Here is a 269,617-nt window from a genome sequence, read left to right on the forward strand (position 1 = left end):
AATGATATTTTCTCATCTGGGATATGCCCAGTGTAGCATACCTAGGGAGCACCACCTAGAGATGATGATGATATGATGATGATGATTATGAAGAATTGTATTTATGCGAAAATGAATGAATGAAGTGGAATCTTTGACATTTTCTTTTTGCAAAAGTTGCTTTGGTTAGATGTTTCTCAGGGAAAAAAAAGGGTTCTCACACTTTTCAGTTTTCCAGTTGCTTTTCACCAGTTGGCCTCAACTTACAGACATAAATAAATAAAGCCAGCTTCAATCCCAGGGCTTTCTCTGAAGGCCCAGCTGTAAACTAGAAGCAGAAAGTGAATATGCAGAGAGTGGCCAATTAGTTCACTGAGTGCCCTCATGACCTCTGACCCCTGCTGGGCCACCCCATCCATTAGCTGTTGTCTCCCCCCCTCACCCTCTTCTCTCTCAGTAATCGGTGTTCTGCCATTCTCTTTTAGCAAAGAAACATGCTCAGGCATTCCACCAGCTGCTTCCACTTTCTGTTCTTTTGTCTCCTCGCTCTGTTGTCTTGTTGCTAACCTGGTCACCACTCCTTGACCCTAGGCTGGGCTCTCGCCCCCTCTGGGGGTGGGGAGGGACAGTATCCCAAGGCAGACCTTTCTGGGAGGAGAAAACAAGCTCTTGCTTTTCCTTTCTGTTTGGGTTTGAGTCCACAAATAGGAATTTTGATCCAATTCTTCATTGCAAAAAGGTCCCTGAAATGTTTTCTCTGGGATAATTTCTTTCAAGGGCAAGTGTTTGGTTGCTTTTATTTTGTTTGTTTGTTTCCCATCCCGGTGGGAGAAGGCAGCAAAATGTTGGTTGGCTCTCGTATGGGGTTGGAAAAGTTACATATAGTCTATAAATTAGGAAGGTAAAGGGCTTATCTAAACTTAAAAGAATATGAGCAGATGTTTGGAACAAATATGTATACGTATATAAAGCAATCATTAAAACAGGAAAATAAAATAATTTCCTTGCATCTGAAGAAAAGATTTCCAAATGTTGATTGTATCTGCCAACTCTTTAGAATTCCAGCTCAGAGAACAAAGTTGCTGATGGTAGGTTCATTAGAAAAGAGTGGGCCCGGAGAGATAGCACAGCGGCGTTTGCCTTGCAAGCAGCCAATTCAGGACCAAAGGTGGTTGGTTCGAATCCCGGTGTCCCATATGGTCCCCTGTGCCTGCCAGGAGCTATTTCTGAGCAGACAGCCAGGAGTAACTCCTGAGTACCGCCGGGTGTGACCCCCCCCCCAAAAAAAAGAAAAGAACACAAATTTGGGAGGCAGCTGAACCCCTCAGGTTCAATTTCAGCTTTAACCACTTACAACTTTGGTTAACAATAAATAGTAGCTCCTGAGCTAGAAAGTATTAACTCCCTAGCTAGGTTTAAGAAGTTAGGTTAAGAGGCTTGTTTTGTACACGGCTAAACCAGGTTTGATCACTGGCATCCCATGTGGTTCCCTGAGCATTGTTAGGCGTTACTCCTGATTATTGAAGAATCATTATTGAAGAATCAGGAGTAACCCCTGAACATTGCCAGGTAAAGGTAAATAATAATAACAATAATAAACAATGATAATAATACTGGCTCCTGTTTAATGAGTGAGTTCTATGTATCAGGCTACTTAAGACACATCATCTTGTTTATTTTGTGGGGGGGACCACACCTGATGGCACTCAGGGGTTACTCTTGGCTCTGCGCTCAGAAGTCACTCCTGGCAGGCTCAGAGAACCAAATGGGATGCCGGGAATCGAAATCCAGGTCGGCCATGTGCAAGACAAATGCCCTACTGCTATGCTATTGCTCTAGCCCCACATCATCTTGTTTAATCCTCAGAATAAGTAGTGAGATAGGTAATGTTATCAAGTATCATTTTCATTTTACAAATAAATGAAGGCTGGGGCCAGAGAGATAGCATTGAGGTAAGGCGTTTGCCTTGCATGCAGAAGGTCAGTGGTTCAAATCCCGGCATCCCATATGGCTCCCCAAGCCTGCCAGGAGCGATTTCTGAGCATAGAATCAGAAGTAACCCCTGAGTGTTGCCGGGTGTGACCCCAAAACAAAACAAAACAAAAACAAGTAAATGAAGGCTAAGAGAAATAAATTATTTTCTCAAGATTGTACTAATAGTAAACAACAGGCATGGAAGATAAAGGGGGTACCCATGACTCCATGGTTCTTAGATGTCATTTTTCAAACTTCCTCCATGTAATAATGTACCCAAGTTATTTCATCTTTGTAAACTTTCATTTCTTCACTTATTTTTTTGTTTTGTTTTGTTTTGTTTTGTTTTTGGGCCACACCCGGCGGTGCTCAGGGGTTACTCCTGGCTGTCTGCTCAGAAATAGCTCCTGGCAGGCACAGGGGACCATATGGGACACCAGGATTCGAACCAACCACCTTTGGTCTTGGATCGGCTGCTTGCAAGGCAAACACCGCTGTGTTATCTCTCCGGGCCCTAGTTTCTTCACTTATAAAATATCTGTAAGGCATCTAATCAAAATGACTAACAATTTCTAAGTGTTTATGGTCTCTCAGATACTTTTCTTTAGTTTGTTTTATGCCCAGCAATAGGCATGGGTTACCATTGGCTCTGCTAACAGTAATTACTTCTTTGTTTAAAACCTAAATAATATTTTTACTTATGCACCATGATTACAAACATGTTTGTAGTTGGGTTTCAGTCGTAAAAAGAGCAGCCCCAGGAATTACTCCTGGTGAGACTTAGAGGACCATATGGAATGCAAGGACTGAACCTGGACCAGCTGCATGCTAGGCAAGTGCCTTACCTGCAGTGCTATCACTGGTCTATTTCAGACATTTTCTTCAATGATGCTATACCTTACTTCATTTGATCATCACAAAATTCCAATACTAAGAAATGGTGGAGTTGGTGTTTTCATGTGAGCCTGAGCCACATAAGAGCCTGTGCTTTTTCCTTCTATTGGCTTCACAAAAATCTGCAGAAGATTCTATAACTAGACTGAGAAAGGGCTTCAGGAATAGAAAGAGAAAACTAACAGGTTGCCTGAAAGAGAATATAGAGGAGGTTCACTTAACGGAAAATCACTTTACTGCTAGCTCAGAAGAACCAATAACTTATAAAGTGAGAAACTTCCTTATGATGCGTCAGTACCCATGCTGAAGAAGCAAGCTAAGTTCAGGTTATGACTGTTTGATAAACAACCAAGCAGTTGTTGTCTTTTACTCATCTTGGTACTGTGTCCCTCTTCTCTTCCCATTCCTTTTCCAAAAGCACTAGATTGCTTTGCAAATCATAGCTACTTGCTTGATAGACATTTTCTAAATGAATGAGTAAATGCTTTGTCGGGGTAAATTCCCTTACTTACTAGTTTGGGGAGGGGCCAAGCAAGCTTGCAGCTGGAAGACTATCCCGTCTCTTCTTTCTTCTTGCAGCTCCTCTGACAAGCCCACAGGCTGTGATAGGGAGTCCACTGTATCAGAGATGATTTATGGTTCTTTGTTATACAAACTCTTTCACATTCCTACCCCTTCCCATTTTTGTAGTCAATTCATCATGATATTCAAATGAACCTTTAGATAGTGAACTATAGCTCACAGCCTTGAAAACAATTGCTCTAGCCACCAGAACAACAGATGCAGTATCCAGATTCCTTGAAAAGACCCTTTCTCCATCAAGATTATTTTAGATTTCCCTGCTTTTCCCAAGAACTCGGGGGAAATGCCTTTCTTTTTGTCTTATAGAATCCCAGGTTGATTAAACAATTAAATGAAAGGGACTGACATGCATCTAACTGGCTGTGGAAAGCAATGCTATGTGGAGTTTTTTCCCTCATAATTAAAATAGCAGAGGTTTCCAGGATGTTAGGGTTGCAATATTTTAGTCCAGGCTGCAGAATACTTTTGCAGAATGTCTTATTGCTCTGGAAACTCCAAATTTGTTAAGTCAATCGATCAGAATGATTATGCAAAGTGTAGCAAAACTTTCTTGTTTTTTCATAATATTAACATAAGCTACTCTAATCAAACTAAACCCTTCATTACTTCTATAGAAATCAACTAATTTTTTTCATCTGTCAGTTAGCCTATTTTAATCACATCCCTCTTGAAACATTATATCCTGTCACCATCTTGACTTTGCCAATACAATGTGGGGGGGGGGGGACATACAGTGAAAGCACAGAGTGATAGCACAATGGTAGAGCATTTGTCTTGCAAGAGGCGGACCTGGGACACCCAGATTCGATTTCCAGCATCCAATATGATCCCCTGAGCTGCCAGCAGCGATTTCTGAGCACAGAGCCAGGAGGTAACCTCTGAGAACTGCTGGATGTGGCCCAACATCCCCCACAAAAAATTGGGGACCAGAGTGTTAGCACAGTAGGTAGGGCACTTGCCATGCACGCAGCTGACCCAAGTTCAGTCCTGACATCCCATATGGTCCTCTGAGCATGCCAAGAGTAACTCCTGTACTACTGGATGTGACCCCCCCCAAAAAAAAAACAAAAATAAAAAGCCAATACAATCAATCTAGAGACAAATTCTTGGGCAAAAATCACATATACCAATTCTAATACAACATGAAGCATACTTGACACTTTTAATTGTACTGATTTGGTTGTGAAAGAAGCTATGAATATTAGAGACTAAGATGCCATAACTTATTTCCCCCGTGAGTTTTTATAGCTTAAATGAGAAATGATGCCTTCTAGTCATTTGCTACACAATTCTACATAAACTCACATTCCTCATTTCCCTTTATGCACAACTGGTGATGAGATTTTTTTTACTTCAAATTTTCCTAAAAGACAGAAAATAAAAACACAATGTTTTTATATTTTAATTATATATATTTATTTATATATTTTATATATATTTATATATATAATTATATATATTTATTTAAATAATACACAGCTATTTTAGAAATTCAAAAGCATGAGAATTAGTATAGAAGTAAGATGTTTGCTTTGCTCATGCCTGACCCAGTTTCGATCTCTGGCACCTTATACATTTATTTTTTTAAACTTATATGTACTTCTGAGCCCCACCAGAAGTGGTTCCTGAGCACAGAACCAGAGTAAGCCCTGAGCAATGTTGGCTGTGTCGAAAAAACAAGTGAACAAAAATGACAATCTAATTTTAATTTTTCTCCAGGAACTCTATCACCAAACTTGAATTGCAGGGGTTATGTTTGTTTGTTTTTAGCCCCTCAAATCTCAAATCACTTCCAGCATGCTACAGAAATGCTTACATTTTCAAGGATTATACAACTCAATATCTAGAAAATATGTGATTTAGTAGTAGTATGAGACTGATCATGGTTTCAAAATTAGACTGCCATTCTTTTTGTAAATCAAGTTTAATAATAGTATCTACATAAGAGTGTAGAAAGATGAAATGGGTTGAACACTGAACAAGATTTACAATAGACTTGCAAACTGTTGAAGTAGTTCATTCATTACCTAGCATACTCCTTTTCAGCAATGTTCCACTTGTTTCTCTGTGGTATAAAAGCATTTTTAGGATATATCTCGGCATTAAAAACATCAAAATTTATACTGCCATCATACTCAGAAGTTTTTATTTAATGTACTATCCAGGAAGAGAATAGAAATGGCTTCTTTTACTTTTTCTCCTGTCTTTCAATTTTAGTAGAGATTGAAATCTTCATCTCATTTTTCTTAACAGCTAGAAATTCTGGCATGTAATAGAGAGTTCTTAAAAATTGCTTATAAAGGGGCCGGAGAGATAGCATGGAGGTAAGGCGTTTGCCTCTCATGCAAAAGGTCATCGGTTCGAATCCCGGTGTCCCATATGGTCCCCCGTGCTCGCCAGGAGCGACTTCTGAGCATGGAGCCAGGAGTAACTCCTGAGCACTGCCGGGTGAGACCCAAAAAAAAAAAAAATTGCTTATAAAAGGGCCAGATATAGCATGGAGGTAGGGCATTTGTCTTGCATGCAGAAAGATGGTGGTTCAAATTCCGGCATCCCATATGGTCCCCAAGCCTGCCAGGAGCAATTTCTGAGCATAGAGCCAGGAGTAACCCCTGAGCGCAGCTGGGTGTGACCAAAACAAACAAACAGACAAACAAAAAATTGCTATAAAATTTTTGAATAGGTTGACATCTTTTCAAAAACAAAATATTTTAAATTTTTTTTTTGGCTTTTGGGCCACACCCGGCGGTGCTCAGGGGTTACTCCTGGCTGTCTGCTCAGAAATAGCTCCTGGCAGGCACGGGGGACCAAATGGGACATCGGGATTCGAACCAACCACCGTAGGTCCTGGATCGGCTGCTTGCAAGGCAAACACCGCTGTGCTATCTCTCCAGGCCCAATATTTAAAAAATTTTAAGGGAATATCTAATAAAGTCTTGCCTTCCTCTCACCACTCTTCCCCAAATACATTTTTCAGTCATTTCTTGTGTATGTTAAGGAGACAGGACTAAACTTGACATAGATCAGAGCCTTTGTCTTGCTGTAACTTAGCAAATTTGAAAGTGGTTCAGTTTTACTCTTTATCTCTGTCTCTTTCTCCCTCCACACCCACCTGGCTGTGCTCAGGGGTCACCCTTCTGCAGATTGAACAGGGGTTAGCCATGTACAAGGCAAACATCTTTCCAGCCCCTACCTTTTTTTTTGACTTTTACATTTTGGTTTTGTTTTTAAGTCTCACCGGCAACATTCAGGGGATATTCCTAGCTATGCACTCAGAAATCACAACCAAATATGGTCTGCTCCAGACCATATGGGATGCTTGGGATTGAGCCCAGGTCAGTTCCAGGTTTGCATTGCGCAAAGCAAACGCCCTGCCTCAGTGCTATCGCTCCAGCCCTTGACTATTACATTTAATTTCACACTTACAGAAATGTAAAAATAGTTCCAAAAATCCCCATATACCCATACTGTGATTTCTCAAATGTGTCTAATCATTTAACCTTGAACATTTTGTTAGTGTGGTATCTCTTAGGTTTCTCCACTATAAACTTAACTGTTTTACCTGTGCAGTGAACAAACATCTTCTGAGGGAATACTTGGTGACTGTGTAAATATGCTGTTTCTCATCCAAGATTTACCCACTCATTTTACCACTCACTGATGATTCTATTGTTGTTATATGGTTTCTAAATAGTGGTTTTCTTTTATTTTCCTTTATCTTTTTTTGAGGGGAGGGATGTTGGATCATATCCTACAGTGCTTAGGGATTATTTCTGATTCTATGCTCAGGAATGACCGTCAGTACAGAGGGGACCATGTATGATGCTGGAGATTGAGCTGGTGTCAGCTGCATGAAAAACAAAACTTACCTTACCTCCTGTACTATCTCTCTGTTCCAAATATGTTTTTCTAATTCCATTATTCCATCTACATTTATTAATTAATATTATACTGAAAGGATTCTCTTTTTGCCTTTCCATACTTATTTACTAATTTTTGCCTATGTGTTTTTTATTTTACTTAATAACATATCACCATCATTATTTTTATGTTTAATAGTCTTGGATTTAACTAAAAGAATATTTGTAAAATGGTTCTTGGTCACTTTGACATGTTTTATCATTCTTTGAGTACTTTCTACCATATTGTCTTAAGAAGATGTCCCAATGGTTGTCTAAGACTTTCCCAACCCTATTACAAAAACTGGCCAATTCCCTAAGACACCACAGTTCTTTCTAATAGCAGATAGAATTCAGAAACAAAATTCTGAATAAGAATTGTGGTCATTGGGACTGGATAGATAGCACAGCGGTAGGGCATTTACATTGCACACAACCAACCTGAGACAGACCCAAATTTTATTCTCAGCATCCCATATGGTCACCTGTGCCTGCCAGGAGTGATTTCTGAGCGCATAGTCAGGAGTGACCCCTGAACGCCACCAAGTGTGGCCCAGAAAACAAAAAATATTGTGGTCATTAACACGTGGGTTGTCTGGGTATTTGGTGCCTGTGTGCATCTTCCCTCTTGAGATGTGGACTTCCCTTCTTTCATGCTGGGTTGTGTACCAGGCAGGGTTCTTTCTGATGGAGAAGCCTGTGTTCTCTCTTGAGTTTCTCTCTCTCATTCTCTCTCTATCTCTCTTCTTCTCTTTCTCTTATCTTTTCCCTCCCCTTTCTCAGTATCTCCAAATAAAATGTGTTTTTACTTAAAAAAGAAAAGAAAAGAAAAGAATAGAATTGTGTTCATGTTCTTGGCATCTCATTATTTCTTCTGGACTTTTTTTTTCCCAGTGAACAGAGCTAGGAAATACACTCACATATAAACAAATGCACATTGATATCTAGATTATATGAAAATCTATGAGTCATCAATCATTTCCATTTCTATTTCAATACAACAGTTTATTTTATTCTCTTTCAGTGAAAAAAATTGAATCTCATACATAGTATTTCTACTTATTTTGTTAAACTTAGAATATGAAGAACATGGTTTTAAAATTGCTATAATAATTCAACAACTAATAAAACAACCAGTTTAATATTCATTAATAGCTCATTTTTCTTACATCTAAAATATGTAATAAAAATCTTTTGCTCTAAAGTCTCTTGGGTCCACACAACTAGGGTCCAGCAAGATTATATTTACTCTTAAAACATTAAGTTGGGGCCGGAGAGATAGCATGGAGGTAAGGCGTTTGCCTTTCATGCAGAAGGACAATGGTTCGAATCCCGGCATCCTATATGGTCCCCTGTGCCTGCCAGGGGCGATTTCTGAGCATAGAGCCAGGAGTAATCCCTGAGCGCTGCCGGGTGTGACCCAAAAACAAAAACAAAAACAAAACCCCATTAAGTTGATTAGTTTGTATTTCTTTTTGTTTGTTTGTTTTTGGATACTTTCTTCATTTGTGTATGTATTCTTTAAGGATGGGAATCATTAACATGATTTCAAAACACAACCATACAAAAAATTCTTATGAATATTCATGAGAATGGTCCTACCCCATCTTCTCCTCAGCACCCATTCCTGATTTCTACTTCATTTCCAACCTTCTCCTGTGTGTAAACAAGCTTATTTGTTTGTTTGGGGAGGCCACACTAAGTGATACTTAGCATTTACTCCTGACTCTGTGCTAAGGGATCACTCCTGGCAGGGCTTAGGGGACATCTGGAGGTTAGCAGGAATTGAACCCAGGTCGGCCACATAGTACTATCTCTTCAAGTCCCTAAACAATCTTAGTTTCTGATTTATTCTCCTTGTTTCTCTCTTCAGTCAAAAATTAAATACATTCTCTCGCTTCCCTTTTTTTTAATACCAAATATACTAACATTATCCTATGATATTAACTCTTAGGCACTTTTATTTTCACTAAATAGTATGTCCTGGAGACATTGGTGGTGGGATTGGTTGTATGTCTAAAACCCAACTATTAATAACTTTGTAAATTACAATTATTTAAATTTTAAAAATATAAATAATACACCCTGGCAATTTATTTGATCAATTTGTAGGCATCTTCCTTTTTCTTTTATATAGTAGTGTTCTATTAAATACTTGTACTGTCATTTACTCAACCACTCTCTCCTCTCTGTGGGCATTTAGGTTGATTCTAACATTTTCCAAATGTGAACGATAATCTTGTTATTGTCATACATAACCTTGGACATATGTATATTTATTTATGTGTGAGGGGTATATATTTAGGATAATATTTAGAAATAGAATAACTGGGTGAACAGGATGGACCTGGGTTCAATTCCTGGTGTCCCGAGCCTGGAAGCCTGGAGCGATTTCTGAGTGCATAGCCAGGAGTAACCCCTGAGTGTGGCCGGATGTGGCCAAAAAAAAAAAAAGAATAAGGTTTATTTTTAAAAAATTGGGTCAAAAGTAACATATTTAAAGTTTTTTAACATGTGAGGTTATTATTATTATTATTATTACCATTATTATTTTGTTTGGAAGCCACATCTGTCAATACTCAGGGCTTACTGCTGGCTCTGTGCTCAGGGATCATTCCTGCTTGCTCAGGGGACCATATAGGATTCTGGGAATATAAATCAAGTCAGCAAAATCAAGGTCTGTCCACTGTACTATCTCTCTAGTCCCAAAATTTGAAGTTTTTTTTTCAAAATTTTAAGTTTTAATATAACTAATAATGTATTGTTTTTATTTAGAAGGTTGGGGTGTAGAGCCACACTTGGCAGTGTTTGATGGTTACTCTCAGCTCTGTGCTTAGGGGTGAGTGCAGGTCCCTCTCATAGTGCTCAGTGAACCATTTGATGCTGGGGATCATAATAGAATCAGCCACATGAAAGACACATGCCTTAAATCCTGTATATTTCTCTGGCTTATATAAAATTTTACTATAGAGATATTTTTGGGTTTGGGGGCTATGTCCAACTGTGCTCAGGGGCTAGTCTAGATGCTGTCCTTGAGTTTCTCCCAGCCATGCTATATTTTTAAGTAGCACAATTATATATTTTCATAATTACATACTATTATAAGTAATTGAATTATAATTTTTCCTAAAAAGTGTTATATGTGGCATTGGTGCTAGAACATTCTATATCTAAAACTCAACTATCAATACTTTTGTAAATCCATTTTTCAATTAAAAATGATTTAGTTGGGCCCAGAGAGATAGCACAGCGGTGTTTGCCTTGCAAGCAGCCGATCCAGGACCAAAGGTGGTTGGTTCGAATCCCGGTGTCCCATATGGTCCCCTGTGCCTGCCAGGAGCTATTTCTGAGCAGACAGCCAGGTGTAACCCCTGAGCACTGCCAGGTGTGGCCCAAAAACCAAAAAAAAAAAAATTTTAGTTTTAGCTATGTTAAAACTTGAAAAATGGTATTATATTTTATATATTGAATATTTTATATATTTAAATATTTTACATTATATATTAATTTATAAAAATAATTTAATTTACTTTATTTTAGTACTAATAGCAATGATATACAACACTATTTGAGGGGGTAAATTCCTTCAATACAAAAACAGTTGTACCTAAGAATTGATCACATTCTGCCTGTGGGAATAATCAGAGACATAATATTTTTACATCTCTAAGGAGGAGGCATTTCTTCCCAGCTGCGTTGGTCTGAAGTCACTGGAAACATGATGAATAGTAAAAAAGAGAGTGTTTGCTGGTTCTGTAGAGCTGGTTAATTATACTGTAAATCATGCAAACACTGACATGTTGAACAAAAAGCTTCTCCAGACATCTCCTTTCACTAACAGAACAGTTCTTTAAAGAATAAGCACAGTAGCCATTGATAATCACTTTTTGCTGAAACTATATTTTTGCCTAGAGATGTAGAGCAATGTCATGATTTTGGTATCTGTCAGGCATCTTAAGAATTGTTTTATAAATGTGATTGGGCACTCAAGTGTCTTAGGAGGCAGGGAAGTCTTTGCTCAGAATAACAAATATTATTCTGAACTTGTGTTCGTTTATCAGGGAGGTTTTCTTTATAAAGTTTCTAGAACTCCCTAGTGATTCTCCGCCACTTAGAAAGGTTGATGTTTCATTAGGGAACCTTTGTAGGGTATGGATTTTCACAGATGGTGATCAAAGATAAAAAAAAAAAAATAGTCCTCTACTTCATTCCTGACCAATAATATCAACAAGTTCTCCCTGTCCCTTTGTCTCTTCTACTATCAGATAAAAAGATACATGTGCATCAGTATTTACACTTTGATTATTGCATCAATAATTATTGCATCTTCCCCCTAGACATCTGTTGGGTTCTCTTTGCAATTAATAAATACTTTATGGGACATACATTATGTAAATATCCTGATTTACATATGTGAAGAGCTAACATAGAGGTCTCAAATTCAGACTAGGGTTCCTCACAAGATCTCCTGAAAATGGTATTTTTAGGGGATGAAGCAATATGAAGCAGTATGGCAGGTAGGATGCTTGCACTGCATGTGACTCCCAGGTTAGGTTCCCGGCATCCCATATGGTCCCTTGAGCACTCCCAAGAATGATTCCTGAGTGCAGAGTCAGGAGTAAGCACTGAGCATCACCAGTTGTGGTCCAAAAACAAACAAATAAAAACCAAGCAAAATAAACCCAAAAAATATTAATTAAACCATCTCATGCCTAACCATTTATTACTCAAAGTAAACTACATCTCCTTTATTTATTTATTTTAGGAAGTCTCTAGTGCTCAGGGCTTACTCCTGGTTCTGCAGTCAAGGATTACACCGGCAGGCTTGGAGAATCCTATAGGGTTCTGGGGATCGTATCTGGGTTTGCTGTGTAAAAGGTAAGTATTCTACCCACTATACTATCACTATACCCACCTACCCACTATACTATTACTCTGATCCCATAACACGTTTTCTTTGTTACTGCTTTAAGCTTTGCACGAATAATATGAAGCAATGGGGCTTTGCTTAAAGAACTCAAGTTTCAGAATTTCACAGAATGGGTTCCAAATGCAACACATGTCCTACTAATTAAATTTTATTTGAGAGATGGCTGCTTAAGGTCATTGAACCTCAGTTTCTTCCTCAGAAAACTAAAGATAGTAGGGCTGAAGAGATAGCTAAAGAACTTCTGCACATGTCTTGCATGCAGAGACTCCTCATTTAACTCTGATACCACATGGTCCCCCAAGAACTGTCAGGTATAGTCCAAATGGTCCCTTGCATGAGTTGGTGGTCCTGGGAGTCCCTGAGAATTGCTAAGATTTGAGCAGATCATATCATTGGTGTGAATACCAACCTCAAGGTGTCACTCTTAAACCAGCATGATTGTATTGAGAGTCACTAGGAGTGGCTCCGGGAGTCCCTGAAAACTGATTGGGAGCCCTCACCAATGAAAATCATTTCAGTCTCACAGAATTGTTGGTGAGGGTTCAATAATCTCATGTAATATGAAGAAACCCAAACATGTATGTGGTACATGATATTCATCAATAAATATAGTTGTCCATTTTTTTAAATGAGACTATTTTGGTTAGTCTTGAACCTTAATAAATCTCTTTCTTGCATGGAGACATTCTGCCATATCATACACCTTGCTGTTGATCCATCTTTATTTCAGAATTGATGTAAAACAAAAGAGCATATTTTGAGTCCAGAGAGATAGTATATGGGTTATGGTGTTTGCCTTCTACATGGCCATCCCTGGTTCCATCCCTGGCACTACATACAGTCTCCTGAGCACAGAGCCAGAAGTTAAGCCCTGAGTCTTGCATGGTGTGACCCAAAAAGAAAAAAAGAAAAGAAACAAGAGTATTTTCCCTGTACATTCTCCCCAGGAAATTTAGCTATGAGGTCGAGGGACCTAGAGTTCATGGTAATACTTTACATCAAGTGATTCCAGAGTCCTTTATTCTGACAAGACTGGAGTGCCACCATGAGGTCAGTGCTGGTTCTGGTGATGTATATTGAATTTTGCCCTGATCATTGGAAGAATGACCTTTCTATTATTGCTGTATAATAAAATTTGAAAGTTAACTCTGTTGAAAGTTGGAAACAACAAAAGTAATGTAGAAAAAAGTAATGTAGAAAAGTCTAAAGATTTGCATATCTAGGCATTTTTTTATATTTCTTTTCCTTTCTTTTTTGATTTGTTTTGTTTTGTTTTTGTTTGGGGGCCACACCTACTGATGATCAGGGTTTACTCCTGGCTCTGTGCTCAGGAATCACTCTTGGCTGAGTTGGGAAATTATATGGGGTGCCAGGAATCAAAATTGGGTCAGCCACATGTAAGGGAAACACCCTTGTACTAGCACTCCAGCCCCTTGTTTTAGATTTTTAGACTAGTAATGACTCTTAGAATTTGAGATTGGAAGCCTAGACTAAGTCCAAGTGAAATGGTTTTCCTGGGAGTTTTTTTAATGACTACTGGAATTATCTTGTATAATAAAGCACCCTCTCTTCAACTTATACTTTAATTAAGACACTAAAACTTGGGTCTAGAACTTTCTAGCTCTTCTTTCAGAGAAATAATTATATTTTCAAATGACCCCCAGAAGTACCACTCAGATCTTCAAAAATAATCTCAAATTCAATCTATTAGACTGTAAACCTCTATACAGAAGATATAGTTCAAAGGACTGAGCACATATTCTCATGCAGGAAGGGTAGTATGTGGTCCTTCAAACACTGCACCACTGGGAGTGGCCCCCAGCACTGTTAGATGTGGCCTAAAGGCCCAAGACCCCATAAGCCCAAAAATTAAACTTACAGGTAGGAAGATGATTCAAAGAGGTGGGACACATGTCTAGGATTTATGCGTTTAACCCCCACTATTACATGGACCTCTGAACATCTCCAGTCCCAGAGTACCACCAAAGACAGCCCTACTGTAATCTAGAAACACTAGGACAATTCTTAGGTACTATATCCACAGGAGCAGCCCCTTGCTCCAGGATCATTTGGTGTAGTCCCTATAAAAAATTAAATTTTCTATATTTATCACACACACACACACTTAGCACTTCAGTAGTCCCCATTTCTTTGAATGAAACACTTAGTCAGTCACTTAAATTAAGATCTGGATGTTATTTTGGGTTTCCTATCTTCCTATATCCAATTCCTAAAGAAGGCCCATCACCTTTACCTCCCTAGAGTCATTTGAATGTTCTCCTTTATCCTCTTCCCCTATGCTATTGTCTTCTTTCCCACTAGACTACTACGACACTATTCCTATAGTCTCTTTGACTTCAGATGTGACTCCCTTCCCCATTGCTGCTGGAATGATTTTCTAAAATTAAGAATTGGGGCCTGGGGCCTGGAGAGACAGCACAGCGGCATTTGCCTTGCAAGCAGCCGATCCAGGATCAAAGGTGGTTGGTTCGAATCCCAGTGTCCCATATGGTCCCCCGTGCCTGCCAGGAGCTATTTCTGAGCAGACAGCCAGGAGTAACCCCTGAGCACTGCCGGGTGTGGCCCAAAAACCAAAAAAAAAAAAAAAATTGGGGCCTGGAGAGATAGTAGAGTGGGTAGGGCATTTGTCTTGTATGAGGCTGACTTAGGTTTGATCCCCAACACCACATATGGTCTCCCATGCACTATCAGGAGTAATTCTTGAATGCAGAGCCATGAGTTATCCTTGAGTGCTGTTGTGTATGGCCCCAAAACAATAAATAACTAACAATTTTAAACTGTATGAGTTTTTAATGGCTCTTCATACTACATGACCAAGTCAAAATACTTTCTCCCTAAAGCATAATAGTCCTTGTCCACTTGTCCAGGTTCATCTCTTGTTATACAATCTACTTCCCACTTTGATTAAACACTATTAGATTCCCTAACACAATGTTTGTTGTTACTATTCTCTTAGAATATCTTTACTTGTGGGCCAGAGTGACAGTACAGTAAGTAGGGTACTTGCCTTGCATGCAGCTAACTTTGGTTCAATATCTGTCATGTGGCACCCCAACCCCTCCAGTAGTAATCCCCAAGTGCAGATCCAAGAGCACAGTTGAGAGTGATCAAAAACCAAAAAAGAAAAGAAAGAAAAAGAAAACTCCTGGAGAAAAAAGAAAGCAAGCTCCACAGGAACTGCAGAAATAATAGAGTGAGAAAGACACTTGACTGGCATGTGGCAGATCTGGAATTGATCCCCAGAGTCCCATATGGCCTTTCAAGCACCGCCAGAGTGATTTCTGAGTGCAGAGCCAATAGTAAGCCCTGGACATTATCAGGTGTGGCCTCGAAACAAAACCAAAATATATTTTTACCTGTCTTGTTTAATGTCATATTTTTAAAGCTATGCAAGTTTTATCTCCTCTATCAATCTTTTCCAACCTCCCACAAAAGTCTTCAGATTTTCCACCCCAGAGTGAGGATTCCCTAACAGTTTATAACTAATCCTACAGTGACCAGATGACTTTATTGCTCTTTATTTCAAAAGAGAATTAGTCAACTTAAAGCTACTTGACAGCAAGGACTATTTCTCGCCCATTTCTGCATCTCTAAGCCCAGTTTGTACTGGGCACACTGTTAACAAAAACAACAAATTATAAAACAGAGTCAAAACAAAAATTGATTAAATAGTAAGCAGGGTATGGAAAATAAAAAGATTTTTTAATGGGGCCAGAGAGATAGCACAGCAAGCAGCTGATCCAGGAGGGTTGGTGGTTCAAATCCTGGCATCCGATAGGTCTCCTATGCCTGCCAGGACCGATTTCTGAGCACAGAGCCAGGAGTAACCCCTAAGCGCCTCAGGGTGTGACCCAAAAACCAAGAACTAAAAAAAAAAAAGATTTTTAATATATACTTAGAGGTATGGAGCAATAAGTTTGTTCATAACAAGCTATCCCAAGAAGCTTCTCCCACAGACTATTCTAACCTGTGCTCTTATTTGCTACTATTGAGAAACCATGTGTGTCTACCAGTCAGACCAAATTATTTTTTGGGAGAAATTCCAGTTGGCTCAATCTCCTTACCACTTTATTGACAAGGCCTTTAAATTTGTTTTGTTTTGTTCTCCCAAGAGAAACTGGACATTATCTAAAATTAGAATAATCCCTAAGTTTCCATTTAAATTCATTTAAATTTATTTATGCATTAAGTCAAAATTTATTACACAGCACCAAAAACAAGGCATAGGTCCTTCCTAATTTCATGAGGGTGGCACTTTAGGGACCTTTGTCTTTTACTTAATTAACTCAAGATTTATAATTTATATAATTATAATTTTATAATTTATATTAATCACTTATAAAATGGGCTATAGGGTAGACAAACATAATATAAAGATAAATGGAATGCAAACTAAACCAGCAAAGAGCTGGAAGTCTGGTGTGGGACAGACAGAGGAACATAATTTTAAAGCAATAGGTGAAGAACTAAAATAGAGATGTTTACAAAGTGGCATAAGAACTCAAAGAAAGATGATGGCAATGGAAAGGAGAGGATGTTCGGTTTAAGTTTCATTTCATGAGGATATATACACTGAGTTTTTAAGAAGAAAAAGAATTTTCCAGGTAAAGGAGAACATTCCAAGAAGAAAAATATGTACAAAGACTTGGTTAGAAAAACAAAGTTGAAGCAATAAAACTAAACTTTAGAGATAACTAAATTTTTTCCATAGTCACTTATCTATAAGTAATAGGGTTGGGTCACATACCTGAGGGTGTTGAGAATTACTACCAGGCTTGCCATACAAACTATTGGGATTTAGATCAGATTCAGAAATCATGAATTTTGTTTTTGTTTGGTGATTGAGTGTTTTGTTTTGTTTTGGAGGGGGCCACACCTGGAGATGCTCAGGAGTTACTCTTGGCTCTGAGCAGAGTATCATATGGGATTCTGGAGAATAAAACCCAGGTCAACTACATGCAAGGTACGTACCCTACCAGCTGTTCTATAGCTCTGTCCCAAATGGTGAGAGTTCTATAAGCAGAGAAGTAACATGATACTACCTGGCCTTTATAAAGGCAATTCTAGCAATGATTTTTAACTTTGTAATTAGAATCAAATGAAAACTTATTCTAAACATACAAATCAGAGAGTTACTTCAGAATAATTAGCATAAAGTTCTGAGTGTAGGACCAAATTTTATTTGCTTTTTAAGTTTCTCAGGGGTTCTAAAGTGTTAGGGTCAAGAATTACCGTTATGGGCTGAAAGATAATATAGCAGGTAGGACACTTGCCTTGCACCCAGCCAACCCGGTTAAGATGTCTGACATCATATATGTTTAGCCAAACCACACCAGAAGTGATCCAATAACACAGTCACTGTAGCCAACCCCTACCCCCGCCCCCCAAAAAACTCTACTGTTGTAGGCCAGATTGTTAGTTCAGTGGTAGAACACTTGTTTTGCATTTGAGGGCCTGGGTTAGACCACTAGCACTGCAAGAAAAAAAAAATAGAAATCAAAGTCATAGAATTGAGAAGCTACCTATTTTATAAGGGTAGCCCCATTGAGAAAGAGAGAAGTGTATTGCAAATGGATGGACTAAGACATAAAACTAATATTTATTAAATTCCTATTTGAGATTTTATTCCAAAATGTTTCTTTATATACAGAAATATTATCAAGATTCTAAGAAACATTAAGGAAAAGGATATATTACAAAACAATTTTACCATAGGCTAATTTATTAATTTAGCTTATTAATAAACTAAGCTTCTACAGCATATTTCTGTTTACAAAAATATCTCCAAAAATCCAAAGACCAAAAGCACTTTCAGTATCAGACAGTAATTTGTATGCATTCGCTCATTTATTCATCCAACCTATTTAGTGCAGAGATTTCTCCTGGCAGCAGTGGTACAAGATAGAAGCCACCTCTTCCCAAGATTCTCTATCCTCAGCCATTTCACACCCCTCCCAACCTCCCACACTCAGAAAGGGAAAATTAAGACATACAAATGAGCTCACATATACATATCTGAGGGATGAAGGAGAAAATTGGCGAAAACCTATAAGGACAATGGGAGAAGGGAGAGATTCCAGATAGTGATCCTGACTTGTAATTTTCCTGTTTTGTTTGTTTGTTTGTTTGTTTGTTTGTTTTGGTTTTTGGGTCACACCCAGCAGAGCTCAGGGGTTACTCCTGGCTCTACACTTAGAAATTGCTCCTGGCAGGCTCAGGGGACCATATGGGATGCCGGAATTTAAACCAACGTACTTCTGCATACAAGGCAAACGCCTTACCGCTGTGCTATCTCTCCGGCCTCAAATTTTCCTGTTTTTATAAGCATGCTAAGAAAATTATTATTAGGGGCCGGTGAGGTGGCGCTAGAGGTAAGGTGTCTGCCTTGCAAATGCTAGCCAAGGAAGGACAGCAGTTCAATCCCCCGCATCCCATATGGTCCCCCAAGCCAGGGGCGATTTCTGAGCGCTTAGCCAGGAGTAACCCCTGAGAATCAAACGGGTGTGGCCCGAAAAAAAAAGTAGAAAATATTTTTAATGACATGATTTTTTTTATTTTTATTTTATTTATTTATTTATTTATTATTTATTTATTTATTTTGGTTTTTTTGTTTTTTTGGTTTTTGGGTCACACCCGGCAGTGCTCAGGGGTTACTCCTGGCTGTCTGCTCAGAAATAGCTCCTGGCAGGCACGGGGGACCATATGGGACACCGGGATTCGAACCAACCACCTTTGGTCCTGGATCGGCTGTTTGCAGGCAAACGCCGCTGTGCTATCTCTCCGGGCCCTATTTTGGTTTTTCGTGCTATCTCTCCGGGCCCATAAATTTATTCTTAACAGCCACCCGTTGACTGCATTTTCTTAGCACCAAAAAAATGTCATCAAAATAAACCTGCCATGCCTGAAAAACAGTCTCCCCAACTTCAGTTACATAAATTAATTTCCTCTGGGAAATTATTTATTAATAATGTATCTATCCCCACTATGACCTAAATTTCCTGAGAGGACAAATTTGGGGGGATTTTGTTTAACCAAGTATCCATAAAAATTGATATGCATGTCCTGCATCAAAAAAGACCTTGAATTTTTCTTTCTTTTTTATTTTCTTTTTGCATGTATGATCCACCGACAACCTCCTAGAACTGCTCCCAGTATTACCGAACTGCCCATCTCCCAACGCCCTGCTCCCTAAGGAGACCATAAACCCATACAACAGTCTAGTAGTAGCTCCTAGCCATCCACCGAAGGCCTAGTCCAACTTCCGGGAGAGGGTGACCTCTGCGCAGACTCAGTGGGACAGAAACCATCCGCGCAGGCGCAATTAAGCCGCGGTGCATTCTGGGTAAAGATGGACGCTCACGATCTCTTTCGGCGCCTGGGGTCGGGCGCCAGGTTCGACGTGAGACGCTTCTCGGCGGACGCGTCGCGATTCCAGGTACGCTCCACCGAGCCTGAAGTCCCCGTAGCTGGGTACGAACAGGCAGAGTTGGGGGACCCTATGGGGTGCTGGAAACAAAGCCGCGTTCACCGCGTGCAAGGCCTGCGCCCTAACCATTGTACATCCTTCCAGCCCCATGGGATAGGACTTGACCACGGATACATGCAAATATACTATCGTTTGTTTCCATGCTTGGCATGTATTTGATTTAGTGGACAGTGTTTTTATTCTTTTTGTTGTTAGGTAACCGAGGAGATGGCTGGGTTTAGAAGTAGGGACATTTGGGGCTGGAGTGGGTAAGAGCAGCTTGGCTTGCTCATGGACCACCTGGGTTCGATCATCAGCATCCTTTATGGACCCCCAGAACACCACCAGGGCTAATTGCTAAGAGTAGAGCCAGGCGAAACCCTGGAGCATTGCCGGGTGTGATTTCGAAACAAATTGAAGCAGGAACAGTAAAGCAAGAAGTTTGTGTATGATTATGGAAGATCTTTCATGTGAACCTTGCTAGCTGGGCTGGTGGATATATAGGTTTCTACTTTCTCTTGCTGGCTGTGTGCTCGAATTGTTAAAGAATTAAAGGGGGCAGATAGTAAGTAGCTTATGAGCTGGAGCACGTGCTTTGCATGCAGGAGGCCCAGGTTGAATTGCTGGCAGGTTGTCTCCCATCATGTCACCTCTAGGAACGTTCCCATCACCTCCAGCTCAGAGTTGGGAGTAACCCCTGGGCATCACTGGGAGTGGTACCCCAAACAGAGTTTGAAATCTGGAGTCTGATTATTTTAAAGATTCCAAAGCCTTGACCTACCAACTACCATTTTTGAGACCATGTTAAATTATTTAACTTAATTTTTTAATTTTCTCATGTGTGATACTGCTATTTATTTCACAGAGTTGTTGGAATACTGAGGAAGGACACTTAATGGGTATGAATATGCTTAGAGAGGCTGGAGAGATAGGTCAGCTACTGACCCACGTTTGATCTCTGGCAATGCATATGGCTCCCTGAGCACCATAAGGAGTGATTACTGATTGCAGACCTGAGAATAGTCCCTGAGCATCACTGGGTGTGGCCCAGAGACTAACAATTAACTAATATACCTAGACATCTACTTGAAATTAATGTATACACAGATAGATATGAACTATAGATATCATGGTGCTGATAAGCATATATAAGTGTTCATTCTATTGTTTTATTATTTTGAACTCAGGAAGGATAGGTGCCTTCTTGGATTCTGTTGGTCCAACCGTCCTTGTTAACCACACTAATATTTGGTGAAAGAGTAAGATGTTAAATTACTTACTGTCAAACCTGCCTGGATGAAAGCAATTCCAGTCAATAGATTTCATATATAATTTTGGGATCTTAGGTTGGGAAAAGGAAATACAACTTTGATTCATCAGAGGTGCTTCAGAGACTGGACTTCTTTGGAAACAAGAAATCAGTTCCAGGAGAGTCTGGCACATCAGCAATACTTAAATCCCAAGATGAAGAGGAAAAAGAACAACTTACTGAAAGGAAGAGGGAACAAAACAAAAAAAGGAGGAAAAAGATGTCTTCAGGTTAGTGCTTGATTTCTGTTTGTTTCCTTCATTATATCTCTTTAAGTTTTTTTTGTTTTGTTTTGTTTTTTGTTTTGGGGCCACACCCAGCGGTGCTCTGGGGTTACACCTGGCTCTGCTCTCAGAAATTGATCCTGGCAGGCTCGGGGGACCATACAGGATGCCAGTAATTATTGAACCCCGGGTGGATCTGTCCCAGGTCGGCTGCATGCAAGGCAAATGCTCTACCGCTATGCTATCACTCTGGTCTTTTTAAGTTTTTTATGTATTATATATTTAGGAAGTTATCTGTATATTCAGCATGTTACGTTTGTAGATGTACACGTAGATGTTTATCATGTATCACTTCTTTTATCATATTTTTCTAATTTATTTGCTAACTTTATCTTGCTCTTTATGCTATTTGCTTTGCTTTCCAAGCATTAGGTTTCTTTTTGTGGGGAGAGGTAGGGGTGGGGATTTGGCTACACCTGGTGGTACTCTGATTACTCCTGATTCTGCACTTAGGAAGCAGTCCTTGTGGTGCTTAGGACAACCACATGAGCTGCCAGGGATTGAGCCACATGAAGGGCAAGTGCCCTACTTGCAGTATTGCCCTACTTGCAGTATTATTTCTCTGGTTCCCACTTTTTCTTCTTATTTTGATTTTTGGACCATATCTGACTGTTCTTGGTGCTCACTATTGGTTATGTGCTCAGGGACTTACTCTTGACAGTGTTTTGGGGACCATATGTGGTGTCTCCAATCAAGGGTTACTAGTTATTAGGCAAGCACCTAACCTGTCTATATCTTCACCTCCAAGTTTTATTAAGGCTTATTTACTTAGTGTGTTAAGGCCAAAAAGACTATAGGAGTTAAGGCCCTTGCCTTGCATGTGCCCCTACTCAGCCTCTCCAGGAATGATCCCTATGTCTTAGATTCAGAATAAGCCTTGAACATCTCAAAACAAAATTATGCTGATATTACTGGGGGGAAAAAAGAATATGATTATGTGTTGGTAACAGTTGTGAAGTAATGTAATGGACCAGCTTGGAACTTGCCTCTCTTCCAATTATTAGACCTCCTGCTATTTGATTTTGGTGTATCAACCTTGTGTTTTCTCTTTTTTGGTGGGATGAGGGGCCCATAGTAAGCAGCTTTTAGGGCCTACTCCTAATTTCTGTGTCAGGGATTCTTGTGCCAAGGTTTAGTTGAGGCCACCTTGATGTGATGGGGATTGTACTGTGGCCCCTGTGTGCACAGAATACTTTTCATCCTGTAGTTCCAGTGCCTGGTATTTTGTTTTGAGTGTGCTGTGCTCCATTTGCTACACTTAAAATCTTTGCATTGTGTTTGTTTTTGAGCTGCACTTGGCACAGTGCTCAAAGATCACTGAAATTTTTTATTTGTTTTTATGTCAAAAATATAGAAATTATTCCTGAAGAAGAAGAGTCTACTATTCAATGGATATCATCTGTGGAAGCAAAGATAGAAGATAAAAAAATTAAAAAAGAAACTAAACTAACTTCAGGAAAGTTGGAAAATCTCAGAATAGAAAAGGTAAGAAAAATGCCTCATTTAACTTTTTTGTTTTTGTTGGTGGTAGTGGCTTTAATTTTTATTGTTGTTGTTGTTGTTGTTGTTTTTGTTATACCCCAAAGTACTCAGGTCTTGACCTAGTTCTGTACTTAGAGATCACTCCCAGTGGGGCACCAGGCACCATATGTGGTATTGGAAATCAAACCGAGGTTGTCTATGTGTAAGGCTGTACTCTCTCTTGCCTCTCCCTTTTTTAAAAATTTTTGGTTTTGGGTCTACTCCCGGCAATGCTCAGGGGGTTACTCCTGGCTCTGCTCTCAGGTATATGGGATGAGAGAGATCAAACTTGGGTTGGTTGTATGCAAGACAAGTGCCCTTATCTGCTGTACTTTTGCTCCAGCCCTTAATTAATTTTTTGACCTAGTAACTTTTCACTGTCCATAGTTTATTTAAGTTAAAAGTAAGTGTGGTTTGTAAAGATAAATCGCATTACATTTGTTTAGACTTTGTGAGTTGGAGTGATCGAGATGTTACTTTGATAAAAAATTTTAAAGCAGGGGCCGGCAAGGTGGCACTAGAGGCACTAGCATCAAACGGGTGTGGCCCGAAAAACTAAAAAAAAAAAATTAAAGCAAAGAAATTTTTTTTTTTTTTTTTTTTTTTTTGGTTTTTGGGCCACACCCGGTGACGCTCAGGGGTTACTCCTGGCTATGCGCTCAGAGGTCACTCCTGGCTTGGGGGACCATATGGGACTCCGGGGGATCGAACCGCGGTCCGTCCTAGGCTAGCGCAGGCAAGGCAGACACCTTACCTCCAGCGCCACCGCCCGGCCCCGCAAAGAAATTTTTAAGTTGAAAAATTCTTTGAGGAAAAAAAAAGTGCTATTTTGTATTTGGTCTTTTTTTGTGGGGGCCACACCCGATGATGCTCAAGGGTAACTCCTGGCTATGCGCACAGAAATCGCTCCTGGCTTGGGGGACCATATGGGATGCCAGGGATCAAACCAAGGTCTGTTCTGGGTCAGCTGCATGCAAGGCAAATGCCCTACCACTGTGCTATTGCTCCGGCCCCTATTTGGTCAAATTTTAAGGTTGATTTGTGTTTAAAATATTTTCTTGGGGAGAGATAGAGAAGAAAGAGTACTGTATGAGGTAGAGTACATGTTTGTATGAGACCTGGATTTGATCCTTGCACTATATGGTCCCCTGAGCCTTATAGACAGAAGATCCCCTCCCCCCTTGTCAGAAGTGAGGCTCTTGCTGAGCCAGAGCCCTGTCCTTTTTTTGTTTGTGGGTTGTTTTTTTTTGGGGGGGGGGGCGGGGTGACATCCAGCAGTGCTCAGGGCTTCTGGTGCTGTACTTAGAAATTACTCCTGGTAGCACCTGTGGGATCATATGTAGTGCCAGGGATCAAACCCAAGTTGGCAGTATACAAGGCAAACACCCTACCTGCTCTCCTATCACTCCAGCCCAGAGGTCCTCAAACTTTTTAAACAGGGGGCCAGTTCACTGTCCTTCAGACTGTTGGAGGGCCAGATTGTAGTAAAAACAAAAATTATGAATAAGTTTCTATGCACACTGCATATATCTTATTTAGAAGTGAAGAAACAAAATGGAAATAAATACAATATGTGGCCCGAGGCCCGTAGTTTGAGGACCATTGCTCCAGCCTCTCACGGTGAACTCTTTACTTCACTTTTCAGATAAACTTCTTCCGAAATAAACACAAAATTCATGTTCAAGGAACTGATCTTCCTGACCCAATTGCTACGTTTCAGCAACTTGACCAGGAATATAAAATCAGTTCTCAACTGCTTCAGAATATTCTAGGTGCAGGCTTTCAGACACCTACACCAATCCAGATGCAGGCTATTCCAGTTATGCTCCATGTGAGTATGCAGTTTTAGAATGCCTCTAATTTTTCTTTCGTAATTTGTTTGTTTTCCTCTTTCTTTTTTAAAAGAAAACCTTCCATGAGTTCTTTATTTTACATACTTTCCCTTTTACTTAATATACTTGATTTTAGGGTCGAGAACTTCTGGCTTCTGCTCCTACTGGATCTGGAAAGACTTTGGCTTTTAGCATTCCTATTTTAATGCAGCTAAAACAACCAGAAAATAAAGGCTTCAGAGCTCTGATTATCTCACCAACACGAGAACTTGCTACTCAGGTATGACCTGCAGTTTAAAAGGATGTGATTGCTGTTTGTTTGCTTTGGCTCTCATTTTTTTTTTTAAGAAATTTGAGTACGTCTTCTTGCTATACAATATTATAAGTTTTTGAGATATTAATCTTATTTGAGAGTAATTTAAACATTTTTTAAAGTTTAAAGTTGCAGAAAGTGTAAAGGTTCATTCCTTTTTTATTTTTTTTAAATCACTCTGGCCCCAACTCTGAACTATTTTTTAACTAAATTGTTTATTTTAGTAAGGCTGTATCATTTCTTACACTTTGCTCAATGCTCAGGGATAATTCCTAGCAGTGGTCATTGTATCATATTGCAGTGTCAGGGATTGAACCAGGATTAACTGAAGTGCAAGATAAAAAATTTAGAACTCCCTGGTCAGTTAAAAAAAATTATTATTTAAACACCATGGTTACAAAGTTGTTCATACTAGTTTATTTTTCCAAAGATAAAGTTGTTTATGAGTTACAGTCATACTGTACAACAACCTTCACCGTTGCGCATTTTCTGACACCAATGTCAACAGTCCTCACCCTTTCTGATGCTCCCACCCACCCTCCCCACCTGCTTCTGGGGCAGGTATTTTACTTGTCTTTCTCTCTTAATTTTTCTTTTTTTTTGTTTTTGGGCCACACCCGGTGACGCTCAGGGGTTATTCCTGGCTCTGCACTCAGAAGTTGCTCCTGGCTTGGGGTACCATATGGGATGCCGGGGGATCGAACTGTGGTCTGATTTGGGGGACCATATGGGACGCTGGGGGATCGAATTGCGGTCCGTCCTAGGCTAGCGCTGGCAAGGCAGACACCATACCTCTAGCACCACTGCCCCGGCCCCCTCTCTCTCTTTTTTGACACTGAAGTGTGCACTACAGTTAATAAAGGGGTGCTGGCATTCCCTTTCATAGTAGACACTTCTCTACTGTAACGGCACTTTCCACTGTTTGTGGTAAGCTTCCTACCATGAACTGTACCTCCTAATCCTCATCTCTATTTTCTCAGGATACCATCTTCACACTGTCTTTTATTTTCCTTATATCCTACAGATGAGTGAGATTCTATGTTTATCCCTCTCTCTATGATTCATTTCACTCAGCATAATACTCTCCATGTTCATCCATGTATAAGCAAATTTCATGACTTTAATTTTTTTATTTTTATTTATTTTTTTTGGTTTTTGGGCCACACCCAGTGATGCTCAGGGGTTACTCCTGGCTGTCTGCTCAGAAATAGCTTCTGGCAGGCACGGGGGACTATATGGACACCGGGATTTGAACCAACCACCTTAGGTCCTGGATTGGCTGCTTGCAAGGCAAACACCACTGTGCTATCTCTCCAGGCCCTTAATTTTTTTTTCTTAACGACACATTGTGCAGATGTATCACAGTTTCTTTAGCCACTCATCTTTTGTTGAGCACCTGGGTTGTTTCCAGATTCTGGTTACTGTAAATAGTACTGTGATGAACAGGAGGTCCAGAGGGCACATTTATATTGTGCTTTTGTGTTCCTAGGGTAAATACCTAGGAATGGTGTTGTTGGATCATATGGGAGCTCAAATTCTAGCTTTTTGAGGAATCTCCATATTATTTTCCTGAAAGGCTGGACTAGGTGGCATTCCCTCCAGCAGTGAATGAAAGTCCCTTTCTCCCCGTATCCATGCCAGCAGTGGTTGTTTCCTTGTATGTTTTTGTTTTGGGGTAATGCCCGGCTGCGCTCAGGGATTATTTCTGGCCCTTCTCAGAAATCACTTCTGCCCTACTCGGGGACCACATGGGATGCAGGGGATTGAACCTGAGTTCATCCCGGATCGGCTGCGTGCAAGGCAAGCATCCTACCACTGTGCTATCGCTCCGGCCCCTTTAAAAGAAAATTCATTCCCAGTATGAAGTAGTTTTATAATAACCTTAAAAGACATTGTAGCCTATAGATTTTAGTTTTTATCTCTTGGAATAGTTTAGTAGGCCTGAAGAAACTGAAGAAACTAAATCTGATTGTTCATTGAAGTTCTGAAATACTGAGATTCTAGGTTAATGTAAAGATTATTGCTTGTGTAATTCCAGATAATCAGGGTTGGAAATATATTTATTTTGTTAATAATAAAAAGAAGCTATTCATCTTATCTAGATATTTACTAGATAATGTTTTTGTCATCTACCTTTTTAGATTCACCGAGAGCTGGTGAAAATCTCTGAGGGAACAGGATTTAGGATACACATGATACACAAAGCAGCAGTGGCAGCCAAGAAATTTGGACCTAAATCTTCTAAGAAATTTGGTAAGGGATTCATGCGTAAAATACAGAAAGCATATATGATATCTGGAAGTCACTACAGTCCAAGTTTTTAAAATATAGTCATGTACATAATTATCTTGACTTTCAGTGAAGCTAAAAACAAATCTCTACTTGCCTCAGTCGTTTAAATAAGGGTTCTCAACAGAGGTAGTGTTGCCCTCTATCATCACCTCATCATTCACCTAAAGAATGTTTGGCAATATTTGGTGACGTTTAAAATTGTTACCACTGGAGAAAGAGGCTACTAATCTGCAGTGGATAGAGGAGGTAGGGATGTGTTGAACATTCTATATGTACCTTATAGCCACCTACAACATGAATTTATCTGGACCAGAGTGTAAATAATGCTGAGGTTGGGGAACCCTACTTCATACTTGTAATTTTTTTTTTTTTTTTAAGTTTTTTGGTCACACCGAGCTGTGCTCAGGAATTATTCCTGGCTCTATGCTCAGAAATCATTCCTGGCAGACTCAGGGGACCATATGGGATGCTGGGATTCGAATCACCGTTCTTCTGCATGCAAGGCAATGCCCTTGCATGGTAGAGATAGCCTCCGTGCTATCTCTCTGACCCCTCTTTCCTTTTCTTTTGTTGTTGCATGGACCACTAGTCTCATAGACACTTGATTGGGATTCTTACCAGGCACTGGGCACTTTAATTTGGTGGTCTAGAAGTTGTATAATCAGCTGTAGCACTGGGATCCCACATAGCAGTACCACTGAAACTGTACTTTGTGTATGTAGGCAGCACTGAGGATCCAAATTTGGTTGCCTCACACTTTCAAAGCAGGTGCTTTGACACTGGATCATCCCTAGTATGCCAGTACTTTTTTCTTTTTTTTTAAATATTTTGTTTGGGGGCCATACCCAGCTGTGCTTAGAGTTTAACTCCTGGATCTGTGATCAGGGATCACTCCTGGCCAAGTACAAGGAATCATCTGGGTTATTTGCTGTTGTTGATTAAACCCACATTGGCCACATGTGTGGCAAGCATCTTACCCGCCATACTATCTCACCATCCCTGTGCCTATACTTTCCTATACTTTTTAATTTTTAATTAAAAAAGTTTTTTTAAATTTTGGACCACCTGGTCTCTCCAGGCTCTGCATTCAGAAATTACTCCTGGTAGGGATCAAAGGACCATATTGGAATGAAAGTTTTTTCTGAACTTTCCCTTTCTTCTTGAAATTCTCTGCATATAGTTAAGTTAAAACTTACATAGAGGGGCCGGAGAGATAGCACAGCGTTGTTTGCCTTGCAAGCAGCCTATCTAGAACCAGGACCTATGGTGGTTGGTTTGAATCCCGGCGTCCCATAGGGTTCCCCGTGCCTGCCAGGAGCTATTTCTGAGCAGATAGCCAGGAGTAACCCCTGAGCACAGCCGAGTGTGGCCCAAAAAAACAAACAAACAAACAAAAAAACTTAGGGCCGGGAAGGTGGCGCTAGAGATAAGGTGTCTGCCTTGTAAGCGCTACCAAGGAACGGACCGCGGTTCGATCCCCCCGCGGTCCGATCCCCCGGTGTCCCATATGGTCCCCCCAAGCCAGGGGCGATTTCTGAGCACATAGCCAGGAGTAACCCTTGAGCGTCAAACGGGTGTGGCCCAAAAAACCAAAAAAAAAAAAAAACAAAACTTAGAGCAATTTGTGCTTTGATGATTTAAAAAAAAAAAGTGTAGAACTGGGGAGAGACTTCAAAGTAATGGAGCATATACTTTACATGTGTGAGGCTCAGATTTAATTCCTAGCACTACATAGTTCCTGAGCAATGTACCTGTAGTAGTCCCTGAGCAACTACCATGTATGGCCCCAGAACAAACACATATGTTGGCTTACTAATAAATGTTTGTGTTTCTACTAGTATAGAATTCTTTCTAGAAGAGATAGCTTCTTCAAGGGTAGAAGATTATACATTACCAGTTATAATGATAGGTTTAGGTGTTGGAATTTTTTTTTGGGCGGGGGCACACCCAGCAAACACCGCTGTGCTATCTCTCCGGGCCTGGAACTTTTTTCTCAATAGGTATATCCAGTTATAACTGGGATATTTTGGAATTTCTAGAAAATCAGAATAAAGTATCAGGTGGTAGGTTCTTTTAAGTATAAGAAATCTGTCTTCAATGTTTTGCTTCAATGTTTAGAAAACATTTCTCATTTCAAATCAAGTATTCAGTGAAGTCACTCAGTATAATTTTTCTATCTGCTCCCTGCCTCGGGTTATTAATTCAGGAGCATAAATTCCCTGGTTAAAGAGGGGAAAGTCTATTTGTTTGTTGTTGTTTTAATAGATATTCTTGTGACAACTCCAAATCGACTTATCTACTTATTGAAGCAAGATCCACCAGGAATAGATTTGACAAGGTACAGATAATATTTTAATGCCTTCTATGTTTGTTGTTCATTGAGTGATTGTTTTGTCCTCAATTGCTTGTATTAATGCCCTTTAGAGCATGCCCTTTTCCAGCGTCATTAAATCCTGGTGCTGAAAATAGTAGTTTGCTTAAAATGAGAGCAAACCAGTTATCTGGTCTGGGAAAGAAGTAACAGCTTCTGGGCCGGGCGGTGGCGCTAAAGGTAAGGTGCCTGCCTTGCCTGCGCTAACCTTGGACGGACCGCGGTTCGATCCCCCGGTGTCCCATATGGTCCCCCAAGCCAGGAGCAACTTCTGAGCACATAGCCAGGAGTAACCCCTGAGCGTTACTGGGTGCGGCCCAAAAACCAAAAAAAAAAAAAAAAAAAAAAAAAGAAGTAACAGCTTCTGATAAGTACTACAGCATTGCATCTAGACTTTTGCACATCTTTGAACAATCCTGATAAAATTTGCACAATTCATAAGACTCTTGATTTTTGTTTTGTTTTGGGCCACACCTGGCATTGCTCAGGGGTTACTTCTGGCTCTGCGCTCAGAAATCGCTCCTGGCAGGCTCAGGGCACCATATGGGATGCTGGGTTTCAAAGCGGGGTCTGTTCTGTGTTGGCCGCATGCAAGGCAATTGCCTTACCACTGTGCTATCGCTCTGGTCTCTGAACCTTGATTCTTAATGGAACTTTATAATTTTGAGGCTAATGAAATAGAACCTTTTGTATTGTTTTGTTTGTTTTGGGGTCACACCCGGCAGTGTTCAGGGATTACTCCTGGCTCTATGCTCAGAAATCGCTCTTGGCAGGCTTGGGGGACCATATGGAATGCCGGGATTTGAACCACTGTCCTGCATCTAAGGCAAACACCTTACTGCTGTGTGCTATCTTTCCAGCCCCATGAAATAGAACTTTTATTTTTCTTATTTTTATGCCTTTTTATTACTATATTTGGTATAAATGGCTCTGAGAAATAGTGTCAGGATTGACTTCTTTATTTGTATCCATCTTATGAAATCTTTAATACCCACATGTTGTGTTGTTATTTTGAAGTGTTGAATGGCTGGTGGTAGATGAATCTGACAAGCTGTTTGAAGATGGCAAAACTGGGTTTAGAGAACAGCTGGCATCTATTTTCCTAGCCTGCACCTCCCACAAGGTCAGAAGAGCTATGTTCAGTGCAACCTTTGCATATGATGTTGAGCAGTGGTGCAAACTTAATCTGGACAATGTCGTTTCTGTATCCATTGGAGCAAGGTAATATTCTTCTGCATTATCCCAAAGAAATTATTATTTCTTTTTTTATTTGCTTAGGTTTGTAGAAATAGGTTTGTTTGACCTAAGAATAATAATGGAGAACATTTTACTGAAAGAAACATTCTTTAATCCATGTGTCTATGGGACCTGACGACTGTGGCAGTCTCCCTTCCTATGCATGGAAGATCAAGTCCTTGTTGATTGGCAAAGCTGTACCGTTCCGTTGGTAACAGATTCTGACTTGCACAAGGGACATCTCAAGATTCCACAAATTTTAGGGAGTGCTGGGCTGTGGGGTGAACATCTACTATTCATCTATTACAGACAAAAGGATTGTTGCTAAAGTGATGGGGAAAAGGTACATATGTTTATATATTTTCAGATTAGATCTGTAAAATTGGTAAAAAACAAAACCAAAAATAAAAAACATTCTTTGGAGGAAAAACTGAAGGTTGGAAACATAGATTAATGTGCAAAGTGCATGCTATCCTGTAAAGTCCTGGATTCTCTCTCTAACGTACTGGATGCAACCCCCACCCAAAAAAAAAAAAAATGCTGCAGAAAGCACAAAAGCTGAGTACATATCTTATAGGAAGTTCTGCTTCAGTCCCCAGCACTGAATGGTCCCCTGAGCACCAAGCTGGATGAAGTCCCCAAACATCTCCCAAGTGTGGAGATATCTCCCCCAGAAAGTAAAAATTGATCAATGATTTTCTATTTTAGAATAAACCACGGGAGATTTTTATCTTGTCATATTGGTATTCATATTGTCATGCTTTAATTATGTTTTTTCATTCACATAAGTACAGTGGGTAGGGTGCTTACCTTGCATGCAGCTGATCTGGGTTTTATCCCTAGCATCCCATATGGTCCCCTTAGCACTGTTAGGAGTAATCTTTGAGCACTGCCAGGCATGAACTCCCCCCCCCCCCAAAAAAAAAAATAAAAAAAAGTTTAACCAGGTAGATAGTTAGGTGAAAGGCAAGAACTCTTATGGAAGTCAGGAGTTCAGGTACTGTACCTAAGGTACATTGCTAGTAGAGCATCTTCGGCATTGCTGGGCTCCTGAGAATCTTCAGGGTAGCTTCCTGGCACTGCTGAGTGTTGCCCACCCAAAAAAATACAGAAATGTTGAGCCATATATAATTAATACCTTTATAAATTAGGGGGAAAAACAGTTTTTTTAAAATAATTAGAGTAGTATAACTTCACACCAAAATACTAATAATTAAATCCTTATATTAACAACAGAAAAGTTGATATCTGGGGGCTGGAGAGATGGCGTGGAGGTAGGGCATTTGCCTTGCATACAGAAGGATGGTAGTTTAAATCCCGGGATCCCATATGGTCCCCCAAGCCTGTCAGTAGCAATTTCTGAGCGTAGAGCCAGGAGTAACCTCTGAGCGCTGCTGGGGGTGACCCAAAAACCAAAAAAAAAAAGTTGATATCTATTAAGGCTTTGTGTGTTCTGTTTATGTGACGTGAGAGGAAGGAAATAGCTTTGGGTTTTGATGTGAGGAGAATAACTCTGGGTTTGGTTTTTTTCTCAGGAATTCTGCAGTAGAGACTGTAGAACAAGAACTTCTCTTTGTTGGGTCTGAAACTGGAAAACTTCTGGCAATGAGGGAGCTTGTTAAAAAGGTTTGTTTTTTGGTTTTTTAAAAAGGTTTGTCTTGAATATTTATGATGTTCACCAAAGCTTTTGTTACACTTTGGGACTGAGTACTATTTCAGTATCATATTTAGTAATCCAGTGGTAAATGTTACGAGGCACATCAATTAAGCCAAACCATGTGAGCCAGTTAGAATATGTTATTAGGGACTGAAGCAATAGCACAGCAGGGAGGGCATATTTACTTTGCACAGGGCCGACCCAAGTTCGATCCCTAGCATTCTATATGGTCCCCAAGCCTTCTGAGCACAGAGCTAGAAGTAACCAACGAAGCACCACCAGCTGTGGCCTAAACCCATCCTCCCAATGACATTAATTCAGGTATACTAGGAAAAGACTTACTTAAAGAACTGAGCTTTCTTTTTTAAATATTTATATCTATATGTCTCTCTGTATAAGTAGATACTTTTAACATATGCTCCCTTCCTCTTCCCATCCCTCTTTTATGGAATTAGAACATTAATGAAAATGTAGATCATTGAGCAAAGTTTGGACATTGCTGTAGAGAAGTGTACACTGGTCTTTGAAACATTGTATGCCTAAAACACAATCATGAATAACTTTGTAATTTACAGTGTTTCTATTTTTAAAATAATAAAGAAAAATAATGATGAGGGGCCAGGAAGATTGCACTGAAATGTATGCCTGGCATATGGAGACACTGGGTTCAGTTTCTAGCACCATTGGGAATGGCCTTCATGATCCCCTAACCCTCCTGGACTGGTACAGCCCTAAGGCTAGTATTGTACCCAATGTATAGTATTGCTAGTATAGCTTCAAGGCTAGCACCAGGAATGACTCCAAACTTCTTGAGCACTGCTTAGGTCGCAGTGTTCAACCTTCTTGTGCAAAGGTACTTTTTTCTTTTTTGTTTTGTTTTGTTTTGTTTTGTTTTGTTTTTTTGGTTTTTGGGCCACACCCTGTGACGCTCAGGGGTTACTCCTGGCTATGCGCTCAGAAGTTGCTCCTGGCTTCTTGGGGGACCATATGGGACGCCGGGGGATCGAACCGCGGTCCGTCCTAGGCTAGCGCAGGCAAGGCAGGCACCTTACCTCCAGCGCCACCGCCCGGCCCCCAAAGGTACTTTTTTCTTTTTTTTTTTTTTTTTTTTTTTTTTTTTTTTGGTTTTTGGGCCACACCCGTTTGACGCTCAGGGGTTACTCCTGGCTATGTGCTCAGAAATCGCCCCTGGCTTGGGGGGACCATATGGGACGCCGGGGGATCGAACCGCGGTCCGTTCCTTGGCTAGCGCTTGTAAGGCAGACACCTTAGCTCTAGCGCCACCTTCCCGGCCCCCAAAGGTACTTTTTTCATTAAAAAAAAAATCACGAGGCACACCACCATTAGAAAATGTTAAAAAAAAAAAAATTTAACTTTGTGCCTATATTGACTATATATAAAATAATTCTCTTGAATAGGAATCAAATAAACACAAATTATTTTATAATTATTGTGAAATAATCTAATGATTGGTCTATTTGTGAGCTGAAGCTGCATGTTATGGATGAAATTGGAATTTTTCTCATGGCACACTAGACTATCTCACAGCACACTAGGGAACCCTCTTACCCCTCAAGGCAAAAATAAACACTGAGGGATGAGGGCAAGGGTTAATAATAAAACTATGAATCCTGGGTCAGAGGTGTAGCTTGGTGCTAGAACACTTGCCTTGCATGTTTGTAGCTTTGGGTTTGATTCTCAACATGGCAAAAAAGAAAGAAAAAAAAATCCCAAGCCCTCCCCCTAGAATGTAATCTTTTATAGGATGATTTAAATTTACTTGTGTACTATGGTTTATGATCAGGTGTTACAAAAGACCATAGAGTATTTTGATTCTGAGTCAAAATGTGACTATCTGAGTTAATTGAATTGGTTGGGGAAAGCCTTATAGAATAAATGTAACTGATCAGTCTTGAAGGATTTGTGGGATGAGAAGGTAGACAGGGACCTAGAGAGACAAAGAACCTAGCATATGTGTATGTGTGGCCCTGAATTCTGTCCCTGGCACTGCAGGAACCTCATCCCCCAAGTATCACTGGATGTGACCCTGGTGGCACCCCAATACTATTGGGCCTGTGAGCTTTAACCCTTGCTCACACCTCTGGGCTTAGCATTGCTGGGACTCACCTTGGCTCCCTCCAACCCATTTTCATCCTCTTCTCTATGTGTATGGCTACTATATAAGGGAATCAACAGGTAGAAACTGAGAGAATTAATGACAGAAAGAGCACCTGTAGTGAAATCTAAGTCAGAAATGAGCAAATATTTGTTTAATGAACAGGTTACTACCTAAGGCTAAAGTCTTAGGTTGAGAATTAAAGATCAGTTTGGATAGGAGTATTGGTCAGTCTGAAGAAACCACTAGACCAGGGCGGCGAACAAAGAGCCAAAATTTTAAACTGTGAGAGTCAGAGAGCCACACCACGCAATGACCTGCCAAAACAAACACTCACACAAAAGCATCTACTTTTAACAATAATATATTAAACACATATTGCATTTTGCCATTTTGAGTGAGGGTAAAAATCCTGCAGTGATGGTGAGGGTGTGCTGCGTCCTCCACACTAAGAACTGACGGCAAAATGTGTCCCAACATGTATGTGTGTGTGTGTGTGTGTGTGTCCGTCCCCGCACGCTCGCTGGCCCGTGCAGTTGTTTCCAAGGGATGGGAGATGGGATCATGCAGCCTAGAGGCTGGACTATGCGCTGGGAGATCTTTCCTCAGAGGGCCCTCAGAAGCAGCAGAACAAAATCCAAACTTGGCAAAGAGCTGCATTCTTTTTGGCTGGGAGCCGCATGCAGCTTGAGAGCGGTGTGGCTCAAAAAACAACAAAAAAAAAGAATGTGACCATTGGGGCCCAGAGAGATATCACAGCGATAGGTGTTTGCCTTGCAAGTGGCAGACCCTGAATGGACGTGGGTTTGATTCCTGGCATCCCATTATAGTCCCCCCAGACTGCTAGGAGTGATTTCTTAGCGCAGAGCCAGGAGTGACCCTTGAGCACCAATCCCCTCCCCCACCCCAAAAAAGAATGACTACATAAGTTTTTTTTTGGTTTCTGACATTTTTTTCTGGCCATACCTACGTAATTTGAATCAGAAACGTAGCTTTAAGTAGATTAATCTGTCTACTTCACAGTTTTCTGTTTTCTTTTTTTTTTTTTTTTTTAACTTTTTAATTTTGGGGTGCTGGGAATAGAATTTAGGTCCTTCCTGGGTCAGCTGCTTGCAAGGCAAAAGCCCAACTGCTGTGCTATTGCTCTGGCCCCCTCACAGCTTTCTTATCAATGAAATGGGAATGATAATAACCTACCTTATAGAATTGTTTTAGAATTAATTTTTAGTACTTTTCATCTAATACACAAATAGTGCTTAGCAGCACATAAGTGCTGATATCTTAGTTTCATTAATAGTTTTAATGTGAAGAAGGGATAAAAAAGAAAGCTGAGACCAGAGAAATAGTACCAGGAGGGAAGTCACTTGCCTCACATGCAATTGTGATGGGGTCCCTGGTTTCATCCCTCACCACCTATTGTCCCCTGCATACTATCAGAGTCACTCTTGACCTAGAGCCAGGAACATCCTATGAGCACCACAAGGTGTGGTTTCAAGCTAAAGGAAATGGAAAGAAAGCTGGGTGGGGTTGGGATGGAATTCATAATAGTAGAAATTATCTGTTTTGAGTTGACGGTTGATGTATGAAATTTTATTTAATAGGTTATATTGAAATAATTAAAAAGCAAGGACTAAACTGGACACAGTAGAAGGATATACTTATAATTACAATAAGTGAGTTCTTTTAATTTTAGTAGAATAAAGATTATTTTGAGTAGTGAGTATCTGTCCTTGTAAAGAATTGAGGGACTGGAGAGATAGTACAGAAAGAAGGGCACTTCTCTTGCATTCTGCCAATCCAGGTTCAATCTTTAGCTCCCTGTATTGTTCCCTGATCCTTACCAGAAGTGATGCCTGATTGCAGAGCAAGAAGTAAGCTCTGAGCACCACTGAATATGTGAAATTTTAGTTAAAATTACTGAAATCAGCATACTGGAAATTAAAATTTATGTTCAGTAGAGAATTAAGTGGGGAAGATGAAGGCAGATTTAAATGCTGGTCTCAAACTCGGGAATATGAAAAGTATACTGACTTGCAGTAGATTTTTAATCTAAAATCTAAAATGGTGTAATTGTACTTATCACAGAGTGGTACACTAATGTTTTTTGCTTTTCTTTCAGGGTTTCAATCCACCTGTTCTTGTTTTTGTTCAGTCCATTGAAAGGGCAAAAGAACTTTTTCATGAACTCATATATGAAGGTATTAACGTGGATGTTATTCATGCAGACAGAACTCAACAACAGGTAAGATAAAGTTTATACTTTGAAAATAATTTTTTTAATTACTAAATTTTAAAATATTGATAGAAGGGCCAAAGAAGCATAGCTGGTAGCATACTTGCCTTGCATGCTCTCCAGATTCAATCAGCAGCATCCCATATGGTCCCCCAAGCATGGCTAGGAGTGATCCCTGAGCCCAGAGCCAGGAGTAAACCCTGAGCACTGCCAGATGTGAACCCAAAATTAAACAACAAGCAAACAAAAATGCTTGTCTAAAATTTATGAGTGACTTCTTTTCTATTTCTGTGGCACTAAAATATTTAATGATTTAATATGTTCTTTTAACCAGAGAGATAACACGGTCCAGAGCTTCAGAGCTGGAAAGATCTGGGTTCTTATTTGTACAGCCTTGCTTGCCAGAGGGATTGATTTTAAAGGTGTGAACTTGGTGATCAACTATGATTTTCCTACCAGTTCCGTTGAATATATCCACAGGATAGGTGAGTTTTCTCCCTTCTTTGCCCTCTTCTCAGTCCCTGCTAACTTTTTTTTTTTTTTTTTTTTTTTTTTTTTTTTTTGGTTTTTGGGCCACACCCGGTGACGCTCAGGGGTTACTCCTGGCTATGCGCTCAGAAGTCGCTCCTGTGTCCCTGCTAACTTATTCCTTCCGAAGATATGGTACTTTTTTTAGTGCTATGAAAAGTCCAGTGGTGCACAGAAAGCAAGGCACTTTTTTCCTTGCGGATTTTTCAGCTGTGACCCTGGCGAGCACTCCATCACTGCAAATAGTCCCCCCAGTACTGCTGAGAATGGCTTAACTCACCCCCAATCCCTCCCTTCAAAAAAATTCAATTTTATATGTGACTATTGAAAGTTCCTTCCTTAAAAGTGTATTTTAATGGTCTGATTTATTTTAGGTCGAACTGGAAGAGCTGGGCATAAGGGAAAAGCTGTTACATTTTTCACTGAAGATGATAAGCCATTATTAAGAAGGTACATTGGGGAAAATAGCTTAATTTTAAGATTGTCTTACATATGTATATGTTTTTACATATATAAATCACTGAACTTTGCATCTTCCTGCTTTTATGTTGAGGTGAGACAGGGTCTCTTTCTCATGACATGAATTCACTTACTTGATTGTGTTACTCACTCATTTGGATTATGGGGCTTCCTTTTGTTTTCTGTTTTTGCTCTCTAGTTCGTTCTCTTTCTCTCCCTCTCCTTCCCCCCCTTCCCTCTTCCCTTCCTCACTTCTCTCTCTTTCCCTTTCCTTCCCTCTCACTCTCCCTATTCCTCCCCAGACCTCCACCAGGGCTAAAGTGACATCTCTGGTTGTGCTGTGCTGCTTGCTAGGATTTTTTGTGATGCTCACACACGTGCTGGAGGGTGTGGGACAGAGTGGGGTCATAGTTTAGTTGCACTACTCTGGAGATCTATGTTCCATGATGACACCTGGGGTCCCACACAGGGGCTGGAACTGACCTTATTATTAAGCAGCTTATTATCATGGCATTGGGATTAAATATGGTGGCTCATGCTTGCTATTAAGTGAGTGAGTATACCCCAGATCCTCTTGAAGTGTTTAAAGTTAACCTCTAGGGCTGGAAAAATAGAACAAAGGGTAAGACTTCCCTTGAATATGACCAATCCATGTTTGATCCTCAGTGCTCCATATAGTTCCCCTAACCACTGCTAGGAGTGAACTCAGAACGAACCCTTTCTCCATTCCGCCCTCTCCAAAAAAGTGTCCCATCCCATTCCTCCCCACAAGACTCTTAGGTCCAGTCAAAGTTATTTTCTTCCCATTTCTTTTAGGGGCAGATGGTGTTCTATATTAAGTTCCAGGAAAAACTGTTCAAATTTTATACATACAAGTTTTATACTTATAGAATCTTGAGTCTAAATTTAACCTTTCATCATAGATTTTAACTAGCAACTGAGTTTCTTGCATTTTGGCTGCCTATATTATTTCAGGCTGGTGATAATTAATGTTATATACATTTACATATAATATTATAGATTACATTAATATTAATATTACATAATGTTAAATAAACTTCACATTTCTAATACATGAAATTGAATTTTGTGCTTTGCTCTGTTTATAGTTTTCGTAAAGACATGGATTTGTGCCATCTCAACTTTAGCCCAGTCATCCTTGGTTTCCCCCATGTGTGCATGTATAGGGGAGGGAGTAAATTCCAATAGCCTATATTTACTAAATTAGGTTTCCACAGCAGCTCAGCTATACAAACCTGATGACCCTGATCACAGAAGATCCACGCATCTCAGTTTCCCATGTAGGAAATAGGGCAGTGTTATTTACTGCAAAGTGTTGCTGTGAGGATTAAGTAGACATAAAATGCTTAATATGAAGTCAGGCCTATACTAAGCAATATAAATTTCAGTATGACCTGTTTCTCTCAATGTCCCTTCTTGGGCTAAGTAACTAGACTTGATGAATGTTGAGTAGGGATAGCTGTTAACCTAAAATTACGTGTTAGTGCAGAGTTTAGTCTAGCAGAAACACTAGTGTCTGTTTCTTTAAATTTCAATGTGATTACTTCTTATGATGATTGATAATATATCAGAACACTTTACTAGCTAGGGTTGGAACTTGTGTTTTATTTTATCTTGTATTATATAGAGGGTTTAAATACATAAGAATCAGTTTGCCATTATGCAAATTTATATCTGTGGATCCATTTTCAGTGTTGCCAATGTAATACAGCAGGCTGGATGTCCTGTACCAGAATACATCAAGGGTTTCCAAAAACTGCTAAGGTACAATCTTGATTTTCCACCCAACCTCTGGAACTTATTCCATCTTTTTGCTTTTATATTCTTATATATTATAGTTCTAGCACCAATGCTACTACTTTTAAAACATCTTAAGATAAAATGAACCTTTTAGTTTTGGGGTCACACCCAGCAGTACTCAGGGGTTGCTCCTGGCTCTGTGCTCAGAAATTTCTCCTGGCAGGCTCGGGGTCCCGGGATGCCGGGATTGAACCACTGTCCTTCTGCATTCAAGGCAAATGCCCTACCTCCATGCTATCTCCGGCCCCTAAAATATGAATCTTTTAAATGTCAGTGAATACTATTTATATATCCTTGTCAGTTTTATCATATTTGAAAATTAACATTTTAGTTTTTGTTTGGTTTTGCTTTTGCTTTTGGGGTCCACACCCAGCAGTGCTCAGAGGCTATTTCCAGCTCTATGTTTTGGTGTCATTCCCCCAGCTGCCAGAGGACACTCCTAAGCACAGAGCCGTAAGTAACCCCTGAGTATTATGGTAATAGGCTGAAGTAGTTACAGTATTACTATGATTCAAAAATAGATTAAAGACTAATTTTTAGTTCTTTTAGGTTAACTGGTACTTAATATATTTCTCTTATAACTTTCAGCAAACAAAAGAAAAAAATGATTAAGAAGCCATTGGAAAGGGCAAGTATTAGTACAACACCAAAATACTTCTTAGAAAAAGCTAAAGAAAAACAGTAAGTATGATGTAATAAATTATGGTTTGACATTGTCATATAGTAGTTATAAAAGCATTTTTTCCTTAGTATATAATTTTAAAAAATAGAAGTGACAGAACTACTTCATTGGGGAATAAAGAAGTAAAGTTGTGGATTACTTTTGATTTGGAAACTTGTTCAGGGTTTATCCTGAGTCTACACTCAAAAATCACTCCTGACAGTGTTCTGAGGATTATTATGAAATCCCCAGGTTGGAGATATGCAAGACAAATAAATGCCCTACCTACTGTTATATCACTCTGGCTTCTTAGGTTTGGGTTTTTTTTTTTTTTTGGTTTATTTTATTTTATTTTTTTTTTGGGTTTTGGGCCACACCTGGTGACACTCGGGTTACCCCTGGCTATGCGCTCAGAAGTCGCTCCTGGCTTGGGGGACCATATGGGACGCGGGGGATCGAACCGCGAACCGCGGTCTGTCCTAGGCTAGCGCTGGCAAGGCAGACACCTTACCTCCTCTAGCACCACCGCGCTGGCCTCAGGATTTTTTTTTTTTTAAGTTAGCCCTTTTTGTAGCTTATACATACCTGGCTGCAGTGCCTGGGATCGAATACAGCAGAGCTTTCAGACTCATGTTTGGTGTGTCTGAGGATGTGAACTTTAAAGCATAAGGTTTTCTTTTTTAAGCCAACACACGTCTATCTTGTTCAGTATTACTAGGAAGCAACATGTTTTGATAAGACTAAGGTAAGATAATTGTGAATACCACTACACTTTCTACTACATCATTATACAGAGTTAAACTGCATTAGTAACATAGAACATATATGGGATGTAGCCCTTTACATACATTTAACTATTAGGACAAGTATCTACTATTCTTACAAATACTGGAGTGTGGGACTGGAGAGATAGCATGGAGGTAGGGCAGAAGGACGGTGGTTCGAATCCCGGCATCCCATATGGTTCCCTGAATCTGCTAAGAGCAATTTCTGAGCGTAGAGTCAGGAGTAACCCCTCTGTGCTGCCGGTGTTTAAGAAAAAAACATACTAGATAGTAGTCAGGTGTGTATATATATATATGTATGTATGTATGTATGTATGTATGTATGTATGTATCATACATATGTATCATATAACAGGTATATGATATAAAATGAGACTCCTAGGGCTGGAAAGATAGTACAATAGGTAGGGTGTTTTGTTTGCCTTGCACATGGCCAACCAGGTTCAATCCCGGCATCCCATATAATCACCTGAACACTGCCTAGAGTAATTCCTGAGTGCAGAGCCAGAAGTTACCCCTGAGCATCACAAGGGAGGCCAACAAAAAAAAAATTTTTTTTTAATTAAAATGCAATTCATTTCCTGAAGCTAAGGGAAGGAAATTAGCATACATGGAAAAATTAGAATAGTTTTTTTGTTTTGTTTTGTTTTGTTTTTTGGGTCACACCCGGCAGCACTTAGGGGTTACTCCTAGCTCTATGCTCAGAAATCACTCCTGGCAGGCACAGGGGACCATATGGGATGCAGGGATTCGAACCACCGACCTTCTGCGTGGGAGGCAAATGCACAACCTCCATGCTATCTCTCCAGCCCCAGTTTTTAAGTAAAATAGAAGTTTAAAGAAAAAACAATCATGGAGTGGTTACTGAAATTTCAGGGTAGCAGACCTATCTTTAAGGGTAGGAAAATCTTAGGCATATGGAAGAAATGAAATGAACTAAGGCATGGAAACTGGAAATCACTTTCCTTTGAAGTGGAACTAGTCTTCGTTGACATTTTGTGTTGACTATACAAAGAAACACTCAGTTCAGTATATAGAGCATACGAAGTGTCATAAAGCTTTAGTGCATTCTTTACACTTAATAATAATTTTTTCCCTTTTCCCTTTTTTTCAATATTTATTTATTTTGGTCTTTGGGTCACACCCGACGGTGCTCAGGAGTTCCTCAGAAATTACTCCTGGCAGGCTTGGGTGAGAGGGGAACCATTTGGGATGCCAGGACTCAAATCACCATCCCTCTGCATGCCAGGCAAACACCCCGCCTCCACGCTATCTCTCCGGCCCCTACACTTAATAATTTAAAGAAAATAAATGCTACAGATTTATATAAACCCTCATTTAAAAGATTAAATATCTTAATCAGTTATGTGCCTTTTTAACTTGTTATTGTGTGGCAACTGTTTCTGGGTGACACTTAGGCCAGTGATTGTTGACAGATACTGTGAGACGCAGTGTCTCAATAAACTTTCTTTTTATTTTCCCACTAAATGTAATTGTAACAGGAAATTTTTTTGTTTTGGTTTTGGTTTTGGTTTTTGGGCTACACCCGACAGTGCTCAGGGGTTACTCCTGGCCATCTGCTTAGAAATAGCTCCTGGCAGGCACGAGGGACCATATGGGATGCCGGGATTCAAACCAACCACCTTAGGTCCTGGATCAGCTGCTTGGAAGGCAAACACCGCTGTGCTATCTCTCTAGCCCCTGTAACAGGGAATTTTAAGACTGTTAAATAGAGCAAATTGAATGAATACTCTAATAGAATGATCTCTGTAAATACAATTGTATAATTATGTGGGTTTGATTTGCATTGGTAATTGGGCAGCAGACTAAACACTGCTTTAAGACAAAATTTTCTCTTTAGTGTTTAAATGCCCTGAACATGTATTATATTAAAGCAGGGCCTAGGGAATGGGGGAGAATCTCTGGAAGTGAACCTTACTAGCTTGACACTGGATATGTTGAATGCATCTTGGCTTATTATGTCAATGATTAGGTATATCTTATAGAATCTCAATTAAAGCAAATTTGCCAATAATGAAGAATTTGAAATAGAGGCAAGATTAGAGTTCCCAAAACCGTTTTCTCTGGTGTGATGAAACATTCTACCCAGGTAGATGGGGATTTTCCAGTCAAATGATCTCATCCATACTTAGAGCCTCAGCCTCTGGTGCTAATAACTCTTAGTCCAGGTCTTCAGCCACAGCTTTCCAACTGAACTACCAACCTGAACCTATCCTGTTGCCTAGTGAACCTCACTTCAAGTACTACAGCTCAATTCATTATTTATAGGGAAAATGAGACTTGGAGCTAGAACAACTGATTCTGACACCTAACTTTATAACTTTAGACAAGCCACTTCACCTCCCTTAGACATCTTTCCTTTTCTATAAATTGGAAATGACTATGTAAATAATATCAGCTCTACACTTGGAGTTGGTTATGGATTAAATGACTTGAAACACATGTGAGAATTTTGTTTTATTACACTATATTTTGGAACATTGATTATACTCTTTTATTTTTGTAAAATAATCATCATTCACCAAACTAAAAAGACTGTCACACTATCAGGGCTTATGTTTAACTTTTATTATAGTGTTGTAATGATGAGCAAATCCCTCACCCACTACCTCATTTTCTTCATCTGTAAAGTTAGGATAAATAGAATCCTTTTTATAAGTTAGGAAGCTTGCCTGAGTTAGTACATAAAAATCCATAATAAAATATCTAACAATCATTTTAAATAGTCATAAAGTTGGGTCCAGAACTGTCTTTTGTACCATGTTGTATAGTTTGTTATGATGTCTTAGGTGATTGTGGTTTTTTAAAGGAGAAACCATGTCTAATGCCTGTTAGTACCGCAGATGCATGATTCTGTGATAATTTTCAGTAAAAGTAGTCTTTTGGAAGTACACATATCTAGAATTTCTGATTCATCTTTCTTTTCCTTGTCACAGGAAAAAACCCACTGGTCAAAAAAACAGCAAGAAGAAAGTAGCAGTTAAAGACAAAAGTTTAAAAAAAAAAACTTTAAAAGACAGTAAGAACAGTTTGTGACTCATGCACAAATGTTGCTTTAATGGAATTCTTCAAGTCTTATCAAACATTTGGAATCATCTACATGAACATGGGACTGATGAAAATAGATCCTAAACTATCAGTGCTTCTTGTAAATTTGTAGGTGACTTTCAAGTGATTGTATAAATGAAGGAAATAACATTCATTGATATTTCTGTGGCTTGAATCCAGAGAGATACTTCTTATAGAAGAACAAAAGCTGTTGAAAAAGAAAATAACAGCATTCAGTTGTGGACTCTTAAGTGTTTTCCTTTAAAGGATGAAGAAAGTGTGATACTGTGCTATGGAGAGGCACTTGGAACCAAATATCCAAGAAAGGCCTTAAGATTGGGTATCCCTATATTCCCATCCTACCCCACCTCACCTTTTTTTTTTTTTAAAGATGGACAAGAAGTTGCATATTTAACGAGTAAAAACTTCTGCTCTGTTTTAATGTTGCTCAATTTGTGTGGTATGAAGAGTTCTGTGACTTGTATTTAAAGGGCCAGAGAAGTATGGATTATTTGGCCATTAAATACTCAGACTTCATCATCAGTATTGCTTATACCATAACTTATCATAATATGGCAACTACAAGATTTCAATCAGCTTCTCTTCATTTTCCACCAGCGAACCATGTTCTTCATTCTTTCCTTCTTTTTCCATTGAAGATGACTTTGCTTGAAAACTGATAAATGTTTTATCCTGATAAGGAAGATGTTCCTCTCATTTGATACACCTTTGGCTTCATTCTTTAACAGCTTATCTTTCATGAGACTTAATTTGTAATTGGTCTTTGCCAAAGATGAAGGATAATAATTATACAGTGAAGAGGACTGTTACTGTGGAAATTTTCCACAGTTGCTGATTTTATACAGTGGAATGAAAAATGTTACTTCATACATGTAAAGTACTTAGAATGACAACTTTTATTCTTGGATTTTTATTCTAGAGCCAGGATAGGTAAGCTTTATCTTCAAATTTTGGGAGATAAAAATTATCTTCAGAAGAAGGGGCAGAAGCTATAGTACAGTGGGGTGGGTAGGGTGCTTGCCTGCACACAGCTGATTCATATTTGATCCCGGCATCCCATATAGTCCCCCAAGCCCATCAGAAGTGATCCCTGAGTGCAGAGCCAGGAAGTAATCTTTGAGCACCACCAGATGTGGCCCAAAAACAACCACCAAGAAAAATATTCATCTTCAGAATTTATGTACTGTAGTTTGTTGGGAACCAAATAATAAGCACATGGGGCCGGAGAGATAGCATGGAGGTAAGGCGTTTGCCTTTCATGCAGGAGGTCATCGGTTCGAATCCCGGCGCCCCATATGGTCCCCTGTGCCTGCCAGGAGCAATTTCTGAGCCTGGAGCCAGGAATAACCCGAGCACTGCCAGGTGTGACCGAAAAACCAAAAAAAAAAAAAAAAAAGAAAAATAATAAGCACATGACATTTTTTTGGCTTGCTCTTACAAACACAAAAGGGTACAATTGTAGGAGGTTGTACTATGGTCACCCTATATTGCCACCTGTTTGTTAAATAAGTTATTTCTCAGAGATTTGGAGTTATTTTTCTTTCTGAAGTTGGTGATAACAGTTTCAAGATTAAAATTAACACTGTGCCAGAGAGAGAATACAGGAGGTAAGGCACATACCTTGCATGCAGCCAACCCCTATTTGAATTTTTGGTACCACATGTAGTTCCTTAAGTACCTCAGGTCACTTCTGAGCAAAGAACTAGGAACTAGCCCCCTGAGCTCCATGGGGGTATGGCCCAAACTACTGCTCCCCCAAAGTACTCAGCACTGTACCTGGCAGGTTACAAATATTCCTTCAATAGACATGTAGTTAGGAAATCAAGACTTAACAGTCTCCACCCTTTAGTGGTGGGAATAAAACAACTAATTTGGCTGGGAATATAGTTTAGTAGTAGGGCCCATATCTTGTTTGCTACCCTGGTTTCAATCCCTACCACCAAAGAAAAAAATAATAGTGTGGGTTGTGCTATTAGGAGCACATCTGGCTATGTGTATTCCTGGCTCTGTTCAGGAATCGCTTCCAGTGTGCTCAGAAAACATGCGGTACCATGGGTCAAATGGTGGAATACCATATATACCTTAGCCCCTGTACTATCTTTCCATCTGACACATGCTATTTAAAACAGAATCACACTGGAGCATCACTGAGAGAGTATTTAACCTGAATTGGAAATGTCTTGAAGGTTGACATCCTGAGTTTAATCTCCAGGTGCAGGAATCTACGTACAAGTAAAATATTTTAGAAACATCACATCTGATCCTTGAGATACTTGACTATTTGACTTTTGAAATTACTTTCTTCCTTAGAAGTAGCTCAGGAGGGCCAGAGAGGTATACAGCAGGTAAGGCACTTACTTTGAATGCAGCCGACCTAGGTTTTATATAAACTCTACCCCTCCCTCACATAGTTCTTTTGAGCACCTTCAGGAGTGCTATTCCCATCTCAAAATAAAAGTGTCTACATTAACTAATTTTCACTTACATTGTCAATGAAATTATAGTGAGTTTAGTGTTTGTTTGTTTTTTGCCACACCCAGTGACACTCGGGTTACTCCTGGCTATGCACTCAGAAATCGCTCCTGGCATGGAGGAGCGTATGGGACTCAGGATTGAACAGCTGTCCATCCTAGGCTATCGCACGCAAGGCAAGATGCCTTACCGCTCTGTCCCACTGCTCCAGCCCTGAGTTTAGTGTCTCTGTGGTGAGACTAATAACCACGAAATTCAACTAAAGAGGGAAGGAATGAAATTAGTAGAGAGGAGCTGTAGAGATAGTAAGAGGTTGAGATACTTGTTTTGCATATGTCCCACTCCAGTTCAATCCCCAGCACTTTCTTTTGGTTCGTAGAGCAGGTCCTGTTTTGTTGGCCCCAAAACAACAAAATATTATAGTAAAAATGATTGATGAGTTGGCTCAAGCAAATAAAAGGCTCCTCACACTTGTAAGTAGGACCTGGCAAATACTACTGCTACTGGTTTTCTAGTCTATAAAATTTTAATACTAACTGGTATATTGTAGAGAAAAATTAAGGACTGATAAGTGATTTGTGCCTTGTAAAAACTATTATTATAAGCTGTACCTTGTGAAAGAACTGTAGCAGGAGAAAAAAGCTAGCAGATTGCTTGAGGGTTTGAAAAACGCTTACTTCGACGCTGAAGGATGGGATTAAAAAGTTATATTTTCCTCACATCTATTTAATGAATACAAGAAGCGATCACAGTCATACTATGGGAGGATTAGTCTGAACTGTTTTTGCTCCTGCTTGCGAATGTAGGCAAAACGGATGATGGGTGTCAGGATAGAAGCGAATATTTTAAAGGCTTGATATACTTAGCTGAACTAGATTGGTTTAATAAATCAACATTAATAGCGGTACCTCCTGAAACGGGTAGTAAGAAGAAGTTAACAGGTTCCAGAGAAAAAGTGGAGATTGGATCTCTATGAAACGATCTGGAGCTATTAGAGAGCCCAGGATCCGGGTTGTGTACAAAGTAATAAAACATCTGTATGGCAGCCACCATACACACACACACACACACACCCTGGAACCTGGGCATTCGACTTGCGCACACGCACACGGAGGAAGACCCAATAGAGTCACGTGACACAGAGGAAGACCCAAGAGAGTCACGTGACGGGCCCTCCCGGGGCGCCCAGTCCGCAGTGGCGAGGCGGGGCGGGCGCCTGCCCCGGAAGTGTCTGTCTCCGGCTGACAGCTGGAGCGAGGCGGCGGCGGCGGCGGCGGCGAGCCGGGAGCAAGATGGCGCTGCGGCCGGGAGCGGGAGCCGGCGGTGGCGGGGCCGCGGGAGCCGGCGCGGGGGCAGCCGGGGGAGGCAGGTGGGTGCGGAGAGCCGGGCCTGAGCTCAGCCGGTGGGACCCCCGGCCCGCTGCCACAGGGCCAGGGGCGTGTGTGGACGGTTACGGCGGTTTTCGCCCACTCGGACCTTCCTTTGGAGGAAGCGATCTCCGGGCGAGCCGCGGGCATCGAGGCCTTGGGGGGGCTGCTGGAGCCCGGCTCCGTCGCCCGCGTCCGTCCCAGGCTTGGAGGCCACGGGGGCCGAGCTGGGAGCGGGCGCGCGCCTCGGTGCCCAGGCGGAGGGTGCGGGGCCTGGGTGGGCCGAGCCGGGTTCGGGGGCCACCCACACCGACTTCAGGCTTCTGATCCTGGGGGGCCTCCTCGGACCCTCCCGGCGCTTGCAGGCTCGATTGGGGAGGTGGCCCATAAAACGCCTGGCCCGAAAGCGAGCTGCGTGTGTGTGTGTGCTGCTTGCTTGTCGTTCAGAGCCAGTGCCCTGCCCTGCCCTGCTCTGCCTGGCCTTTGCTTTCCTAAACACGTTAGAAACTGGAGAGGAAACTCTGGGCCGCTGAATGAGAAAAAGGGGTTCTCAGAGATCAGTCTTAAAAAAAACTAGTCTGCCCCGCACAGAGCCTTTGAACAAAGCTTCCAGACCAACTTAAACAACCCCGGCCTTGTCTCAGCAATAATTGTCAGTGATTCTCCCACCCGAAGCTGATTGCGAGGGAGAAGAGGAACCCTTGCACCTTGCAGCCAGACAACATCATCATTTAAGGAAATCTTTTTTTTTTCTTTCGGGAAGTTTTCACCCCCTTACTATCATGACCTAGTTGTGTTTTGTTTTTATAAGCCAATTCATACCGCATTCACCTTTTGAGATAAAAATTGGTTTTATGTTTTCAGAATCTTAAATTATTTGGGGGAAAGTAAAGTGCTCGTTTTTTATTTTCTTTTAATAGATACCGTGTTCATGTTTGACTTTTCTAAAAAGTAGCCACTGTGAAATTACAAAATTATCAATGATTGGGTTTCAGGCATACCATGTTTCAACATGCGATCCCTTCCCCACTTTGTGCTTCAGTCCACTAATTCCGTCCTCCCACCCTCCATTCAACTTCTATGAGTGGAACATTTCCCCACCCCCTGCTTTTAAAAACAAAAATGAAATCACTGTGAGATACAGAGTTAAAATGTTATTGATGGTTAAGTTTCAGTCCGCATATATATGTATGTATTGTATGTACATACATACATATAACATATATAATTTGTTGTACTGAGGTTTACATTACTGTTGCTGATAGGGTTTCATACATAACCATGTTTCAGCATCTCTTCCTCTTTCTGGTTGAACACTTGCCCCCTGCCTGCCCTATCCCCCCAGTTTGCTTTAGTGGCATTTTCCTACTGAAAACCAGTACGTGTTCTTTGTTTCCATTGTTTTTGGACATTCATTATTTTACCATTATATTTGTTTATATCCTACATATGAGAGAACTCATTCTGTGTCACTCTTTCTCTATCTAACTTTACTCAACACAGTACTCTCCAGGTCTCTCTAGTGAGCATTTATCTTTTCTCTGACTAATATTCCATTGTGTATACATACCATAGTGTCTTTAATATCTATTCTTGGACACTTGGGTTGTTTTCCACCTTTTGGCTATTATGGGTAGATCTGCAAGGAATATAGGGTGCAAATGTCTTTCTCCGTGGGCGGGGGGGGGGGGGGCTTTGAGGGTGCTATTCCAAGAAGTGGAAAAGCTGGGTATATCTCATTGTTGTTTTGATTTGCATTTATTTTTGCGTTTTGTTCTTTTTTTATTTATTTATTTATTTTGGTTTTTGGGTCACACCCGGCAGTGCTCAGGGGTTATTCCTGGCTCCAGGCTCAGAAATTGCTCCTGGCAGGCACGGGGGACCATATGGGGCGCCGGGATTCATTCGAACCGATGACCTCCTGCATGAAAGGCAAACGCCTTACCTCCATGCTATCTCTCCGGCCCCTTTTTTGTTCTTTTTTGTTTGTTTTTTTGGGTCATACCTGGCAGCGCTCAGGGGTTACTCCTGGCACTACGCTCAGAAATTGTTCCAAGCAGCCTCGGGGGACCATATGGGATGCTGGGATTTGAACCACCGTCCTGCATGCAAGGCAAACTCACTACTTCCATGCTAACTCTCCGGCCCCTTTTTACATTTTCTTGATAATTAGAGATGCAAAATATTTCTACATGTGCCTTTTGGTCATTCATTGTATTTCTTTTTTGAATAAGTTTCTGTTCATCTCTTCCTAATTTTTATGGTATTTTTTTTCCTAGTAACATTCTACCAGTGACTTATATGTATGTCTTTGATATTAAATCCTTATCAAGTGAATACGGGGTAAATAATTTCTTCCTTTCAGTGGACTGTCTTTGTATTCTGGTCTTTGTTTCCTTTGAGGTACAGAAGATTTTCAATTTAATATAGTTTCTTTTTTTTTTTTTTTTTTTTTTGGTTTTTGGGTCACACCTGGCGGTGCTCAGGGGTTACTCCTGGCTGTCTGCTCAGAAATAGCTCCTGGCAGGCACGGGGGACCATATGGGACACCGGGATTCAAACCAACCACCTTTGGTCCTGGATCAGCTGCTTGGAAGGCAAACATCGCTGTGCTATCTCTCCAGGCCCATATAGTTTCTTTAGTTTCTTTATTTCTACTTTCTTGATCAGCGTTGTTTAATTCTTGAAGATACCTTTAGCTTCAGTGTCATGGACAGTTGGTCCTATATTTTCCTCTTGAATTTGTCTCAAAGTTTCATGTCATCTCTTTGTTTATTTTGAGGCTTTTTTCCATTTCCTATTGTATGAAGATTTTCTATACCTCATCTCAAACTCAATGATTATGTCCTCATCAGCTGTTACTCTTCTGGTGAGGCCTTCTAGAGAATTTTTCATTTTACCCACCAAGTTTTTTAGTTTTTTAGATCAGTGTTTATAGTTTTCTCATTTTAGTTCTCTTATTTTCTTATGTTTTATTGGAGGTCTATTCTATTGTTTCTTTGAGCTTGTTAAACATCATTAAAATTTCCCCTCTAGGGCCCGGAGAGATAGCACAGCGGTGTTTGCCTTGCAAGCAGCTGATCCAGGACCAAAGGTGGTTGGTTCGAATCCCGGTGTCCCATATGGTCCCCCATGCCTGCCAGGAGCTATTTCTGAGCAGACAGCCAGGAGTAACCCCTGAGCACTGCCGGGTGTGGCCCAAAAACCAAAAAAAAAAAAAAAAAAAAAATTTCCCCTCTAAATTCCTTTTTAGAGATTATATAAGTGAATATTACTCATCCAAGGATTACAATCTTCTGCTGCCTACCCATGATGAGGGGCAGTGTTAAGGGTTACTCCTGGGGCCGGGCATGGCGCTAGAGGTAAGGTGCCTGCCTTGCCTGCACTAGCCTTGGACAGACCGCGGTTCGATCCCCCGGTGTCCCATATGGTCCCTCAAGCCAGGAGCAACTTCTGAGCGCATAGTCAGGAGTAACCCCTGAGCGTTACCGGGTGTGGCCCAAAACCAAAAAAAAAAAACAAAAAAAAGGGGGGGGTTTACTCCTGGCTCTGTGCTTAAAATCACTCCTGGGGCCAGAGCGGTAGCACAAGCTATAAGATGTTTGCCTTGTGTGTACCAGCCAAGGACTGACCACAGTTCGATCCCCGGCATCCCATATGGTCCCCCAAGCCAGGAGCCATTTCTTAGTGCATAGCTTTGAGTGTCACCGGGTGTGGCCGAAAAACCAAAAATCAAAAAAAAAAAAATCACTCATGGCAGGCTCTGGGGACCTTATGGGATGCTGTGGATAGAGCCCAGGTCAGCCTCGTGCAAAGCACTCTCATCACTGTGCTATCACTCCAGCCCCACTATGATTTCTTTATTTTAAATTTTTTAATTGAGTTACTGTGAGATACATTTTTACAAAGTTATTTATGATTGATTTCAGTCATAATATTCCATCACCATCCCTTCAGCAGTGCACAGTTCCAGCCATCACTGTGCCCAATTTCCCTTCCATTCCCCTAACCCCCCAGCCTACATCTATGGCAGATATTTTCTTCTCTCCTATCCTCTCCCCTCCCCTCCCCTACAACCCTCCCCTGCCCTACTTACCTTACCCTACTCTACTCTCTCCTCTCCTCCCTTTTCCTCTCTTCCCTCCTCTTCCCTCCCCTTTTCTCTCCTTTCCCTCTCCCTCCCTCTCTCTCCTTTTAGACACTGTGATTTGCAAAACTGTTACTGAAAGGGTGTCATGCATATCACTTTACCTCCTTTCAACACCCAATTCTTGTTCAGAGTGATCATTTTCAACTATAATTGTCATAGTGGTTCCTTCTTAAGTCTTTTTTTTTTTTTTTTTGGTTTTTTTGGGCCACACCTGGCGGTGCTCAGGGGTTACTCCTGGCTGTCTGCTCAGAAATAGCTCCTGGCAGGCACGGGGGACCATATAGGACACCGGGATTCGAACCAACCACCTTTGGTCCTGGATCAGCTGCTTGCAAGGCTATCTCTCCGGGCCCCTCCTTCTTAAGTCTTAAGTCTTAATTGCACTCCCCTCCACTCCACTTGTGCTAAACTTCCTACTGTGGATCAGTCCTCCTGGCCAACTTTTCTATTGTATGTGGGTATTATTACCAAACATTTCTCTAATATTCCACAAATGAGTGTGATTGTTCTGTCTGTTCCTCTCCCTCTGACTCATTTCACTCAATATGATGTGATGCTCTTCATGTCCATCCCTATTTAATCAAATTTCATGACTTTATTTTTCCTAATGGCTGTATATTATTTCGTCATGTAGATGGACCATGGTTTCTTTATCCACTCATCTGTTCTTGGCACTTGGATTGTTTCTAGTTCTGGCTATTATGATTAATGCTGACTGAATATATAAGCTGACTGAATATATAAGCATGAAGATGACTTCTGCATTGTGTTTTGGGATCCTTAGGATATATTCCCATATACCCCTAGAGAGGTATTGCTAGGTCATATGGAAACTCAATTTCCAGTTTTTTTAAGGATTATTTATATTTATTTTTTATAGTTTCTTTTGTAATCTAGAGGTGTGTCTTTCCCACTTCATTCTCATTAGTAGGGGATAGTTCACCCTTAGAGCATTCTTGGGTACCTGCAGCAGGAAACCTTAGCATTGACTTCTCAGCTTGGATACTACAAAAACGTAAAGTATTTCAAATTGTCACCTCCTGCAGGTGCTTATAAAAAAAAAAGAAGAAGCAGCCTAAGTTGGAGAGATAGTAGTAGATAGAGATGGAGGTAGTGCGTTTGCCTTGCATGCAGAAGGACAGTGGTTCAAATCCCGGCATCCCATATGGTCCCCCGAGCCTGCCAGGAACGATTTCTGAGCATAGAGCCAGGAGTAACCCATGAGCGTGGCTGAATGTGACCAGCCCCCCCCCCCCCCAATTTTTTTTGTCTTTTACTTTCTTTGTAGAGTAGGGTGGACACTGAAAGAGGTGCTTGGGACCAGGCTCTGCAGTGCTTTGTGACTCTTGACTCCTTTGTATTCCTGGTACTTCTGAGGGACCATGCCTGCATGCCAAGAAGAATCATAACCTCCATACTCTTGTATCTGGTCCTAGTCTAATTTTGTTAGACTTTTTTCTTTTTTGGGCCACAGCTAACTGTGCTTAGGGCTTATTCCTGACTCTGCACCAGGGATCACTCCTGGGTTGGGAGAAGGGGATGAAGCATATGTGGGTCTGTCCTGTGCAAGTACTTATTGTAGTATTTCTCCTGCCCCTTGAGAATTAGATACTTTTACAAGTACGGGATAGAAGTTTCCAGCTAGAAGAAGCGTTGAGGGGTCCAGCACCTCATGATGTTAATTGGTGCACTAGAAACACTCCCTGAGGCCTTGCCCCAAGCTCTTTATTAATGCAAATCCTAGCAGAACTCACATTTTCATTCTATACAATTAATTGCAATCCCTCATCAAAGACACAGTACAACATTACTGGTGTTTAGAATTTGATCCTATCAAGAATCAGGGCAGGGGCCGGGCGGTGGCGCTGGAGGTAAGGTGCCTGCCTTACCTGCGCTAGCCTAGGACAGACCACGGTTCAATCCCCCGGCGTCCCATATGGTCCCCCAAGCCAGGAGCGACTTCTGAGCGCATAGCCAGGAGTAACCGCTGAGCGTTACCGGGTGTGGCCCAAAAACCAAAAAAAAAAAAAAAAAGAATCAGGGCTGTGGAGTCAGTAGATAAATGCTCTGACTCCAACTCCACCAGCCCTGTCAAAGATAAAACTAAAAAAAAAAAAATATTCAGGGGGAGGGGAAAAATGTTTCCAGCTAGAGATGTACTATATATATATATATATATATATATATATATATATATATATATTATATAATTTATTTTCTATGTGAAGTAATGGTTTAGAAAAGATTATTCAGTGACAAATATGATCAAATATGATTTATAGCCTTAAAAGAATTTACTATTCTAGGCCCAGATATTCATCCTTTTTTTCTTTTTTTTTAAGTTTTTTGGGCAGAGAGGACTTCAGTTGCAGAAAATTGAATTTCCCCTAGTTTATAGTATTTTTACATTACTGGTCTATTAGCACAAATGTGCATTTTACAATGATTTAATTGTAAAAATATTTTAGAAAGGGGCTGGTGTGATGGGACATTTGCCTTGCACATAGCTTACTTGGGTTTAATCCCCAGCATCACATCTGATCCCCCGAGCACCACCAGGAATAATTCTTGAGTGCAGAGCCAGGAATAAGCCTTGAGCACTGCCAAGTATGGTTCAAAAACAACAAAATATACCACCACCACCCCCAAAAAAAGAAGAAGAAGGGAGGGAGGGAAGGAGGGAAGAACAAAACAACAAAAAGATTTTTAAAGGAACCATGGTAAAACAGCAAAGCAGGGCCATGGTCAGAAAAAGGTTGAGAAACACTGGTTTAGAACAATGTTCTTCAACCTTTTTGTTTGTTTGTTTGGTTGGTTTTTTGGGTCATACCCTGTAGCGCTCAGGGGTTACTCCTGGCTCTATCGCTCCTGGCAGGCTCAGGGGACCATATGGGACGCTGGGATTCAAACCACTGTCCTTCTGCATGTAAGCAAACTCCCCAAATACCTCCATGCTCTCTCCGACCCCTTTCAACCTTTTTGAAGAGATTGAGCAACATTGTTTTCAACTGCAAACTGGTAGTTATAACTATGGTGGTAAGTGAGTGGTTTTCAGTTTTTCTACACCTGAGAGCTGATGTAAATAGTCAAAGAATGCTTATTTTGAAGACTCTATAGTACATGGGTGGGAGGATTGTATTAAGAAATGATACTGAGTACAGTAAGATATGGTCCCAAAACAAAAACAAAACGTTGGAAACTACTTATGTCTAATAAAAATCTAGAGCTCTAGGGAATAAGGTAATCATTTTACATGCATCTAACCCCTATTAACCAATATGGTACCCTGATTGCTTCTAGGTGTGATCTCTGATCACAGAGCCAGAAGTAAGACGTGAGCATGGCTGATTTGGCCTCAAAATACAATATTTTTTTATTTTTTTATAACTTACTTTATTTACAGACCATGTTTTACATAGTTGCTCATAATACATTTACTCCGAGACATATCTCACCACCAATTTACTCCACAATTGTCCCCTGATTCTTACTCATTCCCATGCCTATCCCATTGGTAGGCACAAAATAGTATATAAAAATACAATTTATTGGGGCTGGAGTGGTGGTGCTAGAGGTAAGGTATCTGCCTTGCAAGCACTAGCCTAGGACTGACCATGGTTCAATTTCCCGGCATCCCATATGGTCCCCCCCCAAGCCAGGAGCAATTTCTGAGCGAATAGACCGGAGTAACTCCTGAGTGTCGATGGGTGTGGCCCAAAAACAAAAACAAACAAAAATACAATTTATTTTAAAAGCAACTTGTGTTCAATAAATGAATGAATAAACAAAATGTATATATGTTATTCTGCCATTAAAAGTTAATGAAATTCTCACAGTTACTACACATGAATGAACCTTGAAAACACGCTAAGTGAAATAAAGTGGGTACAAAAAGTCAAGTATTATATGATTTCCCTTAATACGGTTATTAGAGACAAAATAAAATAGTGGTTGTCAAGTTGGAAGGGAATAATGAGTAGTTACTATTAGAAAAAAAATAAAAAAAAATTTAAGACTATAACATAGCTTTCCTAATTATGACTCTTATTTAAATTGTTTTTCTTAACCTACTCACAGCTCTAGTCTCAGGTTTTTTTGTTGTTGTTGTTTAGCTTCAGATATTCTGTTAAATTCTTCAAGATTTACCTCAAAAGATTTTTACCTCCACAGAACTTTCCAAGATAGAACCCATCAAATGATCCTTTTTATTTTGATGAGTGTTTTGTATTCTCTTTGTGCTTAGCACACACTGTCCTGTGCTAAGGTTACTTGCTTGCATCTGTGTCTTCAGCCAGATTGTGAGCTAATTTAGTCCTTTAATGTTGTAGTCATCCAATAAATGTTCACTGAACTGAATCTGATTCAACCCTCTCAATTATTGAGGGGAAAATAAACTGGGACCAGGGAAGTCACTCTAAAACAGAACCAGGACTAGTTTCAGGGTCTCTATTCCAGTACAAAAAAGATTCCCCCTAACGCACATAGGTTTACTGTCATGCTTCTTATAGATATCCAGTCTGAATTGGTTTTGAATGATTCAGTATTGTACACAGCATAGATACTACAACTCTGTCCACAGGTCTCATTAAACTATGAGGGGTTTTTTTTGTATTTAATGGCATATTTTATTTGAAACCTTTGTACATATGAAGATCCCAGTGTATTTTTTGTTCTGTTTTCAGCTTCATGTTTCCTGTTGCAGGTGGAATAAGACCCCCTCAAGGTATGTAAACGTTTATATTTTGCACTTGTATATTTTACTGTTAGGGTTTTGAACTTTATTACTACGTGCATAAATAGTAAGTTCTGTTGCTGTCAAATAGGGTTCAGTTTTATTGAACATTTTAAAATTTCTCCAAAATGTATGATTTGGAGAATAATAATAATCCTTTCTACCAAACCTTTTTCTTTCTTTCTTTCTTTATATGAATTTTACCTTTTTTTTTAAATTTTTTTTCTTTTGGTTTTTGGGTCACACCCAGCAGCGCTCAGGGTTTCCTCCTGACTCTATGCTCAGAAATCGCTCCTGGCAGGCTCGGGGGACCATATGGGATACTGGGATTTGAACCAGTGACCTTCTGCATAAAAGGCAAATGCCTTGCCTCCATGCTATCTCTTCGGCCCCGAATTTTATTACCTTATTATAATCACACACATAAGATATCTCGGTTTTATTCCTAGAAATTTCTTGACTGGGCATATTCTATTTTTGTGCCAGTATAACTATTAATATTATCTCCAAGGGAAAATAATAAAATGAAAGGATATATTCGTTTTTTGCTTTCTTCTTTTATTTGAAGTTTGGGTTTTGGGCCACAATTGGAGGTGTTCAAGGCTTACTCCTGGCTCTGCACTCAAGGAATCACTTCTGAAGGTGCTCAGGGGGACTATAGAGAGTGCCAGAGGTGTTCAAGGCTTACTCCTGGCTCTGCACTCAAGGAATCACTTCTGAAGGTGCTCAGGGGGACTATAGAGAGTGCCAGGGCTTGAGCCTGAGTCAGTGGGTGCAAGGCAAGCACCCTATCCACTGTATTATTGCTCTAGCCCCTGAAGGGCTATATTCTTGAATGATACTATTGTGTCACTGGCAGCATATTGAATGAGGAGTATTTCTACCCTCTCTTGCTTCTTTCTGTTCACATCTGACATACTTCTTCCTACAACCAAGCTGCTTTCCACAAAGCCCATGTTGATTGTTTATTGAAGACTAGTAAGAGAAAAAAACTCTAGGTCGCCAAGAGAGATGAGAAAGATAAGAATGGCTCAGTAGCAGGTGGTCAGTTGCTCAACTGACTTTGTTTCCATTTATAATCAGTGATAGAGGTTGAGTTTCAGAGGAATTTTTCCAAGGGTCAGTTGTATCCTTTTCATTATGCTCACTTTTATGCATTATTTAAAGCTATGTGTCCCAGATTTGATTGGATGTTTTGAAATCTTTTATTTTTCTTTAGAAAGGCATTACAGATGTTATGTGCTTGTTATTATTTTGCTCTTATAAACTTTACAAATTTACCTCTGGAGTGAGGAACCAGAGAGATAGTAAAACAGGTAAAGTGCTGGTCTTGCACACAGCTGACTCAGGTCCCATCCCTGGCGCTGCTTATGGTTTCCCAAGTGTCTCCAGGTCAGCTGCGCCGCTGGTGTAGTGGTATCATGCAAGATGCCCAAGCATCTCCAGGTATGATCCCTGAGTGTAGTTCCAGAGTGAGCCCTGAGCATCACCAGGTATGGGTCAAAAGCAGACAAAAAATGTCTGTCTACCTATGAAGTGAAAGAATAGATAAAATAAGAGGCAGAAAGTTTGCCTATGTATTTTTTCCCTGAAATTTGGAATTATTTTATAGCCTTTCAAATATATATATATTATATAAAATATATATGGATATGTTGAAATGAAATTTTTTTATCATTTGAAGATTTAAATTATGCATTTATTTCTGAAAACATATTTAAGAAACTTGACAGCAGGATTAACCATAAGATTTTAAGTATGTGAATAAGAGTCAAGAGAGGTCAGACTTGTGTTGCCTTTTCTTTTTTTTAATTGTGGGACCCACTGCACTAGTGCTTATGATCCATAGTTTTTCCCTAATACATGGGAGTTTGAGAAGTGGGTATCAAGGCCACATTAGTCAATGCCTGGAATGCCGCCTGTTGCTGTGAATTGAACCCAAGGGTTTTACATATGCAATGCATCTCTCTACACTTCAGCCACATCCTCAACTTGTACTTATTTATTTATTTATTTATTTATTGGTTTTTGGGTCACACCGAGCAGTGCTCAGGGGTTACTACTGACTCTACACTCAGAAATCGCTCCTGGCAGGCTCCGGGGACCATATAGGATGCCGGGATTCGAACCACTGTCCTTCTGCATGCAAAGCAAATTCCCTACCTCCATGCTATCTCTCCGGCCCTCACATCCTCAACTTTTTTTTTTTTTTTTTTGGTCACCCCTGGTGGTGCTCAGGGTTTAGTCCTGGCTCTGTGCTTAGAAATCACTCCTGGGGGCCAGGCGGTGGCGCTAAAGGTAAGGTGCCTGCCTTGCCTGCGCTAGCCTTGGACGGACCGCGGTTCGATCCCCTGGTGTCCCATATGGTCCCCCAAGCCAGGAGCAACTTCTGAGCGCATAGCCAGGAGTAACCCCTGAGCGTCGCTGGGTGTGGCCCAAAAACCAAAAAAAAAAAAAAAAAAAAGAAATAGAAATCACTCCTGGCAGACACGGGGGACCATATGGAATGTAGGGATTCAAACCAACATCAGTCCTGGATCAACCGCTTGCAGTGCAAACATCCTACCGCTATGCTATCTCTCCGGACCCTCAGACATCCTCAACTTTTAATGTTTGCTTTTATAATTTTAAATATCGCATATATTTAAATTGAGAATTAAAATTACTTGCCATCCAAAGTCTATATTCTTTTTTTTTGGGGGGGGAGGTTCACACCCAGCAGCACTGAGGGGTTCCTCCTGGCTCTACACTCAGAAACGCTCCTGGCAGGCTCAGGGGACCATATGGGATGCCAGAATTCAAACCACCATCCTTCTGTATGCAAGGCAAATGCCCTACCTCCATACATCTTTCTGGCCCCTAAAGTCCATATTCTTATCCATTATACTCATTTTCTACTGATGCATAAAAATTACCCCCCCCAATTTTGGGGGTTTTTTTTTGGGGGGGGGGGTCATACCTGGCAGCACTCAGGGGTTACTCCTGGCTCTGTGCTCAGAAGTCCCTCATGGCAGGCACAGGGTACCATATGGGATTCAAACCACCCTCCATCCTGGATTGGCTGCTTGCAAGGCAAACACCCTACCACTGTGCTATCTCTCTGGACCCCATTTTTTGAGGGTGGGCAATTTTTTTTAATCACTTTGTGGAGGATGGGAACAGAAATTTGGAATAGCTTCACTGGGTTTTGTGGTTTCGGCTCAAGGTCAGAAATTACAATATAAGTATTAGCCAGGATAATGAACAGTCTACTGAGGATTTAGCAGAACTATGTCCAAGATCTGTTTCCAAGATATATATGACAAATTTGTGCTGCTTTTTAGCATAAGATATGATTTCCTTACAACATGAATTCTCTATAAGACTGCTTAAGAACATGTCTAGCAGATGTTTGATGAAGCAGTGCTTTTCCCAGAGCAGGGAAACCAGGAAGTACTCACAGAATTTACAGGATAAATATTATTATCTTAATTTTACATATGAAGTTTTTTATTTTTATTTTTATTTATTTATTTATTTGTTTATTTATTTATTTATTTATTTTGGTTTTGGGGACATACCCAGCAGTGCTCATGGGTTACTCCTGGCTCTATGCTCAGAAGTCGCTCCTGGCAGGCTTGGGGGACCATATGGGATGCAGGGATTCAAACCACCATCCTTCAGCATGCAAGGCAAACGCTCTACCTGCATGCTCTCTCTCCAGCCCCATACATATGAAGTTTTGTAATTTTTCCCAGATTACACCGTCAAGTAAATGGTAGAGTGGGAAGTCTGTCTCACCATGAACCTCTATGCTGTTTTCACTGTACTATTCTGTTTCTCAAGGAACAAGTCCTTTAGGTACTTAAAATTTTAAAGGAAATAAACTTTAAAACATATTGACTTTATTGTTTGTTTTTGTTTTGGGAACCTTACCCTACAGTGGCAGGAGTGGGGGAATTGTTTCTTGTGGTACTTGTGGTGCTTGAGTGTGATGTGGAGGATCAAACCAGTGCCTCCCCCATGCAAAGCTTGCATGCCAGCTTATCGAGCTCCCTCTCTAACCCTAAATACATTGACTTTAATGATGCATTTGTCTTTCATCAGGCCTGATGCCAATGCAGCAACAAGGATTTCCTATGGTCTCTGTCATGCAACCTAATATGCAAGGCATGATTGGAATGAATTACAGCTCTCAGATGTCCCAAGGACCGATTGCTATGCAGGTACTTGCCTCTTTACAAGTAATTTACAAAGTGAATATTATGGACCCCACACTACATAAGATAAATTACATACTAGAAGTTTCATGGTCTACAAGAAAGTGTAAACCACATATGAAGCAGTTTCTTTATAAATAAAATATAAGTTTATAAAAGTAGGGGAAACAGGAGCTGGAGAAATAGCATGGAGGTAGGGCATTTTGCCTTGCATGCAGAAAGACAGTGGTTCGAATCCCAGCATCCTATATGGTCCTCTGTGCCTGCCGAGAGCAATTTCTGAGTGTAGAGCCAGGAGTAACCTTTGAGCACTGCCAGGTGTGACACAAAAACAAAAACAAAAGTAGGAAAAACAAACAAGATAAATCATTTAAGAAAAGTATGGTGATTTGAGAGAATTTCAGAATGACATCTTAAATATTCAGGGATGTGGTACCATGAAGTTGCATTAAGAAGAGCTATCACTATCCTCAGAAGAAGAGCTCTCTTGGGGCCGAAAAAATATTTTAGGGGTTAAGGCACATAATCTGTATATGGTCAATCCCAGTTTTAATCCCCAGCACCACATGATCCCCCTGAGCATTACCTGGAGGATGCTAAGCACTACGGAGGTGCTGCTTGGCAGTCAGGAATCACCAGCTATCTCTTTCACCCCAGGATATCAACTTTTAAATCAAAGAAAGTGAATTTTTAGTAGAGAAGAGTAAAAAGTAACCACTAAAGTGTGCGCATAGAGGGCAAAGGATTATTTTAATGTGTGGGGCTTTGATGTCAGATCTAAGTTCAGACCTGAGCTTTGTCACTCACCTATAAGACAGGATGTATTGGCTGAAGCAATTGCATAGATGATAGGGTGTTTGCTTTGCATGCGGCCAACCCAAGTTTGATTCCCAGCCCATATGGTCCCCCAGAGCCTGCCGGGAGCGATTTCTGAGCACAGAGCCAGGAGTAACCCTGAGCACTGCTGGGTGTGAACCAAAAAAACAAAACAAAAAAAAAGAAAAGAAATTGTGTAAGACTCAGCATGGTAACTCGCACTCAGAAAGAAGAAAATGGCAAGAACTTTTTATTAATATTTATATCAGAAATGATCACTCTACTGACTTGCCATACTTCTGTTCTGTTTTTAATATTTAATATTTATCTGTTTCCATGGTTTAAACATTCTATATAAAATAATAATAGCCTCTGATAATATCCACTGCATATTATTTGCATGTGCTGTATTCACTGTGTACATTATAACAGTCTTTTTAATAACTCTAAAATAGGTGATACATTTATTTCCATTTCATAGAAAAGAACTGCAGAGATCCAGTCATCTTATCAAGAACATTTTTTTTGTTTTTTGTTTTTTCGGGCCACACCCGTTTGATGCTCAGGGGTTACTCCTGGCTAAGCGCTCAGAAATTGCCCCTGGCTTGGGGGTACCATATGGGACGCCCGGGGATCGTACCCCGGTCCTTCCTTGGCTATGCTTGCAAGGCAGACACCTTACCTCTAGCGCCACCTCGCCAGCCCCTATCAAGAACATAAAACTTGTTTCAGAGCAGAAATCTAAACCAAAGCTATCTTAAATTTCAGAGATTAGTTCTTACTGGCCTGTATTTCCCAAATTTCAATCAGTTGTGTATTACTCTTTTGGTGTATTTTTTTTTCCAGTATCAGGTATTTATACCCGGGTCTTATATACGCAACGTATACTTAATATCACAGAGAAAAATCTCTGGCCTCTCACCATTATTTTTGCCACATGTTAATAATATTTTAATTGAATTTTGGACTTTTTTTTTTTTTTTTGGTTTTTGGGTCACACCCAACAATGCTCAGGGTTACTCCTGGCTCTATGCTCAGAAATCGCTCCTGGCAGGCTTGGGGGACCATATGGAATGCTGGGATTTGAACCACAGTCCTGCATGCAAAAACACCTTACCTCTAAACTATCTCTTGGCCCAAATTTTGGACATATTTTAAAATGAATTCTTGGGGCCAGAGCAGTGGCACAGCAGTAGGGTGTTTGCCTTGCTGATTCAGGCTGATTCAGGACAGACCTGGGTTTGATCCCCAGGATCCCATATGGTCTCTAGAGCCAGGAGTGATTTCTGAGCACAGAGCCAGGATTAACCCCTGAGCATCACTGGGTGTGCCCCCACCCCTCAAATAAAAACAAAATAAAATAAAATGAATTCTTTCTTGGGTAGAACAGATGGGATTTTAGGAACCACACCTGGTATTGTTCAGGTTTTATCCCCTCTTCTGCACAGGGATCTCTGGGAGACTCAGGAGACCATCTGGGATGCCAGGGATCTAACCTAGTTATGTGCTAGGCAAGCGCCTGTACTATTTTTTCAGCCCCTTAATTTGCTTAGAAGACTTCAAATCAAAAATTATAGACCAGTTGTAAGTTGGAGATAATAGTTTTCTTTTTGTAAGCAAAGAAATCTTCATTTTCTGATTGTTGCCTCTTTAATCCATGGATAATGATAATGTCTTTTGGTATTCAAAATATTTGTATTTCCGTGAAGTCCAATTTGTTGCATGTTCCTTGCTTGTTGTGTCCAAGAAATCATTGCCAAATATGTTATGTGAGGGGCCGGCAAGGTGGCGCTAGAGATAAGGTGTCTGCCTTGTAAGCGCTCGCCAAGGAAGGACTGTGGTTTGATCCCCCGGCGTCCCATATGATCCCCCCAAACCAGGGGCAATTTCTGAGTGCGTAGCCAGGAGTAACCTCTGAGCATCAAACAGGTGTGGCCTGAAAAAAAAATGTTATGTGAGTTTTTGTCCTGTGTTAGGTCTTTGATTTATTTTGAATTAACTTGGATAATGTATTCTATAAAGGTCCAACTTCAGTCTTTTGCATGTAGATCTAGTTTTCTCAGTACCATTTGTAGAAAAAATATGTTTTTTTTCCTTGAATGATCTTAGTGTGCTTGTCAAAAGTATTTGATCCTGTGGCCAGAAGATAGCATGGAGGTAGGGCACTTGCCTTGCATGCAGAAGGATGGTGGTTCGAATTCTGGCATCCCACATGATCCCCAGAGCCTACCAGGAGCAATTTCTGAGAGCAGAGCCATGAGTAACCCCTGAGCACAGCTGGGTGTGACCCAAAAACAAAAAAAAAATTATTTGATCCTATTTGCAGGTTTCTGGACACTTATATTCCTGTAGTTTGTGTGTCTGTCTTTATGTGAATACCACACTGTTTTGATGACTATAATTTTGTATAGTAGATTTTGAAATAAGGAAAGGTGAATCCTCTACTTTTTAGCTTGTTTTTTTTTTTTTAAGGCTACTTGACATTACTCAGCACTTACTACTGGCTCTGTGTTCAGGGATCACTCCTGGTAAGGCTTGGGGACCATATAGAGATGACGGAGATTAAACTCAGGTTCGCTGCATGCAAGGCAAGCATCCTACCTTGCACTAAATTTCTGGCCCTAAATCCTCTCTAATTTTTATATCAAAATTGTTGGGGCTATTTTTTTTTTCTGAGGGCTTACGAGATGCTGGGTTCAAACCCCTCTCTGAGCTATTTTGGATCTCTTGGAATTCCCTATTAATTTTTTTGTTTATTTATTTTGGGGCCATACTCAACAATAGTGTTCAGGGGTTATTCCTGGTCAGCACTCAAGAATCATTCCTTGCAAGATTCAGAGACCATACAGGAGGCTGGGGATCTAACCCAGGTTAGCTATAAGCAAGGGAAGAATCCTACCCACTGTACTATCTCTTTGGCTCCCCCTATGAATTTTAACATGGACTTTCTATTTTCTGTATTTTTACTTCGCTGGGGTGTATATTAAGTGTCATCTGCTAACAGTGCCATCCATAAGAAAACAATTGACCATTTTTGTTGTTGTTGTAGTTTTGGTACAATACCCAAGGGTACTCAGGGCCTACTCTGGGTTCTATGCTGAAGGTGGGGGTGTTATTCAAGTGGTGCTTTGGGGACCAACCAGTGTTAGGGATCAACCTTGGGGCTACTACACACAAAATATGTGTACCAACCAATTGAGCATCTCCCAAGCCCCTAGATGAACATTTAACTTTTATAGAATAAACAATGACACGCCCATGGCCCAGTGATTCCAAGTCACCTATTTAAGGATGATCTTGCTATCTGTGGTTTATAGAATAATAAAATGAGGAAATGTAATGTAGTAAAGAGGAGATGTCCAGATCACCCTTGACTGCAGAGTTTAGGGAGGAGTGGGACAGAGAATATAAGAAATTAAGGGGAAAAAGAAAATGAGAAAGGGAAGTAATGGGGGAACAGTGGCTGGGGCTTTGGTTATACTGATGATGTGGGAGAATGGTATAAGTATGTATCTAAAACACAAACTCAACCACATTGAAAACATCAGATCTTAGCTGCAGCCACCAAACTTTGTAATGTGCCTATCTACGTGGCAGGCAGAAAATGGATGTTAGGGGGGATGGGGTATGTCAGTCAATGGAACCAATGGGGTATATCACCAGAGTCAACTGATAGAGGGTAGTTGACACCAGTGGTGGGAGTTAGTGGTGTTGAAATATTTATATGCTTATAAACTCAACTTATCAATAACTATAAATCTTAGTTCTTTAAATAAAAAAAAGTTTTAAAGTCGCCTGTTTACCAGAATGGCTTCATAAGAGGCTGGAATTGTGAATGGGGTAGAAATTATCTCAATAGCATGGAGGTAAGGTGTTTGCCTTTCGTGCAGAAGGTCGGTGGTTCAAATCCCGGCATCCTATATGGTCCCCTGAGTGCTATTGGGTGTGACCTAAAAACAAAACAAAACAAAAAATTATCTCGAGGTTTTCTTATTTAAGGGAAAGGATTTCTATATACTAAAAAGAAAGCCTTGTGTTCAGGAGCTATTTCTGGCTCTGCAATCAGGAGTGATCCCTGGCAGTTCTTGTGACCATATTGCTATGCCGAAGAGTTGAACTGAGGTCTTGGACAATAAGCTTAGCCCCTGTACTATCTCTCTAGCCCTTCACCTGATGGATGTTTGATAGGGATTATGTTAAGTCTTTGCATCAGTGTAATGCAAGAACTGACATTTTTGTTGTTTTTTTTTTTTTGTTTTTTTTTTTTGTTTTGTTTTTTGTTTTTGGGCCACACCCGGTGATGCTCAGGGGTTACTCCTGGCTATGCGCTCAGAAGTCGCTCCTGGCTTGGGGGACCATATGGGACGCCGGGGGATCGAACTGCAGTCCGTCCTAGGCTAGCGCAGGCAAGGCAGGCACCTTACCTCTAGTGCCACCGCCCGGCCCCATGAACTGACATTTTTAATAGATAGTCTTCCAATACATGAGCATGTTGTGTCTCTCCATTTATCTCAGCCTAAATGTTTCTTTTTTCAATATTGTGTAGTTTTCAGTATTCAAATCCAGTCATTGTTTCATCAGATGTACAACCAAGTATATCCAGGGTTGTACACTTGTTTTGTTGCTCACATACTTTAGGCTTACCAGGGATCACACACTCATACATATTTATCTTTACAAGATAAAGATATTGACATCATAGGAACCAGAGAGATGTTACAGTGGGTAAGGAGTTTGCCTTGCACGCAACCAACCAGGTTCATTCTCTGGGACCCCAATATGGTTCCTTGAGTCTGCCAGGAATGATTCTTGAAAGTAGAGCCAGGAATTAATTCTGAGTACTTTTGTTTGGTTGGTTTTGGCCCACACCCAGTGCTACTCAGGGTTTGCTCCTAGCTCTTCCCTTAGGGATCACTCCTGGCAGGGGTTAGGACACCATATGGGGTACCAAGAATCAAACCCAGATTGGCCACATGTAACGCAAGCACCCTACCTGCTGTACTATCTCTCTGGCTCCCACCAAAATTGTTTTTGATTCCCAGTAACCATGTTGTCCCCTCCCTCAAGTACTGCAGTGGCCTCAAGCAACACCATATCCATCACCCACAGCAACATCACAACACCACAACCCAGCCCAAGCAACACCACATCCTCAGACCTTAATATTGTACTATCCAGCACAGTTGGCCAAGTATTACTGGGAGTGACCTCCAGACCCCTTAAGCCAGGGGTCTCAAACTTGCAGCCCACGGGCTGCAAACGGCCCTCCGTACAACATTTTGTGGCCCTGCCCTAGAGGAATCTTTTTTGTTTTGTTTTATTTTAGTTGTTAGGGTCACACCCCCCAATGTTCAAGGCTTACTACTGACTTTGCACTCAAGGATCACCCCGACTTTGCCTCCTGTGGCCCGCAGGTAATTTGGGAAGTTTCACTCCCTACAGAAAAAAAACAAGAAGAAAATGTATTTAGGCTTTTGAAAAAAGGAGAGGTCAACATAGGTCTAGAGAAGAAGCAAAGGGAATGGTCACCTACCTATAGAAAGGTGGAAGAGAAGAAACAAGCACCCAATGAGCATCTGGGGATAGCCAGGTTTCAATTAGAAACAGAGAGGAGCCTTCCTGGGAGCCGGGAGTCTAGCAGGAGGAGGTTTGGCAGGCCCCCGCCATGCCGAAGGCCTGCTTGGCCAGGCCTAGGGGGGGTGCGGGACCTGGGTAACCCCAGCACCCCTCTGCCGCCTTGCTCCAGATCTCCAGGGCTTCCCCGGGCCAAACGCCTGGGCAAGCCGGTGAGTTGGGTCCCTTGGTGGAGCCTGAAGGTAAGCTAGGCCTTCCCCCACTATCCATGCGGCTCCTTAGGGAGGGTCTGGGTGGGGCTCTGAGCTTCTGGTCTCCCAGCTTCTTGAAGGATCTCTCCTTCCTGGGAGCCGGGAGTCTAGCAGGAGGAGGTTTGGCAGGCCCCCGCCATGCCGGAGGCCTGCTTGGCCAGGCCTAGGGGGGGTGCGGGACCTGGGTAACCCCAGCACCCCTCTGCCGCCTTGCTCCAGATCTCCAGGGCTTCCCCGGGCCAAACGCCTGGGCAAGCCGGTGAGTTGGGTCCCTTGGTGGAGCCTGAAGGTACCCTAGGCCTTCCCCCACTATCCATGCGGCTCCTTAGGGAGGGTCTGGGTGGGGCTCTGAGCTTCTGGTCTCCCAGCTTCTTGAAGGATCTCTCCTTCCTGGGAGCCGGGAGTCTAGCAGGAGGAGGTTTGGCAGGCCCCGGCCATGCCGGAGGCCTGCTTGGCCAGGCCTAGGGGGGGTGCGGGACCTGGGTAACCCCAGCACCTTTCTGCCGCCTTGCTCCAGATCTCCAGGGCTTCCCCGGGCCAAACGCCTGGGCAAGCCGGTGAGTTGGGTCCCTTGGTGGAGCCTGAAGGTACCCTAGGCCTTCCCCCACTATCCATGCGGCTCCTTAGGGAGGGTCTGGGTGGGGCTCTGAGCTTCTGGTCTCCCAGCTTCTTGAAGGATCTCTCCTTCCTGGGAGCCGGGAGTCTAGCAGGAGGAGGTTTGGCAGGCCCCCGCCATGCCGGAGGCCTGCTTGGCCAGGCCTAGGGGGGGGTGCGGGACTTGGGTAACCCCAGCACCCCTCTGCCGCCTTGCTCCAGATCTCCAGGGCTTCCCCGGGCCAAACGCCTGGGCAAGCCGGTGAGTTGGGTCCCTTGGTGGAGCCTGAAGGTACCCTAGGCCTTCCCCCACTATCCATGCGGCTCCTTAGGGAGGGTCTGGGTGGGGCTCTGAGCTTCTGGTCTCCCAGCTTCTTGAAGGATCCTTCTTTCCTGGGAGCCGGGAGTCTAGCAGGAGGAGGTTTGGCTGGCACTGGTAAGCTCTGCCCAGTCTACATTTTCAAAATTGCGCGGGGGCTATCGCCCCCGTGCGCACAAGAAACATTAATAGTACTCTCACAAGAAACATTAATAGTACTCTCACAAGAAACATTAATAGTACTCTCACAAGAAACATTAATAGTACTCTCACAAGAAACTGTAATAGTACTCTCACAAGAAACTTTAATAGTACTCACTATCATTGAATTATGTTTTTATGTATGCAAAATGTCCATTTTGTACTCTGCCCTTTTGCATACCCCTTCATAAGTTCATATTTCTTTTTAACTTTTTTAACTCCTATCATCATTACTCCTTTTATACCCTTTCTAACTTAAGTACTGTTGAGTCCTAAGTCACAGACCAAAGTGGTGCCCTAGAGTTAACACCCACCCAACTATTTTAAAAGGCATAAAAAGGACACATATCTTTTCAACATTTTATGGGTGTTTTCTTTGACGGCTATAACTTTTGCTAAATACTTTCTTATACAGTGATGATCCCCCCCCATGTTTTTTATCTTCTCTTTGTGAACTGCTCAATATGGAATTTGGTGTGAAAGAATCCCTCAGTTTAATATTTATGTTTGAACCAAGTCATGGGTCTTGTTGGAAATGTTCTTATGCCCCCATATATCTGATAGCACCACGTGGCTTTATATCTTGTTTGCGTAGGCACACTAACATGGAAAAATACTATACATACCAATAAGTTCTTATCTAATAAAAATGGGAACACACAAATCTTGTAGTGCAATGAGACCTTACACCCTGAACATTGACATAAAGACCTGGCACAGGCCTCAGAAGAATGGGCATTCTCCATTCACCCCTTGATCTACAGAAGACATTTACAAAACATCCAAGGTTGTATATAACATCACCTGGTGGCATTCCTGTACCAGGAAAGACCCTACAGCTGCTCTGACATCTACTCAAAAGAAACACCCCTTAACACTGAGAAGACAACAAGAACAAAGACCTGCTTACTGGACAGGGCTTGCTGTATTGCCCCTTAATTGTGAGGTTTGTCTATAACATCACCTGGAAGCAATCCTCTACCACGGAAGACCCTACCACTGCTCAGACATCGTCCTGCTCAAAAGAGACTTCCCTTAACACTGAGAAGACTTAACAACAACAACCTGCTTACAGGAAAGGGCTTCCTGCATTGCCCTTTCATGGTGAGGTGAAACGAGAAGGCACTCCACATCATGACTTCAATGTAGGACATGCAGATTCCAGAATCTTTAATACAGAAACATGAGACCAACAACAGAGACTGTGTGAAAAGTGTGTTGGCACTACAGACAATGTCTTGGATTGAACGATAACTTTCCTGAGGCCTAGAGCTGGTCTTATGCCAGGAAACTTCAGGGGTAGGATCTCTTTGTATTTAGGCCAAGGTTATTCCTTTCCATGCCTCTCATATTTTGGTGGGCCTATGCAAACAACAATTGCCACTCTAACACCGTTTTTACTGTGCTCCTTTGACTCTAATCCTTAAAACGCACCCACTTAAAATTTGAGGTTAACTTAAGCTAATATGCATGTACATGGAAATGTAAAAAATACTATGCCTCTAATGTTTAAGGAGTTATGTAAGTTTGATGGCTTTAGATTGCCTTGTGTGCTGTTAAGAAATATTATAATGTGCTACAATCTGGGGACTTGAGGGACAAAGTAATTGCACATGGATTCTGTTTTATTTATCTTAACTTTCTTTGGTGAAAGTTCAAAGTTAAGATATCAGCAAGGGGACTTCTTCTGATAATTATGTTATGGGTGATTGTCCTTCCACTGTAACTTTACCTTATCCTCTTTGCATCTTTTGTTCTCATAATTCAAAATAAAAAAATTATTAAAAAAAAAAAAAAAAAAAAAAGAGGGCCCGGAGAGATAGCACAGCAGCGTTTGCCTTGCAAGCAGCCGATCCAGGACCAAAGGTGGTTGGTTCGAATCCCGGTGTCCCACATGGTCCCCCATGCCTGCCAGGAGCTATTTCTGAGCAGACAGCCAGGAGTAACCCCTGAGCACCGCCGGGTGTGGCCCAAAAACCAAAAAAAAAAAAAAAAAAAAAAAAAAACTAAAAAAGAATCTAGGGCCGGGAAGGTGGCGCTAGAGGTAAGGTGCCTGCCTTGCAAGCGCTAACGTAGGACGGACCGCGGTTCGATCCCCCGGCGTCCCATATGGTCCCCCCAAGCCAGAGGCGATTTCTGAGCTGATAGCCAGGAGTAACCCCTGAGCATCAAACGGGTGTGGCCCAAAAACCAAAAAAAAAAAAAAAAAAAAAAAAAAAAAAAAGAAACAGAGAGGAATGGATCCTGGAGAAACTAGAAGAGTGGAGAACTTCTGGTGAAAATTAGTCATTATCATACTGCATCATAGTTACATTATTTTGTTAAATTGTCTCTGTTCCAGAACACTTTGATAAAGTTTATTCTTTTGATTTGATACCATTAATGATATTTTCTGTAAAAGTTTGAATGTTAGCAATATTGAGAATACATTTCATTTCATTTGCAGATTAACTGCCTTATGCTATTACAAGAAATACAAAGACTTATATAATATGCCTTTTCTCCTGGTCTGGATAGTGATCCAAGCAGAGCATACCCTCCTGCACAGGCTCCCTGAGAGATTCTCTATATATGGACTCAAGACTGCCAGCAGTGGTTACCTCTTAAGACAGTGAAGGAAATAGAAATGGTAGCATATTGAGATGAGCTTTCCATTTTACCCTGTGTTCTTTGATTCTTTTATCAAAATATAGCTATATGGTTTATTAATAGAATTTTATAAAATGATAGGTTATTTAATAATTAAAAGGAAAAATTGTATTTTTAAGACTTTTACTGTTTCTTGTAGGCAGGTATCCCAATGGGACCAGTGCCACCAGCAGGAATGCCTTACCTGGGGCAAGCACAATTCCTTGGAATGCGCCCACCAGGCCCGCAATACACTCCAGACATACAGAAGCAGTTTGCTGAAGAGCAACAGTAAGTGTGACCTCCAGGAGTTTAGAATAACAGATACGTGATAGGGCTTTTGTTTGTGTGTTTGTTTTGTTTTGTTTTGTTTTGCTTTGGGGCCATACCCAGAAGTGCTCAGAACTTATTCCTAGCTCTCTGCTCAGGGATTACTCCTGGTGGTACCCAGGGGACTATCTAAGATTCTGGGGATCAAAGCTGAGCCGGCTGGCTAGCTACTATAAGAGAAGCACCTTACCTGCTGTACTATTGAGACCCATGACAAGTTTTTTTTATTGCCATTTTTATTCTAGTGCAAATTTAAAGCTGAAACTATGAGTTAACTTTTAAAATACTTTAATTGTAATTTTGTTCTTTTGGGCCATACTGGTGATGCTCAGGGGTTACTCCTGGCTCTGAGCTCAGGAGTTATTCCTTGTAGGCTCAGGGTGCCTTGTGGTGCCAAAGATTGAACCCAGGTTAACCATGTGCAAGCCCCTACCCACTGTTTTGGACCCTATTTTTATATTTACTATTGTTTTGGCCCCTATTTTTATAAATATATGTATACGGTTTTTGGTTTGGGGGGTCACACCCAGTGGCGCTCAGGGTTACTCCTGGCTCTGAGCTCAGGAATTATTCCTGGTGGTGCTCGGGGGACCATACGGGATGCTAAGGATCAAACCCAGGTTGGTCGCATTCAAGGCAAATGACCTACCCACTGTACTATCACTCCTATTATAAATTTTTGGCCACACCTGTTGGCACTCAGGGGTTACTCCTGGCTATCTGCTCATAAATCACTCCTGGCAGGCACAGGAGACCATATGAGATACTGGGATTCGACACTTTTGGTCCTAGGTCAGCCACTTGCAAGGCAAACGCCCTACCACTGTGCTATCTCTCTGGCCCCTCCTATTATAATTTTTTAAAAAGGAATCTTGGAGATCTTCTCATTCAGTTCTCTTATTTTAATTTTTTTTTCAGTTCTCTTATTTTACATCATGGCAAAGTGAGGCTCCCGAAATAAAGTATGAAAATATAGATTACAGCTTACACAGTTACTAATAGCACTTTAACCCAAATGTTAACCTTCTGATTCCCTGAGCATTACTCTTTTTCTGGATGACATTGCCTTCCCAGGGGGGAAATTTTGTTTGTTTGTTCTTTTGGGCCACACCTGGTGATGCTTAGGGGTTACTCCTAGCTATGCGCTCAAAAATCACTCCTGGCTTGGGGAACCATATGGGATGCCAAAGGATCAAACCGTGGTCTGTCCTACGTCAGCACATGCAAGGCAAACGCCCTACCACTGCGCCACTGCTCTGGCCCCAGGAAGTTTCTTTTTTATGTGTAGAGCAAAGAGTGTTTGTATTTTATATGCTTTTCCATTTTTGTTTTTTTGTTGGTTTTTTAATTTGTTTGTTAAAGTAATAGGTTGTCTCCTCTCCCTGCAAATCAAACAAGAAATGAGTTCTTATTTGTAATTTAGGTAACTCCTTTGGGCACATTAGACCAGAAGGATTCATTGTCTGTAATTTTGGTAAATGATTTTTAAAACATATTTCACATATTTTCTTATCTCTTCATTGTTGTTATTAGTGATATCCGGGTGATGCACATTTGGCTGTGGTGCTCTCATAGGCTGGGAGAGGATGTGGTGTACCAGAGATAATTGATGTGCCGGGGGTCACATCAGCAGTGCTGATATAGTCTTATAGTCTTCATGCTGGTGCCCAGAATTGGACTCTCAACCTCAGGCCACTGAGGATCCCTGAGACATCCCCTGAGCTGCATCACTGAATGTTCACATATTTTGAAATCACTTAGAGGGAAAAACAAGTTTGTTATGAAAGAATTAGAAATTATACCTCTAAAATATATTCAATGGTATATATTAACTCAAAAAATTATCAATCAAAGCCTAAGCACTAGCCCTGGAGCCACCTGACCAGTGGCTCTAGCAGTCCCTAAGGACCACCAGGTAACCCTTGGCTGCTCTTCAGCACCTTGGCCTGTGCAGTGCTGAATTAAACCATGAGCTTGAGCATAAAACCATGGAATCTATTTGGCTGAGGATTGCCATGGGCATCCTCTAGGTAGGTCCTCTGAGCATTGCTTGGGAGTCCCCTATTTCCCCCCACAAAATTAGATATAATTGTCAATGGAAGTTATTAGATCTAAATAGAATATGGTGTCATTGATAATACTAGTAGAAATATGAAAATTGCATAGTTTGCTAGTCCCCCAAGCCTAGTCTTTACTAATACTGTTTTTCCTTCAGAAAACGATTTGAACAGCAGCAGAAGTTGTTAGAAGAAGAAAGAAAACGGCGCCAGTTTGAAGAGCAGAAGCAAAAGCTCAGACTTCTAAGTAGTGTGAAACCTAAGGTAATACACTCCACATATGCTGCGTGCCCCTCTTTTTTTCTCAGTTCATGGATTTTTATCATTGAAGCTGAGGTTGATTCATTCTGGTTACTCTGAGTCCCAAAACAACATTTTTCTTTTCCTGAAGAGGCACAAACAATATTGTTGAATGAAATAGTATCATATTGTCAATGAAAAAAAAAAGATCTTTAAAAAATTATCTTCCCTTCTCCCTTCCCTTCCCTTCTTCCCCATGTTTTTGCACCAATAGTCATGTGGATGTTGCACCTGTCTGTGATGCTGACTGGGAGCTCACACGTCCAATTGTGTTGCTATGGATACTCAACCATGGTGCTCACTGATGTTTGCACTTCTTTGTTGCAGTGCCTACATAAATGTTCACTGAGGATCACATCCTCAGTGGAGGCACACAGTCATAGTTGTGCTCCCTGGGGGTCGCTGTGATGCAAACACACAGCTTACCTGCTGTCATATTTGCAGGGTGCTCATACATTCACCTTTTTTTTTGGGCCACAGCCGGCAGTGCTCAGGGGTTACTCCTGGCTGTCTGCTCAGAAATAGCTCCTGGCAGGCACAGGGGACCATATGGGACACCGGGATTCGAACCAACCATCTTTGGTCCAGGATCAGCTGCTTGCAAGGCAAATGCCGCTGTGCTATCTCTCCAGGCCCCCACCTTTTATTTTTAATATTTTTTGTTTGTTTTTTTCTTTTTGGGGCCACATCCAGTGACACTCTGGGGTTACTCCTGGCATCGCTCAGAAATTGCTCCTGTCTTGGGGGGACCATATGGGACTCCGGGGATCAAACTGCAGTCCATCCTAGGCTAGCGCCAGCAAGGCAGACACCTTACCACTCTGTACCACCACTCTGGCCCCTAATTTTTTTTTTTTTTTTTTTTTTTTTTAGTAAGTCAAGTTTTATTTGAGTCATCCACAAGGATAAATTTAAATCAAGCCTGTTATAGTACAATTGTTCACTCATTTCTACAGATCTTGCATCTAATTTATACAGAAGGCAAATTATTGAGATATAGTTTTCTGGGGCTGGGCGGTGGCGCTAAAGGTAAGGTGCCTGCCTTGCCTGCGCTAGCCTTGGATAGATTGTGGTTCGATCCCCCGGTGTCCCATATGGTCCCCCAAGCCAGGAGCAACTTCTGAGCACATAGCCAGGAGTGACCCCTGAGCGTCACCGGGTGTGGCCCAAAAAACCAAAAAAAAAAAAAAAAAGATATAGTTTTCTCTGTACCATTACTGGTATCTACTAAATAATCACAGATATGGGTTAAATTTACTTCTGATAAATATTGCCAGTCATTTTGCTTAACACAGTAAGAAATAGACAGGTTTTGTTTATCTAAAACTTAGGTTAAGTTTAGATGCACTCTCTGGCCTCAGGGGTAAAGTCAAAGTATGGTGGCCTTGTCTGGGGACATCTCATCATATTCTCCAAACAACAGGTCTCAGCTTGTTTCAATTTTTCCCAATCGCGTAGGTAGGGTCCTTGTTAATAGCTTTTTCTTCCTTTGGGTCAGAATCTGATCTAGACCTCACTTGATCAGTTGTATTTCTTGTGAGTCTTCAGGGTCTTCTAAGTCAAAGCCAAGGTAGCTTAATGCCTGTTCCAAGTCCATCCATGACCCTTGATGGGACCCACCTTTTGGGGTGTCAGTACTTAAAGACAATCTTAGGCAACGGAAGCTTTGGCCCCTAATTTTTTAATTATTTTTATTTATTTTATTTTATTTTATTTTATTTTTGTGGTTTTTGGGTCACACCCGGCAGTGCTCGGGTTATTTCTGGCTCCAGGCTCAGAAATTGCTCCTGGCAGGCACAGGGGACCATATGGGGCGCCGGGATTCGAACCGATGACCTCCTGCATGAAAGGCAAACGCCTTACCTCCATGCTATCTCTCTGGCCCCTTATTTTTATTTTTTTAAACAATCTTTTTGATCATTTCTTGAAAAACATATTAGAGAGTATTTGATACCCTGCAGCTAGCTATAATCTAACCAGTGTTTCTCAACCTTTTCTGACCATGACCCTTTTCTAATTTTATTTTCATATTCTGTGTGTGTGTGCCTCCCTCCTTACCTCCAGTTCTACAGGTTGGGTCCCTGTAACCCTCTACTAATTTGAATTTTACCACTTGCCCTCTTGGAATATCCACATTGAGGAACGCTTTCCTAGACTATTTGCAAAAAGTTCCTTCATGTTGAATGCTTGTACTTCATAAGAATTTGTGTTTTTTTATGTATCCCTTTGTTTTATTTACTTGCTATTTTTTATGAGTTGGAGAATTCTCTTTCAGAAATATGTTGGTAAAAATATTAGACATAAAATAGTTTTTGTACTTTCACTTTTGGGAGGATTTAAAATAAAATGACTCAGGGCTGGAGAGATAGCATGGAGTTAAGGCATTTGCCTTGCATGCAGAAGGACAGCAGTTCGAATCCCAGCATCCCATATGGTCCCCCAAGCCTGCCAGGAACAATTTCTGAGCAGAGAGCCAGGAGTAACCCCTGAGCGCTGCGGGTGTGACCCAAAAATCAAAAAATAAATAAATAAAATGATTCCTTATTGGGACCAAAAAAGAGAGCTTTTCATCAGCCAAATTATGTTGTAGGACAAAGTGAAGGAGGGAGAAGATTAGAAGCTGTCATCTATCAAACATCAAAATATGGAGTCAAGGGGCTAAAGCAATAGCACAGCGGTAGGGTGTTTGCCTTGAACGCAGCCAATCCAGGACTGACCCAGGTTCGTTTCCTGGTATCCCATATGGTCCCCCAAGCCTGCCGGAGCAATTTCTGAGCACAAAGCCAGCAGTAACCCCTGAGTGCTGTTGGGTATGGCCTAAAAAACAAAAAGAAAAGAAATGGAAATGAAGTCAAATTTCCATTAAAGAGATCAAACAATAGACCATGTGACACTAAGCTTCAATAATTGCAATATAAAAATATTATAGTTATTTTGATCATTATTGATTCTATCACCTCTGTCCTCAAAGTGTATCCAATATAAAATTTCAGTGTACCTTTGCTTGTTCTCTAACTAGACTATCTTTAAAGTATGGCATCTGTTTGGGGGACAAAAGAAATCAAATGAAAGAGAGTGAATATGACATTTATTATCTCTTAGTCGGGAGAAAAGAGTCGAGATGATGCATTGGAAGCCATAAAAGGAAACTTAGATGGATTTTCCAGAGATGCTAAGATGCACCCTACTCCAGCATCACACCCTAAAAAGCCAGGTATTTTTTTATTTAAAATTTTTGGTGTTAGTACGTGATTTACAATTCTTTTGTTTAATTGACTGTTATGTGTATGTGAAGAGTCAGTGCTAGACTCTTCTGAGACAATGCCCAGACTTCAATGTTGTACATTTGGGGGTGAAGAACTTCTGGTCTAAATAACTAAGAAAGAAAAACAACTTTGTCAGTGTGGCAATTTATAAACCTTCTATACATATAACTATATAGGTGACTATTAATAAAATCCATTCACTGAAGGCAGATGTAATAAGGAGCTTACCATCTCATTCTCATTATTTATAGACAGTTCAACTTGTTTTTGTTTTTGAGTCATACCTGATAATGCTCTGGGGTTACTCCTGGCTCTGCACTCAGGAATCACTCCTGGCAATGCTTCAAGTACCATATGGCATGCTGGGGATCAAACCCAGATTAGCTGCATGCAAGTCAAAAACTGTACTCATTGTATTATCACTCTGGTCCACAGACAATTCAACTTTTGGCCAAGGATGTAGCAATACCAGGTGGAGAAAACCTACCAACTTTTATAAGCCTAGTTCACATTTTACTTAATGTCATTAAAAAAAAATGTATGAGCATCTGATGGTGCTCAAGGCCCACTCTAATTTTTTTGTTGTTTGTTTTAATCAGCAGACTATTTACTTTTGCCACCTGTATTTCACATAAGATGTTAATATACTGTGCAATAATCTCTAAGACAAAATATGACACATTCAATTACCATGGTTCCAGAAATCATTATGGCATAAGTTTTTTCATTGTTAAATAAAATTAAAGCAGTACTTTTGCATATTCATTTTGTACCTTTCATAAAGCTGGTAGTCTTCTAGGTTATATTTAACAAATCCAAAAGATAAGTATTCAAAAGAGAAGCTTGTAGTATCCCCATTTTTTAAAAAAGGATACAATTGTTCCTTCTGATTTTAGATTTAAGTAAATAACAAAGCAATTCAAGTAATTAAAAATGGCAAGGCCAGGGAGATCATTCAAATAGCTGCTGTGTGTACAAGGGAGGCCTGAGTGTGATGCCTTCTTCCAAACCATATGCCAAGCATCACGGGGACCAACAACCGTCAAGCCCTGTAGTATGCCTGGAGATCTGTTGTATGTGGCCCCAAGACAGAAAATTTTGAAGACATGAAAATAATGGTATTAATTAAATTTATGCTAAATGCGGGCAGTAGTATAGCGGTAGGCCATTTGCCTTGCACGTGGTTGACCAGGACAGACCCAGGTTCTCTCCCCGGCATCCCTTATGGTCCCCCGAGCCTGCCAGGAGCAATTTCTGAGCACAGAGCCAGGAGTAACCCCTGAGTGCCTCCAAGTATGGCCCAAAAAGCAAAAAAAAAAAATATAGATAGATAGGTAGGTAGGTAGGTAGGTAGGTAGGTAGGTAGGTAGGTAGGTAGGTAGGTAGGTAAGTAGGTAGGTAGGTAGATAGATAGGTAGATAGGTAGATAGATAGATATGCTAAATGTAGATACTCTAGAAAATATCTTGTAGTTGTTTTTGTGCCACTCCTAGCAGTGTTCATGGCTTCCTCCTACCTCTGGGCTCAAATATCACTCTTAGCAGGGTTTGGGAAACTATATGGGATGCCATGAATTGAACCAGGTAAGCCATAAGCAAGGCAAGTGCATGCCCACTATACCATCACTCCAGTTCCTACAAAAGATTATTAAATAAATCTTGTATTTAACAGTAAAATGTCACAGTAATACTACTGTATCTTAAAATCTGGATTTTTTTGGATGGGGTTGGAGGTATTAACTACACCAATGTGCTCAGGGGCTACTTCCAGCTCTGTGATCAGAGTCACTCAGATGGTTAGGGTACCATGTGGTATCCGGGATCAGACCCTTGCCTCTTACATGCAAAGCCAGTACTAGCCTTTGAGCTATGTCTCCAACCACAGAATTAAAGATCTTTTAAATAAATCTTTTTTAAATTTTTAAATTTTTTTAAATCTTTTTTAAAAAACCTCAGTTAAGGTTTATTTTCTTAAATTTACTGTTATTTGACTTAGCACTATTTTGTGCTCCAATGTTTATACTTTTTACACAAGAAACTCTTAGTAATGTTTAATGATCTTTTATAATTTTTACTCTTCATGTGATAAATTTACTGAAATGTGATTAATACAAAGTAATCGAGTAGTCATGATTCTAAAAATTTAGAAATGTGTATTTTCCTATATATTTTTAGTACAATGAAATTTTATCGTAAGAATATATGTCTTGGGGCCAGAGCACTGTGGATAGCATGTTTGCCTTGCAAGAGACCAACCCGGGTTTGATCCCCGGCATTCCATATGATCCCCCAAGTCTGCCAGGAATAACCCCTAAGCATAGAGCCAGGAGTACATCTCAAAAAAAAAAAAAAAAAAGAATATATGTCTATCAAAAATATACTCTGGGGAAGCGGAGTGATAGCACAGCGGTTGGGTGTTTGCCTTGCACAAGGCCAACCCAGATGGACCCGGTTTCAATTTTCAGCATCTGCTATGGTCCCCTGAGCCTACCAGGAGCCAGGTTTTCTTGTATCTGTCACATACTGACTTGAGAGAACGTTACCTAGATTGTTTGGGTTTCACAAATGGTTTCAAACAATTTTCATGTAAATTACTGGGGTAGGGAGAGTACTAACCTAATAAAAGAAAGACAACAGAAACTGATTTTTATTTTGTTTTGGTTTTGGTTTGGATTATTGAGCCATTATTGGTGGTGCTCAGGGGTGACTCCTGGGTCTGCACATAGGAATTACGTGTGAGGCCCAAGATCAAACCAGGTCAACTCTGTGCAAGGCAAGTGGCCTATCTGCTACTATAGTTCCAGTGCCCTAGAAAGTTCTTTTTAAAACAAGAGATTATGTCTAACATCAAAGTGTTTCTCCATTGTTTGTGTAATTCCACTTGATTGTTACATATTACATGCCTGTTGTTACATATTATTATTTCTTGTTCATCTTCCATATTCATGGTTCAGTATAATTCTTTTAGAATTATACCACATCTTAATTTTATCTTCTTGTTGATTCTCATTTCTGTGTGTTTCATTGCAATTTCCATTTTGCAGATTATCCCACATCTCATTCTACTAAAATTGTCTCCCAATCATCTGCCTTTCTTGATGAAGAAGAATTCAGTGACTTTATGCAGGGGCCTGTTGAAGTTCCCACATATGGGCTTTCTTCCACTTCCCAGCCATTTCAGTCTTTCCATGCCACCATCCCACTTGACCAGTTGCATTCACAGCAGGCTGGAGCACAGCCTCTCCCTCCAGGTTAGACTTAAGTGTCCTTTGCCTTACAGGGTGTCTGTAGGCAAAGTATTTCTTTGCTACTCTACTTGACACAGTGTACAGAACACAGGTGACTCCTAACATATTAATGATAGTATCCTTAAGGCAATATAGGATGAATTTTTTTTCTTCTATACAGACAATACAGAGATGTTGGCAAAGAAAGGGACATATACCTAACTATATGAGTATTGTTGGAAGTTCACCAGAATGTGATTCTAGATTTTTTTTTTTTTTTGGTTTTTTGGCCACACCCGTTTGACGCTCAGGGGTTACTCCTGGCTATGCACTCAGGATTCGCCCCTGGCTTGGGGGGACCATATGGGACACCGGGGGATCGAACCGCGGTCCGTCCTACGCTAGCGCTTGCAAGGCAGACACCTTACTTCTAGCGCCACCTTCCCGGCCCCGATTCTAGATTTTTTAATTCTGAGAGCCTCCAACTCTAAAAGAGTAACTTAAAACTTTTCCTATATGAGGCTGGTGAGATAGCATGGAGGTAAAGCATTTGCCTTGCATGCAGAAGGATGGTGGTTCAAATCCTGGCATCCCATATGGTCCCCCGCTCCTGCCAGGGGCAATTTCTGAGCATAAAGCCAGGAGTAACCCCTGTGACCTAAAAAAAAAAAAAGAATTTTTCCTATATTATCTTAGCACTTTAAAGCAAAATGATTTTTTTTTGTTTTGTTTTTATTTGGGGGCCACACCCAGTGACACTCAGGGGTTACTCCTTGTTCTGCACTCAGAAATTTCTCCTGGCTCAGGGGACCATATGGGATGCCAGGATCAAACCCAGGTCCGTCCTGGGTCAGCATGCAAGGCAAATGCCCTACTGCTGTGCTTTCACTCTGGCCCCAAAGCAAAATGATTTCTGTAGGAGATCGTTCTTATTTGAAAAAGTCACTAATAGAATTTTTTTTTAATAATAATGAGTCAAGTGGCCAGAGTGATATAGCACAGTGGGTAGGACATTTGCCTTGCACACAGCCAACCAGGCACTTCCTGGGTTCGATCCCTGGCATCAAATATGGTCCCTAAGCCTAAGGAATGATTTCTGAGTGCAGCCAGGAGTAACACCTGAGTGCCACTGGATATGACCCCCCCAGAGAGACAGAGAGAGAGAGAGAGAGAGAGAGAGAGAGAACTATGAGTTAAGGGGCCAGACAGATGTACAGTGGGTAGGGCATTTGCTTTGCACGCAGCCTATGTGGATTTATTGCCATTATCCCATATGGGCCCCCAAGCACTGCCAATAATGATTCTTGAGTGCAGAACCAGGAGTAACCCCCAGCACTGGTGGGTATGATCTCAAAGCAGAGAAACAAGCAATAACAAACAAACAAAACAAAAACATAAAAAGAAAAATGTTCAAGGAAAAGCTTCTTTATAAAGAACTCTTTAATCGCAGAAAAATGGGATCAAAGTCCACTTTTCTTCAACTTGGATAAGTCTTCAAAGATTTCTTTACCTTCTAAAATAACTGGGGGAGAAGGGCAGCTCTTTTCTTGAGTCACAGAATGATGCTGAGTTCTTTCTTAGTAGGTATGCTTAGTCCAACTCTCAGTTAACAGATACTGAAACCGAAGCCAATCTGATAGTGGAAGCGTTCATATCTTGTGCTGCACACCACATATCTAAGCCATCCTACTACCTCTTGTCTCAGAATCCTTAAGAATCAAAGTAGATAGATAATGTTTAGTTTCTCTAAAATCTTTCCAGTCCTATACAGATAATAGTGATTGCATTATTTCAAGATTTATAATCTGTGTGACAGGGCCTTCCCAGTAGCATATGGGGGTGGAAATGGATGGTTGAAAAGATGAGAAAGCCACATTTATATACAAATAATCCTTCATGCTGTTTGTTTAGGCCCTTCCTTGGAAAAGAAGCTCCTAGTATCTTGTGATATAAATACATCTGGGCAGGAACAAATTAAATTAAAAACTTCTGAAGTTGGGCATAAAGACCTAGTCCCGGGTTCCAGTAAAAATCATGCCAGTTTTGCAGCCAGTAACGGGGTTGCTGTAGATGGACGTGTAAGTGGTACCAGTACTGCAGAGGCAGAAAAGACTTCAGATCAAAACCTGTCCACTGAAGAGAGTGGTGAGCTCATGAAATCTTCAGCAAACAGTTCCTTAACCACAATGGCGCTCAATTGCTAACACCTTAAGCCTTAACCTTAAAATGAATGCTGCTTGATCTTGCTAATGGAAATTTTGCTTAAAATATATTTAATAATGCATTCTTTTCTCCCATTAACCACTTCAATTTTGCTCTAAATTCTTTCAGCGCACTGTTGCTCCTTTTAATATGATTGTTTGATAAATCAGTTTTTAAAATCTGAATCATTCCTGGTTTTAAATCTTCTATTTGGTAAAAATTATTTCCCCACACTCCTCACACCCTCTTCTTCTAAAAGGATTGAACATTTCACTTGGAAAAGTCACCAATGAGAATATAATTTTGTTTCTCCGAAATAAATTATGTTCCCTGCTGCCTAAAAGATTCAAATTTTTAAAACTCAGCTTGCAGAGATCATTAGAATGAAAGCTGCCTCTAGGTTAATCTTTTGGAGAATATTTTACTGTACAAACTTTTAAGAATTATACCTCTATAAACATTTACACCCTATAGACCAATATTACCTCAAAGAAAAAAATATATGGCAGCAGATCATAGTCAAGTGAAATAAAACTGTCTATACTGAGACACATTATTAAAAGTTTCAAGTCAAGTTGAACTGTTACGTTTTAAATGTTGGACTGGGGATATGACTCTTGAGTGATAAAATGTATTCCTCACCTGTGAGACCCTGAGTTAGACTCCCTGTCTTTTTGCACAGACCATTTTAAAACACCATCTCATATGCTTTCTCAAATTTATAATATGTGAGTAATGGTGCAAGCCTCCTATGATTCAAAAATAATATTTGGTATTAATTTCAGTATATTATTTTAATTTAGTTAGGATCTAATATGTAAGAATTATTTAGAAATCAAATATTTAGTTATATTGGTGACTTTTTTTAATGTCTCTAGCCAGTTCTCTTATATAAACTCTGACTATGATTTTGTTTAGATCATCTTAGACCATCTGCTTAGATCACATTATATGCATTAGATAATGGTTCTTATCTTCTAGGTGTGGGGGTATTTCCCTCACAGGATCCTGTCCAGCCCAGAATGCCTGCTTGGATTTACAATGAAAGTTTAGTTCCAGGTAAAAAGCTTCTCAGATTTCCAATGGAATATTTTGCTTTTAATGCTATATTGTCATCATTATGAAATATACAGAGGAATTGCAACAGTTTTCTTGGGTTTTTTTGTTTCTTTCTTGGATTTATATTTTTAAAGATATTTTAACTATTCATTTCCTAAATTATAAAGCTTGTCAAGAATAGTGCTAATATATTTTATATGATTTTCCAAATGCTTAATGATTTTTTAATTTTAAAAATTGATTCTCAGGGCCGGACAGATAGCATGGAGGTAAGGTGTTTGCCTTACATGCAGAAGGTCATTGGTTTGAATCCCGGCATCCCATATGGTCCCCTGAGCCTGCCAGGAGCGATTTCTGAGCCTGAAGCCAGGAGTAACCCCTGAGCGCTGCCGGGTGTGACCCAAAAGCCAAAAAAAAAATTGATTCTGAAGGCCAGCATGTTGGCGCAGCAGTAGGGCATTTGCCTTGCACGAGGCTGACCTAGGACAGACTGTGATTTCTGAGCACATAACCAGGAGTAACCCCTGAGCATCACAAGGTGTGGCTCAAAAAATGAAAGAATGGAAGGAAGGAAGGAAGGAAGGGAGGGAGGGAGGGAGGGAGGGAGGGAGGGAGGGAGAAGAAGAAAGAGAAAAGAAAGGAAGGACAAAAGAAAGAAAGAAAGAAGAAAGAAGAAAGAAAAGAAAGAAAGAAAGAAAGAAAGAAAGAAAGAAAGAAAGAAGAAAGAAAAGAAAGAAAGAAAGAAGAAAGAAAGAAAGAAAGAAAGAAAGAGAAAGAAAGAGAGAGAGAGAAAGAAAGAAGAAAGAAAGAAAGAAAGAAAGAAAGAAAAGAAGAAAGAAAGAAAAAAGAAAGAAAGAAAGAAGAAAGAAAGAAAGAAAGAAAGAAAGAAAGAAAGAAAGAAAAAAGAAAGAAAGAAAGAAGAAAGAAAGAAGAAAGAGGGAAGGAAGGAAGGAAGAGGAAGGAAGGAAGGAAGGAGGGAAAAAGGAAGGAAGGAAGGAAGGAAGGAGGAAAAGAGGAATGAAAATTGATTTTCTTGTCATATAATACTATATAAAATAAAAGACCCAAGTGACATATTTTCCTACATTACAAAATATTTACTTTTTTCTTTGTGTATTGCTTGATAATTCCTATAAAGCCAGCAGACACTAAGGTTCACATTTTTTAGTCATATTAACAAGAGGAATTAGTCTATTTAAGTTGTGGCTAATATGCACAGAGTAATAATTAGAGCAGCATATGTTGATATAATTTTTCATTTGCTTGGCTCTGCATACTCCTGAAAACCTTGATGAGATGATAGTTGCCTTTGTTTTGTTTTGCTTTTTGGGGGGACCATGCTTAGCAATGCTCAGGAATTACTGCTGACCTGCACTCAAGGATTACTCCTGGCAGTATTTGGGGTTACCATATGGGAAGTTGGAGGTCAAACCCAGGTCAGCTACATGCCAGGCAAGCTCCCTACCCACTCCCTGTACTATTGCTCCAACCCTGAGATTTTGGGGTTTGGTATTTTGTTTGTTTTTTGTTTTTGGGTCACTGGGTAGTGGCACTCAGGGGTTACTCCTGGCTCTGCACTCAGAAATCGCTCCTGGCAAGCTAGGGGACCATATGGAATGCCGGGAATTGAACCACTGTCTGTCCTAGGTTGGCCGCGTGCAAGGCAAATGTCCTACAACTGTTCTATATCTCCAACCCCAGATATTGGTTTTCTTAATTGATCAAAAACTAAGGCTATTTTGGGAGCTGAAGAGATAGTAATCTTATAAATACCACTGGCAATCAAAAAATGTAATCACTTATATTAATATTTATAATCTGGTCTTTCCTTTTAACAGATGCCTATAAGAAAATTTTAGAAACTACAATGACTCCCACTGGAATAGATACTGCTAAACTTTATCCCATTCTGATGTCATCTGGACTTCCCAGGGAAACTCTTGGACAAATATGGGCCTTAGCTAATCGAACTACACCTGGCAAACTTACTAAAGAAGAACTTTTTACTGTTCTTGCTATGATAGCAGTAACACAGGTAGACAATATTTTTTGTTAGGTCAAGTATGAACTGAAGGAATATTAATTTGTTTTGACTATAACCCAATGGAATTCTTTTTGCATTAGCATTTATTTTCAAGATACAATGTTTCAAAATGTGCCATTTATAAGTTAAATGCATAATAGCAAAATATTTAATTTTGTTTGCTTGTTTGTTTTTTGGGACCACACCTGGTGACGCTCAGGGGTTACTCCTGACTGTGCACTCAGAAATCGCTCCTGACTTGGGGGACCATATGGGACGCCAGGGGATCAAACTGCAGTCCGTCCTAGGCTAGTGCCGGCAAAGAAGAAGCCGTACCACTCCGTGCCACTGCTCCTGCCCCAACATTTAAACATTTTAAGTTCATTTTTTGGGTGGGGAGTCACACCTGACGGTGCTTAGGAGTTACTCCTGACTTTGCGCTCAGAAGTCATTCCTGGCAGGTTCGGGGGACCATATGGGATGCCAGGACGTGAACCGGGGTCCGTCCTGTGTTGGCTGCATGCAAGGTAAACACCTTACCGCTGTGCTATCACTCCAGCCCCCAAATATTTTAAATGTTAATGCTGTATTCCTTCTGAATACTTTCTGAACTTGAAGATGTGTATGGAGGGGCCAGAGTCATAGCATAGTGGGTAGGGTACTTGCCTTACATGCAGTCAACCTGGGTTTGATTCCTGGCATCCCATATGGTCCCCCTGAGCCTTCCAAGGCTGATTTCTGAGAATAGAGGCAGGAATAACCCCTGAGCACTGGGTGTGGCCAAAAAAATTAAAATAAAAAAAAGAAGAAAGAAAATGGGTATGGAGCGATAATACAGCGGGCAGGGCATTTACCTTGCATGCGTCTCACCCAAGATCTATCTCTAGCATTCTATATGGTTCTCTCAGACTGCTAGGAGTAATTTCTGAATGCAGAGTCAGGAAAAAACCCTGAGCACTTCCAGGTGTGACCCAAAAGCCAAAAGCCAAAAAAAAAAAAAAAAGCAATAGATGAAATTACTCTCTCTCCCTTATCCTTTGAGTTACTGTTAAAATTAGCTTGCTATAAGTAAATGATTCTTTATACTAGCCATATTTATCATATTTAAAATCATTTCATTGATTTGACATAGTGAATTAGATACTCTGTCAAAGTGAAAATGTCAGTTGAAATGTATTGGCCATTGATTTGCTCAATAATAGGCTTTCAGTAACCTTAGCTTATTTACTTATTTCAAGTTTAGGAGTTAGGGAGAGTCCCAGTACTATATAAATTTTATGTTCAGGTGTGACTTAGATTTAGATTGTGTTTGGCTTACACTTTCCTAAAACGATTCCTTCTATTTTCTCCTGCATAGAGGGGTGTTCCTGCCATGAGTCCTGATGCTCTGAACCAGTTGCCAGCAGCTCCTGTTCCAACCTTAACTGGCTTTCCTATGACTTTGCCTACTGCAGTGAGTCAGCCAACTGGGATGCCTTCAGTCCCTGCTGGTTCTGTGACCCTCAACCTCGGACAGCCAGTCATGGGCATTAACCTTGGTGGACCAGTAGGGGGAGCTGCAGCCCAGGCTTCCAGTGGCTTCATGCAAACTTACCCTACAAATCAGGTAAATGGAGAATGTCTCATTCTGAGTAATCCCTGAAAGGCCAGGAATCAATAGGGTACTTGCTTTGTAGGGATGAGGCCCTGCCTCTTTCAATTACTACCACCACAAATAAATAATAAAAAACATAACGATTCTCCCAAAACTGAATGTAAACCCATTTGTGTTTTTTTTTGGGGGGGGCCTCAGTTCAGGGCTAACTCTTGGCTCTGTGCCAAGGGATCATTCCTGGTGATGCTCAGGGTGCCACATTCAGTACTAGATCAAACTGGGGCAGCTGCATGCAAGGCAAGCGCCTTTCCCTCTGTACTATTTCTTCAATCCTCCATTTGTTGTTGTTGTTGTTGTTGTTTTAAAATAATAACCTCAGACTCGAAAGGGTCCTAGCAGAAATAGACCAAATAGAAAAACTTCAAGATACATTATCAGAATGACCAAGACAAAGACAAAGACAGAAATTTGAAAGCAGTAAGATCCAAAAAGGAATTTGTGTATTATTCACTGCAGATTTACTAGATGAGCTTCTGTGGGCCAGAAGAGAATAGTAGGAAATAAGTAAATAATAATAATAGGGGCCAGAGAGATAGCATGGAGATAGGGCATTTGCCTTTCATGCAGGAGGTCATCTGTTCGAATCCCGGCATCCCATATGGTCCCCCGTGCCTACCAGGAGCAATTTCTGAGCCTGGAGCCAGGAATAACCCCTGAGTACCGCCGGGTGTGACCCAAAAACCACACACACACACACACACACACACACACACACACACACACACACACAATAATAATAATAATAAAGGAGGGCCAGAGAGACAGCATGAAAGTAGAGCATTTGCCTTGCATGCAGAAGGATGGTGGTTCGAATCCTGGCATCCCATATGGTCCCCCGAGCCTGCCAGGAGTGATTTCTGAGCGTAGAGCCAGGAGTAACCCCTGAATGCTTCCAGGTGTGACCAAAAAAAAAAAAAAAAACTGAATGAAGTGAGCACCTCACCAAGAATATTTTATCCAGGACCACTGGGCCCAACCAGCAGCATATTGCCACACTTGAGCACTGAACTGTCCTGCCCACCGAGCCAGGTCAAGTCTCTAGGAATGGCCCTCAGGCACACCGAACACTATTTCATTAAGAGTTCTATTTCTTCTCTCAAAAAAAGAACTGAAAGTATAAAATGTATTAATCCTACAACATGGAGATCTTAGACCTTAAAATACCTGAATTTTGGCCAAAAGATTAAGGATTTTTCATCATGTATATATTTATTTCCCCTTCCTTTCTTATTGCAGTTACTAGGGTAACTTTGATATGCTGGTGTTCCCACACTTTTTCTTTTTAGTTAACACACACACACACACACACACACACACACACACACACACACACCACAATTGCAGTGCACCAGAGATCACACATTTTGTTGTGGCACTAGGGCTCCCAAAGAGCTACGAGATTGGTGTTAGGTGTATATGAACAGTGTCAGGGCTCAATCTTGTTACCTCGTGCTTACAGATCAGGTAGTCTGCTGCTGAGCTATTGCCATGAGTGTACACCTAAACATACATTAGGCCTAGTAAAATTAATTTTTAGGCTTTGTTTTTCCAGGGAGCAGATAAACTGAAATTAAAATCAAATTATTTTTTATGTCTCAGATTAGAAAAAATATATAATTCCAATGATTATGTAATGGGAGCATGATTAATATGCTATAGATGAGATGTACTAATACAGCTTTTTTGGAATAGAGGTTTGACTAGTAATTCTGAACTAGGATTTTATTCTATAGAAACATTTACTTAGATAAAGATATACAAGGATATTATAGCATTGTTAAGAGTAAACATTTTGGAATGTGTAAAGGGTCCAGCAGAAAAATGGCTCAGTAAATTTGATTCATTTATTCAGTGGCAGCCTGTTTTAGCGTTAGTTTTACATATATTGCATTAAAAGATATCCATGCTGGGGCCAGAGAGGTGGCGCTAGAGGTAAGGTCTCTGCCTTGAAAGCGTAGCCAAGGAAGGACCGCGGTTCGATCCCCCAGCGTCCCATATGGTCCCCCAAGCCAGGGGCAATTTCTGAGTGCTTAGCCAGGAGTAACCCCTGAGCATCAAACGGGTGTGGCCCGAAAAAACAAACAAAAAAAAAGATATTCATGCTACATAATTACGTTTTAAAAGTATATAACAATGTAATTTAACCATGTTAGTCTATAAAACAAAGTGTTAACAGTAGTTGTGGAGGACTGGTGATGTTACTCAGCAGTAGAGCATATGAGGCCTAGGTGTGTTGTTACCCAGGACCTACAATGAAAGAAACAACAAAATATCAACATTGCTAGACCATGAGGTTAGGAATCAATGTTCACTTAATATATGTTTGTGTTCTAACAAAGTTTATATTTTGTAATTTACAGATATAAATAAAATGCCTTTGAAAGATGACAGTTTCACAGCAAACTAATAGATGTGATTCAGCTACTTGAAAATCATATGGATCTGTCTTTAAATTTAAATTTAAATTTCTCTTTAAACCAGACCTTTACCATGTATTTAAGAGAACATCCAGAAACACAATAGTACTGTACTCTCCAATGCTACCCCACTTGGCGAAGTCCCCTGGCCCTTCCCTCCTCCAAATCGGCCAGGTGTATCCCCAAAATAAACTAAATAACAAACACAAACAGGAATAAGGACTTAAGAATAAGGACTATAGTTAATGTAGTATCTAAAGGCTGTTCCAAAATTCAGTAATTGTGCATAAAGGCGAGAAAAGGAAATCTTTGCGATCAACAGTGAGAGCTGTGTCACTATTAAAATCAACTGATGCTTTCCATTTAAATGTCCTCTGTAAATCTAGGTAGTAAAACCAGAGGATGATGACTTCCAGGAGTTTCAAGATGCTTCTAAGTCAGGATCCCTTGATGTCTCATTCAGTGATTTCCAAGAGTTGCCTGCTTCCTCAAAAACAACAAATCCCCAGCATGGAAACAGGTAAAAATAGTTTATTACACTTAACAGTGTCTTTAATAATTGAGAAAGAGAATATATATATTCTGTAGTATATATTAACACTGTAAGCTAGAAAATTAAGGCTTTTCAGGGGCAAGAGAGAGAGTATAGTGGTGGGGTGTTTGCCTTGCATGCGGCCAACCCGGGAGGGACCCATTTCGATTCCCGGCATTCCATGTGGTCGCCCAAGCCTGTCTGGAGTGATTTCTGAGTGCAGAGCCAGGAGTAGCCCCGGAGCGCCACTGGGTGTGGCCTAAAAACCAATCAATCAATCATTATAGTTTTTTTTTAAACAAAGGCTTTTTAGTTTTGGGCCAGGGAATTAGTTCAAGTGGTATAACACATACCTAACATACATAAAACTCTGAATGCAATTCTTCTTTCCATATAACCCTCTGAGCACTGTCGGGTGTAGCCTTTGTGGCGGCCCCATATACATACATATATAGACTCTTCACCATGTATATCCCTTTTTTATTTATACCTTTTCTTTCTGAAATTTTCTTTGCGTCTTATCTTAAATTCCAGCTGCTGCCATTTCTTCATGGTACACACCTGCATGTCAGTTTTGGTTTTTTGTTTTTTACCTGTGCTATACCTAATTTATTATAACTGAGTGCATCTGTGCAGTGATGACTGCTGATTTCATGTTCTTTTAATAGATTCAGATCTTCAACTGAAAAGACTTTTAGGTATGGGCATATAATTTGATATTTTTTAGTCATACTATGCACCATTGACTTTTCACATAAATCTTTATTCAGAAACTCAGATATGACTATTTGTGTTTCATTTGAGTTCAGTGATTTTCAGAGGATTTTATTTGTATCTATAAACAGTTCCATAAACATTTATCTAATCATTGCGTGTTTTAGCTTATTTAGGTGCAGTAATATCAAACTTTTTTTGTCTCATCTTTTTTTTGGGGGGGTGGGTTTTGGGTCACACTCGGCCACGCTCAGGGGTTACTCCTGACTTTGCACCCAGAAATCACTCCTGGCAGGCACGGGGACCAATGAGATGTCGGGTTTCAGACTACTGTTCGTCTGGGTCAGTTGCGTGCAAGGCAAACGCCCTACCACTGTGCTATCTCTGGTCCCTCATCTCTTCTTTTTAAGTGCTTTTTCATGGAGGATAACATACTGATTTGAGTAGGTAAGTAGGCAATAAAAATTTTTTGCTTTATTATTTTATTTTATTTATATTTTATTTTTGCTTTTTTGCGGGGGCACCCCCAGTGACACTCAAGGGTTACACCTGGCTATGCACTCAGAAATCACTTCTGGCTTGGGAGACCATATGGGACTCTGGGGGATTGAACTGCGGTCCGTTCTAGATTAGTGCATGCCAGGCAGACGCCTTACCGTTTGCGCCACCACTTCGGCCCCTGCTTTTATTTTTAGAACTTTTTTTTAGAATATGTCAGAATATATATTCCATTGCTCTTGTTTCTGTTGGTGCAATTTAACTGATCTCTTACATTTTAACCACTTAATTATTTCATGGTTAACATGCCGCATATACACTGATACAGTGACCTAGTAATAGACATTATAGGATATTACAGCTTAGGAAAAGGTACCGTGTTTCAAGAAAACATCAAAATGGCTTAAGCCTGTGTTCTCTCAACACTCTCAAGCCTGTGTTCTCTCTTGAATATATATATTTCACCTGCTTGTCTCTGTTTCTTTGTTTGCTTATTTCCACCTGGAAGAGCTTGTGTTCTCTCTTGAACACGCACTTCGCCCTTTCTCTCCCCTTGTCTTTTTCTAGGTTTCAACAAAACTTTTTTGCTTCAAAAAGAGGAGTGACAGGGTCGGAGCAGTGGCACAGGGCATAAGTCTGCCTTGTGTGCACTAGCCATGTATGGACCACGATTCACTCCCCCGGCATCCCATAAGGTCCCCCAAGCCAGGAGTGATTTCTGATTGTATAGCCAGGAGTAACCCCTAAGTGTCACCGGGTGTGGCCCAAAAGCCAAAAAAAAAAAAAGAGAGAGAGAGAGGAGTGACAAAAGGAGGAATAGAACAGTGGGTAGAGTGCTTACCTTGCATGCAGCTGACCAAGGTTCAATCCCCAGCATTTCTATATAGTTCCCTGAGCACTGGCTGGAATAATTCCTGAGTGCAGAGCCAGGACTAACTCCTGAACATTGCCAAAAGTGGTGTCCCCCCCCCCAAAAAAAAAAGAAACCATCAAAATGACACACTAAAGAAAATTACTATAGAAGTAACTGAAGTGTTGAAATGTCTAAGCCCTCTACACCAGCATCTGTATAAATAACCTGGAAGACACATTGTATTTCTTTACTAGATTTCTTGCGTTTTAACAAAATTTATTCTTTTAAATTGCTTTAACAAAATTTACCCAAATTTCTTAAATAACCATCTTAAAATTAAAGTGTTTCCCATTTGAAACAGTGATGGTAATTCTTGCTACTAAATTGGGATAAATTCACTTGACTGCAATCCTGTTGTAAATGATTGAAGTTACTCTGGATTTAGAGTTACAAACACTGAAAAGTATCTGAGTAATTGCTTGGGCTTGTGGAACTGGATGTCAAAATGAGGGGAGAAATGGTGCTTAAATCTGTTCTTAAGTCATGAAAGGGAGGCTGGAAGACTGCAACATTATTAATTTATCCATTCAGAAAATACTATGTGCCAGGCACAGGGAAGCTAAGAATAATAATTAGTCACATGAGGTTGACAGAATAGTTGGTGGGCGGGGAGATGGTTAAAGGAGTAAGAGTGTTTTGGTTATTTTGCTATTTAAATGTGTGTATTTAACAGAATGAGCTAGCAAGTGGATCCATCTATAACAGATAACCACAGGGAATGATTGGAAAACATGGATGGGTTCACTAGAGGAAAGGCATAATAAATTTTTGGCCAATTTCTCTGAAGTCTTTTCAATGTTATATATACAAGGTTAACTTTTTTTTTAACACCATGATTTACAAAGTTGTTCAGGATACATTTTTTTTTTTAGGCTTTTCATTGTTCCAACACCAACCTTAACCAGCAATGTGCAAGCTTAACCATTTTTTTTAATTGTAAGAATTTATTCAAGAGACAAAATTGATTAACATAATGAGGTAAACTAACATAACATAATATAGTGACATGATATATAATATATAATAATAATCCATGTAAGTCAAAGAAAGTTTCTGATTAAAAACACAATTTTTTTCCATAATGGCTTACATATCTTTCACGGTAGTATTTTAGGTACATAAGGCTTAACTTTTTAAAACAATACATCTCTCTTACTTTAGTACCTTTCATTGCTATTAAAGAGTACAAATAAGGACTGGAGTGTTACATGTGTTATAAGTGGGTAGGATGCTTTTCTCACACATGAATAAGCTGCATGACCAGTATCCCACATGGTCCCCCAAACACTGCCAGGAATAATTACTGAGTGCAGAGCCAGGAGTAACCCCTGAGCATTGCTAGGTGTGGTTGAAAAAATCAAAGAGGAAAAATAAGAGTAAAAATATCTTTTGGGGGGTTGTTGGTTTTGGGGACACAACCAGTAGTGCTCGGGTTACTTCCTTGCTCTGGATCAAGAATAACTCTTGGCAAGTTCAGAGGACTGTTTGGGATGCTGGGAATCAAACCCTAATTGGCCATGTACAAGGCTAATGCCCTACCCACATACTATCGCTCCATCCCCTTTATTAAGTACTTACAAAGAGGGAGGCTAAGGCTGGTAGTTCAGTATGAGGAGCCTAAGATTTTGAAGCTCCTGCCCTGCAGTGAGGTTAAGAGACTATTTGCTGCTGGGGATCAAACAAGGGTTGGCCATATGCAAGGCATGTTCCTTAATCTCTGTGCTTTCTCTCCAATCCCTTGCCAATGTACATTAAGACTGTGGCTAAATTGGTGGGTCATGAAAACAAATTTATATTTTTCCCTATAGCATTAATTACCTCTGCTCCTGTGTACCTTTCTGTTCAATGAATTGTAGTTGACTTATAGATCTTATTAAAATCTATATATGATATGGGGGCCAAAGAGATAGTATGGAGGCGGGGCATTTGTCTTGCATGCAGAAAGATGGTGGTTCGAATCACGGCATACAATATGGTCCCCTGAACCTGCCAGGAGTGATTTCTGAGTCTGGAGCCAGGAGTAACCCCTGAGTGCTGGCGGGTGTGACCCAAAAACAAAAACAAAAAAATATATATATATATGATATATAGATTATAACTGTTGTCAAGATCAAATGTATAGGAGCTATTTGGGGCCAGAGCGATAGCGCAGCAGTAGGGCATTTGCCCAGGACGGACCTGATTCTATCCTTAGCGTCTATATGGTCCTTCCAAGCCAGGAGTGATTTCTGAGCGCATAGCCAGGAGGAACCCCTGAGCATCACCAGTGTGGCCCCCCCCAAAAAAATGAATAACAGCTACTTGTTAGTGATGAAAAATTATAACATTTGAAATAATTAATTCCTAAAGTACTTTGGACCTCTAAGCCAGTGCAAGAGCTGGGGTTTTTTACCTTGTTTGTTGGCCACTGATAAGAAGATTAAATGACTGTGGAAAGATTTTTTTGCTCCAGGGCAGAGACCTCAATAGAAATCCATTTATAGAACTTGTGTGCAATATTGAATGACACATGCTAGTAGTGGAATGTAGTCATTCATATGTAAAGATTGTTCTGCCAGGGAGCTGCCTGGGTCTGATAAGGGGGGGTGGGAGGCAACATTTTTAATAGTATGCCTTTAAGCTGCCCAAGAATTACCCACACATATATTACTCACTACAATATTTTTTCATTCGTAGTCAAAAGTATCTCTATCTAGTTTTCAAGTGATTGTTGTTTTCCTACAAAGCTAGCTTCTGGAACCACTAATGTAGTCCTTGTAAAGATGCAAATTGTTTTAACTCTGCTGTTATCAGATTTTTGAACATCTGCCAGGAAGCACTGAAACATGATGAAAAAGAAAATTTGCATCTTATTTGAACATTTCACAAACTGACTTCTTAAATATATTTTCTTCATTTTGTTATCACTTAGGTTAACAGGGTTCAGTTGTGTTGTTTATGGCATGAGAAATAGATTTTATCTGAACTATTCCACCTCTGCTTTCTGAACCCATTTTAGGAAATAATCTATAATAAAGCTAAGATAATTTGTTAAGATGCTGTTTATAGGGCCATCAGAGCATGTTTTGTTTGTGTGTTGAAGTTCTGAGTTTGATTCCCAGCACCTCTGGGAGCAAACCCCAGAACTGAGCAAATATTTGGAGCTGAGGATGTTGAGGCCAGGCATTCCTAGTGGTGCTTGGGGGTGTCCAGGATTATAATAGAAGGTTTCAAGGAACAAAATCAGGTTCTTTTGCACATAAAACATGTGCTCCTGGGCCCAGACCTCTCTCTAGCCCTGGAGCTTTTTCTGTAGTTTCTGTGGCTTTTGGTTTGTTTTTTTGTTTGTTTGTTTATTGTTTGTTTTGGTTGGTTAGTTGGTTTTTGGGTCACACTCCGCAGCGCTCAGGAGTTACTCCTGATTCTACACTCAGAAATCGTTCCTGACAGGCTTGGGGACCATATGGGAAGCTGAGATTCCAACCACCATCCTTCTGCATGCAAGGCAAATGCCCTACCTCCATGCTATTTCTCCAGCCCATTTGTTTTTAAGTGGGTCAATACACACCAGTGCTGAGTGACCCTGGGCCGAAGTTTTCAAAGATCAGACCCTGAGAACCAAGGCTGACAGTGTTTGGGGGCCACCCAAACATATGGCAACATATGGCAGTGCTCTTTGGGAAGGAATTAGTGCAGTACCAGGGATCAAAATCAGAGCCTTGCACATGCCCGACACATGCTCATTCTTTCTCTGAAATTCTCCCTCTTCCCTGGCTCTCAGATTTATAGGTCATCATCCTATGTGTTTTTCATGATATTCATTTTATTGTTGTAACTTAAATAACGAAATAGACAGACTGCATGGATCAAACCCTTTTAAGATAATCAGGAAAGAAATCACTGGGTCGGAGAGATAGCATGGAGGTAAGGCATTTGCCTTTCATGCAGAAGGTTATTGGTTCGAATCCCGGCATCCTATATGGTCCCCCTGAGCGCTGCCAGGTGTGATCCAAAAACAAAAAAGGAAGGAAGGAAGGAAGGAAGGAAGGAAGGAAGGAAGGAAGGAAGAAGGAAGGAAGGAAGGAAGGGAAGGAAGGGAAGGAAGGAAGGAAGGAGAGAAGGAGGGAGGGAGGGAGGGAGGGAGGGAGGGAGGGGGAGGGAGGGGGGAGGGGAGGGAGGGGAGGGAGGAGGAAGGAAGGAAGGAAGGAAGGAGAAGGAAGGAAGAGGAAGGAAGGAAGAAGGAAGGAAGAAGGAAGGAAAGGAAGGAAGGAGAAGGAAGGATGGAAGGAAGAAAGGAAGGAAGGAGGGAGGAAGGAAGGAAGGAAGGAAGGAAGGAAGGAAGGAAGGAAGGAAGGAAGGAAGGAAGGAAGGAAGGAAGGAAGAAAGGAAGGAAGGAAGGAAGGAGGGAGGGAAGGTGGGAGGGAGGGAGGAAGGAAGGAAGGGAAGGTGGGAGGGAGGGAGGAAGGAAGAAAGGGAGGGAGGGAGGGAGAAATTACTGGGCCAGAGTGATAACACAGCGATAGGGCATTTACCTTGCATACTGCTGACCTGGGATGAACCAGGTTCGATCCCTGGCATCCCACATGGCTCCCCTGAGCCTTCCAGGAGCGATTTCTGAGCACAGAGCCAGGAGTAACCCCTAAGTGCTGCCGACCTGGGATGAACCCAGGTTTGATCCCTGGCATCCATGTGGTTCCCCTGAGTCTTCCAGGAGTGATTTTCGGAGCACTGAGCCAGGAGTAACCTCTAAGTGCCACTGGTGTGGCCCCCAATAACAAATTATAGAAATGAATTACTGTTTCAATGCTCTTTTAATTGGGAGTGAAGGACTAGGACACACCCAACAGTGCTTAGGGGCTACTCCTAGAGATGCTGGGGGGACTGTGTATTTCCTAATTTATTGCTTAACTTATAATGTTTTTCCTATTTCCTAACTTATTGTTTTTAATTTCTTTATACTTTATAAAATTAAGCAAATTTATGGGAGCTGGAGAGATAGTGCAGCAGTCCTGGTGCTTATCTTGCTTGGAGCTGATCCAGGTTTGATCCCCAGAACCCTTGAGCACCGCCAGGTGTGGCCCAAAAACAAACAACAAAAATATTAAACAAATTTGTGTAATAAAAAGTATAATTTAACTCACTCTAATTTAAAAAAAAAATTTTTTTTTTTTTTGGTTTTTGGGCCACACCGGTGATGCTCAGGGGTTACTCCAGGCTATGAGCTCTGAAATCACTCCTGGCTCCCTCGCCTGGGGAGTGCTGGGAGGCTTGGCAGGCCCCCAACCGTCCCCCTCTTTCTCCCCTGGACTCCAGGCCTTCCCTGGGCGCCGGTCCAGGTGGACTCTATAGGGGTCATCAGGCTTTCCCAATACCTTTCCCTACACTAATGGGAATGCACTTTGGGATGAGGACAGGCTGTTGCAGCACTGGTTTATGTTGGGACAGTCACTGAAAATTTTTTTCCTTGGTCTCCATTCCAAAAACCATGCGGGGGCTAGTGCCCCCATGCGTACAATATATATTGATAGTATTATATGCATATAGTTTATATATGCATAATATCCATCTTGTATTGTGACCTTGATACTGCCCTACAAGCTCATTTCTAATCGTTTACTGCCTCTAGTCCCCAACCATTATTTCCCCCGCATTTACCCATGGAAGTGCAGCTCATGACATGAAACTCACCACATAGAGTGATGAGTGCAGTTAGAGCAACAACTACACTTAAAACTACCATAACAATGTGAATGAATGAGGGAAATAGAAAGCCTGTCTCGAGTACTGGGGTGGGGAGGAGGGAGATCTGGGCAATTGGTGGTGGGAATCTTGCACTGGTGAAGGGGGGTGTTCTTCATTGACTGTAATTATACAACTACAATCATATTTGTAATCACGGTGTTTAAATAAAGATTAAAAAAAAAAGAAAAAAAAGAAATCACTCCTGGCTTGGGGAACATATGGGACATTGGGGGATCGAACTGAGGTTCACCCTAGGCTAGGGCGGGCAAGGCAGATGCCTTACCATTTGTGCCACCACTCCAGCCCCAGCCCCTAACCTTTTTAGACTCAATGCATTTGGATAAATATTGACAGGAATCACCCACCCGACCAGCCTCAAACCTCACCCCAACCACTTTTAGGTGGGGGTCCTAGAGAAAATAAAGATAATGTATGGAAATGGAGGTAAAACGTATAAATAAATTTAAATTAAATCATAATAAAGTATTATAATTATAATAAATTATAATTAAATATTTCTGCCTGGGTCCAGAACTATATAATAGTGCAGCGGGTAGGACGTTTGCCTTCACGTGGCTGACCCTGGTTTGACCTCCAGTATCCCATATGGTCCCCCAAGACAGACAGGAGTAATTTCTGAGCTCAAGAGCCAGGACTAACCCCTCAGTGCCACCAGCTGTGGCCCTAAAGCAGCAACAACAAAAATTCTGCCTGTTCCGGGCGGTGGCGCTGGAGGTAAGGTGCCTGCCTTACCTGCGCTAGCCTAGGAGACGGACCGCGGTTCGATCCCCCGGCGTCCCATATGGTCCCCCAAGCCAGGAGCGACTTCTAGCGCATAGCCAGGAGTAACCCCTGAGCGTTACCGGGTGTGGCCCAAAAACCAAAAAAAAAAAAAAAAAAAAAAAAATTCTGCCTGTTTCCAACTTTTGAAGTAGGTATCCATGAGATACCTGTTTGTCATTTTACTTTTGTTTTTGTTTTATGCTACACTAAGTGACACTCGGGGGGAATACCTAAGCTCTATACTAAGGAACCATAATAGTAGTGCTCAGGGACCTTATGGGATGCCAGGAGTTGAATCTGCCTTGGCCACATGCAAGGCAAGCACCCTACTATCTCTCAGCCCTTATTTGTCATTTTTATTTTAATTTTCTACATCATAAAGGAATGGTTCAATGTCCAAGTCATTAAGAAATATTTTTTTCCCTTTTAGTGCCCCTTCTTTGTTGATGCCACTTTCTGGAACTAAAGCATCTGCTTCCGTAGATAAATACGCTGTGTTTAAAGGAATTACAACTGACAAGAACTCTGAAAATACTGTTCCATTTGGAGGTAAAAACAGTTCACGCTGTTTTTCATAAACCTGTGAATGTAATTAATGTTTTGAATGCCCAGATTCTAACCCAGGGCCTTATGCATGCAAGGCAAGAAGGCATGCACTCTCCACATAACCACATCACCAGCCTAAATCTTTATTTTCCCATGGTTGTCTTTTATGGTAAATGTGTGAGGTGCTTTATATCATCTATAAATCTGATTAACTCAGTCTATTTTCTTAATATTGTGATCTCATTTGTTGTTGTTGTTTTTCATGTATTTTTCCTGTTGTGGTTCCAGGGATCAGACCCAGATTTCATGCATACAAGTCATGCACTTTATCACTGTGCTGTCTCCCAGCCCCTAATTTCAAGTCCTTCACATAAATTAACTTCTGTCTTTCCTCACAGAGTCTGGTGATAAATACAGTGCTTTCCGAGAACTTGAACAGACTGCAGAGAATAAATCTTTAGGTAAGTTTTTTTTTTTATTTCTCAGGTTTACTTCGTGTAGCCAGAGAGATAACATAGTGGTAGGGCATTTGCCTTACAGCCTGCCGACCCTCGATGGACTCGGGTTCAATTCCCTGTTCCAGGAGCGATTTCTGAGTGAAGAACCAGTAGTAATCCCTGAGCGCAGCTGGGTGTGGCCCAAAAAACAAAAACAAAATTGAATTTACTTCGTAATAAAAAGGATTTTTGGTGGTTCATTCATTGACACGAAACATTAACCATTAACTAAAAATGACCAGGAAGAAAAATATGTTCATTTTGGTAATCTAAAAATTTAGGGCCAATTGATGCAGTTTCCTCTGATAATAATGCATTCCTTTTCACTAAAATCCTTCCACCAAGTTAGACTCCTATGGAATGTGGAATGTAAATATTTTTATTATTTCAATATTTAACAAACTTTGGACTATCTGAACTATGCAAAAGGCAACAGTCTTATACTACAAAAAATTTTAATTAGTTGCATCTTATTGTGGGTTTGTGAGGGGAGGTGGGTGTTGGACTATACCCAGTGACGCTCAGGGTTTATTCTTGGCTTTGTGTTCGGGGAGCACTTCAGGGCTTGGGTTTACCATATAGGATGCCAGAAATCAAACCCCAGTCATCCACATGCAAGGTAAGCACCCTACCTGTTGTACTGTTGCTCTGGCTCTTGCCTGCATTTTAGTTAAATGAAATCATTTCTGTGCATGTGTACTTCCCATCTCTGAATAAAAGGCCTTAGAGATGAAAAGAATATTTAATGATAATTTAGGAACCAGTAAGATAATACAGTAGGATACTTGCCTTACGAATGACATACTTGGGTTCAATCCTCAGCACCCTGTGTGGTCCCTTGAGCCAACCAGGAGTGACTGAATGAAGAACCAAAACCCTGGCACCATCTGGTCTGACCCATAAACAAAACCAGGATTATGCTTGTCACTAAATCCTACTATAAACATGATGTATAAAGTTTAGATAATAAGTAGATCACAATATATTATTTAGAGTTTATTAGCTGTGTATGCTATGAAATTTGTATATTCTGGGTTTTTATTGGGGGGGGGGGTATTGGGTCACACTTGGCAGCGCTCAGGGGTTACTCCTGCCAGGCTTAGGGGACCATCATCCTTCTGCATGCAAGGCAAATGCCCTACCTGCATGATATCTCTCTGGCCCCAGAAATTTGTATATTCTGATGATAATTTTTTTTCTAGAACATTGCCATAGTCTGTCTTTTTGTACTGACTTGCTCAAATTTGGGCTATTCTTCAACAAACATTTGGTTTCATGCCCTCTATCTCAGGAGATAAAAAGTTATAGGAGAGGCCAGGAATAAGGTTCCAATGAGTAGAGAATCCTATAAATTTATCTTTGCCCAAGTTGATGAAAGGATTGGTAGAAGTAAATTGACAGTTCAGAAATCCCTCCAGGGTTTATCTTCATACTTTTTGTATGAAGTATGTCTTCATATGTCAGTATATCTTCATACTTTTAGTGCATATTAGAATGGGGAGGAAATAGTTACTATATCCTAAGGAGTTTTTTGTTTTGTTTTGTTTTTGATTCATTCCCAGGGATACTGAGGTATTACTCCTGGCTCTGTGCTTAGGGATCACTCCTAGTGGTGCTTGGACCATATGTGGTACTGAGGCTTGAACTCAGGTCAGCTGTATACAGGACGAATGACCTACAAATGACCTACTGTACTATCACTCCAGCCCGATATCCTAAGGTTTTGAATGAACACAAACATTTTTAGACTCTACAAAACATAAGAAATGGAATGTTTTTTTATTGTTATTATTTGTTTGTATTTGTTTGGGGGCCTCACCCACTCGTACTCAGGGCTTACCCCTGTTTCTTTGTTCAGGAATCACTCATGGTGGGCTCAGGGGACCATGTGTGGTACCAAAGATAGAACCCAGGTTGACTGTGTGCAAGGCAAATGCCCTCTCTGCTGTATTATTGCTCTGGCCCCAGAAATTCATTATTTATTATTCAAATTTATTATTCTGAAAAGGGATTTGATTTACAAATATTTAAGCAGTATATTTTTTACCTCAGCTTTCATACATTATCTTTATTTTTTATAGAACCCCACCTAAAAGTGGTTGGGGTGAGGTTTGAGGTTGGTCAGGTGAGTGATTCCTGTCAATATTTATCCAAATGCATTGAATCTAACAAGGTTAGGGACTGGGGCCAGAGTATGGCACAAGCAGTATGGCATCTGCCTTGCTGGTGCTAGCCTAGGACTGACCGAGGTTTGAACCCCCAGTGTCCCATATGATCCCCAAGCCAGGAGTGATTTCTGAGCTCATAGCCCGGAGTAATCCCTGGGTGTCACCGGGTGTGGCCCAAAAACCAAAAAAAAATTAAAATAAAATAAGTAAAAAGGTTAGGGGGCACCAGGGCTATACCTTACCCATTGTACTATTGCCCTAGTCCCCAAAAGATAATTCTTACTAGGTTCTTTGTGTAATATAGTTATGGCTGTAATATATCTTATATATATTATTCCTGGAAAAAAATAGTAGTGCCAATAAATAGTAAGTAGTACCAGAGTCCTGCTCTCAGTACTTTATTAACAGAATTCTAGATTATTGTCATTTTTGTTTGCTATTTTTTTATTCCTGTCTTTATTTAACTCTAGGTCTTCCAAATAGAGATGACAACTTTGTTCATTTTAGGAGAATGTATTTTAATCTATCCTTATTAAAAACACAGACTGTGGCAGGAAAAATAGAGTAGGCAGGGTACTTGCCTTGCACACACCCAACCCAGGTTTGATCTCTGGCATCCCGTATGTTCCTCTGAGCCTGTCAGGAGTGATCCCTGAACTCAGCAGGTTGTGGCCGAATAAACAAAATAATTAATAAATGGATTTCAAATGATGTTAGTATTTTAGAATTTTTAAGGAATCTTGAAATAATTTTTGTTTCTAAATGAGAATTCAATAATATTTTAGTTTTCTGCCTCTACAATTTAAACCATAGATTAGATGAGGAAAATATTCTGTTGATAAAAATGATAGAGGGGGCCGGAGAGATAGCACAGCAGTAAGCCATTTGCCTTGCATGCGGAAGGTCGCTGGTTTGAATTCCGGCATCCCATATGGTTCCCCGAGCATTGCCGGTGTGACCCAAAAACCAAAAAAAAGAAAAAAAGAAAAAGAAAAAAAATGATAGAGAATTTTACCAAAAAGTGATCTCTTTAGAGATGTGCCTTGGGCCTAAAAATGTGGACATTAGAAGTGGGAAATGTAGTAGGATTGGGGATTGAACCCATGAGGTAATGTACCAAATATACCATCTCACATGCAAACTTACAGCAACTTCAATGAATTTATTTGCCAAGAAAATTTACTTTTGTTTTTGAATATGTAAATCCATCCATTTAAATTTCTTTCACTCAGCTTACATTTCTAATGGAAACGTTTGCAAATCTTCAGTAAGTTTAGTTTGCTGTGATTTCTATGTTTCAAATGGCTAAGTAAAACTTGTCAATTTCACAGATATTTTAAAGCAGCCATCAAAAATTTAGGCTGTGATAAAATGAATTGCTTATTGGGCCAAAGAATTTGGCTCAGTGGTAGAGCATTTGCCTTGCATGTGTGAAATCCTGAGCAGTGCTGGGAGAAATCTCCAAGCACTACCAGGTGTGGCCGCAAAACAAAAATTAGTACTTACTACCTTTTGTTATTTATAAAAATATTACTAATCACTGATAAAATAGCCCAAAATTCCAGAGTTTATAACTGCTTTTTTTTGTTTGTGAAATTGAACTTAGTTTTATTAGTGGTATGTTTTAAAAGCATAAAATAGGATCAGAGCAATAGTACAGTCCATAGGTGCTTGCCTTGCATGTGGTCGACCTGTTATCAATAAATACCATATGGTATGGTATCTCAGATATCAAGCACTGCCAGGAGTGATTTCTGAGTGCAGATCCATGAATAACACCAAATATCACTGGGTGTAGCACCTGCTCCGCAAAGCAACATAAAATATGGGACATAACCTATAACTCAGTATTAGTCCACATACCTCATATGCTATGCATATTGCCCTGGATTAAACTTTTCAACTTCCATCCTTTTTTTTTTTGTTTTGGTTTATGGTTTTTGGGTCACACCCAGCAGTGCTCAGAGCTCCATGCTCAGAAATCGCCTCTGGCAGGCACAGGGGACCATATGGGATGCCGGGATTCGAACCACCATCCTTCTGCATGAAAGGCAAATGCCTTACCTCCATGCTATCTCTCCGACCCCTCAACTTCCATCTTTAAAAGAAAAGCAAACCGGGCCCGGAGAGATAGCACAGCGGCGTTTGCCTTGCAAGCAGCCGATCCAGGACCAAAAGGTGGTTGGTTCAAATCCCAGTGTCCCATATGGTCCCCCGTGCCTGCCAGGAGCTATTTCTGAGCAGACAGCCAGGAGTAACCCCTGAGCACCGCTGGGTGTGACCCAAAAACCAAAAAAAAAAAAAAAAAAAAAGCCACCATGAAATATAATAATTCTGAGAGTTGGGGACAGAGAGATAGCATGGAGGTAAGGCACTTGCCATTCATGCAGAAGGACGGTGGTTCGAATCCTGGCATCCCATATGGTCCCCCGAGCCTGCCAGGAGCGATTTCTGAGCGTAGAGCCAGGAGTAACCCCTGAGCACTGCTGGGTGTGACACAAAAACAAAAAATAATAATAATTCTGAGAGTTGCCTTATTCTTTCTAAACATGTCCTGATAAGTGCTCTCAGTGTTGATGCTGGTAGATTGGTTATGTAACTCAGATTTTTATTTGATACATCAAAATACTTATTATGAGTATAATGTGGGGCCAGAGAGATAGCATGAAGGTTAAGGCGTTTGCCTTGCATGCTGAAGGACGGTGGTTCAAATCCCAGCGTCCCATATGGTCCTCTGGGCCTGCCAGGGTTGATTTCTGAGCGTAAAGCCAGGAGTAGCCCCTGAGCACTGCCGGGTATGACCCAAAACCAAAAAAAAAAAAAAAAAAAAAGTAAAAATGAGTATAATGTATTTAAATCAACTATATTCTTTTGAATACCAGTTTTAGTTAAATTTTGGTTTTAAATTTTTTTTTTTTGTTTTTCGGGCCACACCCATTTGATGCTATGGGTTACTCCTGGCTAAGCGCTCATAAATTGCCCCTGGCTTGGGGGGAGCATATGGGATGCTGGGGGATCGAACTGCGATCCTTCCTTGGCTAGCACTTGCAAGGCAGACACCTTACCTCTAGCACCACCTCGCCGGCCCCTTAAATTTATTTTTATAATCCATGTTTCTATAGTTTATTTTTATTTTATTTTATTTTATTTTAGTTTTAGTTTTTGGGTCACATCGGCAACATTCAGGGCTTACTCCTGGCTCTGTGCTCAGCAATCGCTCCTGGCTGGGTCGGGGGACCATATGAGATGCCGGGATTCGAACCACCCTCCTTCTGCATGAAAGACAAATGCCTTACCTCCATGCTATCTCTCCGGCCCCTCTATAGTTTATTTTTAGTGAAATTTGGATTTTTTTTTTCAAAAAGATGAGAAATTGGGGCTGGAGAGATAGCACAGCAGCATTTGCCTTGCAAGCAGCAGATCCAGGACCTAAGGTGGTTGGTTCGAATCCCGGCATCCCATATGGTCCCCCGTGCCTGCCAGGAGCTATTTCTGAGCATGAAGCCAGGAGTAACCCCTGAGCACTGCCGAGTATGGCACAAAAACAAACAAACAAAAAAAAGATGAGAAATTCTGGGTTTGGAGAGCAAATTCAAAAGGTTCAGGTGCGTTCTTTGCTTGGGAGAAACTCAAAATTTAATCTCTGGTATCACATGATTTCCTTAGCATGGCCAGGAACTACACTAGAGCATCAGTCACTGAGTGTAACTAAACAAAACAAAAGTAATAGAAACCTTGTAAAATTATGGTGCCGGAGAGATAGCATGGAGGTAAGGCACTTGCCTTATATGTCGAATTCCGGCATCCAATATGGTCTCCCAAGCCTGCCAGGAGCGATTTCTGAGCATAGAGCAGAGGTCTCAAACTCAATTTACCTGGGGGCCGCAGGAGGCAAAGTCGGGGTGAGGCAGGGCCACATAAGGGATTTCGCTTACTGAATATTCGCAATAAAAAATCGCATTAGTAAGAAAAAAATCGCATTAAACATTTGCATACCCCGAACGGAACTGCTTGGGGTATGCGAATGTTTACTGCGATTTTTTTTCTTTTTATTGCGATTATTCGGTAAGCAAATAATTGCGAATACTGCGATATTTGAAGGCTGGCCGTGGGCCACAAAATGTTGTACAGAGGGCCGCAAATGGCCCGCAGGCCGCGAGTGTGAGACCCCTGGCTTAGAGCCAGCAATAACCCCTGAGTGTTGCCGCTGGCAGGTGTGACCCAGAAACCAAAAAAGAAAGAAAGAAAGAAAGAGAGAAAGAGAGAGAGAGAGAGAGAGAGAGAGAGAGAGAGAGAGAGAGAGAGAGAGAGAGAGAGAGAGAGAGAAGAGAGAGAGAGAGAGAGAGAGAGAGAGAGAGAGAGAAGAGAGAGAGAGAGAGAGAGAGAAAGAAAAAGAGGAGGGGAGGGGAGGGGAGGGGAGAGGAGGGGAGAAAAGAAAAGAAACCTTGTAAAATTAATGATCCAGTTTGTGGAAGAGGGCTTCATATATGCTTTAACACTGGGTTATATCCTTAGTCCCAGGGTCCATATTTTTATCTGCATATAATGAGTTCATAAATATCTATTTTCTTTAAAAAGATAATAAATTCGGGCCCGGAGAGATAGCATAGCGGCGTTTGCCTTGCAAGCAGCCGATCCAGGACCAAAGGTGGTTGGTTAGAATCCCGGTGTCCCATATGGTTCCCCATGCCTGCCAGGACCTATTTCTGAGCACACAGCCAGGAGTAACCCCTGAGCACCGCCGGGTGTAACCCAAAAAACAAAAAACAAAAAAAGATAATAAATTCAGGACCAGAGAACTAGTACAGTGGGTAGTACTATCTTGCACATGGTTGACCTGGATTCAATTTCTGGCACCTCCTATGTTCTCTCCAAGCCCTACTAAGAGTGATCCTTGAACTCAGAGTCAGGAATAAGTCCTTAACACTGCCAAATATGACCCCCAAAAAACAAACAAATGTAACCTATAGCCTCATCCTCAGAATTATATTCTTCTAGATTTTAAATAATGATATTTATTGAAATCCCTTTGAAGTATAATAAATAAGAATAAGAGCTAGAGAGATAGCTCAAATGTAAAGCTTGTCTAGTATATCCATGGTTTTGAGTTTAGTCCTCAGTACCATATAACTCTCTGAAATGTGCTCCTATAAAAAAAAATAAAATGAAATTTTAAATAATAGTAAAATAAATAAGAACAATTGCAGGTTATTATAGTAAGATTATTTCAAAAACTCAAGGGACCAGAGTGATAGCACAGCAGTAAGACCTTGCATGCAGCCAACATAGGACGGATCCCGGTTTGAATCCCGGCATCCCATATGGTCCCCTGAGCCTGCCAGGAGTGACATTTTGTTTGTTTGTTTTTGGGGGGCCACACCCAGTGACGCTCAGGGGTTACTCCTGGCTATGCGCTCAGGAGTCACTCCTGGTTTGGGGAACCATATGGGACGGCGGGGGATCGAACCGCGATCCGTCCTAGGCTAGCACTGGCAAGGCAGACACCTCACCTCTAGCACCACCGCGCCGGCCCCCCAGGAGTGACTTCTGAGTGCAGAGCCAGGCATAACCCCTGAGTACTGCCAGGTGAAGAAAAAATTCCTCAAATATTCAGATTTTGTTTCTCTCTGTAAGATTGAATTCATTGGTATTTATAGGAGAAGCTACTTTAAAATGTGTCCTTGGAACTGGTTCAATCCTGGCACTGCATATAGTCCTCTGAACTTTATTAGACATGATTCCTGAGCACAGAACCAGGAGTAAGCTCTGAACACTTCCTGATGTGACCCAAACCTCTCCCCTCCATGCTCCCATCTCCTTTGGAGATAGTACAGGGATTATGGCCTGAGTTTGAACCCCTAGACCTACCTGGTCCCCCAAACGTGATCAGTAGCGATATTTTAGCACAGAGTCAGGAGTAAGCCCAGAGCACCACTGGATGCTGCCTACAAAACTGTAAAGTAAAATGAAATCTTGTATGGGGTCAGAGAGATAGCTTAGTTGGATGAGAGTATGTTTTGTGTGGGAGGCTTAGATTTCATTCCTGGCACCACATGCTCCCCCAGACACTGCCAGGAATAACTCCTATGCACCACTGGGTATGGTGCAATAACAAATAAAGTAAAATAAAATGTGCTCTTGCTCAAAATTCATTGCAAGTAAGTAGATACCTAATCCAAAATGTTGATCAAAGTTGCCTTCAAACTAATGACTCCGTATTGTTGAATGAGACCACAAAGTACCTAACAGTAAAGGATCTCATTGAACAGAGTATTCTACATAACAAAATGAATTTTCCATAATAACTTCATTTCTACTTGTAATTTTTTAATCATTATAAATGTTATTTTTTTTTTGTGTTGTTGTGATTTGTAGGGCCTAGGGCCACACCTGACAGTGCTCATGGACTACCACTGGCTCTGTGCTCAAGAGTAACCCCTTGAACTCTAGAGACAGATGCCAGAGATTTGAGCCAAGCTCTGTGGGATATAAGACCAATTCTTTTTTATGTTTGTTTATTTTGGGGTTTTGGGTCACACCCGGCAGCTCTCAGGGGTTACTCCAGGTTCTACACTCAGAAATAACTCCTGGCAGGCTTGGGGACCATATGGGATGCCGGGATTCTAACCACCGTTCTTCTGCACGCAAGGCAAATGCCCTACCTCCATGCTATCTCTCCAGCCCATAAGACCAAGTACTTTACCATCTCTCTGGCCCATGTATTTTAAATTCTTTATAGGGGCTGTACCTAGACTATACCCAGTAGTGCTCAGAAGGCCTTGCAGTGCTGAGAATCAAACTTAGCCTTACTAGGCACGGACTCTATCATTGCACTATCTCTTCAGCCCTGTATTTGATTTTTAATGTACCACTACATTAATTGCCATTTTTCACGAACCTTTCGCACCTATTTTTTTATTCATTGATGCTTAGTTGGCTAGGCATAGTGAGAGAACGTCCTGGGAATGGTGTTTATTTCCATCTGAAGGATGTCAAATTAGAGATCACATCACACAGTGAACAGATAAAAATTTCACTCTTGTACTCTTGGTTTGGCTTTTATTTATTTTCCAATTACTAGCCTTCAATATGAAAACAGATCTGTGGTTTCTACATGAATACTTTATAGGTTTTTCAGCTGTGGTTAAAAATGTCAAGCCTGTCAAGGAAAGTTTATAAAATGATGTTTGTAATTCAGTGTGCTTGCAAAAATATGTCATGTGACCTTCACATCTGCATTCTTCCTTACTTGGTTGTATTTTTATGTTTCAGGAGAAAACTTTGCAGAATTCAAGTCCTCAGGAACTGATGAGGGTTTCACCGATTTTAAAACCGCAGATAGTGTCTCACCACTAGAGCCACCAACTAAAGACAAAACTTTTCCGGCAGCTTTTCCCTCAGGAGCTGTGCAGCAGAAACAACAAACTCAAGTGAAAAATCCTCTGAACTTAGCCGACCTAGATATGTTTTCCTCCGTTAATTGCAGCAGTGAGAAGCCACTGTCTTTTCCTGCTGCCTTCAGTACTTCAAAATCTGTTTCTACACGACCACAGCCAGCGGGATCTGCAATGACAGCAGCATTGGCATCAACTAAAACTTCGAATTTGACTGATGACTTTGGAGAATTCAACCTTTTTGGGGAATATTCTACTCCAGCACCCACTGGAGAGCAGGATGACTTTGCAGATTTTATGGCTTTCGGTAATAGCTCAATTTCATGCGAGCAAAAGGCAGATGACAAATACGATGCCCTTAAGGAGGAAGCTTGTCCTGGTCCATTAATCAGTAGTTCAGGCAGCACAGTGAAAAGTGGACCAAACTCAGTTGCTCTGTCTTCCAAGTATGATGTCTTCAAACAGCTTTCCCTGGAAGGATCTGGACCAGGTGGTGAAGAACTGAAAGAAAACACTCCTTCAGGAAAAAGTGATGATGATTTTGCTGACTTTCACTCCAGTAAATTTTCTTCCACGAGCTCAGACAAATCCCTGGGAGAGAAAGCTGTGGCTTTCAGACACACCAAAGAAGACTCTGCTTCAGTGAAGTCTTTAGATCTCCCTTCCATTGGCGGCAGCAGTGTGGGCAAGGAGGACTCAGAAGATGCACTCTCTGTCCAGTTTGACATGAAATTGGCGGATGTAGGAGGAGATCTTAAGCATGTCATGTCTGATAGCTCTTTGGATTTGCCAACAGTTAGTGGCCAGCATCCTCCTGCCGCAGGTGAGGAATTGGTGAGATTGCTCTGGTGATGGTGTTGCAAGGTTCAGAGATGGTTCTGTGGGTTTTGATTTTCCGAAGAGTGAAAGTCTTTATGAGTTTTGAATAATGAACTTCTTCATTGCCAATTCTTTAAAAAAAAAATGTCTTAAATTTGACGCAGTAGCTACTTGGATATATGGATATCATGAATACTGTACTTCTGTGGGAAGCCAAAATATTTTCATTTTGAATTCTAACACCATGTTAGTGTTCTAGAGGCACAAAACAATCTACTACTATCAGAACCCCACATTGCCAGAATTTATATTAAGACTTTTGTAGTAATGTCTGTAATGTTCCTCCATTTCTCTGAGTGAAGTCATTGTTTCTTTCTCCTTTTTCTTCTCTTGGGCAAATTTGGCAGCTGTCAATTTAGTATTCCATTTGGTTTACAGAAATTGAGTCTTGTGGGGCTAAGGAAATGAAACTGTAATGAGTTGCATGCTGCAGTTTGTCACAAACCCAGGGAGAAGAGGAGAGAAAGAATGTAGTGGGGTGTCTGCAGAGCAGGGTCTGGCAAGGAGGAGGTCTTGTGAGTAGCTAATTGAATCAAAATGTGATTTTTTTTTCAGTGTTAACTCTATTACCAGAAGTATTACATTGTAATATATCTCTAGATGATAGAATAGGGTAACTACTACTTTTTCATGAAGTGTTTGAAAGCATCTTATTATTGAGCCCTCCTTACCTTGGTGTGGATTTACATGTAGCAAATGTTTATTCTCTAGTCCCACTTCCTGTCATAAAAACTAGATTGCGAGTGTCCTCGTTTTTATTTTGTTTGTGATTTGATATGTACATAGAACGATAAACCTATTTTGTGGCCTTTAACAATGAGAAATATCTCAGTTATCACTGTATTATTCTAGCAAATGTGTTACGCATATAAAGGGTTTGTTCTTTTATAACTAACTAGAAAGGGACACATTAGACAATTCCAAGTTTACAGTGTCATGCAGAAAATATAAAGTATTATGGCTTTTACATAGATCTAATTGGTAAGTCAGAAGACAAAATTGCAACCATCCTTTGGCTATTGAAATGTGGAGAGTATTAAGTGAGCGCTGAATCCGGAGCCAGTTATCAGGCATGGCTGCCTAATAAGGCATTCCAAGTGCAGTGGGCAATCTATAGAGCTCCTTATGCTCTGTTCATGTCCTTTTTCTGTACTTGTCCTCGAATATTTTTCTATTTCTTTGGCTGTTGTTTATTTGGTAGAATGATTTTGTGTCTCTTTTTTTCCTTGAGCTGCTTGAGCCACAGCAGTGGTTGCAGAATACTCTTTTTTTTCTGAACATTTATTTATTTAAAATCTCATAAATATATACTTCCCTTTTGGACTCTGAAGTTATTAATTAGAAACTATTTTTCTGAAAGTGAATCTATTCTTTCACAGTGCCAAGCTTGACGTCTTTATTAGAGAAATTTAATCTGGGTTTGGGATGCTTTTTATTTATTTATTTATTTAAAATTTTTATTTTACCTGGGGAGGGGTGGTTGGGTTTTTGACTGAGTTTATTCTGATTGAACTGTTTAAAAAAAAAAAAAAAGACCTCTGTGCTCATGTTATTTGTGTATGCTTAGAACATTCCCAGCTTGGAAAGTAATGTTCAAGCCAAGTGTCTTCAGTTGAGGATTTAAAACGAAGTGTTTTCTCTTTTTAATCTGTAAGCCTCTGTCAGAAAGGAGCAGTATCCCTTTAGAGCGGTTGTTCAAAAGGGCTTGATGTCTGACCAATGAATGAAATTGCTTTGAGCAAAACTCCTGCATAAATACATTATAGAGGGTAAATGGAATTCTTTGCTACTACAGTTTGGCTTTCCTGGTCCTCATATTCATTACAGCTTGAGGTACTTGTTGGAGTGAGCGGGTTAACAAGAGAATAAAACCTAGTAGGTTGCTAGGTTGGGACCTTAGTCCTGTTTTGAGACCCTAACTTAACTCTGAAGGGGATACTGGCTCTTTGAACTCTTGCTTTAATTCTTTGTATGGAAGGTAGATAATAATACTAATAACATTGCCTGATTCTGCTGCATATTGCATTTAACCCTTTGGGACCTTGCTGCACAAAATTTCGGTTAAGTTGCTTTTGTCTCCCCCTATTTTCTCCTGCGCTCTCCCCCACCAATTTTCTCTCATGAACACGAAATTTAATCTCTGTCATGTAGCCTCTTGATGTGCATTCATTCAGATTACTTGGTTTTATTGACAGCAAGGACTTATCTTATTTGTGATCCTCTAAAAGGGTGAGCAGCAAGACTTGTAGCTAACTACCTACCGAATGTAAAGTAGCTCTTCTTTGACACTGAAAATCTTTGTATTTTATTAGCGCCCCACTGCTCCTTTACTTTTTTATTTTTTTACTTTTTTGGTTGCTTTTTCTGATGTCTTTTATTTTTTTCAATTAAGACATTTTCTGTGTGAATGTGCCTTTTTGAACTTACTTTGGTATATTCCTCTGCAAATACTGATCTGCATGCTTATTCTGATGACTTCTTTTCCAGCTCTTCTGTACCATTCTTTTGTGATCTGTAAGTCCTATGTTAATAAATAATTCTTTGGCATATTTTGAAAGTGTGGGGATGTGTGTAATTTGTGCTTTTTCAGGGCTATACTATAGAAATACCTGGTTCTTGGCAAGTTTAAATAGCATCTCCTAAAATTAAAGGGTTTTTTTTTTTTTCATTTTGTTTCATCAAGTACCTTTCTCCTAAGAGAATATTGGTGCATTTTCATCTTTTCCTCTTAAAATACCATTGACCTAAATTTTGTAACATGGTATTGAATTAAAGCATAACTTTAAATTTAAAAGAAATAACCTTACGCTCGTTTACCTTATATAACTTATATAATATAGAGAGAGGAAACTTTACCCCCAATTCCTTCCACCAGAGCCTGTCTCTAGGGGGGGTTACTTTATGAAGTGGGGACAGAAGGGAAAATTAAGGAGAAGAACATGAATTTGGTGTTAGGGAAAGAGGGGCACAGAACTGTTAATAACTAATAGCTATAAATTTAATTTAAATCATCAAATACTATTGAGTTGGTCTTCTGAGCCTACTATCTCAAACTGAATTTAAATTGAGAATCTCTGTGATGGAAAGGGTTCAGTGCTAATACTGTGAAGTCATCAGAATTGAATTTGATTTGGATTTGAAATTGGCTATTCCATCTCTAATTGTAGAGTGAATTAGTTTTCCAACTTAAAACTATTTTATGAAGCTACCCTCCGTCATTTTTACTTATAGTCCATAAAGAAAGTTCTTAAAATGACCTTAGAGTCCTCAAAGTAAACTTCAAACCATTTTCTTTTTAAAGGAAACAATTTTAGAAAGAAGCATAAAATTCTCAGTAGGAGTAGACCAAATTTAGCCAATTATTTTTCCATTATAAAATATAATTAAAGCAAAAGACCTGGAAATACTATTTTTCGTATATAAGTGCCCTAATCTAACAAAAATCTTAAGGGGAAAAATGGCTATTTTCTCTATTAAAGATGTGTATGGGGGGTGTGGCTAGAGAGGTAGTACAGAGGTTAAGGTACTTGCCTTGTGCAAGGCCAACTTTGGTTTGATCCTAGCACCACTTATGATCCCCTGAGCAGAGTAAATTTTGAGATTGCTGCGTATGGTTGTGAAATAAAACAAAAAAAAACCTTAAATTAAAAAGAAATAAAATCTGTATTCTTGTATTTTTAGGTTTTGTTATTTGTTCTCTTTTAAAATATGAGGAAGAAAATTGGACTGTGGAAGATAAATCTTTTAAATAGGATTCCTAAGCGATCACATGCAGAATCTGAAATTTGCCATTTGAGCAAGGAAAAAAGTTGAAGTTGCTTTTTTAGAATTTAGATGAACTCTTTGAAAAGCTATTGTGCCACTCCAAATATCATGTTTCCCAGAGCATAATGAACCCTTAGACAGTGGATTAATACGTGTTTCCAAAAGCCTTGTTTCATGGCATCACATTTCAGTTATGAAGTGTACTGCCAACAAATGGGGAAAAAAGATCTTGGCAGTGCTCCCATCTAGTGATCATGATGGTGGCCCTTTATGTAGTATTTTTTTAGTTAGGTGTATAAAAGCAATCTTGTGATAGCTTTAATTAAGGGGTTCGTTCCTTTGCCAATAGAATTGTTTTTTTTGTTGTTGTTTACAAGACTGTTCTTAGTAAGATGTTAATACAGGCAACATTCCAATACTACTCCCTCCACTAGAGTGACTGCCTGGTGACTGCACAGTTACTCCAGTGTCCATAGCATCCACCCACCCACACAGTCCTACCCTTGGTAAATGCAGTTCTGTAAATAAGTTCTCGGGTTCTGTTGCCTTTGACCATTGTTTTGTTTTCCTTTGGCATCTCTCCCAAGGGCCTAAAAGCACTATTTCTCAAAGATACTTTCATCTCCTGTGTTCATTGCAACACTGATAGGCAAAGTCTAATAACAACCCAAATGCCTAGTAACAGGTGACTGGATAAAGAAGCTACGAGTACATCTACACAGCAATGTACTAGTTGGTTGTAAGGAAAAAAATGAAAGTAGCAATTTGACCTTTTATGGATGGAACTATGTTGTGTAAAGGACACGGACAAATATAGAATGTCATTTCTTGTATATAAGATATAAAGAAACATAAGTAAGGGAATAATAGTGGCCAAATTCAATAGAATGTTTAATAACAATTGGTTCTAATTTTTTAAATTAGTCTTATTTATTTCCTGTGGTGCTAGAGATTAAACTCACACAGGCAAGGCTGGTTCTCTACTGCTTGAACTATATCCCTGACCTTATGCAATAAGGGTTTTGGGGGGATTTGGTTTGGTTTGGTTTTTTTCTTGTGCTGGGACCAAACCCAGGAACTTATACATGCCAAACAAGTGTCTGCCTCTGATCCCATCCCTGACCAAAGTCAACTGATTACTTTTATTTGGGGGCCATACTTGGTGGTGATCAGGGGCTACACCTGGTGTTTGGCCAGTAAGCAGCATCAAACCTGAACCTCCTTCATGAACAATATGAACTCTAGCCTCTTGGCTATACACCCAGCACCAAAGGAGGTAATTTCTTTCTTTTTTTTTTTTGGTTTTTGGGCCACACCCGGCGGTGCTCAGGGGTTACTCCTGGCTGTCTGCTCAGAAATAGCTCCTGGCAGGCACGGGGGACCATATGGGACACTGGGATTCGAACCAACCACCTTTGGTCCTGGATCGGCTGCTTGCAAGGCAAACGCTGCTGTGCTATCTCTCCGGGCCCAAAGGAGGTAATTTTAATAATAATGTAACTTGAATTGGGGCTGGAGCGGTGACTCAAGCAGTAGGGCATTTGCCTTGCATGCGCTAGCCTAGGATGGACCATGGTTCGAATCCCCGGCATCCCCTATTGTCCCCCAAGCCAGGAGTGATTTCTCAGTACATAGCCAGGAGTAACCCCTAAGCATTACATCAAAAAAAAAAAAATGTAACTTGAAGAACTTTATTCTATGGGTTAAAACCAACTGTAGTCTCCTTACCATGATGCTAAATAACAATGGTGCTGAATTTTCTCACTCATCCTTTCCTGAGAAATAACACAACAATGTATTTATATTCTATAATTAATTTATTCTTGCTGATCTTTTTGTTGTTTTTTATTTCTTGGGCCATAATGATGCTCAGGGCTTATATCTGGCTCTGCACTTAAGGCTTACTCCTGATTCTTATTCAGTACTTATTCCTGGCTCTGCACTCAGGATTACTCCTAGCTCTGTTTTTGGCTTACTCATGGCTCTGCACTCAGCGATCACTATTACTGCTGGTGCTTGGGCGACCATATGTTTTGCCAGGGATTGAATCCAGGTCAACCACATTCCCCACCTTCTCCCCCCTCCCCACCATTCCTGCTAATTTTTAAAAGTAACGATTGAATATGGAAAAGTTTCAATATCAAAGAAACTAGCTAAATCCTAAAATCAGAAGGAATCAAAAATTTTTTTTTGGTTTTTGATTTTGGGGTCACACCCGATGGTGCTCAGGGTTACTCCTGGTTCTGTGCTCAGAAATCACTCCTGGCAGGCACGAGGGACCATATAGGATGCTGGGATTTAAACCACCGTCCATTCTGGATCAGCTTTGTGCAAGGCAAATGCCTTACCGCTGTGCTATCACTCTGGCCCCCATTTGGTAGATTTTGATTTGTTTGGGTTTAGGTTTGGGAATACTTCCAGCAGTGTTTTGGAGCTATTCCTGGCTCTCTTCTCAAGGGATCATACAGTGATTCTTTATGGATCAAACTTGGCCTTATACAAAGCATGTTCAGTCCACTGAACAGTTACCTCTATATGCAGTTTCACTATGTATCCTTATACCATTCCTTGACCTACCAGCTCCCCTGACTTAAAATGCTCAGAGCATTTTAAAACAACTTAAAATGTTGCTTTTCTTTATTGAATTTAAAACACTCACCCAGAAACCCAAGGTTATTTAAAAAGACTACCCATATAATATAAACCAACTTTTTCATCCTTTACACATGTATACCCAACCTCTGGTCTACTGTTCAGCAGTTGAAAAGCTACTAATTTAAACCATAGATTTTGTATGAGTCTTCATATGAAGAATACGAGGTTTCTATGCAGATTAGAAAGCACTGGAAAATAACTCTTACAGCATCATTTCATACCTGTCATCCTCAACACTGTGGGTCACCTTTAGTCTTGTATTCTTCAGCAGCACCCTTCAGAATTTGAGGCTCACAAGATACAGTTGAACCAGGTTTTTGGTTAATAAGAAATGTGACTGCAAGTCATCTTACAAGAGTATCAAGGGGGATACAAAAGTTGAATGTTTAAATAATTGTTCATTATAGTCAATGAAATTTTGGTTAAATTGCTGTTGGAAATTAAGGAATTTCTTATCGATGAACAGTTTTTTTTTTGGGGGGGGGGGGCCACACCCGGTAATGCTCAGGGGTTACTCCTGGCTATGTGCTCAGAAGTTGCTCCTGGCTTGGGGGACCATATGGGACACCGGGGGATCGAACCGCGGTCCGTCCTAGGCTAGCGCAGGCAAGGCAGGCACCTTACCTTTAGCGCCACCGCCCGGCCCCTCGATGAACAGTTTTAATTACTCTGAAAGATACTAGAAAGAAGTGGAATTTGTTAATGTAACTCCATTTTTTACCTTCTTGTTCAAAAGTATCTGAAGCAAGTGCTTCCAACTTTAGAAAATGCCCACAGTTGAAGCAGGAGCAATAGCACAGCGGTAGGATGTTTGCCTTACACGAAGCCAACCCAGGACAGACCTGGGTTCAATTTCCAGCATCCTATATGGTCTCCTGAGCCTGTCAGGAGTGATTTCTGAACAGAGAGCCAGGAGTAACCTCTGAGCGCTGCCCAAAAAACAAAAGAAAAGAAAATGTCCACAATTACTGTTACCACTGGACCCTGTAGAGACAATTCTTTGTTCCAAGAAATGCCTTGTTTCTGTGTAAGCTATCTGTTCGGAAAGGGTTTATCTAATTCAAGGTCACTTAGGAGACTGCTAAGACCATTTGCCAAGGTAGGAAAGAAACCCTGCCTTGATTTGAGATCCATGATGGAAAGCAGGTTATATTGTGTATTTCTTTGGCCTTTATAAGAAGGCATTCCTAAATGCAGGCACAACTTGCATTAAAGTACACAATTTGGTATATTTATTTGTGTGTGATTGTAGTTTAACCTAGCATAGCCTCAAAGCACACTATCTGGTTTATTTACCTGTGTGTAGTTACAGTTTAGCCTAGCACAGCCTCAGAGCTCTCCAACAGAATTGGAAATACAGTCATGATTCTGTTTATTTTATGGAATCCATTCTCTTTTCCTTTCCCTTTTTTCCTTGTAAACTCCAGAATTCAGCTATCAAATTGAAAACACACCTAGAGTAACTTCAATAATAACAAAATGAAATGTGGGCTATCAGGGATTCCATCATTTACATTGCAGGCTTTTCAGAATTGTTAATATTTTTAAGGTCATCATAATAATACATACAATTTATTCAAAAAATGCAGAATTGATAACACGAAAAAAGTTTTCTTGGTTTAATCTACTTTCTCTGAACTGATTTACTACACTTTCTTAGAAAATGGTTTACTGGGCCCGGAGAGATAGCACAGCGGCGTTTGCCTTGCAAGCAGCCGATCCAGGACCTAAGGTGGTTGGTTCAAATCCCAGTGTCCCATATGGTCCCCTGTGCCTGCCAGGAGCTATTTCTGAGCAGACAGCCAGGGTAACCCCTGAGCACTGCCGGGTGTGGCCCAAAAACCAAAAAAAAAGAAAAAATGGTTTACTAATATTTACCCTGCCAAAATATAATAATCTCTATATTTTAATTTTTTATTTATTTTTTGTTTGGGGCACACGTCTTACTCCTGACTCTGTGCTCAGGGATCACATCTGGCAGGGCTCAGGAGACCATATCAGGTGCCAGGGAATGATCCTAAGTTAGCCACATATAAGACACTCCCACTCGCTGTACTATAGTTCTGGCCCAGTACTCTTTTTCTCTTTTTTTTTTTTTTTTTTGGTTTTTGGGTCACACCCTGCAGTGCTCAGGGGTTACTCCTGGCTCTGTGCTCAGAAATCACTCCTGGCAGGCTCAGGGGACAATATGGGATGCCGGGATTCGAACCACTGTCTTTCTGCATGCAAGACAAAGGCCCTGCCTTCATGCTATCTCTCCAGCCTCGCCCTGGTGCTTTGTATTTTAGTAAATTACTTTTTTAGACTAGCGTAGCCAAAAAATAAGCAAAAGTAAAATTTATAAAACAACCTTGAGACTTAATTTTAATTTTATTGCATGCTTAATTTTTGTTATTTTAAAATATAAAACATATCACTTTAATATTTGGTGTTTAATATTTTTGTCTTTTATCATTTTTGAATTGTTTCAGGAGGCAAAATGTTACACTTCCAATTTTTAATAAGGATTTTTTTTGAGACTTAAAATGTTATATAAGTACCTTAAAAGCACTTCACCCGCATTAATTCCTTATTGCTATGCCTTTTGCCTGATTATATTCCAATAAGTTTTGGGGTTTATTTGCTTTTATTTATTTAAAAAATAAAAAGCCTTCTAACTTCCTTTCATGTTGGATCGCAATTTGGTTGTGATATTTGAAGTAGAGCTTAACTTTTCATTCCATTTACCTTTGGTTTCTTGGAAAATTGCTACCATCTTAGTAAATGACCCAGGTTTAAGGGTTTAAGGACTAGCTCATAATACAGCTTTCTTAATAAACTTTCTATAGAGTAAGAATAAAAGATCTGTGTTGTGAAACACTCTTTTAACTACCTGAAAGATTAATTTATGTGTAACTGCATATACCTCATTTCAGTCAGATCACCGTCTGGTCCCTTTAAATATCAGGGATGCAAAACATTATTGCCAGAGACTAAGAAAAGAATTTTGCCTGAGTGCCAGTTTAATTCATTATGAACCACATGTAATATACTTTTTCTTCATTTATTTATTTATTTGGTTTTGGAGCTGTACCCTGTGATGATCAGAGCTTACTCTTTCCTTGCTCTGGTCTCAGGGATCACTCTTGGTAGTGCTCAGAGACCAATATGGGATGCCAGGGATCAAACCCAGGTCAGCACATACAGAACAAGTGTCCTACCTGCTGTATTATCTCTCCAGACCACTCCCCTTCTTCTATTTTATAGGACAGATTTGGTGGGTATCATTTGTACTTTAGGATTTTGAAATATACTTTTGTTCTATGAAAGATACTCACTTTCTGTTAGTTGTCCTTTATAGTACATTTAGGGGTATTGTTTGTTTGTTTTTATTATTAATTTTCTGCTCTTTTCCCAATAGGGTTTAAATGTCTGATTTGAAGTTTATAGTCAGTTAGAAGAGCTATGGACATATCAGATGTCCCTTAGCTGCTTTCACTAGAGAGAAAATGAAAAAAAGACCTATAGTTGATTCCCCTCTGGAGTTTGTTCCAGTCATCTGAGTTAAAAATTTTAAGCATTTTGCGGCTGGAGTGATGGCACAGGGCATAAGGCACATGCTAGCCTAGGACAGACTGCAGTCCCATATGGTCCCCCAAGCCAGGAGCGATTTCTGAGTAGCCAGGAGTAACCCCAGAGCAACATGGGGTGGGGGTGGGGGGATGAAAGAAATTTTAGGCATTTTGATACACTGCAAGTTTGTGTTTGTCAAATAAGGGAATCTAACAGTCAGTCTTCTTGGGAGACTCACAGTCAACCTTCTTGCTTCTTGCTTCATATACAGTTATGAAAGCGAGTGCGAGCAAATACACACTCCACTGGAACGGCCACTCTCACACCTCTCAAACCTGCACTGTTTAACCTCAGCAGGTTCTACCTCCAGAAGCAGACAAGATGACTTTTCCCATAGTGAGGCCACTACAAGAATGAGTTGCCTTTTCACTTGCACTGAAATAATTCCATGTGAGACCTCAAAGCAGAAGTTAAAAGTTAAAAGTCCGGTTGAGGGGCCAGAGAGATAGCGTGGAGGTAAGGCATTTGCCTTGCATGCAGAAGGACAATGGTTTGAATCTTGGCATCTCATATGGTCCCCTGAATCTGCCAGAAGCCATTTCTGAGCATAGAGCCAGGAGAAACCCCTGAGCGCTGTCAGGTGTGACCCAAAAAAAAAAAAAAAAAAGAGTCAGGTTGAGGCTGGTGGCCACTCAACTGTACAAATAATTACAGGTGTGAGCCAGGCCCACACAGAAGTGATTCATTGCCTGCCCATCAGGGCTTTTCCAAGTACTGGTCTTCTCGTTCACAAATAAGCAAACTGAAGTTAAGAACTATTAACATGTGGGCCAGAGAGATGGCATGAAGGTAGGGCATTTAAGGACGGTGGTTCAAATCCTGGCATCCCATATGGTCCCCCGAGCCTGCCAGGAGCAATTTCTGAGTGTTGAGCCAGGAGTAACCCCTGAGCAATGCTGGGTGTGACCCAAAACAAACAAACAAACAAAAAGAACTATTAGTTTGCTTAGAGTAGGAGGTAGGTGACAAGTCTGGGGATCAATCTCAAGTCTGTCTTCATTTAAAAAAAATTCTCGGGCTCGGAGAGATAGCACAGCAGCGTTTGCCTTGCAAGCAGCCGATCCAGGACCAAAGGTGGTTGGTTCGAATCCCGGTGTCCCATATGGTCCCCCGTGCCTGCCAGGAGCTATTTCTGAGCAGACAGCCAGGAGGAACCCCTGAGCACCGCCGGGAGTGGCCCAAAATCCAAAAAAAAAAAAAAAAAAAAGAATGCATTCTTGAGGGGCCAGAGAGTTAGCTTGGAGGTAAGGTGTTTGCCTTGCATGCAGAAGGTCGGTGGTTCAAATCCCAGCATCCCATATGGTCCCGCGAGCCTGCTAGGAGCAATTTCTGAACGTAGAGCCAGGAGTAACCCCTGAGCACTGCTGGGTATGACCCCCCCCCCCCAAAAAAAAAGAATGCTTTGTTGAAATGTGCTGGCTGCCCCAGCATTTTCTTCTTTTTCTCTTTTTCTCTTTTTTTTTTTTTTTGTTGTTGTTGTTGTCGTTGTTCTTCTTCTAATAAGGGGCTAACACCTAGTTGAAGGAGAAACAAAAGCCCAATGGGACTCAGACCTTTGATTCTGTTTTTTTAGGAGCTAAAGTAGATTAGTTGATTTTTCTTTACACAGCAATATGGCGTCCATAATGACCAAAAATAATGACTAGGTAAGTAATAATTTCATTAAAATATTGTATTTGTTCTTGCCTTGGATGTAACTAATAACTGATATAAAATTAAGTTCACAGGACTCAGGAATAGGGCTCAGGAGGTAGAGCACATTTTTTATATGGGTGAAGTCCAATGTTTGATCCCCAGCTCCACATCTGCACTACCCCAGCACTACTGGGAAGGACCCTCACCTCATCCTCCACTACATTTAGCAAATTTTTTATTTTAGGTTTGAGAAATTTTTTGTTTTTAAATAAATTTTATTTAGTTTGTTACTGCATTTTATCCTCTTTTGGAGGACTATGCCCACATCTAGCAATATCTCAGTAGCTCGGTAATCACTACTGGTTGTGTTCAAGGGGTCATGTGCTACTGAGAATTGATTATTGAACAATCGATTATTAGTGGTATTTCCAAAGGCAAAGCATGTGCTTGACCCTTTGTACTCTCTGTATTTGATGTTGGGCCACATCCATGGTACTCAGAGGAGTGCCCTCAGGAGTCAATCCTGGCAGGCTCAGGAGACCATGTAGAAAGCCTGGGATCTGCTGCATGCAAAGTAAACACCCTATCTGCTGTGCTATCTCCCTGGTCCCACGCTCTGTATTTTGAATGAACTTTTTTTTTGGGGGGGGGGCCACACCCAGTGATGCTCAGGGGTTACTCCTGGCTATGCGCTCAGAAGTTGCTCCTGGCTTGGGGGACCATATGGGATGCTGGGGGATCGAACGGCGGTCCGTCGAAGGCTAACACAGGCAAGGCAGGCACCTTACCTCTAGCGCCACCGCCCGGCCCCTGTATGAACTTTTAAAATGTATATGGGGGTCTGAGCGATAGCACAGCGGTAGGGCATTTGCTTTAAACATGGTCGACCCAGGACAGGCTTGGTTTCGATCCCCAGCATCCCATATGGTCCCCTGAGCCAGGAGCTATTTCTGAGTGCATAACCAGGAGTAACCCCTGAACATCACCAAGTGTGGCCCAAAAACCAAAAGAAATAAAATGTATATGACTTATTTTAAATGACCATTTCATATATGAAATGTTTCAAGATATGAAACATTTATATCAGAAAATATTACAAAGAGGGGCCAGAGAGATAGCATAGAGGTAAGGGTTTGCCTTTCATGCAGAAGGTTGGTGCTTCGAATCCTGGCATCTCATAGAGTCCCCTGAGCCTGCCAGGAGCGATTTCTGAGCAGAGAACCAGAAGTAACCCTGAGCACTGCTGGGTGTGACCCAAAAACAAAAAAAAAAAATTACAAATAAATTTTAAGGTATATAAGTGGACAGTTATTGAATGAACAGTTTATTAAATGGCCTTCATATCATATTAGAGAGTATATACACATTGGTAAATTAATCCTTCATCTTTTTTAAGTAACATATCCAAAGAAAGTGTTTTTTGTGAATATATATCTATATATAAATGCCCACTGAAAATAGTATGAATTTTAAATATCAGATTTTACAGCCCAACTGTTTTCACTTTAGTATACACTCCAATTTAGTTAACTCCAACATAGCATAAAGATAATCAAATATGCTAGACATTTTGCTTCTAAAAAGTTTAGGGCAATTGGCCTAAATCCTGAGCTTGTCTCTAATTGTGGGGTCTTATTTCCCTTTCAGATATAGAGGACTTAAAATACGCTGCTTTTGGAACCTACAGTAGCAATTTTGCAGTGAACACACTTACAAGCTATGACTGGTCAGACAGGGATGATGCATCTCAGGGCAGAAAACTCTCTCCATTTGTCCTCTCAGCAGGAAGTGGACCCTCCTCAGCTGCCTCAGTTCTTCAAAAGCAAGAGCCTTCCTTCGGCAGCTCTGAAAACATCACCATGGCGTCACTCTCCAAAGGGAAAACCTTTACAAGTGAAGATGCTCTTCCAGATCCCACCTTCCCTGCTTTTGCCAGTTTTAAGGACATGATTCCTCCGACCAGTGAGCAAAAGGAATTTGAAAGTGGAGACTACCAAGATTTCACAAGACAGGACCTGCCTGCCAGTGAACGGAAGCAAGAGGCCACATGTTCAAGCCCAGCTTCCAGTAACGCTTCTCATGACACCCCCAAGGAATGTTCAGATGACTTTGGAGAGTTTCAAAGTGAAAAACCCAAAATCAGCAAATTTGACTTTTTGGTGGCAAATACACAGAGCAAAATGAAATCCAGTGAGGAAATGATCAGAAGTGAGCTGGCAACTTTTGACCTTTCTGTTCAAGGTGAGTCCAATTTGGTGCCTTGGATCCTCCCACTGAGGTATTACATAAATGTCCTTCTCTGCACAACTTCCCTCCAGTTTTTTTCTTCCTCCCCTTTCTTTCCTTCTCCTATTCCTGTGCCCTCCCACAGGCCCTCCCTCTGTGCCTTCTTTTCTTTTCCCACCCAGTCTTTTCTTCCTTCTCCTCTTTTTTCTCCCTTTATTGGGAGTGGAGAGCTCAGAGAGCCAAGAGGCCACTCTACTGATCCTCAGCCTGACTGTGTGATCTTTGATGGTTTAGTATCCAGGTCCAGTGGTCCTGGAGACTACCAGGTCTGCTGCTGCCAGAGTGAGTCTCTATGTTGAAATTATGTTCCTGGATTCTTGCCCAAGTGTGAACAACAAAATCCAAGTTGTCTTGAATAGCAAAGGTTTAATAGAGAAGCAGTTCACTGGTAGGAAGAGCATCACAAAGAGAGAGACCTTTATGCCTAAAATGAGGGATGTGTTAATGTTGATTGAGTACTTGTGCTTATAACAGGAAAGCATTTGGGCTGTTCACAAAGGCTGTGCTAATTAATGATAGGACTTTCTTCCTGGATACACCTTTCACCTGGCATTCAGCATCCGGCCATTTTATGGCCCTGCCCAGGTCACAATCTTGGCATTTGTCTTACAATAGACCGAGAGAAGCAGATACTGCCCTGGTCTGGAAAGACACCTTGAGAAAGTGAGGAGTAAACTAGAATTTAAGGTTGTGGAGTCTAAGAGGGTGTTTCTCCTGACTAAGGAAAAAATGAGGATTCTCTTTTTTGTCACTACTCCAGTGAGACAGAGGTTCCAAATAATCTGAAGATTGACTTTAGATTGAACATGTCTGTGCTCCAGTCCTTTAAACTGTCCCCCAGATTCTAGGTGATCTTTTTTAATTTTTCATATTTCTTTTTTTCTTTTCTTTTTGTTTTGGGGACTCTTGGTCTGTGCTCCAAGATCACTTATGTGGAACCCAGTGGTGCAAAGGAACAAACAGGGACCTCTAACATCCAAGATATGTGCTCACCCCTTTGAGCTATCTTTTTTTCCAAAGAGAGTTGGGGTTTTAAGAATAAATAAGGGGAGGGGGCTGGAGAGATATCAGAGTTAAGGCATTAACTTGCATGCAGTCACTCCTGGTTTGCTCCCTGCTACCACATATAGTCCCCAAAGCTCTGAGCACTGCAAGAGTGATCTCTGAGATCACTGAGTATTGTCAAACCCTTCTCTGCATCACCCCCAAAATAATTAAAATGTGTCTCTTATTTAAAAGGAAATAGATTATTCAACCTCTGGAATTAAGCTCTTTATTTTTTTGAAAGGGGAGTTTGCACCCTTTCCTTTCTATTTATCTGATTTTGGGGCCACACCCGGCAGTGCTCAGGGGTTACTCCTGGCTCTGTACTCAGAAATTGCTCTTGGCAGGCTCAGAGGACTATATGGGATGCCAGGATTTGAACCAGGGTTCATCCTGGGTTGGCACATGCAAGACAAATGCCCTACCGCTGTGCTATTACTCTGGCCCCCTGGAATTAAGCTCTTTAACAGGTGAACAAGATTTCCTTGAAACTGAACTAAAATCAAACCTCAGATAATTGCTTTTTGGAGTAAAAGCAAACAAGACACAAAATCTATTGTGTTCATTTATTCATTCATTTAGAGGTGTGCTGTGTTAAGAACCAGAAAAATTAAGTTGATCTACTTGTGGGCAAGTTATATATATATATATATTTGGGGGGGGAGGTTTGGTTTTTGGGCCACACCTTGCGGTGCTCAGGGGTTACTCCTGGCTATCTGCTCAGAAATAGCTCCTGGCGGGCACAGGGGACGCTGGGATTTGAACCAACCACCTTAGGTCCTGGATCGGCTGCTTGCAAGGCAAATGCCACTGTGCTATCTCTCTGGCCCCAAGTTATCTATATTTTTAATCTCTGGATACAGGCTGGTTGTTTTGTTTTCATTTTTGAATTATACTCAGTGATGGCACAGGAGCTTATATTGGTGCTGTGTCCTGGGGTCACTCCAGGCAGTGCTCAGGGAGTTGTATAATGTTGGGTAGAACCTGGTTATCCTACCTACAAAGCATATACTCCCAACCTTTTTGAACTCTTTTTCTCACTGTGCAGGCCTGTTTTGATTGACCCACACGGAGGTTTCTTTAATGTGTGAAGCAATTACTGATATGTAAAAAGTCACAAGGCCAGAGTAATAGCATATGGGTAGGGTGTTTGCATTACATGCAGCCAACTTAGGTTTGATCCCCAGTTTCCCAAGTGGTCGCCTTAGCCTACCAGGAGTAATTTCCAAATACTGCTGGGTATGACCAAAAACAAACAAACAAAAACTAAAAACAAAAAGTCATGAAACTTCACACTCTGGATTTCCAGATTTTTTTGAAAATTTTTTTTTTTTTTTTTTTTTTGATTTTTGGGCCATACCCGGTAATGCTCAGGGGTTACTCCTGGCTATGTGCTCAGAAGTTGCTCCTGGCTTGGGGGACCATATGGGACACCGGGGGATCGAACCGCGGTCCGTCCAAGGCTAGCACATGCAAGGCAGGCACCTTACCTTTTGCGCCACCGCCCGGCCCTGAAAAATTTTTATATTGGAACTGAGAAGCACTGTCCCTCTAGTAAATGGAGTATAAAGGAAGGTAGCTCAGAGGACTGGAAACATTACATGTGAAAACTCTGGGTTCAGTCTCTAGCTCTTCATAACCTTCCAAGCATTGCTGGGAATGACCACCTAACACTGCACAGACTAGCTCCCAAGAACTACCAGTATGTCCCCCAAACACCTAAATGTCAGTTTCCTCACTTCCTATCCAACTGACTTCTTCATTCACTCATCCTGCCTGCTCTTTGAAGACATTTTAGTGTGGTCTTTTTGCTTCCATCCCATCTTAACAGAGGAATCATTGATTTCTGTTTAAAACCCATTGAAATTGGGGCCGGAGAGATAGCCTGGAGGTTAGGCGTTTGCCTTGCATCCAGAAGGACAGTGGTTTGAATCCTGGCATCCCATATGGTCCCCCATGCCTGCCAGGGGTGATTTCTGAGCCAGGAGTAACCCCTGAGTGCTGCCGGGTGTGACGCAAAAACAAACAAACAAACAAAAAAACCATTGAAATTGAGCATATATGTAGGTGCTCAATATAAACCTGAGCCTACTGCGTAGAAAAGCAAATCAACTTCTGATTGCATTAATTAACTTTCATTAATGCCAAGGAAAAATTTTGTCTGCTAAATTCCAGTAGTTCTAGATGTAGAATTATAGAAGAATTGTCAGAGAAGGCAATGAGGAAAATGAAAGACTAGGAAATGGGTCAAAGTGATAGAACAGTGGGGTAGGACACCTGCCTTGCATGTCACTGACCCAGGTCCTATCCCTGGTGTCCCATTGTTAAGGTCCCCTTAGTATTTCTTGAGTAATTCCTGAGTGCAAAGCTAGGAATAACTTCTGAGCATCATTGAATGTGGGCAAAAAAAAAAAAAAAAAAAATCACTAAGAGAGAGAAACCAAGAAAGAACAACTGGAAGAATTTAACATGTAGCTTGCCAGACAGAATGAGGGTATACTTGGGAATGTTTCATGACATACACATCTAAAAAAGAGAGGAGGATTATCATGTTAGTAAGAGACTGCTTGAACTGGTGATCAAAACATTTGATTGTGGGACTGGAGCAATGGCGCAGTGGTAGGGCATTTGCCTTACACACACTAACCTAGGATGGATCAAAGTTCCATCTCCTGCCATCCCATATGGTCCCTCGAGCCAGGAGTGATTTCTGAGCACATAGCCAGAAGTAACCCCTCAGCATCACAGGGTGTGGCCCAAAAAGCAAAAAACAAACAAATAAAAACCCACTTGATTGTATTTTCCACTTCTCCCAGGGTCACACAAAAGGAGTTTGAGCCTTGGTGATAAAGAAATCAGTCGTTCTTCTCCTTCTCCAGCTCTGGAGCAACCTTTCAGAGACCGCTCCAATACGCTCAGCGAAAAGCCTGCTCTGCCTGTCATCCGTGACAGGTACAAAGACCTGACAGGAGAGGTGGAGGTGAGTGGAAGAATTTCCCCCAGTTAAAGCTGAGCACTGAGGGCCCCAAGAAAAAAATACTGCAGCTTTCATATGGGAGAAAGTCACAATGCACCAAACAAAATATATGTTACTCATGTGAAAGAATGGTGACATTAGCTCTGGATGAAAATATTTCCCTCGAGTGGTATCTGCTGAAATTTAATCCTAAATCACCTATTAGACTTTCCTCTTGTGTGGAAGTATTTAATGGGAATTTCTTTTGAGCAACTAAACTTTCACAATATTAGCAAGTGTTAATACATCTTAACAGAGGGGAGAGGGAAAATTTCTACTTCTTCTATTTCATTTTTTTCTCCTACAACCAACACTTTTTTCTGTAAGGACTACCTCTGGCTGTGCTCAGGGATCATTCTTGGAGAGCTCAGGGAACCATATGGGATATCAGGGAATGAATTTATCTGCCATGTGCAAAGCAAGCACCCTACCCATTGTATTTATCTGGCCCTCTTCTGCCAACACTCTTAGCCTTTCTTCTTTCTGGGATTTTTCCATGTATGTCTACACACACACACACACACACACACACACATTGACTTGCATCATTGTAATCATGGAACGAGTGGTTTGATACTGATACTGATTTGAATCCTAGTGGAGTACATAAGTTCTGAAGACATTTATGTTGTTATTGGAACAATTGAAGGCACATTTACAGAGGAATGTTTTTGCAAACATTTCATTTTGAGTTTTTTTTTATTGGTTTTGGGGTCACACTGGGCATTGCTCAGGGGTTACTCCTGGCTCTATGATCAGAAATTGCCCCTGGCAGGCACAGGGGATGCCGGGATTCAAACCACCATCCTTCTGCATGCAAGGCAAATGCTTTACCTCCATGCTATCTCTCCGGCCCCCGCAAACATTTCATTTTGATTCACATGACTTATTAATATTTCTAATAGTGAATTCAAAAGGTAAAAGTATTCTTTTATTCTTTGAGTGGACAGAGACATAGAGGAGCTCAGGCCTGTTTAACCTACTTCTTATTACAAATTACAGGAAAATGAGAGGTATGCATATGAATGGCAGAGATGTCTGGGAAGTGCTCTAGATGTAAGTATGTATTCACACATATGTAAGTGCTTTCATTTTGTTTTACATTCTTGGTCTGTCTGAATAGACAGAGGTAAAATTAAGGTGAGCCCTAACTCAATAGCATTTTGAAACCAATTTCTGTGCAAAGTTATGCATCCTCAGTAAGAGAGCTCTGACCTCACAGCAGATACAGGCTCATTGTCTATCATTGTCACAGTGTTTAAAGAATACAAAATATTATATTACTAGCTCTGTCTAAGTTAGACTAATTCATAAGCTTAAGAACCTAATTTTTTCTTTTTAAAAGAGGTGGAGGATTGTTTTTTCGTGATTAAAATTTTTCAGATTTGTTTCATTATTATCCTAATCTTACCTTGCTCTGTCATGATTTTTCATGCCTTCTGATTTTTTGTTGTTATTGTTTTTGGGCCACACCCTGTGATGCTCATAACTCCTGGTTATGCGCTCAGAAATTACTCCTGGCTTGGAGAACCATATGAGACACCAGGGATAGCACTGCGGTCCACCCTAGGTTACCACATGCAAGGCAAACGCCCTACCGATTGCACCACCGCTCTGGCCCCTGACCTACTGATTTTTTATAGTAAATTAATTTTCAGTAACTTTCCTTGATTATATAAATTGATATGATTTTATTTGTTGTAGGTCATTAAGAAGGCAAATGATACCTTAAATGGAATCAGTAGTAGCTCTGTTTGCACAGAAGTAATACAGTCAGCTCAAGGCATGGAATATTTATTAGGTATGATCTTTTATATTTCACTTATCTAAAATCCTAATACTAAAAAAAACCACAGCATTTTAATATTTTTTATTTTTCTTTATGGTAAGTATTTCATCTAAATCTCTCAAGCTATATATGAGTTTACTTAAAAGCAGCTGCACTAGTGGATAAGATACTTAACTCACTCACGGACAGTAACAGCTATTTGATTTGGAGTCTCTGACTATAGGAGGAACAATGTTAAATTGTATCTGTATCACTAGTTTATCTGTCTAAACAAGAGAAGCATTAAAATGAAATCATTGGGTCTCCAGTCAGTGCCCTACCAAGCTCTGCCATCTCATGGTATCACAGATTTTGTTACTTTCCTGCCATCTTCATCTATTAAACCTCCCAACCCCTAAGTAGCCTAAAATCTCAGTTTCTGTTCATTTCAGTGTTCCTCCCCTCCCCGGTCCCAGATGACAGAGATTCTTCTTTATTTTTTTTTGTCTCTTAACTCATATATAATTGGGGGGCAGGGGTAGGTTGGAGACATGGTGCATACCCAACAAAGTCCAGGGCTTACTCCTGACTTTGCTCAGAGATCACTCCAGGTGGTGCTCAAGGGATTATATTCAGTGCCAGGTATCAAAGCCTAATTGGACACATGGAAAGCAGTTAAGGTTAAAGGGAAGGCCTAAACCCTTATACTTTCTCTCTGGCCTTCAGATTTTTTTTTTCCTTTGTGTTTGGGCCATACCTAGTAGTGCTCAAGGCTTACACCTGGCTTTGTACTCAGGGATCACTTTTAGTGGGGCTTAGAGGACATATGTATGGGGTTCCAGGAATCCAACCTGAGCCAGCATTTTCTGATATTTTTTCTTTGACCTCCCTTCTTTAAACTAGCCACTCTCCCCATCTTTGTACTTACTGTCCTTTTCCTTGTTTTCATTGTTTTCCTAGTCTATCACCTTTAGTCTTCTATTTATTTTACTTTTTCTTGTTTATTGTCTCATCCTCCAAAAGAACAAGTTTCCAGGAAGGGGGAGGGATTTGGTTCATCTCTTCACTGCTGTGTCTCCAACATCTGCCTTTTACCTGGCACACAGTATCATTCAGAAATATTTGCTAGCTGAATGGCTAATGAAGAGATGCAGTCACTTCATCTCTGTCACTTACTCCTGCACCTCACTCTGGGTCCTCCTTCCTGCTCACACAACTCTATTGCATACACAGCTGTCACCAGGTTAAGGGACTGCCTGTCTTTACTTTCCAGTACAGTTTCCTAGGATCCATAAAAGAGTACATTAGAGGGGCTGGAGTGGTGGCGCAAGGGGTAGGGTGTCTGCCTTGCTGTGCTAACCTAGGCCAGACCATGGTTAGATCCCCTGGAGTCTCATATGGTCCCCCAAGCCAGGAGCAATCTCTGAGCTCATAGCCAGGAGTAAACCCTGAGTGTCACTGGGTGTGGCCCAAAAACAAACAAACAAACAAACAAAAAGAATGCATTAGAAACCCCACACTTACCAGAGGTTGAGCAGTAGCCTCAGCCTTTCCTCTAGGGAAGGAAGAGGAAAAATGGTTGTGCCCTACCTCAGGCGAATGATGTTTTACTCTGAAGATGGCCTGGAATTCCTCCAGTCCTCTCTTACAGAGGCTGAGGGTGTCTTTTGAGTGTGGAGATCCTCGTCACTTAGTACCTATCATATTCGTTGGAAGTCACAATTCATATTGCGTAAGGAAAGGAACTTTTCTGTGTCTTGTTAAGCTCTACATTCCTGTAGAATGTAGAAGTCATTGAGTTTGTAAATCTCCGGACATTCAGAAGAGTGAGATATTTCTTCATAACTTGATGATAATGATGTTCAAATTGTGTCAAGCTTTTAATATTTCATGTTTGACCAGTGTAATAGAATTTCCCAAATTCACACAGATAGACTCATAGAGAAACCAGGAAGACAAAATTAAGATTCATACTAATATGTTAGACCTATTCTGCAAGCATTATTCCCACTTTTTATGGAGTAACATATTTTGATCCTCTCAACCATCCTTTGAGATCATTATCTCAGTATTACAGAACAGGAAACTGAAAAAAGATTGCATAACTTACTCAAGGTTACATAGCCACTCAGCGAAGTCCAAACAGTGTAGCTATGCAGTCTTTATTTTCTAATTTTCTTAAAATAGGGTACCACGTGCTTTTAGAAATTGAACTCAGAGTCACACATGATAGATAAGCTTTATAATGGAGCTGTTTCCCTGCCTCCCAAAATCCTCTTTTTTTATTTTTATTTTTTATTTTAGGGCCACACCAAGCAGTGCTCGGGAATTACTCCTGGCTCTGTGCTCAGAAATCGCTCCTGGCAGGCTTGGGGACCATATGAGATGCTGGGAACGGAGCTGGGGTCCATCCTGGGTCAGCAGCATGCAAGACAAATGCCCTAACTCTGTGCTATCTCTCTGGCCCCCAAAATCCTTCTTCTGACCCGAGTTATATTGAAAAATGAATGAGTCCCCAGGAATAAGTAATTCCCTTCTTTCTAGATTCTGTATTCTGTAATTCCAACTAGGATACCAGCTGTTCATGATTTCTTTGTGTGTGTGTGTGTGTGTGTGTGTGTGTGTGTGTGTGTGTGTGTGTGTGTGGAAGGCTTTAAGTTTGAGCCCTAGCACCACCAGGTGTGGCCCCCAAATCAAACTAATAATAATGCTGATCTCTGACTCATTTATTGCTCTTCTATATAATACTAAACTTCCTATTCACTTAACCCTGTCAGGTGTTGTGGAGGTATATAGGGTAACTAAACGTGTGGAACTTGGAATAAAGGCCACTGCGGTGTGTAGTGAAAAACTTCAACAGTTGCTAAAGGACATTGATAAAGTATGGAATAACCTGATTGGCTTCATGTCTCTCGCCACACTCACGGTAAGCCCTTTAAACAATTCTGCAGTTGCAGGGTATATGTTCATATACTCCTTATTGAAAGATGCAGGTGCTTACTGCATCATGTTATATTTAAAAAAGAAGATACTATGTATGCAGTTTAAGTGAATAATATTAGGCTGGACTTTAGATAGTATACAAGGCCCTTACTCCCTTTACAATCTATCTGACCCACAAATTAATGTGATTGGGCTGTTGAGAGAGTACTGGAGGTAAGTGCCATGCCCAGTGCAAATCCCTGGCACTTGTATATGGTCATGAGAGCATGTTCAAAGGTCACTCCTGAGCGTCTCTGGATTTGGTCCCCAATTAGCATTGGGGGTTATTTTCTTGGGGGAGGGGTTGGTTCATTTTATTTGTTTTGTTTAGTTTTAGTTCTTTCTGTTCTAATTATTTATGCTCGCATTTGTGCCCTTTTTAAAGGCTTAGTATTAGGCCACCGAGATTATACAGTGGGTAAGGCATTTGCCTTGCACACAGTCAACCCAGGTTCAATCCCCAGCATTCCATATGGTCCCACAAGCACTGATCCTGAGTGCAGAGACAGGAATAACCCCTGAGCACAACCAGGTGTGAGCCAAAACATACATACACACATACATAAACTATGTGATAGGACTAGGATTATGACTCAGTGGTAGAGCACATACCTTGCATGTGAGAGACCCTGGGTTCAAATCCCAGCATTTTTGCCAGTAACCTCAGTATTGCTTGGTGAGTATCCTACAAAATAAAATACAAAATTATGTGAATTCCTTACTATCCTGTGGTTTATTAACCTTCTTTTACATTTGGGCTTAGGGTTTTTTTTGTTGTTTTTTGGGTCACATTCGGCAGCACTCAGGGGTTACTCCTGAGTAACTGAAATCGCCCCTGGCAGAAATCACCCCTGGCAGGCTCAGGGGACCATATGGGTTGCCAGGAATCGAACTGAGGTACTCTGTGCTATCACTCCGCCCCCCTAGGGATTATTTTAAATTTTCCTTCTATACCTTCGAGAATCTTTAAATAAATGATTCCCCATTTGTTCTAGTTTTGGGAGCACATCTAGTGCTGCTCAGTGATTATTCCTTGTATGGTGTTCAGGGTTTATTCCCAGCGATCTTAGGAGACCATGCAATACCAGGGATAGAAACTGAAGCTCCCTCAGACAAAGCATCTCCTATCTGGAGCATCTACCCCATGCTGTCTACCCTTTTGGAGAGATTGACTGACTTTAGGCAAGACTTACTTGAAATCCACTTGGGAAGTCAGTGTTTACATAAGTACGTGTGTACAGTATATTTCACTATTGTTACACATATTTATATGGTTTTCTTGGTGAGGCAGGATTAATTCAGTGTTGCTAACAATACATAAAGTGTATTGTTGTGTTCTACCTGTGGGTTTCTGAATTTAACAAACATCTAATATTAACTAATATATCATGTTTTCATATTTCTTTTATGTTATACATTCTATGCAGTGTTTCAGATAATAATTTACTATTTATTTTCCCTTTATATTAACAATCATCTCTTTTGACCATTTATCCCATGAAATAGGATTATTCACATTCTATATTTCATAGCTGTTTATAATATTGCATATTTTTGAGAAACTTATGCAAACAACCTGCATTTATGCACACATGCCAGTAAGCTTATAGGAATTATTTTCTTTTTTTTTTTTTTTTTGGTTTTTGGGCCATACCTGGCAGTGCTCAGGGGTCACTCCTGGCTCTCTGCTCAGAAATAGCTCCTAGCAGGCACGGGGGACCATATGAGACACTGGGATTCGAACCAACCACCTTTGGTCCTGGATCAGCTGCTTGCAAGGCAAACGCCGCTGTGCTATCTCTCTGGGCCCAGGAATGATTTTCTTCTCTTCATTGCCCTTTCTTTTCTTAGATCTCACTGGGAAAAACTTATATGTTCATCCATATTCAGTTGGTTTTATGGTATTCTTTATTGCTCAATAGCTAAAAATTTATCTTCCTTGCACAGCTGGAATAAATATGCTACTTCATTTTCTTTGTTTTTTCCTTACATTTAAGGTGTGCACCATCTGCACAGATTGAAGCCCAGGTGTAGGAAGTGGTTCGCCCTGCTGTGTGCTGATAGCCAGCCCATCTCCAGCTGGCCCAACATCTCACATTTCAGTCAGCCCTCTCATCATGGGGAGGTTCCTTTGGTTGTAAAATAGGTTTTGAAAAAAGTTTAAATTATTTCCCAAATCTCTGCCTTGTCCCTTTGGATCATTTTTCAATTTACAATCTAAAATGATGTGTATAATTTGGGCATTTTTCCCCATTTTGGGAGGATGTGGGGACTTTGCACCCAGTTATGCTCAGAGATCTTATACACTTCTAGGGGCAAAACTGGAATCAGCCTCATATAAGGCGAATTACTCCTGGGTAATTTTTTATTTTAAATATTATATTTTTTATTTTAAAATATTTTTAATTTTTTTAATTTTTAAAAATTAAAAAACGTAAATGCTTTCCTGGCCACTGCAATTACATTTTTAATTTACTCTAAATATTCAGAGATAAAATTACATTTACTAGAGGATATGAAATGCTTGTGGAATTTGAATTCCAGAAGTTTATTGTTTGATAAAACTCAGCATTATTAGATTAATCAGAGCTGGAGAATATAGCAAAAGTGGAAACCTTTAATGTACTGAATCATTCGGGTTCTTACCTTATCACTACTGACCACATAGCTAGGCTCATTTTTTTAAAGTCCCTTATCAATCTTTTCTGCACATCACAACCAGACATTTCTTTCTAAAATGCAAATCTAATAATGTCATTTAAATTCCATTTAAAATTCTATAGTGGGCTCACCATAGTCTTCAAGATCAAATTCAAATTCCATAGCTTGGTGTAAAAGGTCTTTTTAATTTTTGCACTCTCCTTGCCTTTCTTTCTCTGTTAGACTTTCTCCTCTGGATTCTGCGTACACTTCCCCAGAAGTCTGTCCATGGGCCCATCATTCTGATTTAAGTGCTTTCCTGTATATCCATAGTACAGTTCTTTCTTGCAGAGCACCTTCATGCTTATTAGTAATTATGAGATTGTGCCCTGCCTACTTGCATGTCACCTCTTAAAAATAAAACTCGGTCCCTTCTTTGTGTTCAAGCACAGCGTATGTTGGAACTTTTCTGCTTTTTGTTTTTGTTTTTGTTTCTTTGGTGGGAGCATACCCAGCAGTGCTCAGGTGTGTTACTGGTGGTTACTTCTAGCTTTGTGCTCATAAATTACTTCCTGTCGGGGCTGGAGTGATAGCACAGCGGTAGGGCATTTGCCTTGCATGCAACCAATCCAGGATAGACCCAGGTTCTATTCCCAACATCCCATAGGGTCTCCCAAGCCTGCCAGGAGTGATTTCTTTTTTTTTTTTTTAAGCCTACAGCACCTGGTATTCTCAGGTGGTCTCCCATCCAAGTACTAGCCAGGCCCAACCCTGCTTAGCTTCCAAAATTAGACGAGATCGGGCGCATTCAGAGTGGTATGGCCATAGACAGGAGGGATTTCTGAGCACAGAGTCAGGAGTAACCCCTGAGTGCTGCTGGATGTGGCTCACCAAAAAAAGAAAAAGAAATTACTCCTGTCAGGTTTAGGGGCTCATATGGTATGCCAGGGATCAAACCTATTTTGGCTGTGTGCAAGGCAATACCCAGTGTGCCAGTGTGCTATGGCTCTCTGCTTTTTATTTTAGACTTTCCCCATTGTCCAAAAGTAAACGTTCTTACTTGGGGGAGGAGGGGAGAGAGGTGGGGGGGGGAGAGAGAGAGTGAGAGAGAGAGAGAGAGAGAGAGAGAGAGAGAGAGAGAGAGAGAGAGAGAGATCCTCTTACCATTAATTTCTTTTGTTTTGTTTTGTTTTGTTTTGTTTTTTGGATCACACCCGGCAATGCTCAAGAGCTACTCCTGGCTCTGCACTCAGAAATCACTCCTAGCAGGCTCAGGGAACCATAAGGGATGCTGAGGATTGAATCCAGGCCTGTCCTATGTCCTAGGTCATTCGCGTGCAAGTCAAACCTCCTACCAATGTGCCTCACTCCTCCTACCACTGTGCCTCACTCCAGCCCTTTACCATTTATTTAGATGGGAAAATTTTAAGCATTTACAAACCCCACATCCTACCAAATAAGAATATTATGGACAGGGGCCGGAGAGATAGCACAGCGGTGTTTGCCTTGCAAGCAGCTGACCCAAGACCAAAGGTGGTTGGTTCAAATTCTGGCATCCCATATGGTCCCCCGTGCCTGCCAGGAGCTATTTCTAAGCAAATAGCCAGGAGTAACCCCTGAGCACTGCTGGGTGTGGCCCAAAAAGAAAAATTATGGATCAGGGCTGGAGCAATAGTACAATGTTGCAAGTCAGCCCCTAGATAGATTGTGCCTTTCATGATCCCCAGCATCCAATATGGTCCCTTGAGCCAAACAGAAATTTCTGAGAACAGAACCAGGAATTACTTTTGAGCACCTTTGAGTAACCTTTGAGCATTTCCAAATATGTCCCAAAAAATCAAAAAGAAAGAATATTATGGGTAAGAGATAGTATAAGGGTTAAGACACTTGTCTTACATACAACCAGATCTGGATCTGATCCAAGAGCCTTCAGGAGTGAACTCTGAACACAGATCAAAGAGTAGTTCTTCAGTACCCGTAGGTGTGCCCAAACACCCTCCCCCAAAAAATATCTAGAGCTCAGGCTGGAGCAATAGCACAGTGGTAGGGCGTTTGCTTTGCACACACTTGATCCAGGATGGACGGTGGTTCAAATCGCAGTATCGTAAGCCAGGAGCAATTTCTGAGCACAGAGCCAGGAGTAACCCCTAAGTGCCACAGGTTGTGACCCAAAAACAAAAAAAAAAAAAGAGGAGCCCTCCCAACAATTCCCATTTTATTAGAAAAGAAGCAAATCTAATAATTGATTCTTTTTTTTTGTTTGTTTGTTTGGTTGGGTTTTTTTTTTTTTTTTTTTTTTTTTTTTGGTTTTGGGGCCACACCCGGCGGCATTCAGGGGTTACTCCTAGCTATCCACTAAGAAATAGCTCCTGGCAGGCACGGGGGACCATATGGGACGCTGGGACTCAAACCAACCACCTTAGGTCCTGGATCGGCTGCTTGCAAGGCAAACGCTGCTGTGCTATCTCTCTGGCCCCTGATTTGAATCCTTTTTAAATCCTTTCTCTCATTATGTTAACCCAGTAGAAAGGTGGATCTAAGGAGCATACAATCTTAAAATCCAAACTGCTGGAATTTCTACTAGCCACGTTTTACATTCCCCTTTTCCTTTTACCGTTTTCTTGATCTGTGAACTAAAACTCCCTCTTGTGGTAAAAGCTTATCTCTTGATGGGTGCCAACTATGAAAGAATAGCGTTTTTTGTCAAGGTAAAAACCACCTATTTTAGTAAGTATGTGCCCCAATAGTTAGTTCCCTGGGTGCATTGTTATTTAAGTTTTCACCATGAATGTGGGTTGGAGTTACATAGGTTTGGAACAGAAAGATTCAGTCCTGGAAAACAAAGCCAATTTATTTTCACCATATAAAATCTACAAAGAGAAAGGGTCACATTTTATTTCTAACTTCTAGCTAACTGAAAAATCTTCTAGCAGGGGTCTCAAACTCAATTTACCTGCGGGCCGCAGGAGGCAAAGTTGGGGTGATCCTTGAGTGCAAAGTCAGTAGTAAGCCTTGAACATTGGGGGGTGACCCAAACAACTAAAACAAAACAAAAACAAAAATAGATTCCTCTAGGGCAGGGCCAAAAAATGTTGTATGGAGGGCCGTGAGTTTGAGACCCCTGTAGATTCTCTGATGGCACCCGTTGTCCTTAGAATAATACATATTCTCTTTTGTACTTTTTTTGTTTTTGTTTTTTAACCACATCCGGTGGCGCTCAGGGCTTACTCCTGGCTCTGCCTCAGAAATTGCTACAGGCAGGATTGGGGGACCATATGGGATGCAGGGGGAGGGAGGATTGGGGAACCATACAGGATGGAGGGGGAGGGAATTGAACCCGAGTACATTCCGGACCAGCCCTGTGCAAGTCAAATGCCCTACTGCTGTGCTATCACTCGGGCCCTCTTTTATATTTTCACTGTGAAATAAGCAGTAAATTTCAATTTTCCAGTGAATTCAAAATCTATAGTACCAGTACTTCCCGTTGCTGCTATGTATCAGGAGAACAATTTATTTATTTATTTTGTGGTTTTTGGGTCAGACCCGGCAGTGCTTAGGGGTTATTCCTGGCTCCAGGCTCAGAAATTGCTCCTGGCAGGCACGGGGGACCATATGGGACGCTGGGATTTGAACCAATAACCTCCTGCATGAAAGGCAAACACCTTACCTCCATGCTATCTCTCCGGCCCCGAGAACAATTTTTTTTTAACAATGATTGCAATTTTTGTCATCATGCCAGCTTCACAGTGTTTTAGAGACAGAATCTTCATTTCTACTTGGTTGGCCTAATTGACCTAATTTTATGGTATTGCCATACCATAAAATAATGCCCACCTGCCCCCCCTTTCCAAAGGTACTCAAGTCCTAATCCTTGGCATGGAATCTTTATATGGAAAAGGGCACGTTGTAGATATGATTTAAAGTGTTTCAGGGAACCCATGTTCAAGCCTTGGCATCCCATATGGTCCTCTGAGCACTGCCAGAAGTAATTCCTGAGTGTAGTCATAAGTAAATCCTGAGCATCACTTGGTGTGACACAAAAAGCAAAACACAAAAGTGTCTCCAGATAGGAAAGCTCTCCAGGGGAATAGTGTGGGCCCAGTATCATCACAAGGAGCCTCATAAGAGGTGCTGAAGGAGTGTGAGGGAAAGTGACATGCCAGTGGAAAGAAGCAAGAGACATAGTGACATGCTATGCAACTGACTTTGAAAATGGATGAGGGGACCAAGATCCAAGGTGTGCCAGGCCGTTTTTTAGAAACAAGAAGAGGCAAGGAAATATTTCCTGCATCTCTGTCTTAATCAATACTCTGTCTTGATCATGGCAAGTTACAGGTCCATGCCTCAGCTAAGGGGCTAAGGAGGCTTATTCTGCCATTGGTCAGGAAAAAAGATGAGAATACTGATGAAGAACACTAATTACTGTGAAATGCTTCTTCCTTAGTAATTCTTTTCTTGGTGTAGAGAGGCTCAAAGAGCTAAAGTGCCCTGAGTTCAATTCCTAGTACCATATGATTCCCCAAGTGCTTCCTGGAGCAACCCCCAACCACTGTGCCAGGAGTAGTCTCCCCCAAAACATTATTTTCTCACAGCTGAGGATGTAGCTCTGTAGTAAAGCTTGCACATGAGACCCTGAGTTCAGTATTCTCAGCAGTGCCTCCCAAAAATGATCTTTGAACACCATTTTAGTAGCTAATAAGCTGAAGACTCTAGTTTTAAGTGCTACCGAAGCAAGCATTTAAACTGAAGACTCAGGATTATATATCTAAGCCTGACTCTCAGATTTGTCAGCATATGCCATCTTGTGTAGTATATAATTATTTTATCTTTTATTTTTTTTTATTTTGGGGACCCAACACCCACCCAGCTGCTTGACTATCCTACAAGCAACTCTACCTCAGTTCTCACCAAACTGACTTTTCACTCCACCCTTCGTTGCCAGTCTTATTTTTCCTCACACATGCCTTTCTTTGCTTTGGTTTTGGGAACATGCCTGGCAGGCCCAATGCTTATTCAGGGGTCGCTGCTGGCAGGACATGAAGTACTAGGGATTGAACCCAGTTGATCACATGCACGGCAAGTGCTTCCTACTTGCTGTATTATCCAATCCTCCTCACACCTTAAGGGTGAGTTGTCTCAGCTACCCTGCCTCTCTCCCCTCTCATTAATACAAGCTGGCTGACTCTGTTGTCTTACTTCAATGTACCCAGATACCTCACTTTAGTTCTCATCTTTAGTATCTGTTGCTTGGGGCACTGTCACAAGTTAGGCCAGCTAAGTAGCTAAGACACATACCTTAAGATTTGCTGGGGCCGGAGAGATAGCATGGAGGTAAGGCGTTTGCCTCTCATGCAGGAGGTCATCGGTTCGAATCCCGGCGTCCCATATGGTCCTCCCGTGCCTGTCAGGAGCAATTTCTGAGCCTGGAGCCAGGAATAACCCCTGAGCACTGCCGGGTGTGACCCAAAAACCACAAAAAAAAAAAAAAAAAAAAAAAAAGATTTGCTACCTCCTAATTAATGCTTACTCTGAATAACCAAAGGATCCAGTTGTGATTCATCTGGAACCCTTAATAGCTTCCCAGAAAGAAGTCCCAACCTCTCTGATTCTTACAAAGGCCTGCATGCTCCAGTTTCATTCAGCTCCTTATATAAGCTTGCTTCTGCCCTTTAGCTTTCTTCCCACACACCATCTTTAGTTTAGAGACCTTTGTGCTACTGGTTTAAAAGAATGAATGTCCACTCTAGAGGTAAGGTGAGTGCCTTACAAGCGCTAGCCAAGGAAGGACTGTGGTTTGATCCCCCGGCATCCCATATGGTCCCCCCAAGCCAGGGGCGATTTCTGAGCACTTAGCCAGGAATAACCCCTGAGCATCAAACAGGTGTGGCCCAAAAAAACAACAGCAACAAAAAAATGTCCTTCCCTCCACTCCTTCATCCTAACTTATTCTTAGCATAGACCCAGTAGATTCAGCCAAGTTACCTTTAAGTCTTAGGGTACATTCTCTGCCTCCCAGTGTTGGGACTCCCCTTGTGCCTAGGGGACTCAGCCTTGTCTGGCTCTCATGAAACTGTATCACCTGGTAGTTTCCTTCTGCTGGGACCTCGAACTCCTAGAGTACAGCAGGTACTCAATAAGTACTTTGGAAATAGAATTGTTGTTTTGCTATTAGAGCCTTTAGCCAGATTTCTGATGAGTCTGCTGGGAAGGCATGATCAGGAGGAAAGTCTGCAGCATGTGGATTTCTGAGTTTTGATCCATATGTCTCATTCTCACAGCCCGATGAAAATTCACTGGATTTTTCCTCCTGTATGCTACGGCCCGGCATTAAAAATGCACAAGAACTTGCTTGTGGGGTATGCCTCTTAAATGTGGACTCGAGGAGCCGGGTAAGTTGTAAGCCTTCCTCCTGATGGCAGTTGCTATCCCTCGTGGCCTGGAGCAGCCCCTCCAGTGCTCTCACAGCCATCCCTGTGCACAGAGGCAGACAGACTACTTCTTTCAGGAGGGCCAGGGGATGCTGTGAGGGAATGGACACAGGTCCTACTGTCAGGGATTTGCTGTTCGCATTGTGCCTGCAGCACCCAGTCCACAAGAGGGGCGGCAGAGAGAAAAGGTTTACCCAGCAGATTTGTTGGGAGGCAAAACTTTGTTGACTTTATGGTTTCAACATTATTTCAGAAAGAAGAGAAGTCTACAGAGGAACATCCTAAAAAAGTATGAACTAATTACACCTTATCTTAGTGTCTCTATCTTAATATTGAGTGTGGAAGGCATATCAGATGATTCCATGTCATCCCAAATTGTTCCAATCATGAATCCTCAATTGAATCATTCTTGTTCCCATAATGCTTGATTTAATCAATTAATGTGTCTGTGGAGCCACTTTGTCTTGTTTGCATGCTTCTATCTCATAATTGTCTTCTGGTGTTGCGGTTATTTTTCTCTGTTATGAACCGGGTACCAGGATGAGCAACTTCTGGAAGACTGGAAGTTGTATTGACACAGAATGAGATCACGGACCTTCTGGATCTGACTGTTAACAGTCAGACAAAACAGTCTTTGAATTTAGAGTGTTGTTTGTTTATTTACTTGTAGGGCTTTAGGAACATTCTCAGAAGGTGATGATGATGGGGACTAGCTGGCTGTAACTTGCCTTTTGACCTGGAACTATTGTTAAGGCCTTTATTTTTCAGAAGTAGTATCACAATTCACTTAACTCCCATTAGCATTAGACCTCAGAGTACTTTCTTAGTACTTTGGGTTTGTTTTAGTTGGTGTTAGTTCAAGGCCACATCTGACAGTGTTCAGGGGCTACTCCTGGCTCTGAGCTCTGGAATCACTCCTGTCAGGGCACAGGAGACCATATGGGATATTTGGGAACTGAACCCTGCCTGCTATTTGCATTGTTTATAGTATAGTATAGATAGAATAGTGCCCTATAGACTATACTATACTCTGGCCCAAGTACTTAGAGTTTTCTGACTCTCAGATCAATTTTTCTTTCATAATGCTACTGAAATCAGTCATGGAGGCTTTTGGGATTACATGTTACTGTCCAATATGCTCCTTCCCACAGGAGGGAGAAGGCTCCCCATTACCCTAGCATATTAGTTCTTTATTTTTTTTAAATGGTATTGGGGGGACAGAGCAATAGCACAGTAGTAGGATGCTTGCCTTTCACGTGGCCAACCTAGGACCAACCTGAGTTTGATCTTCAGTATCTCATATGGTCCCATGAGTCTGCTAGGAGCAATGTCTGAGCACAGAGCCAGGAGTAACCCCTGAGTGCCACCGGTGTAAGCAAAAAAAAAAAGACAACTGTAACTCAGTTGCAGCTCTTTTTTTGGGGGGTGGGCATACCCACCAGCACTCAGGAGTTACTCCTGGCTCTGAGCTCAGAAATCACTCCTCGAAGGCTTGGGGCATATAGGATGCCAGGATCGAACCTGGGTCCATCCAGTGTCGGCCACGTGCAAGGCAAACGCCTTACCACTGTGCTATCTCTCCGACCCTTCAACATCCTTTTCTATGAACAAGTTGGCCTTCCTTAACAGAATCTTAATTGAATGAGAAAGATTTGATCTACCTTTATTTAGCAGCAAGAGATGTTCTTGCTTGAATCCTTGGCCACCTCCTCAGCTTTTGTGTCTGTGTCAGCATGGCCTCAGCCTCTGACCTGGAACCTCAGGTGTTGGTCAGCTTTCAGGTGTGTGTCTGTTTGTTTCCGTCAGGCCTTCAACTCAGAGACAGACAGCTTCAAGCTGGCATATGGAGGACACCAGTATCATGCCAGCTGTGCCAACTTCTGGATCAACTGTGTTGAGCCCAAACCTCCTGGCCTCATCCTGCCTGATTTGCTCTGAAAAGCTCCTCTCTGTTGCTTCTCTTCTGTCACACCCAAGGGTGACTGGAACCAATAAACAGAATATGACTACTGCAAAGTTCACCTGTGAATCTGTGTGACGAAGTACCCAGCTGGTGGGAAGAACCAAAGCTGAGGAGTCCCCAGTCCTGCCTGCAGACCACCTTTGTCCCTGGCTCCCACTGCCAGTGGGATAGAGGTAAAAACTGCCCTCCTATTCTGTGTGGCACCAGAAGTTTGCGAACTTTTCTAGTTTCTTAAGATGTTTTCAAGAATGGACCAAAAATTTTCTTCTCTAAGAATAATTTTCTGCTGCTGCTGCAGAATGGAAACTGTGAAAAACTGACATTTGAAGAAAAATAAGTTATTATTGTAGAATTGAAATTAGCAAAACTGTTTTGAGCCCGTGCTTATTTATAGCTAGCATCCTTATTGTCCTGTGAAATAGAATGCATTTATCCACCTTTGATTTAATGTTTGAAATGAATAAAAAGGGAAATTGTGATTAAACTGATGTTCTATCTTTTTATAGGAAAAAGGTCTGGTGTGTAAGTGCAAAATAACCAAATATTTCTGTTGAAATTGTATCATTTCTGTACTTTTGTTCATTTATTTAGTTGGTGGGGTTTAGGAGGAGCCATACCAGGTAATGCTCAGAACTTATTCCTGTTCTGTGCTCAGGAGTGACCATTGGTAATACGGGAGTGGGGGGGTGGGGAAGGGGTAGGCATATACCATGTTGTGGATTAAACCAGGATTGGTTTGCATGCAAGGCAAGCATCCTAGTCCCTGTAACTATCTCTCCAGCCCCTTCTTTTTTTGTTCATTTATAAAATTATCAACTTTCAAGAAGCCTTTTTCTCAAAAGGTGCCTGGGCATTATACAGTGATGACTGTTTATCTTGACAGAGGTCCCAATATTTGCATGCCAGAATAAAAATATCCTCACCTTAGAAATTCCTTTTTAAAAAAAACTATAAACAGGATAATATTTTGCAAAAAGAAATTATGGAAGGGCGGGTTAGTAAAGTTTTTTTTGCCAACAGCTCTTTTCAAATTTCCATAAATATGCCTATGAAGGGACCAATACTGCCTGATGTTTCATTTTCTGTTTGGAGACCTGAAAGTTCATTCACAGTGAGAAGATGGAGCTCCTGCTGGGACATGGCTCAGTGGTAGATCACTTACATTGCATGTGTCAAGTCCTGGGTTCAGTCCCCAACGTCACAGAAAACAAAAATAAAAACCTGATTTTTTGTGGGCTAGTGAGGCTAGTGGACTAGTAAGATTGATTGTTATGGTAGAGCTTTATGACTTTGAAACAGAAGAATAAATCTGGTTCAGAAACAGCTCTGATTTTTTAGAAGGTATCAGGATTTTCTTATTGGGGTTCTTTTTTTTTTTTTTTTTTTTTGGTTTTTGGGCCACACCCGTTTGATGCTCAGGGGTTACTCCTGGCTATGTGCTCAGAAATCGCCCCTGGCTTGGGGGGACCATATGGGACGCCGGGGGATTGAACCGCGGTCCTTCCTTGGCTAGCGCTTGCAAGGCAGACACCTTACCTCCAGCGCCACCTACCCAGCCCCCTTATTGGGGTTCTTAAATGGAATTATTTAAGTGGTTGAAGACCATTGTTTCCTAAGAGGCACATGCTCCTCCAGGAAATGCAGTTAATTATGTCTTTCATGTGTGTTTTATTTTGAGGGCAACTTTTATTTTGTTGGTTAAGACTTACTGCTGGTTCTGTGCTGAGGAATCACTCCTCATAGTGCTCAGTGGACTGTGTGTGGTGCTGGGGATGAAATCAGCTTATCTATATGCAAGGCAAACATCTTTTTTTGTTTTGTTTAGTTTTGTTTTGGGGTCACACCTGGCAACTCTCAGGGGTTACTCTTGGTTCTATGCTCAGAAATCGCTCCTCGAAGGCTCAGGGACCATATGGGATGCCAGGATTCAAACCACCGTCCTGCATGCAAGGCAAACACCCTACATCCATGCTATCTCTCCAGCCCCATACAAACATCTTAACCCTTGTTTTATTTTGTATGACATAAGTTTTCTGTCCTAGATTTGACTTTACTGATTCGATTTCAACTTGTTATTTTTTTTTTGTTTTTTTGTTTTTTCTTGGTTTTTTGTTTTTTTTTTCTTTTTTAGGCCACACTGGTGGCACTCAGATTACTCCTGGCTCTGGATTCAAGCTTGAGGGACCATATGGGATGCCGGGAATCGAACCTTAGTCTGTCTTGGATCACTGACATGCTAGGCAAACTTTCTACCACTGTGCTGTCTTTCCGGTCCCTGGTTTTGTCTTTATAATTTTTGCTCTACTCTCCTCTGGACAATACATGTGTAGACCTGTTGGTTCCTTTTCACAACTTTTACTTTCATCTCCAACAAAAGTGAAGAGCATTTGCACAGAGGGAGCAGCTGTTGCTAAGACTTCTGCTTCCCCTTAGAAGTCACACAGAAGGGGCCGGAAAGGTGGCGCTAGAGGTAAAGTGTCTGCCTTGCAAGTGCTAGCCAAGGAAGGACCGCGGTTCGATCACCCCTTAGCCAGGAGTAACCCCTGCGTATCAAACGGTGTGGCCCAAACAACCAAAAAAAAAGAAGTCACACAGAAAAAAGTAGAGCTGCGGTGAATGGAAGCTGGAGCCATCTCCTGTCACCAGTGACCAAGACAGCTGTCTCTGCAGTATTCCTTCAGAGACTTCTCCCCAGAAGGACTTGAGACAGGGGTTGTGACAAGGGGGTCCAGTTTCTAGTAGACTTTTCCTAATTTTTTTTGTGCTGTGTTTTAGCCTGAGCAGCATAGTGAATTTCTTTTTATTGTTTGTTTGGGTCACCCCTAGCAGTGGTGGGGAGACAATGGGGCCAAAGCCAGCCCTGATGGTACTTAGCCAGGAGGTGTAGACTTGAAAGTTCTGGTGCTTGGGAGCCATGTGATTGCCAGGTAGCAAACAAGCCTCATATATGCAGGCACTCCTAAATATGTAGGCTCTCCCCAGCCTACAACATGGCATTTTTGAGGTATGCTCCCTTGTTAATTTTCTTCTTTCTTTTCTTTTTTTGGTAGGGAGGCAGTGATATGATTGGGGCTATGCCTGACAGTGCTCAGGAGATGCCCCTGCTTCACTGCTTCTGGTAGTGCTCAGGGTACAGACCATGTGGTGCCAACCTGGGTCTCCCAACTGGACCCAGCCCTTTGAACCATTTCCGTAGCCCTGGATTGATTCCAGAATACTCAGCTCAAAATCTTGCGTATCTGCTGATGGGGAAAGGTATAAAAGGAAAGCATGGCAGGCATCAGTATCATGCCTTAGTAGGTATGAAAGGTAGTCACTATTTTTAATCTGTTTAATAATGAAAATTTTTCGTAGAAGCTTCTGATAAAGGATTTGGGAGTGTGGATAATCACCGTGTTGGTGTTTGTGTGAGTGTATTGGAATGACTCAACATTGCATTCATCTTCACCTCAGCTCTTGTTAGCCAAGAGTCCAATGTCTGGAAACTGTAACCAAGGTTACTTATTTCCATGCTGTGCATTGTGGTGACGCCTTCACCTCACTGCTTGAGTGGCAATTAATAAGCGCTTTTCTTTTTTTGGTATTGTATTCTGCCGTTACATCTTTTATGACTTAACGTGTAATTTAATTTCTGTCTGGACATGTTTGAGACAGAAAAGGTGCAGGGTTAGGAGGGTATTATCTCTCTTTTGTCTCCACACAGGCTGCAGCATTATCTTTGGAATATTTTGTGGGCATTTATGCATTTTCTATTTAAAGATGCCTCCAACTTATTTTTTTAATAACTAATGGAGGGCTTTGGTTTCTGGTTTTGCTGGTGTTTGGGTGAACCTCCCAAACATTGCTCAGGGATTTTAGGGACCACTCCCAGTATTCCTCAACCAGACTGGTGGGCCAGTGCTCAGGCTGAAGGACCTTGCAGGGCCAGAGAGATAGCACAGTGGTAAGGCATCTATCTTGCATGCTGATGACCTGGGACAGACCCGGGTTCAATTCTCAGCATCCCATATGGTCCCCCGGGCCTGCCAGAGCAATTTCTTTTGTGGTTGTTGTTTTTTTTATTTTGTTTTGGGGTCATACCCGGCAGCGCTCAGGGGTTGTTACTCCTGGCTCTGCACTCAGAAGTCATTCCTGGCAGGTTCGGTTATGGGATGCCGGGATTCAAACCTGCAGGGTCCATCTTGTATTGCCATGTACAAGGCAAACTTGTCCGGCCCCTCCAGGAGCGAGCAATTTCTGAGCACAGAGCCAGGAGTAACAACCCCTGAGCGCCACCGGTGTGACCCCCCCTCCCAAAATGAAGAGCCTTGCAGTGCTTGGACTAGAGGTTCCAAGGGCCAGCCAAGGGGTGCTCAGGAGACTCGAAGGCCACTTTTGGTAATGTGATACCAGAGTCTGAATGCAGGTGCATGTTTGACAGCTCCAGGACTGGTGAGGATTTTTGGTGATGATAATGTTATTTTGGTTTGGGGACCACACCCAGCTGTACTCAAGACTTATTCCTAGCTCTTTGCTCAGGGATCACTCCCGGTAGTGCTCAGAGAATGATGAGGATCAAAACTGGATTGGCTGTGTACAAGGCAATTGTCCTACTTGCTATATACTATCTCGTTAGCCCCTGTGGTGAGTTCTTCCGTATGCTGTGGGGACCCTATGGCAGATATTGAACATAGGACTCTAAGCAGGCAAAGCATGTTGCTCCGGCCTTCAAGAATTTCCCCAGTCCAAATTAGTGAGATGGTTTGTTTTTAATGGGTTTTTTTTTTTTTTGGTTTTTGGGCCACACCCATTTGACGCTCAGGGGTTACTCCTGGCTTGGGGGGACCATATGGGATGCCGGGGGATCGAACCACTATCCGTCCTATGCTAGCGCTTGCAAGGCAGACACCTTACCTCTAGCGCCACCTTCCTGGCCCCTTTTTTTAATGGTTTTGGCAGAGCTCAAGGCTTACTAGACTTAGCTCAGGGATCACTTCTGGCAGGCCCAGGGGACCATATGGGGTTCTGGGGATCAAACCCTGGTCAGCCATATGCAAGTACTGAACTATCCTTCTGCCCCCAAAATAGTTCTTAAGCTTTCAAAAGATTTTTTTTTTGGTTTTTCGGGCCACACCCATTTGATGCTCAGGGGTTACTCCTGGCTAAGGGCTCAGAAATTGCCCCTGGCTTGGGGGGACCATATAGGATGCCAGGGGATCGAACCATGGTCCTGATCCTTGGCTAGCGTTTGCAAGGCAGACACCTTACCTCTAGTGCCACCTCGCCGGCCCCAAGCTTTCAAAAGATTTTACAGTACCTGGGGACACTGGTTGGTAGGAAGTTAACACTGGTAGTGAGGCCTAAAATTCTATAAATATTATATAAATTATATATTATATACCGGTATTAAAATTACAGAAAAACTATAAGTAATGTTGAAAATCAAGGTGTCTTAAAAAATGAATTAAAAAAATTAATTTAGGAGCCAGAGAGACAGCATGGAGGTAAGGCATTTGCCTTTCATGCAGGTCATCGGTTTGAATCCCGACATCCCATATGGTCCCCCGTGCCTGCCAGGAGCAATTTCTGAGCATGGAGCCAGGAGTAAGCCCTGAGCACTGCCGGGTGTGACCCAAAAACCACAAAAAAAAATAATTTAAAAAAAACTTAGGCATTTAGTGATGGAAACTTGAAATGCTTGCTCTATCTTAGGAATCACTACAGAATTCTAACATCTCCTATAGTCTGTGACCAGCTGATAATTACATTAGAATGGTGTTAAAGGGGCATCCTGATTAAGAACCCTTCCCATAATCTGGGAGCTTCCCTGGCTTTTCCCTTCCTTTCTTTTCGCTTAACTAAAAAACTTTTCTGAATTGGAGAAACAAAGATTTTTAGGAGACCAAATAGTTCAGCAGTCTGAGTGCATACTGTTTATGTAGGAGCACCTGTGTGATCCCCAAACATCAGTGTGTCCCAAAAGAAACCACAAAAAGGTCAGTGTTGGGCTTGGGGCTGGTGAAATTGTACTACAGGTGTCACTTGTCTTGCACACAGCTGACCCAGGTTTAATCTCTAGTGTGCCATCTGTATGCTTCCCCAAACCCACCAGGTATAACCAGAAACCAAATGTGTCAGGCTTCATAAGTACTAAAATTGTCTGGGGCCCAGAAAGATTGTGCAGCAGATAGGAGGTGCTTGCCTTGCATATCGCCAACTCAGGTTGGATCCTTGGCACTTCAAATGGTCCCTACATCATCTGGAGTAATCTCTGGGTACAGAGCCAACAGTAATCCAGGAGTGTGGGTCACAAAATATGTGGCCCCTCTAACCTCCTAAAAACTGAGAATTTTTTATTTTCTTCTATCACAATTTACCAGAATGTCTGTAGGAAACTTTCCCTAATTATACAGTTATCTAGCCAGGTGTTTTCTTGCATGGATTTATTTGGGGTCTCATAAGACATATGAAAACTGAGTTTCCCTTCCTGCTGCCCTGGCCTCCTTGGATTGTTTTATTCTCTGGAGTCTGTGCCGATAGTCTGTATGGGCACATCTGATTTTTCACAAAAGTCAGTCCTTAATTTTCGCTTAGACACCAGCGGATGTTTTAACAGCAAGCAAATGGTCTGAAACTAGAAAAGGTAGAATTTATTTTTTTTTTTTTTTTTTTTTTTGGTTTTTGGGTCCACCCGGCAGTGCTCAGGGGTTATTCCTGGCTCCATGCTCAGAAATTGCTCCTGGCAGGCACGGGGGACCTTATGGGACGCTGGGATTCGGACCGATGACCTTCTGCATGAAAGGCAAATGCCTTACCTCCGTGCTATCTCTCCGGCCCGAAAAGGTAGAATTTAAATGGAAACCATTGCTACAGCCCACAGAAAATCTGGAAGATTTCATTTATATAAATATATAGCCACTGGCACCTTATTTCTGGCCTCTTGCATGTGCACATCAAAATTCTAGCAAATCACTGTCGATATGGAGCCCCAACTCCATATCTGGCACTGGAAGTGACATCATCCTGTGCTGACAACAACAGCGCCCATTTGAGAGCAAAGGGCAGCCCTGAGTGGTCTCCTAGGAGCAAATGATGGAGATGAACTCATTAAACCTCTACCAAGTCCCAGGTGAGCTATGTTGTCAGTGTTTTTAGGAGCCATGAACAGGATAACATTTCCAAGTTATAGCACAGGAGGCCTTTGTTATGTTACCACCACCACCACCACCCCCCCCCCCGTAGTGAGGTTTGGTGGGGCATTTGTGGATGTGAATAGTTAGCCAAGATCATCATGCCTTTTGTTAAGAACCAAGCTCTTTGCTGGAGGCTCAGTGCTTTGGTGTACTCCAACAGGAGACAACATACATTTTATCTTTTGTGTCTTTTACTAGTATGGTGAATGAGAATCTGCCATTTTACAAAAATGTAAAATGTTGACAAGCTGTTTCAGCTACATGTTTAGGTGATGGTGGTGGTATGGTAGAGGACTCTAGGATCCCAGTGATACTCAGCCAACCAGGCTATGTGATTCAAAGCTTGGAACCATGCAGTGTTCAGGCTTCAATCCTGACCTATCTCCCCAGCTCTGTGCTTGGGTAACCAAGCCATACCAGTACTCAAACCCTGACCTCCAGCATGCAGAGCACAAGCTCTCAGCCCACTGAGGTCTCTCTGACCCTGGTTTGGTTTAGGGGCCATACTCAGAAATATTCAGCTCTACTAGCTCTGTGCTCTTTGGAGCATTTGTGATGCTGGTTGACCTCTTGCACTTAACCCAACTAGCCCTCCAGCCCCTGGTATATATTATTTTGGTGCCATACCCAGATGGTGCTTGGGGATCAAGTGATGACTGGGACTGAAGTGTTCAGGGGACTGTATGGGATGTCAGGGATCAATCAGCATCAGTTGCATGTAAGGTTGTTCCTTAACTCATATACTATCTCTGAACCCCTGAATTGTTTGTGTGTTTTGTTTTTGTTTTGGGGTCACACCTGGTGACGTTCAGTGATTATTCCTGGCTCTGTACTCAGAAATCACTCCTGGCAGGCTCAGGGGACCATATAGGTTGTCGAGGCTCGAGTCAGCCGCATGCAAGACAAATGCCCTCCATGCTGTACTATCGCTCCGTGTGTGTGTGTGTGTGTGTGTGTGTGTGTGTGTGTGTGTGTGTGTGTGTGTGTGTGTGTGTGTGTGTGTGTTTTAAGTAGCATGTCACCAGAGCTCTTCTTTCTACTATTGGAGCTCATCTTTCTTCCATCAATATACATATACACACTTCCTGAGATTACTAGTAAAAATTCTAATGTTAAGCAGATGAATTTATTAAAAATAATGCTAATGTAATCCTCGAGTACAATGATTCCAAGAGAGTCTTTGCAGCAGATTTCATTATATTTAACAGGTAAAATAAGATGTTGGTTTCTTTCCACTTACAGAGTCACAAAGAAGGAAAAGGAAAAGGAAGGCTAATAATTCTGGGAGAGGGAGCTGGCATCAGTCCTGGACAAAGTCAGCCTCTCAGGGCTGTCACTGGGGTCCAGAGATATATTTTTTTCTTTTGTGCTGAGTCCCCACACACACCTGCCATGATGATAAAGGCATGGGATTCAGCACAGAGCAGAGCCAGTTTATTATTAAACTGTTCAAATTGTTAAAAATGATTAAAAGCCAGTTAAAGATTTTCATAAACACTATTCCAAAATGTTGTTTTAAAAATGTTACTAGCAATGTATACTTTCCCCTTATGCTCCTCCCCTCCCTAGGTTTTAAAATCAATGTCAACACCCAGTGTAAAAAACACTTCAGGGAAAATCAGAGTGAACAGTTGGAAAAGAAAGGTGACGGACGAGGGGAGCGGGCGGCGTGTAGCAGATGCTGGTACTGCTCAGGGCGCTGCTGCTGCAGGCTGTGGTGGCATCACATCCCCCAGTAAGGCATCAGGTGTCGGGACTCTTTCTCATAGACGTCTGGAACTATGCCATAAGGTGTCTGTACCATTTTCACCGTCGACTTCCCAAAGAGCTGGCGCTCGTAGTCTATGAGCTGCCTCCAGAAGCCCACGTTGGGCCTGATGACGGGCCTCCGGGCTTTCACCCAGTTGTAGGCCTCCAGCAGGCACACGTTGTGGAATTTCATCAGGTAAGCAATGCAGAGAGTGGCCGAGCGGCTCACCCCAGCAGCACAGTGCACCAGCGTGGCCCCGTGCTTCCTGCTCACACTATGGATCTTGTCGGCCACTGTGTCGAAGTACAGTCCAATGGGGGCATGAGGCATGTCGGCCAGAGGCACTTTTACATACTCAAACTGGGGCCAGTTGAAGTTGGGGATCTCAATGGTGGCGTTCACAATGCAGGTGATGCCACGAGCCTGGAGGAGGTGCCGGTTGGAGGCCACGCTGCCTCTGCCCAGGAAGAGAGAGGAGGTGATTTGAGCGATGCCTCCTATGTCTCCCTCGGAAATCATGCGAGGGGCCATGAGAGTCCGAGGGAGTGTGCTGTGACCTCTGGAGCTCATGAAGACGCCGGCAGTCACACTCGCATCCTTGGGAACAAGGCCGGCGTGTGCGTGTCGCCTTCCGCCAAGGAGTCCGAACTGACCGTTTCCTTCCTGAAAATCACAGGGATCTGTCAGTACTTGCAATGTGATCGATTCACCATAGCTTTCCGTGGGTTTGTAAAATGGAGAGGTAAAAGGGTTAGAGAATTGTTTTCTATAACAGATTATGTTCTTGCAAGTTAAATCGTTTTCTATTGACCCGGCTACTTGGAAAAGCAGCCTAAGTACCAGTATGGAAAAATCAATGTGGAATTCAGCTCTGGTGATTGGGGGGGTGGGGGGGGAGAAAGAAAAAATGCACTAAACAAAAAGTCAACCTATTTTGAGAAAAATTAAAGAAACAGGACCAATTGGTTCCTGAGCAAGTAAGTCTTCAAGGTCTTAGTCTTTTTTGGAGTAGGGAAGCTGTGGTGCTGGGGATCAACCAAGGCATGCAAGGCATGTGTCTAGACTAGCTCTGGCCATTTGTTTTCAGGGAAGGGAGTACCACAAACAGCAATGCTCAGTGGCTACTCCTAGTTCTTTGCTCAGTCAGCACTAGCAATAGAAATAGGGCCTCCTTATGCAAGGCTCTAGCATGCACTCCAGCACAAGAGCAGGAAGCCTAGAAGTTTTTAAACAGAGCCAGTTCACTGTCCCTCAAACCTCTGGAGGGCTGGATTATAAGTAAAAAAACAAAACATAAAAAAAGCCTATGAACAATAGTGGCCCATGGGCCATAGTTTGAGGACCCCTGCCCAAGACAGAGAGAAGGAGTTGAGACAGAGGGGAAGGAGTCAGAGAGAGCTGTGCACATTCCACACAGAGCATGCTCTCTCTGGTTCAGGTGCTTGTTCTTGTGGATGAGCAATGAGTGATGTTCCCTGATAATAAAGAAGCAGTCAAATTCTGGCCCCTCCCACAGACTTGGAGCAGAGAATGTAAAGGTCACACCTGGCAGTGCCCTGTGGACCAAGAAGTGCCAGGGATCAAACCAGGGTTGGCCACATGCAAGGCAGACACCTTAACCCTTGTCTTATCTTCCTGGCCCACACATATTTTCTAATCACTTGCTGCCTCCATAATTAGCATGGTTTTATTTTCCTAACCTAATTTTAGATCTTACAAGGCAGGTACAAAAATGTGATACTACATTAGGGAATAGAGTTAATAAACTGTCTTAGGCTAAAAATAGACAAAAAAGATACCAAATTGTATCTGAATTATATGAGAAAAATAAAAACAAAAACTAGGGCCCGGAGAGATAGCACAGCGGTGTTTGCCTTGCAAGCAGCCGATCCAGGACCAAAGGTGGTTGGTTCGAATCCCGGTGTCCCATATGGTCCCCCGTGCCTGCCAGGAGCTATTTCTGAGCAGACAGCCAGGAGTGACCCCTGAGCACTGCCGGGTGTGGCCCAAAAACCAAAAAAAAAAAAAAAAAAAACCAAAACTAAACCATTACCTTACCCCTTTATTATTTAAAAAATAGATTAACTCCTGGCCAGAGAGAGTTCAATGGACTGAGCAAATACTTTGTTATATAGGAAACCTGAATTTGATCCCCAATACCATATGGTTTCCCAAACACAACCTGATGTGGCCCTAAACTAAAAATAGTTAATCTGGGGCCTTGCATGCGGCAAACCCAGGTTCGATCCTTGGCATTCTATATGGTCCCCCGAGCCTGCCAGAAGTAATTTCTGAGTGCAGAGCCAGAAATGTAAGCACTGCCAGGTGTGGCCCAAAAACCAAAAGGAAAAAGAAAAAAGTTAATTCTCTCATGTCTGTGACATGTGAACATTTTGAAAATCCAACTAGTTTAGGATAAAATGTGCTATAGAATTTCTCTAGAAATAATTTCTGACAATTTGAGGGCTTTGGTCTCAAAAATTCACCTTAAGAGCATTTTAGCTGGGGCCGGTGAGGTGGCGCTAGAGGTAAGGTTTCTGCCTTGCAAGCGCTAGCCAAGGAAGGACCGAGGTTCGATACCCCGGCATCCCATATGGTCCCCACAAGCCAGGGGCAATTTCTGAGCGCTTAGCCAGGAGTAACCCCTGAGCATCAAATGGGTGTGACCCCAAAAACCCAAAAAAAAAAAAAAGAGCATTTTAGCTGATTTATGGTTAAATGTGATTAAGTTCATATCTAAATACTATATTATATCTTTTTTATTTACTTATGCTAAAGGTAAGACATAATTTCTATATAGTATTAGCAATGAAAAAGGAACCGACTGGTTTCCTGCAGTTTTAGACATTCATTCCTCCCACCACAGAATCGATCCTATTGCTAGGCCCTTTGCTCCCTGCTGGGTCAGTGGCTAGCCACACCCAGAAGCACCAGGGAGCCAGGGCAATGCAGGGGTTACTCACACGTAAGCGATCCAGTGTGCCCTAGAATCGTAGTACCAGATTCAGAAAGTCTTAAGCAAGCGTGCTGATCACAGCAGACACCAATCAGATCTGTAAGTGAGACAAAGAAGACATAAAGACATGAGGAATGTGGCCAGTGAGTGACCAGCGTGGTATAATACGGTGGGTCTGGCGCTTGCCTTGTATGCCATTGACCCAGGTTCAATCCCTGGCATCCCATATGGTCTCACAGCACTGCCAGAAGTAATTCCTGAATTCAACAGAAGAGTGACTGGACTATTTATATCTAGGTATTAGCGGAAGGCAAGCTCAATGGCTGCACAGGCACAGTGAGACCGTGCTAATAAGATCAACCTAAGTCTTGGTCGTAATGAGACACAGCCCACACAGTGACAAATACTACTTTGGTCATAAAGTGAAGGGAAATTTAAAGTGTTTCAAGAGCACAATGAAGCCCAAGACACTGCTCCCAGGAGTTCTGAAGCCAGGCACCTCAAAGGAGACAGCCAGGGCTGCCACTCTCCTGCCAGTCCCAGAAACCTTGGCTGAGGCAGGACTTACACAGAACTGAATAATATATATGTCTATTCAAATATCACCTCCATTCCTTTCACAGTCCATTCCTCCCTCCTTTGCCAGCCTTATTCCCCAGCAATCTGTTCTAACTACAGAGGTCCCTATCTAAATACTGTCTGCATTCTGTAGATTTATATCATGGGATCCTATTATGAAGGGGTTTATAAAGGGGGGAGGAGGTTCACTCAGCCTATCTTGGAGCTGAGCATTCCTTTTTAAGACTAAAATCCCACCATGTGGTTCCACTGGGAATCCTCTACTCTCTTCAGGCACTGGGCTCCCTGGAGTTCTAGATTTTTGCAAGTAGGGGTGTTGTCCCCTTTGTGCAAACATATACATGCCTTGTTCTTGGTTGAAAAACCTAGGAACGGACAGGTCAGACAGTATAATGTGCACTGTATTTAGTATTGTTAGAGCTTTCTTTGCAGATAGCTACAGCTTTCTCCTGCATCACCTGATTTTCACCTGATCATGTGAGGACTCGCAGGAGGGTCAGTGAAACAGTGTTGGGTTCCACCCCAGCTCTGACTCAGTAGTTTTGCAGTGGAGCATTCCTCAAAGCCTTGTGGTGGTGAGTGCTGTGCTGCCCACCCATCCACCCAATTGCACCCTGCCAAACTAAGGCCTGCATGGTGACTCTGACAGATCCCAAATCCCATCTCAGAAACTGCCTTTGTCCAAAGGGAGCTACTGCAGAGAGATCCTACAGGGATACTGCATTTTCCTTCCATGGGATCAACCCTGATTCGATCCCCAGCACCAAAGATAGTCCCTCAACACCACTGGCTACAGCCCAAACAATCCCACCAAGAAGGGGAGCTATTGCAACCACCACCTAAGTTCCATCTATCTTTGAGGACTCACATCTGGTGACTCAAATACCACAGAGGTGCCCAGAGAAGAACTAAGTGGAGTCACATTGAAAGAAAGAGTAAGCAAGCAGTGCCACAGGGAAGCAGGGCGTGTGTGTGTGCAGGAAAAGGCACTGGGTGGATACAGCAGGAGGAACATGCTGTCCTATGACAGAGCAATTGCCTGCCACTTCCAAGTCTGTCTCTGGCATATTATAAGAGTTTAAAAAGCAAAGTCACTGTGGTTAAGAAACAAAATGCATGGGGCCAGAGCAATAGCATAGCAAGTAGGGCATTTGCCTTGCACGCGGCCAACTCGGGTTCTATCCCTGGCATCCCATATGGTCCCCAGAGCCTGCCAGGAGTAACCCGAGCGCCGCCAGGTATGGCCCAAAAATTAAATGCACTTTCCCACTGCAAATGGTAACTCCCTCCATGACATGGAAAATCTGGAAGCTACAGCTCACACCTCTAGCCAGGTTACTTAGTTACGGTGGCCAGGAAGTATCTCGGCCCTGTGGGCAGCACGACACTCCAGAGCCGGGCCTGCCTGGGCACCTCAGCCCCACACCACACAGACCTTCCCTGCAGGGCCCAGGGCACTGGGTGGGGGCAGAAGCGAACTGAGCTGTGAGCTCCCTCTGCGGAGCAGTGAGAAAACAAACTGCGAGTCCTCAGGGCAGAAGCCAAGTGAGACACACTGCTCCTCCCTGCTGCTGCTCCATGAGCTGGTGCCAGGAAATCTGCTCAAAACACCAAAGCCAGGTCCAAGGTTTGGGAAAACAGCTTCTGCCAGAGAGTGCTCAGAGGGCTCTGGCCTGGCTGCTCCTCCCACAAACACTCCTGGGCCCTTCTGCAGAGCAGGAAGGGGTTCAGAGAGGGAGAAATCATTTCGACCTGGAGAAAGACTAGTCACAGGGAAGGAAGCTCTGAGGGAGTCAGGCCTAGGGTGCTGCTGAGTGCCATGGGGAGGGACATCTTACACCCCCTATGACCCACCAGCACTCTCAGTGCCTCAATGGGGTTATGCACCTGCCTGCCAACACTTATTTTGGTTTAGGGAACAGGAGCCACATGACACAGCAGAACCCCAGGGACCATATGCAGATTTGGAGTCATACAGTGTCTGCCACGTGCAAGGCAAGTGCCTGAGCCCTGATATGATTTCTCTGGCCCCCTCAGACTGTCTGCAAATGCTACTCTTGTGAAAAAAAAGCTTGAACCCTGCTGAGCTCAGCTACCCCAGTTTACCCTTGCTGCCTAAAATAGGAAACTCCTGCTAGACTAGCCCTTGATGCAAGACTCAAAAAACCCTGCTGAGATCACAGGCAGCTTACAGGACAGAGTGCCAGAGGTCCCATGGTCTCATCATTGGCTGGTGATTTCACCAGGAGGACCAAGACCAGGACCCTGTCCAAGGAAGGGTCATGTCGCTGTCCATGGTGTTCAGTGCAATCTCCCAAGATGTGCTGAGTGCTCATTTACTTCTTTTTTTCTTTTTTTCTTTTTTTTGGTTTTTGGGTTATACCCAGCAACTCTCAGGGGTTACTCCTGGCTCTACACTCAGAAATCGCTCATGGCAGGCTCGGGGAACCATATGGGATGCTGGGATTCGAACTGCCATCCTTCTGCATGCAATGCAAGCGCCTTACCTCCATGCTATCTCTCCGGCCCCTCATTTACTTCTTGATGGGAAAATTATTTCTCACCTGTGTGTGTGTCTAAGTGTGTAAACATCTTTTTTTTTTTTTGGAGGGGGGTCACACCCAGCGGTGTTCAGGGGTTACTCCTGGCTCTGTGCTCAGAAATTGTCCCTAGCAGGCTAGGGGGACCATATGGGATGGCAGTATTTAAACCACTGTCCATCCTGTTTGGTTGCCTGCAAGGCAAATGCCCTACTGCTGTGCTATCTCTCTGGTATGTATAAACCTCTTGTTAGACATGGTCTATGCTGGTCTCTCTAAAGGATAAACATCAGAGTACAAAGTCCTAAACAAAAGACAGAAGCAGCGCCTGCAGGGGCCTGTCATCTCAATAGTGCTGTATCAATAGTGGAACAACTGCAGCACTGTGGGAGCAAGGCTGGGCCTGAGCAGCAGCCTCAGGCTGAGCACCACAGTGGACATACCTGAGTTCTGCCAACACCAGGTCAGGATCCTCAGGTGCTCTAAAAATTTTTTTAAAGCCATGACAGCCACCATAATTAGCATTTAAGTAAATTCTATCTTCTGCTTTTCCTCATGTTGAATAAGCAGAAAATGGCTGTAGTGGTGCTAGAATGACCATAAAATGATCAGGCCAATACTTTTAGCTAAAGACATTTCAGAGAAGCAAGTCTAAAGCAGAGGTCTCTGTCAGGGTTAATAATATCTGGAGGGCCTGGAGAGATAGCACAGTGGTGTTTTCCTTGCAAGCAGCCGGTTTAGGACCAAAGGTGGTTGGTTCGAATCCCCGTGTCCCATATGCCCCCCCTCCCCCGGTGCCTGCCAGGAGGAGCTATTTCTGAGCAGACAGCCAGGAGTAAACCCTGAGCACCGCCGGGTGTGGCCCAAAAACCAAAAAATAATAATAATAATAATATCTGGAAAGCCAATCCTATCCCATCCATGTTTTCCTTCCAACTAAACTGCCTATCTAGTTCTTTGAAAAAGAAATCAAAGTCACTCTTAAAAATAAAAAATATTTTAGGCTGGAGGATAGTATAGCAGGTAGGGCACTTGTCTTCTAAGCAGCTCACCCAGATTTAATCCTCAGCACCACAAATGGTCCCTGAACATTGCCTGGTTAATCCCTGAGTGCCAAGCCATGAGAACCCCTGAGCATCACCACATGTGACCCCAAAACAAACAAACAAAAAAAAAAAACAGAAATATTTAGCCTGCAATGCCATAGTAAATAAGAATAATTAAAGGGTATAGTAGTATTCAACCAGAAATGTGTTGCACTGAGTAAAAGATGAAAAGACTAAGGAAAAATTGCCTTCTGACAACACAGTAATAATAAAAATTAACTAAAGAGTTATGGAACTAGAGAGATAGTACAGTGGGTTAAGGTTCTTGTCCTGCACATGGTAGACCAAGGTTCAATTCCCAGCACTATATATGTTTCCTCAAGTCCTTCGGGAGTAATCCCAGAGACCAGAGCTAGAATCAAGCCCTGAACATGGCTGGGTGTGGCCCCAAAACAATAAGCAAACAAACAAACAAACAAACATAAATGGGTTATGGTCCTATTAAAGTGAAATGAAATAAAAAAGAACATTCACCCATTGCTCCTCTTACACTTGCAGAAGAAACTGGTTCTGCTTTTCCTATTACATAACTTGGCTGTGATAGTGTCCTGAGAAAAAGATAAAAAGACACATAAAGTTCCAGACAGTGCCCATCTGGCTTGGGGATCCCCAATTTGACAATCAACTAGAGCAACTGCCAGAGGCATTAGGACCTCGTTCTCAGGCGCTGTAGGCTTAAGGCCCTAAAGAGCAGGGAGAGCCCCAGACTGGAAGTTTAGTCTCTTGTGAAAAGTTCCCAGACTACCTGATCGGAAACAGGTAGTTTCCTGAGACTGTCTGCCTGAAAGTGACCTATAAAGGGGGAAGGTGATGATTAGAGCACCAGGGGATATAAAGTTTACTGATGGAACGGAGTGTCTAAATTTGGTCCTCATCTACCTTGTCACTTAATATTTTATTTCAGAGTGGGAGGGACACACTCCAGCTGTGCTTGGGGGCCCATGCAGTGCTAGAAGCAAGTCAGGAGTGGCACCCACATCACTCAGCCCTTTGAGCCAGCTTCCTGCTTCCCCCTCCCAACCTGGGTGTTTAAATAACAACAGTATTTCCTGAGTTCATGCCACGTGTTCCACACTCTTCTAGGTGGTATCAGGAGCAGCTGTCAGGATGCAATTGCCAAAGATGACCTTCCTTCTGTCACCTCTACCCCACACGGTGTCACACTCCTCCTAAGTGTGCTATTCCCTGAGTATGGCTATTCCCTCCACTTGAAGCCGAACAAACCTCTGAGACAAGGTGCAGCCACGAGAGTATCAGAATTGACCTTCCCAAGGTGAGGCAGGAACACACCACACACTTCTACCTTCTCTCGATAATCAAGTTCTCAGATCCCAGGCGTCATGCTGGGAGGAAGCCCAAGATCTGTGGCAGGTTAATGTAGATGTCCCAACTAATAGACTAAACATGTAATAAAAAGCTCAATAGGAACCACGGGGGAATATAATGATAACATAAAACATGTCCCATGTTCGGACTGCATCCTCCTGAAAAAACACTGATTTAAGGCACACATATAAAAAAAGTTCAGTAAGAGACAATATGTACAAGAAGCAAACTGAACAAGCAGAGAAACTGGAATTCTAGAACAATGAAGACATGGGGTCAAAGAAGAACAAGTAATGCTGCTTAAACATAGGGCTTTCATTTGTTTGGTTTTGTTTCTTGGGCCATACCTAGCGAAGCTCAGGGCTTACTTCTGACTCTTCACTCTGAAACCACTCCTGAGGCTTGGGGAATATATGTGGTTTCAGGGATTGACCATAAATCAGTCATATGCAAGGCAAGCACCCTACCCACAGTACTATATCACTCTAGCCCAACACTGAGTTCTGTTTCTTAGGGAGCTGATCTATGGACCACACCTGCACGCTTTTTGCCTCCAATTTTTTTTTTTTTTAGGCGTCATACTTGAATACCACTCCTGGCTCTGTGCTCCGGTGCTCAAATCTGTAAAGTCTGCGCTCTAACCCCACAAACCATTTCCCCTGCCTTCTCCCATCTACTTAACACACACCATCATCCTAGCCTTTCCAGAGCTATGAAATCAGACCTGCATTTTAATAAGCTCCCAGGGCAGATGCAGACACCCTGAAGTGCAAGGAGCACTGCTCCCTTCTCTCATTAATCTGCCGCACTGTCCCACTGGGCTTGTTTAGTTCTAACCACAGGAGCACGCCCAGCTTCTCCCCAAGATCAACATCGGTCAAACTGCTGTGATTTCCAGATGAGGAATCAGAGGTAAATAAAGGTAAGAGGATTTCCCAGGCTCTATGCTGAGAATAAGTTACCCCACCGGGACCAGAACCCCTCCTGGAGTTGTCCTCTGTCCTTCCGCCCTGTAACCCAGTCATATATAGACTAGTTGGTCTATTACTACCCCGATGTGCATTTTATGAGGAAAGAAGATGGAAACTGCTCAGAACCAGGCAGCACTGCTGCGCCTGAGCACCAAACTGTCCAGCCCAGTTTTTTTTTGAGTGTCACTGCAAGTGGCCTCCAGACTCCCTAAGCACTGCCTGGGAGTCCCCCCTACCCAGCCACACCACTACAGCCAAATGGGCTAAAGTGGAACCAATTGGTGTCACAGCTGGTATAAGTTATAATTTACATTTTTTCTTTTTTTTATAATTTACATTTTTTAAGAATAGGCTTGGGGGGGGCGGAGAGATAGCATGGAGAGTAAGGCATTTGCCTTTCATGCAGAAGGTCATTGGTTCGAATCCCGGCGTCCCATATTGGTCCCCCAAGCCTACCAGGAGCAATTTCTGAGCATAGAGCTAGGAGTAACCCCTGAGCGATGCTGGGTGTGACCCAAAAACAAACAAACAAACAAAAAAGAAAAGAATATGCTTGAGGAGGCCAGAGAGATAGCAAAGAGGTAAGGCATTTGCCTTGCATGCAAAAGGATGGTGGTTCGAATCCCAGTATCCCACATGGTCCCTTGAGCCTGCCAGGAGCAATTTCTGAGCATAGAGTCAGGAGTAATCCCTGAGTGCTGCCGGGTGTGACCCAAAAACCAAAAACATAAAAAGAATAGGCTGGGGGGGAGGGCGGTGCAGTGGCTCAAGTAGTAAGGTGTTTGCCTTGCAGGCATTAACCTAGGATTGACTGAGGTTCGATCCCCCGGTACCCCATATGGCCCCCCAAACCAGAAGCAATTTCTGAGTGCATAGCCAGGAGTAACCCCTGAGCATCACTGGGTGTGGCCCAAAAAGCATTAAAAAAAAAAAAAAAAAGAATAGGCTTGGATTTAATTCACAGTACCTCATGGTTACTTAGTACTACAAGGAAGCAGTGTGCTAGAGGTAGCCCTAAACTTTCTGGGGTGGCATCTTCTCCCCTTCACCCAAAAATATAGTTCAAAGAATACTCAAAACTAAATATGGGGCTGGAAGGAAAAGCTAAATAGCTAAGTGCATGTCTGACATACAGAGGCCAAGTTCACTCCCCAACACAGCCAGGCTCCCAACCCAGAACTGCCTGATACAGTCTAGGCTGCCAAGCAGGTCAAGTCTCAACCCAGGTTACCTGAGTTTCCTCTGGAGACCCCCAGACCAAATTAAATAACAAATCCTAGGTTCATAGCTATGTGATTAATATTTATAGATCAAGATCAAATATGAGTGAAGGTAAAGATGGTAGGATGTTTGCCTTGCAGGTGGTCGACCCAAGTTCGATCTCCAGCATCCAGAGCCAGGAGCAACCCCTGACCAGGTATGGCCAACAACAGGATGGTCAAATATACAGTCAGAACATCTAAATGTAGAATACTTTATATTTTTTATGTTTTTGTTTTATGGGCAATAAAATCCAAAGTATAGGATCTGAAGAGAGTTCAACAACAGTTAAGGTACATGCTTTGCACATGTCAAAGGGGTTCAGTGCCCAGCATCTTATATGGTCCTGCAAGTACAGCCAGGAGAGATTCCTGAATTTAGAGCCTGAAACCCCTGAGCATCACTGGGTGTGGCCCCCAGAACAACAAGAAAAGCCCTAAAGTATATATGAATCTGCTTCAAACTTGACAGTCACTATTCACTACTGTCCTCTGAGAAGCAGACCATAAAAATTCATAAAATAATAAATCTGACACTAGTCCTTTTATTTTATTTCTATTTATTTACTTGGGGGGATTGGGGTCACACCCAGTGGTGCTCAGGGGTTATTCCTACCCCAGTCCACCCTTCCTTCCTCCTTCCTTTTTTTCTTCTCTTTCTTTCTCTCTCCCTTCCTTCCTCCCATCCTTCTTCCTTTCCTTTCCCTTCCTTCCTTCCTCCCTCCCTCCCTCCTTTCTTTTTTCTTTCTTCTTTCTTTCTTTCTTCTTTCTTCTTTCTTCTTTCTTTCCTTCCTTCCTTCTTTCCTTCCTTCTTTCCTTCCTCCCTCCCTCCCTCCTTCCTTCCTTCCTTCTTTCCTTCCTTCCTTCCTTCCTTCCTTCCTTCCTTCCTTCCTTCCTTCCTTCCTTCCTTCCTTCCTTCCTTCCTTCCTTCCTTCCTTTCTTTCTTTCTACAATTCACACCCTCTACTCTTAGTAAAATTAGCAAACTATGTCTAGCAGGTGATGTTTCTATACTGCCTATGAGCAAAGAGTGGCTTATACATATTTTATTTTAATTGTTTTAGTAGCCCTGTGTGTCATAATCAGGGCTTCAAGGTGAGAAGCATGTGCTGAGCTATTGAACCACATCCCTGGACCTATATACCTATATGTTTTTTGTTTTGTTTTGTTTTACTTTTTGGGCCACACCCAGTGACACTCAGGGGTTACTCCTGGCTATACGCTCAGAAATATCGCTCCTGGCTTGGAGGACCATGTGGGACACCAGGGGATCGAACCGCAGTCCGTCCTAGGTTAGCACATGCAAGGCAAATGTCCTATTGCTTGCACCAGTGCTCCAGCTCCTGGACCTATATATTTAAAAATGTTTTAAATCAAAAAGAAAAGCATTTCCTAGTAAATAAGAAATGCATGAACTTCATAAATAAAGTTTTACTGGAAAACAGCCAAGCTCATTTGTTACCTATTAACTTGGCTCTTTTACACTACAAAGGGTAGAGGGAGAGCAAACTAGCAAATTGCAAGGGGGAGAGGGGCAGGGTGTGCCACAGACAGAGCAGCCCTAGCTGGGGGTGGGATGGTACAGGGTGATCTGGGCATCTTACCAAATCCTGGCAGGGAGGTGGGAGAAGGGAGGCCCTCAGAGCACAGTGTGACCCTGCCCCCACACAGTTCCAGAGGGTTTGACATTGCTTCCAACCCTTATCTTCTTCCTGGAGACTTTTTTGTTTATGAATTTGTTCACTTAGGAGTCACAGCTGAAGATGTTCAGGGGTTACAACAGACTCTGAACTCGGGCGAACAAATGCCCTATCGTTGTGCTATCTCTCGGGCACCCAAAGTTTGTTTTTTAAAAGAAAAAAAGTAGGAGCCGGAGAGATAGCATGGAGGTAAGGCGTTTGCCTTGCATGCAGAAGGACAGTGGTTCAAATCTCGGCATCCCAGGAGTAACCCCTGAGCGCTGCCAAGTGTGACCGAAAAAAATAAATAAAAATATATACTACAGGGTCAGTGAGACAGTATAGCAAGTAAGGCATATGCCTTGCATACAGCCAGCCCAGGTTTGAGCCCAGACAAACCAATTGGTCCACGAGATTTATCAGGAGTGATATCTGAGCACCACTGGGAGTGCCAACCTCTCCTCCAATATTCATCACAGAGGCCAGGGAGACAGAGCAGAAGGCTGAAGCTTATGTTCTGCATGCAGGACCCCACATTCAACCCCCTACAGCACAGGTGTCCCAGCACCACCCCTGAGTAACCCCACACACTGCTAGTAGCCCCTGAGCACTGTTGGGTGTGGCCCGAAAGCAATATAAAAATTATCGAAGTATATTTATGAAATAAGCAAATAGCTTTCATACTTCATGTAAATAAAGTAAATAAAAATAAAATAAATAAAAAAGAGCAATTCAGCCTTTCTCCACTGGAAGAAATAAAAGGAAGAAATAAAAAGTACATCTCAAGCTCACTTTCTCTTTTTAGGGGACCATTTGTGATGCTGGGGTTCGAACCTAGATTGGTCACATGCTAGATAAGCACCTACTCCTTTACACTATCTCTGGGTTACTGTGATGGGTTTTTTTTTTTTTCCCTTGATTTTTGGGTTTTTTTTGGTTTGGGGCCACACCTAACAGCACTCAGGAGTTACTCCTAGCTCTATGCTCAGAAATTGCTCATGGCAGGCTTAGGGGACCATATGGGATGCCAGGAATCCAACCCAGGTCTATCCCGAGTTGGCCATGTGCAAGACAAACACCCTACTGCTGTGCTATCTCTCAGGCCCCTATGATTGACTTTTCTAACATTCCAGAGGACAGCTCCTCTGAGCTAAGAGCAGGCCTGTGGGGGCCCTCAACTAACACCTGAGTTCAATCCTCAGTCACTGTCCTGAGATGGCTTGTTGCTCCTCATGTTCTGTCTGTCTCTGTGCACTTCCCCTGACTGATGCACACCCACATCCCTACTGTATACTGTCAGGGCAAATCTGCCCAAACAGAAGGTTTTTTGTTTGTTTGTTTGTTTGATTGGTTGGTTTTTGGGGGGGCACTCAGGGGTTACTCCTGGCTCTGCGCTCAGAAATTGCCCCCAGTAGGCTTGGGGGACCATATGGAATGCCAAGATTCAAACCACCATCTGTCCTAGATCGGCTGCATGCAAGGCAAACGCCCTACTGCTGTGCTATCTCTACAGCCCCAAATAGAAGTCTTTGGCCTTAATCCAGAGATAAGTCTAATCAGAAAGCATAATTTCTATTTTTTTCTTTCTTTTTGTTTGAGTGGGATGCCCACACCCAGTGCTTACTCAGGGCTGTGTACTCAGGGATCACTCCTGGTAAGGCTCAGGGGGACCATATGGGATGCCGGGGACCAAACTGAGGTTGACCAGGTGCAAGGCAAATGCCTTACCTGCTGTACCATTGTTCTGGCCCTAAAGAGCAGAATTTCCTTCTATCAAACCCAGTTCTAGACTACCTCTGCCATCAAAGGAGAAGGAGAAAAATATAGAATATAAACAAGTCCATTTTCTCACTCCCCACAAAGCAGCCCTGGTTCCTTAGGATGCTTCTTGCAGGGGCTACACAAGCATACCAGCAAGTGAGCCCTGATCCTCAGTGGCTACTTGCACAGGTCATGTGCCACATTCAAGAATGGGTAAGGTGGGCCGGAGAGATAGCATGGAGATAGAGCATTTGCCTTGCATGCAGAAGAACGGTGGTTCGAATCCCAGCACCCCATAAGGTCCCCGAGCCTGCCAGGAGCGATTTCTGAGCGAAGAGCCAGGATAACTGAGTGCTACCTGACTGCTGCCGGGTGTGACCCAAAAACCAAAAATAAATAAAAAATAAAGAATGGGTAAGGTGGGCACTCAGCAGCATGGAGACAGTCACTGGGCCAGGAGTCTGCAGCACAGGAGGGGGCATTCACAAAAAATCCTTGAAAAGACTTGAAGATGGTGGTGGAAGAAGAGACATACAGTAGGGATGTGCTTGCCTTGTACAGAGACAACCCTGTCCCAGATCAATCCCAAGTACTACCTATATGCCCCTGAGCACCTCCGGGAATGATCTCTCAGACAGATCCAGGAAGCACAGTCATGGGGCCAGAGCAAAAGCACAGCAGTAGGGAGTCTGCCTTACATGAGGCCAACCCAGGACAGACCCAGATTCTATTCTCAGCATCCCATATGGTCCCACCCTCACCCCACCCCCATGCCTGCCAGGAGCAATCCCTGAGCATCACCGCCAGGTGTGACCCAAAAACCAAAAAATAAAACAGGAAGTACATCCAGGTGTGGCTCCACAATCCAAAACACACACACAGACACACACACACACACACACAAACACACACACACACACACACACACACACAGAACTGCCCACCTTAGTGGACAACAGAGAAATAAGCTGTTGTACATTCACTAAAAAATTCATCAGTGATAGTCACAGACAATAGCAGGCAATACTGCTATGCTTTGGGTCTGGGCCCTGCTTATGACTTTTTCCACTCTGGAGAAGTCTGTGTTCTCTCTTGAGCACATATTTCTTTTTTGTCTCGTACCACACAGAGTAATCCCTGAGCATCATAAGGTGTGGAAAAATAAACAAAAAAAATAGGGTGGGGGAGGTGCCCAGAGCGATGGCACAAGCAGTAAGGCGTCTGCCTTGCCCTCACTGGCCTAGGATGGACCGTGGTTCGATCCCAGGCATTCCATATGGTCCCCCAAGCCAGGAGCGATTTCTGAGCGCATAGGCAGGAGTAACCCTGAGCATCACCAGGTGTGGCCAAAAAAAAAAAAAAAATTACAGAGGGGGGGCTGGGAAGGTGGCGCTAGAGGTAAGGTGTCTGCCTTGCAAGCGCTAGTGTAGGACGGACCATGGTTCGATCCCCCGGCATCCCATATGGTCCCTTCAAGCCAGGAGCGATTTCTGAGCGCATAGCCAGGAGTAACCCCTGAGCGTCAAACAGATGTGGCCCAAACACAAAACAAAACAAAACAAAACAAAATTACAGAGGGGAGTGGAGTGATAACACAGTGGTAGGGTGTTTGTCTTGCACACGGCTGACCCAGAACAGTCCTGGGTTTGATCCCCAGAACCCCATATGGTCACCTGAGTCTGCCAGGAGCAATTTCTGAGCACAGAGGCAGGAGTAACCTCTGAGCACTGCCGAATGTGGCCCAAAAAACCCAAAAAATAGTACAGAGAGGCCAGAGATAGTACAGGGGTTGATGCACTTGCTTTGTATGTGATCATTCCCTGTCTGATCCAGGTACCACAAATAATCCCCCCAAGCACAGAGTCAAGTGAGACATCCAGCACCATAGAGATACAGCTGCAACCTCTACCAACCAAAAGTGACAATGAGGTTAAGCAATAAAAGCTTGACTTGTATATGTGAGTTTTATGGTTTAATCTTGAGAACAGAAGAGGACTAAAGAGATAGAACAGCAAGTAAGGCTCTTGCCTTGTGCCTGCCCTACCTAGGCTTGTTCCTGGAATCACATCTGGCAGTTTATGCCCTATGGAATATTTTATGCCCTTTATATATAAAGAATTTTTTTGTTTATATGGTTTTTGGGCCACTGTGGTACTAAGGGCTTGCTAGCTCTATGCCAGGAATCCTGGGGGTACTGGGATCCATATGGCAAACTCAGGTCAGCCTCCTGCAAGGAAATGCCTTACATGTTGTACTATTGCTCCACCAAACCTCCAACTTTGTAACTGTAATTCACAATTAAACAAACAAACAAACAAACAAAAGATCCAATCTATACCAGGTTGATTTTCAGAACCATTAAAAATTCTGACGTCTGAGGACGAGCTTTTCCTCTCCAGGTGTCTGGGCTTTCAAAGGTCAGTTTCGGGGCTTCAATTGTTTTTCACCCCAATATTCAGCAGAATTCTTTCAGCATGACAAAAGGCCTCAACAAATGTTTCCCAAATAAACCCATAAAACTCCTGGTGTGAATTTTGTTTTAATTTACCCCTCTCCTGAAATTACTGAGCTGTACTCACATTAATACTTCTCTTTGTTGTCACCCCAGTGAAGCTCTGGCTCATAAATAACTCAAGCTACCACCTTAAATGTTCTCTCTGTAAGTTTATACCCAGACCCGTTGCTTTAGCAACTCTCCCAGCCTTCCACTTCCTTTTGTGCTTCCTTAGAGGCAAAGAAAAGATGAATGCATTGGTAGTCCTACCTTTTTTTTTTTTTAAATGGAAAAGTTTTTATCTGCAACCAAAAGTAATGCTTAGGATCTCAACGGCTTTAACACCTTTGAAGCTATTTAAGAAATGGCCTTTGGATCCCTGAACCTGTTGCTTGATCATTTTTTTGTTTATCCTTATTGTACACAAAATTTCCTGCAACACAGAACTGAGATGACAAATAGATTCATAGAGATAAGTGTTTGTAATTTTTCATGTCAACTAAAATAAAAAGATTGTGGTTTAGGGCCCGGAGAGATAGCACAGCGGCGTTTGCCTTGCAAGCAGCCGATCCAGGACCAAAGGTGGTTGGTTCGAATCCTGGTGCCCCATATGGTCCCCCGAGCCTGCCAGGAGCTGTTTCTGAGCAGACAGCCAGGAGTAACCCCTGAGCACCGCCGGGTGTGGCCCAAAAACAAAAACAAAGACAAAACAAAGGAAAAAAAAAGATTGGGATTTAAATGCAAAAAAAAAAAAAAAAAGAAAGAAATGGCCTTTAGTCCATTGTACTGAGAAATATTATTCAGGTTCATAAAATTTTGCAACCAGTTTTTACTTAAAATGCACAATACCTCCACTATACAGAAGCCCAATCTCTAGGAACAGACCAGTTTTTATAATTTCACAATTAACATCATGTACAAAGAAACTCTTGCGAAAATGCTTACAAAATTCTAAGAGAACATGCACAAATTGGGGAGGAGAGCATTAGTCCAAAGAGCTGGAGGGCACTCGAGATGCCAGATGTCCCTGAGATATGCCACCCCTCTCCAAGAAAAAATGCTCTCGAACATCATCTTCAAACTCTTGTTTTCTTAAACAGAATTACTAAAATATTTCTTGTGATAATTTCTTTAAATAACGTGTTTAATCCTTCCAAACAAATTCCAATCACATAGACATCCATCCAACAAGACCTTCCTCCCTAAAGATCATCTTAGAAAAATACATAGCAAGGATTTCCTGGCCTTATTCAGCTGACCAGTGTGTTTAGATATGAATATACATTTATGCACCTGATAAAAAAAAACATTCCAGAAATCATACCTGCAATCAACCGATCTGAATGACTTTAGATGAGACATATTCAATACTGATATTTTAAAAGAACTGGGAATGAAGGAAACGGCTCCTGTTTTGTAGGGGGAAGCCAAAAATATCAAGCAACTACCTCTCCTCCCTCCCAGAGCATCAGAAGATGAGTCAGAACTGGAGGCAGCAGTGGGGGCCCACGTGTGGGGAGAGGCTGCCTGCCTCCCCAGCAGCCCACTCTCCCACACACAGGGTCCCTCGGTGAACTCTCGAGTGTCTCTGGCAAAGAGGAGGCAGTTATTTATCTGGGGGTAGCAGGCAGCATCATTACCTGCATTCCTAAGGGGAGTCCAAGAATGGGGACCTTTATGAGCCCAGAACAAGGAACAATCACCAAATGCAGCTTCAGGGAGTGGAGCTCCCAGACACCCCAACTTTGTCAAGAATATAGCACCTTTGTTCCCTCAGTAGAAAGCCCGGGGACTCTGGAGAGAGAAGCTGTGACTTGCCCAGTATCGCTTTACTCGGTGACAAGAGGTGAATCCACAGACTGGAGCTTGCTGCCCAGCGGGGGGGCCCCCACCCCGGGGGTCCCCCACCCCACCCCACCCCAGCCTTTGGACTTTTTCTTGAAGGAGCTCGGCAAAGACAATTCCCACATTACATTCTTGAAAACTTTCTTGGATTGCTCCGGGTTTTTAAAAAAAAAAAAAAATCCAAGGAGGTCTCTTATCTTAAATATGAAAAGAGCAAACTTTCATATTTAAACTTGAAGGTTCGTTAGGAGGGCAGGAGCTGGGGCTTGGATGTCTGCCTTCTTATTAAAAAAAAAAAAGAAAAAGAAATAAAAATAAAATTCAAATAATTCTTTTGAACACCTGAAAAGGGAAACGGTATAGTTCTTGATCAACAACATCTCTTATAAAAAAGAAAAAAGAATCCCGAACTAGCTAGTGAATACACGCTAATGCCTGGAGGTGCTGCTGGATGAAAAATACAAGGTAGTTATAAATAAATGAATAGATAAATAAATAAATAAATAAAAATACAAAAACTCCCTTTGGGAGTCAGTGGGTGCTTGCTTCCCTTGCTCCGGCCAAGCAGAAGCAAGTCAGCAACCATAACACTGGCTGGTACCCTGGGCAATATTGTTGCAGCTAAATAAAATATTTTGTTGCACCTAAATAAAATATTAGTTACACAACCCCTCGAAGGCCAAGTCAACTTCGCCCTGGAGGCGGGGGACTGGGGAGAAATGACACGACATGACATGACAGGTCAGCGCTGCGCACCCCAAAACTACAGCCGCAGAGAACAACAAAATCCCCAAGTTGAAGGAAGAAGCCTCGGCATCGGCATCACCGAAAGTCAAGTTGCTGATCCCATCATCACTGCACCAGGCGTCTGGGCAAGGAGAAGGGGGTGCGGGGGAGCCCCGGGATGGAGCCGGGGCGGAGATGCGGACGGCGGGGGTGACGGACTGGGGGGGGTCGTTCTTGGGGTGCAGAGGCAAGCGGAGAGAAGCCAGCCCAGCGGATCCTCCCGTCTTTCGGGGTCACCCAAAGGGGAGCAAGGGAGGAGCAGAGAGTCCCGCACAAAAGTTTCCAGGCGCGGACGGAGTTGGCCCGGCTCCCCCAGGTTGTCAGAGGCACCCCGACATCTCATCCCGACCCTCCCCGCTCGCGGATCTCGCTCTTACCGCCTCGGTGCGGCGCGCGGCTGCGGGGTGCGTCTCCCAGCGAGGCTCCCGGCTTCTGCGGGCTGCACGCCGCGCTCCCTCCTTCTTCTCTCCGCCCGCGCCCGGGGCGGGCCGCGCGCACGCGCCCTGGCGTCCCGCCGCCGGCTCCCGCGGGGGGTGGGTGGGGGAGAGGCGCCCGCGGCGGGGGCGGGGCCTGGCTCGGAGGACGGCCTGCGCGGGCGGGGCGGAAAGCGAGGCGCATGCGCATGCGCGGCTTCCTCCGTTCTTCTCCCTCCCCCCGCCCACCCCACCTGCCCGGTCCAGGGACTCCGCTAGGCTCTAGTAGTCAGTCTCGCATCCATCCCTTGAGCATCTCTCTCCAAGCCCAGTTTGGAACCCTAAGTTGTGCACTTTTATTTATGGAAGTGAGATGGGCAAAAGCAAGGAAAGCAAATACTCATTAAATTAAAAAAAAGAAAGGAAAAGAATTAAAAAATAAATAAAATACATTTAAAAAATCAAAAAAGTAAAAATAAAAGCGTTGGGGGCCCTGTAGAGATAGCATGGAAGTAGGGCGGTTGCCTTGCATGCAGAAGGACGGTGGTTCGAATCCCGACATCCCATAGGGTCCCCCAAGCCTGCGGGGGACAATTTCTGAGCATCGAGCCAGGAGTAACCCCTGAGCACTGCCGGGTGCGACCCAAAAACAAAAAAGAAAGCGTAGGGCCGGAGCCATAGCCTTTGCCTTGCACTCTGCCAACACAGGACGCACCCCGATTCGAATCCTGACATCCTTATGGTCCCCCAAGCCTGCCAGGAGCGACTTCTGAGTGCAGAGCCAGAAGTGACCCCTGAGCGTCACCAGGGGTGGCCCAAACCGCCCCCCCCCCAAAAAAAAGTGAGTGTCTGAGCTTGGGGATCACAGATCGTGGGTTGCTCTGGGGACCCTATGTGGCTCCGGGAATCAACCCCGGGGAGGCTGCGTGCCAGCTGACCGCTCTAGCTGCTGTCAGGGAAGGGCCCGCTCCGGTCACTACGGGAGGTTCCATTTGAGCCTCCGAAGTCACTGCACAGTCGTTCTCCCTCCCCGCCCCGAACCCGCCCGCCCGCCCCCACAAACCACAGGTGCCACCGGCTTCTTCTCCAGAATCCCAGCCCAGGGCCGGGGCCCCCCACGCCACCCCAGCCCAACCCGCCCCAGGTCGGTGGGCAGGGCTGCCAGAATGACAAGGCGCCTGGGGGCTTGTTTGCTTATTTGGTGCCACTTAAAGCCACTTTGGCCCTCGGTGCAAAAAACTGTCTGCAAAGCTGGCTTCTCCCTGGCAGGGAAACAAACTTCGCTCTAACCAGATTTCCACAAGTCTCCCCGCAATCAGCTTAGAGACCGGACGGGACACCACGACCCGGCCTCACCCTTGTCTGTCAAGTCCATCAGAACTTCTGTCAAACTGGAGGCAGAGGTTTGTGGGAAGGGATCGGTCAGGGGAGTTTAAAAATTAAGTTTAGAGCACTGTTTTTTATTTAAATATATATTTCATATATATTATAATTGTATATATACTGGCATTTTCGTCCAAACTTTGAGGTTTCTTTCCATGCTTTTCCTAATTTGCAACTAAATTAGAGTCATTCCGTGGATCTGGGGATTTGCTTCCCAGATATAAATAAAACATAAAAGGCATTTTGGAGATAATCTTAGGAGCGCTGAAAGAGAACTTTATTTATTTCTGACCTTCAATAACAGGGATTCTACTATGAAATTCCCAGAAATTAAAATTATTTCTGGAGAGAATTGAGCAGAATAAAACTATCAGAGTTCAAACTCTTGTCTGGTAAAGACATCATCTCAGCACGAAATTGCCCCGCCATTGATTCATCTAGTGACTTATTTTTGACATGCCAATACCAAAATAGCAAAATCTCTAGGAGAAAAGATTGCCTTCACTTGTTTCTCCCCCACACCGCTTCCTTCAGTGACTCAGCAGCACAAATAGGTGCATTCGTACTTGCATTCCAGCTAGTTTGTTGTACAGAAAGGTTTGCAGAAGCAGCGTGAGGAGTAAGCAAGGAGGGGGGGGTTTAGCGTGTCTGATGGGCTTTATATAGAGATAGAATTTGGAGGTGTTGTCTTGGAAACGTCTCTACCAAAAATGGGGGTCAGGGGGTGTAGAGATGGCTCAAAGGACTGGGATGCTTGCACCACCTGGTCCTCAGAGCACAGCTGGGGAGCATCTTGAATAGCCATGAGTACGGACAGATGTAACCTCCAAACAAAACAAAAAGTTACTTGAAAGTATTATTTTCGGGGGCTGGAAAGATAGCATGGAGGTAAGGCATTTGCTTTGCATGCACAAGGACGGTGGTTCGAATCCCACCATTTTATATGTTCCCCCAGCCAGAAGTAATCTGTATCTTTTTTGTTTTGTTTTGTTTTGTTTTGCTTTTGGGTCACAACCAGCAGTGCTCAGGGGTTACTCCTCGCTCCACGCTCAGAAATCGCTCCTGGCAGGCACGGGGGACCATATGGGATGTCGGAATTTGAACCAATAACCTTCTGCATGAAAGCCAAAGGCCTTACCTCCATGCTATCTCTCCGGCCCCAATCTGTATCTTCATTGTCTAAAACTGCAGCTAGAGTTTCATGTTTCTTTCCTCCCTCACGTGTTTCCCGCCCCCCAAGGATCAAATCCAGGACTTCCCATGCACAAGGTCAACAGTCTACTGCTGAACCCCAGCCCTGACTTGGACTGTGTGACTAAAGGAACTGAATTTTTGTGGTGGTGTTAGTTTTGTTTTGTTTTTTTGTTTTTGTGAGGGACACACCCAGCATGCTCAGGACTTAATCCTGGCTTTGGTAGTGACCATATGAGATACCAAGAATTGAACCCAGGCTGGCCACATGCAAAACAAGTGTCCTACCCACTGTACTATGTCTGTAGCTAAAAGGAACTAAATTTTTGTTTTTTAATCACACGAACGATGCTCAGGCTTACTCCTGACTCTACTCTTAGGAATTACTTCTAGCAGGTTTGGAGACCATATGGGATGCCAGGGACCATACAAACCCAGGTTGGCCCAGTGCAAGAAAATGCCTTACCTACTGTACTCCAGCCAAAGTGAATTTTTAATTTTAATTTTTTTTTTTTTTTTTTTTGGTGTTTGAGTCACACCCGGCAGTGCTCAAGGGTTATTCCTGGCTCTATACTCAGCAATCACTCCTGGCAGGCTCAGGGGAACATATGGAATGCCAGGATTGGAACCTCCATCCTTCTGCATGCAAGGCAAACACCCTATTCCATGCTATCTCTCTGGCCCTAATTTTAATTATTTTAAATGTAAATAACCATAGGAGGGGAATATCTTCCTTATTAGATAGAAAATTTCCAGACTTCATATATATTTTTATAGCTGCTTTTATAGGCTGTCAACTATTCTAGATGGAGAAACATCTTTGGGGCTGTCTCTTCCCCAATTTGACTTGTTGCTGGGGAAGATTGCTGGGGAAGATGTGGGGATTCTTTTCTTTTCTTTTTTTTTTTTTTTTTTTGGTTTTGGGGTCACACCCGGTGGTGCTCAGGGGTCACTCCTGGCTCTACGCTCAGAAATCGCTCCTGGCAGGCTCAGAGGACCATATGGGATGCTAGGACTCAAACCACTGTCCTTCTGCATGCAAGGCAAACGCTTAACCTCCATGCTATTTCTCTGGCCCCGATGTGGGGATTCTTGATGACATGGAGCTAAGGAGTACCTCAGAGCTGTGCAGCTTTTGTGCAGAGTGAGAGTTATTTCATAGAATGGATAGGGAAGTCCCAAAATACATTTTATTTGCTGAAAGTTTTTCATTGGGGGGGGGGATTTGGGCAAATCAGGCAGTACTCAGGGTTTACTCCAGGCTCTGTATTTAGGGATAACATTTACTTTTGGTGGTGCTCTGGGAGCCGCTGTATGCAGTTTTTGGGATTGAACTGATGTAAGATATAAGGCCAGCACTCTCACTCCTGTATCATTTCTCTGGCCTCTACTACTGAAAGCTGCCTAAGGCTTGTAATGTGTTCTACATAATACCTAATATGGTTTTTTATTAAGATTAATTTTGTTAAATGCAACATTTATAAAAGTAATTTTAGCTCTTATTTATCTTACCAACCAGGATTTACATTACTTAAATTATACTTTTCATATGTACATCTTTCCAACACTACACCCACATCAGAGTACCTACTTCTTCCCACCAGTGCCCCAAGGGCTCCTCCAATCATCCCTCATATGCAATTTATTCTTCCAGCAATAAATGTAACATTACCAAAAGCAGGGGACAAGAATAGTAAAGAAAGTATGGGGCTTGCATTGCTTAAAGCTGACTCTAGTTTGATCTCCAGTACCACACATGGTCTACACCTGGGCATAGATCCAGGGGTAGCCCCAGAGCATTAATGGGTGTGGCTCAACCACCCCCCAAACAAAAAATGGAAAAGGCATTTCCCATAATTTTACTCTTTAAGGGCCCAGAGAGATAGCACAGCAGTGTTTGCCTTGCAAGCAGCCAATCCAGGACCTAAGGTGGTTGGTTCAAATCCCGGTGTCCCATATGGTCCCCCGTGCCTGCCAGGAGCTATTTCTGAGCAGACAGCCAGGAGTAACCCCTGAGCATCACCGGATGTGGCCCAAAAACCAAAATAAAATAAAATAAAAACTTAATCAGGTCTGGAGAGATAGCATGGAGGTAAGGCATTTGCCTTTCATGCAGAAGGACAGTGGTTCGAATCTCGGCATCCCATATGGTCCCCCGACCCTGCCACGAACAATTTCTGAGTGTAGAGCCAGGAGTAGCCCTGGAGCGCTGCCAGGTGTGACTCAAAAACAAAACAAATCAAAAAAACAAAAACAAAAAACTTAATCTACAATTTTGCTTTCTGGTTTCTGTGCATTGGTTTTACTTCTCTTGACAGTTATCGTTCTAGTTATGCACACTTTCTTTTTTTTTGGGGGGGGCCATACCCAGCAGTGCTCAGGGTTGGCAGAGCTCAGGGTTACTCCTGGCTCTGCATGCAGAGATCACTCCTGGTAAGCTCGGGGGACCATATGGGATGCCGGGGATCCAACCTGGTCAGCCATGTGCAAGGCAAATGTCCTACCTGCTGTGCTATTGCTCCAGCCCTTTGCACACTGTTTTGTAACCTGACTTCATGTGTCGTGAGCTTAACATTATATAAGTGTATATCACACGTGTCTATTATAACTAGGTCATTTATTATTTATATATCTGAATTTTTCTGCCCTTAATTCAACCCTGAAATTATGACAGTGTGGCATTTGGTGAGGATTCTGATTGACACAAATGTGTCTGCATTCATATTTGCTCTGATGTTAGGATCTGAGCAGAGAACCTGACAGATGAGAGAGTCAAAGACCACCTCTGATAATGTAAAATGCAAAAGGGAGTAGTTTATTCATTTATAGCTGGGCCCCTTATCATGACAAAAGGCCCTCTGTATGAAACTAACAGGCAGTTTATATAGAGTTAACAGGCTTCAGCAGGCAAAGTATTTCATTGGTTAATACAAACAGTTTAATTTCCATAGTATACATGATTGGTTCAATTTTCATTTTCATTCCCTGCATCATCTCTTACACAGGTGTCTCACGTCTCATAGATGACCTAACTCCTGCCTGCCCCCCCCTTATCTGGTATGATACCATTTGGACTGAAAAACAGAATGGCCTTCATAACAAGGAGGCCTTGGCCACTCTGTGGTACATCTCATTTTCCTGGAACTTGGCCTGGGAATTCGAGGGGGAGCAGTAGCTGATAAGGGAGGGGGAAGGCTAAATAAACTTTGAAGCTGCTTACAGGCTTGATGTTCATTATAGTTTCAAGGTCTGGGGAAACTTTTGTTCATTCAGGCGAGTTAAAGCTTCAGGGTCTGGGGTCTAACACTGACCCTCCATGAGAATAGAATTAGTGCGAGTTGTGTAGTACAAGATGACCATGTGCTTTCCACTCTTGACTGGAATTTAACAAAACTAGCAAAGGTTGAAGGGGAATAGAAAGAAGGAAGGTGCCCTGCAGTGTGTTACAAATTTTATCTTACTTCATTTTCTTCAGTCAGATTGGTATTTGGGGGTGGAGGGGTTGGGTTGCATCTGATAGGACTCATAGGCTGTACTGTGCCCAGGACTCACTCTTGGTGGTGCTAGTGCCAGGATCAAACAAGGGTGAGCTGCATGTAAGACTAGTCCCTTAACCTCTCTGGACTTTCTATCCATATATATATATATGTTATACATATATATCCATATAAATATATATTTCTATCCATATATATCAATGTATATTCTATCCATATATATATATATTCTATATATATATATATATATATATATATATATCTGGGGCTTCATTTGGTGACACCTGTCATTGTTCAGGTCCTACTCCAAACTCTGTGCTCAGGGGTCACTCGTGGAATTAAACCAAGGTTAGCCACATGTAAGGCAAAAGTGCTTTAACCTTTGCATAGTCTCACCAGCCCAATGTTTTGCTTTGTTTTGTTTTAGGGTGCCACACCAGGTAGTGTTCTCCAGGCAATGACAAGGATTGAACTCAGGATACTGCAGGCAAAACATGTGCTTAGCACTCTGAACTACCTCAGGTGGGTGTTACCAAACTTCAGACATCAGAGTTAGAGAAACTTGCCTGACATTGTACTATTAAGTAGCAGAAAAACTAAGAATGTCTTTCCAATACACCTGGCAGGTATATTTGAAGGCATTTAGCGGGCTGGTGAGATTGCATGGAGGTAAGGCCTTCCATGCCTTCCATGCAGAAGGTCGGTGGTTTGAATCCCGGCATTCCATATGGTCCCCTGTGTCTGCCAGGGGCAAATTCTGAGTGTAGAGCCAGGAGTAACCCCTGAGTACTGCTGGGTGTGACCCAAAAACCAAAAAAAAAAAAAAAAAGCATTTAGCTCTATAAGGCCAGAGATGTGTCCCTACTTTTCCCAGTCCTTTTTCATTTCATGGCTTTATAAATGTTTTGTTTTGAGTCCACACCCAGCAGCACCCAAAGGTTACTCCTGGTACTCTGCTCAGAAATTGTACCTGGCAAGCTTGGGGGTGGAGGGGAGAGACCATATAGGATGCTGGGGATTGAACTTGGGTCGGTTGTGTAAAAAACAGTCACCTATAGTAAATAAAAAAATGATTTAGTATTATTACCAAGCATCCTAGGTAATTCCTACCACTGTGCATAAGCTATAAAACCAAAGAAAAACTGGGTCCTAGTGAAGTGCATGAGTCCCTGAGAGCCCAAAAACCCACAATATGCCCCTTGAATTATAAATAGCCAGGATTTAGGAGCTGGAACCTCAGCACAGGAGTTAAAGTATTTGCCTTGTATGAAGCTAACCTGGGTTCAATCACCAACACAATGGCCATTGAACACCATGTGCAACCCAGAGGCTTCGAGTACCACAAGGGTGGCCTAGGTAAACCCCCAGCACTACAGAGCCCAAACAGTACTGCATCTTCAAGTCCAAGCAATGAACCACCAGCACTGCACTAAAGATCACTGGGAGTGGTCCCAGGGCTCCCTTGAAGACCATTTGGGTCTCCCAACCTGTGAGATTTAGGTTAAATCTCTGACCATATATGAATGTCAAAGGTGAAAAGTGTTCAGAAGTGTTCTGACCTACTGTATTGCTCCTTTGCTCTTTGTTTTGCCAAAAAGTAACCAACCTTAGGGCCATGAAATGGGAAATATAAAAAAGTATTCTTCACCTGCAAGATGCACATCCTGGTTTTGACTGAATTGATCCCATATGGTCCAGGGTCTCCAGAGCCCCAGGGTGGTCTGGTTGTTATGGAGGGGTGTCAATCAGTGATTTCTTCTATCAACCTGAGGCCTAGAAGCTCTCAGTCCCTAAATCCCATTTTTCCACATCTGCTGGAAATCCATGGCTTGCCTTTAGCCTTTTTCAGTTTCCATGGAAACGCAACAGTTTACCTCCCCCCCCCCCCCCAACTCGCAGCCAGTTATTTTTAACTGTAAGACTCTGAGCCAGGTCACAGCTGGGATCTGGAAGATGCGATGACGTCTATCCAGCCACCCCGCTCTCCCACGCACGCCTTCTTTCTACAGTTGCTGGGGGCGGAGGCACTTCTGGCAGATTTTACTCTCAAGAGCATTTTGCTTTGCATCATTAAGTTCAAGTCTGCTGACGTGACTCTGACAGGTGTCCTGAATCTGAAACTAACGTATGCCCCCCAAGTAGGACCCCCCCCCCATTTTTTTTAGCTGAGAATCAAACTCAGATTCCCACACATGCTAGGCAAGTTGGATGCTTGGCCTGCAGAGCTATAGCCCCAGCCTGGGTAAAATCTGGTTGAGTTAGGGATGCTAAAGTTCACATTGGTGGGGGCCTGAGCGATAGATAGTATAGCGGTAGGGCATTTTCCTTGCATGCAGCTGACCTGGGAGGGATCTGGTTTGATTCCCAGCATCCCATATGGTTCCCGAGCCTGCCAGGGATGACTTCTGAGCGCAGAGCCAGGAATAACCCCTGAGCGCCACCGGTGTGACCCGAAAACCAAAAATAAATAAAGTTCACATTGCTGTTACTCTTGTGGCTAGAACTTAATTAATGTCCTGTAGACAGTGGTCGGCAACCTTTTTTTTTAACTGAGCCAAATCTCGCCAAAACCACCATTGAAATTTTGAGAGCCACACAGGACACGCACTGACAGAGGCTAGGAGTACAGTTCTGACTCCTGGAGCGGCCACCAGGCACACAGAAGAGCCAAATTAAAAGTGTAAAGAGCCACCTTTGGCTTGCGAGCCACAGGTTGCCAACCACTGGCTGGTAGGAGGTTGGGTGCTTGCCTTGCATGTGGCTGATCTGGGTTTAATCCCGGCATCACAAACTGCCAGGAGTGATTCCTGAGTGAAAACCCAGGAGAAAAACCTGAGTATTGCTGTGTGTGTGTGGCCCAAAACCAAAACCAAAAGAATTAAAATAAATAAAGGATCCTGGGACTGGACAGATAGTACAGCAGGTAGGGCACCTGTGTCGCATGAGGCCAAACCAGGTTCAATCTCTGGCACCCTATGGTCCCCTAAGTGGATAGCCAGGAATAAGCCCTGAGCACTGCCAGGTGTGACCCCTCAAACAAAAGTAAATAAATAAATAAATAAATAAATAAATAAATAAATAAATAAATAAAAGGAGGCTCCTAAAGGAATATTGAATGTTAAGCTGTGCTCTTCTCCAAAGCAAGTCACTAATTTCTCTAGTATTAGAGGTGGAACCTGAGTACCCCACCTTCTCTCTCTCTTTCTCTGTCTCTCCTTTCTTCTCTCAATAAAATCAAGATAGCTTTACTGAATGAAATTTACTTAGAATGTTGTGAGAAGAAAGCGGAAGTAGGTGTTCAAGAGAGAACATGGGCTTCTCCAGAGAGAAAGACGTAAAGAAACACTAGAAACAAGCAAGCAGGATGTGTGTTCAAGGGAGAACATGTACCTGAAGAGTACGCTGCCCCCCACCTTCCTCTGAGGAAAGCTCCAACCTTAAAAGCCTCCACCTGGACTATTGTCTTGACAAGTCCTGGGGACTTGGAACATGGCATTTCTGAACTTTTCACTCTTTTCCAATAATTGTTTTGTTGTTTTGGTTTTTGAACCCTACTTGCTGTGTTATCTCTCTGCTCCTTCTTTCCAATAATTTTTAAAAAGAAAATCTATGAAAGTATCATGAAAATTTCTCTTTTCATATTTGACTATGCCCTAAATTGGAAGCTGAAATAAAAGTAGCAACTTCAACTCAAGCATTTTGGGTTTGTTTTTGGGAGATTGAACTCAGGTTAGCTGCATGAAGCAAGCACTCTCCCCACTGTTCTACCAATCATTCACTAATTTGTTGTTGTCATTTTGGGGCCACACTAGTGGTATTCAGTGGTTACTCCTGGCTCTGTGCCCAGGAGTTACTCCTGGAAGTCCACGGGGGGGATCAAGGGAATGCTGGATATTGAACCTGTATGGGTCACAGGCAAGGCAAATACTCTACTCTCTGTACTACCACTTTAACCTTTTTTTTCTTTTTGTTGTTGGTGCTGTTTTGTTGTTCTTTTTCTTTTTGTTGTTGTTGTTGTTGTTGGTTTTTCTTTTTCTTTTTGCCACACCCAGTGTCCCTCCTGGCACTTAGTTTAGAAATATCTCCTGGCAAGCTCGGAGGACCTTATGGGATGCCGGGAATCGAACCAGGGTCCGTCCAGGGTTAGACGCGTGCAAGGGAAACGCCCTACCACTGTAGTATCTCTCTGGTCCCTAGTTTTATGTTCTTTTTTTTTTTTAGGGAGGGAAGGGTCACACCCAGCAGCGCTCAGGGGTTACTCCTGGCTCTTTGCTCAGAAGTCGCTCCTGGCAGGCTCAGGGGACCAAATGGGATGTTGGGAATTAAACTGGTGTCTATCCAGGGTTGGCCACATTAAAGGCAAAAGTCCTACCACCGTGCTACTTCTCCAGCCCCTAGTTTTATGTTCTAATGAAATTTCCTAAGTGACAGTTGACCATGGGTGTACGGGGAACTCAAATCAGTAGTCACTCATGTTTTGGGGGAGAAAGGAGAAACATAGTTCATTGCAATTTTGAAAACAGAATATTTGTCAGAGAGCTCCCATGAAGAAGTGTGCATTAGAAGCATCATGGGTTCACACTTAGTTGTCAGTTATCATTTTCACTTCAAGAAAATGTTGATTTGGGGCCGGAGAGATAGCATGGAGGTAAGGTGTTTGCCTTTCATGCAGAAGGTCATCGGTTCGAATCCCGGCGTCCCATATGGTCCCCTGTGCCTGCCAGGAGCAATTTCTGAGCATGGAGCCAGGAGTAACCCCTGAGCACTGCCGGGTGTGACCCAAAAACCACAAAAAAAAAAAAAAAAAAAAAAAAGAAAATGTTGATTTGGGGCCTACTCAAAAGATAAGGCATTTGCCTTGTATTGCAGCTGACTGGAGTTCAATCCTCAGCACCCCTATGGTTTCTAACCCCTGCCAAGCGTGATCCTTGAAAGCAGTCAGGAATAAACCTTCTGGGTGTGACCCTGAAACAAAAACAAACGAGTCAATTTTTAAAAGGGAGTAGGCCTCCAGAAGCTGCTACTTCTGTTTAACATAACTGAACCAAGGCAGGATTATTATCAAGCATCCTTGGCACTTTCAGTCCTAGAAGTCCTCAAATTGGAAAGAGGTGTTGGCTTGGTTAAAGATTAACTCAACCAAAGGATTACTTTGATGTTACAGAAATCAACCCAGTGCTCTGAAGTAGAAAAATAAGCACTTAAATACTCAGGCTGGAAGATGTAATACATGTTTGGCTGGCATATGTTAACCTGAGGGCCCACAAAGCAGTGACTGGGTTGCAGTGACACTCAAGGCGATATTCACTACATTTTTGGTAGCTCAGTTTTGTGTCTTAACTCTTTTCAATTTTTTTTTGGGGGGGGCCACACCTGGTGACACTCAGGAGTTACTCCTGGCTATGTGCTAAGAAACTGCTCCTGGCTTGACCATAGGGGACGCTGGGGGATCAAACCCAGGTCCGTCATAGGTTAGTGCTTGCAATGCAGATGCCTTACCGCTTGTGCCATCACTCCAGCCCCTGATGAATGTTTTCTCTCCTTTATTTAAACCTGGGAAAGCTTGTCTCTGCAAGGACTGACTGAGTTTTGATTTTTGTTTGTTTGGGCGTCACATTTATGCACTATGATTGCTTATGGTGGTACTTGGGCAACCATATAGTCTCAGGGATTGAATCTGGGGATCATGCATGTAAAGTAAGTGCTCTAGTCTTCAGTCCAGATTTTTTCTTAAAAAGGTGGATGTGTGGGGCCGGAGAGATAGCATGGAGGTAAGGCATTTGCCTTTCATGCAGGAGGTCATCGGTTCGAATCCCCGTGTCCCATGTGGTCCCCCGTGCCTGCCAGGAGCAATTTCTGAGCCTGGAGCCAGGAATAACCCCTGAGCACTGCCGGGTGTGACCCAAAAACCAAAAAAAAAAAAAAAAAAAAAAAAAAAAGGTGGATGTGGGGACCAGAATGATAGTGCAGCAGTAGGGCATTTGCCTTGAACATGGCTGACCTAGAATGGACCACAGTTCGATCCCCAGCATCCTATATGGTCCTCAAGCCATGTGTGATTTTTAAGCACATAGCCAGAAGTAACTCCTGAGTGTCACGGGGTGAGGCCCCAAAACCAAACACCAAAAACTAAAAATAAATAAATAAATAAATAAATAAAGTGGGTGTTAATTAGCATCAGCAATAGAGTGAATGCATGAGACCTCGGTTCAATCCTCAGCATTGCATTACCACCCCAAAAAAGAGGGTGTGTGTATAAACAATAAGATAAAATGAGCTTAGAAGACTGAAGAGACAGTCTAGCAGCAGTTAAGGCAGTTGCCTTGCATGCGGCCACCTGAGTTAAATCCCTGACATTCCTATATGGTCTGCTAGACCCACCAGGAATGATCCTCAAGTAAAGAGTCAGGGCCTAAGGGACCTAAGTGGCCCCACATATAACAAAAAATTTACCCCCCCCTTAAATTAGTAGGTTTCACGAATCACGATCTTCTGTGTCCTTGAGTACAGGAAAGAAATTTAAGAGAAATTTATTCTGTATTTTCCACCTATGGCTCAGAATATAGGTAAAATTCCAACCAAAATCTTTAATGTTAAATTGCAATATAAGAGGCTGGAACAACAACAGCACAGCGGTAAAGCATTTGTCTTGCATGTGGCCAACCTGGGTCAGAAATGGGTTCCAGCTCTATATAGTCTTCCAAGCCTGCCGGGAGCAATTTCTGAGCGCAGAGCCAGGAGTAACCCCTGAGCAATCCTGGGTGTGGCTCCCCCAAAAAACACCCCCCAAATTGCGACATAAATTCTTTTTTGGTGGGGAGGAGAGCCAACAGTCAGCCATGTTCAGGTCTTACTCCTGACTCTGCACTCAGGAGTCATTCCTGGCAGGCTTGTTCATATGTAGTGCCAGGATCAAACCTGGGTCTGCCACATACAAAGCAAGTGCCCTACCCATAGTACTATTGCTCCAGCTCTGCAACCCAAATTCCTTTACTTATGTCACTGCATTTCAGAGTATATAATCCTGTCTATGACATGATCTGAACTGGCCAAACCTCTAACTATAGGAGTTTACCTGTGCTCAGAGATCACTCCCCGATGTTGTTGGGGATCAAACCCAGAGCTTCTACAGTACAAAGCATGTGCTCAACTCACGAAAGAGCAGACTTAAATTTTGAAAAGTTCGGTTTACCAAAACCAGTATTAGTTCTATTTCTAAAAGTCAGTTATTTGAAATTATAGCCTCATTTTTCTAATCCCTATTTTTCTCATGAAATCTGATTCCCACATTTTTCAGAGTTCAGCTGGTTCCCAGGTTCCTGTCAGACTGTCCTCCGTCCTCCTACTTCCAACCACCACAGCTGCCCCTTGTGTTCTAGGCAGTGAATTCCCATCACCATTCCCCGTCCTCCCACTGCTGCCTCCGCAGCATCCTCCACCCACTCTGTCTGGAACAGTCACCCACGTCCATCTGCCATTTTCACTCTTCTTTTGTTATTGCCTCAAAAGCTCCTCTCCCAGGAAGCCTTCCTTAATCAAGATGAAGGACTTCAATCTACAGTGCACATCACCTGACAATAGTTTAGGCATCACAAAATTTTAGAACAGCAATTATATTCCATGCATGAGGCAATACCCTGATAGCTCAACTGAGGGTTGAGGGCGGCAGAATGCTTTTTCTATGAGGTATATATATGTAGAGGAGTGAAATCCGGGGCTGGAGTGATAGCACAGCAGGTAAGGTGTTTGCCTTGCACTCAGCCACCCCAGGTTCAATCCCCAGCGTCCCTATATGGTTCCCCAAATCTGCCAGGAGTGATTTTTGAGTGCAAAGCCAGAAATAATCCAAGTGTCACCTGGTATGGCCCCAAAACCCATACACAAAAAAATCCACCCCTTCCAAAAAAAAAAAAAAAAACAAGAAACGAAATCCTTTCCAGGAACTGTCCTTCGTAAAGACTGAAGATATTATACTAATTCCTTCAGGTCCTGAGCTTCTTTTTCACTTCTTTGTTGTTTTGTTTTTTGGGTCTCACCCAAAATCGCTCCTGGCAGGCTCAGGGGACCATATGGGATGCCAGGATTTGAACTACTGACCTTCTGCATGCAAGGCAAACACCTTATCTCCATGCTATCTCTCCGGCCCCCACTTTTCACTTCTTTTTTTTTTTTTTTTTTTGGTTTTTGGGCCACACCCATTTGACGCTCAGGGGTTACTCCTGGCTATGTGCTCAGAAATCGCCCCTGGCTTGGGGGGACCATATGGGACGCCGGGGGATCGAACCGCGGTCCTTCCTTGGCTAGCGCTTGCAAGGCAGACACCTTACCTCCAGCGCCACCTACCCGGCCCCCCACTTTTCACTTCTTTTTTTTTTTTTTTTTTTTTTTTTTTTTTTTGGTTTTTGGGCCACACCCGGTGACGCTCAGGGGTTACTCCTGGCTATGCGCTCAGAAGTTGCTCCTGGCTTGGGGGACCATATGGGACGCCGGGGGATCGAACCGCGGTCCGTCCTAGGCTAGCGCAGGCAAGGCAGGCACCTTACCTCTAGCGCCACCGCCCGGCCCCCACTTTTCACTTCTAAATGAAGTTCTATACACAAGTTTGTATCTTGACATGAGTCACTAAGTGTATGCAGCAAATTGAGAAGAGTGTGATGGTTAATAGTACCTGGACATGGGGAGAAGGTGAGGGAACAGGAGGCTGGATAGCAGGTAAGGTATTGGTCTTGCATTTGGCTGACTACCAGCACCATGCATGATCCCTTGAGCTGTGCCAGAAGTGATCACTGGTTTCTGATCCCTGAATGCATAGCCAGAGTGAGCCTTGAGCACTACTGGGTATGGTCCCAAAATTAAAAACCCCAAATACAAAAACATCTATGCTATGAGCATAAGGCCCTGAGTATGATCCCTGGTACCACCTTATGCTTGGATGTCTGAAACTCCCCAGTACGAGTGTGCTCTTTGATACACAGTTCTACAGCTGTGTGGGCTCTACAGCTGGGATGTTTGACCTCAGAGAGCAATGCAATTAGAGAGGTGTAAACACTGCAGCCCAACTAATACCTCCCTTCAGGGAGTATGGTCTGTGAGCTACAGAGACACAGAGTGAGCCTAAGCACTTCAATAAATGAAATGCCAGCATGCATGTCAGCTGTGCTCTCCTGGAGCACAATGGCAGAGCATGAAAGCACCGCAACCAAAATTGTGACAAGGAGGGGCCGGAGAGATAGCATGGAGGTAAGGCGTTAGCCTTTCATGCAGGAGGTCATCGGTTCAAATCCCGGCATCCCATATGGTCCCCCGTGCCTGCCAGGAGCAATTTCTGAGCCTGGAGCCAGAAATAACCCCTGAGCACTGCCGGGTGTGACCCAAAAACCACACACACACACACACACACAAAAAAAAAAAAAAAAACTGTGACAAGGAGAGGAGGGGAAATAGCAATGAAATAGCTTTCTTTTGTTTTTGGGTAACACCTGCCCAGGCTTGAGGGGCCATATGGGATGCTGAGGATTGAACCCAGGTCAGCTGCAAAGGCAAATACCCTACCCACTGTGCTATTGCTCTGGCTCCAGGAAGGCCTCTCTTAAAAATTATTTTGGGTCAATGCAATAGCCACCCTACATGTAGCCTATCAGGACTCAATCCCAGCATCCTATATGGTGCTCTGAGCATCACCAGGAGTGATCCCTGAGTGCAGAGCCAGGAATAACCCCACACAAACCCCACAAAATTTCTTTCGAGAGTACTTCTAATAAAACTCTTTTTTCTTTTTCTTTTTCTTTTTTTGTGTGGTTTTTGGGTCACACCCGGCAGTGCTCAGGGGTTATTCCTGGCTCCGTGCTCAGAAATTACTCCTGGCAGGCACGGGGGACCATATTGGACACCGAGATTCGAACCAATGACCTTCTGCATGAAAGGCAAAAACGCCTTACCTCCATGCTATCTCTCCGGCCCCATAATAAAATTATTTTAATTAGGACTTTTGAATACTGAAATAAATTAAACAATCAGCCAACCACTATATAAACTGTACAGATTCTGAAGTTATTTTTAGACTTAAGTTTTGCTTAAAAACAGGTTGGCCATGACTCTGAGTCTGGCGTCTTCTGCAAAGTTTTGAGGACCCAGTTTTGGATGTGGTAGGGTTACTCACCCTCCTGTCTAATGAGTCCTATCTATGAAATTATTCTGCTTCTATTTTCAAAGTAGCTTTATGGTAGGCTAGCCTTTTACCATGGAGAAATTAGGGTTCAGGTCTCAATCCAAACAAAGCCATGGCTAGTTGCATCATCTTCACCCTCAGAGCAAGGCATCCTGGGAAGCCCAGGAGGAGGACAGGGTGAGCCCAGGACACACATGGTAGCAGAGACAGCACAGCGTGATGGGGCGGCATCTAACGCCCTACGTGTGCCTTTGTTCCCAGAATATTCGACACACCACAAATTAAATAGCAAAACATTTTAATCCATTAATTCTAAAAATAAGAGTCATTTTATATCCGGTGCCACCTCCTCAAAAGTCTAGTGCAGTTGAGACAATCAGACTGTGAAAGTATAAAGCAGACATTAAAAGTTAGAGATGCCGTTTTGGACCAGATCATCTTGGGAAGATTTTCCATCCCTTTGTTCGTAAACTGAAGTTGTTGGTTTAAAAAAAAATATCCTTTGAAGAAAAAGCTTTCTCATGCTCTATAAACCCTTTTCCCCCCCTGTACTTTAAATCTATCTGTAATGTCTGAAGGCAAGGAAGGCAGAAAACCAACCTTCCAAGGACAAGGATCTGAGCTGGATTCCTGGGACTAAATACTGTGGTTTAGTTCTATTTCTACCAACACTGTGATGTAAGGTACTATGGCTCTTGCTTTAGTTACAAGAGGTGTTAGGAATGAATGCCCACTCACGTTTAATAATAACTTATCTAGCACAGAACTCTGCAGCACAATCCCAACAACGGGAGCATTTGAAAGCGAGCTGGAGCAGAAGGCAGACATCAATACCACCGGAGGCTCCTCTGTTCTTCTCTCTTTTCAGAATGAGAACTCAGTTCAAAAAGCTCTCGCGAATGCCCTGCAGTGAGTGCCCTTTGGCCCACCACATTTCAAACTTGGATTTCTGATCCCAAGTTTTTTGGGCCTCAGGCTTTAGTGATGTAGCCTTCTCGGATGAGGAAATCATAGATTTTCCGGGTCTTGTTCACGTCTATCTTGATGAGCGCTCTCGCCTGGGCCAGTCTCAGGCCTCCTTGCTTGTTGCATTCATTCAACAGAGCAGATTTATATTCTAAATAGGCTCCTGGGACCAACCTCACGATCTGACAGAGCTGTAAGACAAGGAAAATTTAAGAAACATTAACATCCATCATTCTCATGACTGACTCGAACAGGTAGAGCCAAAATAAAATATCACCATGACATCAACTTCCAACTATTTATAGGAGCCGCTGGGTGGCTGGGCCACATTCCAGTTGGTCTCTGCTTTGGACAGAATACTTCCCAAAGACAGAAGGGAGGGAAAGAAGGGGTACGATGTTGTCAGCACGTGCTGGCCGGCTCACTGGGGTTTGTCAGAGAACATAAGTGTGTCTTGAACAGCTTGGGGAGAGGCCCAACACATTCCAAAAGACCCAGTCAGGGGAGCCTCAGGACACAGCAGGGGTGTGTGCAGAAATGTAGATTCCCAAGAGTGAATCATGATATTTTTAGTATTGGCATAAGGGAGTAGTCCCTGCTTTTGTCACTGTATTTTCTCCTTTGGAGAAAAATGAGACCTAGAGATCTTGTTAAGATGCCACCTTAACTGCTAAAAACCTAGCAAGCTGGTTTGAGTCTGCTTGATGGGCTATGAGTAGTCTAAAGTCATTCTTGTGGCCAAGGGGGGAAAAATGCTTGAAACCTACGGCCATTTCATGCTTCAACAGTAATAGCCCATGACCCTTCTTAGAAAGACTTCAAACATCATTCAGTTTTCTCCTGTTCTCCAAACTAATTTGGCTTGTTTGTTTTGATTTCAGATCCTACTGACATTAGAATTGCTTCTGGCAGATTTTGCTTGGGGGGGCATATAGTGCTGGGGTTCAACCTGACATGTGCTTAGCAAAGTGTGTGCTTATTTAGCCTATCGATTGATTTCTCTGGCTCCTGCAATTAATCTTTCCCATTACTAGAAGGTAAAAGAAAAGACAGATTAACCCTACCTAGCTTTATGCCTGACTTTTTTGAATAGCTTAACCTGAATCAATGATGTTTAGTGTTGGATGAGACAGAGACTAAGAAGTGTGAAGGAACAGATGGGGAATAAGAATGGAACTCCAGGGGCTGCAGAGATAATACAGTGGGGTAGGGATCTTGCTTTACAACTGCTTGGCCCAGATTTGATCCCTGGTACCTTGTATGGTCTCCTGAGTAGCCCAGGAGTGTCTACTCAGTGTAGAGAGCCAGAGTAACCCCAGAGCATCCCCAAAGTGAACCAAATTAAAAAAAAGAAAAGAAAAGAAAGAAAGGGGGGCGGTGAGGTGGCGCTAGAGGTAAGGTGTCTGCCTTGCAAGCACTAGCCAAGGAAGGACAGTGGTTCGATCCCCCAGCGTCCCATATGGTCCCCCCCCCAAGCCAGGGGCGATTTCTGAGCACTAAGCCAGGAGTAACCCCTGAGCATCAAATGGGTGTACCTCCCCCAAACAAAAACAAACCAAAAAAAAAAAAAAAAAGAAAAGAAAGAAGAATGAAGAAAGAAAAGGAAACTCTTTTAGAAGGGATTTCAGAGCTATGGCATATTCTTCTGAAAAAAAAAAAAAAAAAAGCTTGAGGATTCTCTTGAGGGTGGATTTAAATGGTAGAAACAGTCCAAAGTAGCATAAGTTCAATGATTGTAATGGAAAAGTAGGTCACACAGGGCATTTTAAAATAAAAATGAACAAGAGACTATATATGGTGATGAATTCCTTCCTTTAGCTTATAAGTGTGCCTTGAAAACAATTCCAAATATTTTTTTAAACTTTATTTATTTATTGATTGATTGGTTTTTGGGCCACATCCAGCAGTGCTCAGGGGTTAATCCTAGCTCTACACTCAGAAATCATCCTTGGCAGGCTGTGGGCCCATATGGGATGCCGGGAATCTAACCGGGTCCCTCCTGGGTCAGCAGCATGCAAGCAAGTGCCCTACCGCTATGCAATCTCTCTGGTCCCAATTCCCAATTTTTAAAGTACAGGTTATATTGTTGGAATAATTCTAGAACTTCTCTAAGTGACTTTTTTTTTTTTTTTTTTTTTGGCTTTTTGGCCATACCTAGTGGCGCTCAGGGGTTACTCCTGGCTCAGAAGTTGCTCCTGGCAGGCTCGGGGGACCATATGGGATGACAGGAATGGAACCCAGGTCTGTTCCAGGTCGGCCACGTAAAAGAAAAATGCCCTAACACTGTGCTATTACTCCAGCCCCTCAAAGTGACCATTCGATTAACAAATAACCATCTTCATTCAAAAAAAGTTTTTTTTTCATGAGATGAAGAGCTAGACAAGGGTAAACATATGGCTGGCTCAAGTCCACCCCCGGCACAGTTTTTGGTCTTCTGAAACACCGCTACACATGAGCTCTGAGCAGAGCCAGAAATAAGGGCTGACCATAGCCAGGTGTGGCCCCAAAATCTAAATAAATAATTCTTTTTATATGTTTAGAAAGAAAACAATCTGGGGCCAGAGAGAAAGTACAGCAGGTAAGGTACTGACTTATATGCAACCAAACCAGGTACAATCCTGGCACTCCATATGGTCCCCTGAGCAGCACCAGGAGTGATCTGTTGTCAAGGCCAGGAGTAATCTTTGAGCACTGTTAAATTCAGCTCAAATCCAAAACAAAATATAAAACATCACTAACACAACATTTCCTTTTTTTTGGTTTTGTTTTGTTTTTTGGGTCACACCCAGCAACACTCAGGGGTTACTCCTGGCTCTGCGCTCAGAAATTGTCCTTAGCAGGCTTCAGGGGACCATATGGGATATCAGGATTCGAACCACCATCAGTCCTGCGTCAGCCGCATGCAAGGCCTTACCACTGTGCTACCTCTCCAGCCCCCAAGATTTCATTTATTTCCATAAGCATAGTATCTGGGACTAGTGAATACCCAATAACTGAGTAGCTATCATTTTAGGTTTACTATTCTATATTGTTCTCCAAAGCTGGCGGCAGAGAGACAGGAAGAGGTGTTTTCTGAGAGCTATTGACTAATTAGCTCTTCTGCTCCCAGGGTAGAGCAGGGCAGTGAGCTTTTTTTTGTTTGTTTGTTTTTTGATTTTTTGGGCCACACTTTTTGTTTGACACTCAGGGGTTACTCCTGGCTAAGCGCTCAGAAATTGCCCCTGGCTTGGGGGGACCATATGGGACGCCAGGGAATCGAACCACGGTCTTTCCTTGGCTAGCGCTTGCAAAGCAGACACCTTACCTCTAGCGCCACCTCACTGGCCCCAGGGCAGTGAGCTTTGCATGTTAGGTGAGCACAGCAAAATGAGTTTGATCTTTGAAAATCACTGGAGTCAGCTCCACCCTAATGCCCCCCATTTTTATTACCTCCTTTTCTTTTTCATTCAGCTTCTCTGTGCCGGGAAGGCCAGTGAGGTTCAGAGGTGGTGCACTTCTTCTACCTGTGGACAGAAAGACAGCACAGGGTTCAGAGGAGGGCTAAAAGCTTGGGACAGAAGAAGACACCATTCAGGCAGCTGGATCCTCAGGTGCAGGATCACTGTGCCTAGTGGCAGGCACTCTCCACCATTGTCCTGTGTGCCAATTTAGCTAGTAACACGGACATCTCAATGCTCAACTTAAAGTAAAATGGTTACTCATGTGCCCTGTATTCTGCTAAAAACACAAGTATAAGAGTCACTTGTAACTTTTTTTTTTTTTTTGGTTTTGGGGCCACAGACAGTGATGTTCAGGGGTTACCCCTGGCCATGCACTCAGAAATTGCTCCTGGCTTGGGGGACCATATGGAATGCCGGGGATAGAACCAGGTCTGTCCTGGGTCAGCCGCATACAAGGCAAACGACCTACCGCTGTGCTATCACTCTGGCCCCAATCACTTGTAACTTAAAATCAAGTATAACCACTTACCACAGCAGTTATCGCCTATTTTTTTTATTTTGGTGGGGGTGGGGTGGGACACATTTGGCTATGCTTAGGATCACTCCTGGCAGCACTCAGGGAACGATATGGGATCCCCAGAATCAAACTTGGGTTGGCTGCATGCAATCCTGCTGCCCTAACACTCCAGCCTCACCCATTTCTTCTTAAGCAAGCAGGAGATTTTAAAACCTATGGCCCAGATGCCATCCAAAGGCCCTATACTGTCTACCTTGACAGTTGATGGAGGAAAACAGCAATTCTGCAGGAGAGACATTCCTCAGCCTCCACAAAGCTGGTAATTAGCAAGTACCATTTGCCTTCAGATCAAAGGAGGACTGTCATGTTGGCAAGAAGGCCTTTCTCATTTATCATGCAAGGGAACATGCGCTCTTCCAAAGCTGCCCCCTTCTTACCTGAACTAACCACACAGAAGCAGGGGCTGTGGTGACATTTCAGATCTGACTAAGAAACCCAAGAATGAGGTCACTGAAAGGATGGGCTACTGGATATTCAAAACTGGTTTTGTTTTTCTCTAAATGTATATTTGGGGGCCTGGAGAGATAGCACAGTGGTGTTTGCCTTGCAAGCAGTCGATCCAGGACCAAAGGTGGTTGGTTCGAATCCCGGTGTCCCATATGGTCCCCCGTGCCTGCCAGGAGCTATTTCTGAACAGACAGCCAGGAGTAACCCCTGAGCGTGGCTGGGTGTGGCCCAAAAACCAAAAAAAAAAAAAAATGTATATTTGGCTTAATATTCAAATGGGAATGGGTGGATTAAACAAAGTAGAAGAGAATGTAGAATAATATATTAACCTGGAGAAGGGAGGCTGGTTTTCAAGTTGTAGAGAGAAACACGGAGGGAATGTTCCAGGTTGTTGAGCTGAGAAACAGGTGACCCTGTAACAGCAACAACCATTAAGGGCTTCTCTACAACAAACAAGCCCAGCCAGACACCAAGTGCTCCAGAGGGGAGACCAGTCATTTGGGGCCTTATGGAAGTGACCAGAGACCAGAGTAGCATAATGGATCTTGGCCTCCCATTCAGAGCACAAAGGGAACCAGGAGATATCTTTTAATCTGAATAGAAGGCTCAAACAATAAAACAAAAAACAAAATGCAGGGCCAGAGAGATAGCATGGAGGTAGGGCATTTGCCTTGCATGCAGAAGGATGGTGGTTCAAATGCCGGCATCCCATTGGTCCCCTGAGCCTGCCAGGAGCGATTTCTGAGTGAAAAGCCAGGAGTAACCTCTGAGCACATCCAGGTGTAATCCAAAAGCCAAAAAACAAACAAACAAACAAAAATGCAGGGAATGTTGTAGGCTCAGAAAACGGGTATTCCAAAGCTGTTAGTCCAGTCCATTCATTTAATTTTATTTGAGGTGGGGAGGGTCCACACCCAGCAGTGATCAGGGTTTACTCCCTACCCTTTACTCCCTATCCCTTTACTATTGTTCTGGCCTCAAGTCCACTCATTTTAATGAGCCAGTTATTGTATTCTGGTATCTAGATGACGGGAATAGTTAGGAGGAGCAAGTAGAAGAAACTTACCATTAAAAATGAACTTGCATTTAGCTGTCCTCGCCATTCCCTAAGAGACTCTCTTTCCTCCTTTATGTGTTCAGAAATGTCTTGAATGTCTTGTAATACATTACAAAAATCAAATGCTGGGGGCTGGAGAGATAGCACAAAGGGCAGGGCATTTGCTTTGCACAAGGCCAACCCTGGTTCGATCCCTGGCACCCCAAATGATCCCTGGAGCCAATCAGGAATGATTCCTGAGTGCAGAGCCAAGAGAAAGTAAGCCCTGAGCAAGGGTGGGGAGTGGCCCAAAAAACAAAAACAAATGTCATCCTTAAAGTGCTTTGTCTGATCTGTGTCCAAGTCCTGAATATACCGAGAAATTCTGAAATGGGATCACAAGGTCAGCTGTTCCAAATATCCAAGCAACAATAAACTGCAAGAGGTTAATGGTTCTCATTAGTCTGTGTCTGATCATTGGAGTGAACCCTATGTTCTGATAAAAAGAAACAGCGCTGATTAAGGAAAATAATAGCACAAGAGGCAAGATGCCTCATAATCAATAAAAAGAACACTGCTGGCAGGCCCGGGGAGATAGCATGGAGGTAGAGCATTTGCCTTGCAGGCAGAAGGACAGTGGTTGAAATCCTGCCATCCCATATGGTCCCCCGAACCTGTAAGGAGCAATTTCTGGGCATAGAGCCTTAATCCCTGAACACTGCCGGGTGTGACCCAAAAACTAAAAACCAAACCAAAACAAAACAAAGAAAACACTACTGGGGTTGTAGAAATAGTAAAGCAGGTAAGGTATTTTGCAATTTTCTTTTTGGTTTTTGAGTCACACCTGGCAGCGCTCAAGGGTTACTCCTGGTTCTACACTCAGAAATGGCTTCTGGCAGGCTCGGAAGACCATATGGGATGCCGGATTCGAACCACCATCCTTCTGAAAACAAGGCAAACGCCTTACCTCCATGCTATCTCTCTGGCCCTGTATTTTGCAATTTTTACATGTGGTGGACACAGGCTTGATCCCTCGCATCACAGAAGATTCCCCAAGAAGTGATTCTTGAGCAGAGCCAGAAGTAAACTCTAGGTACAACCAGGTATGGCCCCCAAAATGAACAATAACAACAACAACAACAAAATAAAAAACAGGAAAAGAAACATCACGAAATTGTTCAGACCTTTATGATAAATACTGGTTTCATATGACCAGTCTACTGATCACCAAGTTTCTACACAGCTTAAAGAAATTCTTGTTTATGGTAAATACATGTTTCTTCAGTTATATATAGGACACAAAGCCTTTCATTTGTCTCCTGACAGATAAACCTTAAAGTGTGTGACAGAAGGCCAGAGGGATGATGGCTAGGAAGGGTGGAGCATATACTTTGCAGCAGAAGGAGCCAAGGGTTGTAGAGCATCACATGGTCCCCTGAGCACCACTGGGAGTACTCAAAAAAGGGAAAAGAAAACAATGTAGGTTGGTAGAGCACTTGCACTGCTTGCATGCGGTCAATCTGGGTTTGATTCTTGCTACCCCATGTGGTTCCCTGAGTCCTACCAGGAGGGATCCCTGATAGCAAAGCCAGGAGTAAGCTCTGAGCATGCTGGGTGTAGCCCCCCATCTCCACAAAAATAAGAAAAAAAAAATCAAATACAACCATAAACAAATACAACCAAATACACTAGTAAAATACAAACCATAAACACAAATACAACCATAAACACTAGTAAAATAAGAACCATCCAGAATTCATTTTTACCCTTTCTCTCTTCTCTAGCCCTAACGATAGTGCTGGTGTGGCCATGGACATTCTGAAAACTTGGTTATGTTCATGAATCAGGCTAACAGTTACCCACTGTTCCCACAAAGGGGGGATGACTGTGTTACAGTTCCCTGAATAAAAACTCAGATGTGCTCCAGTCTGAACAGCAATTACCTGAATTTGAGGCCATCGGAAGGGAAGGGCTCAGACCAGAATCACTACGACAAAAAAAAAAAAAGAGAAAATTTTAAATGTCATACTAAAAGAAGAAATTTCTAAAAGCCTGTGTGCAACTGGATACCACTTGTCAGATTAAGTACTCATCAGAAGTATAATGAAAGGCCGCTGTTACAGAGGGCACCTCACTGTCCCAACTAGAAAACCAGTTCTGAGGGTAAGGACCCTGGGATTTGCTAAGAAGAGCTTTTGGTCTTGGAATACCACAAGAAACTATTTGTGGGAAAGGGCAAAGAATAGATTCCCGGGGCCGGAGAGATAGCATGGAGGTAAGGCGTTTGCCTTTCATGCAGGATGGTGGTTCGAATCCTGGCATCCCATATGGTCCCCTGTGCCTGTCCGGGGCGATTTCTGAGCATAGAGCCAGGAATAACCCCTGAGCACTGCCAGGTGTGACCCAAAAAACAAAAAACAAAAAAAGATTCCCCAGGGGATTCCTGCCAAAAGACTCAGAGGGAAAGACAACACTATATTACATTACTCAACCATAAGAAAAGATAAAGTCATGAAACTTGCTGCTCCACAAAGCGACCTGGAGAGTATTATGCTGAGTGAAGTTAGAGGGAGAGAGACTGACACAATGATCTCTCTCCTGCAGACTATAAAGAAACATAATGGTGAAATAACAAATGCCCAAAGAACATGAAAATTGATATTCAGTAGGAAACAAGGCCCTTGAGGGGGCTGGGGATTAGGATGTGGGGGAGCCCTGTAACATCTATGGTGAAAGGAAGTATTCAACCAGAAGAGGTGGTGTTGAAAGGTGGTCACATGTTATACAGGAAACTTATCAGCAACAGTACAGTAAACTACAGTTCAGAAACATGCAAAAACAAACAAACATACACATATGCATTGGGGGAGAGGAGAAAGATCAGTTCTAAAACACTGTATGCCTGAGAAACTAATCATGAATAACTTTGTAATTTCATAGTGACCAATTAAGAAAAACATAAAAAGAAGGGGCCGGGCGGTGGCGCTGGAGGTAAGGTGCCTGCCTTGCCTGCGCTAGCCTAGGACGGACCGCGGTTCGATCCCCCCGGCGTCCCATATGGTCCCCCAAGCCAGGAGCGACTTCTGAGCGCATAGCCAGGAGTAACCCCTGAGCGTCACCGGGTGTGGCCCAAAAACCAAAAAAAAAAAAAAAAAAAAAAGAAAAACATAAAAAGAAGATAGAGGGAAATTGGAGACATGAAGGCATGGATAAGAAACGAAATAAATGCACTGGCTCTTTTAAGCATATCATAATTTGGGAGGAGTCTCAAGGCAACAAATAGCGGTGCATAGGGCTTACTCCAGGCTCTGTCCTAAGGGGTCATTTCCGGTGGTCTAGGGGAAACCTTATAGGGTGCTGGGGTTGACTGAACCCTGGTTGGTCACGTGCAAGGTAGTTGCTTTGCCTGCTATACTATCGCTCTGGCCCCTATGTCACATTTTTATTTATGGGCCTCCTGCCTTCTTTCTTTTTTCTTAAATTAATGCAATGTTGGTTCATATTACTGTATGTTTCAGGAGCCCTTTTCCCACCTCTTCCAAAGTGCCCAAATCCCCCTACAACCAGTTATTAGCTCCCTTCCCCCTCCCCATTCTGGACCTCTTAGTTCTGCAATCTGAATCAACTGTGCCCTTGACTTCCTTCTTTATAGCCTTTAAGATCTGTATCTGTCTTTCTTCTTTTGCCTGGTTTCACTAAGCATGATCCTACCAGTGCTATCCGGATTGTCACTATTCATCTTTTCTCACTGCCAAGTGTACTATCCATTGTGTATACATTTACCCACGTATCCATTGTTGAACATTTGGGTCACTGCCAGAACTTGACTACTATAAATAGCACTCTAATCACATTTATCTTTTTGATGTGTGTTGTGTGAAGGGAGGTGGTTCATTTTGCAGTGCTGGAGATTAAGCCCAGCGCCTCATGTGCAAGGTGAGTTCTATAGCTGAGCCCTATCCCCAAACCTTCAATGAGCATTTTCTATTTTTTAGTACCATAGCCTAGAGTGGAACTTTCTAGGGTCTGTGGTAAATCTATTATTGGTCTCTTGATTTCCAGAAAGGCCAGATCAGCCTGCATTTCGACCAATAGGGCGTAAGGGTTCTTTTTTGTCTTCACTGCCTCAACAACACTCACTGGTTTTGGTCTTTGAGATGGAGACCATGCCACAGGATTGAGGTGACCTCACTGAAGCTTAGGTTTGTTATTTGACAGTGAGTGACACCAAGCAATATTTTCCATAATTCACTAATAGTTAAAAAAAGATCAAAGTAGCAAAATAGGATTCTAAGGATATAGCTGTTTCTCAAAAAATGAGTTATTATGGCACTGTTTGTGAAACAGACTGCAGAAATGCTCTGGAATTTTCTAGATACCCAGGCACTGTTACTCAGCTCTCTGGGCAAGGAATATATGGAAATGTTTGAAATCACATCCACTGGCCAAAGCATCCACGAGGATGGTGGCCCTGGGACAAGTCACCCACATGTCAGCCTGCCGGCGCAGCCACTGCTGGCATGCACTGCTGTCCTGGATGTACTGGAGGACCTCGGAGAGCATGGTACGCTTCAGACGCTCCTCCTCCCGTGTCTTCTTCAGGTGATCATAGGTCCTGGCACCTAGTTGGGGTGGGGATATAAAAAAACGCCAAGACCAAAATGACAAGGGGCTGGGCCAACCAAAAGACCAGCTGCCAATAATAAAACTGCACCCCTTATTACTGCTCTATAACAAAGGAGAGAGTTCCCAACGTGAAGAACCTTTCTTGTGTTGGAGAGATAGTACAGAGGTTTAAGAAATTTGCCTTGTGTGCAGCTGACTCGGGTTCGATCCTCGGCATCCCTTATGGTTCCCTGAGCTCTTGATTCCTAAGCACAGTCAGGAGTAACCCCTAACAACTCCCAGGTTTGGCCCCAAAACAACAAGAAACAAACAAAAAGAGTTTCTTTTTTTTTTGGGGGGGGGGCTTGATTTTTGGGTCACACACCTGGTGGTACCCAGGGATTTCTCCTGGCTCTGTACTCAGAAATTGCTCCTGGCAGGCTTGAGACCCCGTATGGGATGCTGGGAATTGAACCTGGGTCTGTCCCACATCAGCAGCATGCAAGGCAAACATCCTACTCCTAAGCTATTGCTCTAGCCCCACAAAATGAGTTTCATTGTGAAAATAAAGAACCATTATTCTAGGTTGAGCCCACAGCCACAGGGCTGTATGAGGCACAGCTCCTTTTTGTGGGCAGTAGGTGATAACTTCCAATCAACAGGAAGGAGGGAATGCTGAAGGCCATTCCAAAACTAACAACACAGTCACAGACATGACCAACAGAGGCTTGCTGCTATGTGCCAGGCATTGTGCTGTGTTTTCATGCACTATCTCTAATTTAATCTTCAGACGAACACATTGAGACTTGGAAATTTGAGACTGAAACGGAACCACAGAGCTGGTAAACAGGAGAGTTGGCATTCAAGCCCCAGGAGTCCAAGTCTAGATCACAAGCTCTTAACTTGTGTAGAACACCCTTTCCTTACAGCCTGGCTCTACTATAGTTCTTCTCTCCTCACATTAAGGTTTAGATTCTTCTCTAGATAGAAATTACAATACCATTCTCCTAAGTTTGTTATGAGACTTATGAGAATGGCATCTGTGTGACATGTTCAGCATAGAGGCTGATATACAGTTAACTGCTATCAGACCTGGATGCTGTTACTCCATTATCGCTCTTTCAAGTAACTGAGATGCAATCACCTAAGTCAGGTAAAGCCCAGGTCATGAGAATGATCATTCCCTGCATCAAGAAATTTTAAAAAGGGCAGAAGAGGGGCTGGAGAGATAGCATGGAGGTAAGGCGTTTGCCTTTCATGCAGAAGGTCATCGGTTTGAATTCCGATGTCCCATATGGTCCCCTGTGCCTGCCAGGAGCAATTTCTGAGCATGGAGCCAGGAGTAATCCCTAAGCACTGCTGGGTGAGACCCAAAAACCACACACACACACACACACACACACACACACACACACACACACACACACACACACAAAGGGCAGAAGAGATGGGACAGCAGGTAGGGCACTTGCCTTGCATGCAGCTGACCTGAGTTTGATCCTTAACATCATATATGGTTCCTAGAACCCTGCCAGGAGTTATCCCTGAATGCAGAGCCAGGAATAAATCCTGAACACAGTCAGGTATGGCCCCCCCCAAACAAAAGAAAAAATAAAATAAATTTATAAAGGGAGATGAAGAGATGGTTCAGTGACTAAAGCATGAGGCCACAATCCACATCCCAGTGCTGCCCATCACATTAAGAGGGATCCTGGCAGTGCTACATGAGGTTGCAAGTCACGTTCCAGCCACACTATAGGCAGGTGTATGGTAGCACACCTAGTCCAATTCTCCCAGTGAACATTACAACTAAAAAGATATGGAAGAGTCCAGGGCCACTGTGTAGTGGCAGAGTAGTCTGTGAAGCCTGCAATTCAATTCCTAGCACTGATGGTCCCCTGAGCATTACAATGATGAATAGACTCTGAGTACCTCTGGCTGTGGTCCAAAACAAAGAACAAACAAACAAAATGAAAAGATGTGTGAGTGTTGTGACCATGAGCACAAGTTTGTGGCGAGCATATCTGAGCACAACTGAATGGAGTATGTGACCCTCAGCATTCCAGCCAGAATGGTCGCAGTGCTCTCACTAAAAAGAGCATCCTACAGCAAGTACCACAGCCGAGTGGGCAAGCACTGTAGCAGAGTGAGTTGTGACCTTCCATGGGCACCCCAACGTCAACACCGAGAAGGGCATAAGGGATAAGAACTTTCCAAAAAATCCAGACTAAAAAACTGGAACACAAAATCCTTTAGAGACATGAAGAGTCTAAACCAAAACCAGCACCTGTTTTCTCTGTTATAGCTTTTATTTTATACCCTGTTCCACATAAAATTTACAAAGAACAGAGGCATTTTGTGGAGAACGATGATCACAGCTGGCAGTGCTCAGGACTTACTCTTGATGGGGCTTGGGGGACTGTATGGTGTGCTGAGGATTCAAACCCATGTGCAAAGGGTTGTGCCCTTGACCACACGGTTGGCCATGTTCAAGGCAAGTGCCCTACCTGCTGTACTGTCTCTCCAGCACCAGAACAGAAGCTCATTCTGAAGAAGAAAAAAGCTCCCAACACTCAGAGACTTCCTCTACATGTCTGCCCACCCAGTGTGCTCAGCCTGTGCATACGTACTACAGAAACTGGTAATGCCTGCAGTCCGGTATTCCTGCAGCCTCTTGATTTCCCTTCGAAGTTCAAATTCCACTGTTAATCCCCAAAAAGAACAAAGAACAATTAGAGAAAAAAATTCACATGGAAGAACACTTTTTTTTTTAATTGGGTCACACCAGGTCACACATGTTGCACTTCTGGCTCTGTGCTCAGAAAATTGCCCCTGGCAGGCTCAGGGGACCATCTGGGATTCTGGGTTGGCCCAAATCAAGGCAAATGCCCTACCGCCATGCTATCTCTCCAGCCTCAAGAACACTTTTCTATTCTGTTATATTCTTTATAAAGAAGACTGGGCAGTTCCATTTGGGGCAAACTCCTATTCATTGATTACATCTGAGAATCTGATCCTGGAGCTGAGAAGCTACTCCAGCTGTCTTCCAGCTGCTACATCCAACTGAAGAAAGCAGCTGTCATTGTTTCTCAGGACACTTACAGCATATAGACTACATTCATTCTCTATATGAGTAACAAATACAATTTAAAATTTTATATACTGGGGCCAGAGTAATAGCACAGCGGTAGAGTGTTTGCCTTGCATGCAGCTGACCTGGGACAGACCCTGTTTTGATCCCCAGCATCCTATATGATCCTCTGAGCCTGCCAGGAGTAATTTCTAGTGCAGAGCCAGGAGTAACCCCGGGGTGCCACTGGATGTGGCCCCCCCAAAATAATGGTAGATCCTATTAAATTTTTTTATGAAACCTGTCTCCGGTATTACTGGATAAGACCTTTTGGACTGAAAAAGTCAAAAGCTCTGTATATAAGTTCTGGATAGTCATTTTATAACTTTTTTCCTATTAAGACAAAAATAAGCAATGGTTTCTTTAAACCAAAGATTTCTGTCTCTGCTAAGCATACAGATTGACTTGCATTGTGTATCTGGAGATAAACATCCAAGCTGGTGACTTAATTAATTAATTAATTTTGGTTGGTCAGTGCTCAGACTGACTCCTGGCTTTTCACTCAGAGATCACTCTTGGTGAGCTTGGGGTACTCTGAGATGTTGGGGATGGAACCCAGATCCTTACCAGCTGTCCTATCTCTCTCTAGTCTTAAGATGGTGATTTGAGGGGCCAGGCGGTGGCGCTGGAGGTAAGGTGCCTGCCTTGCCTGCGCTAGCCTAGGACGGACCGTGGTTCGATCCCCCGGCATCCCATATGGTCCCCCCAAGAAGCCAGGAGCAACTTCTGAGCGCATAGCCAGGAGTAACCCCTGAGCGTCACAGGGTGTGGCCCAAAAACCAAAAAAAAAAAAAAAAAAAAAAAAGATGGTGATTTGAAACAGGATGAAGACAGAGCTTGGATGAGATGTAGTTATAGGAAGTAACACATAAAGCAGGGATGACATAAATTGGGACCAGAAATAAAACTGGGACTGGTAATAGAGGCTAAGTCACCAGCACAAACCACACAAAGAAAACTAACCCAACGACAGTGGATGATGTCATAGCAGAATATCTGCATGATGAGCAAGACAGGGCCATGGTATTGGAACTCCTTGGAACAAAAACCTAAGGGTAAAGTATAGCCCTCTCAGGATGAAAGGCACAATTCTCGTGTGCCTTTGTATATCAGTCCAGTGTTTTTTTTAAAGTCTAGGTCTTCCTGCCTGAACAACTTCGTATTTTTTGGCTGAAAAATAATATGACTGGGTAGAATTCTCTGAAAGGCAAGAATGATGAACGAAAGTACTTGTTCCGTGAGTTGCCCAACTCTGTTCCCATTTTTTAATTACATTTAATATCGAAATGTTTATTTTTTGATATTTTGGTTTTGGAGTCACATTCAGTGATGTTCAGGGTTACTCTTGGCTCTGCACTCATGAATTACTCCTGGCAGTACTTAGGGATGTTGGGGATAGAACCCAGGTCAGATCACATGCAAGACAAATGCCCTACTCACTGTACTACTACTCTCTGGCTACAATAATGAATTATTTATTTGAAAAAATAACATGCCTAGAATTTGCTTTGAAACAGTACAATTAGGGCCAGAAAGATAATATAAGAGCAAAGCACTTGCCTTACATGTAGCTGACCAAGGTTTAATCTCCAGCACTCTATTTGGACTGCTGAGCCCTGCCAGGAGTGATCCCTCAGCACAAAGCCAGGAGTACAGCCAGGAGAACAAGTATGATCCCAAACCAACAACAAATAAAACAAAACCTCAAAAAACAAAATAGCATGGGGCTGGAAAGATAGCATAGCAGTAGGGCATTTGCCTTACATGTGGCCGACCCAGGAAGAACCCGGTTGGATTCCCGCCATCCCAAATGGTCCCCCAGCCTGCCCGGGGTGATTTCTGAGTGCAGAGCCAGGAGTAGCCCTTGAATGCCACCAAGTGTGGTCTTAAAAACATCAATCAATAAAGTTTAAAAAACAAAACAAAATAGTATAGATTAAGATAGGAAGGGACTGCATGGGTAAAGATGAAACCAGACTGGTTATGTGTTGATAAGTATACTTCTGTGTATATGAAAGCTTCAAAATAAAAACCAGAGTTGTCTACGACAGAGACAGTGAGGGGTTATAAGTCACTTGCCATGCATTCGGCCTTGTTTGATTCCTGGTACCACATATTCCCTGAGCACAGAGCTGTGAGTATCATCAGAGCACTGCAGGGGATGGCTCAAAACACAAAAATAAGAAAAAGTGGAGGTGGAGGGGCTGCTAAAGTACTATTTCACAAGGGAAAAAAGAGAAAGCCACTCTATTCCCAACCATTGAAAATCCAAATTTATGGGCCCGGAGAGATAGCACAGCAGCGTTTGCCTTGCAAGCAGCCAATCCAGGACTAAAGGTGGTTGGTTCAAATCCCGGTGTCCCATATGGTCCCCTGTGCCTGCCAGGAGCTATTTCTGAGCAGACAGCCAGGAGTAACCTCTGAGCACCGCCGGGTGTGACCCAAAAACCAAAAAAAAAAAAAAAAAAAAAAAAAAAAAAAAAAAAAAAATCCAAATTTATCTCATGGGAATAATGGGACATAACAGAGATTTTTTTTTTTTAATTTTTTTTTTTTTTTGGTTTTTGGGCCACACCCTGTGACGCTCAGGGGTTACTCCTGGCTATGCGCTCAGAAGTTGCTCCTGGCTTCTTGGGGGACCATATGGGACGCCGGGGGATCGAACCATGGTCCGTCCTAGGCTAGCGCAGGCACCTTACCTCCAGCGCCACCGCCCGGCCCCCAGAGATTTTTTTTTTTAAAAAAAATCCATTTAGGGCCCGGAGAGATAGCACAGCGGCGTTTACAGCGGCGTTTGCCTTGCAAGCAGCCAATCCAGGACCAAAGGTGGTTGGTTCGAATCCCGGTGTCCCATATGGTCCCCCGTGCCTGCCAGGAGCTATTTCTGAGCAGACAGCCAGGAGTAATCCCTGTGAGCACCGCCGGGTGTGACCCAAAAATAAAAACAAAAACAACAACAACAAAAAAAATCCATTTATTTGCAAAACTTTTATATAAAAACATTCAAGTACTTGTTTAAGGCTCAAAACTACCTACATGCATGGCTTTCGATGAACTTGTCATGTTCCACTGGACCCACAATCCTTGCAAATCGCCTCATAGTTTCATAAAGTTCTTGAACCTCTTTGGGATACCGCCGCTCCATTACTATAAAGTAAAATACAACCACATTACAAAGAATGTTAAGGATTCCTATGTTTTCTGCCTTTCTTTGACATGAAGTGAAATGGAAGGGCATTATTCCTAACCTCACATGACTAACATACTCATGACAGGAAGCAAACAGGAAAGCGAAGAATGCAAAACAGTAATCATAGTGATAGCAGCAACACAGTAACTATCACATAGGGCTGTTGTTATCACAGAGTTCATCTGTCCTCTGAGCACCCTGTGACCTCACACCTCGAAGCCTCTAATCCTGCACAGAAACAGGAACTCAGCCAAGTGGCAGGAGAGCCAGTTAAAGGAAGCTATTACATTCTCAGAACAAGGCTGCATACAATTTTTGGTACTAACTTATGCAGAAAAACAGGAGAAATGCAGGTAAAATAGTGTGCCTGAAGAAGTCCATTATTCTAAGTGTGATTTCTGCCCCAAACTCTTACCTTACCTACATGTGGTCATTTCTTCATTCTTCATATGAATTTTTTTTTTAAGTGATTAAAAAACTAAATAGGGGGCTGGAGAGATAGCATAGTGGTAGGGTATTTGCCTTGCATGTGGCCAACCTGGGACAGACCTGGGTTTGATCCCAGCATTTCATATCGTTCCCGAGCCTTCCATGATCGATTTCTGAGTGCAGAGGCAGGAATAATCCCTGAATGTCAGTGGGTGTGGCCCAAAACCAAAACAAAACAAAAATAAATTCCTCAAAATTCCACAACAACAATATAAAGCACAATGTAAAGTAAAAAATAAAAAGGATATACTTATGGACCTAGAAGGATATTTAATTTATTTTTTTTTTGGGGGGGGGTCACACCCGGCAGTGCTCAGGGGTTATTCCTGGCTCCAGGCTCAGAAATCGAAAATTTCAGAAATCAGAAATTGCTCCTGGCAGGCACGGGGGACCATATGGGGTGCCGGGATTCGAACCGATGACCTCCTGCATGAAAGGCAAACGCCTTACCTCCATGCTATCTCTCTGGCCCCAGAATATTTAATTTCTACGATTTGATGGTCTGAACCTTATAGTGACAGCGTCAAGCCTATATGAGTCTACCAAAAAGAACAGGTACAGAGATAAAACAGACGTAAAACATTGCGCCTTGCACATGGCTATTCAGTCTGGTCCCCTGCACTTCAGATGAGTCTCCAAGCCCTGCAGGAGTGATCCCTGAGCACAGAGCTAGGAGTAAGACCTGAGCATTGTCAAGGTGTCAAGGTGAATCCAACCCACCCCACTTCCCGAAGAAAAAACAACAACAACACAGAAACCCAAAACCAATGATAGGAACAAAAATTAGGTATTGTCACAAAGAGTATTATGGGGCCAGAGAGAGTACAGGGATAAGGTACTTCTTGGCCCTGCATGGTCCTGGCTGAATCCCTGACCACAGCTGGAGGTCAATCCTGAGCATAGAGTAGCTCTTGAGCACCATTGGGCGTGGACCAAACCCCCTCCACTTAAAAGGAGAAAATAAATTAAAAAAAGATAAGAGTCTCCTGACAATTTTTACAAATATACAATTACTGTAAGATCTCTCATAAATCTTTGGGGCGGGGGAATCAGGCCTATCATCAGCTCCCAGCTGTGGGACGAGTGAGCTTTGTTCCTTGTCAGAGCTCAGGGGACCATGTGGTGCCAAGGATTGAACCTGGGCCTACAGCACAAAGAGCACGTGTTCTAGCCCTCTGAGGCATCTCCAGGTCCCCAAGGGTAACTCTTGTTTGCTAAGTATAAACTTTACAGTTAAATGGAACTTTACAATGAAGTGAACTCCACAATCCTTTTTTTCCTTTGTTTCGTTGGCTTTTGGGACACACCTGCCAGTACCCAGGGATCATTCCTGATGATGCTTGGAGAACCATATGGAGTACCAGGGATAAAACACAGATTGGCCATTTGCAAAAAAATAAAAATAAATAAATAAAATCACCTTATCTGCTGTACTGTCATTCTAGCACAAACTCTAAATTTTAGAAATAGAAAAAGAACAAGACCCATTTTGCCTAGTTTAGACAAATCCAATATATATATTAGAGGCAGCAAGATTTCAAAATTAGCATTAATTTAAAGTTTGTTATCACTATCACATAATGCCAAATATAATTTTCTGTTTGTCTATTGCAGGGGTGGTGAACAGCCACATGCAGCTCCCGGCCAAAATGAATGCGGCTCTTTGCCTCTTACCATTATTTTGTATACTATGGCTCTTTGCCAAGTTTGAATTTTGTTATGCTGCTTCTTAGGAGGGACCTCTGAGGAGAGATCTCCGAGCACATAGTCCCGCTCCCAGGCTGTGTCATTCCATCCCCCATCCCTCGGAAACAACTGCACGGGCCAGCAAGCGGGGGTGGGGGTGGGGGTGTGACAACTCATGTGTCACATGTTGTGTCACATCTTGCCGTTAGTTCTTAGTGTGGAGGATGCTTACCATCGCTGCAGGATTTTTACCCTCACTCAAAATGACAAAACGCAATTATGTGTTTAATATATTATTGTTAAAATTATATGCTTTTGTGTGAGTGTTTGTCTGTTTTGGCAGGTCACTGCGTAGTGTGGCTCTCTGACTCTCAGAGTTTAAAATTTTGGCTCTTTGTGTCGAACTTGTTCACCACCCCTGGTCTATTGCCATAAAACATAAGTTCTGATTTTTCTATAAAGATATTTGAAAAATTTCATGACAATTATATTATGTTTAACAAATAATGGTTTATCATTCATATAATTTAAAAACATTTACATCATTCTCATGTAAATATTAACTACAAATTAATAACTCCTTTGGGGGGTGCTGGTTTGTTTTGTTTTGGGGGCCATGCCTGGCAATACTCAAGGCTTACTCTTGGTTCTATGCACAGGAAATCACTCCTGGCAGTGCTCACGGAACCATATGGGATGCAGGGTCTTGAACTTGGATGAACCATGTCTAAGGCAAGCAACCTAACCGCTGCACTCTCTCTCCAATTCCTATATTAATAGCTTTTGACTGGTTATGTACCACAATTTCCTTACATCTAAGGCTAGAGTGAGCTACTCCCGGTTGTGTGCTCAGGCATCATTCCTGGTGGTATTTAGGGAATCATATATGCAATCCTGGATCAATAGTGTACTAAAAACGTTCCTTAACCACTACCTCTCTGCCCCTGAAGTCTGTTTTTACTTTGTAGGTAATTTCTGATGGTGCTGATATTCCTCCTGGCACCGTTCCATGTGAGCAGCCCATTGAACTCTCGACGTGGCCCACCTGGAAGTCTTTTTCAATTTTAATTTTATGTTTTGGGGTACACCTAACTGTGCCCGGGCTTACTCCTCAAGTCAGTCTTCTTCCCTCTCTTTTCAGGAAGGTAGCTCAAAAGGCTGGAGCACATGCTTTTTTCATAAGGAGGCCTAGGTTCTGTCCATGCCATGGTAACCTGAATTACACATTATCCTGAACACAAAGGGAATGATTCCCAAGAAACATGCTGGAAGTAGCCCCTGAATACAATGAGAGGTGGCCCCAACTCAAAAATAAATAAAAGATGCAAGAGAGACAATACAGGGTAAGGAACTGTATTGAAGGTGGACAATATGGATTCAATCCCTGTCACCACATATGGTGCCTTGAGCACTGCCAGATGTGATTACCCAGGGCAGAGTCAGGAGTAAGACCTGAACATAGCCAGGTGTGGTCCCAAATACCCTTCCCTCCAAAAAACCTGAAAAATAAATAAAAATATAGATGCTCACTCTGATGTTATCCCTAGACACAATGATTTAATGAGTTAAGCACCAGAATTTTTTTTTTTTTTTTTTTTTTTGGTTTTTGGGCCACACCCAGTAACGCTCAGGGGTTACTCCTGGCTATGTGCTCAGAAGTTGCTCCTGGCTTGGGGGACCATATGGGACACCGGGGGATCGAACCGCGGTCCGTCCAAGTCTAGCGCAGGCAAGGCAGGTACCTTACCTTTAGCGCCACCGCCCGGGCCCTAAGCACCAGAATTTTAAATGTTACCTTGGTGACATTAATATGACTATATGACTTGGTTTAAGAACTAGAGCAATGATTTTTTAAAAAGTATTGTGTGAAACTATATGTCTAAAACATAGTACTGTAAGCAAGAGAAACCAATAAATAAAACTTCAAGAAAAGAAGAAAAATATAAAGATTATAATAGCTGATACTTACACTGAAACTTCCTAAGGTTGATTAATCCATGATCACGAATAATTCTAGAATAAAAAAATCAAAAGTAATCTATTTATTAAAATTAGATCTGTACTTAATTATGTTTTCCACATGCAGTTTTATCAAACTCAGAGTCTCATCATCTGCTCTGCCTGCCACTCAAGACAAATCTTTAACTCTAGGGCCAGAGAGATAGCACAACGGTAGGGCATTTGCCTTGCAAGCAGCCAACCCAGGACCAACGGTGGTTCGAATCCTGGCATCCCATATGGTCCCGAGCCTGCCAGGGGCAAATTCTGAGCACAGAGCCAGGAGTAACCCCTGAGCATCGCTGGATGTGACCCAAAAACCAAAATATATATCTTAAACTCCACAAGTAGTTTTTGGCCATATCCAGCAGTGCTCAACGGATCATACACGGTGCTAGGGCACATCTCGTCAGCTGTTTAAAAAGTGAGCTCCCTAACTGCTGTACACCTCTTCAACTCTCCCACAAGTAGTTTTTGTCAGACACCTAAGACACTTTGAGAGGAAATACTGGTCCAAAGAAACCACTATTCACAAACCATAGCAAGCCCACACATCACCTACAAGATCACAGGCTCTCAAACATCACACATTTTGTTCTCTTTGGACTTAGCAGACTCTCATAATTATTTTCTGGATGAATGAATAAGTTGATGAGAACATACAAATACCAAAAGACATGTGTGTCTGTTGCCTAAGATGTAACAGAAGGGAATGTGTATCATTTTCATAAAAATTAAATCTATTCATTTTAGGAAAATGATAAAATTGAGAATTGCCATTTAAGAGGAATCTGTTAATCATAAAAGGGAAGCATAATCACACATTCAACACTTACAACTGCACATTCATAACACATTTTGAAGCCATTTGAAAGAAATTATTGCACATGTTTAATGAAAAGGCATCATAAAACAAGTTCTAGGAGCAAAGAGTACCACGGGTAAGGCGCTTGCCTTCCATGCTGCTGACCTGGATTCTATGACAGGTACCACATATGGTCCTCTGAGCTCTGCCTGGAGAGATCTCTGAGCACAGAGCCAGGAGTGAGGACAGTTAGATGTGGGCCCAAAACCAAACTGCAGAAAAAGAAACAAAAAATCTCTAAAACCAACCTCAAAAACTGAATTCTAGTAGTTGAAAAGATATCTCAAAATGCCAGACTACATGCAAAAGACAGTAGTTTGGTTCCCAGTGCCACATAGTCCCTTGGGCACCACCAGAAACCACCACCAAGGACAGAGCCAGGTCTGAGCTGTATGGGGTGTGGCTCAAAACAAAACAAAATGAAATGAATCATAAAACATTTTTTAGGAGGGGCCCAGGAATGGCTCAGTGGTAACCTCTTGCCTGTGATGTCGATCCCCAGCAATGCCCCAAAATCCCAATGTGATTTCATAAGCTCTGCAGTTGAGGATCCCCAGTGTCACATAAAACATGTGATTTCGGGGCCGGAGAGAGTGAAGCGGTAGGGCGTTTGCCTTAAATGCTGAAGGATGGTGGTTCGATTCCTGGCATCCCATATGGTCCCCCAAGCCTGCCAGGAGCTATTTCTGAGCCTAGAGCCAGGAGTAACCCCTGAGCGCTGCCAGGTGTGACCCAAAAATCGAAAAAAAAAAAAAAAAACCCAAAACAAAACATGTGATTTCTTGCAATGGTGTGTGGACAAGCACTGCAACTAAGGGCAGGTGTCCCTCTTGTCATCACAGAAACAAAAAACAGCAATAAAAATGGAAGGGAAGAGAAAATATAAAACAACAGGGCCCGACGCAATAGCACAGACTTTGGTTCGATCCCTGGCGTCCCATATGATCTTCCGAGCCAGAATCAATTTCTGAGCACATAGCCAGGAGTAACCCTTGAGCGTCACAGGGTGTGGCCCAAAAAGCAAAACAACAACAATAACAACAACAGCAACATCAACAGCAACAACAGCAACAAAGTCTAGGGAGATAGCTCAAAGGGCAGGAATGCATGCTTGGATACTGGATCTCTAATTTGTATTCTCAGCACATGTGTTCCCCCAAGCTTGGCCTAAAACTAATACAGAAAAATACTTTCTAGCTCTATTTGTATATTTCAAACAAAACAATTTATGAGGCTGAAGGAATAGCATGTGGCCAATTTGGGTTTGACCCCCAGTACCCCAAGCCTGACAGGAATGATTTCTGAGTGTGGAGCCAAGAAAACGCCTGAGCACCACTAAGTGTGGGACCCCCGAAAACAACAACAAAACCCCCAAGAATTTAGGTACTCCATGCAGTTATGAATCTGGTAACTTGGATTTATACCAGAAGTATTCACAAAACTTCTCATAAGAGTAGCAGCATCCTGAACACGCCCCAGAGCTAACCTTTGCAAGTAAGCTTCACTCCTCACATCCTCTGAATATACCCATCTTTCCATCAGGGATCTGAGATGCACCTCAGACTAAAATTTGTTTGAACTTTTTTTGGAATTCTTTTAGACAAAAATGTGAGGTGATGAAGGCTACAGAGATAGTACAGTAGTAGTGTGCTTGCCTTGGCATGTGGCTGATCTTGGTTCAATCCCTGGCATCCTATATAGCCCCCACAACCACTGCCAGGATCTTGAGCCAGGAGTAAGCCCTGAACATTACTGGACCTAACCCCTAAACTGTTCCCCCAAAAGAAAGTGTGGAATATTGTATATTGTAGACCACAAAATCTCAATTAAAAAAGGAAAGGAGGGGGCTGGAGAGATAGCGTGGAGGTAGGGTGTTTGCCTTGCATGCAGAAGGATGGTGGTTCGAATCCTGGCATCCCATATGGTCCCCAGAGCCTGCCAGGAGCAATTTCTGAGCGTAGAGCCAGAAGTAACCCCTAAGCTCTGCCGGGTGTAAAAAAAAAAAAAAAACATAAAAAAGGGAAGGAGGATGGATGAGTAGAAAGATAGTATAGGGCCTAAGGCATTTGCCTTACATGTGCCAACACCAGTTTGATCCCTGACACTATATATGGTTCTTTGAACAATGCTAGAGGTGACTTCTGAGCAGATAGTGATAAGCCCTGAGCATCAGTGTATGCCACTGCCCTTCTCCTAAAGTGAGAGCAGGGAATGAGACTCAATAGTAGAGTGTCTGTCCTATAATTATGAGGTTCTAAGCTCAATAGCTGGAACTTCACACAGATGAAAAAGAATGAGTATTATTTTCACTAGTAGAAAAAGTGAATCCAAGATGTGGAACAAGATGAGCCATAAGGAGATTATTCTTCTGAACTATATGTGGTCCACAGTCCAAAGCTGAAAGGAGGCAGAATGCTTTTCTGTACTTACTTTTTCCGCCTCTGTCTCTCCTTTAACCTGGAATGATAGATATCAACTACAGCCATCTTCAGAGCTACAAGCAAACAGAATCAGATGAACAAATAAGTAGCAACAGCAAACACATGAATAAAACCAGGAGAAAATTAACTTACCCAAACTGTTCTGAATTTTGAACCTTATTCCATTCTCATGAGGGTACAGATAACTTTTTTATTTGTTTCTTTCTTTTTTCTGGGCCACCCCTGGCGGCACAGAGAGATTACTCCTGGCTCTAAGCTCAGAAATTACAGCTGGCAGGTTCATGGGGCCATCTGGGATTCTAGGGATTGAGCCTGGGAAAGCTGCATGTAAGGCAAATACCCTACCTGCTCTGCTACCGCTCTGGCCCCAGTTCAGGAAATTTTTGTTTCTTTGTTTGGGTCACATCCAGCTGAGCTCAGGGCTTACTCCTGGCTCTGAATTCAGGAATCACTCTCATACATGCGGTGTCAGGAATAGAGTCTGATTTGGCCATATGCAAGGAAACCACCCTACCCACTGTATTATCTCTCCAGCCCCACAAATTTTTATTGTTTTGTTTTGTTTTGGGGCTACACCCAAGAGCACTCATGGGTTATTCCTGGGTTTGTGTTCAGAAATTGCTCCTGGAAGACTCAGGAAATTGAACCTAGGTCCATCCTGGGTCGGCTGCATGCAAGGCAAATGCCCCACTGCTCCAGCCCAGTTTTTTTCGGAAATAAAAAACTCAAAATAGTTTATTTTGGGGCCAAAGAGATAGTATGGAGGTAAGGTGTTTGCCTTTCATGCAGGAGGTCATTGATTCAAATCCCGACATTCCATCTGGTCCCCCGAGCCTGCCAGGAGCTATTTCTGAGTGTGGAGCCAAGAGTAACCCCTGAGCACTGCCGGGTGTGACCCAAGAACAAAAAAAAAAAAAAAATTTATCAGTAAATCCATTACTTTTCCTAGATATGTATTCCTTATTCTGTGGACAATCATTTTTCCTTTTTTTTGTTTTTGTTTTTGGGTCACACCCGGCATTGCTCAGGGGTTACTCCTGGCTCTACACTCAGAAACTGCTCCTGGCAGGATCTGGGAACCATATGGGATGAGGATGCCGGGATTCGAACCACCGTCTTTCTGCATGCAAGGCAAACACTCTACCTCCATGCTATCTCTCCGGCCCCCAATCATTTTTCCTTTCTATTAGACACCTCATTTCTTTTTTCTTTTCGTTTTTGCTTTTTGGGCCACATCTGCTAGTGCTCAGGAGTTACTTTTTTTTTTTTTTTTGATTTTTGGGTCACACCGGCGATGCTCAGGGGTTACTCCTGGCTGTCTGCTTAGAAATAGCTCCTGGTAGGCACGGGGGACCATATGGGACACCGGGATTCGAACCAACCATCTTTGGTCCCGGCTGCTTGCAAGGCAAACGCCGCTGTGCTATCTCTCCGGGCCCTCAGGAGTTACTTTTGACTCTGCACTCAGAGGTCACTCCTGGCAGTGCTTGGGGGATTGTATTGGATGCCAGGAATAGAATCCAGATCAGCCGCATAAAAGGCAAACCCCCTACCTACTGTGTTATTGCTCTGGCCCCTGAATACCTCTTTTAACTGTTAGGATAACTTTCAAAGGACAATTCAATCAGGAGTCTAAACTCCATAATTAATACATCTACTAGGGTAGCCATTAAAGTGAATTGATTGTGATCGTAATTGTATAAGAGTACGTTTAGGAGACAGAGTCAAGAAGACTGGTTTGAATAAAGGGCAGCACAGACATTTCCCCAGGATATCAGTAACTAGCACAATTACTTAGGGGACAATTTGATATCTGATAGCAATAAGTTCCAATTAATTAGTCTTAAAAAAAAAACAACACCAAAACTGTGCCTGTTTAGATGGCCATGTCCCAGTCTTCACCTGGCTATAGCCTCACACTAAAGACAGGGGAAGGTGTATTGGGTTCCAGGTAACTACATGGTCCCAAGCACTGATGGGGCAATCCCTGATTGTTGAGCTGCAACCCCAAGCACTGCAGGTAAGGCTGGATACAGATAAAGAAGGAGGAAGAACAGAAGGAGGGAGAGAGGGATTACCCCAAAGAACAGAGACAAAAATAACCCCTAAGCACCACCAGGTATGTCCCAATCTTCCATCCCTAACCCCAGTAGTCACTTTTTTTCACTAGATGAAAACAACACAAGTTGAGCAATGCATAATCCTACTGCACTGTCAATATGGTGGCCATTGCAACCTAGAAAAATAAGTTCTACACATACCATTGTAACTAAATTTTTTTTTTTGTTTTTGGGCCACACCCAGTGGTGCTCAGAGGTTACTCCTGGTTCTGTGCTCAGAAATCGCTCCTGGCAGGTTTGGGGAACCAAGAATTGAGTCCAAGTCCATCCCGGGTCGTCGTACCACTGTGCTATTGCTCCAGTCCAGTAACTCATTTCTATGCATGCATCTCAGTTGTTATCTGTCTAGACATCTCAATGAGAAGGAAGAAATACCAAAATCTAAAATGCTGGGTGACGGGGTCAAGAGATAACATGGAGGGGCCGGGCGGTGGCGCTAGAAGTAAGGTGCCTGCCTTGCCTGCGCTAGCCTAGGACGGACCGCGGTTCGATCCCCCGGCGTCCCATATGGTCCCCCAAGCCAGGAGCGACTTCTGAGCGCATAGCCAGGAGTAACCCCTGAGCATCAAATGGGTGTGGCCCAAAAAACAAAAAAAAAAAAAAAAAAGAGATAACATGGAGGTAAGACATTTGCCTTTCATGCAGAAGGCCGGTGATTGGAATCCCGGTGTCCCATATGATCCCCCGAGTCTTCCAAGAGCAATTTCTGAGCGTATAGCCAGGAGTAAACCCTGAGTGCTGCTGTATGTGACCCAAAACAAAACAAAACAAAACAAAACAAAACAAAAAAATTCTGGATAAAGGGCCAGAGTGATAGGACAGTTTGTAGGACATTATGTAGGACATATACGAACCCAGGTCTGATTCCTGGCACTATATATGGTTCCCCTAGTCCTGTTCGGAGTAATCACTAAGGAGCCGAAGTGATAGCATAGCAGTAGGGCATTTGCCTTGCACACAGCTGATCCAGGATGGTCCTCAGTTCAATCCCCAGCATCCTATGTGGTTCCCAAGCCAAGAGCGATTTCTGAGCACATAGCCAAGAGTAACCCGAGTGTCACCTGTTGTGGCCCAAACCCCCCCCCCCCAAATGGCCAGGAAATTCTTTTTTTTTTTTTTTCTTTTTTTGGTTTTTGCGTCACACCCGGCGGTGCTCAGGGGTTACTCCTGGCTGTCTGCTCAGAAATAGCTCCTGGCAGGCACGGGGGACCATATGGGACACCAGGATTCGAACCAACCACCTTTGGTCCTGGATCGGTTGTTTGCAAGGCAAACGCCGCTGTGCTATCTCTCCGGGCCCACATTAATATTTTTGATACTATATTTATTTATTTTTGGTTTTTCAGGCCACAGCCATTTGATGCTCAGGGGTTACTCCTGGCTAAGAACTCAGAAATTGCCCCTGGCTTGGGGGGAGCATATGGGACACCGGATCGAACCAGGTCCTTCCTTGGCTAGCGCTTGCAAAGCAGACACCTTACGTCTAGCGCCACCTCGCCGGCCCCTGGCCAGGAAATTCTTAATCTAAGTTTTCCCTGCTTAAACCTGAAATAGACATAGTATACATTTTATTTTATTATATTTTATTTTATTTTTGGGGGGTCACACCCGGCAGCACTCAGGGGTTACTCCTGGCTCTGTGCTCAGAAATCGCTCCTGGCAGGCTCAAGGGATCATATGGGATGCTGGGTTTCGAACCACTGTCCTGCATGCAAAGCAAACGCCCTACCTCCATGCTATCTCTCTGGCCCCATAGTATATATTTTAGCTAGATGATCTAAAGAGGCAACTGAATGCAATCCTATTTTTTCCTTTTGCTTTTGTGTCACACTCAAGAGGTGCTCAGGGAACCAGATAGAGTGCTGGGAATTGAACCAAGGTTGGTTGCAATGCAAAGCACTTGCCTACTCACTGAACTATATCATTCTGGTTCCTGAATGCAAGACTTTTAAGTTTAAGAAAAATGTGCAAAAAAAATTTTTTTTTTTTTTTTTAGTTTTTGGGTCACACCCGGCGGTGCTCAGGGGTTACTCCTGACTATCTGCTCAGAAATAGGTCCTGGCAGGCATGGGGGACCATATGGGACACCAGGATTCGAACTGACCACCTTTGGTCCTGGATCGGCTGCTTGCAAAGCAAACGCCGCTGTGCCATCTCTCCGGGCCGGCAAAAAAATTTTTTAACTGCTATGGATGATGGTGATTTTGGTTTTTGGACAATACCCAGCAGTGCTCATGAGACCATGTTAGGGACTAAATCCAGGTCTTCCGCATGCAAACATGTGCTTTATCCAGCCTGTTATTTTCAGTCCCCCACCACAGATGATCTTTCACATTCCCTTTTTCTTCCTTTTTGTTATTGACGTTGTTATGATAAACTGAAGTTGAAAACATATGGTTGTAGTGTGCTGGGGGTCACATATTTTGTGGTGGCACCAGGGATCCCAAACAGCAGTCCCAGAGGGATCAAGCTCCAAGCTCAGTGTATATAGGTGCCAGTGATTAAACTTGAAGCCTCATAACTTTTAAGGTAGGTGTCACTGAGATGCCTATGGGACCCCGAAAATAAAAATTTAAGGGTCAATTTCTAACAAGTTATAAAATGTGATCACTTTTATTGGGGAGGGACAGGTTTGGACCATACCTACTGGTGCTTAGGGGACGATATGTGGTGCCACAGATTGAACCACGATTAGCAACATACAAGGCAAGTATGCCTTAATCCCTATTTCAAAATTAATTAATTAATTAATCCCCCCAAAATAAAATAAAATAAAATGTATAATATGTCTATTTCAGGTTTAAGCCTATCTCTGGCCTCAAGTTAAAAAATGCAAATAAAGCTGGTCCGATGGCAGTGGTTTATCAGAACTTACTTTTTTTTCCCACCCTACCCTTCCATTTATCTGAACTTATTAACATTAGTATCACAAAAGTTGTTATATAACCCCCCACTGCTCAATTTGACTGGCTTAAAAAAATGCAAATAGGGGCCGGAGAGGTGGCGCTAGAGGTAAGGTGTCTGCCTTGCTAGCCAAGGAAGGACAGTGGTTTGATCCCCCGGTGTCCCATATGGTCCCCCCAAGCCAGGGGCGATTTCTGAGTGCTTAACCAGGAGTAACCCCTGAGCATCAAATGGGTGTGGCCAAAAAATGCAAATAACATTGGTTCAATTTAACCTCATCAAAGCATATACAAATGCTCACAGCCTACTACTGTTTTGTAATAAACTGCTATAGAATGAGACTTAATGCTCTGCTGATAGAAATGAACAATACATGCTTACATGATCAAACAGCAGGTCAAACAGATCAAACAGAGGAAGAAGAAAGCTATTACTATCTAGTATAATCAAAGGCAAGTATGATCATGGACTTTATTTCTTTTGGTTTTTGAGTCAAATCTGGCAGTGCTCATGGCTTACTCTTGGACCTGTGCTCATTTGATCACTTGTGGTAGTGCTTGGAGGACCATATGCAGTATGAAGGACTGAACTGGGGTCAGCCCTGTGCCAGGCAAATACCCTACCCATCGTTCTATTTCTCTGGCCCCTTATTTCTTTTGAGAAATAAAATTCGGATGCCAACAGTTCAAGACAAAAATAGTAGCACATTTAATAACTAATACCTAAAATACACTAAGGTCATCAAGTTCCATGCTCTTTACACATTCTATTTTATTTATCCTTCCAATAATAAGGGTTACACAGGAAAGGAAATCCTTACAGATGCAGCAAAAATTACTGCCAATTTTGATAAAGTATTTCTCTAACCGTTCCAAAACATGAACTTATCATGCTGATATTTCTGTGGGGATGGCTTAATTAAAGCAGAAAAACACTAACAAGACAGTGATACCAAAAACACAAACAATGAATAAGTACTGTCGGTCCCGCTACTGAATCATTACAGTAGTTTAATCTTGTACAACTAGCCTGGGAGACCAGGAACGGAAAGGCCACCTTGAAGCAAATAGGAGAACTGGACATCTCCCAAGGGAAAAGTCTTCTGAATCTCTCTCTTTTCTTTATAAAGAGCATTCAGAAAGCAGCAGCTCACTATAGGCAAGATAATGAGCGAGAACCAGAGTACATCAGAGAGAATAGAAATGAAAGAGTAGACCGTGCAAGAATGATTTCCATTCTACTTAAAATGCCTAGAGGTGGGGCCGGAGATATAGCATGGACGAAGGGCTTTTGCCTTGCATGCAGGTCGGTGGTTAGAATCCCGGCATCCCATATGGTCCCCAAGCCTGCCAGGAGCAATTTCTAAGCATAGAGCCAGAAGTAGTCCCTGAGCATTGCCGGGTGCGACCCCCTCAAAACAAATGCCTAGAGGTTCTGGAAATGAAGTGATAGTACATCTGGTAAGGCAATTTCCATGTATGAGGCTGACCATGGTTTGATCTCCAGCATCCCTATATGGTCTCTGAAATCCTGCTAGGAGGGATCCCTGAACACAGAGCCAGAAGTCAGCCCAGAGCACTGCTGGGTATACCCCACCCCAATAAAAAGAACTAGAGGTTCTGCCAGAGTTCATGGGGAGATAAAAAAGGCAAACCAGGGGCCAGAGAGATAGCACAGCGGTAAGGCATTTCCCTTGCATGCAGTTGATCCAGGACAAACAGTGGTTCAAACCCGGTGTCTGCCAGGAGCGATTTCTGAGCACAGAGCCATGAGTAAGCCCTGAGCATTGCCAGGTGTGACACCAAATGCAAAAAAAAAAAAGGCAAGCCCAACTATATATATATATATATATATATATATATATATATATATATATATATATATATATATATATATATAATACACACACATAAATATATCCACATATATATATATATATATATCCAAACAAATAAAGAAACCCCACAACCTATAACTTAACCGTTGAATGGATACAGGCCTCTGAAACCCAGCTCTGGGGAGGAAAGAACTCTGCTTAAACTGGAGACAGATAACGAAGTCACCACCAATGACTCCCCTTAAAATATTTTCAGAAGTGGGCAGAAGTCAGAGGCAGATCCTTCCCACTGCAATGTATTTCTAACATTGTTCAAAATAGCTGGCAACATGTTTCTGTTTTGCTGACAGAAGGCACTTAACTGCTTGCTTGGCAAGAAAACCAACTCATAGGACTTAACAAAGGAAGCCAATCAAAATCCTACAGCAATCACACAAGCAATGATCACTGACTCAGGTATTTCCCAAAAGCAAAGCATTTTTTTTTTTTTTTTTTTGCCACACTCAGCTACTATATTCAGGGTCTACAACTAGATCTGCATATGTTATATGAAGGAAATACCAACCAAGTGAGTTAACTGGTTATTGAAAACCTTATGCAAGTTACTTAACATGCAAAAAATTCTCTGAATGTAAAATTATAAAGGTTAAGAAAACGATGGGGGTGGTGGGGGTGGTGTATCCATGCGGATAAGGGTCGGTGAAAGGCCCAGGACACCAAGAGGGGAAACACTATGGTGAAGGGAAGATGACACTCTGGTGGAGGGTGTGGTGGTAGTGGCAATTTTTTTTGCATGAAACCCTGCTACTATCAACAAGGTAAATCACAATATCTAAAAAAAAATTTGACATATAAAACATAAACTGACAAAGATAACTGCATGTAATTTAAGCTGTCCCCATGCCAATTAAATAAAACAGCACTGAGCCAGGGATGTAGATCCATGGTAGCTAACTTATGATCCTGGCAACAAAAGCAAACAAAGAAAACAGCAACACAGTGTAAAGCTGTTAAGACAAAGAGGAGACCACAGACTTAAAGATGGCTGTCACCTACAGGCCACATAACCTGTGGCATAGTACTTGTCATTTCCATTCTTTAAGTTCTGTCTATAAAATAAGGACAACTTTCAACTCACACTGTTCTGTTAGGACTAAATGAGTTCATATGGGAACAACCTAGAATGGTTCCCAGGAGACCAGAGAGATGGTTCAAGTGGTGGTGCATGTTTCTGGCATGAGCAAGACCCTGAGTTTCAATCCTGGAACCAGAGGGCCCCTTGAGCAAAACCCAGGTGGCACCTGTGGCCTCAAACATAAACAAGTATGACCTTTTTTTTTTAAAGTATGGCACTTTTAAAATAAATAATAAATAAATAAATAAATAAGGTACTGTGAGCAAAGAGCCTGAAGTAAGTTCTGATCAAGGGGCACCTGATCAACAAAAAGTTAGCTACTATTGGGTCATCGAGCTTGTACAGTGGGTAAGGCACTTGACTTGTATGTGGCCCACACAAGTTTAATTCCTAGTGTTTCCTAGTTTAATTCCTAATTCCCATATGGTCCCCCAAGCCAGACAGGAGTGATTTTTCTTTTTTCTTTTTTAAATATGTAATGCTTCATGAATTTGCGTGTTATCCTTGCGCAAGGGCCATGCCAATCTTCTCTATATCGTTCCAATTTTAGTATATGTGCTGCCAAAGCGAGCACGACAGGACTGATTTCTAAGTGCTGAGCCAGGAGTAACCCCTGAGCACTATTGGGTATGATCCAAAAATAATAAATGAACAAAAGAGGAACAAAAGAGTTAGCTACTATTTCTGTGGGGGTGGGGTGAAGATAGGCTCAGTGGTAAAGCACCTGCCTTGCAGGCATAAGGTCACAAGTTTTGATCCTACACCAATGCTGTCTATGATCCTGAGCACCAACACCACTACTGAAAGTGTACAATCAGAGGCTGGCAAGACAGTACAGTGAGTAAGACACTTGCCTTGCATAAAGTCAATTTGGGTTAGGATCAGAGTACTTTACACTTCATGTCACCCCTGAACCCTGCCAGGAGTGTGGCCTGAGTGAGTCAAGAGTGAGCACTGAGCATTGCCAAGTGTGGCTTAAAAGCCAAAACAAACAACCCCAAAACTGTGCAATCCCTTGGCTTTAGCATAAAGCAACCAAGTGTGCAATCCAGAAAGTGTCACAGTGAGAGACAGAGTTAACCCTCCCCATATCACAAGGGAGAAATAAACAAAGCAAAGGGAGAAAAATTTGTTCAGATATGCAGAACTGAGAGAAAATATGTGTACAGACTCACTACATAAAAAGGAACCCATAATTCCCTGGTTTCCTGGGTTATAGGAGCAAGTGTCATTTCCTTATTTTCTTCCACAGACACTGCTTCACTGACAGCATCCTTTTCTAGAGCAGCACTAAGCATTCTGGTATGATTAGAATGCAATTATTCTTCCGATGTGTCCCAGGGCTCCACAATAGGCTTGTCAAACTCATTTTATTGACAAATTCCATGAATTAAAGTTAAGTGTTTTGGTGAGGAGCCGGGACTGGTGACATAAGCTTGGTGCCTTGGTATAATATACAAGACCCAGCCAAATAGTTTGACTTCCTTCCAGCAGTCACAAATGAAGGCATATAAAAGGAATGTGGTTCACGCTCAGCAGAATTAAGACTTTAATGGTATAATAGAATAATGGAATGGTAATAACACCAATCTCAATTATGTGCCATCTTTCAAGGAGACAGCCGTACACTCTGACTAATCGGTATTATCCCTTCTTAACTGGCAGGGGATACCAGCAACCTCGAGCCAGATTCCAAGGACTTGCCCAAGAAGGTCACCCAGTGACTAAGAAGCAACGCTGAGGTTAAATGAGTGTGCTAAGTGGCGACATCCATGCTCTAAATATGCTTAGAAAGACCATGATCCTTCCTCCTGAGTCTCTGTGGGCTCAAGGCCTCTCTGCTGAGTGCTCTGGTACAGAGTGCTGAAGGGCACTATGCACGGGGACTGTGGGTCAGGCTGCCAGCGTGTGACTACATGAATTAAACTATAAATGGAGCATCTCTGGGTGGCATCAGGAAGCCAGTCCCTTGATCTCTCGGGCTGCCAAGTCTCTTTGAAGTATTCTCACCTCTTAAAAAGGACCAAGTTAAACATATTAGAGTTCACTATTAGACAGGGAATGAAATAAGAGGCAGGAATTAGTATTTATATCCTATTATATCAAATTATGTAAAGTACTCAATAAATGTTGCTTTGGATCTAGTTCAAATGAACTAGCATCAAGTGACTTACAAGGCTGTAAAAACTGTAAAAAGAGCACAAGAATGTTTTAGGTTTGGAATACTAATTCAAATAAAATTTACAAATGTCCTTTTCTTGGTGTCCACACCCGACAGTGTGTAGAGAAGTTACTCTTGACTCTGCACTCAGGTATTAATCCTGATTGGTTTAATATATAGTGCGGAGGAGTGAACTCGGGTCAGCTGCATGCAAGGTGCTCCAGTTCCACAAATGCCTTTTATTTTTAATTCTTTAAAAAAATTAATTACTGTCAGATACAGAATTAAAAGTTGTCAATAGTTGAGTTTTAGTCATATAATGTTCCAACACCCATCCGGCCACACCCAGAAATGCTCAGGATTTATTCCTGGCTCTGAACTCAGGGATCACTCCTGGCAAGGCTTGGGGAACCATATGTGATGCTGGGGATCAAACTCAGATCAGCTGCATGAAAGAAAATGCCCTACAGATGTACTAGCTCTCCAGCCCAAAATGTCTTATTTCTGATTTTCCTTTTCTGTAAGGAATTCCTTTTCTGTAATTATTTACAGAAAGGATCTCATGTGCACCAGAATAAAATGTAATTTTACTCCACAAAAAAAAAAAGAACAAAATCAAATACTATTACTATAGTTGTTTTCGTTTGTTTGTTTGTTTGGTTTTTGGGCCACATCCAGAGATACTCGAGGGTTACTCCTGACTCTGTGCTCAGGAATCAATCCTGGCAGGCTTAGGGGATCATAAGGGATGCCAGGAATCGAACCCAGGTCTGTCCTGGTTCGGCCTCATTCAAGGCAAATGTCTTACTGCTGTGCTATCTCTCCGGCCCAGTATTATGATAGTTTTTTGAAGCTTATGAAAGACCATGGGAACCAGAGACAGTTCAACAGGTGCTTGACTTGCAGGTGGCCAAGCCGTTACATTCCCAGTACATGTGGTTCCATGAGCACAAAACCAAGAGTAAGCCTTGAGCACACAACCAGGTATAGCCCAAAAGCAAATAAATAAATAAAACAAAAAATCCAAAACCCTGAATTACAGCCTAGAAAAGTGATACAGGAATTTACTTTTTTGGTCAAACCATTATTGATACTATAGTACTTTCAAAAGCATAAAATTTAGAAACAGTATCTAACAGGATATTTGGAAGGGCTGGAGTGAGAATATAGTGTAGGGCACTTGCCTTGCATGGAGCCACCCCCAACACTCCATATGATCTTTGAACTTGCCAGGAATGATTCCTGAGTGCAGAGCCAGGTGCAAATCCTGAGTACCTCTGAGTGTAGCCCAAAACAAACAAAAAATAACTTGTGGGACAAGAGAGATAAGGCACCTGCCATGGTGCTTGCCTGGCATGTGACTAACCTGGATTTAACCCCTAGCTATAGGTCAGGAGATCAGGTGTGGCCAAAAAGCAAACACCAAACAAAATAAAATCCAAAAAACCCCCCTCTAACCTCCAGGATACTTATAAAGCTGTTCCTTTTGCATTCTGGTTAAAAAAAACTCAACTCTCCAAAACCTCCAAACAAGACCACTTTAATGGGAGCTGGTGTGTGTGAAGAGAGATCTGAATGGCAACCTGCACACTCCTTTCGGGGAACAACATGCAGGGAGAAAAGGCAGTAATAAGAGATAGTCGTAATAAGAGATAGTCGTGTTGAAGAGACTGACATGGAAGACTGAACAAGTACAAAGAACTGAGTGAATACTAACATAGTTTGCTTTCAGGCTTTCCTCTTTTAGTTCAATCTGCGTCACTATGACTTCCTTCAATGTTGAGTGGGAGAAAAGAAGAATAAAATTTGCAAAAAAAAAAAATCCAGTCTGCTTAAGAAATACAGAGAGAAAAAAATTCTGAAGGTAAAACTTTTTGCGAAGAGCTCTCTTTCTTGGTCCAAAATCCAGTAACAAATACCTAGGTAGCTTCTAGAGTGTAAGGCAGATAGGGAATTTCCCTTGCACATGGCCAATTGGGTTAGATTCCTGGTACCTTATGGGCCCCTCAAGCCCACCAGGAGTGAGCCCTGAGCATAAAGCCAGGAGTAAGCTGTCAGCAACAACCAAAAGATGTGACAAACAAAACAAAACAAAACAAAACAAAACAAAACAAAACAAAAAACGGGGATGAAGAGTTTGAATCTTGGCATCCCATATGGTCTCCCGAGGAGGTCAGGAGTGATTTCTGAGCGTAGAGCCAGGAGTAACCCCTGAGTGCTGCCGGATGTGATCCCACCCCCACCCCCAAATTCTATTTGGAGAATAAATGAGAGAAGTAGAAAGCCTGTCTCAAATACAGAGGGTATGGGAGATTTGGGACACTGATGAAGGTGGGTGTTCTTTATATGACTGAAACCTAACTACAATCATATTTGTAATCAAGGTATTTAAATAAAGATATTAAAAAAAAGATCTTGTTTGGAGATTATATACTCCAAGGTTGCACAGTCTATCTTTTGTACCAGATTCACTTCTGGATTGAAATGAAAGAAAAAATTGGGAATTACTGCCATAAGCAGCTTCCTAAAGAGTCTTTTTTAGACAATGAAAGTCTAGCCATCTACTTGTAAAAGACAGTGGCATTAGTCACTTAAGCAAAAGAGCTGAGGTAAATCCAGAGTGTTGGCTCTTAAATGACATTCTAAACTGCTAAAAATACAACAGTAAGCACAACTGAGTGTGGCCCCTAAAACAAAAATAACAACAAAAAACCCTCAACAACCAGACCTACTACATGTAAGCACTCTTTTGAGTTCTCTCAACAATCCCCAAGAAATTTATTTACTTTGGTTTTTGTTTTTTGGGCTACACCTGGCAGTGGTCAGGGTTTATTTCTGGCTAAGCTCAAGGATCATTTCCAGTGGAGCTTGGGGCACCGCATGGAGTACCAGGGATTGAGCCAGGGTCAACTACATACAAATCAAGCATCCTACCTGCTATACTATCCTTCAGCACCCTACTTTTACTTTATTTTTATTTATTTATTTATCTATTTATTTATTTATTTATTTATTTTGGTTTTTGGGCCATACCCGTTTGACGCTCAGAGGTTACTCCTGGCTATGAGCTCAGAAATCGCTCCTGGCTTTGGGGGACCATATGGGACGCCAGGGGATCGAACCGCGGTCCGTCCTACGCTAGCGCTTGCAAGGCAGACACCTTACCTCTAGCGCCACCTTCCCGGCCCCACTTGCGCTTGCTTTATTTATTTATTGATTGATTGATTGATTGATTGATTTGCACATTTGGAACTACTCCCAGAATGTTGCTCAAGGGACACTCTAGCTGGGGAACCATGTGGTACCAGGGATCAAACCTCGGACTCCAGCAAAGCATATGCATTATCTTTCTGACCTATTTCCCCAGACCCAAAAAATTAATTTACAAGTTTTTAAATGTTTCTTTCAAGACTGCTACAGGGGCTGGAGCGGTGGCATAAGTGGTAGGGTGTTTTTGCCTTGCATATGCTAACCTAGGACGGACAGTTCAGTTCCCCCACATCCTATATGGTCTGCCAAGGCAGGAGCGATTTCTGAGTGCATAGCCAGGAGTAACTCCTGATTGTCATAGGGTGTGGCTCAAAAAGGGAAAAAAAAAGACTGCTACATTATTACCCATGTGGGATCACAACTCACAATTTTTGTTTTTGTTTGGTTTTTGGGTCACATCTGGTGATGCTCAGAGGTTACTCCTGGCTCTGTGCTCAGAAGTCGCTCCTGGCAGGCACGAGGGATGCCGGGATTCAAACAACCCTCCATTCTAAATCGGCTGAGCGCAAGACAAATGCCCTACCACTGTGCTATCTCTCTGGCCCCACACAATTCATAATTTTAAGAAGACAGATGTAGGGGCTAGAGCAGTGGCACAACAGTAAGGCGTTTGCCTTGCATGCGGCTGATCCAGGATGGACCACGGTTCAATCCCCCGGCATTCCATATGAACCCCCAAGCCAGGAGTGAATTCTAAGCATATAGCTAGGAGTAACCTGAGTATCCCCGTTTGTGGCCCAAAAACAAACAAGCAAAAAAAAAAACTAAAAAAAAAAAAAAAGTCAGATGTAAACCCAACATGGGTAAATTCAGCAACTTAACTACCAGATTGTCAGTCCATTGGGGAAGGGGCATACTTATCCTAATATTCCCAGCACCCAACACAGTGTCATCAAATACTCGCATTAAAGAAAGACATTTGTTGAAATAAAGTGTTACCATGTAATATGTCTGAGTCATCTTCAACAAAATCGATGTCTCTCAAGTCCCATTCTGCATAATTGTCAAATTCCTGTTTGGGAAAGAAAATCCCCACCCCAAACACATCAGCTGTGAGTAATGCATTACAGCAGCCATGATTTAGAAGCAAACAGAAAAGGCAAACACTTATTTAAACATAGTGAATGGTGGAAAGGCTATGGGTTTAGATAACTTAGTATGCCCGGAGCCTGTAGTTGGACTTATCGTAGGATGCTTCATGGGGAGGGTCTCCCTGTTTTTAGGACAAAGGTTTTTCTTTTCTATTTTCCCCAACTTTTGCTGTGCCTATGCAAAAACTGCCACCACCACCCTTTTTTTTTAAAAAAAATATTTTTAGATAGGGGATTCACCTTTTTCATAGAACCTTGAGATATAAATTATTTTACTTCATATTTCTGCATTTTTCTATAAAATTAAGGGTGGGAGAGAAAGTAAGGATGGGGGCCAGGGGCCAAGTGGTCTTAGATGCATTGGTGGAGATAAAAAAGGACAGAACTAAATATTCAAGCCAAAGTCAACAACAATAAATTCAAGAGACCCAAACTATAACAATCTGAACTTAAAATGGGCGTGTTCTATTAGAACCTATGTGAAAGAGACATAAGTCTCACTTGACACAAAAAAGTTTCTCCTACCTCAACGAAATCTGCTCGAGCTGGCATGTATCCTGCCATGTCCCGAGAAAGCAAAGAATCAAAGGTAGGTCGGGGAGGGTCATCTGTAGCTGTAAGAATTTAGTCCTTAGTCATTTAATAAAATATTAGCATGACAGGTATTAATAACAAACATTTCTCACATTCTAACATATTTTTTCTGGAGATGAGGCCTGACAGGAATAAACAGTATTTAGATAGTTTTCCTACTGCTGAGTGTCACATGTCATGTGTGTAAGACATGCACTAAACCCCAAAGCTACATCCCACCCCCAAAAGGGAAATGTAGGGGGTCAGAAAGATAGTACAGTGGATTTGATTGAAAAAAATCCCAAAGAGTCCCCTGAGCACTACCAGGAGTGAATCCTGAGTACAGAATCAGGAGCATATTGTACTAACTCTGGTTACCAAATAAATATGTTTTCCTTTAATATTATAGACCATTAAGTACTTTCTCTGTATGTTTCAACTCCCTTACCCTATAAAAGCAATCTCAGTCTACAAATTGCATTCAAAAGAGAGGCATAAAAATAAACTAAACAATGGATTCAGAAGTTAGCACAGAATTAGCAAACCTATCACCCCTAATCTTTTCTTGTTTTGTTTTGGGGGGCCTAATCTGCCAGTATTCAGGGGTTATTCCTAGTTCCACATGCAGGAATCATTCCTGGGGTGTTCTGGGCACCATATGGGCTACTGAAGATCAAACCAAGTCTTCTTTTTTTTTTTTTTTTAAACCGAGTCTTAACCTTCAGGAATCTCAGTTTCCCTTGTGTAAAACAAAAATACTTGCTTTGCTATTTCAATGGCAATGGGATGATATGAGGAACAAACTATGGAATGTTTGAAAACAAAGCAGTCACATCCACAGTGCTATTCACAAAGGAGTTATCAGGCATTCACTTAAATTGGCTACAAAATTCTTACTAGAGAAGTATGAAGAATTCTTCCTATATGTCATTACTTGTGCTCTAGGGCTTGGTCAGGAAAAAAGTCCATTCATAATTCACCAGTTTGAGTTTGTGTTGTTGGTGTTGCAGGGATTAAACCCAAGACCTCATAAACACAAAATTCATACTCTACCAATCAGATTGATTCCTAGTTCCCTGGTTATATTTATTAGAAGATCCAAAGGTCCTTTAGCCATTTAGATTTTGGTTTTGGTTTTTGAGCCACATCTAGTGGTGATAAGGGCTCACTCCTGGCTCTGAGCTTAGGGATCACTCCTACTAGTGCTCTAAGGACTGTAGGTGGTACTGCATTTAAGTGCCCTACCTGTTATATCTATAAATTTGTTTTTGTTTTTGTTTTTTTGTTTGTTTGTTTTGGGGTCATACCCAGCAGCACTCAAGGGTTACTCCTGGCTCTATGCTCAGAAATCGCTCCTGGGGCCCGGAGAGATAGCACAGCGGTGTTTGCCTTGCAAGCAGCCGATCCAGGACCAAAGGTGGTTGGTTCGAATCCCGGTGTCCCATATGGTCCCCTGTGCCTGCCAGGAGCTATTTCTGAGCAGACAGCCAGGAGTAATCCCTGAGCACCGCCGGGTGTGGCCCAAAAAACCAAAAAAAAAAAAAAAAAAAAGAAATCGCTCCTGGCAGGATTGGGGGACCATATGGGATGCCGGAATTTGAACCACCATCTTCTGCATGCAAGGCAAATGCTCTACCTCCAGACTATCTCTCCAGCCCCTATATCTATAAGTTTTGTCTCTGACTCTGTAACTTTTATTTTTGGGGGGGTGGTTGGTTGGGACTCACCACACTCAGTGATGCTCAAGCAGTGTTGGGGATCAAAGAATCTGGGCCTCTCACAGGCAAATCATACATTGAGGCCATTATGCTATCTCTCCCTCTCCACCTTCCTTAAGTTCACCATGACCACCAAGTGAACAAAAAGAACATCTTGTTTCCTGAGTTTAACACTGAACTGATTAATAATAATGTAGCAAATACTGGATTCTTTATGGTAACACAATCACAAAAATGGCTTATAATAGCATAGAAACATTGATTCATTTTAAACATCTCAACTCATAGAAGCAAGGAGTAAAGCTAGATTGTATATTTAAGAAACTTGGAGTGGGTGGAACCACAAATGGGCTCCAGGATAAGACTTCCAGCATAGATTACTGACCTCCCTGACAGAACGGCCTGACTCGGAAGCATTCCAACACCAACTCCTCCCATCTTTCACAGGCTCTAGAGATTTATCTGACTTATCGGATATTGCAATAGAGCCTGAGGATAAAACCTGTACCTCCTACCAGCTCTGGGAGGGGCTCACCATGGAACGGGATGGCGGTGTCAGCAGTTTTGGCCTCCTCTGCTTGCTTCAAGTTGAGCAGGGTGGATGCAAACAGAGGATTATTGATGAAATGCTTCATATAATGTTTCTCACACTCCTCCTTGGTCTTGGTACACATCTGATTGGCTACATCTTGCCTAGTTGAGTGTGAGGAAAAGAGAAAAGGAAGCAGAGCTTCATCTATTCCTAACGGTTAGCTTTCCCGTATTTTAACTTCCTTTCATACAATGTCTAGAATTTGATACCTCCACTGACATCATGATAGCACCAGAACAATGAAACAAATTATAGAGCCTTAAATTCAAATCCACAGGGCTGGGGAGATAGTATAGTGGTTAGGGTGCTTGCTTTGCATATGGCGACCCTGGGTTAAATTCTGGCATCCCACTTAGTCCCCCAAGCACTGTCAGGAGGTGTGGTCCAAATATCCCCCATCCCAAATATATGGAAATTGAGTCAAGATCTAGAAGCAACCAACTGCCCAACTACCAGATGAGTGCATAAAGAAGAGCTTTATCCCAAGGCTCTTACCAATTTCCAAAGCCACAGTCCATCACAGCTTCTAAAAGAGCCATTTCTTCTTGAGCTGTCCAACAGGGGTCAAGAACAGGAAAATCTGAGGTCTAAAAAGAAAAAGTTCTGCCTAAGAAGTGACATTACAGCAACAGAAACTGCAATTCTTGCTCTAATGATAATGACTGTCATTCCCACAATATTCAGAGGTATCTGAAAACTAAGATCTGAAAATATATGATCTATATAAAAATATATATTTATAAAATATAGGGGCTGGAGAGATAGCATGGAGGTAAGGCATTTGCCTTTCATGCAGAAGGACGGTGGTTCGAATCCCAGCATCCTATATGGTCCCCCGTGCCTGCCAGGGGCAATTTCTGAGCATAGAGCCAAGTGTAACCCCTGAGTGCTGCCGGGTGTGACTCAACCCCTCCCAAAACATATATACAACACAGTATGAATATATTTATATAAATATATTATATATTTTTTTTATTTTGGGCCACACCCAGTGATGCTCAGGGGTTATTCTTCGCTATGCACTCAGAAATCGCTCCTGGTTTGGAGGACCATATGGGATGCTGAGGAATTGAACTGAGGTCCGTCCTAGGCTAGTTCGAGCAAGGCAGATGTCTTACTGCTTGTGCCACTGCTATGGCCCAATATATCATATATTAATATAAAGATATACATACATTTATATAAAACATATAATCTAAAAATACCTCCCATACCTAGTCTTTTTTTTTTTTTTTTGGATTTTGGGTCACACCCGGCAGCGCTCAGGGGTCAATACTGGCTCTACGTTCAGAAATCGCCCCTGGCAGGCTCAGGGGACAATATGGGGTGCCAGGATTCAAACCAACGTCCTTCTGCATGCAATGCAAACGCCTTACTACATGCTATCTCTCCGGTCCCATAACTAGTCTTTTTAAATGTTATTTATTGACTGATTGATTGGCGTTCAGGGGTTACTCCTGGCTCTATACTCAGAAATTGCCCCTGGCAGGCTGGGGAACGAGATGGGATACCAGGAATCGAAACAGATCTCTCCTGGGTCAGCCACATGCAAGGCAAATGACCTACCACTGTTCTATTTCTCTGGCCCCATAACTAACTAGTCTTAAAAAATAAAATCATACCCCATATTTGCTATTAACTCATGGGAAAAAAAATTACTCTGAGTTGACCATAAAGGCTAGAGAAATATTATAGCATGTTCCCATTCAGCTATATATATTCAAATATATATGCATACATATTTTTATTTTAGTGAAGGATTCAAACCCAGGGCTTTACATGTGCAAGGTAAGCAGTCTACTGCTGAATTATATCCTCAGACTTTTAAGTGGGAAAAAAGTCAATATTTAAAAAAAAAATTAGGACTGGAGAGATAACACAGTGATAACATGCAGAAGGAAGATAGTTTGAATCCTGGTTTCCCATATGGTCCCCCGAGCCTGTCGGGGGTGATTTCTGAACATAGAGCCAGGAGTGGCCCCTGAGCGCTACCGAGTATGACCAAAAAACCAAAAAGAAAAAGAAAAGAAAGAGATTGGGGGGCCAGAGAGATAGCATAGCGGCAGGGCATTTGCCTTGCACTCAGCCGATCCAGAACGAACAGTGGTTCAAATCCTGGCATCCCATCTGGTTCCCCAATCCTGCCAGGAGCAATTTCTGAGCACAGAGACTGGAGTAACCCCGGGTGTGACCCAAAACCAAAAATAAAATAAAATAAAATAAAAGGAAGGGGCCGGGCAGTGGTGCTAGAGGTAAGGTGCCTGCCTTGCCTGTGCTAGCCTTGGACAGACCGCAGTTCGATCCCCCGGTGTCCCATATTGTCCCTCAAGCCAGGAGCGACTTCTGAGCACATAGCCAGAAGTAACTCCTGGGCATCACTGGGTGTGGCCCAAAAATAAAATAAAATAAATAAATAAATAAATAAAAGGAAGTCCTCAAGATTGAAACAAGAAAGGTTAAATTTAACAAACATAAATTAATTTTAAAGCATAATCATTGGGAAAAAAACCTCTCCCAAGTGACTTTAAAACAGAGTAATTTATCTATATATTTCCCGAAAAAATATATTTTAATAGTAAAAGAAAGTAACTTGGGATGTTGCTCAGAGCAAAAGCACTTGGTTTTTATGTGTGAGCCCCAAGTTCAAGTTCCAGTACCACATGGTCACCCAAGTACCACTTTAGAACATCCCCAGGTATGACACAAACCCACCTCCCCACAAAAAACACCCAAAACTAAAAAGCACTGCCAAAAAAATTTAAGTTTTTAGTAATGTTGATATAGCTACTCAAAGTTTATATTACATGAAGATGAGCTTTGGGATAAAAAAGGTAACTGAACTTGCATTGCATTGGATTCTGGGCTTGGAAAAAAAGTATACAGATCTATGATGAAGTTGCATAAAAACTGATCAGTATTGTATTTGGAAATTCAAGTTTTAATATAGACTCATAATGAGTTTTATTTTGTTTTATTTTATTTTTGGTTTTTGGGTCACACCTGGCAGCGCTCAGGGGTTACTCCTGGCTCCATGCTCAGACATCGCACCTGGCAGGCTCGGGGGATCATATGGGATGCCAGGACTCAAACCACGGTCCTTCTGCATTTAAGGCAAATGCTATCTCTCCAGCCCCTCATAATGAGTTTTATAGTAAAAGTAATTTCCCGGGCCCGGAGAGATAGCACAGCAGCGTTTGCCTTGCAAGCAGCCAATCCAGGACCAAAAGTGGTTGGTTCGAATCCCGGTGTCCCATATGGTCCCCTGTGCCTGCCAGGAGCTATTTCTGAGCAGACAGCCAGGAGTAACCCCTGAGCACCGCTGGGTGTGGCCCAAAAACAAACAATAACAACAACCACAACAACAAAGTAATTTCCCAATGCTTTTCACTAAATAGACCTAGATACAATGACCAACTCAATACTCCAAATTTCCAGTTCATAAGCCTGTAATCTAGAAATGATTTACTTCACTAAAGAAACCAAAGATCTGTATTGGGGCATTTAGGGGTAAAGGCTTCTACACTGACCCTAGCTTGATTCCTGCACCACATGGTACCCTGAATAATATTTTTTGTTTTTGTTTTGGCCACAACTGGCAGCACTCAGGGGTTACTCCTGGCTCTGAGCTTAGAAATTGTTCCCAGCAGGCTAAGGAGACAATATGGGACGTTGAAATTCAAACTTGGGTTGGTCACGTATAAGGCAAATGCCCTACCCACTGTGCTATATCACTCTGGCCCTGGTCCCCTGAATATTACAGGGAGCAAACACCCAAGCAGAGTACATACACACTGGGTATGCCCTCCCAGTAAATAAAAAGAAACGAGATCTACAAAGAAAAATATGATTCCAGTTTTGCACCAGAAGATGTACAGGATGAGCCTTTATGATCTTGCCATGTTATAAAGCTGAGACATCATTGGAACTCCAAGGATCATGATAAAAGGATTCAGAGACCAATTTACTGAGCTGCCACTAAGAAAAAAAAAAAAAAGAAGAAGAAGAAAAATCTGTGAGAAAAACTATCCAGTATACTAAATATCAAAGGATACCAGGGTTTCAATTTATATTTTCAAAATTAAAAAGTACATGAAAATAATTGGGTATTCTATCTTATTTGGGGGTGGCCTCTCAAACAATGCCGGGGGACAGGGGCCACTCCTGACAATACTTGGCTCAGATGTTAATGGCTTGGTTTAGAAAGCACTGGAGGTCACCAGGTCCATATGTTGCACAACTGGAGATCTAGTAATCAAAAGTAGAGCCCTTGGGGGTGGAGAGATGGAATAGAGGTAAGGCATTTGCCTTATATGCAGAAGGATGATGGTTTGAATCCCGGTGTCCCATATGATTCCCTGAGCCTACCAGGAGCGATTTCTGAGCGTAGAGCCAGGAGTAACCCCTGAGCACTGCCCGATATGACCCCAAAACCAACCCCCCCCCCAAAAAAAAACCCCTAGAGCCCTATACATGCACCATAGTTTTTTATTTATTTTTTGTTCGGGGGCTATACCTAACAAGGCTCAAGGCTTACTCTACTGTCTCTGCACTCTCATAGATCACTCCCAGCAGTGCTTGGAGGACCATATGCAGTGCTGGGGATCTATTAGGAGCAGCTTTGTGCAAGGCAAGTGCCCTACCCACTGTACTATCTCTCTGACCCACACCCTGGCTCTTAAAACAATCTCTCTGGCCCTATCCTACCTTCCATGTACAAATATTAGCTTTGGGCATCTAGAGAGATAATGATACTTATAATTCATAAATTATAGAACCAACAGAATCAAGACAACTATTTTATAATCTCATATAAATTATCAGAATTAGATTGTGATCAGAAATAAATCTGATAAAGCCACTAAATATAACTACTAATTTTAATTTGCAGCTATTTTGTTTTTGGGTCACACTCAGCAGCGGTTACTCCTGGATCTACACTCAGAAATGGTTCCTGCAGGCTTGGGGGACCATATGGGATGCTGGGATTTGAACCACTGGCCTTCTGAAAACAAGGCAAATGCCCTACCTCCATGCTCTCTCTCTGGCCCCTATAACTACTAATTTTATAGAAAAACAAAGAATGAGACTATCTACATAATTTAGCAGAATTCAGACTATCAACATCTACAAGACCACAAAGGTTTTTTTTTGTTTTGTTTTTGTTTTTTTTAGTAGCAAGTATAGAAATGAGACAAAGAGAAGAAGATCCACAGATGAGAAAATACAAAAGAGGCAACCAAAGCTATCTATGGGCCTTACCTGTATAAAAAAAATTATAATGGGGATCTTTAAGGTGGTGGGATGGTACTGGAACCTTGGTGTGTGTTTGTGTGGTGAGTTCCATATACAGGTAGGACTATAAATCCAAGCCCTTGCAATTTTATGATTTGTTTTTGTTTGTTTGTTTGATTTTTGGGCCACACCCAGTGACCCTTAGGGTTAACTCCTGGCTATGTGCTCAGAAATCGCTCCTGGCTTGGGGGATCATATGGGACACTGCGAATTGAACTAGATCCGTCCTGGATCAGCTGCATGCAAGGCAAACACCTTATCATTGCACTATTGCTCCAATTTCATAATTTCATAATTTGTAAAACAGTAATAAAGCAACTAAAAAACAATATGGGAAGCCAGAGCAATAGCACAGCAGTAGGGCATCTGCCTTGTGCACAGCCAACCAGGGACAGATTCGATTCCCGGCACCCCAGATGTTCCCCCAAGCCTGACGGGCAAATTCTCAGCGCAGAGCCAGGAGTAACCTCTGTGCACTGCCGGGTTTGGCCCAAAAACAAACAAAAAAACCCTCCCCCAAAATTTTATACTGGGCAAGAGAAATAGGCAGGTAGGGTATTTGCTTTGCATATGGCCAGCCCATGTTTGATCCTTGGCATCTCTTTTGGTTCCCTAGGCCCCATCAAGAGTAATTCCTGAGTGCAGAGCCAAGAGAAACCCATGAGAACCACTGGGTGTAGCTAAAAAAAAAAAATTTTTTTTATACCACAACACAATTAAACCCATCTGAATTGCAAAAATTAAGCAACAAATGTTAGCAAGTGTGTGGAAAAAAACAGACTTCTCATGCATTTCTGATAGAGGAGCACAAAGATACAACATTGCCTACAGAAAGTCAGTGTCCCTAGCAGCTTTATTCATGACTAAAGACTAGTGTCTACTGACATGATGCAAAACTTCTATAAGTTACTGGGGCCAGAGACATAGCATGGAGGTAAGGCGCATTTGTCTTGCACGCAGAAGGGTCCCCCGTGCCTGCCAGGAGCGATTTCTGAGCAGAGCCAGGAGCAATCAACCCCTGAGCGCTGCCAAGTATGACCCAAAAGCCAAAAGAAAAAAAAAAATTTTTACAAGTTATAGAATGGAATATTACAATAAAAAGGGATAATTAAATACAACACCATAAATAAATCTCAAAAACATGCAGGGAGAAGAAAAGCACAAAGAGGGGATGTGCTACAGTATAAGCCTCACATGGGTGAGGTCCTGGTTCTTGGGCCACACCAGGGCTCTGCCCTCTGAAATCGCACATGGCAGGCTTAAGGGACCATATGGGATGCCAGGAATCAAACCCGGGTCTGTCCCAGGTCAGGCATATGCAAGGCAAACACCCTACTGCTATCTCTCTGGCCTCAGAGTATGTTCCTTTTAAAACTGTATTTCAGAATATTAGTCCTCATCGATTTTTATCAGATCTAATAACAAGGCCTAGAAGTATACCTATATATTTGGTTTATGAGGCACACACAGTAGTGCTCGTGGGTCACTGCTGATGATGCTTGCCAGGAGGGATTAAACCCAGGCCTCCCTCATGCAAATGCTTAATCCTTTGTATTGTCTTCCTGGCCCAAAAATTTGTATTTTGGGGGCTAAAGCAATAGTACAATGGGTAGGGCACCTTAGCTAAAAAAGAAAAATTGTTATTGGTTTTTGAGCTACACTTGACAGTGCTCAGGTTTACTCCTAGCTCTGCACTGAGAGGTCATTCCTAGCAGGCTCATGGGAGCATATGGGATGCTGGAAACCAAACCTGGTTGGCCATATGCAAGGCAAGTCCTGCTGGCTGGACTATCGCTCTGGCCCAAATTTTTTTTCTTTTTTTTTTTTTGGTTTATGGGCCACACCCATTGACTTTCAGGACTATGCGCTCAGAAATCACTCCTGGCTTGGGGAACCATATGGGATGTCAGGGGGATCGAACTGCGGTCTATCCTAGGTCAGCCACATGCAAGGCAAATGTCCTACCACTGCACCACTGCTCCGGCCCCAGAGATTTGTATTTTGTTTGTTTGTTTTGTTTTGTTGTTTTTAGAGATTTGTATTTTTAAGCAGTTCCCAGGTTATCCTAAAATGCAGAATCACTGGTACAGGGTGTGGTAGCAAAAGGTGCCTTTGATTTATTCAAGAATCTAAGAATTACAAGGTAAAAATAGGAACAGAACTCAGAAATCTTGATTAATGCCACCCACAACTGCATGAGTAACTACCCAAAATACAGAACTGTGAGATGGCAAAGTAAAAAAAAAATTATTTAAAGATTTCCAAGATTTCATATGCAAAAACTAAAAAATATATCAAGTTTTAGTGACTTTATGTGTAGAAAGCCAGTGGCCATCATTTCTATCAAACAAACAAATAAACAAAAAAACGGACTTAAAATAGTTAAAGAAAAGCCAAAAAAAAAAAAAAAAAAAAAAAAGCATTATAATCTTCCAAAGCTCCTCAAATAAAGAACAGAAGGCCAAATGTGCTGGTAAGGGGACTGAAAAAGTAAACAAGGAATGATGTAATCAGAAGAATTATGTGAACCTGAATGAACACGTGTTTTCTGCATTATACAAAAGACGCTGAGTCCCAGAACAGCTCGAGTGAGCTCACAGCTAGTTCTCTTACAGAGGACAGCTGTCGATCTCTCCAATCGATGCAACGATCCTTTCAGGAATGACTGTCATGAAAAACTCTGTGTTTGAGGACCCGGAGCCATACACAGCGGGAAGGGTGCTTATCTTACACACGACTGAGTGGATTCTATCCTCAGCAACCTCATATGGGCCCTTAAAACCTTAAAACCTGTCAGGAGTGATTCCTGAGCAGGGAGCTGGGTGTGGCCCCCAAAACAAAACCAACCAAACAAAAATGATATTCCCTTTCCATATTATTACAGAAATTAATTAAGGGCCGGAGAGATAACACAGTGATAGGGCGTTTGCCTTGCATGTGGCCAGCCTGGGACAGACCTGGGTTTGATTCCTGGCATCCCGTATGGTCTCCAAGCCTACCAGAAGCAATTTCTGAGCACAGAGCCAGGAATAACCCCTGAGCACCGCGGGGTGTGGCCCCAAAACAAAATGAAATGGAACAAAATGAGTAATTAAAAAACAAGCCACTATTACTACACACCTATTAGAATCCAGAACGCTGACTTGAAAACACTGGCAAGGATGTGGGGCAGTAGGATGATCGTAACATTGTAGGTCAATGTATACCTTTGAAAGTCAAACTGATAGCTTATTTAAAACGACATGCACTCTTGGTCAGAGAATGGGATGCATGAATGGGAGTTCAGGGTTCTGATTTTGATCCTCGACACCACATGAGCTCCCAAACACTGTTGGCTATAGTTTTTTGACTCCCAGCACTGCTTCAATGCTATCCCCCAACTCCAAAAAAATAACCCAAAAATAAGAAAAAAGAAACATACTCTTCACATGTCATATAACAGTCATATTCCTTGGTATTTACCCAGTAAAGCTAAAAGTATAAGTCCACACAAAACCTGTACATGGATGTTAACAAGCTTTATTCCTAAGTGTCAAAATTCATAGCATCAAAGAAGTTCTTCAGTAGATGAATGGCTAAAATGATACATCAAGACAATATTGTTCAATACTGAAAATGAGCTATCAAGGAAAATTAAATACATACAACTAAGAGAAAGTAATCAATTTGAAAAGGTCACATTTTGTGAGATTCCAACTGCATAACTTCCCAGAAAAGGCAAAATTATAACCTTAAAAAGTTGAGTGGTTAAAAATAAAGTTGAGTACTCGCTTTGGCAGCACATATCCAAAATTGGAACGATATAGGGAAGATTAGCATGGCCCTTGCGCAAGGATGACACACAATTCATAAAGTGTTCCATATTAAAAAAAAAAAAGTTGAGTGGTGGGGCCAAAGCAATAATAAATAGCACACTGGGTAGGGCGTTTGCCTTGCTTGTGGTCATCCTGGGTTTGATCCCCAGCATCTCAAATGGTTCCCCAAACCTGCCAGGAGTGATTTCTGAGCACAGAGCCAGGAGTAACCTTTGAATGCTGCCAGGTATGACCCAAAAGCCTAAGAAAGATGAGTATTAGTATAGCAGGTCAGATGCTTGCCTTGCATGCAACTGACCATGGTTCAATTGCTAGCACTATATGGTCCCTGGAGCATCACCAGTAGTGATCCCTGAGCGCAGAGTTAGAGCTTCCAGGAGTAAGTCCTGAGCACTGTTGGATTTTCCTTTCTCCCTGAAAAAACTGTTTTAGGGGCTAGAATGATAATATAGGGTAAAGGTAGTGTTTTCTATCAACAACCTTAATAAGAATAAAAGTGTGCCCAGTCTCTAGATCAAAGCCCCCAGTTTAGCTGGTGGGTTTTTTTTTTTTTTTTTTTTTTTTTTGTGGTTTTTGGGTCACACCTGGCAGTGCTCAGGGGTTATTCCTGGCTCCATGCTCAGAAATTGCTCCTGGCAGGCACGGGGGACCATATGGAACGCTGGGATTCAAACTGATGACCTCCTGCATGAAAGGCAAACACCTTACCTCCATGCTATCTCTCCGGCCCCTTAGCTGGTGTTTTAATTTCAGTCTGATGGGACTGAAATTAAATAAAATTATGTTTGGGTTTTATTTTGGGGGGGGGGGTGTTTGGGGCCACACCTGGCGGCACTCAGGAGTTACTCTTGGCTCTGTGCTTAGAAGTCACTCCTGGCAGGATTGGGGGACCAGATGGGATGCAGGGAATCGAACTGGGGTCCATCCTGTTTTGGCCACATACAAGGCAAAAAACCCTACTGCTGTGCTATCACTTTGGCCCGTTTGGTTTTTGTTTTTGTTTTTTTGTGGGGGGGCCACACCTGGCGGCATTCAGGGTTTACTCCTGGCTCTGTGCTCAAAAATTGCTCCTGGCAGGCTACAAGGACCATATGAGATGCCAGGAATCGAACCCAGGTCCGTCCCAGGTCAGCTATGTGCAAGGCAAATGCTGCCATACCTCTGTGCTATTGCTCCATATTGTCCTGAGCTGATTAATTTCTGGCCATTTGTCTTGGCAGCAACAGAAAACATCAATAGATGTGTGATTACCACTGCCAAGCAAAATGTCTATTCATTCTTCTTTTCTGTATGGAAGACAAAAAGGGAACTGGAAAGATAACATAGATGAGGCACTTGCTGTGCATACAATCAACCCTTATTCAATCCTAGCAGTACAGGTGGTCCCCCTCAATGTTGGGGAGTATGCCTGTGCTCTGCCAGATGTGCCCCCACTTACAGACGCTCAACACAGAAAGATAACATGGGAGGTCCAATGTTAAGAAACTACTTGGAAAACTGGTGTACCTATAAAATGAGCTCTGATAACTGACAAAACGATTTTGATAAAGGTAGTATTTACCATGATTTCACATAAGATTCCCTATTCCACGGCTTGCCCTTCAAGTCCCTGTTCTCCTTTGAAACTATCTCACTTGGTAGCTCTGTTTCTTTGCTTGCCTGTTTCCATTCTGGAGAATTCTGTGTCCTCTCACAAATATACTTTCTCCCCTTTACTCCCTCACATCTTTCTACATTTCAATAAAAACGTATCTTGCTTCACAGAAAAAATAAACAATTCTCTACTTCTCTGCCTGTGAGAGAACAAAAAGGACTGAGCATATGGGAGACCTGGTTCAGTCTCTGGAATCACATAATCTGTGAGCACTACCAGAAAGGTTCCTGAGCACCACCAGTATGGTCCAAAAACCAGGGAGAAAAAAGTTCTGTAAAGTACCCATTCCTCTATTGAGAGGCTGAAAGAACACTATTAATGTCTGCCTCTCATTCCTTTTCTTTTATCCTTCATTTTATTTTTGGGGGGTGGGGTTGGGTCACAGGGACCACTTCTTGGGCTGGAGAGAAAGTACAGGAGGTTAAAGCAATCCCCAGCACCTCATATAGTCCCCTGAGCATCATCAGGAGTGACCATGAGCAGTCAGAAGCAAGACCTGACCACTGCCAAAAATTAAAACAAAAAGGTAGATCACTTTATCCTTATATCAGAAGATATAAGAAGGGCCGAAGAGATAGCATGGAGGTAAGGCGTTTTCCTTGCATGCAGAGGACAGTGGTTTGAATGGTCCCCCAAGCCTGCCAGGAGAGATTTCTGAGCACAGAGCCAGAAGTAACCCCTAAGTGCTGCTGGGTGTGATCCAAAAACCAAAAAAAAAAAAAAAAAAGATATAAGAGAACATTCCCTCTTAAATTTTTTTCTTAGTTTGAAAAAACTTAAAAAATACAAAAATGTTTTGGGGGGGCCAGAGCAATAGCACAGCGGCAGGATTTTGCCTTGCATACGGCCAACACAGGATGGATCTTGGTTCGATTCCTAGCATCCGATATGGTCCCCGGGGCCTGCCAGGAGAGACTTCTAAGTGCAGAGCCAGGAGTAACCCCTGCGCACCGCTGAGTGTGACTCAAATAAAAAAAAATGTTTTGGGACTTAAATTTTTTGGGGTTTTTGGGCCACACTCAGCAGCGCTTGGGTTGCTCCTGGCTCTGTGCAAAGAAATTACTCCTGGCAGGCTTGGGACCATATGGGTTTTGAATTTATATGATTGAATCTAGGTCGTCCCATGCAAGGCAATGCCACTGTGCTATCACTCTGGCCTTGGACTTAACATTTTGTTTTTGTTTTTGGTCACACCCGGCAGTGCTCAGGGGTTGTTCCTGGCTCTGTGCTCAGAAATCACTCCTGGCAGGGTCGAGAGACCATATGGGGATGCCGGGATTTGAACCACCATCCTTCAGTATGCAAGGCAAAAGCCCTACCTCCATGCAATCTCTCCGGCCCCTGGACTTAAACATTTTAATAAATTTATAAAATAACCCCAGAACCCTTAGTGGGTAGGACTCAGAAGATAGTTCACATAGCAGAGCACATGAGTTTGCTCCCTAGCAGCATGTGCTCCCCACTCCCTTCCCCCCAGCATTGCTGGGTGTTCCTGGTGTCTCCAGAGCCCTGCTATGAGGGATTAAAATTTGATTTAAATCATCGAAATCAGAAGCAGAGGAAAGAGCTACTTGAAGAGGAAAATGGAAAAACTAATTCCTAGTGTAATATTTGAAAATGAAGAGAATTTCCCTACAAATTCATCGTTACCATTATTTCATAAGTGTGATCACTTTGATGTTTCTTGTACTCAAATCCTCGAGTGAAACACTGCAAAAGAAAAGAAAATTAAGTCACCAAAAAGCTCTGTTGAAATGTCTTCTTAAATAAACAAAACAAGTGATTTGGAGATATTCTACTGCTGGGATCTATCTTTATTCATTCATTTTTATTATTTACTATGTTATATGACCAAATGAAACACAAAACATTCTTTCATCCAAGAGTGATGTTTTAACGCTGCCCCTTCTTTCTGACTGGGAGCAGGTTGTGACACTAGTGAAAGGCTCAATGAATGCTTTTCAAAGAGTAGGGATATGTCTTTAAGATTTCTTTTAATCATGTCTTTAGTTGACGTCAGATATTGTATTTATAATCACAGCTTTTTAAGCTTTTTTTAAGAATCTGAAAAGGTGGGCCCGGAGAGATAGCACAGCGGCGTTTGCCTTGCAAGCAGCCAATCCAGAACCAAAAGGTGGTTGGTTTGAATCCCGGTGTCCCATATGGTCCCCTGTGCCTGCCAGGAGCTATTTCTGAGCAGACAGCCAGGAGTAACCCCTGAGCACCGCCGGGTGTGGCCCAAAAAACAAACAAACAAACAAAAGAATCTGAAAAGGTTTTTTCCTAGAAGACAATTTTTCTTTTTTTTTCTTTTCTTTTTATTTTCCTTTTTTATGGGGGGGGGATTTTGGGCCACACCCAGTGATGTTCAGGGGTTACTCCTGGCTATGTGCTCAGAAATCACTCCTGGCTTGGGGCACCATATGGGATGCTGAGTGATCGAACCTCGGTCCACCCTAGGCTAGTGCAGGCAAGGCAGACATCTTACCACTTATGCCACCGCTCCGGCCTCAATTTTTCTTTTCTTAAGAATCTGGAACCTTAATCAGAATGAACCCTGACTCCTATACGAGCAATTCTAAGACATATAATTTCATATTTTCAAATTCTAAAATGAGAATGACCTTATAATCATAAATATGATACAGTACATTTTATCCACCATTTCTAGATCTGACATCTCTAAAACTGGTATGCTTCTCATAATAGCATGTTGGATCCTGTAACATGGTATTTGTGGTAACTTAAGCAAATATCCTCACCTCTGTGCCAAGTTTCTTCTTCTATAAGATATAGGTATTTAGGGACTGGAGAGATAGCATGGAGGTAGGGTGTTTGCCTTGCATACAGAAGGACAGTGGTTCAAATCCTGGCATCCCATATGATCCCTTGTGTCTGCCAGGGGCAATTTCTAAATTTCTGAAAGCCAGGTGTAACCCAAAAACCAAAACGAACAAACAGGTATTTATCATTCTTCATAGAAATTTAAGGGTGACTTGAGGATTAGTTCATATACTCAAAGGAGTGTTTGGCATAGAGTTGGTACTTATTACAGAAAAAATATGTATTTTTGTTCCTTAGTTACACCTTCCCAAATTTCATTCCTTAACAAGACAATAAACTACACCAAGGGTGCTATCAAAAGAAAGCATGCTCCACTTGTTTCCCATATTTCCAAGACTCTAACTCTACTGGCAAGAATTGTCTAGTGGTGATAAGCATGAGGCTGACAGTGATGGAGACCATTCAGCAACCTGTCCTATCTGTCTGCTTTGCTCCCCAACTTCTCACTAGTAAAACAGGTAATAGAAGGCTGTCTGCAGAAGCAGACTTAATGAAATATGCTCCCTCTAAGGGCCTTATTTTGATAGTCATCTCTGACTTTACTACACAGGCAAAGAGAGGAAGGCCTCTCCCTAATGACTAACCTGCAAGCAGAGGAAAAAAGGAGGTGGCCCACATTCAGCACATTTGATGTATGGCTCCATGAGGTAGGAGGAGCAGCCTCTGCAGGGTGGCTTATCGGAGGGATCATCTAGAACAAAAAGAAAATTATACCAGCTTCAAAACAAGTTATTACTTCAACTGCAAGAAGACTGAGGTCTGCAAATGACAAATAGGTGAGCTGTAAACAATAACAGCTCTGTTCTTTTTTGTTTGTGTTTTTGAGCCACAGTGGGCAGCACTCAGGGATTACTTCTTACTCCTGGCTTTGTGCTCAGAAATCACTCCTGGACTGGAGCAATAGCACAGCAGTAGGGCGTTTGCCCTGCATCCGGCCAACCAGGGACAGACCTGGGTTTGATTTCCAGTATCCCATATGGTCCCCTGAACTGCCAGGAGCAATTTCTAAGCACAGAGGCAGGAGTAAACCCTGAGCGCTGCCCGGTGTGGTCCAAAAAAAAAAATTACATATACAAATTACTCCTGGCAGGCTCGGGGGACCATAGGGGATGCCAGGGATCAAACCAAGGTTGACCACGTGCAAGGTAATGCCCGCCCTGCTGTGCTACCATTTCTCTGGCTTGAGAAGTATTATAGGGGTTGATGCATTTCCCTCATATGGCACCAATCCTTTAGCTGTATTCTTTTGAGATGCCCACTACTTCCAATAGCTTTTCCTTTTTCCCCTTTATAGGGACACACTCACTCTTGCCATGGGGCAGGTTGGGGAACTAGGGCCACTCTGAGGCCTGCCAGGCCCAGTAGGAAATACCTCAATAGGCTCCACATACAGATCAGTACTGAGGTGCTTAGAGATCACTAAGGCTAAAATTACTGGAACTAGAGTGATATCACAGCAGTAGGGCATTTGCTTTGCATGCTGCTGATCTGGAACGAACCAGGGTTGGAGCCCCAGCATCCCATAAGGTCCCATGAGCCTACCAGGAGTGATTTCTGAGCACAGTCAGGAGTAACCCCTGAGCGCTGTCAGGTGTGGCCCCAAAACTAAAAACAAAAAAAAAACCTACTAATGCTCGGGGTGGGCAGATGCACAGTTCAGGGGATCAAATAAATGCAAGGTCTCAAACATGCTACTATGTCATGTGCTGTGCCACCTGAGCTGTTCAAGCAGTTTGTTTTTCTTTTTCTGTTTTATTTGAGGCCATACTTGGTGGTGCTTAGGGCTTATTCCTGACTGCACTCAGGAATCATTCCTGATGGGACTCTGGAAAACATATTGGCTACTGAGGAGTGAATGGGGGTCAGCTACATGCAAGTCAAGAGGTACTATCTCGGGCCCGGAGAGATAGCACAGCGCGTTTGCCTTGCAAGCAGCAGATCCAGGACCTAAGGTGGTTGGTTCGAATCCCGGTGTCCCATATGGTCCCCTGTGCCTGCCAGGAGCTATTTCTGAGCCAGGAGTAACCCCTGAGCGCTGCCGGGTGTGGCCCAAAAACCAAAAAAAAAAAAAAAAAAGAGGTACTATCTCTCTGGTCTCCCTTCAAATTGCTTTTAAGTAGACAGCGCCCCTACAGAGAAAAAACACAAATGCAAGTATTAACCGAAAGTTTCCTAATAGTAATTTCACATACTATAGAAATGATCTCTGAAAGTATAGTCTTCCTAATAGTAATTTCCATATATTCTACAATATACCATATTAAAATAAATGATTCACCATCTATCAATATTTATCACCTCAGGGGAGGTGGGGGAATGGATAGGATAATCATATACTGATGTAAAACAAAGGTACCGTATTTTCCGGTGCATAAGACGATCCCCAATTTTTACAGTGAAAACATAGATTTAGGCCTATATTCGCTGTATAAGACAAAACGTTCCCGTGCTACAAATGTATGTACCACAGTGAGCCAATCACAACAAGCAAAGGTTGAAAGGTTATACTGTAATAGACTTCCTCTCTGACTCTGGCCAATCTGAGCAGGCTTTTTACAGTGTAGATTCGGGTACAGAACACTGTATCATTTGCATGCATAAAAAGTCTGCTTGGAGTGGCTGAGTTAGAGAGGCGTCTGAGCAGCCTTGCAGGGACTGGTGCAGGATCAAGTTGGAAAATTCGTTTCGTGGCAATATCCAGACGATTTTTGTTTAGCGGCATATCAAAACATTTTTCGGGATATACTTGGCCTATAAGACAACCCCCAATTTTTGGTTGACTTTTTTCCATTTCAAAAGTCATCTTATACACCGGAAAATACGGTATTTGAGATAGAACAAGTATGACAGAAAGTTAATGATTATAGTGAATCTAGGTAATGGGCAACAAGTAATCACTATACTATTCTTTCAATTTTCCTCTAAGTTAAAATTTTCAATAACAAAGGCTTGATGGAGAGGTGGGGAGCATCCATTAAACATACTGGGATACACAATTTCCTTTCTGAGCTGGGACTGAAACCTAGGCAAGGATCCTCTCTTCTTCCTCTGGAACAGAAACAATCTAGACGTCCCTCCAGTTCTAAGGACAGCACTGCCTCTACAACAGTTGGCCATTGTGCAAACTAAACTTTCCCAAGTGGTGAAAATGGAGGCCCGTGCCCTCAGTTCCCTTCAATTTTTGAGAGTTGGGGCAACCTAGCGGACTTGCTCTCTGACCCCATGCACAAAGGTCTGAGAAACCAAAGGCTATGGAATTTGTTTGGCCAGCAGCAGAATTTCTTCCAATTAGGCTAATAGCACTTTTCTGAAGCCCAAGAAACACTTTTCAAAGCAGTATTACTGTTCTGTTTATTTCTAAATAAAGACTTAAAGGAAAATGACAGGGGAAAGAATGTGGTCCTTCTGACAATAGCATCAAAATTAAGGGCCTGAGAAATGGTACAGGGGTTGATGCATTTCCCTTGCATGGTACCAACTTCCAAATACATCTATGTAACAACAACTGTACTACTACTGTCTTAATACTGATATGAAAGAACATAAAAGTATTTTAAATTGGGGCCGGGCGGTGGCGCTGGAGGTAAGGTGCCTGCCTTGCCTGCGCTAGCCTAGGACGGACCGCGGTTCGATCCCCCGGCGTCCCATATGGTCCCCCAAGAAGCCAGGAGCAACTTCTGAGCGCATAGCCAGGAGTAACCCCTGAGCGTCACAGGGTGTGGCCCAAAAACCAAAAAAAAAAAAAAAAAAAAAAAAAAAGTATTTTAAATTATGTGTTAAAAATACCTTTTGGCAATTTATCTTTTCTCACAATCTTTTAACAGTTTAAGCTTTTTTCTCCTTAATCACAACTCAAAAAAAAAAAAAAAAAAAAAGCCATCACGGGCCGGAGAGATAGCATGGAGGTAAGGCGTTTGCCTTTCATGCAGAAGGACGGTGGTTCGAACCCCGGCATCCCATATGGTCCCCTGTGCCTGCCAGGGGCCATTTCTGAGCATAGAGCCAGGAGTAACCCTTGAGCGCTGCCGAGTGTGACCCAAAAAAAAACCAAAACAAAAAACAAAAAAAAGCCATCACTTTGCCAAAGAGCTGTTAAACTCTTACATCAGAAATATTAGGGGCTGAAGAGATAGCATGGAGGTAAGGCGTTTGCCTTTCATGCAGAAGGTCATCGGTTTGAATCCCGGCGTACCATAAGGTCTCCCGTGCTTGCCAGGAGCAATTTCTGAGCATGGAGCCAGGAGTAACCCCTGAGCACTGCCGGGTGAGACCCAAAAACCAAAAAAAAAAAAAAAAAAATTAGGCGCCGGCGAGGTGGTGCTAGAGGTAAGGTATCTGCCTTGCAAGCACTAGCCAAGGAAGGACCGCAGTTCGATCCCCCAGCGTCCCATATGGTCCCCCAAGCCAGGGCCAATTTCTGAGCACTTACACAGGAGTAACCCCTGAGCATCAAATGGGTGTGGCCTGAAAAACCAAAAATAAATATATATATATATATATATTTAAAAAAATGTAAAACAAGGACTTGCTATTCAAGGTCTGTTCTCTCTTGTACATGTATCTATGTATCTGTTTGCTTATTTATTTCTACTCTGGAGAAGCCTGTGTTCTCTCTCTCTCTCTCTCTCTTTTTTTTTTTTTTTTTTGTGTGTGGTTTTTGGGTCTCACCCGGCAGTGCTCAGGGGTTATTTCTTGCTCCAGGCTCAGAAATTGCTCCTGGCAAGCACGGGGGACCATATGAGATGTCGGGATTCAAACCGATGACCCCCTTGCATGAAAGGCAAACACCTTACCTCCATGCTATCTCTCCGGCCCCCTGTGTTCTCTCTTAAACATGTACTTTTCCCTCTCACACTTTTAAAAATCTATGGGCTATAGACACACACACAAACATTTCTTTAAAAATCTACAGGAGGTGGGCCTGGAGAGATAGCACAGCGGCGTTTGCCTTGCAAGCAGCCGATCCAGGACCAAAGGTGGTTGGTTCGAATCCCGGTGTCCCATATGGTCCCCTGTGCCTGCCAGGAGCTATTTCTGAGCAGACAGCCAGGAGTAACCCCTGAGCACTGCCGGGTGTGGCCCAAAAACGAAAACCAAAAAAAAAAAAAAAAAAAAAAAAAAAAATCTACGGGAGGGAGAGAGGGAGGGAAAAAAAAGAAAAAAAAAATCTAGGGGCTGGAGAGATAGCATGGAGGTAAGGCGTTTGCCTTTCATGCAGAAGGTCGGTGGTTCGAATCCCGGCATCCATATGGTCCCCCGAGCCTGCCAGGAGTGATTTCTGAGCATAAAGCCAGGAGTAACCCCTGAGCGCTGCTGGGTGTGACCCCCCCAAAAAAAAAATCTTGGGGCCAGAGCAATAGCACAGCAGTAGTGTGTTTGCCTTGCACACGGCCAACTCGGGACAGACCTGGGTTTAATCCCCGGCATACAATATGGTCCCCCAAGCCTGCCAGGAGTGTTTTCTTCTTTTTTAAAATTTATTGATTGATTGGTTTTGGGCCACACCCAGAGGTGCTCAGGGGTTACTCCTGGCTCTGCACTCATAAATCCCCCCTCGCCCCCCCCCCCCCGGCAGGCTGGGGGACCATATGGGATGCCAGGAATCGAACAGGGTCTCTCCAGGGTAAGCCACATGCAAGATTGACACCCTACTGATGTGCTATCTCTCTGGCCCCTCAGGAGCGATTTCTGAGTGCAGAGCTAGGAGTAACCCCTGAGCACCACTGGGTGTGGCCCCAAAACCAAAAAGAAAAAAAATCTAAACTAGAAAAGTATAAAGTTTAAGTCATACTTTATTAGCATTTTGATTTTCATGTGGGATATTAAACTAGATGGGAGATCAGGGACTTGAAATGTGTGAGAAAGAAAGCTTCTAGATCTGTCAAAGAGCTATAGTCACAATGCCCAAAGCAAAATATTTTATCATTTTAATATATACTAAATTTCTCAGAAAGAGGATTGCTTAGATATCTAGTATATACTATCTGTGTTTAGAACTTTAGAAAGGAGGTATTCTTGCTTGTGGTATTTCTGAGTCATCAATATAACACACCTGAATCATTCAGCATTTATAGCTGTAAGATGTACAATGATTCACCATAGGAATGTAACCATCTGATTAGTTATGGCATTATGTCTTCTACTATAATCATATTAAACACACTGAGCTACATATTATTATAGATTACATTATTTCATTGTTACTTTTTATTTATCCATAATGTCTTTATGTAAAAAATGGCTTATATGAAAAATCATGAAGATGCCAGTTGTGGAACAGAAAGCTGGCAATCTCAGGAGGAGAGGGTGAGCCAAGCCCCAGCCCTGCCAAAGCCATGCCTGCTGTATCCATCATCCAGAAGCACTGCTTTGCCTATGCCCTTGCCTCACTACTCTTCTATGTCCAATACCAGTGCACTGGTCTTTGGGCTGATATCTCCAGGGTATTTTGGAGTGAGGTGGGCACTCTTCCCTACATTTACCTTCTTCCTGGAGGGTTGGCAGCTGAGAACACGCCCCACAAAACCCACAGTATCAGTAATAGTGCTTTGAATTCCTGGACAATTTCATTTGTTTGATGCTGACATCCCAATAGGAACACGCCAATTTAACAGAATGAACAGCTAACATCAAGAACTTAGTAAACCTTCTGCTACTGTATTAATGACATCACTGGAGATAGAATAATTTTTGCAAATTAGCTTAACACTGTACTTCTTTATTCTTTCTTTTTAAATTTTCTTCTTTCTTCTTTTTCCTAAATAACTTTACTCACACTTATCTAGAAACAAATGTATTATGGTCAACTGTGATGCATTTTCTCTAAGGTGAAAAATATAAAAATAAAAAATGAATGGGGGCCAGAGAGATAGCATGGAGGTAAGGTGTTTGCCTTGCATGCAGAAGGTCTGTGGTTCGAATCCTGGTGTCCCATATGGTCCCCCGAGCCTGCCAGGAGCGATTTCTGAGCATAGAGCCAGGAGTGGCCCCTGGGCGCTGCCGGTGTGAGCCAAAAACCAAAAAAAAAAAAAAAATGAGGCTTTAGGGGCCAGAGTGGTAAGTCTCCCTTGCTTGCACTAGACTATGACAACTGCAGTTCGATCCCCCAGCATTTCATATGGTCCCACAAGCCAGGAGTGATTTCTGAGTGCATAGCCAGGAGTAACACCTGAGCATCAATGGGTGTGGCCCAAAAACCAAAAAAAAAAAAAAAAATGTGGCTTTAAACAGGAAAAGTAATTGCTGGTCTCATGAGCTTGGAAACAACCATTCCCCTATTGAAAGATATTTTCACTAGTTCCAATTTTTCACAATTTGAAAGATCAACTTGGTATATTTTTTTGTTTTGAGACTACACCTAGCAAAGCTCAGGAGTTGCTTCTGGCTCTGCATTCAGAAATTACTCCTGGCATTACTCTAGAGACAATATGGGATGACAGGGATTGAAGCCAGGTAGGCTAAGTATAAGATAAGCACCCTACCCACTGTACTATTTCTTCTGTCACTTTATATGTTTTGTTCCTCAAGACAGATCTTTTTTAAAACTATTGTATGTAAAGAGGATTTTTGTCCATTATTTGAATGTTGAAAGTTGTGGTGGTGGTGGGTTTTTTTGTTTTTTTTTGGTTTGTTTTGGGGCCACATATTCTTATTTCTTTTTTGTTGTTGTTTTGTTTGTTTTTTGGGCCACACCCGGCAGTGCTCAGGGGTTACTCCTGGCTGTCTGCTCAGAAATAGCTCCTGGCAGGCACGGGGAACCATATGGGACACTGGGATTCGAACCAACCACCTTTGGTCCTGGATCGGCTGCTTGCAAGGCAAACGCCTCTGTGCTATCTCTCCGGGCCCATATTCTTATTTCTTTATGATCAGAATCACAGAGCCTTATTTTACTTTAAGTAAGTTTATTTTTCTTCTTTGATCTAATTCTACTTTCTCTATTACTTTTTACCTGGGACTTAGTCTCAGTACTTACTGCTAAAGGAGCTCAAACGGTCCATTTCCAAATCAACAGACTCACTGCTTTAATCCTCAATGCAAATGTCCTTCAAGGAGCGAACAACACTCATCAAGCAGTCTTGATGACCCCCCCTAGGAACAAACAAACAAAAGTGGCGCAAAGATGAGAAAAATATTCAAAGGGCCCAGAGGAAAAGAAGATAATAAAAAACATTAGGCACTACCACATTGGAGCTTTGAAATACCAAACAAATTTTGTTACCTCTAAGAAGCCCATTTTGACTCTACAGTTATTGTGAGAACTAAGTATCACGATCCATATAAATCACATACCAAGGTGGCTGGTTCATGTAAACGCTCTAAAGATAGTGCATATCTGTCATGAGCCATGGAGCCATCCGTGTTGGAGGAATGGGGATGTGGTTCTGAGGTTCGCTCAGGTCTCAAGTGTGAGGCCTCAGACACCCCTCGACACTGCAGCAAACATTAGTTTTCTCTGCAAAACTCTTGGCTTCTGTCCTTAGCCTTCTTTCCCTTTGGGAATGTCTTTATGACACATTTCATAAAGGTCTGGTGGGATTGCCAATCCCAACCCCTCAAGCCCTACCTCCTATGTACAGCATCTAAAGCAACCAATGCCTTCTTAAAGAAGCTGGAATTCTGCACAGGTCGTTTTTGCATTGTGTTTCTCTGTTCCATGGGTATATCCCTAGGAGTGGGGTATTGCTGGACTATATGGAAGCTCAAAATGGGGAAAAAGAAATGAACAAACATTTCCTTAAAGAAATACAGTTGGCCAAAAGGCACATAAAAAATGGTCTACATCAGGGACTGAAGAGATAGCAAAGCGGTAGGGCATTTGCCTTGCACGTAGTTGATTCAGGACAAACAGTGGTTCGATTCCCGGTACCCATATGTCCCTCAAGCCAGCCAGGAGTGATTTCTGAGCAGAGCCAGGAGTAACCCGAGTGCCACTGGGTGTGATCGCCCCCCCCCAAAAAAAAGTTCTACATCAACAATAATCAGGGAAATGCAAATGGAAACAATAATAAGATACCATTTCACACCAAAGAGACTGGCACATATTATACATACACATACAAATGAACCAAAAAAAAAAAAAATAAATCAGTATATTGAGATAGAAATCAGTGGGAACCAGGAAGCAAACCTCTACCAGGGAAGACCCTACCATTGCCCTGGCATTGACTTACTCCAAAGAAGGTTCTTTTAACAACCAGACGACTTAGCAACAGTAACAACCTGCTTTTTTGAGAGGGGGGTCACACCTGGTGGCGCTCAGGGGTTACTCCTGGCTCTGTGCTCAGAAATCTCTCCTGGCAGGCACGCGGGACCATATGGGATACTGGGATTCGAACCTGGGTTGGCCGTTTGCAAGGTAAATGCCCTACCGCTGTGCTATCTCTCCGGCCCCCATTATCTTTTTTTTTTTTTTAACGTTTCGTTACATAACACTAGTGATGTTCAGGGATTAAAGCCAGGTAGGCTAAATTTAAGATAAGCACCCTACCCACTGTACTATTTCTTCAGTCACTTTATATATTTTGCTCCTCAAGACAAATCTTTTTTAAAACTATTGTATGTAAAGAAGATTTTTGTCCATTATTTGAAAAGTTGCAAGTTGTTGTGTTTTGGGTTTTTTTTTTTTTTTTTTTTGGTTTGTTTTGGGGCCACACCTGAGGGCACTCAGGCATTACTCCTGGCTCTGTGCTCAGAAATCGTTCCTGGCAGGCTCAGGAGACCATAGAGATGCTGGGATCAAACCCGGGTCTGTCCTGGGCAGCTGTGTGCAAGGCAAATACACTAACCACTGTGCTATCATTTCAGCCCCTATTTGAAAGGTTTTTTTTTTTTTTTTGTGGTTTTTGGGTCACACCCGGCAGTGCTCAGGGGTTATTCCTGGCTCCAGGTTCAGAAATTGCTCCTGGCAGGCACGGGGGACCATATGGGGCGCCGGGATTCGAAGCAATGACCTCCTGCATGAAAGGCAAATGCCATACCTCCATGCTATCCTCCGGCCCCCTATTTGAAAGTTTTTGATATAGTCAAAGTTGTCACCCACAAAGGTATTTTAGAATTTTCTTTTTTTTTTTGGGGGGGGGGTCACACCCGGCGGTGCTCAGGGGTTACTCCTGGCTGTCTGCTCAGAAATAGCTCCTGGCAGGCACGGGGGACCATATGGGACACCGGGATTCGAACCAACCACCTTTGGTCCTGGATCGGCTGCTTGCTTGCAAGGCAAATGCCGCTGTGCTATCTCTCCGGGCCCTAGAATTTTCTTATGACATAAAAATAAAGGCTTAATTTTTTTTTTAACTTTATTGACTGATTGGTTTTTGGGCCACACCCAGCAGCACTCAGGGGTTACTCCTGGCTCTCCACTCAGAAATCACACCTGGCAAGCTTGGAGGACCATATGGGATGCCAGGAATCAAACCGGGTCCCTACCAGTCAGCTGCAAGACAAATGCCTGACCATTGTGCTATCAACGTGGCAGACCAGTAGTTTTCAACCTTCCTATAGTTACTGACCAACTCTGATCCTTGGCCTGTGGTTGAAGATCAATGGATTAGAGCAAGACCGACGTTGGTTCGAATCCCAGTATCCCATATGGTCCCCCGTGCCTGCCAGGAGAGATTTCTGAGCACAGAGCCAGGAGTAACCCCTGAGCACCACCGGTGTGACCCCTCCCTTCCCCAAATAAGATAATAATCATTCTGGGACTGGACTGATAGTATAGTGGGTTGCACGTGGTTGCATTTGCCTTGCACGTGGCCAATCTGGGTTTGATCCCTTGCATCTCATATGGTTCTCCAAGAACCACCAAAAGTAATTTCAGAGCACAGAGCCAGGAATAAACAATGAGCTATGCCAGGTGTGGCCCCAAAACAAAACAAAAAAAAAATCACTCCTCTAGCTCTAAACTCACTTCTTCTCATCCTTTTATTTATTTATGGTACTCTTCACATTCTACTACATGAAGATTACTTCTGAGTGTGTTTTTTCCCATTTCGAGACTAAGCTGAAAGGTTACACCCAATAAAAACATACCTAACTCCATAAACACAATTATAATAGACAAATAAGCTTGCTTCTACAAAAGATAAACTCATTTCAGTTTGCCTTCACCTATTTTTATCTTAGGGACTAATTCATCATTATGTGCAAACAAGAGTCAGTTAAAATGGTTACAGGGCCTGAGTGAAAAAATATTACATTGCCTTGCAGTGTCTGATTCCGGTTTGATCGTGGCATCATATATGGTCCCCTGAGCCTGCCAGGAGTGATTTCTGAGTGTAGAAAACGAAAAACCAAAAATAAAAAATTTGGCTCCAAAACCAAAACTAAATGAATAAATAAAAAGAGGGAAGATACGGGGCCGGCGAGATAGCATGGAGGTAAGGCGTTTACCTTTCATGTAGAAGGTCATCGGTTCGAATCCCGGTGTCCCATATGGTCCCCCATGCCTGCCAGGAGCAATTTCTAAGCACGGAGCCAGGAAAAACCTCTGAGCACTGCCGGGTGTGACCCAAAAACCACAAAAAAAAAAAAAAAAAAAAAGAGGGAAGATACAGGAAGTCAAGAATCCCAATTTTTTTTAGAATCCTAACTTTTTTTTTTTTTGGTTTTTGGGTCACCCGGTGACGCTCAGGGGTTACTCCTGGCTATGCGCTCAGAAGTCGCTCCTGTCTTGGGGGACCATATGGGACGCCAGAGGATCGGACAGCAGTCCGTCCTAGGCTAGCGCAGGCAAGGCAAGCACCTTACCTCTAGCGCCACCGCCCAGCCCCAGAATCCTACCTCTTTAAAAAAAAAAAAAAAAAAAAGAGTCCCAACTCTGTTCTGGTCTCAGGAAGAGTCAATCTTAGCAGATCTTCTGTTTGGGTTTGTTTTTTGGTCATACCCGGCAGTGTTGAAGGCTACTTCTGCAGGGAAAATAACTATTTTCAAAGGGGTAGAGCACATGTTTTGTGTGTGGAAGGTGTAGCTTCCATCAAAAGGCAGTGTTGGGGAGGAGATCCTGAGAAAGTAAAACAAAACCCAGAAACGACTGGCAGATCATTTATTTGAAGAAAAAAATGAGTTTGGAACTGGGTATTATGCATTCCACAATTTTTTAAAAGTTCAACATTTATTACATGTTTTATGTATACAGTGTTTATAAAGTATCTATCTGAATTCCCACACCCTTACTTTATTTTAAAGGCCAGGAAGCTCTGATCAAGGGCTGTGGGCATGACAGAATAAACACTCCTCACTGGACCTTAAAGACACAACTTCAACTCTTTAAAGGCTGTACACAGGGGCTGGAATAATAGCACAGCTGGTAAGGCAGTTTGTCTTGCAGGAGGTTGACCCTGGTTGAATCCCTAGCATCCTGAGCCTGCCAGGAGCAGGCTCTCTGAGCACAGAGCCAGGAGTAAGCCCTGAGCACCACTGGGTGCAGCCCCCAAACCAAAAACCAGAAAATAATAACAAAGTCAGTAGACACACTTTCTTCTTCTCCTTCCCTTGTTTTTAAGGGGGGAGGGCAGGGAAGAGTATGTATGATATGGGTGATACCCAGTAATGCTCAGGCTTATTCCTCCTAGCTCTGTTCTTTTTTTTTTTTTGGGGGGGGGTCACACCCAGCGGTGCTCAGGGGTTACTCCTGGCTCTACGCTCAGAAATCGCTCCTGGCAGGCTCGGGATTCGAACCACCGTCCTTCTGCATGTGAGGCAAACGCCTTACCTCCATGCTATCTCTCCAGCACCCCTAGCTCTATTCTTAGGGGTCACTCCTTACAGACTCAAAGGCCATATGTGTGTGTGTGTACCCAAAAAACTGAAGTCCACTGTGCATATCAAACACCTTAACTCCTGTACTATCTCCCTGGCTTCTTCCTCTCCTTCCTTTTCTGATCCCCAACATCCACGAGAAATCAGGTGCTGGCCCCACAGAACAATTTGCCAGATTCAAAGAGGTCACTGGAAAGGATAATAATGGAAAGGACTTTGAGGGCCACTCCTCAACTGGGGTACAAGACACAGACAGCACACGTTGGACATTTGCAAACTATCTTTGTTCCAATCTTCCCTTTGTTCCCTTTTGACTGTGTGATTTTTTTTTTTGGTTGGCTTGTTTGCCTGTTTTGGGGTCACACTCGTCAGGGGCTCAGAAATGAATCCTGGCAGGCTCAGGATGGGGGGAACCATATGGGATGTGGAGGGGATCGAACCCGGGTAGGCAGGCCACTCTACCCATTGTGCTGTCTGTCAATCAGCCTGGCTGTGTGATCTTGGGCAAGTCCTTTTACCTTAGGTCAGTCTGAGATCGAAAAGAGAGCGGAACATTTTTCTGCAAGGCCTGTTGGAAAATTCCAGGGGGGAACCTAAAAGGGGGGACACCTGAGGCTGGGATCCAGCGGGGCCCCCCAGAGGGGGTCACACCGGGCACCACACACCGCATTCCCCCACAATGCAACGTGGCCCGGCACCGCCCGCTCGTCCGCCCGCCCAGCCACGTCTCCCACAGTCATGGCCCGCCCCTCTCCCTGATGCCACCGCGAGGTCCCCGAACCCCCCTCGGCCCACTCCCGGGGCTCGCGCGCGGCCGCACCCGTCCTCCCGGGTCTCACCTCGCTGCGTCCCCCTCCTCCGCACAGAGGAGCCGCCCGCCGTGCGCGCCACCCGGGCCTTGCGTACGCGCGCCACCGGATCTTTACGTGCGCGCGCCACAGGGCCGCTTTTACGCGCGCGCCGCCCGGGCCTTGCGTGCGCGTGTCCGAGCGACGCATGCGCGATCGCGCGCTCCGGCCACGCGCCCTAGTGCCTCCGCCCCTTGCCTCCTGGTCCACGGCGGGCCAGAATTGATGATGGAGCAAAGCTGCTGCTGGCCGGGGCCTGCAGGATGCTACTTGGTCTCCCCCAGCCACCCCCGATGCGGCGAGGTGGAGCGGGCCGCGCGGGCCTGCTTTTGGGTGTTTAACGCTGCATCCGGCCCGGTGCCCGTGAAGGAAAGCAATTTTGAGGCTTGAAGGGGGCCGGGCCCAAAGTCAAGAGAGAGCTGCAGCCACTGACAGCTGCTCCCGGATTAAAGCAGACTGAGTGGTTTGGTGGCAGGGTCCTGCAGGGTACGTTCCCCCTCCTCCCTCATTCAGAGGCTGCTGGAACAGCGAAGTGGTCTTCTTTTGCAAGAACCATCTCCCCTCTTTGGGGCTCCTGAGGCCCCAGCTTGAGGTGCAATGATGAGAGGATGTGGTGGTCCACTCTGATGGCAATCTTGAGGGCTAGGTATGTCCCAACATCTCTTCTTACTACTACTACTACTACTACTACTTATTATAATAGCTGCCAATTGTTCAGTGCTTAATGCATGCCAGGCATTGTTCATTTCATCTCCCAAACAACCTTCAGAGGCAGACACTGTTATTATCCCAATTGGCCCGGTGGAGACTTGTGATCACACTGCTATGGGAGAACATTGGATTGGGTAAAGGGGTACAAACTGGTTTATCTTCATCATTGCCTGTTTCAGCAGTGTTAAGATGTCTTTCATAAATTTGCCCCACTTACTAAATATTTAGAAAATATTTGCGCTGTTTGCTTGTGTTATCTCTCAATTTTATCTTTTTTTTTTTGGCTTGTTTTTTTGGTTTTGGGGTCACTCACACCTGGCTGTGCTCAGGAGCCATGATGGAACTGGAGTCTGCTGGGTGTAAGGCAAGCAATCACCCACTGTTCTCTATTTTACTTTTGTTACTTTGATTAGTACTAAATTCATTGTGGAAAAAAAATCAGAAAATTCACACAAGCAAGATATGAAACCCAGTTCCCATCAAGTCGAAGAGTTAGCATTGGAATACAAATACTGCTGTATTTTCATTTACATCATGCCTGCAAATTTATTTTATTTTATTTTAAATATTAATTTATGGGATAGGGACAAGGATATGGACCACACCCGGCAGTGCTCAGGGACTATTCCTGGATCTGTGCTCAGGGGTGACCCCTGGTGGTTCTTGGAACCACGTGTGATGCCATATATCAAGGTGGGTTTGGCTGCATGAAATAAGCATCTTACCTCTTATACTGTCTATCCTGCCCAATAAAAATAATTTAGTATATCCAGAAATACTTGATGTGTTCTGAAAACTTCTGAAACAAATAATATAATATGCTGACACTTCAAAATGCTGAGAATTGGGGCCGGAGAGATAGCATGGAAGTAGGACGTTTACCTTACATGCAGAAGGACGGTGATTGGAATCCCGGCATCCCAATGGTCCCCTGAGCCTGCCAGGAGTGATTTCTGAGCATAGAGCCAGGAGTAACCCCTGAGCGCTGCCGGGTGTGACCCAAAAACAAAAATAAATAAATAAATAAATAAATAAAAATCTGGGAATTCAAAAACAAAACAGAGCAATAGCACAGCGGATAGAATGTTTGCCTTGCTGGGGCTGGAAAGGTGGCGCTAGAGATAAGGTGTCTGCCTTGCAAGCGCTAGTATAGGACGGACTGTGGTTCGATCTCCCGGCGTCCCATATGATCCCCCCAAGCCAGGAACGATTTCTGAGCGCATAGCCAGGAGTAACCCCTGAGCGTCAAACGGGTGTGGCCCAAAAACCAAAACAAACAAACAAAAAAGAATGTTTGCCTTGCAAGCTACCCAACAGGGTTTGATCCCCTGCATCCTATATGGTCCCCCGAGCATGCTGGGAGTAATTTCTGAGTGTAGAACCAGGAGTAACTCCTGAGCACTGTCTGGTGGACCCAAAAGCAAAACAAAAAACAAAATGCTGGGAATTCAACAACAATCCAAACAGCTTTTGCTTATTATATTAGAGAAGATTGACATGTAGCAATTCACACAATAGATAACTGAGCAGTGAATGGAAAATATTCAGTATTGTGATGAATTTGATGGGTAAAATCAAGATAATGGTATGCTTGTTGGGAAGAGGTCTTTTTTGGATGGGGTAGATGAGGCCTCTTAATGAAGAAATTTTATGCATAAACCTAAGCATTCAGTGAGGGAGTAGCTATATGAATTTCTAGAGGAAACATTTCTAGAAGAGGAATAGCCATTGCAGTATCCTATGTATACCTTGCTTGGCATATTAGTGAAGAAGTCAGACTAATATCTGTCAAGCCAAGGTTGAACTTCATATTGGAATGTGATTGAATGCCTGTGGAAGGCATTTTTGTCATCTTATATTTGGGTCTTTTGTTTTTGTTTTTGTTGAGTTGCACCCAGCAGTGTGAGGGCTTACGCTGGCTCTGTGCTCAAGGAATCACTTCTAGCAGTGGAAAACTGTATACAGTGCCAATGATTTAGCCAGGCTCTGCCACCTGCAAGGCAAGTTATTTAATTTTGTTCAATCTTGTCAGCCCAAGTTGCTTTAGAAGGATTCCTGGCAACTGTATAGAGAATAGATGTGAGGAATATTAAAATGGCTTTTTTGAAGTGGGGAAATAGCTCCAACAGATTGATACACAGGCTTTGCATGGAGGAGTCCTAGTTTAATTCCTGCTTTGCATGAGAGTATCCTGGGTTTGCTCCCTAGTTACATATGGTCTCCCAAGTACCTAACTGTGAATAGCCCCAAGCACAGCTGAGTGTGACCTAAATCCCCCTTGACCATAATAACACCTCCTTTAGTATAAGACATGGAAAACTGGGACCAAGGAGATAATACTGTAGGGTAGGGTGTTTACCTTGCACACAGCTGACCCATGTGTTGCCATATGGTCCCTGAGCCAGCCAAGTATGTTTCATGAGTGCAGAGCTAGGAGGATCCCTGAGCACTGCCTGTTGTGGCTCTTAAAAAAAAAAAAAAGACTTGGGAAATTAAAATATGCACATTGAGGGTCTGGAGTGATAGCACAGTGGTAGGGCGTCTGCCTTGCATGCGTCCTACCCAGGACAAACTCAGGTTCAATTCCTGGCATCCCATATGGTCCCCCATGTTTGCCTGCCAGTAGATATTTCTGAGCACAGAGCCAGAAGTAACCCCTGAACACCGCTGGGTGTGACTCAAAAACAAAACAAGCACACAAAAAAATGCACATTGAAAGGAAGGTTAAACTAAGGCAGTGCTTTTCTGGGTTTTGCCTTCAGCAATATTTGAATAGTGACATAATTTATAAGACCAGTTAAATGGAAAGTGAAAGGCCAATTGAAGGAAGAGAAGACAAGAGAAATGTAAGAGTTATGTGGGTAGGGAGTGGGGAGAGGTAGTGGATAAGATGCTTGCCTTATCCCAGTCTGTCTCTGATTTGATTCTCGGCATCCCATTTGGTCCCCTGAGCACCACAAGGGGTAATTACTGAGTGCAGAGCCAAGAGTAATCCCTGAACATATTACTGGGCGTGGCCTAAAGCCAAACAAAAGTTATACTGGGATCCAAGAAATAGTATAGATGTTAAAGTGGTGATTACTGGGCCCGGAGAGATAGCACAGCGGTGTTTGCCTTGCAAGCAGCCGATCCAGAACCTAAGGTGGTTGGTTCGAATCCCGGTGTCCCATATGGTCCCCCGTGCCTGCCAGGAGCGATTTCTGAGCAGACAGCCAGGAATAACCCCTGAGCAATGCCGGGTGTGGCCCAAAAACCAAAAAAAAAAAAAAAAAATGGTGATTACTTTGCATATAGCCAACACTGGTTCAAATCCCCACCACTACAATCCAGTCTCCTGAACACCACCAGATATCATTTCTAGGAACAGAGCCAGGAACATCCCCTGAGCATTGCTGGGTGTGACAAAACAAAACAAAAACAAGAAACGGTTCTGTTTGGGTTTGTGTTTTGCAATCTGAGTGGAAATGACTATTATGAGTTATGAGTTTGGCACTCGAGAAGGGACCAGTGCTACAACTGTACTAGAATTGGTTTTTGTGGCTGTTGTTTTACTTTATTTTTTGAATACTTTATTTTTTTAAATACTCTGTCTTCATAGACAGATTTTGAGGACAGATACTATGTATTTTCTTCTTTATGACCTCAGTGCCCGGAAGTGCATCCTGGAGGAATATTTGTGAAATGAACAAGTAAAGGCAAAGGTATGGATGAAGTCACTCAGGCAAAGTGTATAAGGTAAAGAGAGAAGCTTTGCAATCTGTGCATTTAACTGGAGTGCCAAGATCTGAATATGACCTCTTAGCCAGATGTCCTTGAGTGTGACTTGTGGGGGATTTCATCATTTTTCCCATATAACCAGTTAAATGGGCTCATTTTTGTTTCACTCAGGACTGATTCCTGAGCAGAGTGAGGAGTAACCCCTGAACACCACTGAGTGTGGCCCAAAAACCAAGACAAACAAACAAACCAAGACAAGCAAAAAAAAATTATATATAAACCCCCCTATCCTACCCTCCATGCCCCACCCCTCACCTCCATCAGGATAAATTAGATACTTTCACCCTGATGCAGACTGATGTACTCTTTTGGAGAGGGGAAGTTTGGGGCCACATGCAGTGATGCTCAGAGACTATTCCTGCTCTGTTCTCAGAAGTGACTCCTGCTGGTGTTTAGAGGACTTTCAAATATTCAAAGTATTTGCTCCAGTTCCAATGAGCCATCTCCACAACTCCTCTTCAATGTTTTTGTTTGTTTGGTTGTTTTTTTGTTTTTTGTTTTTTGTTTTTTTGATTTTTGGGTCATACACGGCAGCGCTCAAAGGTTATTCCTGGCTCCACGCTCAGGAATCGCCCCTGGCAGGCACAGGGCATCATATGGGATGCAGGGATTCGAACCATGGACCTTCTGCATGCAAGGCAACCATCTTACCTCCATGCTATCTCTCCAGCCCTTATTTGTTTGATTTTGGATCACACCTGAGAGTGTCAAGAGGGTTCTTCCTACTTTGCTTTTGGGGTCACTCCAAGAAGCCCCTGAGCATAATACAATGCCTGGAATTGAACCAGGCCTCCCATATGCAAAGCATGTGCCGATCCATAGAATCTTTCCAGTACCTCTGACTTCTTGACCACAGAGAGTACAGGATAGCTATTTTGTAAATCACTGGATTGAATTAAGAAAATTAGGTGTGGGGGCCAGGCGGTGGCACTAAAGGTAAGGTGCCTGCCTTGCCTGCGCTAGCCTTGGACGGACTGCGGTTCGATCCCCCGGTGTCCCATATGGTCCCCCAAGCCAGGAGCAACTTCTGAGCACATAGCCAGGAGTAACCCCTGAGCGTTACCGGGTGTGGCCCAAAAACAAAAAAAAAAAAAAAAAAAAAAAAAAAACAAAAAAAAAGAAAATTAGGTGTACTAGAGATGTATTGTTATTATCTTCTTTTTTTGTTTGTTTGTTTGTTTTGTTTTTTGTTTTTGGGCCACACCTGGCGCTGCTCAGGGGTTACTCTTGGCTGTCTGCTCAGAAATAGCTCCTGGCAGGCACAGGGGACCATATGGGACATCAGGATTCGAACCAACCACCTTTGGTCCTGGATCGGCTGCTTGTAAGGCAAACACCGCTGTGCTATCTCTCCGGGCCCCTATTATCTTCTGTTTAACAAAAAATACTTACATGCATGCTGTATAGCCTAGCTGCATACTTTAAAGCATTCCACCTTTGACCATCAAAAAGCTCTGAGTACTTTGTGCCATTTGATGACATGTACTCTGTCCTCTTTCACAGTATGTTCCTAAGAAATATTTAATCTAATTGATTTTTTTGGTTTGTTTTTGGGTCACTCCCAGTGGTGCTCAGGGTTTACTCCTGTTTCTTCACATAGAAATCACTCCTGACAGGTTTGGGGGACCATATGGGATGCCAGGAATCGAACCCAAGTCTGTCCTGAGTTGGCCACATGCAAAGCAAATGCCCTGTCACTGTGTTATTTCTCTGGCCCCTAAATGTTTAATATAATTGAAAAGCAAAGAAAAGAAGAATAAATTTTATTTTTTGTTTTTGTTTTTAGGCCACACCCAGTGGCACTCAGGGGTTACTTCTGGTTCCATGCTCAGAAATCACTGCTTTTTATTTTATTTTATTTATTTTTTTTTTTGGGCCACACCCGGTGACGCTCAGGGGTTACTCCTGGCTATGCACTCAGCAATTGCTTCTGACTAGTTAGACCATATGGGACATCGGGGATCAAACCATGGTCTGTCCTAGGTTGGTACGTGCAAAGCAAACGCCCTACTACATGTACCACCACGCCAGCCCCCAGAAACCACTTTTGGCAGGCACAGGAAACCATATGGAATGCCAGGAATCAAACCCAGATCCATCCTGGTTCAAGGCAAACTCCATACTGCTGTGCTATCTCTCTGGCCCCAAAGAATAAATTTTTTTTTGTTTTTGTTTTTGTTTTTGGGCCACACCTGGCGTTGCTCAGGGGTTACTCCTGGCTGTCTGCTCAGAAATAGCTCCTGGCAGGCACGGGGGACCATATGGGACACCGGGATTCGAACCAACAACCTTTGGTCCTGGATCGGCTGCTTGCAAGGCAAACGCCACTGTGCTATCTCTCCGGGCCCCCAAAGAATAAATTTTATAGTGATTGCTTTGCACACTGATTCAATACCAATAAAAACACCAAAGCAAAATTTTCAATACCAAAACCCCAAAAACAAAGAATTAAATTTAGAAAATTTTCAAATTTGAATTTCAAAATTCCTGTCTTTCTTCCTTCCTTCCCTTGTTTTGTATTGTTTGTGTTTGTTGTTTTGTTTTTGAACCACACTCTATGTGGCTTACTCCTGACTTTGTGCTTGAGGATCACAACTGGCAGTGTTCAGAAAATTATATGTGGTGCCAGGGATAAAACCCAAATCTGGGGCTGGAGAGATAGCATGGAAGTAAGGCATTTGCGTTGATGTGGAAGGATGGTGGTTTGAATTTCGGCATCCCATATGGTCCCCTGAGCCTGCCAGGAGTGATTTCTGAGTGTAGAGCCAGGAGTAACACCTGAGCAAAGCTGGATGTGACCCAAAAACCAAAACCAAAAACAAACAAAAAACAAAAGCAAATCAGCCACAATCAAGGCAAATGTTTTAAACCTCATACTGTTCCTCTAGCCCCAATTTCCTAAATTTAATTCCTGTTCCCCTCCTTTTCTATCTTCAAGAATTTAGCCAAATTATTATATTTTGGGAACCTCTTTTCTCCTCCTATGTAAAGCAAAAATTGGGATGGAGGGAACAGATTTGTCTTGCACACAGCTGACACAAGTTCAATCCCTGGCATCTCATATGGTCCCCCGAGCCTGACAGGAGCGATTGCTGAGCTCAGAGCCAGGAGTAACCCCTGAGTGCCATTGGGTATGGGCCAGAAACCAAAAAATAAAATGAAATAAAATTGGGCTGGAGCGATTCACAGCAGGTAGGGTGTTTGTTTACCTTGCACCAATCCAGGTTCAATCCCCAGCATCCAAATGGTCCCTGAGTCTGCCAGGAGTAACTTCGGAGCACAGAACTAGGAATAAAATCAAAAAAAGAAAAGAAAGCAAAAATTATAATATCTAATTTTTAAGAGATTCATAAATATGTAATTACATATAAATAATCTTAAATTCATGGTGGAATTCAAATAAGTTACTATTATAAATTTAATTTTAAAAGAATAAAACATAAAGAAAAGTAAAAGCATTCTGGGGCCAGAAAGATAGCATGGAAGTAAGGCATTTGCCTTACATGCAGAAGGTCCGTGGTTTGAATCCCGGCATCCCATATGGTCCCCCAAACCTGCCAGGAATGATTTCTGAGCGTAGAGCCAGGAGTAACACCTGAGTGTTGCTGGATGTGACCCCCAAAAAAGTAAAAAGCGTTCTCTAGAGTTTTTTATCCTGGAGTTGTTTACATGTTCTTGTAAGTGGAAGATAGTCCAGCAATAGGGCATTTTCCTTGCACGCAGCCAACACAGGACAGACCCCCGGTTCGATTCCCAGCATCCCATATGTTCCCCTGAGTCTGCCAGGAGCTCTTTCTGAGCAGAGCCAAGAGTAACCCCTGGGGCTGGAGAAATAGCATGGAGGTAAGGTGTTTGCCTTTCATGCAGAAGGTCATCAGTTCGAATCCCGGCGTCCCATATGGTCCCCCATGCCTGCCAGGAGCAATTTCTAAGCATGGAGCCAGGAATAACCCCAGAGCACTGCAGGGTGTGACCCAAAAACCACACAAAAAAAAGTAACCCCTGAATGCAGATGGGTGTGACCCCAAAACCAAAAACAAGGTTATTGTAAGCTTGGGCTAGAGAGATAGTACAAAGATTAAAGTGTTTACCTTGCACACATTGGCAGCTACAAATATGATTTGAGTTCTCAGATCATCTGAGGCCCCTGAGCACAGATGACTAGTGTTCCATCTTAGATTTTTTTTCATTATTTGAATTGAAAACAATCTATTCAACTGTGTAGGTTTTCAGAATGCCAAGTGAATGGTTAAATGGATTTTGGGGGGAGAGTCTGATTTTCTTTTTCTTCAGCATCTTCCTCACATTATATATTTCTAAGGAGATTGTCCATGATGTCATAGCTCATGAATGCATAATATGAGTGAATAAAACAGACTTAACCTCACATAAGAAATCAGGAGCTCTCCCATTTAATTCATGTCACTTATGAACAGACTTAGATATTATGAACATGGAACAACTATGAGACTGTTCCTTAGAGGACAGAGTGAGTACTTTACTATTATAATACAAAGAAACTTACAAGGGAAATCTGATGCATATTTCATGATATGTATAATTGTTATTTTGCTGCATGATAATTAGGCATTAAATGTGAAGCTGTTTACATAAACAATTGTAATTGGTTCTTTCTACATAGCCAAACATGCTTTTTAGCATTTGTCTGCTCATTTTATTAATTTTCTGGAATCTATAATCATGCCAAGGACAACAGTTTTCTCTGAAACACTTTACTATTTAATCATGCGCTTGCAAACGCAAATACACTCTTCAAATGACAAAGCAGACTTCTCTTCCAATATGCTACTAAGAATAGCTACTGTTCCCAACTTTCTGTGTACAGATTATTCTTTTTGGTTTTTCAATATTCTTTTGGGAAGATATTAATGCTTTCCCTTTACTAATCAGAAACTGATACTCAGAAAGTGGAAGCAGGCAGCATTAGTAGGGTCAGGATTCTACCCCAGAAGGCAGTGGAGGTCATCAGAGAGATGCAAAGTCAACTTGGGAAGTAGAATGGGTCCTGAGAAATACAGATTGAATAGAGCATAACCCAAATCATCACTTTGGAGGAATGAGGGCATGGTCAGGGAAGAGTTGGAGCCTATTAAAGCTGACTCTCTTCGTGCCCACTTAAGGAAAAGTCAGGGCCCGAGAGATAGCTTGGAGGTAGGGCATTTGCCTTGCATGCAGAAGGACAGTGATTCGAATCGGCATCCCATAATGTCCCCCAAGCCTGCCGGGGGCGATTTCTGAGCATAGAGCCAGGAGGAAGCTCTGAGCACTGCCAAGTGTGACCCCAAAACCAAAAAAAAAAAAAAAAAAAGAGCCTTGGCCAATGAATGTTAAGCATAGTCACTCCATTTTAAACTATTCTGTCATACAAATCAACCTGATGTCACTGAATGATTGAATTTTAGAACTATCTTTGTGGGACTGAAGCAAAAGTACAGTGGTAGGGTGTTTGCCTTGCATGCAGTCAACCCAAGACGACTCTCGTCCAGTCCCCAGCATCCCATATGGTCCCCCGTGCCTGCCTGCCAGGAGTGATTTCTGAACTCAGACACAGGAGGTGCCGCTGGGTGTGACCCCCCAAAAAAAACCCCTCTATCTTTGCATATACTAATTCCTTAGTAAAGAGTCAGTAGAAGGGTGGAGTTAGAATTTTTTAGGGGTTACTCCTAGCTCATCACTTAGGCATCACTTCTAGTGAACTCAGGACTAGAGGACATGAACCTGGGCAGTCCTATCTGCTGTACTGCCTCCAGTCCCCAGATAGGTTGTTGCTATTGTTTAAATGGTCCCTAGGGAGCTGGATATGGCTGACCCAGTTTAATCCCTAGCATCCCATATGGTCCCCAGAGCACCTGAGAACAGAGCCAGGAGTAAGTCCTAAACACAACTGGGTATGGCCAAACAAACAAACAAACAAGAAAAAGAGGGACCGGGCTGTGGCGCTAAAGGTAAGGTGCCTGCCTTGCCTGCGCTAGCCTTGGACGGACCGCGGTTCGATCCCCCAGTGTCCCATATGGTCCCCCAAGCCAGGAGCAACTTCTGAGCGCATAGCCAGGAGTAACCCCTGAGCGTTACTGGGTGTGGCCCAAAAACCAAAAAAAAAAAAAAGAAAAGAAAAAGAGGCTTCATAATCCCTAAACAGCTGAAAATATGGTATTTCACATGTAGGTAAAATAAAAATCTGGGGGAGGGGTCCTGAAAGATAGTACAGTGAGTAGAGTGCT

At 42.5% G+C, this 269,617-nt stretch overlaps 4 protein-coding genes and 4 non-coding genes across 13 annotated transcripts; 4 read left to right on the top strand and 4 right to left on the bottom strand.

Annotated features, from left to right (window-relative positions):
* The first annotated feature begins 19,627 nt into the window (after nucleotides 1–19,627).
* Nucleotides 19,628–44,669, top strand: DDX52 (DExD-box helicase 52). The gene is made up of 15 exons (XM_049771676.1): nucleotides 19,628–19,714; nucleotides 21,091–21,283; nucleotides 22,692–22,822; nucleotides 24,504–24,689; nucleotides 24,827–24,970; nucleotides 27,145–27,256; nucleotides 29,561–29,633; nucleotides 30,684–30,887; nucleotides 32,438–32,528; nucleotides 36,795–36,917; nucleotides 37,243–37,393; nucleotides 37,811–37,886; nucleotides 39,609–39,680; nucleotides 40,305–40,397; nucleotides 44,120–44,669. Exons 1-15 carry the CDS (start codon nucleotides 19,628–19,630, stop codon nucleotides 44,217–44,219), a joined length of 1,836 nt encoding a protein of 611 aa, XP_049627633.1. The 3' UTR covers nucleotides 44,220–44,669.
* LOC126030693 (small nucleolar RNA SNORA24) lies at nucleotides 31,016–31,145 on the top strand. Its single transcript, XR_007503157.1, has one exon. It is a non-coding gene; the product is annotated as a small nucleolar RNA SNORA24 (small nucleolar RNA).
* Nucleotides 44,670–48,000: 3,331 nt separating the features above from the next.
* On the top strand, nucleotides 48,001–144,514 carry SYNRG (synergin gamma). Of its 6 annotated transcripts, XM_049771258.1 has the most exons (23): nucleotides 48,001–48,093; nucleotides 56,924–56,964; nucleotides 61,060–61,178; nucleotides 71,716–71,846; nucleotides 74,101–74,206; nucleotides 77,345–77,456; nucleotides 80,552–80,758; nucleotides 82,646–82,879; nucleotides 83,918–83,995; nucleotides 85,834–86,030; nucleotides 87,376–87,624; nucleotides 90,476–90,609; nucleotides 99,681–99,799; nucleotides 100,195–100,257; nucleotides 109,734–110,678; nucleotides 124,049–124,642; nucleotides 128,548–128,711; nucleotides 129,750–129,803; nucleotides 130,452–130,548; nucleotides 133,293–133,441; nucleotides 142,416–142,526; nucleotides 142,819–142,854; nucleotides 144,372–144,514. In XM_049771258.1, the coding sequence occupies exons 1-23, from the start codon at nucleotides 48,017–48,019 to the stop codon at nucleotides 144,501–144,503; spliced, it is 4,149 nt and encodes a 1,382-aa protein (XP_049627215.1). In that variant the 5' UTR covers nucleotides 48,001–48,016; the 3' UTR covers nucleotides 144,504–144,514. The 6 variants fall into 6 exon arrangements, with proteins under 6 accessions (XP_049627215.1, XP_049627223.1, XP_049627231.1 ...); XM_049771266.1 differs by lacking the exon at nucleotides 80,552–80,758; XM_049771274.1 differs by lacking the exons at nucleotides 80,552–80,758; nucleotides 82,646–82,879.
* Nucleotides 136,849–136,967, bottom strand: LOC126030564 (5S ribosomal RNA). The gene has a single exon (XR_007503139.1). It is a non-coding gene; the product is annotated as a 5S ribosomal RNA (ribosomal RNA).
* An 8,298-nt stretch (nucleotides 144,515–152,812) lies between the features above and the next one.
* On the bottom strand, nucleotides 152,813–173,210 carry DUSP14 (dual specificity phosphatase 14). Its single transcript, XM_049772705.1, has 3 exons — nucleotides 173,130–173,210; nucleotides 156,414–156,503; nucleotides 152,813–154,113 (listed from the first exon to the last, which is right to left on the bottom strand). The coding sequence occupies exon 3, from the start codon at nucleotides 154,018–154,020 to the stop codon at nucleotides 153,424–153,426; it is 597 nt and encodes a 198-aa protein (XP_049628662.1). The 5' UTR covers nucleotides 154,021–154,113; nucleotides 156,414–156,503; nucleotides 173,130–173,210; the 3' UTR covers nucleotides 152,813–153,423.
* A 16,731-nt stretch (nucleotides 173,211–189,941) lies between these two features.
* TADA2A (transcriptional adaptor 2A) lies at nucleotides 189,942–253,371 on the bottom strand. The gene is made up of 15 exons (XM_049772073.1): nucleotides 253,256–253,371; nucleotides 245,865–245,971; nucleotides 244,087–244,146; nucleotides 232,171–232,262; nucleotides 231,619–231,776; nucleotides 229,318–229,406; nucleotides 228,641–228,713; nucleotides 214,264–214,327; nucleotides 210,940–210,983; nucleotides 206,642–206,752; nucleotides 203,106–203,177; nucleotides 200,360–200,492; nucleotides 197,814–197,857; nucleotides 193,800–193,873; nucleotides 189,942–190,561 (listed from the first exon to the last, which is right to left on the bottom strand). The coding sequence occupies exons 1-15, from the start codon at nucleotides 253,278–253,280 to the stop codon at nucleotides 190,376–190,378; spliced, it is 1,332 nt and encodes a 443-aa protein (XP_049628030.1). The 5' UTR covers nucleotides 253,281–253,371; the 3' UTR covers nucleotides 189,942–190,375.
* On the bottom strand, nucleotides 222,738–222,844 carry LOC126027136 (U6 spliceosomal RNA). The gene has a single exon (XR_007502211.1). It is a non-coding gene; the product is annotated as a U6 spliceosomal RNA (small nuclear RNA).
* LOC126028650 (U6 spliceosomal RNA) lies at nucleotides 240,731–240,835 on the top strand. Its single transcript, XR_007502456.1, has one exon. It is a non-coding gene; the product is annotated as a U6 spliceosomal RNA (small nuclear RNA).
* Nucleotides 253,372–269,617: the final 16,246 nt, after the last annotated feature.

Source organism: Suncus etruscus, chromosome 1, assembly GCF_024139225.1.
Source record: "Suncus etruscus isolate mSunEtr1 chromosome 1, mSunEtr1.pri.cur, whole genome shotgun sequence".
NCBI classification, from domain to species: domain Eukaryota; kingdom Metazoa; phylum Chordata; class Mammalia; order Eulipotyphla; family Soricidae; genus Suncus; species Suncus etruscus.

What these genes read in the sequence shown, in the direction of transcription:
- DUSP14 (XM_049772705.1), bottom strand. Translation starts at nt 154,020, where the DNA reads ATGAGCTCCAGAGGTCACAGCACACTCCCTCGGACTCTCATGGCCCCT.
- TADA2A (XM_049772073.1), bottom strand. Translation starts at nt 253,280, where the DNA reads ATGGACCGTTTGAGCTCCTTTAGCA. An exon ending in GTTCATCGAAAGCCATGCAT is followed by an intron (nt 203,178 to 206,641) that starts GTAGGTAGTTTT and finishes GGGGATTAACAG; the next exon opens with TGGAATTTGAACTTCGAAGG. An exon ending in AGGCATTACCAGTTTCTGTA is followed by an intron (nt 200,493 to 203,105) that starts GTACGTATGCAC and finishes CACCCCAACTAG; the next exon opens with GTGCCAGGACCTATGATCAC.
- DDX52 (XM_049771676.1), top strand. Translation starts at nt 19,628, where the DNA reads ATGGACGCTCACGATCTCTTTCGGCGCCTGGGGTCGGGCGCCAGGTTC. An exon ending in AAAATCTCAGAATAGAAAAG is followed by an intron (nt 22,823 to 24,503) that starts GTAAGAAAAATG and finishes TTCACTTTTCAG; the next exon opens with ATAAACTTCTTCCGAAATAA. An exon ending in TGAATATATCCACAGGATAG is followed by an intron (nt 37,394 to 37,810) that starts GTGAGTTTTCTC and finishes GATTTATTTTAG; the next exon opens with GTCGAACTGGAAGAGCTGGG.
- SYNRG (XM_049771258.1), top strand. Translation starts at nt 48,017, where the DNA reads ATGGCGCTGCGGCCGGGAGCGGGAGCCGGCGGTGGCGGGGCCGCGGGA. An exon ending in ATCACACCCTAAAAAGCCAG is followed by an intron (nt 77,457 to 80,551) that starts GTATTTTTTTAT and finishes TCCATTTTGCAG; the next exon opens with ATTATCCCACATCTCATTCT. An exon ending in AGCACAGCCTCTCCCTCCAG is followed by an intron (nt 80,759 to 82,645) that starts GTTAGACTTAAG and finishes CTGTTTGTTTAG; the next exon opens with GCCCTTCCTTGGAAAAGAAG.